At 38.1% G+C, this 288,358-nt stretch overlaps 1 protein-coding gene and 1 long non-coding RNA gene across 10 annotated transcripts; one reads left to right on the forward strand and one right to left on the reverse strand.

The window, feature by feature from the left end:
- The first annotated feature begins 68,060 nt into the window (after positions 1-68,060).
- Positions 68,061-184,205, forward strand: TRIQK (triple QxxK/R motif containing). Of its 9 annotated transcripts, none has more exons than XM_070802915.1 (7): positions 68,069-68,178; positions 76,976-77,181; positions 79,004-79,101; positions 89,499-89,653; positions 130,556-130,634; positions 175,744-175,829; positions 181,078-184,205. In XM_070802915.1, the coding sequence occupies exons 3-7, from the start codon at positions 79,065-79,067 to the stop codon at positions 181,189-181,191; spliced, it is 471 nt and encodes a 156-aa protein (XP_070659016.1). In that variant the 5' UTR covers positions 68,069-68,178; positions 76,976-77,181; positions 79,004-79,064; the 3' UTR covers positions 181,192-184,205. The 9 variants fall into 9 exon arrangements, with proteins under 9 accessions (XP_070659018.1, XP_070659019.1, XP_019829523.1 ...); XM_070802914.1 differs by having other exon boundaries at positions 68,072-68,178; positions 130,553-130,634; XM_070802917.1 differs by lacking the exons at positions 76,976-77,181; positions 79,004-79,101 and adding an exon at positions 127,606-127,699 and having other exon boundaries at positions 68,061-68,178; positions 130,553-130,634.
- Positions 95,320-107,805, reverse strand: LOC139186972 (uncharacterized). The gene is made up of 2 exons (XR_011570673.1): positions 107,634-107,805; positions 95,320-97,374 (listed from the first exon to the last, which is right to left on the reverse strand). It is a non-coding gene; the product is annotated as an uncharacterized lncRNA (long non-coding RNA).
- Positions 184,206-288,358: the final 104,153 nt, after the last annotated feature.

Here is a 288,358-nt window from a genome sequence, read left to right on the forward strand (position 1 = left end):
TGGATACATTTCCTACACTGTCCTATATGTTTTACATTTTACTGTGAGTCAGTAAAAATTTTATTATGGACTAGTCTTTGAAAACTGCTGCCCTAAATGACCCCTATGCTTCTGACTTTGTTTAACCAGCCTGAATGTGTGAAGTATTGGGAAATAGATACATTTTCATAAAACTTCTCACAAATTTGAAAGGGACTTACTGCTCCTAGCCACTGATAAAACTGCTATAATGCTTGCATATATGTTTATCAGTGAAGGGAGTTGAAATTAATGTGAGTAATTATTTCAAAAGAATATATGTTTCACTCAAAAGTTAGCATTGATGCTGATAATAAAACTTTGAATTTATATCAGGCTTTCATTGTTTCTAAGACACCTATACATTATCTCTCTCTAGTGCACAACACTGAAAACAAAACCAAAGAGGAAAAAACAACAAATGAAATCCTCATTAGATGTGGGATTCCATGTGCCTTAGTATTCGTACTGAGTTGTATCCAGAGTATAGGAACCAGAGGAAATTTTCTTAAAAACATTTCCAATTTTTACTTACATCTGCTTAAAATTATTATATATAATATGGTGTAAAATCATAGCAGCATTTATCATAACTACCTCCTTCTCTCCCCAGTTCTCTTACTTCTCACTAGCTGCTCCTTGTCAATTTTTCCAGAACACCTTGCTATGGTTCAGGCTTCTCTCATAGCTCAGTTGGTAAAGAATCTGCCTGCAATGCAGGAGACCCCAGTTTGATTCCTGGGTCGGGAAGATCTACTGGAGAAGGGATAGGCTACCCACTCCAGTATTCTTGGGCTTCCTTTGTGGCTCAGCTGGTAAAGAATCTGCCTGCAATGTAGGAGACCCAGGTTTGATCCCTGGATTGGGAAGATCCCCTGGAGAAGGAAATGGAAACCTACTCCAGTATTCTTGCCTGGAGAATCCCATAGACAGAGGAGCCTGGTAGGCTTCAGTCTATGGGGTCGCAAAGAGTTGGACATGACTTGCGATTTCACTTTAGCCTTCTTTATGGGCCAACTCTCATATCCATACATGATTACTGGAAAAACAACAGCTTTTATACTGATATTTGTTGGCAAAGTGATGACTCTGCTTTACAATACACTGTCTAGGTTTGTCGTACCTTTCCTTTCAAGGGGCAAGCGTCTTTTAATTTCATGGCCGCAATCACTGTCTGCAGTGACTTGGGAGCCCAAGAAAATTAAATGTGACACTTTACTTTTTCCCCTTCTATTTGCCATGAAGTGGTGGGATTGGATGCCATGATCTTCATTTTTTGAAATTTGAGTTTTAAGACAGCTTTTTTAGCCTCCTTTTTCACCCTCAAAAGAAGGTCTTCAGTTTCTCTTCACTTTCTATCATTAAAGTAGTATCATCTGCCTACCTGAAGTTGTTGATATTTTATGGGGCAATCTTGATTCCCAGCTTGTTATTCATCCAGCCTGGCATTTCACATGATGTACCGTTGGGGTCCTTCAATGGACCGGAACTTGGTGGTCCAGAGTCAACAATAAGAATGTGAAAGAAAGAAAAGAAAGAGGCTAATATTCCCTGGGTTATGCTGAAAACCAACAAAGCCCTTGGACAGAGCTTGTACTACTCATGTAGGCTCAGGGTGCCCTCTCAAGAAGTCTTGAGAGGTCTTGGAAGCCCAGGCAGGAAAATGAGCTCAGCAGGCCTCTGTGCTCCAGGGAATCAACCAGAAAGATAGAGAGAGAGAGAGAAAGAAGGACATGGGAACCCAAGTCTCTTGTGGAACAAGGGTGGTTTATTGAATTCTGTGTGGGTATATATACCATATTACAAGGTAGCTTCTTCAGATAAAGATCAAAAGACCAAGCTTTACAAGTTACCAAGGAAACAAGGAGTCAGTTCAGTTCAGTCGCTCAGTCGTGTCCGACTTTCTGCGACTCCATGAATTGCAGGACGCCAGGCCTCCCTGTCCGTCACCAACTCCCGGAGTTCACTCAAACTCATGTCCATCGAGTTGGTGATGCTATCCAGCCATCTCATCTTCTGTCGTCCCCTTCTCATCCTGTCCCCAATTCCTCCCAGCATCAGAGTCTTTTCCAATGAGTCAACTCTTCACATCAGGTGGCCTAAGTTTTGGAGTTTCAGCTTCAGCATCAGTCCTTCCATTGAATACTGAGGACTGATCTCCTTTAGAATGGACTGGTTGGATCTCTTTTCAGTCCAAGGGACTCTCAAGAATCTTCTCCAACACCACAATTCAAAAGCATCAATTCTTGGGTGCTCAGCTTTCTTCACAGTCCAACTCACACATCCATACATGACCACTGGAAAAACCATAGCCTTGACTAGACAGACCTAGTTTTCTATGAATTATGATTTCTGTGTCTGCCCTCTGATGCCTCTCGCAACACCTACTGTCTTACTTGGGTTTCTCTTACCTTGGATGTGGAAGTAATAGAGGAGTAATAGAGGCCATAAAGCCAAAAGACAATCCATATCAAAAGAGGGTTGTAGATAATCCCTTTCACCATATGGAAAAGCTAATGAAGGAAATCCTATGCAAGAATCCCTTCTCTTTGATCTCAGTCCTAGGAATGGCTTGCCACTCAGCTGGCTCCTATCAGGAACTGATAAGGAACAGAGGGCTCAAGAGAGATAGGAAACAGCACACAGGAATCACACTGTTAAACATTCCCTGACAATGTACTCTGTATTTAAGTTTAAAAAGCAGCATGACAATACATAGCCTTGTCATATTCCTTTCCCAATTTTGATCCAGTCAGTTTTTCCATAGCTGGTTCTAACTGTTGTTCTTGACCATATACAGGTTTCTCAGGAGACAGATAAGGTGGTCTGCTACTCTCATCTCTTTAAGAACTGTCCACAGTTTGTTGTGAGCCACATAGTTAAAGGCTTTAGCATAGTCAAAGAAGCAGAAGTAGCTGTTTTTCTGGAACTCCCTTGCTTTCTCCAAGTAGGCTTTTGTTTATTCTCAATCTTATTAGAGTCAGAGGTTCATTTAAAAATCTGATGAAAAGCAGTGGAGTTTCAGGGCCATACTAGACTACAGGTAAAGGAAAAGATTGTTTTCTGTCTCTTTTACTTTCCAATCTGCCAGAGATGGCACATACTGCCAGACTTTTATCCCTTCTAGGCTTCTGTAGACTACACTTGTAATAGGTATCTCCCTATTTTTAAGGCCTCATCAGACAACCATTTTGCCTTTTTGCATTTCCTTTTCTTGGGAATAGTTTTGATCACCATCTCCTATCAGATCAGATCAGATCAGATCAGTCGCTCAGTCATGTCTGACTCTTTGTGACCCCATGCATCACAGCATGCCAGGCCTCCCTGTCCATCACCAACTCCTGGAGTTCACTCAGACTCATGTCCATCGAGTCAGTGATGCCATCCAGCCACCTCATCCTCTGTCATCCCCTTCTCCTCTTGCCCCCAATCCCTCCCAGCATCAGAGTCTTTTCCAATGAGTCAACTCTTCACATGAGGTGGCCAGAGCACTGGAGTTTCAGCTTTAGCATCATTCCTTCCAAAGAAATCCCAGGGCTGATCTCCTTCAGAATGGACTGGTTGGATCTCCTTGCAGTCCAAGGGACTCTCAAGAGTCTTCTCCAACACCACAGTTCAAAAGCATCAATTCTTTGGCGCTCAGCCTTCTTCACAGTCCAACTCTCACATCCATACATGACCACAGGAAAAACCATAGCCTTGACTAGACAAACCTTTGTTGGCAAAGTAATGTCTCTGCTTTTGAATATGCTATCTAGGTTGGTCAAAACTTTCCTTCCAAGGAGTAAGCGTCTTTTCATTTCATGGCTACAGACACCATCTGCAGTGATTTTGGAGCCCAGAAAAATAAAGTCTGACACTGTTTCTACTGTTTCCCCATCTATTTCCCATGAAGTGATGGGACTGGATGCCATGATCTTCGTTTTCTGTACAATGTTACAAACCTTGTCCATAGTTCTTCAGGCATTCTATCAGGTCTAATCTCTTGAATCTTTTTGTAATTTCCACTGTAGAATAGTAAGGGATTTGATTTAGGCCATAGGGGCCTAATGGTTTTCCTTACTTTCTTCAATTTAACTGAATTTTGCTCTGAATTTAACCCTGAAGATAAGAAGTGGAGCTGGTCCCTTCAAGTACCAATGTTTAATGAACTAGGAGCTTAACAACTAGCTTTTTAGTTTGTAAAATTAATTATCATTTTTAACCATGAGAAAACCTAGAACTAACATAAAAAAAAAAAAAAAGTCCTTTTTAACATAGGGGACTGGAATGCAAAAGCAGGAAGTTAAGAGATACCTAGAGTAACAGGCAAGTTTGGCCTTGGAGTACAAAATGAAGCAGGACAAAGGCTAACAGAGTTTTGCTAAGAGAGTGCACTGGTCATAGCAAATACCTTCTTCCAGAAACACAAGAGATGACTCTACACATGGACATCACAAGATGGTCAATACTGAAATCAGGTTGATTATATGCTTTGTAGCCAAAGAAGGAGAAATTCTACACAGTCAGCAAAAACAAGACCTGTAGCTGACTATGGCTCAGATCATGAGCTCCTTATGGCAAAATTCAGAGTTAAATTGAGGAAAGTAGGGAAAACCACTAGGCCATTCATGTATGCTGCTGCTGCTGCTGCTAAGTCACTTCAGTCGTGTCCAACTCTGTGCGACCCCATAGACAGAAGCCCACCAGGCTCCCCCCTCCCTGGGATTCTCTAGGCAAGAACACTGGATTGGGTTGCCATTTCCTTCTCCAATGCATGAAAGTGAAAGTGAAGTCGCTCAGTTGTGTCTGACTCTTAGCAACCCCATGGACTACAGCCTACCAGGCTCCTCCATCCATGGGATTTTCCAGGCAAGAGTTCTGGAGTGGGGTGCTCTTGCCTTCTCCATTCATGTATGACCTAAATCAAATCCCTTAATATTATACAGTAGAAGAGACAAAATGATTCAAGGGATTAGATCTAATATACAGAGTGCCAGAAGAACTTTGGACAGAAGTCCGTAACACTACATAGAAAGCGGTGATCAAAACTATCCCCAAGAAAAAGAAATGCAGAAAGGCAAAATGGTTGTCTGAGGAGGCCTTACAAATAGCTGAGAAAAGAAGAAAAATTAAAGGCACAGGAGAAAGGGAAAGATAAACCTATCTGAATGCAGAGTTCCAAAGAATAGTAAGGAGAGAAAAGAAAGCCTTCCTCAGTGAAAAATGCAAAGAAACAGAGGAAAACAATAGAATGGGAAAGACTAGAGTTCTCATCAAGAAAATTAGAGATACCAAGGGAAATTTTCATGCAAAGATGAACACAATAGAGAGGAGAAATGATATGGACCTAAAAGAAGCAGAAGAGATTAAGAAGAGGTGGTAAGAATACACAGAACTATACAAAAAAGATCTTCATATCCCGGATAATCATGATGGTGTGGCCACTCACCAAGAGCCAGACATCCTGGAGTGTGAAGTTAAGTGGGGCTTAGAAAGCATCACTACAAATGAAGCTAGTGGAGGTGATGGAATTCCAGCTGAGCTATCTCAAATCCTAAAAAATGCTGTTAAAGTGATACACTCAACATGCCAGCAAATCTGTAAAACTCAGCAGTGGCCACAGGACTGGAAAAGGTCAGTTTTCATTCCAATCCCAAAGCAGGGCAATGCTAGTGAATGTTCCAACTACTGCACAATTGCATTCATTTCACATGAGCAAGATCATGCTCAAAATTCTCCAAGCCAGGCTTCAACAGTATGTGAACCAAGAAATTCCAGATGTACAAGCTGGATTTAGAAAAGGCAGAGGAATGAGAGGTAAATTGCCAACATCTGTTGGATCATAGAAAAAGCAAGAGAATTCTAGAAAAACATCTACTTCTGTTTCATTGACTATTTTAAAGCCTTTGACTGTGCTGATCACAATAAACAGTGGTAAATTCTTAGAGATGGAAATACCAGACCATCTTACCTGCCTCCTGAGAAACCTGTATTCAGGTCAAGAAACAACCGTTAGAACCATACTTGGAACAACAGACTGGTTTCAAATTGGGAAAGGAGTTCATCAAGGCTAAAGAAAACATTTGAATCAGTTCTAATGAGGTTGATGAAACTGGAGCCTATTATACAGAGTGAAGTAAGCCAGAAGGAAAAACACCAATACAGTATACTAATGCATATATATGGAATTTAGAAAGATGGTAACAATAACCCTGTGTACGAGACAGCAAAAGAGACAGTGATGTATAGAACAGTCTTATGGACTCTATGGGAGAGGGAGAGGGTGGGAAGATTTGGGAGAATGGCATTGAAACATGTAAAATATCATGTATGAAACGAGATGCCAGTCCAGGTTCGATGCACGATACTGAATGCTTGGGGCTAGTGCACTGGGACGACCCAGAGGGATGGTATGGGAAGGGAGGAGGGAGGAGGGTTCAGGATGGGGAACACATGTATATCTGTGGTGGATTCATTTTGATATTTGGCAAAACTAATTCAATTATGTAAAGTTTAAAAATTAAAAAAAAAAAAAAGGCTGTATATTGTAACCCTGTTTATTTAACTTATATGCAGAGTAAATCATGAGAAATGCCATGCTGGATGAAGCACAAGCTGGAATCAAGATTGCCGGGAGGCTATCAACAACCTCAGATATGCAGATGACACCACCCTTATGGCAGAAAGCCAAGAGGAAGTAAAGAACCTCTTGATGACAGTGAAAGAATAGAGTGAAAAAGCTGGCTTACAACTCAGCATTCAAAAAACTAAGATCATGGTATCTGTTCCCATCACTTCATGGTAAATAGATGGGGCAACAGTGACAGACTTTATTTTCTTGACTCCAAATCACTGTGGATGGTGACGGCAGCCATGAAATTAAAAGGCGCTTACTCTTTGGAAGAAAAGCTATGACCAACCTAGATAGTGAATTAAGGAGCAGAGACATTACTTTACTGACAAAGGTCCGTATAGTCAAAGCTCTGGTTTTTCCATTAGTCATGTACAGTTGTGAGAGCTGGACCTTAAAGAAGGCTGAGTACTAAAAAATTGATGCTTTTGAACTGTGGTGCTGGAGAAGACTTTTGAGAGTCCGTTAGACAACAAGGAGATCACACCAGTAAATCCTAAAAGAAATCAACCTTGAATATTCATTGGAAGGACTGATGCTGAAGCTAAAGCTCCAATACTTTCATCATCTGATGCGAAGAGACGACTCATTAGAAAAGACCCTGATGCTGGGAAAGATTTAAGTCAAGAAGAGAAGGGGCTGACAGAGGATGAGCTGGTTGGATGTCTGCTGCTGCTAAGTCACTTTAGTTGTGTTCGACTCTGTGTGACCCCATAGACAGCAGCCCACCAGGCTCCTCTGTCCCTGGGATTCTCCAGGTGAGAACACTAGAGTGGGTTGCCATTTCCTTCTCTAATGCATGAAAGTGAAAAGTGAAAGTGAAGTAGCTTAGTCGTGTCTGACTCTTAGTGACCCCATGGACTGCAGCCTACCAGGCTCCTCCATCCATGGGATTTTCCAGGCAAGAGTACTGGAATGAGGTGCCATTGCCTCCTCTAGGTTGGATGGCATCACCGACTTAATGGACATTAGTTTGGACAACCCTGGAAGATGGTGAGGTTTAGGGAAGCATGGTGTGCTGCAGTCCAAGTCCAAGTTGCAAAGAATTGGATACCACTGAATGACTGACCAATAAAAACCACAAATGTGGATAAATGGATGTAACTCTAAAGTTAGTCATAACACAAAATGCCAACGATGCAAACAATGTTATAAACAGAAGTGTTTCCAAATTTTCCGTGAAGACAAGTGACAGGAGAAATTCCCTGGTGGCCCAGTGGCTAAGACTCCATGCTACCACTGTAGGGGGTGTAAGTTCTATCCCTGGTTGGGAACTTAAGATTCCCCAAGCTCCAGGATGGGGTCAGAAAAAAAAAAAGTGACCAAAGTACAACATAATATTTTTTTTGACTAAGTGTCTCTGTAAAGGGTTCTCACTAAAGCAGCCACCCAAGTTTTATGTTCTGTTTCTTCTGGATGGGGTAGGTCGAGATGCTGTAAGGCGCTTTTTCCAGATGTATTGCATTTTAAAGCACTTACTCTCAAGAACTTTTTGAAGTTTGGCTGGTACTACTTTACTCATTGACTCGTGTTTAGATTAGAGTAACAAATGATCAAGCTGAAACTCATTCTGAAACAAAATTCCTTTCCCCCTACAATATAGTACATAAACCAAGCTGCAGCCTTTGCATTTTTGCCATCTGGCCTTCAGTGTGAGATGATATTAGTAGCATGTCAGGGAATTTTTTCTCCCACTCCTTTCAAAAAAAAAAAAAGAGGAAAAGAAAAAAATAATCCTAATCTATAGTATGAAGAGTATTAAATGAAACATCTGCCTCACTGAATGAGTAGATGAACTTTGCAGTCTGCAACTGCTGGCGTTTGTGAAGTGCATGTTTACATTGCTGACTGTTGTAAATTTTCAAGATGGTGACATGAAATTGACTTACTAAAATATCTTATTCAAATCTCTTAAAACACATGTTTCATTTAATTTTTTTCTTTTTTTTTACTCCTTTAATGTCCTTATTCTTGATGAAAGGCATTGCCGACTGAGACAGTGAGAGGTTGCTAAGATTCTAGTCAAGCTGAAGCCACTGAGTAGTTAAAAAACATTACATAATAAAATCTGCCAAGAGCCGGCACAAACCTCTTGTTAATGTAGGCCTAGAATCCTAGATGCGAAAAGATACCACCGAAAGAGTCATAGAATTAGGCAAATGCTATGAAGAAAAGAGCGAAGGTGGTGTTCAAATATTTTAAAGGAAAGATTCTTTAAAAAAATAATATCTGCTTGATGGGTGATGATAAACTTTACTAAATTCAGTCCTATTCCATGAATAAAGCTCAGAGAGTGGATGTTTCTCAATATTTTCTTAAAATATTAACACTTTTGAAAATACCCCACTGTCCAGTTAGGGATTTGAGCTTCACTGAGGACAAGTCTTCGGAGAAGGCAATGGCACCCCACTCCAGTACTCTTGCCTGGAAAATCCCATGGGTGGAGGAGCCTGGTAGGCTGCAGTCCATGGGGTCGCTGAGGGTCGGACACGACTGAACGACTTCACTTTCACTTTTCACTTTCATAAATGGAGAAGGAATTGACAACTCACTCCAGTGTTCTTGCCTGGAGAATCCCAGGGACGGGGGAGCCTGGTGGGCTGCCGTCTATGGGGTCGCACAGAGTCGAACACGACTGAAGTGACTTAGCAGCAACAGCAGCAGAGGACAGGTCTTAATCTAAGTTTCAAGTTTCTTTCTCTTGAGTATAAATGACCCATTTTTTCTACCAACTGTATCTAATGTCAGCACATACTCCAAAAACAAATACCTTTTCCCTAATTTGTTCAGTGTTCAGAACCCAGGCTCCTCTGTCCATGGGTTTCTCCAGGCAAGAATACTGGAGTGGGTTGCCATGCCCTCCTCCAGGGGACCTTCCCAATCAGGGATCAGAACCTGTGTCTCTTACGTTTTCTGCATTGGCAGGCAAGTTCTTTACCTGGGAAGCCCTTACACCAAGGGGTCATCCCATATAGTGTTCTCTCTACTGGGGCTAGGAAATTTATTCTTGGGGTGGGGGAGATATACTATGTTACGGCATAAGGTCTAGATAAGACATTAAAGGCAGATTTTTACTGCTATACATATAGACATGGTGGTGGTTTAGTTGCTTCAGTCGTGTCCGACTCTGTGACCCCATGGACTGTATCCCGCCAGGCTCCTCTGTCCAAGGGATTTTCCAAGAAAGAATACTGGAGTTCATTGCAATTTTCTTCTCCAGGGGATTTTTCCCCACCCAGGGATTGAACCTAGGTCTCCTGCATTGCAGGCGATTCTTTACCAACTGAGCTACCAGGGAAACCAACACATATAGACATATCTACCCTTATTTCACTCTCAACCCTCGAATGTAAAGTCTGACCTGACAACTAATTTCCAGTGAAATATGTTTCTCTACAGGAGAGTGTTTTTTTTTTAATCAGATGTGCATTCATGTAGCATCTACTGCTGCTATATTATTCCTGCATTGCCTTCTCAGTAAGGAGGGATGACTCTAATTTCTACTGCCTAAATTCTTGCTTTCCTTCCTTCTTCCCTTCCTTCTTTCCTTTCATCTTTCACAGAGCACAGTCCTAGTCTGACATAGATAAGTAAACAAGCAAAGTAATGCAGAGCAATTTGAGTGCAACAGTGATAATTATAGGGGCTGTGGGAATTCATAGAAAGAGAATTTAATCTAGGTGTGGGGCCAGAGAAGGCCTTTAAGATCAGGCAACATCCAAACAAGGACCCAAGAGACAAATGACTTAGTCAGGAAAGGAGTGGAGTGAAAGAGCAAAGATCTAGAGCAGCATGAATCATTGAAGTCCTTGAGCGCAGTTTTGTGCAAGTTTAACATAGTGTAAGTTGAGGAACTTCAAGAAATAAGTTTAAAAGTCATTTAGGGATGGGATAAAACACCAGACAAGCTATGCCATACAGATTTTGGATTTTTTTGTGTGTGACGGCAATGAAAAGCCAGTGAAATTTGAAGGATGATATAATCAGATGTTCACTTTTTGAAAGTTCTTTGAGTGGCTCTTTGATGGGGAGAAGATATTGGAAAATAAGCAGGAAGACCTAGAAGTGGTAGGAACATCTAGGGCCCTATTTTGGTCATTCAATGGGAAGGCGTCTGAACCTACAGAAGTGGGATGCATGGAGGAGAGGAAGCAGATTTGAGCCATCTCAAGGACGTTTTTAGGAATGATTAGAGCGGTACATGATGGCATTGTGCTGCAATGAAAACTGAGACTGTGGCCAAGCAACGCCATGGAGTGTGGCCCGCTGGGCTCCTCTGACCACTGGATTCTCCAGACAAGAATACTGGAGGAGGGGGTGCCATGCCCTCCAGGGAATCCTTCTGACCCAGCAATTGACCCCGTTTCTTGTTTCCTGCATTGACAGATGAGTTCTTTATCATCAGTGCCACCTGGGAAGTGCAAACTTATAAATAAAGGCCTTCAACCTTAGGGACCCTTCCCACACTCACGGTCAAGTTCAAATGCAATCCAGGAATCTGCTCTTCGGAGCTGATCACCCTCTCCACCTCTGGGCTATCGTTTTTGGCAAGCACTTTGGGTACTTACTCATGGTTAATGTGGCTGCTGCAGCATATGGCATTTCCCCTGGGAACAGAGACCCTGACTTTGGATCTCCTGGCCCCAGCAAGCTCCTATCATAGTGACTGTACATAATAGGTGCTCAGCTCACACTTGCAGAGTGAATTTTTCACGTCTACTCACAGCACATGTTTCTGCAGCGGCTTTTGGAAGCATCTTGTTCTTTGCCATGTTTTTCCAATCAGGTTGGCAAGCCGAGAACTAAAACTCAAGACTATGATGGACGTGCTGTTACAGGAGCAGAATAAATTGTAAATGAATGAAAGGATTTCATCCACTCACTTAGTTTTAATTTCTTATATTCTTGCAAAGTGTTGCCACCAGCAAACATGAACTTCAGTAAAACAATGAGAAATAAGAGGTACAACCTACTAATGATCAAGTTCATATTTATACTTAATTGTATCCTTATTTTTTATGATCCATGAATGATGTTTATATTTCTTCTGTTCTTAGAAAGAGAAATGGGAAACTACTACTTAAAATGATAACTTAGTCTCTTCATATGTGTGTTAATGTATTAAAACACTTAATCCTCTCAAAAGAGGAAATCTAAGGGAAATGGAATAGTGAACCAGACTACTGCTTCTTTAAGTGAATCTGTTACTAGTTCTAATTTTTTTTTTTAAATACGTGTTTCTTCAGTTCAGCAGGAACTCGTAGAGCCAGAAAATACTCTGAAGGTAGCTAGAGTAGCCAGGGTCTTCAAATAATATTCTAAGGAGTCCTAGGGTTCTGGAGAGTTGGCTCCTGAGCCTTGGGGAAGGGCGAGAGGGAAGACTTTGGGACTGTCCTCCCCTGCTTGTACCAGAGTACTGAGATTTATCTCATGTTTTTGTTCGTTGGCAAAAGGAATTTGGAGGCTCAACAAAGCTCAAATCTAAAACCTACAGAGACCCTCTCATTTACAGATGAGCCACTGAGGCACAGAGAAGGCAATGCAGCTGAGCATCATGTTAAGAGTCTACGGCAGAAAGACCCAGTTTCTAATCACAGCACTGTTGCTTGCAAGGCTAGTGATCCTGGAAAAATTACTTAATTTCCTGGAACTTCAGCCTCCTTATCTGTAAAACAGTTTTTGAAGGGATTTGATGAAAGAATATAAGGAAATAATTTACCACAGCAACTGGCATATAGCCAGTATTCAAGAACTGTATTGATAGATGTCGGAAGTAGTGGCAGTGATAGCAGTCGAACCTTAGTTCCGATGCAGAGCTTTTTACTCTGCATCCGTGTTTTTCTCTATATGCTGCCACAGAGAAACAAGCACATAGATGAGTAAATAAAAATGTTCTGCATTTTGGCTCATCCAAAGGAAAGATAAAGTTAAGAAGTTTATTTCAGGAAAAGTTAAGGCTTTTCATTTTCTTCGTAGGATACAATAAAGAAAAGGAGCATGGAAGTGGGGATAAAAATACATAATTTAGTATTCTAAGAAACAAGTGTCTTAAAGTAATGTGCAACGACTTGGATGACAAATATAAAGGTATTTTTCAGAAAGAATGGCTAAGTCACACCACAGAGTAAAACAGTGTTTGTCTCTTAATAAGAACTTATATTTGGATCTCCAGGAGAATAATGTTTAAAACACTAAGTTGAAATAAAACTTGATAAAAAATAATTAAGGAAATACAGAGAGATTTATTTGTCTTTCACTTGCTGTTTAAGTAATTCCTAACAATGAGTTCATCACCATGTATTCTTCCACAGAATTACAACTTCACTTAACATTTGGTAAAAATGAATAAAAATTCCTGGGTGAATTTGGATTTGGAGAGTAATTTTGAAAGATGTAGAAATCCAAAGTTTATGCTTGATTATCTTCTGGAACATATAACTCTGTTTATTGTAATACAAAGTATCTGTATCACTTGCAAAAGTGGATTATTTTCTCATAGAAGCATAGACTCCTTTAGCAATCTGAAATATTTATTCTATCCCATTTTTTAAGGCTTGGTGATATTTTTGTATTATAATATTGAAAAAGAACAGTATAGAGAAAATGCTTTGGTGTTTTGAATGAAACATGTATAATTTTTCATCCTCTAGAGGAGGGGAAAAGCTCACAAATTCATTGAGTTTATGTACAGTTATGAACAAAATTGGCATAATTAAGCTTTAATCATATAATTAAGTTTTAATTGGTATAATTAAGTTATTTTTACACAAAAATTTGAAAAAAATTTTTATGAGACACCAAAAATATATTTTGAATGTTGGTTTCAAAGACTCTAATAGGGATAAACAGTTGGCATATAAAATTTATTACTCTCGGAAATTTGAAGTGAAAAGTAAAAAAGTGGTTCTACTTTTTTCCACAAGATCATTTGCTTTCTGATAGACTTTTGTCTCTTTTATAAATGATTGAAATTGCTAAATAAAAATAGGGACCAAGATTCTGAGTTCAAGTGTGATGAGTCGGTCTTCATTTCCCAACTTGGTCAGCTCATCTATAAAATGGGATTATTGTCAATTCTGCTGATTTGAGTCATACTAAAGAAAAGTTACTTTCAAAAGCTTGGTCCAGTTCAACTACAATAACCATAATGATGAAATTTTGTTTTCAGTGGGAAATTTCAAGGAGAATAAACTATTATTTTTACAAAATAATTATTTTATACAACATTCATCCATTCAACAAATACTTTTTGGGGATCACATATGTGACTAAGCACTGTTTCAGTCACTGTGGATATAGCAGTGGGCCAAATAGACAAAAGCTCTGCCTCCAGCATCAAACGCTTTAGTGACAATAAGAGAAAGTGAATAATATAATAGCAGGCAGTGATAGGCACTCTGAAGAAAATAAATCAGGATAAGAGATAAGAAATGGCAAATCCTCAACTCACAGGCCCCCAATTAGTTCCAGATTAATTAAGCAATTAAATTTTACTAATAGAAAACTATAAGAGAAAACTTACAAATTACAAGTGAATTTCTTTTGATTTTTGAATATATAATGTTCTTACAAACATAAAAGCAAATAAAAAAACCCACAAATAAAAAGATCAACCCATTAGACTATATAATCATTAACAACTTCTGTCCCCTAAACAAATTATTACAACTAAAAGGTAAATGGAAAAATGGGAAACATTTGCCACCATTATGAAAATGCAGAGTTAGTATTAAAATATAAAGATACACATCAGTGAGAAAAACAATATAACATATAAATAATTACTGAATAAGATTAATGTGACAAAACTAGCATTTTAGTAATTAAGATGTATAAGTTAAATTAACTTTAAATACAGGAAAAAATATATATGTATTTTTAAAAAGCACGCAATACTAGCAAGGTTACAATGAGATGAGCACCTTTATTCATGATAGAAATGTGAGTCAGTGTCTGCCTGAGAATAAAAGCAAAATCCATTAAGAACCACAAACAAACTTTTTCTCTTTGGCCCAGAAAGCCTACTTATTAATACTGCTAATGTTAAAACAAAACAAAACAAAACAAAACCTCCATGAAAATATAGGGAGAAATATACCAAAATTTAGAAGTATTCATCCCTGGATTGTAGGATTCTTGGGGATTTTAATTATCCTCTTCATACATTTTTTACTTTTAAAGACTTTTCACAAAAAACACTTATTACCAGGGCAAGCAGTAAAAACTAAGAAGGAAAAGGGAAAAAGGTAGAGGGAGGAGTAAAAGACAGGAGGGTTTTCTTCATTGGTTTCTACCTCTGCATGGAAACCTCATCCATTTTCTTCACAAATCAGAGATATCCTCATTATGGGAAAATAATAAATTTCCAAGAAAAAGTAAGGCCTGGCTAAGAAATCACACTTTGAAAAGTAATTAACAATACAGAGATCATAGCACGTTCCCTTGAGCTATTTTTGTGGATTTCTCCTGAGAGAGTAGCTATATATCATAGAAGAGTCATTCTGAAGAAGGGTAATGAGGAAAGCTCTTTGTAGGATGTTAGCTCTGTTTTCCTCATTGTTTCAACTTGAAAGTCTCTGGAAAGATAGTCCAGTAACTTCCCTTGCATTCAGGTTCTAGAAGCCTAGAAAAATCAAGCATTTGTTAGCATGTGTATTGCTGACACTGATATGATTTATTACTGTGATTTTAAAAAATCTTACTGGAATTTCCACATTAGCCTCAGGACACAGCTAGTATGTCTTGGATATTTTGTAGGCCAGTGTTTTGGATTTCCTGCTGGACATTTCGTTTAAACTATTTAGCTAGCAGCATAGAATTTAGAACTGGTGTCTGCAGGATCTTAGAGTACAGCACAAAATGAAGAACTTTATGCCTATTTATTCGTTTGACTTCATCACATTCAAGAAACTTGTTGCTTGTTTAGCATTAGCCAGGACCCCCCTGAAAGTACAGTAACAGTCTGATATATCCAAGAATACATATGACTTTCAGCTAAAGAATTGTGGCTCAGACTGTAAAGAATCCACCTGAAATGTGGGAGACCTGGGTTCTATCCCTGAGTTGGGAAGACCCCTTGGAGGAGGGCATGGCAACCCACTCCAGTGTTCTTGTCTGGAGAATTCCAGAGGAGCCTGGCAGGCTACAGTCCATGGGATTGTAAAGAGTCGGACATGACTGACTGACTAAGCACACCGAAGCACAGAACTTAAACTGCAATACAAAACTAAACAAACAGAAATTTCAATTTAATGAATTAAAGTAACTTAAGACCTATGTTCTAAACAGCTAAAATAGTTTTCTAAAAGTTTAAATATTGTCTTAACATTTATTATTATAATGCATTTAATATTCTACTATTAAGCAGTTATACATTTATAGAGAATGTTTATAAAGATATAGAAATATGTTCTACAGTGGAGCATTTCAACATGCTACAATTTCTATACGTATAGCAGAGAATTCAGGATCACAGTTGCCTCATATGTTTGAGAATTTTGAGGCCATGCTTGGGATCCTACACTAGAAAGGATCCTCAGTCATCAGTCATCAGTCATCAGTTCAGTTCAGTTCAGTCACTCAGTCGTGTCTGACTCTTAGCGACCCCATGGACTGCAGCACACCAGGCCTCCCTGTCCATCACCAACTCCCAGAGTTTACTCAGACTCCTGTTCATTGAGTCAGTGATACCATCCAACCATTTCATCCTCTGTCATCCCCTTCTCCTGTCTTCAATCTTTCCCAGCATCAGGGTCTTTTCTAATGAGTCAGTTCTTCACATCAGGTGGCCAAAGTATTGGAATATCAGCTTCAACATCAGTCCTTCCAATGAACACTCAGGACTGATCTCCTTTAGGATGGACTGGTTGGATCTCCTTGCAGTCCAAGGGACTCTCAAGAGTCATCTCCAGCACCACAGTTCAAAAGCATCAGTTCTTTGGCACTCAGCTTTCTTTATAGTCCAACTCTCACATCCATACATAACACTGGAAAAACCATAGCCTTGACTAGAAGGACCTTTGTTGGCAAAGTGATGTCTTTGTTTTTTAATATGCTGTCTAGGTTTGTCATAGCTTTTCTTCCAAGGAGTGAACATCTTTTAATTTCATGGCTGCAGTCACCATCTGCAGTGATTTTGGAGCCTAAGAAAATAGTCTGTTAGTTTCCATTGTTTCCCCATTTATTTGGCATGAGATGGGACCAGATGCCATAATCTTAGTTTTCTGAATATTAAGTCTTTAGCCAACTTTTTCACTCTCCTTTTTCACCTTCATCAAGAGGCTCTTTAGTTCCTCTTTGCTTTCTGACATAAGGGTTGTGTCATCTGCCTATCTGAGGTTATTGATATTTCTCCCAGCAATCTTGATTCCAGCTTGTGCTTCATCCAGCCCGGCATTTTGCATGATGTACTCTGCATATAAGTTAAATATGCAGGGTGACAATACACAGCCTTGTCGAACTCCTTTCCCAATTTGGAACCAGTCTGTTGTTCCATGTTCGGTTCTAACTGTTCTTTCTTCACCTGCATACAGATTTCTCAGGAGGCATGTAAGGTGGTCTGGTATTCCCATCTCTTTAAGAATTTCCCACAGTTTGTCGTGATCCCCTGGTCAGAGGCTTTAGCATGGTCAATGAAGCAGAAGTAGAGGATCTTTTGGAATTCTCTTGCTTTCGTATGATCCAAAGGATGCTGGCAATTTGATCTCTGGCAAACTTAGTTTGGGTCTATTCCTTTCATCACTGCCGCTTAATCCCTTGTCATTTCCTCTTTAGATCACTCATATTTCTGATTATACTATACTAACTTTTCACAAAGCTCACAGCAGTTAACTTCTAACATTCTCCTGAAGCACATTTGGTCTTCAGGGTGACAGTTTTTGTCTTCTTTTATTCACTACTATGTTCTCAGTGCCTACACAGTTAGTGCTTGGAACATGTTTATCACTATTGAAATATTGGAAAAGATGGTTAAATTTAACATAAACATTGGAATTGAAAATAAAGCAACTCTTTCCACCACACTATAAAGAATTTCTGATTTTATAACTAACAAGAACCTATTGTATAGCACATGGGACATCTGTAATAGCTTATATGGGAAAAGAATCTGAAAAAGAATGGATATATGTCCAAGTATAACTGAATCACTTCTCTGTATTCCTGAAAGTAACACAACACTGTAAGTCAACTGTTGTTGTTGTTCAGTCACCCAGTCATATCTGACTCTTTGAGATTCCTCCCTGTCCCTCACCATCTCCCAAAGTTTGTCCAGTTTCATGTCCATTGCTTCGGTGATGCCATCCAGCCATCTCATCCTCTGTCGTCCCCTTATCCTTCTGCCCTCAATCTTTCCCAGTATCAGGGTCTTCTCCAATGAGTCTGCTGTTTGCAACAGGTGCCCGAAATAGTGGAGCTTCAGCTTCAGCATCAGTCCTTCCAACGAGTATTCAGGGTTGATTTCCCTTAAGATGGTTTGATCTCCTTGCTGTTCTAGGGAGTTTCAGGAGTCTTCTCCAACACTAGAGTTGAAAGCATCAATTCTTTGGCATTCTGCCCCTTCTTCATAGTCCAGCTCTCACAACCACGTGTGACCACTGGGAACACATGGCCTTGACCATGTGGACCTTTGTCAGCAGAGTAATGTCTCTGCTTTTCAACAAACTGTCTAGGTTCGTCATAGCTTTCCCACCAAGAAACAATCGTCTTCTGATTTTATGGCTGCAGTCACCATCCACAGTGGCTTTAGAGTCCAAGAAGAGGAAATCTGTCACTACTTCCACCTTTTCCCCTTCTGTTTGCCGTGAAGTACTGGGGCCAGATGCCATGATCTTAGTTTTTTTAATATTTAATTTTAAGGTGGCTCTTTCAGTCTTTTCCTTCACCCTCATCCAGAGGCTCTTTAGGTCCTCTTTGCTTTCTGCCATTAGAGTGGTATCATCTGCATATCTGTGGTTATTGATGTTCCTCCCACCTATCTTGACTCCAGCTTGTAACTCACCCAGCCCAGCATTTCTCATGACGTACTCAGTGTATAGGTTAAACAAATAGGGTCACAGCAGACAGCCCTGTCGCACTTCTTTCTCAATCTTGAACCAATCAGTTGTTCCATACAGGGTTCTAACTGTTGCATCTTGATGTGCATACAAGTTTCTCAGGAGACAGGTAAGATGGTCTGGTATTCCCATCTCTTTAAGAGATGTAAGTCAACTGTACCCTAATATAAAATTTAAAAATTAAATTAAAAAAAACAACAACAAAAATGAATTTCTTACATCAATATGAATAAATTGCATAAGGTATAAGTTATGTTGGTTTTTTAAGAAAATAAATCAAATGCCTATGTCTAAATATAATTTTATAAATATATGTGACTTTTTAAATATAATGCCTCTAATTAATTCTTAGTAGTAACATAATCAAAGAATATATATTTTATAATTAGATAGTCTGGGAAATAATCTATATAATGCAACTAAAACTGGAATAGAATACTGATTTGCTAAGGGAAAAATGTTCAAGTTTTTTAATCCCTGTGCTAGTCATTATTGCCTTCAAATTACTGGAGTTAGAGGAAGCCCCTGATAGTCGCTCCCTGCAAACTTAATGCTTCTCCAGCAGCTTATGCACATATATTAGATGGTAAGTATTTCACTAAGGGCATAGTTTTCTTAGCAGGCTCCGATCAAGTGCTTCCTGCTTTAATAGTTTGTCTAAAAGACACACTACAAGAAACCTCATCCTTGTACAGGAATTTTTCTGCATTGTTTACATAGGTATCACAGAGCAATGGGCTTGATACAAATTGTTTCAGTTGGAAAAGGCTCTGCCAAACAAAACAGACAGGCAGCTGTTTGCATAGTGCATAAATTTTTTTTTTGTTAAATATGGCTGCACCTGTGTAAACACAAACTTTATTTCCAAGAACTACCCCTGCAGCTGCAAAGACTTTCTGACTAACCAGAGCAGCTATTTTTATTGTACTATGTAATGTATGTAATAGGTTTTGGTCAGTTGTCAATCTCGAAAAATCATATGAGAAGGTTCATTTATTTTAATATAGGCAGTTATTGTATTTTTCCCAAAACCTTAATATGAGGTTGACTTTATTTCCTATTTAGGCTTCATTTTGACTTATTACAAAATTTGAAATTAATAAGGGAACAATGGTCCAGTCATGCAAAGTACATCAGAAAGAGCTGTTTTCTTCAGTCATTCATTCATTCTAGATTCACTTGTGTCTTCTTTCATTTTCCCCGTAGTCAAGAAATACGGTAATCTTATACATGAGTTGTTGATGCAGACCTTTCTCTTTGAAAAAATGTTTAATATTATAGATGGAGATAACTTTAATTATGGGGCTTCTCTGGTGGCTCAGTGGTAAAGAATCAGCCTGCCAATGCAGGAGATGCAAGTTCAATCCCTGGGTCAGGAAGATCCCCTGGAGAAGGAAATGGCAACCCACTCCAGTGTTCCTGTCTGGGAAATGCCATGGATAGGAACCTGGTAGGCTATAGTCCATGGAGTCGCAAAGAGTCGGACACAACCGAGTGACCAAACAACAACAGTGGGAGTGTGTGCTGAGTCGCTTTAGTCGTGTTTGACTCCCTGTGATCTTATGGACTGTAGACCACCACGCTCCTTTGTCCACAGAATTTTCCAGGCAACAATACTGGAGCAGGTTGCTATTTCTACTCTAGCAGATCTTCCCAACCCAGGGATCGAGCTTGTGTCTCTTATGTCTTCTGAACTGGCAAGTGGGTTCTCAACCACTAGGACCACCTGAGAAGGCCAAAGCAACAACAACAGCAAACCTTAATCACATAACAGAATTATAGTCGTGATCTGGCCCAGCAGCAAAGAGGATGTCCTTCCCCACTGCTGAAGCCCTCCCCAGACCTCTCTCAAATGCCACTCATATGCAATGAGCTAGGCATCAATGCTACATTATATCAAAGTATTGGCAAATAACTAGTTTTAAGACCACTGTGTGTGCTTATGAAAACCAGGTTAAGCAGTATGTTCTCTGTGTGTAAGTAATTTCATCCTTTATATACTTTTAAATTTTCCATAATCACATTTAGAACAATTGAAACTTGGTTTCCTGGATCTTTTTTTTTTTAAGCAAGGGAAAAAAAGTTTTTAAACATATTTACAATACTTTTTTTATATGGAAAGATTCAAAACATTTATTTCAGGACTACACACATTCTGTGGGAAGTACCTCCTCTGCCCAAGAGCCCAGGGCAGACACATGGTCCTATTGACGTTCAAGGAGATTCCCAACCTGCTTCTTGGAAAACAAACTGCTTTTTCCTTCCATGAAGTAGGATGTGTATTGATGGTTACAGCTATTTCATTAAGACCTCAGAAAGTAACTGTAAATCAGTGGTTCTCAAAGTGTGGTCCAGGTACAGTTGGGAAGTCTGCAAGATCAGAACAGCATTCACAGCAATACAAAGATGGTATTGATATTTGCCTTTTTCACTCATTTTCATGAGGCTATGGTGAAGTTTTTGCAAAGGGTACATGATGTGCTGACATTTGAAAACAAAGCATGTTAATATTTGGAAGTTGGTGAACTAATATTTTTCAAATTATCAATGCAGGGTGTTATCAAATCATCTATGGGTTTAAAAAATCTTTCAAAACACTAGTGATACAGAAGAGTTTTGATTTATTAGGTACAAAAAAATACATTGCACCCAGTGATGGGGTTTCATATTCCATATTAAAAATAACTTTATGAAATCACCATTTGCTGAGTTTCAGTACTGTCCAAAAGAAATGTCCATAATTTTCTGAAAATACTATTTTCTGAAGGGACTATTCAAATGCTTCTCCCTTTGCTAAAATTTGTATGAGGCAGGGTTTTCTTCATATGCTTCAACTAAATAGCATAGCTCCACACTTGGAATGCAAAGATATAAGAATCCTATTGTCTTCTATTGAGTCAGATATTGAAAGAAATAAAAAATAATGTTTAAACATGCCATTCTTCACAAACCTTTGTATTGTTTCTTGATTAAGAAAGTATAGACATTTTAACATATTCTGGACTTCTATCATTCTTCTGAAATAAATAATAAGTAAAATACTTTAAAAAGAAAAATCTCACTGATGTCTACAATAATTTTCCAAGAGTGCAAAGAATGATTGAGATGAGAAGATTTTGAGGGTTGCTGCTGTGGATCATACTTTTATACTCCAAAGGGATATGAAATGAATGCGTGAAAAGAGAACACTCAGATAATTTTAAAAATTGAAATGCAAGTACAGAACTCACACACACATGCTAAAGAGTGAATTGTGAAGTATGGTCTCATTTTCATTCCCACAGCTCTTCTCCATCTACTACAGGCTTGTCTCTTACAAAACTGTATGAAAATGTGGTCATTGTTATATCCATGACTTTGTCACTCCTATGGATGCCTATTTATTCAGGGAACATACTAAGTTTTAAGTTTCGTACCACCTCATCTCATACTGCTATAGATAGGGCTTGATTGAGCAATCATAACAGTCGGCTATCTCTATGATATAAACACAAATGTGTCTAATTATTACCCCCCAAGTCACAGAGAATACCTCATTCAAATCAATCCCTCCTTATCTTAGCATTTAATTTGGTCCAACATTCATGAATCCAAGCACTATATTAAGGCCAGGGACTACACTATGAATTATTCACCCAAGGTTGGAGAGACATTTCCTCCTTGCCTTAAAAACTTAGGTGATCTTTACTGAAACAAGCATGTTTTAATGGACCCAGAAGTTATTATTAACATTTTAATGTGTTTTATGTATTTACCTATACATTTCTTTGTAAGCACAATTAATAACCTTGTTCTCTGGTACAGAGTTCAACAAGCAGACCCCTGAGAGGACAGTGCGTGGTCATCCATAAATGATTATCCGTGGAAATATGCTCTTGACTCCTATGGATGAGAAGATCATGATTGGCTCTGAAGGATGCATTCTCTGATTTTCTTGGCTTCACTTGAACACTCTAAAATCATGTTTCCCAGTAGGGAAGCTGCCTCAGCCTGTGTAGGGGTCAATAAAAACCTTTCTGTGATGAGAGCATACTCCATATGTTTAAGTGTTATACCCAACATCTTGCCTGGTGATGCTCACATTATTTCCTGTGTTAGTCTTTTCTATGTTGATTACAATTTACGAGTTATTTAGACCTAGTAGTTTTTCATGCTTTAGACATACATGTGTGTAATAAATAAATATGCATCTGTGTAGAGGCATGTTAGCACTTATTTTCAGTGCTGTATATCGTCACAAATATTTTGACATCACTGATTATATTTACCAATTTCCCTTAAATCTACATCTTATGTTTTCTTGGAATCCTCACACAAGCTTCATTTCCCTTCTTCCTACAAATTTGAAAACTTTAATTAAGTAGACAAACACACTGAACACCTTAAACACCTAACATTTCTAGTTGCATTTTATTCAATCCTTTACTTTTATTTATTTCTTATATTCAAAATAGATTATATATGTGACATTAGAATTGACTGGAAATCTAATTTCAAAACAGTAAAGTTAGGTACTGATCAGAAATGCTGAAATTCTTATAACGCTTAAAACTACTTGTCACCATTGGTAATTTACTCCTATGACTACCCATTCTTTGGCAATTACATAGACATCACTTACCAGCACTCCCCACTTGAAACATAAATATTAGGTAATTAATCACATATGTAGTACCATTTTTTCTTAGCTCTGATAATCTTTTTACCATGGACCAGAAATGCCCTAGAATTTGTGTCCTTCTGAAAGGGGTATAAATCTCCAGTATCACTAGAATTACAAGTGTGTTTTTTTGCTAAACATACTTCTCAAATACAAAAGTGTGTATCAAAACCCTGTCCTGATTTATTGCAAGTAAAATGATACAGTGAAATGCAACCTCAAAGATGACCTAATGCCAACTTTGGTGTTTTGCTAATAGAGAAAATGTGCCTCTAACTGCTTAATGAACTTGCTAAAGTTTTCATAGCTACCTGGCAGTAAGGCTAGTATTTGAACCGACTCCCTCAATTCCTAATGCAATATTCTTTCACTAAACTGGGCTAGAGAACAGAAAAATTTGAGAATAGCATGTAAAAATTACTTGGAAATATATATCATTTATAGTTTATTGACTTATTGTCTGAATTGCTCAGTTACATGATTTTTTATCTTTCCTCTATTGTTAGAGGGCTTCCTTGGTGGCCCAGTGGTAAAGAACCTGCCAGCAATGCAGGAGACCTGGGTTCGATCCCTGGGTCGGGAAGACCCCCTGGAGGAGTACATGGCCACCCACTCTAGTACTCTTGCCTAGAGAATCCCATGGACTGGGGAGCCTGACAGGCTGCAGTCTGTAGGTTGTACAATGTCAGACATGACTGAAGAGACTAAGCAGCAGCAGCCGCCGCATATTGTTAGAGGTTTGAAGGCTTCTCTTTATTTCACATTGTAACATGGCCTTAAAACTCCATAATGTATACCCGTGGCTGATTCATGTCGATGTATGGCAAAAACCATCACAATATTGTAGCATAATTATCCTCCAAATAAAATAAATAAATTAAAAAAATTAAAAACCTAAATATAGAGAACAATAAAGTATCATTAAAATTCTAAGTAAGATTAAAAAAAAAAAAAACAAAAAAAACTCCATAACTAAATTAGGACCACATAACATTTTTGAAATTTTTTTCATCATGATTGTGAAACTTCTCCATTCTAAAATGTATCCAGGATGTTTGCTATATTTTGGCTAGAAGTGAATCCTTCTGTTTTTTATAGAGATTGAATAAAATTTGAGACTATAGATCTTTTCAGATTCACTGTCATTAGTTTCTTTCTCTACAGCCTAACATAAGCCTAGAAGAAAAGAACACTGGAGGGGGACAGAGTGGTGTCTGTCCTCCCCTCCAAAGGCTGTTTAGAAACGTCCTCTGTCCTGAGAAAAGGATATGGATTGATATTTATAAAATATCACATCTCCTAAGCGAGGCATTCTACAATGCCAGGCTCTATAGTAGTATTAAGTACTAATAATGGTCTCATTGGGTAGCCTGCCTGTGGAATAGAATGGGCTTTTAATGGGCTCCCGCTTTTTTTTTTTCTTTTAGTAAATTTACTGGAAATTCAACTTATAGCAAACCAGGCTCATTTCTTTTTATAGTTAAAAAAAAAAATACAAAGGTGTGTCCCTGAGCTCACATTTCTGTAGGTTTAAATGAGTCTTTGTATCTGATTTTTATTGCACTGTGAACGTTATAGCAATTTTGGTTTCGGTATATAAACTGGAGCCTGGTTTATGCATAAAATTATGTAGCTCAATTTCCAAATACATTGCCCACCCAAGCATGATAATTAATTTTTTATTGAACAAAGCCCTAAATTATAGAGCATTAGTTGATTATGTGTAACCCAATGATGTTAGATGTCCAAGGGCAATTATAATAAAATATTAAAGCAACTTTATATCAAGAAAAAGATAAAAATATACAGCCACATACTCCTGATTCCGTTACTTCAGCTTTTTGCACATTAAAAATGTATTTAAGAGTTGCCAATTCAGTTGCTTCAGATATGAAGTTACTTTAGTTTTGAGAAACTCCAAGATTCGCTCAAGTGCATTTGAAATCTTCGGAGGCCCCAAAAGTTGCTGCCGCTAAGCCTCATCTAAGCCAAGACAAGCTCACGATCCTTTCTTCAATAATAAATTGAGACTCCTTGTTAGAAAATGTGCCACCGTGCAGCACTCAGACATAAACTATGTTGCAGACATCTCTCTTGAAAAAGGATAGAAATAAGTCGCTTAATAAAGTCTAAATCATTCCTTAGGTTAGCTAATAGAAGCACCCGTGGTTATAAAATTAATCAGTCCCTGCTATTACGGCAAATTGGTGAAGATTATATTGACACGTCTTCGTCTGCATGTCTCATCAGAGGTGTCCGTGCCATTTAGCTACGAAACCCTGGAGGCTTTCCTCCGCACAGAATCTTATAACACTTCAATTAAGGGACACCAAGCTGCCAACCAGACAGCGACGCATTTATTTCTTGATGACTCCTTAAGTTGTGCCACAGGCCTATCATTAACAGAATATTTTTCACAGCAGGTTGCAAGGATCCTCGTGCCATTAAAAGGAATTGAAAAAGCATCAATTTGCTGTTTCCACCTAACACAGATATTTTTCATTGCTGGAACAGCCATTAAAAACAATCTGTTTTATTGCATTCTGAAAAGATCACATGAAGGACCCATAATGATTGATTTTAAGGATGACATTAGGATTAAAACCACTGTGAAAATGTAGCATTTGAAATAAATATTTAGGAAAAACAAAGTCTCAAAAATGTGAGACTTTTCTTTCTCGTATCAAATTGGGAGTAGAAACGTATTGATACCTTCAATCGGAATTTGAAAATGCTACAAAGGAAGGCCTTTGAAGAGAGGATGAGGAAGAAAATCTCTGGAGGGGGATGTCTCAGAAGAATGACATGCCTTAAAAATTTAAGTGGAGTTTCTTTGAAAAGCGGTGAATAAGAACGGAATGTTCGAAAGCATAGTAGATCAAATACTTCTTCAGGGCACCTGTGTGGGGATTTTTGTTTGGAGAGGAAGTTTAATGTCACTTCTACACTGTAGAATATTGACTTACAGCACTGTTTTTCAGTTACCAGAGTGGAAGGAAACACCCGACTCTGGTTACTTATTTATATTAGAGCAGCCCCTGACTATGCATGCCTACCTGAGGTTTCAGTTTGATATAGTGACTTGTTTCAAAACTTATTTTCTCAGTGCTGGAATTCATCACTACTTGACACCAGCAATAACTTAATAAAGGGAAGATTTCTGTAAAGGAACTTCCTTAATGTTACTACTTAGAAAATTTTAGATGTCTTTCATAAGTTGTTTTTGGCAAAACCTTAAAAAATTGTTTTTAAATTATGCATTCTGTAAGGATTATAACAGTATGTTGAACTCATCTTCTAAAGAACAACAAGAACAAAACAATCTCATAAAGAAGGGCTTTATTCGGTCTTTCTGCCTTAAAATGCTGATCAGCTCTGTTGTTAGTCAAGTTAGCGTGCCCCATGTTAAAACTGATCTTGTTGAAACCTACCAGGATCTCAGTGCTCAACCGGGGTAATAGCCATTGTAGTGGACAGTGTGGTGTGGGGTCAGATCGCCCGCTTTAGGCCTGAGATACCTGTTCTTCCTAATGTTAGCTGAATCCCTTTCTGGGGATTGCCCTGAGCAGAAGACAGCCGCTAAGTCCGAGATTACTGCTCCTGCCTGGGGACAGCTCCCCATTCAAAGACTGGTCCCCAGAGGAGGGAATGTGAAGGTCTTGTCCTTCTGTTGCAACCCCAGCCAATTCCAGACCACTTAAGCTCAGACTTCCCTATGTAGCATGGCAGAAGTCCTTGTTGTGAGAGCATCACAGTCCAAATCTCTTCACCCAGCCTTACCTCCTTCACTGCATCATGGGTGTTGACAGCAGGGATGCTCCCCGGCCAACGTCCTCTATGCAAATGCAGTCCAGAAGAATCAACTTGAGACAATAGTGCTACATGTTTAATGGGCAACATTTGGTTAGTTAGTCTGAATAGGAGCAAAAAATAGAAAAGTATTGGAGGTATGGGGGAACCTCTTTAAAAACAAACAACCTTTGATACATTTGGAATACTTGAGACATTCAGAGCTCATTGCTTGTTTGTTTTATGCTTGTCTGTAAAATATATCTCTCGAATTCTCTCCCCAGCCTCACTGACACCACCTTTACAATCTCTCCTAGCCTCCAGTTTTCCCCAAGTTCAATTCATTCATTTCTTCATAGCCTACAGAATTTTCTTTCAAAAACTCAGATCTGACGTAACTTTGCAGTGTAAAGGTTTCTGACGCTTACACATTGTTACAGGGCAAAATTCAGGGTTTTATTCTTTAAAACCCTCGTCCCTGCCTTTCTGTCACTTCACTACCTGTAACATTCCTCCTCTGGTGACTAACCTTCGACACTAGCTCTTACAGATTTTTTGAAAGTTTCACTGTTTCCAACATATAGCATGTCTTTCTGTGATTTAATGTGTGCTTTGTAACCTGGTGATCTGTCATGCTTTTCTCTACCTCCTTAGTTTAATGAACTTCTGTTGATCCTGAAAAAAGACTCCTCAAATCTTCATTTCCTATTCAATTGTTCCCTGATTCTCCCATCAAAACAAAAGCTCCATATTTTTTCAGCTCTATTTGAAATTCATCTATCACAAAAAGTATGTTTATTAGAATTGGTCATGTGTACATTTTGGGTACCTCCCTAAACATTGAATTTTTCAAGGGCTTGCCATTGAATGTGTACTCTGGTGCTCACCTGTGCCCATATTAAGAACTTAAATAAATGAAGATGTCTTACCTTTGATTCTCTGCAAAGTAGACCCTAAAGATAGAACTTGTGTGTCAATGAAGTGAGCCTAAGAAGCAAGAGTGAGCAGAGGGAGGAATGTAACAAGGAAGGAGGGAAATTCAGTAACAGTTTGACAGGATGTGGAGTTGGTCACCACTGTGAGAAGTAGGTCAGACACTCTGGAAACTTTGTTAGGCTAATGTGGCAAACGACCTCCAAACTGCCCCTGTGAAAGACAGGAAGACTGGAGGCATTTATCCACTCACTCTCTCAGGAGTCAATCACAAGTTCCCCAATATTAACTTTCCCACACTTCCAGAATGTACCTGCAGGGGAACATTGAACTTGTGTTCTGAATTAGTAGTTTTGAGGGGTCAGCACTGGTTCTTGATTTAAAATGGTAAATATAACCAAATATATTTTCAGTGCAACTAAAAGTAAACCAAAGCTTATATTTAAGACATGGATGTTATTCCCTTCAGTGGAGTTTTCCTTAGTTTTACCTGTCTCTTTTTGTTATCTTCTTCATTATCTCTTCTGTGAATAATGGAATATGTATGACCTTGGCACCCTGTTTGTTTAGCATATATGCAGGGTACATCATGCAAAATGCCCAAAATGCCAGCTGGATGACTCACAAGCTGGAATCAAGATTGTTGAGAGAAATATCAACAACTTCAGATATGCAGATATCATCACTCTAATGGCAGAAAGTGAAGAGGAACTAAAGAGCCTCTTGATGAAGGTGAAAGAGGAGAATGAAAAAGCTGGCTTAAAACTGAACATTCAAAAAGCAAAGATCATGGCATCTAGTTCCATCACTTCATGGCAAATAGATGAGGAAAATGTGGAAACAGTGACAGATTTTCTTTTCTTGAGCTCCAAACTCACTGTGGATGGTGATGTAGCCATGAAATTAAGAGACATTTGCTCCTTGGGGGAAAAGTTATGACAAGCCTAAACAGTGTATTAAAAAGCCGAGAAATCACTTTGACGACAAAGGTCTATATAGTCAAAGCTATGGTTTTTCCAGGAGCCATGTATGTAGGAGAGAAGCAGACCATAAAGAGAGAAGGCTGAGCACCAAAGAACTGATCCTTTCAAACTGTGGGGCTGGAGAAGATTCTTGAGAGTCCCTTGGACAGCAAGGAGATCAAACCAGTCAATCCAAAAGGAAATAAACCCTAAATATTCATTGGAAGGACTGATGCTGAAGCTCCAATACTTTGGCTACTTGATGTGAAGAGTTGACTCACTGGAAAAGACCCTGATGCTGGGAAACATTGAGGGCAAGAGAAGGGGACAACACAGGATGAGATGGTTGGATGGCATCACTGACTCAATGGCCATGAGTTTGAGCAAACTCCAGGAAATGGTGAAAGACAGGGAAGCCTGGTGTGCTGAAGTTCATGAGGTCATAAAGAGCTGGACACGAGTTAGTGACTGAGCAACAATGACCAGCTTGACAGTTTAAACATTCTAAGCCTCAGTTTTCTCATAGGTAATGAGGGAATAAGAGTCTGTTTCACAGAATCATTTTCCGCCTATCCATTCATTCATTTATTAATTAAACAAATTTCTACTGAACAACTACTGTGTCCCAGTCACCACTGTATTTCGAGCTTTGGAAACAATGGAGAGTAAGAGCAAAACAAAGTGAAAAGAAAACAAAAATTCAAACTAACAAAAATTGTTTCCCAGTCCTTGTCATAATGGGTCTGATGAAGGAGAGATACTGAACAAAAAACCAATCAAGCAAATACAATATAAAAAATTTTATCCATGCCAGAAAGGAAACATACAATTTCCACAGGGGGTATAATGAGAGTACATCATTTAGACTGGTGTTTACTCAGTGGCTCCACGGACTGGCCGTGACACTGGCTGTCAAATTATGACCTGCCTAAAGAATGCTGGGGAGTTGGTGACATGAAGTGTTGGGGTGGCGTGGAAGGAGAACACTCTAAGCGAAGGCTATGAGGCAGAGGAAAAAGCATGACATAAGCTTAATAATAAGGTGAGGTTGCTCACAACGAAGTGAAAAGGGAGGAGAGTTAGTGCAAAATAAGGCTAGAGGGTAACCAGGGACAAGACACTGGAAGCCATCACGAATGCGAGGCAATCAGAGGCCTTCGAAAGGTTTTATGCTGAGAGTATGTGATGTGAAATCCTCATGGAAGATTACTCTAACTGTTATATATATATTTAGTGCGTGCTGGAAGGCAGGAGGTGTGACACTTAGCACCACTGTTCTATTGAAAGATACTGATGTCGTAAAGCAGCCCACATGCTGAGTTTATCTAGAAAACATGGATTTGAATTTGATTACATTCCTCTTTTCTTCTTTTCTCCCATTTTCTGTTCTTCTTTCTTTTCTTCCCTTAATTTTTCTCTATATGCTAATAACTTACTTTTAGCATCTCAGGGAGAAGGCAATGGCAGCCCTCTCCAGTACTCTTGCCTGGAAAAACCCATGGACAGAGGAGCCTGGTAGGCTGCAGTCCATGGGGTCGCTAAGAGTCGGACACGACTGAGTGACTTCACTTTCACTTTTCACTTTCATGCATTGGAGAAGGAAATGGCAACTCACTCCAGTGTTCTTGCCTGGAGAATCCCAGGGATGGGGGAGCCTGGTGGGCTGCCCTCTGCGGGGTCACACAGAGTCGGACATGACTGAAGCGACTTAGCAACAGCAGCAGCAGAAGAACTTCATTAAGAGAACAAAGTTATGTTATTCATATCCAATGGCCCATCGCACGTTCTCTGTCACATCCCTGGGTGATTTGTGTTGCTGAACAGGCAAAAGAGGATACTGAGCCATTCTGCTCAGGATTTATGGGACAAGGAGAAGGAATCATGGTCTTTGTGGTGTTGTTAGAAGTGAAGGAGCAGAGGTTAGGAATCATTTGGCAGATGAAATTATGTGTGAAGAGAGGTCAAGGGTATTGGGTAAACTAGAAGAGGTGAATTGGAGATGGGAGTAACAGTGATTTACTGAAGAGATTTCTGGATATCAGAACAGCAGACAAGGAACTAACATGTTCATTTCTAAAGAAGCCTAATACAATACTTTCATGATAGAAAAAAGGAAAATGCTAAGAAATTCAGGTAACAAGTATGATGATAATTTTGATATGTTAAACTTGGAACATATGCATATACAATATGAATTTTAATTCTTTTTTGAGTTCTAATTCTCACGGAGAATTGTAATGATGGTGAATTAGAAATATTTTGAAAACTCCCAAACAACAACAACAAAGGAAAAAAAAAACAAAACAAAACTGTGCTAAGATAACAGCACAAGTCAAGGAAACTCCCAGGCAAAATGTGTACAGGAATAACCATCCTGATTCTTCATGGAAAAAAAAAATTTTCCTTGTGGATAGTATATCTGAGTTTATTAATAATGATGATACCACTTTGCATTTTGTTTCAGCTTCCTTGAGGCACACTGTTACACCAATCTGCAAGGTGTGCTCTGATGATTTTGACCTAAGTACATTGGTACCATTACCATAATCTAAGTAACACAGAGTTTCATCAGCCCTTGAAGTTTACTTGTGCGCCTTTTATAATCCTTTTCTCCCTCCACTCCCATCTCCAAGCAAGCAGTATTTTCTGTCACTATACATTCATTTACATTTCCTAGAATTTAATATGAATGAAGTCATGTAGTACAATTCTGGTTCTTCCATCCAACATAATTATCTGGAGATTCATCGTGTATCATCAGCTGATTCTATTTTATTGCTTAGCAGTAGTGGTAATACATTGGATGAATAGACTGCTCTCCGGGGGCCTCAGCCTGCGATGGTTTGGAGTGGGTTTTGGGTTCCCAGCCAGAGACTGAAACCCAGGTGCTATCTGGTGCTTTCACTGCCGCGATCCCATCTCGGTCTCTGGCTGGAAACCCAAGCCCCGCTCCAAGCCGTTGCAGGCTGAGGCCACCCGAGATCATACCTGGTGCTGAAACCCAGAAATTCGGGAAGTCAAGGTAAACCCCTGGCCTCGCCCAGCCGTGGCTTGAGGCCCCTAGGGACTTTCGCTCATGCCTTCTTTCTCTCCATCTCCTCTTTACTTTCTTTTTAAGACCCGCAGGGCATAATCTCTGTCTGCTCCCAGCATCATGGCTCCCCACAACACTGGGGGTGCCAGGGGAAGGGAATTTCTCAGGCCATTCAGATTCAAATAATGCTTGGGTGAGAGCTGATGCCGTCCTCTGGAACATGGTGGAAACATGATTTCCAGTCGTGCTGGGGCCCATGGCATCTCTGCCCCTCTCTTGCTCTGGCTCTCTCCCTCTCTCTGTTCCATACAGAACCCTCTGCCATGTTTCTTTTCCTACCTCACTGGCACAACAAGGCCTCTTTCTTCTAATTTCCCCACCCTTCTGAGGAATGGCTTCCTAGACATCACTCCTAAACCGCGTCCCGACCACTGTCAAACTCAGGGCTGCTGTCAGACAAAATAGTCAGACGATTCCCAATTCTACCTTAGCTTCCAGGAAGATAAGGCAAAGGATTTTGGGTTCTTCTACTGGCTAGTCTCTCACCTCAATCTATGCCCAGAAATCTACTATGAGAATGCTTCTGCCTCCAGGCCCTCAGGCCTTGAAGACGGTGCCATCTTCCACTTTGCCCAACTCCAATTTCTCCAAGGGTTCCTCTCCGATTTCTCCACGGGTTCCTCTTTGCATCTATGGGACCCCCTTCACTCTGGTCTTGCAGCCTCCACACTGCTATGGACAGTCTATTGGGCTGGCTACCCAGAAGCCCAAATTATAAACTTTGTAGGTGTTCAGTCTCAAGGATAACTCCAGCGTAGGAAGACATATCATAGGCCTAAGCCCTGTAGACAAGGGATCCCACCTCAGGAAAGTCCTGGCAACCTGTCTGCATTGGTTCAGAAGCCCTTCTCTAGCCATGCCAGGCTGGGTACCTTGTGTAAGGTCACAAGGAGGACCAGAGACGTCTGGCCAGAAATCAATGGTGGAGTAGAAAACACTTGAAACACCATCAGGTTCAAAGGGAATTTGGTGGATGCCCTGAACCCCTTTGGGTTAGAGCCTCCTGGTAAATATTTCCAGGACACCAGGTTTCATTCTAGGAGTGCTCTCTTATTCTTGGGTGCAGGTTACTCAGCACGGGAGGGTCCTCTTTCAAGCCACAAGAAACATCTCTGGAGTATATCTTTAAGAAGTGGAAACTCATTAAAATCGAAGGGTTTAAAAACGGAGCCCTACTGCAACAGGCGCCTAGAGCAGCAATGCCTGGCCTTTGTATACAAAGTTGGGGAATGGAGAAAAATGGCCTGAAAACAGGTCTGTAAATTATAACACCATTCTGCAAATGGATCTTTAGTGCTGCAGAATGGAAGAGTGGAGTGAGATTATCCATGTTCAGGCTTTCATGGTACTTTACCAAAATCCCACTCTATATGACTCGTAATTTAAAACCTGAAGAACGAGAAATCTCTTCTGACATTCTGGATGATCCCCTCCTAGGATCTCCTGTCTCTCAGGGGGGAATACCGAGCTCCCCCTGCTCCTCACAGTATTCCTATTTCTCCCAAGCCATCTACTTCTTTTGAGCCACCTTCTCCTCCTGAATCACCTGTTTCTCCTGGTCCCTTTGATCAATCCCAAATTCCACCTCTTTGTTCCTGTCCATTCTCTTTGTTACCCAAAGAAACAGAGACTAGTCCTTCTGGGGTAACTCTCAGTGGAGTCTCCTATCACTCATGACTGGAGAAATTATGCCTTTTTAGGGAAGCGGCGAACAGTGAAGGGACAATCAGAATACATATGCCCTTTGAAGTGAAAGTGAAAGTCATCCAGTCATGTCTGACTCTTTGTGACCCCATGGACTGAATCCATGGAATTCTCCAGGCCAGAATACTGGAGTGGGTTACCTTCCCATTCTCCAGGGGACCTTCCCAACCCAGTGATGGAACCCAGGTCTCCCACATTGCAGGCGGATTCTTTCCCAGCTGAGCCACAACAGAAGCCCTTACCCCAAGACAAACAGGAATTGGGTCAATTTCCTGAAGACCCTAGTAAGTTTCTTGAAGGGTTTCATGCCCCCCACCTCCCAGCCTTTGATCTATTATTTAACTTGGAAGGATAGTTAGGCAGGTCTATCTACCTGCTATATTCCTGAGAAAAACGGAGAATCTGGACAGTAAGCCACGGATATGCTGACCAGCTTGCCGGAGATGAACCTGAACATTGTGCTACAGGTGGAGATGCTGTCCCAAATCAGGAACACTTTTGGAATTATAATTCCTGGGAGGGAACAGAAACCAGGAAACATATGATTCAACGTATATTATAAGGGATGAGAAAAAAGTCTGGTTAAAGGAGGGACCCAGAAAGAAAAGGAAAATCCAGCCTTTACTGGTGGCTTGTGGAGGCACTTAGGAAATATACCAGTATAGATCCCTTCACTTCTGAAGGTCGGTCCCTGCTGGCACCGCACTTTATTAGGCGGTCTGCCCCTGATATTAGGCGGAAACTCCAAAAGTTACAATTTGGCTCACAAACTTCCACGCCCCAGCTCCTAGATGTGGCCACGGGGGTGTTAAATGTGCTGTGCTGTGCTGTTCTTAGTTGTTAAGTCGTGTCCGACCCTTTGTGACCCCATGGACCGTAGCCCACCAGGCTCCTCTACCCATGGGGATTCTCCAGGCAAGGATACTGAAGTGTATTGCCATGCCCTCCTCCCAGAAAACTTCTTGACCCAGGAATTGAACTGGGGTCTCCTGCATTGCAGGTAGATTCTTTAGCAGCTGAGCTACAGAGTAGGGTATTAAATAACTGAAAAAAAAAACTCAGGAGGAAGAGAGAACCCAACATGAGAAAAGTCAGGCCAGGGCTAATGCACAACTGATAGCTGTTGCTGTCAGCTGTGCTTTGAGACTTCAGGATAGCCTAAGGGGTCCAAGAAAGTCTATCTGTCTGGAGGTAAGACCAACAAGGGAGAGTGCTACAAATGCAAGTTAACTGGCCATAAAGAGCCCCCCTGGGCCATGCCCAGCCTGCAAAGAAACAGGTCATTAAAAGAGGGACTGCCCCAGTTTCAAAGGGAAGGGGGAGGCTCCTGTTCCCAAGATCTCCATGCTGCACGACTGAGGCAGACTGAGGTTTCTTGTGGCTCCCACCCAATGAGACATCTATCTGGATCGAGGAGCCCTGGTAGTCCTTGACATGGCAGGTAAGAAAATCGATTTCTTAACTGATATGGGAGCCACTTACTCTGTCTGAATTTCTCATGCTGGACCTCGCTTGTCCAAAATCTGTTCTGTGAATGGTGCTGATGGAAAGCCTCGCACGCATTATTTCACCGGACCTCTCAATTGCCACTTTGAGCAGCAATTGATCACACATGGCTTTCTAGTTGTACCTCAGTGTCCCATCCCTCTCCTTGCATGTGTGTTAGTCCCTCAGTCGTGTCTGACTCTTTGTGACCCCACGAACTGTAGCCCTCCAGGCTCCTCTGTCCATGGGATTCTCCAGGGAAGAATTCTGGAGTGGGTTGCCATTTCCTTCTCCAGGGGATCTTCTCAACTCGGGGATGGAACCTGGTCTCCCGCATTGCAAATAGTGGGTAGTTGGCCGTTTTTTAAATAGGGGGCATTTCTACAGTAACTTGCTGATGAGGGAATGAATCTCTGGCTCCCTGGGAAATCTGTCTCCTTGGGAGGGACATTTTGAGCTACCTCGGGGACATCCTCTGGTTGGGAGGCCTCCAGGAGCCCCTTATTTCAACTCTGACTAAGACAGACCAGCCAGAAGAGCAAGGTTCTATTCCTGGTCATATTCTACAAGCAGTAGATCCTTTAGTTCGGGACAAAGGAATTCCTGGACAGGCCATAAACACCCACCCTGTAAGAATTAGCCTTAGGCCAGAAATCACCTATCCTAAGAGACTATCCTATAAAATTGGAAGAGAAGAAGGGTTTACAACTCATTGTGGATAAATTCCTAAGGCGTGGCCTCTTGGTGCCTGTGCCAGTGCAACACTCCTGTTCTGCCAGTTGTTAAGCCAAGTGGGAAATCCAGGTTGGTACAAGACCTTAGAGCAGTAAATTATGTGGTGGCCCCTATACATCCCCTCGTGGCCAGTCCTTATAACACATCAACCCAAATCCCTGTGGACACTACATGGCTTCCTGTATTCATCTCAAGGATGCCTTCATCTGCATCCCAGTTCATTCCTCTTCACCAGACCTGTTTGCCTTCAAGTAGACTCATCCTCACTCAGGCCAAATGCAGTAATATGCCTGGAGAGGGTTGTCACAGGGGTTTTGGGACAGCCCACACCTGTTCGCCAGGCCCTAGGAAAGTAACTAAGGGAAATACACCTAAAAGAAGGTGCTATTCCACAGTACATAGATGTTATTTTAACATGTAGACCCTCCATGGCCTCAGATCAAAATACGACTGAAGTCCTTAATTTTCTTGGGGCTTGTAGTTACAGAGTCTCTCAGAAAAAGGCACAAATCTCAAAGCAGCAAGTTAAGTATCTGGGATATATTATAAACCTTGGAAGTAGACAGTTATTTTGAGATAGAAAACTAGCTATATCAGGCCTGAGCACTCCAAAGATGAAGAAAGATTTCCATACCTTTTAGGGCCTGGCAGGATTTTGTAGAATTTGGATTCCAGGATTCAGACATATGGCTAAGCCCCTTTATCAATCCACTAAAGGCCCAGATAGAGAAGCATTACTTTGGAACGGGGAACGCAGAAAGGCTTTTAATGATATAAAGCAGGTCCTCACTGGAGCCCCTGCTCTCGGTCTCCCCAACTTGAAAAGTCTGCTCCTCTTACACATGGCTGAAAAGCAGGGTACAGCCTTGGGAGTCCTCATACAGAAGCTAGCGGAAGTTCCTCAGCCTATAGGATACGTTTCCAAGCAAATAGACTCTGTGGGCCAAGGTTGGCCCAGCTGCCTCTGGGCAGTAGCTCCCACAGCTTTATTGGTGGAAGAAGCTAATAAGCTTACCTTTGGGGAGCCATTGAAGTAGCCACACCCCTCATCAAGCACAAGGGATTCTAGAAATAACAGACCACCATTGGCTAACTGGAAGTCTCCTGATAGCAAGACTACAGATTTCCATCAGTGTACCTATTATTGGGCATTTGGGTTGATTCCAAGCTTTATCTCTTACCAATAAAGCCTCTGTGAACTTGGTGTACAGTCTTACTATAGACATATGTTTTCATTGCTCTTGGGTGAACACAAGAATGGGATGGCCAGATAACATGGTAGGTATATAAGTGTTAGTCCCTCCACCGTGTCCAACTCTTTGGGACTCCATGGACTGCAGCCGAACAGGCTCCTCTGTCCATGGGATTTCCCAGGCAAGAATACTGGAGTGGGTTGCCATTCTCTTCTCCAGGGGATCTTCCCCACCCAGGGGTCAAAGCTGGTGTATACTTAACTTGAAGCAAACCTTCAAAATATTTCCCCGAATGATTGTTATCATTTTACCTTCCCACCAAAAGTTTAACAAAAATTACAGAGGTTGGCATTGCCTTACATAAGCTTAACAACAATGCTGAAAGCAAAGTTCAGCATTCCTTTCCCCATTATACAAAAAGAAAGCAAAGTTAAGGAATGTTAAATAAACCACTTGTGATCAGAGTAACTGAAAGGAAGACTAGGAATTCAAACCTGTACCTGACCGTGCCAGAAGGTTTTTTCTCAGAATGCCTGGGGGAAGTTTTTGTTTTTAATAAACTAAGGACAAGGAGGAGAAGGGGACAACAGAGGATGAGATGTCTGGATGGCATCATGGACTCGATGGACGTGAGTCTGAGTGAACTCCGGGAGTTGGTGATGGACAGGGAGGCCTGGTGTGCTGCGATTCATGGGGTCACAAAGAGTCGGACACGACTGAGCTACTGAACTGAACTAAAGGACAAGCTCTTGCTTTAAATAAGTGTGGTTCTCATCCACTGAGTTGCTAGCTCCTGCTTGACTTGGATAAATGGAGAGAATGGAAAATTATTTTGGTTCAAGTGATGGCTCATTGGCCAGACAAGGTCAAGGTATAGCTTTATATGGTTGACTGGAATTCAAACTCGTGACCTGCCGTCAGTTGAAGAGATATATAAGAACCTCTGATAAATGAACAATCTTATTAATTTAAGAAGGCAGTTCCAATTCAAATGAAGTGCTACTTAAATCAGAAACCATAGCCATGCTTTCGTTGGTTTAATGCCTTTTTCTTTTTAATGTTGATTGTGTTTCAAAGAACAAATAAAGATGCAAGGACTGGAAAGAAAAAAAAAAGAAAGAAAGAAATATAAAACCAGCTGGGAAACAAAGAAAAAAAGGACAAAGCACCTGGAGGAGATTAATGGACGGAAGTACATTCTCTTTGTTTCCATTTTTAATAAGACAAATGCATTATGTAAAATTTTAAATGTGAGAACCGTACATAGACGTATGAAACAACCTGCAAGAGGTTCTTGTGGTTTTTGATGCTACTGTTGGCAGTGTTTCTTCCACTACTGACGGGCACTTTGGTTTCCGTAATGGTTACTTTCAGTGCAAGCCTCTGCAGTAACCCAATATCCAGGATAAACAATGATGAAGTCACTGCTTCTGCCTTGGGGACATAACATTTTAGAACTGAGATTAAAACAAATGGAAAACTCTACTCTTTTCTTTTTCTGGAAGAATCAGGCATGAGTGTGGTCTGTATTTAGAAGGAGTTAGTGAGTGAAGGTCTAAAAACTCAACCCCAGAATCGTATTTCTCAAAGACTTTCATTCCTCACCATCTGCTGGCATCAATGACAATAGTTTCTTAACTAAATTAGCAAATACAAATATAAGACATGGACTTAAATTTAGTTTTCAGACAAAATAATAAAAAAATAATTTTAGTATGATAGTGTCCCATCCAGTATTTGGGATACACTTACACTTAAAAAAAAAAAAAAATGGACTTCCCAAGTGATGCTAGCGGTAAAGAACCTGCATGCCAATGCAGGAGATGTAAGAGACCAGGGGTTTGATCCCTGAGTCAGGAAGATCCCCTGGAGGAGGGCATGTCAATCCACTCCAGTATTATTGCCTAGAGAACCCCACGGACACAGGAGCCTGGTAGGCTACAGTCCATAGTGTCACATAGAGTTGGACACGACTGAAGCGACTTAGCATACATGCGTTCTAAAATTATTGGTATTTTTTTCCAAAATTCAAAATTAGTAGATTGTCCTGTATTTTTATTTGGCAACTCTGTTGCTAACAGAACTTCCCTCCTCTTTTACTCTGACTTCCCTCACTGCAGTGTCAGAAAAATGGGATAGCAAAATTTACTGAAGAAGTGACATATCTAGGTTAACAAGAGTCTTTAATGATGGAAACACTTCTGTGCTTTCTTTCACTGCAAAAACAGTGAATTGTAGTGTCATCTATTCATACGACATAATATCAATACTTAACACGATAATCTCAATAAATACCTGAAAAGTCATTTTGTGAAATTTAACACACTCATTCTTCATAAAGACACGGAAATAATACCAATGAAAGGTCAGTATTCAACATAATAAATAATCTAATATTTAGTAACTAACATTCTTGACCTCTTTCTGTGTGTCATGGCAGTAAGGGAGATACACAGAAAGTATTAGATTTTAACTTATTTAAAAACTTACCTCACAATTAAGGTGTTAAATATTATCTTACTTAATCCTCACAACAATGAGAAACAAAACCCTATGAGGCAGAAAAAATAATTATTATTCCCATAATCATTTTTCATGGGAAGACTCAAAGAGAGAAGTTAGGCAATTTGTCTCAAAGCACACAGCTGTAATTTATGAAGCGAAGCAGTCCAACCTCAGAGCCCGTGCTCTATACACTACACTGCCATTCTTCACAGCAGCAGTAATAAATGTGCATTGTTTAGGAATAAGGCAAATAGAAGATATTCGTTATATCTTCCACTATTAAAAGCGGCTGAATGGCTAGATATATGTCTTGTGTTTTATTAAAAGGCAATGCTTGTAACATCTCAGTTCTTCCCAGATAAATATACGACTAGAATTCACTCAGATTTCAAATCATGTTTTTGAGGAAGTTGGCAAAATATTCTAAGATTAATCTGTAAGGGTGCGTTAGAAAATATATTTGAGGGAGTTTCCCAGGGGCCTATCGGTTAGGACTTAATTCCGGGCCTTCACTGTCGAGGCCCAGAGTTCAATCCCTGGTCAGAGTATTGAGATCCCACAGGCCCATGTGGCACAGAGTGGCCAAAAAAAAAAAAAAAGAAAGAAAAAAGTTGTTGGGTAAAGGGGAATAAGTAGAGAGAGTTTGATCTACAAAACAGATACAATAAAAAGAGTAAATATTATAAAGATACCAATTTTTCCCAAATTAATCTTTAAGTTTAATACATTTTCAGTAAACTGCAAACAGGTTTGTGTGCATGTAAAGATATGTTTAAGCCAATGTTAAAATTATGTGACTGGGATTAGTGGTGGCTCAGTCAGTAAAGAATCCACCTGCAATGCGGGAGACCTGAGTTCGATTGCTGGGTTGGGAAGATCCCCTGGAGGAAGGCTTGGCAACCCACTCCAGTATTCTTGCCTGGAGAATTCCCATGGACAGAGGAGCCCTGTGGGCTACAGTCCATGGGTGTTGCAAAGAATTGGACATAACTGAGCAACTAGGCACAGCACAGCACAAAATTATATGACTGGGATTAGTTAATGAAATATCTTTCACTTCATTCAATAATTTTGCCTATCTAAAATATAAGAGCTTACTCTTTTCAAAAAATGTAACTAGCCACCACTCCATCATTCTCCCTATCTTAATATTGTCAATACCCACTTAATGTTCAAATTTCCAATTATTTCATAAATGGAATAATTATTTTACAGTTCCTTTTATTGACTCAGGGTTCAAAGAAGACCCATGCATTGCAATTGGCATAAAGTCTATATATTTCTTCCTACCTCTCAGTCTACTGCTTTTCTCTTTGCAATTTAATTGTAGGAGAAGTCAGGATGTTTGTCGTATACACTTCTTACAGTGTACACTGTGTCTCATAGTTTACATCCTCCTCTGCCTTCTGTTTTTCCTGAAAACTGTTAGTTATATGTAGAGACTTCATAAAACTCAAGTACCATTGTATTTTAGTTTGCTTTTTGACCAGACACTTACATAGCATTCTTCTACATAATGCCTCTATCTTTGAAATATTAGCAGTCATTGTTCATTAATGAGTAGATCATTAATAAAGATGAGATTAAAAAATGGTTATACTCTAATGTTATGATAATAATTCTTCTACATTATTCGTTAGAATCCTTCTATAAAAAGAAACATTTCTTCACTTGCTATTTAATTATCCAGAGTACAGTTGAAAAGGCAGGAAAAATGCTGATTATTTTAGCTAATATACATTTGATAAATAGTAACAAAGTGAAAAACTCATTCTCTCGGATGTGAAGATTTATTTTTACGTATAATAATAAATACAGTCTGGTATTGGCACAGACATACAGGGGCAAAGCAACAGAATGACTTAGGTCCACAATAAATATTTATCAAACTTTTGAAATTCTTTATTGAATTAACTGGCAACCAGATGAAGAATCAGAGCATTATCAGCAATCTAGAAACCTCTATCTTGGTTCCTTTCGATTACTACTCTTTCTGAAAGCCAAGCACTATTCTGATGTCTAAGAGCTGCCTGTATTATACTTCAAATAAATGGAATCATACGGTAAGTACTCCATAGTATTTGGCTTCTTTTGTTGAATATTATATTTGTGAAATCCAATCATGTCATTGTATCCAGTTATAAATCATTTGTTCTTATAGTCTATATAATCTACCATTTTCCTAAGCACTGTTCCAATGCTGAGCATAGAGCAGATTAAAAAAATTGTGTCTCTGCTTTACTGGAGCTTACATTCTGGTGAATAAAATCTGTGAAGACATATATATATATGCTGTTTAGTCGATTCAGTTGTGTCTGACTCTGTGCAACCCTATAGACTGCAGCCTGCCAGACCCCTCTGTCCATGGGATTCTGTAGGCAAGAGTACGAGAGGGGGTTGCCATGCCCTCCTCCAGGGGATCTTCCCAACCCAGGGATCAAATCTGGGTTTCCTGCTTTGCAGGCATATTCGTTACCAATGAACTACCAGGGAAGTCCATATATATATATACATATATATATATATATATATATATATTTATATTTATATATAAGAGCTGCATATATGCAATGGTTGGGATATTGAATTCATGGGGCTGAGATAATTTGTTTCCATTTGGAAAACAAAAATAGAACTCTGTTTTATGTCATACACACAAAAATAATTCAAAGATATTTAAAGCCAAATCTTTTATAAGAATAAATATTAATTTATTAATTATGAATATTTATTAAACATTTACTTATACCAAACACTTTTCTAGGTATTAGGGATACATTAATAAAAATAACATACAAAAATCCCAGCTCTTATGAAGCATGCATTTAATGTGGTGAGACAGACAATAAAAACATAAACAAATAAATTATATATTAGAAAATTATAAGTGCTCTGGAGAAAAGCAAAGCCAGTGGGAGTAGGGAGTGGGTAAAGAGTGCCTGCAGAGAAAGGGATAGGATTCTAGTTCTCGATAGGATAGTAAGGAATATAGCAGAAAATTCTTTAAAAGCTTAGAGTAGGAAGGATTTATGAAATAAGACTTAAAAAACCTGAATCAGAAAATAAATGTTTGATTAATCTGACTACAGTAGAGGAGCAATGTTTATGCATTAAAAGCACAATAAAATTAAAAAGAAAATGAGAAGATATTTGCAATCCATATACTCACCCCAAGGACTAATATCCAGAATAGAATCAAAAGAAATTCTACAAATTAATATGAAAAATCTGACCAACTACCGGGAAAAATATTGACAAAGGATATAAATATGCAATTCACAGGAGAAGAAACCCAAATTATGACTAAATCTTTGGGGGGAAAAGTGCTGAACGTCAAGGAAAATGTGAATTCAATTTACAATGATTTTTAATTTAGTACAGTAAGTCCAAACACGTTCCATTCCTAAAGCACGCTTGTACGTTCAATTTGCTTTTAAGTCCAACAAAGTTAGCCTAGGAAACAGCTAACACAATCAGATGCATTGTTCTATACTGCAATAGGTTTATAATACTTTTCAGACAAATAATACATTAAAAAAACCCACAAAAATAAAGAGCATTCTTGATCTTATAGTACAGCACCTTGAAAAGCACAGTAGTACAGTCCATTCTAAAGGAGATCAGCCCTGGGTGTTCTTTGGAGGGAATGATGCTAAAGCTGAAACTCCAGTACTTTGGCCACCTCATGCAAAAAGCTGACTCATTGGAAAAGACTCTGATGCTGGGAGGGATTGGGGGCAGGAGAAGGGGATGACAGAGAATGAGACGGTTGGATGGCATCACTGACTCAATGGACCTGAGTTTGAGTGAACTCCGGGAGATGGTAATGGACAGGGAGGCCTGGCGTGCTGCAATTCATGGGGTCTCAAAGAGTCAGACACGACTGAGCAACCGAACTGAACTGAACTGACAGTAGTAGAGCTGGCACACAGGGGCTGGTATCAAGCGAACAGCCAAGAAGAGCTTCTGACTGGAGGAGGCAGTGGAAGTGGGAGACGTTAGAGCTGAAGGGTTGTCAGCAATGGGAGATGGAGACTGAGCTGCAATTTCACTCATGCCTCATGTTAACTGCACAGGTTCTGGTTCCTTGCTGGATTCAATTCTGTCTTTAGTTCAGTTCAGTTCAGTCGTTCAGTCGTGTCCGACTCTTCTCGACCCCATGGACTGCAGCATGCCAGGCTTCCCTGTCCATCACCAACTCCCGGAGTTTACCAAACTGATGTCTATGGAGTCGGTGATGCCATCCAACCATCTCATCCTCTGTCGTCCCCTTCTCCTTCTGCCTTCAATCTTTCCCAGCATCAGGGTCTTTTCAAATGAATCAGCTCTTCACATCAGGTTGCAAACATGATCCAGTGATGTTTAGGTAGTAGCTCTTTTTTTTTTTTTCTTTTTATAGATGACATAGTAGCCCTGGATTGCATTCTGAATGGCTGATGCAACCTTCATGTATCAGATCCTATACCTCAAGACCTCACAGTGCCTTTTCAAATAAAGAACATTCCCTTGCCATTTCCTGCATCATGAATCTCTTTGGTTCTTCAGTTTTATCTTCTTCCTCTTGTCTCTCTTTGTCCTTTCTCTGGACTTTCAATTCCATCGGGTCCTTGTAAGTAAGCTCCTTGTGTTGCACGGCAAGGAGTTCAAGAAGTTGCCCTCTTGCAGACTTAGGTCCAGCTTCTCACTGAGGGTCACTAAGTCGCTGAAGACCTCTTTGGACTCCTCAGTAAATGTAAGCCTTTGCCTCCAAGTTTTGAGATCTTTGAAGATTAAAAAAAGAAAAATAATAATAAGGTGGGAGAACGTGAACTGAGGAAACTTGAAATGCCACCCAGCCAAGTTGTTGTCTAATTACTTAAGAAAAAGAAATCCAATTTTTCGATGATCCAGGACCCTTGTTTCCTATTTTCCTTCTTGATGCTCATTTCAACTCAATACTTATTGACAGCCCATCAGAAGTGATGTAATTCAAATTTGTTAAAAATGGTTGCTCCTTAAAACTGATGTAAAAATGAATCATTGTGTATGTAACAGATATGTGATGGGTGGCTGAAAAAGCTCAGTAGGGATCTAAAGGTCCCTGGTTCAATCCCAGATTTCAGCAACTGTTTCTGACCCTTTGGCTTCCTTGATAGCTCAATTGATAAAGAATCTGCCTGCAATACAGGAAACCCCCTGACCCAGATTCCTTGGTCAGGAGGACCTGTTGAGAAGGGATAGTCTACACACTCCAGTGTTCTTGGGCTTCCCTTGTGGCTCAGCTGGTAAAGAATCCGCCTGCAATGCGGGAGACCTGGGTTCAATCCTTGGGTTGGGAAGATTCCCTGGAGAACGGAAAGGCTACCCACTCCAGTATTCTGACCTGGAGAATTCCATGGACTCTATAGTCCATGCGGTCACAAAGAGTCGGACATGACTAAACGACTTTCACTTTCACTTTCTGTATGTGATGTCAAAGTGAGCTTTCGAAAATCCAGATCGGATCACTACACCCCCATGTGCATTCTGAATTCCAGTTTTAATAACCGATGTGCTCTTCTGCAAACAGAAGATACCCTTGTAATGAATACAATCTGCTCCCTCTACATGTTTTATTCAACAAATATTTATTGAGCACGTATAATGTTATATGAGCACCTAGGTTCCAGGCACTAAGGTTTTATGTATGAATAAAAAATAAAGTTTCTATTTTTATGGAGCTTAAATTTAAGTGAAAGAAAATAGACAATAAGCTGAAAAAATATATAATATGTTAATATATTCAGTGTTCTGAAGGCTTTTTTTTAAAGGATCGGGGTACATGGTGATGGAAAAATGATATTTTAGGTATTTTGGTTAAAAAGAGTTTCAGATAAGAAATTTGAGTAAAGACTCAAGGGAAATAACAAGTAAGTCGTGGTTATCAAAAAATTCGTACTCTATATTTGTTAACAACAGAATTAAAACAGAAGATTATGATAGTTTAAGGTCTAATATATGGGGAGGTGGGAGATTCTAGCCACTAAATGAGAATAATGTTTCAAATAGATTATATCAAAGAATATATTTCTTTGAGGTAAAGAAAATGATGCAATTTTTTTTTTTTAAATACTGCACCCTCTCTTGCTAGTTGCATTATCAGTTCTATAAACCTTGAACCACAGAAACATTTAACTTCTGAAATTCAATATGGTACATTTTATTCTTATAAAAATTTTTGTTATAGAAAATGAAAGTGTCTGATACTTGATTGAAGGCATCCATATGATTCACCCATTTTTACCTAAGATAGCTCTTAGATTTCTCGCTGCTCCATGTATTATCATTTCTCATAGTCCTTTCCTCAAATCAAGATACTGAAAGCAGGATTACCAAGGCACCTGTGGACACTTGAAAAACTCTTTAAAAAGAATTTCCCAACTATGAATTGAGTGAAAAAATGTGATAAATGTACCTGAACTTTCCTGGGGACGTTTAAAAAGCCGGCGGTAATTTGAGGGTTTATTGTCACAATTTTCCAGGTGGCCCAACCCGCCTTTCCAATAACCCCACTTTCTCAGGGGCTGAGCACAGGCTGACCTAACCACAAGCGTGACCCCCACTCTCGGCGCCAGGAGCTCTCTCTCAACCTCCTACCCAACCACCTAAACACACAGTCCACTCTGAAATCACTCTGTCTTCTGAGTTTCTAAAATGTACTGGATGTACTAGCACCAAGCATAACTCATCCCATGAACTCTCTTTGTGGGACATGTGGGCAACTGAAAGAGAACTGATACCAGTACAGTCGTATCTGGTATGAAAAGTATGCTTAAAAACAAAGCACAGGAGGAATTTTTAAAGGCATCCCAATTACATATTAAACGTGTAAAACAGCCACAGAATACTGGGGAAATAAAATGGCAAATTTTACCATTTGGAGATCCATTCATTTTTAAAATTCATTCATTCACTTATTATGCATTCAACAAATACTTCATGAACATTTACTGTCCAGTGCCGAGAATTAAACAGTCGTTTCATAATATAATCACTTGTCCTTGAAGAGCTAGTAGTTCACATAAACATATGAATTATTACGATACAGTTTGGTGAGTGCTTTGTTATAGGTTTATGCAGTCAACTCAGACTGTGGAGAGTGAGGCCCAAAGCCCACTCTGTTTTGGGGAGGAGAGAATGTCAAAGAAAGCTGCCCAGAAACACTTTTTTGTCTTTGAATTTGAATAATCATTCTAGTAATTTAGTGTATCAAAACCTAGAATATTTCTTCACCAAAAATAGTGCATAGATTAACAATTTCCTATTATTTGTACATGCATATATGCCTTTTCTTTAACTTTGTCATCAGTTACACCAAAATGATGGTGGTCACCACTGTTCCAGCCATTCCCAGAAATGCTTACCTCCTCCTCCCCTCTCTTGGTCAGTGGTTTTTCCAGAAATAGATGATGACATGATCTCAACTGTTTAACCATACATGAAACAATGGGGCCATTCCTGGAAATCCTGCATTCAGGGGCTGACATGTGATCTGAAGCTTGAACAGGCAAAGATTCCACTTGTTCCGCTTGTACCTCTGAAAATTATCTTTCAAAGCAGAGGCATTAGTCTCTGGAGAGAACTTGACCATACTTCTACAGTGGAGAAACATTTCAGCTAGTTCATAGGGTACAGTTGCTTTCTGCAGCGATTTCCTTTTGAAGAGCAGATGAGCGTCAATAAAGGCTCATTCACGCTGAACTTTCAGTAATCGACTCATAAGGAACTTTAATGTAATTTGTTTTTACATAATGCAGGCTCATAAAATGCATCACTTTTCTTACTCAATTCATAGTTGGAAGATTTATCATTAAGAGGTTTTATTGAAGGCCAGACCCTTCAAAAAAATATGAACAGTTTCTTTCTCATTCTAGCAAAATCCTCCTGTTAAAGAAGTGAAGTGCTTCAAACACCCTAGTAATGGTACAGTAAATTACATTTTCTCATTTGGAACATTGTAATAGATTTCTCTACAGAGTGATTTATCATGCAATAATTAGGAACCCAAGGGAATTAGATGACCATTTTAAATTTTATCAGCTTGTTTCAATAAACTGTTAATGTGACCCTAATGTTTGGGAAGCACTTTAATATAATCAGATTTTGGTCGTTCAATCTACAGACATTAATGGCCACCTCATTAATCATAGCATTCTCACTGAGACCTTGGAGGCTGAACTAAGTTCAGTGGACCAATTCTTACAATAATAAAAACAGGCCATTTTTGATAGGGAAACAGTCTCACTTTAGCTACAAAATGCATTTTGTTGTTTCTGAGGGACTGACAGAGGTGACTGGAAGCTCTAAAAGTCTACAGAACAGCAATTAAAAACCCTTTAGGTTTAATTCCTGAATTGATCAATTAAATCAAGATCTCATATAATTATTACCTGTAATGATTTTCTATTATTTTAAAAGTATCAAACTATACAGCAAGACCTAAAATAGGCCAGACAACAAATACTTAATAAACGCCTGTCTCCCAAACCTGGGTAGCATCTGATGGCTTGTGCAAATACTGTAGTGCTGAAACATTCCTTCAATTTTTAAAACCCTGTAGTTAATTCCTCAGTGGTCTTTCAGGAGGGAAATGAAAAAGGTACTACAGGGGATTTATAAGATTTCAGGAAATTGTGTGTAAATGTAGGGGTCAATTTCAGTACTCTTGAGTTTTTATTGTGATAATAGACACTCTCTCAGTCTCTCAAATGTCTATAGAACTGAGACAAGAATTATTTTAAAACCACAATATCACTATAGTTTTCTGCTTCAGTTACTATTATAAAACACCTTGGTATTATATGTCATGACTGGAAAAAAGGACTTAGTACCATCTGTTTCTAAAATTATGGTTTTGTTTTATTAATTTTTCTTGTTAAACTTAATAGAATATGATCTTATTGGAAACAGTTTATAAAGCTATATAGTTAGCTGAAAACAGAAATATCAGATGTTTTTAAGTCAGGTTAAAATGCCCTGTGCTTTACAAGAATTTCATTTTTGGTTTCAAGGAAATCTCATCATTAAGTGTGTGGTTTGTACTCTGGGTTTTATATTACCCACAAAGATTAAACTACAGAAAACAGTCTTAAAAAATCAAATATAAAAATTCATAAAAATGAAACCAAATGTATCTACTCAAAGCAGAAAATTTTTTGAAATGTAATGTGGCTAAATCACTATTCATATTTTTTAGGTTCTCAACTTTTTCTTTACTTAAAAATACATCATTTTGAGTAAAGATTCTTGGGTAGATAAGTTTAACTTTATTCTACTGTACAGGGGTATAAGACCTCTGAAAAGGTCCAGTACAATATGCCTTCTCAAGGTAATTATGAATTTCATAGTATAATTTCATTGCACCTTCAGTCATCAAATTCTTGTTAAGTATCTTATATCTTATAGGTGCTATGTCTCTTAGACTCTGGATTCTGAAATTTTATGTGTTAGGTTAAGTGCATGTTTTGTGCATAATAATACTTTGATGTTGTAAAGAAATGATATCTATTATACTTTGCTAAGCATTCACCAGGCACTCTTGTTAAATGGATATATTACTAGAATAACAAACAACAACCCTGCTTGTTAACAGTAACAAATAACATTTTAGAGACTGTGAACTATGTAATTCTCGATATAAACAAAAGCCCTTCATTGGAGAACTCCCTGTTTTCAAGCAGACCACTTGCAGGGAAAAATTATGCTGTGAAAGCAAAGATAAAGGTGATTTCATTTTCAGATACGTCACACAGTTTTGTTGTTGTTGTTGTTGTTGTTGTGTAGTCGCTCAGTCGTGCTGGACCCTTTGAGACCTCATGGATGCAGCATGACAGGCTTCTCTGTCCTTCACCATCTCCCAGAGTTTGCTCAAACTCACGTATGTTGAGTTGGTGATGCCATCCAACCATCTCATCCTCTGTCGTCCCCTTCTCCTCCCACCCTCAATCTTTCCCAGCATCGGGGTCTTTTCTAATGTGTCAGTGGTTTGCATCAGGTGGCCAAAGTATTGGAGCTTCAGCTTCAGCATCAATCCTTCCAACGAATATTCAGGATTGATTTCCTTTAGGATTGGCTGGTTTGATCTCCTTGCAGTCCAAGGGACTCTCAAGAGTCTTCTCTACCACTACACTTCAAAAGCATCAATTCTTCGGCACTCAGCTTTCTGTATGGTCCAACTCTCACATCCATTCATGTCTACTGGAAAAACCATAACTTTGAGTATATGGACCTTTGTTGGTAAAGTAGTGTCTCTGCTTTTTAATATGCTGTCTATGTTTGTCATAGCTTTTCTGCCAAGGATTTTAAATATATTATGCCATTCCTTTCTGGCCTGCAAAATTTCTGCTAAAAAATAAACGCATCATGTTATAAATTATTCATAGTTCCTTTGCACATAATATAACTAGCTCCTTTTCTCTTGCTGCATTTAAGATTGTCCCTTTATCTTTAAATTTTTGATATTTTAGTCATAAAGTGTCTTAGTGTGGGAACTTCCCCAGTGGCTCAGGGGTAAAGAATCTGCCTACAATTCAGGAGCCACAGGAGATGCAGGTTAGATCCCTGGGGCAAGGAAGAGTCTCTGGAGGAGAGCAAGGCAACCCACTCCAGTATTCTTGCCTGGAGAATATTACGGACAAAGGAGTGCGTGAGCTACAGTCTACAGAGTCACAAAGGCTCGGACATGACTGAAATGTCTTCTCATCACGTCTTAGTGTGGACCTCCTCGGGTTCCTCTTGTTTTGTGCTTTCTATGCCCCTGGAGCTATCTATTTTCTTCTCTAATTTAGGAAAGTTGTCAGGTATTATTTCTTCAAATAAGTTCTCTGCCCCTTCTTTCTTGTCCTTCTGAGATCCTTATAATTCATTATTAGCTTGCTTAATGTCTTAGAAATTTCCTAAACTATCCTCATTTTCAAATATTTAGAAAAAAATTTTTTTCTATTCAGCTTGGGTGATTTCCACTACTCTGTCTTCCAGATCACTGATTCCTTTTTTTCTATTTCATTTGATCTACTATTTATTCCTTATAGTTTTTTTTTTTTATTATTTTGGTTATTATATTCTTCAGCTGTTATATTTTCTAGTCCTTTGTTGAATTCTCACTGTGTTCATCCACTCTACTCTTGAGCTTGGCAATCTTTATGATCATTGCCTTGGATTCTTTATTAGGTATTTGTTACTGCCACTTTTTTGAGTTCCTTTCCTGAGATTATCTCCTATTACTTCATTTGAAATTTATTCCTCTCCATCCTAATTTTAACCTGTTCTCTGTGTAAGTTGTTTTCATTTTCTGAAATTGGAGAAGGTGCCCTATTAGGCACAACAGTACACTCGCCTCTGGTCACCAGAGCTATTCTATGTGGGCTCCATCTGCAGTTCTGGTTTTGTGGGACCAGTTACTGTGGCTGCACAGATAAGGTGGGCTGCTTTTCAGTCTCGTTGGCTGCAATGCTGTGCCTGATGCAGTGGCTATCGGTCAGCGGGAGGGTGGGCTCACCTTCCTATGCAATTGGCTCTTTAGCCTGTGGGGGCTTAGGGCTTGTGCCAGCTTGCAGTAGGCAGGGTCAAGTCCCCACCCATATGCCATAGAATTTTTATTGGGCAGCATTTTTCTGATTATTCCTCCAGCTTTCAATTTTTTTTTCCTTTAAGCATGGATTTTTTTTCCCCCAAAGAAGTATTTATATATTAAGCTAATAAAATGTTTATTTTTGAGAGCTTAGAGACTCTACAGTCAACCTCTCTTCTCTCAGAGACTCCTTGGAATTCTACCTTGTGGCTGAAAACCACCGTTTAGATTCTTTCATTCTTTAGGATCAAAAACGTAATGTATACTCCTCCATGCTTTAGGAAGGTATTTACAGACCTTGTTTCATATGGTGTATTTTTTCAACTGTGACAGAACTTTCTATGAATGACGGTGGAAATTACATATATGAAGTGAGTGGAAAATTAATCTCAGCTGACACCAAAATTTTTCTTGGAAGATAAGTGCCTTGGTTTAGAAATATACTTTGAGAAACCTTTTAGAGTGGCATCTGAGACCCTCAAGTCATGAGCTTTGAAGATCAGCTTTAAAATGATAATTAAACTGCTCTGCCAAACAAATGTTTAGGATGTAGAGGGCTGGAAAGGAATGAAGAGAAAGGAGCTGGTGAGAGAAGAGGCAATGGAAGTCAAACAAGACAGTGGGGGACATATATTTTTTAAGTTTTTTATTTTATATTAGAGTGTAGCAGATTAACAATGTTGTGATACTTTCAGGTGAACAGTGAAGGGACTCAGCCATGCATATACATGTATCCATTCTCCCCCAAACTCTCCTCCCATCCAGGCTGCTACATAACATTGAGCAGAGTTCCATATGCTCTACAGTAGATCCTTGTTGGTTATCTATTTTAAATATAGCAATGTGTACATGTCCATCCCAAGGGACATATTTTTAAAAGCCAAAATGTATACCATACTCCATTAAAATTTCAATTATATGTTTGTATGAGTCTCCTACTTTATGGACCATCAGTTTCTGTTACAGATGCTTTGAGGCTTTATCTAATTTATTTCTAATCCACATAACAATCCCATAATGTACACTGTATTCCCACTTGACTAATAAGGATAAGTAAGACCAGGATTCTCCATTTACATATACATTCTGTTTGACAATAACTTATTGATCACTTACTAGCTGACACATACCCTGTGGGGGTATGGTAGAAAACAATGGAAGTTAAAGTTTCTGGTCTCAGTTAGTTTACATTTATCTGCATTATGCCTGTGATGAAAGATTCAATTCTAAGTTAAACTACTTAATAGTCACAGGAATTGCATACTGTGTAATAGCTGAAAAGACTAATCATTTTTGTTATGTAAAAGTTAAAGCCCAAAGGATTTTTTAAAGAAAATACAGTTCTAATAAGTCAAACTCTTTAAACAAGGCTACATTGAAGAAGTTAACAATCTTGGATTTTCTACTTCTTTATGTCTTATAATAGGCCCAAGGTGGGTGGATAACCTACTACAACTGCATACCTTCCCATGTGTTATTGATTACTTCAGGCACCTTTCATAGCCGCTCACAGGACTTGGAACAGTGCTTTGAATTTAAAATGTCTTCTTCTGTGCTTGATGTGCCTAATTATGTCAGCACCAGCTGGAAGGAGATATTGACAAGAGAGTACAACACGGCTATGTTCCCTACATAATTCAAATTCAGTGGCAGACTTCCACTTCCATTTCCCCTCTACCTCCATCAGAATAAAGTGGCACAAGCCCACTGCTTCATATTTAAATGCACAAAAGAAAGGGCATGCAAAGACAGATTTTACTGTGCTTTCAATACTTCAACATCAAAGGTCGTGAATATCGAAATTATCATCAACAGTTAAATTACTTAATTGTCACAGGAAATGCATACTGTGTAATAGCTGAAAAGACTAATCATTTTCGTTATGTAAAAGTTAAAGCCCAAAGGATTTTTTTAAAAGAATTCTATATCCTTAAACTTCTATAATATGAACAATAATAAGACTATTATTTTAAAATAAAGCTATGCTAATTATTTTAATATTGCTATATGAAATTAGCATAAATCCCTAACGCATTATATCTATACAAGTGCTCAAAATATGAACTGTTTATGGAAATAAACTCATACATTTCCCCCTATAGATTAGGCATGGAAAACAAACAAAAAATCTTGCTATAGAATGTAAAAGATTGTCCAGTATTAAAATCCTATAAAGGCATTTTTTCATTATTGAATGTTGCTGCACTAATAAACTACATTAATATGGTACATATTTTAAGTCCCAAAGTTAACAATTTTTTCTGTTATTTTGGTTCTTATATAGGTTCTTTTGTTTGGAAGGAACAAGGATTCATTCAGGTTACCTCCTACAGGGAATCTTATAAAAATAAGGGAAACAGGAATCTTAGCCAATCCTCAAGGAAAGCCAGGAAAAAAAAAAAAAAAAGGTGTTTTAAACAAGAATAAGAAAGACCAAACAGCCAAACCTTGTGGCAACTGGAATGTAGGCTTGATGCGAATGCAGGTTGTCGCCTTGTTTCCTCGGCTGCCTGGGCTCCACCCCTGCTCTTTGTCCCTCCCATTCAGCTTCCAGCTTCTGCCTCAAATGGGCTCACTCAGGTATGTTTTCCCCTCCACTTCCACCACCAACAAGCTACCTCTCAATGTGTCTCCCAGTCTAATCCCAACCAAGAGGAAGACTGGGAATCAGTGTTACTGTGAAGGAAGACTCTGACTTCACCCCTCCTCAGAAGCCTCCGGACACCCTGAAGTTAGATGTCCAACTGATACATCACGGTGGCCAAGACTGCAGAGTCAGTTGGTAAGAGAACATGACCACCCAGGACCAATCTGCTGCCTGAAGTCCTCACTTCGGGCCACTTATTAAATTACTAATTCTTTCTTCTAACACTTTCAGGGTATAACGTAACTTCTCATATGCTGATGTGAGCACTCTATGCAATGAAAGAGGGGATTATTCTCTAGGAGCTTCAGTTTTCTCAGGAAACATGAACAACATGCAGACAAAATTGAAACCAGAAGCAAGTACATTATCTTTTGCATCAAACAACTTTGAAAAAACATAAGAGGCTTCCCTGGTAGCTCGGATGGTAAAGAATCTGCCTGCAATGCAGTAGACCTGGGTTCGATCCCTGGGGTGGGAAGATTCCCCTGGAGAAGGGAATGGCAACACACTCCAGTACTCTTGCCTGGAGAATTCTGTGGACAGAGGAGCCTGGGGGGGCTACAGTCCATGGGATCGAAAAGAGTCGGACTCGACTGAGTGACTAACACTGTTGCTACTGCCAATAGTCAGTATCTGTCATTAAATAAAATGGAAGTACTAAAAATAGGATTTAAATCTTGAGGGATTTACCAGATGAAGCTTTATCAACACAAAATGAAACAATTAGTTGCCTCACTGAATTAACTAAAAGGGGAGGTCAAGAACCATGAACTCAAATCAATGTGTTAGCTATTCAATGTTTTCTTGTTGCCTATGTATTTTGGTAGTACACACTTATCAATAGACATGCTGCAAATGGGCAAGGTCATGTAAATTGTTATTAATAATTTAAAATGTCAGTAACCCATTTGCCAACATTTATTGACTGATTAATATGTTATACACTCTGCTAAGTTATTTTGATATATTAGCTTATTTAACATTCCAGCCCAGTGAGTTAGCAAATATTAAAACACCCTACTTATAGTTGAGAAAAGTATGTTGTAGAGAGGTTTGATTATTTGCTCAAGGTCAGTTTGCAGCTAGGGAGTGCTGGGGCTAGGATTTTATAAAGGCACCCTGGGTCCAGAAGCCCATTCTCTATATCCCCACTTTAGGAGCTTCTAAAAAGAAATGTTTAAATGAATAGATCATCCTGACTTTAGTGGAAATTTTGCTTCCTTGTGTAATCCTGCTGAGGAAATAGAGTTTTCTTTCAACCTTTAAATATCTTGGTGGTCAACAGTTCAGGAAGAAGAAGAAAAAACATAAGAAACATTTAATGAAATTGATGCTGAGGATTAATTTTTAGAAAGGTTGGGTTTTTCTCCCTTATTTTCAGACTCTAAACACATATACACATTACACCACCCAAAGTACTTTCCCCAAAATTTTGTTATTAACCAAGAGTTCACTAATTTTAATTGTTAAAAAAATCTTTTGTGTATATGTGTATACATATTACTACTACTACTAAGTCACTTCAGTCATGTCCGACTCTGTGCAACCCCAGAGACGGCAGCCCATCAGGCTCTGCCATCCCTGGGATTCTCCAGGTAAGAACACTGGAGTGGGTTGCCATTTCCTTCTCCAGTGCATGGATGTGAAAAGTGAAAGTAAGTCGCTCAGTCGTGTCTGACTCTTTGAGACCCCATAGACTGAAGCCTACCAGGCTCCTCCGTCCATGGGATTTTCCAGGCAAGAGTACTGGAGTGGGGTGCCATTGCCTTCTCCATACATACATATATATATTTCCCAGGTGGTGTTAGTGGTAAAGAATCTGAGCAGGAGACGCAAGAGATGTGGGTTTGATTCCTGAGTCAGGAAGATCCCCTGGAGTAGGAAATGGCAACCAGCTCCAATATTTTTTCCTGGAAAATTCCATGGACAGAGGAGCCTGGAGGGCCACAGTCTATGGGACCGCAGAGACTCACATGTGACTAAACACACATTACATATATATATATAATGTCTCTGCCCATCTTGTATTAGTACTATGAGATTTTGTGTTCCTCAACTTGTGGAAGGGAAGCTGACTCTGGTTAAGTTGATGCCAGATCCATTTTGAGCTCTCACAATTGAGGAAAGCAGAAGTGAGCAAGGCTTTCCATGCAATTGTGTGTGTGTGTGTTGTGGAGAGCAGGATCTCTATGTAGTATCAGGACTTTGAAAACTGTTAAATACAATGCCAGTGAGCCTTCACTCAAGCACCTTTGTTTACTTGAAAGGCAAGAATAAAAGAAATTGTCAAAGGCACACATTTTATTCAACTCATTTTACTATAAAAACCTGCCTTTCTTGTCTTTGGGGTTAAAAAAAAACACAAAACTCTCTTTAATGATCAGATTATTTCTCCTACCACCACTAGAATCTTGGATATTAGAAGAAACTCTGAAGCAGAAGTAAGCCACATACAAACTGGGCTTTGGCTACATTGACAGTATTTTTGTCTGAAATCAGATGCTTTGGGGCAACATTCCTCTCCATTCATGATATCCATCATGAGGGATTTTCCATCAAAACATATCAAAACAGGAAGGATGCAAAAATAGTACTATAGCCTTTGCCAATTTTTTATTTTCCTTTACCAGATTTCTTTTCTTTCTCCTCATTTCTGTTCCAGGTGATCCTTAATCCAGGAAATGGACCTAGACTCATTAAGTTCAGAAGCGGTGTGGCTTCAATAAATTATTGTCAGTTGTTCTTAGAACTTAACCCATCTACAAGGCATTTGAATGTCTTCAAGATCTGTTCTTTGTCTACCTTTACTGCTAAGATTATCTCTAGCCTCATACTTTATGTACGGAAAAATTGCAAACTTATAGAAGAATCAAACAAGTATCACAATACACAGGTATTCTTCATCAAAAATAAATAAGTGTTAACATCAAGTGGTGCTTTCTTCAGAACATTTTTTTTTTTAAAGAAAATAAGGTCTTCATTCATTCAGCAAGTGTTTTTGAGCACCTGCTGTGGGGCAGCAGTTCTTCTTGGTGTTTAGGATTTTTCAGGGAGCAAAACAGATTGCAGTTGCTGCAAATGGGAAGTTTGCATTCTTTGTAAGCTATTTTTAAATCTTCTAGAGAGGAAATCTTACTGCCTACTGGTGCTGTCTCCTTAGACATAGAGGTCATTGTCATTAGCGTAGCAATACTGGCCTCTCCAAACACTTCTCTCTTTTCTGAGGATGGGCTGTTTATTTTGGTGAATCTGAGAGAAAAAACAGGGTTTGGGCATTCAGCTCCTCCTCTTCAGACAGTAAAATCACAATATTGCTCCCCCACAGCACAACAATTTTACAGGGAGAAAGACCCTACAAGATTTCACCCTCCAAGAATGATCTATTTACATACTTATGATCTTTTGACATACATAAACTTATGTCCAAAGCTGCTAGTGAGTGTGGACACCTTTGTCCAAGTTTATTTTCAGTATTATGAAATCAATTTTTCTGTATCTCTACACCGCAGTCCTCAACCTAGACTTCATCAAAATAGAGGCAATATTTTTCTCTTCAGTTTTTCATTTTTTTGTTAATTGATCCTGAGGTTAGTAAAGGAGAGAGTCAATTATTGGGACCTGTCAAATACTCTGAATATTTCTCTTCCAATCTTCCAGGAGCAATAGCTTTCTAATATTAGTGCATATTCTTCTGGTCTGTGGTCTTTTGTTTTTTAACTACATTTGTGTATAACCATAAAAAATTGAGTATACATTTATGTAGTTTTAAACTTTACACATGTTCCACATGTCATATGAAACCTGTATGTAGGTGAAGATGCTACAGTTAGAACTGGACATGGAACAATAGACTGGTTCCAAATAGAAAGAGGAGTACATGAAGGTTGTATATTGTCACTGTGCTTATTTAACTTATATGCAGAGTACATCATGTGACATGCTGGGCTGGATGAAACACAGGCTGGAATCAAGATTGCCAGGAGAAATGTAAATAACCTCAGGTGATACCACCCTTATGGCAGAAAGTGAAGAGGAACTAAAAGAGCTTTTTGATGAAGGTGAAAGAGGAAAGTAAAAAAGCTAGCTTAAAACTCAGCACTCAGAAACCAAGATCATGGCATCTGGTCCCATCATTTCATGGCAAATAGTTGGTGAAACAATAGAAACAGTGACAGACTTTATTCTCTTAGGCTCCAAAATCACTGCAGATGGTGATGGAAGCCATGAAATTAAAAGATTCTTGGTCCTTGGAAAAAAAGCTATGACAAACCTAGACAGTATATTAAAAAGCAGAGACATTACTTTGCTGACAAAGGTCCGTCTAGTCAAAGCTGTGCTTTTACTAGTAGTCATGTATGGATATGAGAGTAGGACCATAAACAATGCTGAGCGCTGAAGAATTGATGCTTTTGAACTGTGGTGTTGGAGAAGACTCTTGAGAGTCCCTTGGACTGCAAGGAGATCCAACCAGTCCATCCTAAAGGCAATCAGTCCTGAATATTCATTGGAAGGACTGCCACTGAAGCTGAAGCTCCAATACTTTGGCCACCTGATGTGAAGAGCTGACTCATTGGAAAAACCCTGATGCTGGGAAAGATTGAGGGCAGGAGGAGAAGGGGATGACATAGGATGAGATGACTGGATGGCATCACCGACTCTATGGAGATGAGTTTGGGCAAGTTCCAGGAGATGGTGAAGGACAGGGAAGCGTGGTGTGCAGCAGTCTACGGGGTCATAAAGAGTCAGACATGACTGAGCTACTGAACAAGAAGAGCAAAAACTATATGATATATATTCAATTGGGTGTTTCTTTTCCACTGAATTTTGCTATTAAATTTTATTCATGCTAATCTATGTTTAGCCAGTTTGTCTATAATAACTGTATAATTTTGTATCATATAAACGCAACAAATTTCTCCCCCTTTCCCTCTGTGTCCGGACTTCCTTTGCGGCCTTCTGACATTGCTCGAGCCGTCGTTCCGTTTCCGACGCACAGCGTACTCTGCTCTCTGCCTTTGCGTCTGTTGAATATTCTGCCATAAATACCTGCCTGTTCTCAGCTCACCCCCAGCCCCATGCCCGAAGCCTTTGGTCTGACACCAGCTTTTAGGACTCAGCTCAGGCATGTCTTCTTTCAGGAAGTCTTTCCCAATCTGCATCAGGCCATTGCCTTGCCCAGATCATAGGGATTGGATTCACATTTCAGAAACAAGGCCTGAATTTCAAAGTATTTCTAAGCTGTATTGAGTCTCTATGTAAGTGAAATATTTGCAAGGTTCATTTTGTAAATTCTCTGCGTTACATCTCAGCGAGATTAAAATTACAAGAACGCTTCTCTTCATTGTTGGTAGGTTTGTCTCTCCAAGACTAGTTTAGAAAAGCTAAATTGGTAATGAAGCCAAATATGCATCTCATACTCTCTTTTCTATCATGTCACACTGAATAATTTCTATTTAGAATATTAAAATATCCCCTGATTTAAAATCTCTCAGTGAGATCAATGCCAGAAGGCACACAGAAAAGTGAAAAAAAAAAAAAATTGATCTTTTTTGAATTAGAAAGTGGGCAGCATTTTGTTTTAAATAAGGGGCGCTACTTTGGAAAATATACTTTGTTCATTTATTGTGATGGCTGTACTCTAGTTTAAATTATTTATAATGATACTTTATACCATATTTTATAATCTGTGTAATATGAGTCCTCACTAAAGCTCTATGCTATTAAATCTTTGCTGAGAAGCCTTGTAGATCACTAGTTTTCTGTGAGGATTTCCAGAATTAGTAGAAGAATTAATATGTTTTTAGGGTATAGTATACATAATAAATTAAGATCTGAGGTATATATATATATATATGTTTGCATAGCTAAAGGAAGTTTTGCTTTAAGTTTTATTTGGAAAAAAAGATGTTTTTGTTTCTGATATATAAGGTGTTTTGTGGGAAACATTCATTAGGGTTAATGGGAGTAAGATGCAAAAATCTCTCCTGCTTTGTGAGAAGTACAGGCTCCATAATGTTTCCAGGAGGAATACTCTGAAACCTTCATAAAACATTTATATCAGCTGGGTAGAAAAAAAAGAAAAGAAAAATCTCCTTTAATAAAACATTTGCCCCTATTACACTATGCTACCATTAGAATTTTATTTATTCAAGAATCATATGCAATAAATTTGCATCACATGTACATCTTGCAAAGAATGAGAACATACCAATGCCCTCATGTCAAACAAAGACAGTCTTCTGCACAGTGAAAGTGAAGATTTTGGTAAAAAATTGCATGTTTCTCTGCTGTTCTGGGTTTATGTGTGTGTTATTGCTAATTAGGGTTCCAAGACCTTTATTCAAACATTCGGCCTCAAATTAATATGAAAAGCAAGCTGAGAAAGCTTATGCTTGTCTAACTTTCTGAGTGAGGGTTTAGTAAAACGATAAAACTAAAAAGATATAATGGGAAAAATAGCCCATTTAAAAAATAAAAAATATTTTTGCAGAATAACCACACACTATATTTATTTTGCAGTATTGTTTTTCTTTGATTATATATTAGGTGTTATAATTTAGAAATATGCTGGAATTTTGGAGAGGGTTTTTTAGAATAATATACTTTTTCAAAAGTCTTTCAATAAAAATAAAAAATCACAAAAGATAAAAACCTCTTTATATATTACTTCATGTCTATATATATGCATACTTTTTATAAATTCTAACAAAATATTTCTGGTCAATTTTTGGTAGAGCAGTATACAGTTAATATTTATATCTTGAAGGAACTATCCCATTCTTCTTGAGGAAATGTTAAAATGTTGAACATCTATGTTCTCCACAAGTAAATAACACATTGTATAGCTACATTATGACCAGATTACATCTATTAGTTACTGCTGTGCACGATGTAAATCTCTAGAGTCCCCTGGGAAATGAGAAAATCATTTCAGACTTCAATAACTAACAATCAGTTATTGCTCTGGGCAATAATAAAGCTGAATGCAATTACCTAAAGTGAAGTTAGCAGTGTAACAAATGAAATACAGGTTTTTTTTTTTTCCCCTCTCTTAAAATAAATGTAGCATCTCGCCCCACACTATTATGTATTATAACAGGGTCCTCTAAACAATGTATTCTTGCATAGTCTTGATACTTGAAATACATGTGATTAAAAGTTATAAAGTTATTTTTTATGGTATCACTTGATTGTTACTCAAAACATCAATAACAAGTTCAAACAAACAAAATCAAGTAGTAAGATTCACAAAATTGCAAAACATAAAACATTTATTTTATTTAAAACATTTCTTAGATGGCTTATGTCTTTAAAAATATTAAATTTTTCCAATGAAAATGCTAAAACTTATTCCTAGTATTTTGTTTACATAGCAAAATAATTTGAATGAAAAAAGTTAAAAGAATTTTCAGAGTAAGCTATAATGGGCTTACATATATATTGTTACTTGATTGAAATGAATAGCAAAGAGAAAAAAGTTCTTCACAATAATGGCTAATTCACAAATTTTAATCTTACAATATCTTTTTTTCTGTAACATTATTTATTTATCCATAATTGATTTCTAATTCATTATTTGCATATATTTCCTATTTGTCACAACAGAGTGCAATTATACTGAAACAGATTTCCCAGTAGAAAGTTAATCCTGCTGTTCCACATTTTGTTTAACCATTTTTTATGTATAATTGTAGTCTGTGTTTTGGCATAGACCACTCATGAAACAGTAGATTTTCTGGCAATTTGGCTGTTAGCATATATTTGATGGTGAATATAGCCTTTCATTAGCTCTGTATTCAAATAACACTGCCAAAGTATTTTTCATGTTCTTTACTCATTTCTGTTTATAATAAATCCTTGGAAGCTTGAAGCTGACATCTGTTTTCTGAAGTAATCCTTTCTCTTTCCTCTGTATGGGCACATACTGACATTATTGTAGGGTTGTTTATTATAGTTGGGCTGCTAGCGATTATTATTATTTAAGAAAAATGGATTGTTTTGTGGCGGGAAGCACAAAACTGCATGAATAATGTTACAAAAGGACATGTAAAAATTAGCACCTACAAACACTGACAGCACCTGTTTAACAACATATTTATATTCTGTAGTTTTATTGTATGTTGAGTAATTTCGGAGATACTTCTATATTATGGACCACACACAATTTAAAAATCAAATTCATGCACAGAAGTAAAATCTTTATTGAACTTTCATGTCTGAAAACCCTATTTTAACTCCTTTATCTTGTTCAAGTCGGCTCTTCTTTCCTGCCCTTGCAACCTTCCTTCCCATTTCCCTCATTCCTTCCAATAGCATGTATTATTTATTAATATTATAGCTTACCATGTGACAGACTGTGAAAATTAGTAAGACATGGACCCTAACCATAAGAAGCTCACTATCTAATAAGGAAAAGAGATAAATAAATGGACAATAATAATTATTTTTTAAGTTGGATAAGAGTCAAGCCAAATAGTCAAAGTGTTACTAAATAAAGCCTTATTTAATAAGCACTGAAGTGTTTAAAATAAGGATTTTCTGTGAAATGGATCTTGGAAGTTTCTTTCCAACCATCATTGAGTGATCAAAAGTTCATGTAATATAAGTTCTGTTTAGTTCAGTCACTCAGTCATGTTTGACTCTTTTCAACCCCATATACTGCAGCATGCCAGGCCTCCCTGTCCAGACTGACTCCCGGAGTTTACTCAGACTCATGTCCTTTGAGTCGGTGATGCCATCCAACCATCTCATCCTCTGTCATCTCCTTCTCCTCCTGCCTTCAATCTTTCCCAGCATCAGGGTCTTTTCAAATGAGTCAGTTTTTTGCATCAGGTGGCCAAAGTATTGGAGCTTCAGGTTGAGCATCAGTCCTTCCAATGAATATTCAGGACTGATTTCCTGGTTGGATTTCCTTGCAGTCCAAGGGACTCTCAAGAGTCTTCTCCAACACCACAGTTCAAAAGCATCAATTCTTTAGCGCTCAGCTTTCTTTATGATCCAACTCTCACATCCATACATGACTACTGGGGAAATCATAGCTTTGACTAGATGGACATTTGTCAGCAAAGTGATGTCTCTGCTTTTTAGTAAGCTGTCTAGGTTGATCATAACTTTTCTTCCAAGGAGCAAGCATCTTTTAATTTCATGGGTGCAGTCACCATCTGCAGTGATTTTGGAGCCCAAGAAAATAAAGTCTGTCACTGTTTCCACTGTTTCCCCATCTATTCACCATGAAGTGATGGGACCAGATGCCATTATCTTAGTTTTCTGAATGTTGAGTTTTAAGCCAACTTGTTCACTCTCTTCTTTCATGTTCATCAAGAGGCTCTTTAGTTCTTCACTTTCTGCCATAAGGGTGGTGTTGTCTGTATATCTGAGGTTACTTATATTTCTCCCTGCAATCTTGATTCCAGCTTGTGCTTCATCCAGCCTAATGTTTCTCATGATGTACTCTGCATGTAAGTTCAATAAGCAGGGTGACAATATATAGCCTTGATGTACTCCTTTCCCGATTTGGAACCAGTCTGTTGTTTTATGTCCAGTTCTAACTATTGCTTTTTGATCTGCATACAGATTTTTCAGGAGACTGATCAGGTGGTCTGGTATTCCCATCTCTTTCAGAATTTTCCAGTTTGTTGTGATCCACACTGTCAAAGGCTTTGGTGTAGTCAATAAAGCAGAAATAGATGTTTTTTGGGAACTCTCTTGCTTTCTTGATGATCCACTGGATGTTGGCAATCTCATCTTTGGTTCCTTTGCCTTTTCTAAAACCAGCTTGAACATCTGGAAGTTCACAGTCCACGTACTGTTGAAGTCTGGCTTGGAGAATTTTGAGCATTACTTTACTAGCGTGTGAGATGAGTGCAATTGTGTGGTAGTTTGAGCATTCTTTGGCATTCCCTTTCTTTGGGATTGGAATGAAAACTGACCTTTTCCAGTCCTGAGTTTTCTAAATTTGCTGGCATATTGAGTGTAGCACTTTCACAGCATCATCTTTTAGGATTTGAAATAGCTCAACTGGAATTCCATCACCTCCACTAGCTTTGTTCGTAGTGATGCTTCCTAAGGCCAACTTAACTTCACATTCCAGGATCTGGCTCTAGGTGAGTGATCACACCATTGTAGTTATCTGGGTCACGAAGATCTTCTTTTTTACACTTTTTCTGTGTATTCTTGCCACTTCTTCTTAATATCTTCTGTTTCTGTTAGGTCCCTACTATTTCTGTCCTTTATTGTGCCTATCTTTGCATGAAATGTTCCCTTGTTATCTCTAATTTTCTTGAAGAGATCTCTGGTCTTTCCCATTCTACTGTTTTCCTCTTTCTTTGCAACGATGACTGAGGAAGGCTTTCTTATCTCTCCTTGTTATTCTTTTGAATGCTGCATTCAAATGTGTGTTATCTTTCGTTTTCTCCTTTGCCTTTTGCGTCTTTTCTTTTCTCAGCAATTTGTAAGGGCTCCTCAGACAACAGGAACCAAAAACAAGATTTTTGGAGAGATTAATATAAACAAATCTGAAAACTATGGTCATGAAAAAGGAGGAGAACACATTAGGAATTCAAGTTCATTCATTTATTGAGTAAAGTTTAAAATAGTATAAGAGAATGTACAATATTAGACCATAAATTTTAAGCCAAAAAAAAAGTATATACTTTTGAGAAAATGTGAATTTTCAAGTGTGTTCAAGAGGAAGTAGAACAACTGAATTAAACCTTTTAGCCCCAAAATAAATTGAAGGCGTATCAGTCCCAGGTTTTTCCTTAGATAGTGAGTTCTGGTAAGACTTTACGAAATAAACAACATCCCAACTTTCTGCAAAGTTTCCCAAAACAAAGAAAATAAGGTGAAGTTTCCTAAGTTGTTTTATTAACCTAATATACTGAACAGTTCCCCAACTGGGCAATGATAGCAAACACACACATGTCCCACAGTATGTCAATTGTACTTCCAAAATAGATACAGAAAACATAAAAAGTATTCACCAATAAAATTAGGCAGCATATTTTTAAAAAAGCATGACCAATAATGTTTCTCTAGGGTAAAATATATTCCCACATTAGAATAGCTACTAATGTAACAACTGTAAAATGCTGTTGCTCATTTCAATGCACAATAATAAACATTAAATAGAAGCAAATATTCACTCATGATAAAAATATTTAACAAAACAAACCAAATCTGGAGTAGAACCTCCTTAACTTAGTAAAGTACCAAAGATTTAAGTGATCATCATATCATAATGCTGACACTTCAGAAATATTTCAAATTAGAATTGATGCCAAGATGAAGATTCTCTTTATTGTTGTTATTCTTCAACATCATATCAAAGGTCCTAGCTAAGGGAATAGTAAAAATGAAGTAGTATATACATTGGAAAGGGAGAAACAACTCTATCAGTTATACATAATTCTAAATTCCAAGACGGTTCATCATTATTTTTACATGATTCTAAATTTCAAATCAATCAACAAACATTTATAGCAGCTAAGAAATTAAACCAAGTTGAATGGCTGTATACATAATCAGTTTGCAAAAATCAATATCTTTCCCACAAATTAATAGTAAGCAATTAGAAAATAAAATGCATATAGTAAATGCAATCAATAAAGCAAAAAAACTGCAGTATTCCAAAAAACAAACCTAAAAACAAATATTCATAAAAAATATGCATGACCTTAACATAAAAATTATGCAACTTAGGTTAATGAGATATAAAAAAGATATACATTCAAGAATAATACTTAATATTGCAAAGGTATCTAAAAATACACTTGCTTCTCAGAATAAAAGCTATAACAAACCTAGACAGGATATTAAAAAGCAGTGACACTGCTTTGTGACAAAGGTCCATCTAGTCAAAGCTATGGTTTTTCCAGTGGTTATGTATGGATGTGAGAGTTGGACTATAAGGAAAGCTGAGCACCAAAGAATTGATGCTTTTGAACGGAGGTGTTGGAGAAGACTCTTGAGAGTCCCTTGGACTGCAAGGAGATCCAACCAGTCCATCCTAAAGGAGATCAGTCCTGAATGTTCATTGGAAGGACTGATGCTGAAGCTGAAGCTCCAATACTTTAGCCACCTGATGCAAAGAAATGACTCATTAAAAAAGATTGTGATGTTGGGAAAGATTGGAAGTAGAAGGAGAAGGAGACAACAGAGGATGAGATGGTTGGATGGCATCACTGACTCGATGGACAGGAGGTTGAGCAAATTCCAGGAATCGGTGCTGGACAGGAAGGCCTGGCATGCTGCAGGCCCCAGAGTCACAGAGTGGGACGTGACTGAGGGACTTAACTGACTAAATCTCTTAAACGTGTAAGAATATTCAGATATTCATTTGCTGAGATTTGAATATGCAATTGAAAAAGGATTCAAATAAATAATTCACCATTTTAAATCTTACAGTATTTATTTACACACTATACTTATTAATTTAGAACCAGAACACATTTTAGTGTAAAACCACATTTTAAAAATATTAAAGTAACATAATGCAGATCATGAGTTATATAAATGAAAACACTTTTCGTACAGAATGATTCATAACTAGCAAACTTTCAGAAGAATTTGGAAATTTAGTACATCAAGAGGATAAAATCATTTGTAACTGGAATGTGTTTCCTTTACTCCAACAGTTTTATCATAGTATGGTGGCCATTTTAATTGACTCTCAACACACTTATCCAAAGGCATTGTTTTTGTTTGTTTTTATTTTATTTCTTACTACCATATCTGACAAGATATACACTTCTGGGTATTGGAATAATATAGGTATATATGATACTATGGTATAATATAGAAAAAGGATTTTACTATTTTAAAGCTGCTGCTGCTAAGTCACTTCAGTCGTGTCTGACTCTGTGCGACCCCACAGACGGCAGCCCACCAGGCTTCCCTGTTTCTGGGATTCTCCAGGCAAGAACACTGGAGTGGGTTGCCATTTCCTTCTCCAACCCATGAAAGTGAAAAGTGAAAGTGAAGTCACTGAGTCCTGTCCGACCCTCAGCGACCCCATGGACTGCAGCCTTCCAGGCTCCTCCGGCCATGGGATTTTCTAGGCAAGAGTACTGGAGTGGGGTGCCATTACCTTCTCTGATTTTAAAGCTGCACACATGCAAATCTGGTTAAGAGTATTAAGATAATTCCATTTAACTCTACAGCTATTTCTGGAAGAGAAACTGGAGACCAACAAAGGATTTAGAAGGACAGAAAATAGAATTACATTTTAGACTCAATTCCTGACCCTGATATCTTGGGACATCTCACAGAATTTTCTAGTTAGTCTGTTTATACTTGTCTCTTTCGTAAGCTATTCCTTTCTCAAGGTTTTCATGCACTTGTTTGTTTTGAAAGATTTGATGAACTGGCCTAGAGGAAAGTGACTTATACTTCAATGAGACAAAAATTAAAATGGAAGTCACGTAATGTTTTTAAAAAAGATATTTAATCTCATTTTACCACAGCATAAAAATAATGACTACAGGCACTTTGACAATTGAATGAATGTCACTCTCCGACTTGGTTTCCTTGTCCATAGATTGTGGATAAAACTTTCATTGGGCGTTGTGAGGATTATCAGGTAAATATCATTCAATCGTCAGACGCTGTGCAAAAGACAGCTAGTAACAATATTTCATTCCCATTTTGTGTGTGTGAAAGGTGTGAAAACTGGGAATCTGGACATATCGCCAAACCTTTCCTAATCAGTCTGTTAAAAGCTTGCATCTGCAAACAACATTGCTTTCCTAGACAGTTCATCCTTCCCTCCAGGGATGTCCCCCAAAGAGTTTGGATGGGGAATGTGTGTGTGTGAGAGAGGTGAGAAAAGTTCAATAATCAAAAGAACGTATTTCTGTGTTTTATATTTAAAAACAAGTGGCAGTCCTTATTTTCAATTTCTAGAGTCAGTTTGCTAGACAGGGGTGAGGGCTTGAGAATCCCTTTAAACGTTGAGGAAAGGCCACATCGCCCGCGCATTTCCGTCGGGGGGCTCTAGCAGAGGATAGACAGAGAGCCTGGCCAATCGGAGCGCAGGTTAGAGCTGTTCCCGCCCCCTTCCGTCGAGCCCGCCTCTTCCCCGTGCCGCCCTCTGGGAGTCCGGCAGGCTCGTCCCGCCCCCTCCCCTGAGTGACAGGACCGTGGACAGCAACATTTCCAGCCGGACACGTAGTTGGTCGGCCCTTGCGCTGGCTGAACTGAGGTGTGTGTGGTGTGTGTGTGTCAGGCAGGGGCGGCGAGGGGATTGGGGAGGCCCTGCCCGTGAAGCTCGGGGTCTGGGGGTGAAAGCGGTTCCTCACTGGGCCCTCAGCGCGTTTAGGGGACGCTCGGTCCACCCCTGGGAGCTGCACTTGGGAGTACTGGGCGGAGGTGGGCCCGCAGGGGTCTTTGGCAGTGGAGGACTCCAGAGCCCAGGAAACCCCGTAGGAACGGTGGTGCGTGAGGAGCCTTCCGGGCGCTTGGGGCGCTCGCGGTGGGGGTGGGGCGGCGGGCGCAGGGCTCGCGGGTGGGCGTGGCCGCCGCGGTTGCTAAGAAACGGCGGGCCCCGCCCTGCCAGCGTGTCTGGCCCTGGCCGTCCGGCCCTGCGAAGCGGGGCTCGGCCCGCCTCCCCGCGGCCTTCCCCTTGGGTTGGGGCTAGCCCCCCTTGTGCCCTCAGTGAACTCGCGTCCCCTGATTTCGCTGTCCTGCTCTCCGATGTAGTGGGTGCAGAGCTCCCACTCAGGCCTCCCTCTCCCATGTTACTCCTCTGCACACTTCGCTCCTCGCCTTCCAAAATGAACAAGGATCTGCAGATCAGAACACGTTCAGAGAAGGGTTTCAGGCAGCCTGAGGTGGCTTTATTTGCCAGGATGGTGGGGCGGGAATGAGCCTTTTCCTGGGGTTTGGTGAATGCTTGAAGCCACAAGGTAATGGTGTCCCTGTGGATGACTAGGACAAGGGAGATAGGAGATGTGATTTCTTCCACCTGGAAGTCTTTTTGATTGCTGCTGCTGTTTGAGTTCAAGGAGCTTCTCAGGAAGTTGAGGCAAGTCATTTTTGGACAGGTCCTATTAATGTATGATCTCCCTTTCAGACCCTCTTATGGAGAAGAGTGGTTGGTACTAAGTAACTGAAGCCCTCTTTGGCTTCAATGCCCCATTTAATGATTAACTGTGAGATAGTAACCATAGATAACCATTCAGATCTCTTCTTTGCCCCCATCGTCTGGCCTCAAATGATTCAGCAGAGCAAACAATCCACAGAGAAAACACAAAGAAACTAAAAGTCTGCTTTTACTTCCTTGTGCTAGGTTTACTGTGTAAATCCCCAAGAAGGAAGCTTGTAGTGCCTGTTACCACTAGGAAGATTGACCTAAAATCAGGAATCTAGCTGTTAGGAAATATTTGCCATTGGGCAGTAACCTTCATAACTTCTCTCATCTGGGAGGTGGAGATACTTATGTGCCCTTTGGTTATAAAACGTAAGGAGAGCTAATTGTAAACTGTTATTGATTACATGTTTAACCTTTTTTTTGGTCTATATGATCTCTGTTGTTGATTCAGTATTAGCTCTTCTTACGTAGTACCTGAAATGTCCTGCATACATTTTTTCCCCATTGATATCACTAGATTTTTTCAAGTATATGGATAGCCTGAAAAAATTGGGACAGATTACTTTCTAATTCAATGATGGATGACCTTTTTGGTGGTATATACCATTTTGAGAAGCCAAGAGAAACTACTGACTCTCCCCTTAGAAAAAGACACAATTCGAAACATAAGTGGATGTTGGATAAAGAACATCTGTTTTCGATCAGCTTCTTGAGAGTTAAGAAAATTACTCTCCCATCTTGCCTCACTCCAAAGTGACTTGAGTAATTTATATCCAAAAGTACTGGGAGGAGAGTTGGGTCTCTTCCATGTCTTCCACAATGCATCTTACTGTGGCTTACCTTAGTTTATGGTCTTCAATGAATCCTTTTTCTTCTTCTTTAACAAAAAAAAAGTTTACTTTTTTAGTATTTAACAAACATGAACTACCAATGATCAATAAATGATAGCTGACTGTTAAAACCATGTAAATTGAATTTTATTATAAATGCCATTTGATCATTCTTTCAAAGAATATTCTTATATTTAAGCAAATGAAAAGAGAAATTATTGTCAACTTGTTTGGGGAAATGGTAAATTGTATTTTTTAGACAAATATTAAATACACAAACTTTCTCTTTTATCAAAGTCCATTTTTGACAAATAAAAAAATTACTTTTAGTATATGCTACTGCTGCTGCTGCTGCTGCTAAGTCACTTCAGTCGTGTCCGACTCTGTGTGACCCCATAGACAGAAGCCCACCAGGCTCCCCCGTCCCTGGGATTCTCCAGGCAAGAACACTGGAGTGAGTTGCCATTTCCTTCTCCAATGCATGAAAGTGAAAAGTAAAAGTGAAGTTTTCCAGGCAAGAGTACTGGAGTGGGGTGCCATTGCCTTCTCCAATATGTTACTAGAATTCTTTAATTCAAATGAATGACCTTTATAACATAATTTCCCATGGCTAAAAAATACTGTATTTGACTCTGGTTTGGCTCTTTTCCTGATTTCTGTATTAAAATGGAAGGCAGTAAATAGAAATATTTTGTTTGCTAATATACCTTTATCTAACTTTATTAATAAAAGTGGGCATCAGTAGTAGATACTATCATTAGATAGGGAAAATGATGAAAAAGGAAAATATGTGTGTTTTGTAATAAACATGAGTATTGTTCTTTAGCACTTACAGTTATATTCAAATGTTTAGTATTTGACTATTATGTTCTTAACTCATCATTTATAGTAGAAAAACTAGTATAAAGATAAATTGATTACAGAGACAGTTCTAATGGAATTAGAGTTTTAGGGGCTTAGTAAATAATAGCTATTGCATTTGTAAACAGACAGGTAGAGTTGGTAATATCCAGTTCATTACAACAGAGCTGACTGGATGCATTGCTTTCAGTGGGAGACCAAAACTGAGTACTAATACTTCCTTCCCCTTTCTAGCTCTACTTCCTGTCTCAGAACCTAGACTTTAGTCCAGTGAGAGAAAATTTCAGTTTAAGGAACAGATAGATACAGTTAGAATCGCTGGTCTATATGATCTAGGGCAGAGAGGGGAGAAAAAGAAGATAAACCTCTAGTGTTTACAGGTTTGTAATGGGTTATCTCTCCCCATTGAAATAGTATGGACCAGTGGATTTCAGCTTTGAATCAGATAACTTCCCTGTTGAGAAGCTGTGAATACAGAGTGGGATCTGAGGCCAGGGCTATTAATCTAGTCCTCTGGTTTTTCATCCTGGATAGTACCACTGGGCCATTTGAAGTATGTAGGGATGTTGTTAAATTATTGTTGTTGTTCAGTCACTAAGTCGTGTCTAACGCTTTGCAACCCTATGGATTGCCGCAAGCCAGGCTCCCCTGTCCTTCATTATCTCCTGGAGTTTGCTCAGACTATTAACAGGATATCCTTAAAAGCTACTGGCTTTTAGGACCTTGAAGTTTAAGGATGATGAATATTGTATAATGTAGAGGTCCACCAGCTCAGTAAAAAATTTCCTTCCTCTACTCCAATGCCAAAATCATCTCCAAACTATTCCAGTGGAGTTCCTCCATAAAGAAACATGAAACTGGAGCAAATTTCCCCCTAGCCTTTGTTCCTGTGTACCATATTTTTTCCTTATTTTTATTTGTTTTCTTTAAAATTTAAGTGTAGTAGTTTTATAATATTGTATCAGTTTTAGAAGCTACTGGGCTTCCGTGGTAGTTCAGCTGGTAAATAATCTGCCTGCAATGCAGGAGACCCCGGTTCTATTCCTGGTTCAGGAAGATCCCCTGGAGAAGGGCTAGGCTACCCACTCTAGTATTCTTGGGCTTCCCTGATAGCTCAGGCAATAAAGAATCTGCCTGCAATGCGGGAGACCTGGGTTTGATCCCTAGTTTGGGACAATTCTCTGGAGGAGGGCATGGCAACCCACTCCAGTATTCTTGCCTGGAGAATTCCACGGACAGAGGAGCCTGATGGGCTACAGTCCGTGGGGTCACAAAGAATTGGACACGACTTAGTGGCTAAGCACACATACAACATAGTGATTCAGAGTTTTTGTAGATTATACCCCATTTAAATTTATTATAGAATATTAGGTAGATTTCCTATGCTCTATGACATATCCTTGTATTTATTTTATACATAGTAGTTCATGCCACTTAGTACCCTGCCCCTATCATACCCCTGCTCTCTTCCAATCTCCCCACTGATAACCAGTAATTTGTTCTATGTGAGTCTGTTTCTGATTTGTTATTTTCATTCATTTTATTTTTTAGATTCCACATATAAATGATAATATACAGTATTTGTCTTATTTCCCTGAGAATAATACCTTCTAGGCCCATTTGTATTATTGCAAATGGAAAGATTTTATTCTTTTTATGGCTAAATAGTATTCTATTATATATATATATATGTGTGTGTGTGTGTGTGTGTGTGTGTGTGTATACTTGCACACCACATCTCTGCAGTCCCATGAGCTGTAGTCCCCCAGCCTGCTCTGTCCATGGAATTTTCCAGGCAAGGATACTGGAGCAGGTTGCCATTTCCTACTTCAGGGGATCTTTCGACCCAGGAGTCAAACCAATACCTCTTGCATCTCCTGCATTGGCAGGCAGATTCTGTCCCAAGTGCCACCTGGGAAGCTTTTATATTTATATACCACATCTTCTTTATCTATTCATCTGTTGAGTATGTACCATGTTTTTGATATCAATAGATTTGACTCTTAAGTGTGAAGGTCTTAAAAATACTTCTTAGAATATGGTTATTTTTTGGTATTCTCTCGGAATGACTAAAATTATATTAGTGGAAAATAGCAATATATATTTAATTATATTTGATATTATTAAGACTAAATATATCCTTATTGAACATAAAAGAATCATAGATTCCTAAGAGCTAAGTTTTGGTCACACTTATTATGTACATTTAATCCTTTCTTATATGGTTCAAGTGTTAAGTATCTTTGCAACAATAGAGTGAATAGGTATATATTTTCATGAAAAAGAAAAGACGGCTTCTTAGCTTCAGTTCAGCTCAGTTCAGTCGCTCAGTTGTGTCTGACTCTTTGCGACCCCATGAATCGCAGCACGCCAGGCTGTCCTGTCCATCACCAACTCCTGGAGTAAACTCAGACTCACGTCCATGGAGTCAGTGATGCCATCCAGCCATCTCATCCTCTGTTGTCCCCTTCACCTCCTGCCCCCAGTCCCTCCTAGCATCAGAGTCTTTTCCAATGAGTCAACCCTTCGCATGAGGTGGCCAAAGTACTGGAGTTTCAGCTTTAGCATCATTCCTTCCTAAGAAATCCCAGGGCTGATCTCCTTCAGAATGGACTGGTTGGATCTCCTTGCAGTCCAAGGGACTCTCTTCTTAGCTTACTTTTTACTAATTCCCTTGTAGCTCAGATAAAGAATCTGCCTGCAATGCAGGAGACCTGGGTTTGATTCCTGGTTTGGGGAGATCCACTGGAGAAGGAAATGGCAACCCACTCCAGTATTGTTGCCTGGAGAATCCCATGGACAGAGGAGCCTGGCAGGTCACAAGAGTGGGACATGACTTAGCGACTAGATCACCATAGCTTACTTTTTAGTTTTGCAGTGTTAAAAAGACAATGATAGATAAATCCTCTGTACTTAGTGGTTTAACAAACTCTGTTGTATTGAATCAGAAGGTGGATACAAGTCCTTAAATGAGAGGATCTTATCAGTTTCATGGTTTTCAAGCCATTAAACATGGAGAATGAAGCAGGAATAAAGTAGCTTAGTTCTTCTGTAATGGTATTTTACAGAACAAAGTTGCAAAAGCAGCAGACCAGTTAGACTGAACACCTTAAAATTTTGGCGAAGACGAAGATAGTTTAATCCCAAAGCATTTTTTACGTACTTTGAATTTTAAAACATTCAAATATATATCTGTATAAGAAATTATATGGATACCTGTGACAGATCCTAATTGTGGATTGCAGTTTATAACCTCTACCAGGTAGAAAGTGCACTGGATTGAAAGCTTCAGACCTGGCTTCTTGCAGTAGATATATCATTTGTTAGATTTTATAATGTCTTCAGGCATCAAGTTCCTTATTTGAGAATAGCAAGAGTTGAAGATTTTTACTGGTTTTCTACCATTTTTTTCTGAAGAATATGCTTGCATATTATGAAAATTCTCATTATTCACAGTGATTCACTATAGCACTGAATCTTTCTGGGCAGGGATATATTAGATTTTTTAAGGTATAATTTAAACAATAATCTCCCAGTTCCTGACTTCATTTTGTCTGTTTGTAGAGGTTTATTCTCTTCTTCTTTCTTCAATATTTCCCTCAACCTCCACACATGCACACATTTGGAAAACACTGGATTATGTAGAAATGATCTATATAGGCTCTTTCAATGCCAAATTTTTCTGGATAAATATAGCATTTGAAATGAATAAAGTGAAACAACAACAACAAAAAATCCCACAAAGCCAAGAAAAAGCAAATTGGCAGAATACTCAGGCATACCTGTGAAAATCTGAGAAGAATTTTAAGGTAAGGAAGAACACTTGATAGAATTCTTTGATATCTAACACATAGAGAGGAGAACTCTGTGTAAAAAGAGCCATGATTAAGTGACGGTGGAAAGAAGATAAGGTAGAACAAAAAGAGAGTGCAAAAACTGAAAAAATGTGAGAATTGTATTAGTTTTATATTCCCAATGTAACTAGCACAAATTCAGGATGTTATAATTCTGTACTTCACAAGTCTGATATAGCTTTTACTGAACTACAATCAGTGTATGGGCAGGAATTCTTTCTTTTCAGGGACCTCTGGGAGAGATGTTTCCTTGCCTTTTCCATCTTCTGGAGCTGCACACATTCATTGATTTATAAAGATGGTTCCTCCATCTTCAGAGCCAGCAACATTGCATCTCTCTGACTATTCTTCTGTAGTCAGATACACTTATGACCACAACTAGGATAACTTAAAACCTTTAGAGACTCAGTTGGATAGTCCAGGAGGTTATTCCTTGAATCACATCTGCAAAGTTCCTTTTGCAGTATAAGGTAACACATTCGCAAGTTCTAAAAATTAGAACTTGGGCATCTTTGAGGGGGAACATTATCCTGCCTACCACATAACATACTAAATAAGTCCACATTTGAGGCAGTAAAGAGTAGAACTGATGTTACTATAGAAAATTTAATGTGTGGAGAACAGACTTGAAAAGTTATCCTAGCTAAAATACTGAATGCATGAAAAGAAAACTGTGTTTGGAGAAAAAAGAATGAAGTCCATTATATGAATGCTTGGAATTTCTGATAATTGTTCCTAAAGAAGAGAACAGAACAATTCAGAAAAATGTAATAAAGAGACTGTTGTTGTTGTTTTTCCGTTGCTAAATCACGTCTGACTCTTTGCGACCCCATGAACTGCAGCAGCCAGGTTTCCCTGTTCTTCTCTGTCTCCTGCAGTTTGCTTAAACTCATGTCCACTTAGTCAGTAATGCCATCCAATCATCTTATCATCTGTTGTCTCCTTCTCCTCTTGCCTTCAATCTTCCCCAGCATCAGGGTCTTTTCCAATAAGTCAGCTCTTCGCATCAGGTGGCCAAAGTATTGGAACTTTAGCATCAGTCCTTCCAATGAAAATTCAGGGTTGATTTCCTTTTGGATTGCCTAGTTTGATCTCCTTGCTGTCCAAGGGATTCACAAGAGGCTTATTCAGCACCAAAGTTTGAAAACATCAATTTTTCGGTGCTCAGCCTCCTTTATGGTCCAACTCTCACATCCATACATGACTACTAGAAAAACCGTAGCTTTGACTATATGGACCTTTGTTAACAAAGTGATGTCTCTGCTTTTTAATACATTCTCTAGGTTTGTCATAACTAGTCTTCCAAGGAGCAAGTGTCTTTAGTTTTGTGGCTGCAGTCACCATCCACATTGTTTTTGAATCTAAGTAAATAAAACTTTTCACTATTTCTGCTTTTTCCCCAACTATTTGCCATGAAGTGGTAGGACTGGATGCCATGATCTTTGTTTTTTGAATGTTGAGTTTTAAGCCAGCTTTTTCACTCTCCTCTTTGACTTTCATCAGAAAGCTCTTTAGTTTCTCTTTACTTTCTGCCATTAAAATGGTATCATCTGCATATCTGAGGTCATTGATATTTCTCTCAGCAATCTTGATTCCAGCTTGTGCTTCATCCAGTCCAGCATTTGCATGATGTACTCTGCATATAAGTTGAATAAGCAGGGTGGCAGTATGCAGCTTTGATGTACTCTTTCCCAGTTTGTTTTTCCATGTCCAGTTCTAACTTTTGCTTCTTGTCTTGCATACAGGTTTCTCTGGAGGCAGGTAAGGTGGTCTGGTATTCCCATCTCATTAAGAATATTCCACTACTACTACTAAGTCACGTCAGTCATGTCTGCCTCTGTGCGACCCCATAGACGGCAGCCCACCAGGCGCCCCTGTCCCTGGGATTCTCCAGGCAAGAACACTGGAGTGGGTTGCCATATCCTTCTCCAATGCATGAAAGTGAAAAGTGAAAGTGAAGTTGCTCAGTTGTGTCCGACTCTTAGTGACCCCATGGACTGCAGCCCATCAGGCTCCTCCATCCATGGGATTCTCCAGGCTAGAGTACTGGAGTGGGGTGCCATTGCCTTCTCCGAGAATATTATACAGTATGTTGTAATTCACACAGTCAAAAGTTTTTAACATTGTCAATGAAAAAGAAGTAGATGTTTTTCTGAAATTTCCTTGTTTTTTCTATGATCCAGCATATGTTGGCAATTTGATCTCTGGTTCCTCTTCCTTTTCTAAATCCAGCTTGTACATCTGTAAGTTCTTGGTTCATGAACTGCTGAAAATCATGAAGGATTTTGAGCATAATCTCAATGGTATGTGAAATGTGTGCAATTGTATAGTAATATGAACATTTTTGGCATTGCTTTTTTTGAGATTAGAATGAAAACTGACCTTTTCCAGTCCTGAGGCCACTGCTGAGTTTTCCAAATTTACTGGCATGACGAGTGCAGCATGTTAACGGCATCATCTTTTAGGATTTGAAATAGCTCAGCTGGAATTTCATCACCTCCATTAGCTTTGTTCATAGTAATACTTCTTAAGGCTCACTTGATTTCACACTCCAGGATGTCTAGCTCTAGGTGAGTGACCACACCATCGTGGTTATCTGATCATTAGGAGCTTTTTTGTACAGTTTTGTGTATTCTCGCCACCTTGTGTTAATCTCTTTTGTTTCTGTTAGGTCCTTGCCATTTTTGTCCCTTATTGTGCCCATCTTTGCATGAAATGTTCTCTTGGTATCTCCAATTTCCTTAAAGAAATCTCTAGTCTTTCCCATTCTGTTGTTTTCCTCTATTTCTCTGCATTGTTCATTTAAGACTTTCTTATCTCTCTTTGCTGTTCTCTCGAACTCTCCATTCAGTTGGGTATATCTTTCCCTTTCTCCTTTGCCTTTTACTTCTCCTCTTAGCTACTTGTAAGCCCTCATCAGAGAACCACTTTGCCTTCTTGCATTTCTTTTTCTTGGGGATGGTTTTAGTATCCCCTTCCTGTACAGTGTTACGAATCCCTGTCCATATTTCTTCAGGTACTCTGTCTACCAGATCTAGTTCCTTGAATCTATTCATAAAAGTTTTGGTATATTCATAAGAGTTTTGATTTAGGTCATACCTTAACAACTTGGAGCCTGAATTTTCAATAAACAGAAATAGCAGGAAAAAAATTTTCGGAGCTAAAAAAGATCAATAGACACAGAAAGATATTTCTTATATAAGTATGACAACTCAGATACACAATGTCAACAGTTTTTCAACTCATAATGATGAAGGAAAAAAATCCTTCCTATATATAGAAGGAGAGAGGAGAAGATAGGGTGTTATTATCAGGAAACCAAACTTAATATGGTTGCAGATTTTTTTTCTGTAGTTTTAAATACTAGATGACAACAGATAAATATTTTTAGAGTTAAAATTCCATGCAATTTGTTGTGTTCACACACAGCAACAGAAAACCATTCTTAAATATATAAAACCTCTAAACTACATACTTTTTACTTCTGGAGGAAAAAAGATAATAATAAGATGATACAATATAAATGCAAAAGCAATGGTATATTAAAAATCAAAACATATAGGTTTCTAGGATATAGAGTGGCTTTAAATAATTAAGTCTAATTAAAAATTTAAGTAAAAACTGCATGAGAAGATATATAATGTAAAATTTATTCAGTAACAATAATCTAGATTTAATAAAGCATGTGATGTTTTGATTTATTTACGCCAGAGATGAAACCTGGTAATTTAAGATATGAATAAATTAAAAAATACATCCAGCAAATTGTGACCCAGGCCCACCCACATCTGGCTTGTTTTTATAGAACCCAGGAACCAAAAATATTTTTTGTGTTTTAAATGGTTGAGAAAAAATTGAAACAATAATTTTTGCAAGGTGAAAGAATATGAATTTCTAATCTTATTGATTATAAATAAAGTTTTATTGAAACACAGTTACACTCATTTGTTTACATATTGTCTATAGCTGCTTTTGCATTAAAACAGCAGTTTTGAGTAATTGCAACAGTGATGTAAATGCGGTGCTCTCCTTGCTTTGCATTGCTCCTCAGAGCACTACAAATCACACTGACAAAATTGAGTTATAATTTGACTTTGCCTCTTCACCTGAAGAGCCCAAAGTATTTTTGATCTGACCTTTTACAGAGAAACTTTGCAACTCCTAATCTAAAGTATGTGTGTGAACTTTGGTGTATAAGACTGAGACTTTGATTTCAGTCCACGGTACCCAAATTTACTCAGCTATTGCCCTTCAATATGCTACTTACCGTAGCATCTCTTTGGTCTTATATGGACTGAGGTTAAAACCAAGTATATATTATTCTGTATATTTAATAATCTAGATTTTCTTTTTTTCATTCCATGCTTTAAATGAAACAAAATTCATGTAAAGATTTCGAATATCACTTCCAAAGACAAAAGTCAGTTAATACTGCTGTAAGAAGAAAAAATGAATGCTTTACTATGCCAAAATCGTACGTGCTTTTAGAGGTAAGCACATACCACATTTAATAAGTTGGTTGTGTGTCAATCATTTAATCAGCCTATATTTGTGGCAAGCACAGGTGAATTATTTCAGAGGAAGTGGCATTGAAACGCAGTTTTGAAGGGTGCCTGCAAATTCAAGGTGAATGAGGCTGGCGCTAAGGTAACATGGAGAATAAGATGTGTAAAGCCACTAGACTGTCAGTAGGGTCGTGTGACTGGAAAATGAAAGAAATTCTGTAGCTGGAACAGAATTTGGAAAAATAGTGGCTGGAGTTGAGACAATAAAGACCTGCTAGCCCAGGCTAAGAAGCCTAGTATGTCATGGAAAACGGTCCTCATCTTGTGGGCAAACGAAGATCCATTTCAGACGTTTGAACTGTAGAGACACATGATCAGATTAGTATTAATAATATTTAGATATTGGTTCTTAAATTTTTCAAATGTAGCCCTCCCTAAAATTCTCCAGTGTTATGACTTGTAGTTTCATGTGGCGTAAGTTGCCTTGAGATATACCCATTTATATTCTATTTATAACAGTTCTTCCTTGAGGGAGATATACAAACAATCCCCCAATGTCTTTTCTCCATTTTACAGATGTAAAATCTATATCTCAGATAAATGATCTGAACACAGCTCTTCCTTGTAAAGGAAAGTGAGTGAGTTCTTTGATTAGATAGATTTGAATTCAGTTTTCTACCTTTTCCCTGTTAACTGTGCATGCTTGAAAAACTCACTTAATAATTAGAAAACCTAGTTTTCCCAGTTGGGTTTTATTGTATTTATCCCACAGGAATATGAGAATTTCTGATAATGTATGTGACATGCTTAACACAACAAATGGAAACTGTTGATATTTTTATTATTACTAATATTAATCATCATCATTATAAGGGTTCAACACCCATTATTCACATTTTCAAAATCCCAAGTTTTGAAAAATGTTTCCCAAGATTTTCACAAATTCATTTGATGCAAACCAGCCTTGAAGTGACAGGGGACGGCTTATATACTTATTTTTTTAGTCAGTGTCAATATTGATAAGATTTTGCTGTGAAGTATTGCTATGCTGCCCCCATACATGTTATATAATTATAGTAGCTATGAGACATAGTTACTTTCTGTAGTCTCCAAGACACATCTGGCCCAAGCATTTTAGATAAACCACACATCTATATTATGATTCCTTTAATAACAGCTTTGAGACATAATTCACAGTCATAAAATTTATGATTTTAAAGTGTATCATTCAGTGGTCTTAGCATATTCATTCATTCAGAGTGAGGTGTGTGATCATCACTATCTAATTTTAGAATATATTTATCACCTCAAAAAGTACCCTTTATTAGTCATTCCCTATTTCTTCTGCTCTCACCCTCAACCATGAAAAGTGAAAGTGAAAGTCGCTCAGTCATGTTTGACTCTTTGTGACCCCATGGACTGTATAGTCTATGGAATTCTCCAGGTCAGACTACTGGAGTGGGTAGCTGTTCCCTTCTCCAGGGTATCTTCCCAACCCAGGGGTTGAACTCAGGTCTAATGCATTGCAGGCAGATTCTTTACCAGCTGAGTCACCAGGGAAGCCCCAAAATACATGAGTGGGTAGCCTATCCCTTCTCCAGAGGATCTTCCCTATCCAGGAATTGAACTGGGGTCTCCTGCATTGTAGGCAGATTCTTTACCAGCTGAGCTGCCAGCCTAAGTAACCATTTATCAATCTATTTTCTGTTCCTATGCTGCTGCTGCTGCTAAGTCACTTCAGTCGTGTCCGACTCTGTGTGACCCCATAGACGGAAGCCCACCAGGCTCCCCCGTCCCTGGGATTCTCCAGGCAAGAACACTGAAGTGGGTTGCCATTTCCTTCTCCAGTGCGTGAAAGTGGAAAGTGAAAGGGAAGTTGCTCAGTCGTGTCTGACTCCTTGTGACCCCATGGACCGCAGCCCACCAGGCTCCTCCGTCCATGGGATTTTCCAGGCAAGAGTACTGGAGTGGGGTGCCATCGCCTTCTTCGATAGATTTTCTCATTCTGAATATTATATATAAAGAGAATAAACAGGAATGATGCATTAATTGGACTTTTTGTAAATGACTTCTTTCACTTAGCATAAAGTTTTCAAAGTTCATCCATGTTGTACCATGTATCAATATTTCATTACTTCTTTTTATGTTGAATTAATATTGAATTGTATGGTTATACCACATTTTGTTTACCTATTCATCATGGATTGTTTTCACTTTCTGGCTATAGGGATAATGCTTCTATTTACATTTGTGTACACATTTTTATGTGACTATATTTTCATTTCTGTCACATGTATACCTGGAAATGGAATTTCTAGGTCACATGGCCTTTCTGTTTAGACTCTGAGGAGCTGCCAAACTGCTTTCCAAAGTGGCTGCACCATTTTGCTTTCCTACCAGCAATATGTGAAGGTTCTAGTTTGTTCACATCCACATCAATACTCCTTATTGTCTGTCTTTTGGTATAGCTATCCTTCTTGTTGTTGTTCAGTCTATACGTCGTGTTTGACTCTTTGCAGTTCTATGAATTGCAGCATGCCAGGCTTCCCTGTCCTTCACTCTCTCCCAGAGTTTGCTCAAATACATCTGTTGAGTCAATGATGCCAATCCAACCATCTCATCCTCTGTCGCCCCCTTCTCCTACCCTCAGTCTTTTATGGCATCAGGATCTTTTCCAATGAGTTAGTTCTTTGCATCAAGTGACCGAAGTATTGGAGCTTGAGCTTCAGTAGCAGTCCTTCCAGTGAATAGTCAGGACTGATTTCCTTTAGGATTGACTGGTTTGATCTATTTGCTGTCCAAGGGACTCTCAAGAGTCTTCTCCAGCACAATGCTGGAAAAACTATAGCCTTGACTACACGAAACTTTGTCAGCAAAGTAATGTCTCTACTTTTTAATATGCTGTCTAGGTTTGTCATTGCTTTTCTTCCAAGGATCAAGTGTCTTTTAATTACGTGATGGCGGTTACTGTCCACAGTGATTTTGGAGCCCAAGAAAATAAAATCTGTCACTATTTCTACTTTTTTCCCCACCTATTTGCCATGAAGTCATGGAACCACATGCCATGGTCTTCATTTTTTGAATGTTGAGTTCTAAGCCAGCATTTTCACTCTCCTCTTTCACCTTCATCAAGAGGCTTTTTTCCTTCACTTTCTGTACTTAGATTGGTATCATCTGCATATGTGAGGTTGTTGATATTTCTCCCAGCAGTCTTAATTCCAACTTGTGAGTCATTCAGCCTGACATTTTGCATGATGTACACTGCATATAAGTTAAATAAGCAGGGTGACAATATACAGCTTTTACCTACTCTTTCCCAATTTTAATGGAGAAGGCAATGGCACCCCACTCCAGTACTCTTGCCTGGAAAATCCCATGGACGGAGGAGCCTGGTAGGCTGCAGTCCATGGGGTCGCTAAGAGTCAGACACGACTGAGCGACTTCACTTCACTTTCCCAATTTTAAACCAGTTCATTGTTCCGTGTCTGGTTCTAACTTTTGCTTCCTGCTCTGCATATAGGTTTCTTACCAGACAAGTAAGGTAATCTAGAATTGCCATATCTTGAATTTTCCATAGTTTGTTGTGATCCACATAGTCAAAGCCTTTAGCATAGTCAGTGAAGTAGAAGGAGATGTTTTTCTGGAATTCCTTTGCTTTTTCTGTGATGCAATGTCTTTTTGAATTAGTGTTTATTCTTTTCAGAAAAATACCAGGAAATAGAATTAATAGATTATATAGTAGTTCTGTTTGTAATTTTTTTTAGGGACCTCCATTCTGTTTTCATAGTGGCTATACCAACTTACATTCTCACCAACAGTTCCCTATGTTCCTTTTTCTCTACATTCTTGCCAACCCTTGTTAATTTTTGTCTTTTTGATCATAACCAGTCTGACAAGTGTGAAGTAATATCTCATTTCCCTGATGATTAATGATTTTGAGCATCTTTTAATGTGCCTGTTGGCCATCTCTATGTCATTGGAAAAATGTCTATTCAAGTCTTCTGTGCTTTTTGTATTTGGTTTTTTTGTTTGTTTGTTTGTTTGTTTTTTAAAGCTGAGTTTTATGCATCCTTGTTATATTTTGAATATTGACCCTGTATCAGGTCTGTCATTTGCAAATATCTTCTCCCATTCAGTGGGCAGCATTTTCGTTTTGCCATAGTTTCTTCACCTGTGCAAGAGCTTTCTTATTTAATGTAGTCCTATTTGTTTATTTTTGCTTCTATTTTCCTTGCCTGGCGAGGCAGATCCAAAAAAATATTGCTGAGACTAATGTTAAAGAGCATATTATGTTTTCTTCTAGGAGTTTTATGGTTTAATGGCTTACATTTAAGTCTTTAATCCATTCAGTTTTTTTTTTTTTTTTTTTGATACTATGTGGAAAAGTAGTGCACTGTGAGTCGGTCACGTGTAACCGGCCAGTTTACCCAACACCATTTATTGAAGAGGTTGTCTTTTCCGTATTTCATAGTCTTACTTCCTTCTTTGTAGATTAATTGATCAGGAAAGTGTACGTTTCTTTCTGGACTCAGTTCTATTCCATTGATTTCTGTGTCTTTTTTTTGGTGCCACTCTCACACTGTTTTGATTACCATAGCTTTGTAGTGTAGTTTGAAGTAAGGGAGGGTGATGGCTCCATCTTTGCTCTTCTTTCTCAATATTGCTTTTGACTCTTCAGGGTCTTTTTATGTTTTCATACAAATTTTATAGTTATTTGTTCTAGTTTGGTAAATAACCCTTTGGGATTTGATAGGACTTGCATAAGTCTGTTGATTTCCTTGAATAATAGGATCATTTTAACCATACTGTTTCAGTCCATGAGCACAGTATATTTTTCAGTTATCTGTGTGGCTTCAGTTTCTTTCATCAGTGTCATAGTTTTCTGAATACAGGTCTTTTGCAACCTTGGTTAGATTTATTTCTAGGTATTTTATTCTTTTTAATGTAATTATAGATGGGATTGTTTTCTTAATTTCTCTGATAGTTCATTGCTAGTGTATAGAAATGCAACAGTTTCTGTATATTAACATTTTGAATTCATTGAGGAGTCCTAACCATAGAGTTGTAACAGTTTTGTGGTTATATCTTTAGAATTTTCTATATATTTGTATATGTATATAAATCATATGAGTTTCCCTGGTAGCTCAGCTGGTAAAGAATCCACCTGCAATGCAAGAGACTCCAGTTCAGTTCCTGGTTTGGGAAGATCCTTTGGAGAAGGGATACCCAATCCAGTATTCTTGGGCTTTCTTGGTGCTTCGGATGTAAAGAATCCACCTGTAATGTGGGAGACCTGGGTTTGATCCCTCGGTTGGGAAGATCCACTGGAAGAGGACATGGCAATCCACTCCAGTATCCTTGGCTGGAGAATCCCCATGGTCAGAGGAGCCTGGAGGGCTACAGTCCATGGGCTTGCAAAGAGTCGGACATGACTGAACAATCATGTTCATTAGGCACAGCACAGCATAAATTATATAATATATACATATTTTACATATATGTGTATATATATAGTATACACACACATATATATATTCATGTCATCTCTAAATAGTGAATTTTGTCTCCTCCTTTCCAATTTGGATTTCTCATTTCTTTTTCTTGTTTGATTGCTGTGTCTATGACTTCTAGTACTATGAAGCCATCTATCCCTAGATTTTGTTGAGATTATTTTTTTTTAATATATTACTGATTAAATTTTATTACTGGTAATTTTTCCGCTTCATATTTTCTAATTCTTCCTGATTCAGTCTTGGGAAATTCTACATCTTTAGAAATTGATCCATTTCTTCTAGGTTTTCCATTTTGTTGGCACATAATGGCTTCTGGTGATCTCTTATGAGCCTTTTATTGGCACATAATAGCTTATAGTAATCTCTTATGGGCCAACTGTGGTATCAGGTGTCATGTCTCCTTTTTCATTTTGATTTAATGTTTTGAGCGCGCTCTGTCTTTCTTGATGAGTCTGGCTAAAGAGTCATCCATTTTGTTTATCTTTTCCAAAAACCAACTAATAGTTTTATTGAACTTTTACCTCTCTTCCTCTCTCTCTTTTTTTTTGTCTCTGTTTATTTCTGTTCTGGTATTTTTTATTTAGTTCCTTCTATTAACTTTGGATTTTGTTAGTTCTTTATTTTCTATTCTTTTAGGTGTAAGATCAGATTGTTTATTTCATATTTTTTTGTTTCCTGAAAAGAACAGGCTTTTATCACTGTAAATTTCCATCTTAGAACTAACTTTTCTGCATTTCAAAGATTTGGGGTTGTTGTGCTTTAATTTTCACTTGTCTCCAGGTATTTTTTTTACTTCATTTTATTTTTGTCTGTTTCTCGTTGGTTGTTTAACTAGCATATTGTTTAGCTTCCACATGTTTGCATTTTCTGTAGTTTTTTTTTTTTTTTTCTTCTTGTATTTGATTTCTAGTCTCATAGCATTTTGGTAAGAAAAAACTGCTTGATATATTTTCAGTCTTCTTAAATTTATTAAGGTGTATTTTGTGGCCTAGCATGTGGTCTGTCATGGAGAATGTCCCATGTGCACTTGAATTTGTGTACTGTGATGTTTTGAGATGGAATATTTCACGCGTATCTACGAATTCCATTTGCTCTAATATGTCATTTAGGGCCAGTGTTTTTCTCATTAATTTTCTGTCTAGATGATATGTCCATTGATGTAAGTGTGGTGGTAAAATCCTTTACTACTATTGTATTACTGTAAGTTTCTCCTTTTATATTGGTTAATATTTGCTTTATTTAGGTACTCCCATACTGTATGCATTTATGTTTACAATTACTATATCTTCTTGTTGGATTGATCCCATTATCATTATGCATTGACATTCTTTATCTCTTGTTACAGTTTTTGTTGTAAAAAAATTTCATCTGTCAGTGCTATGCCAGCCTTTTTTGTTTCAATTTACATGAGTAGTTTTTTCATTTCTTCACTTTCAGTCTATGTGTGTCTTTAGATATGTAATGAATCTTTTGTAAAAAGCGTATATATGGGTCTTAATTTTTTAATCCTTCAGTGAATGCCTTTTCATTGGAACATTAAGTCCATTTAAGCTTAAAGTAATTATTTGATAGGTATGAACTTATTGTCATTTGATTAACTGTTTTTGGGTTTTTACTGTAGTTGTTTTTTCTTTTTTTGTTCTTTTTCTTCCATTTTGACTTGATGACTATTTTAATGTTGTTTAGATTCTCTTTTTTTGCAGTTTTGTGTGTATATCTATTTTAGGTTTTTGATTTGTGGTTACTGTGTGGTTCATATATAACAACCTATGTATGTATGTATACACATATGTATATGTGTGTGTGTGTGTGTGATTATTTTAAGTTTATGATCTATTTACTTTGAAGGCATTCTGACCACCTTATATTTTTATTCCCCCACTGCTACATTTGATGTTTATATTTTTGTGTCTCTTAACTATTTATTGTGGATATAGATGATAATAGTCCTACTAGTTTTATAAGTAGGTGATTTATTACTTTTGCTGTATGTTTACCTTTATCAGTGAGATTTTTTTTCATTTCATAATTTTCATATTTCTAATGTGGCCTTTTCTTCTTAGAGGAGTCCCTTCAATATATCTTTTAGACTGAGTTTGGTGGTGTTGAATTCAGCTTCTGCTTGTCTGTAAAACTTTTGGTTTTGCTAAGAAATCTGAATGAAAGCCATGTCAGGTAAAGTATTTTTGGTTGTAAGTTTTTCTCTTTCATTGTTATATATATTATGCCACTACTTCCTCATCTGCAGAGTTTCTGCTAAAAATCAGCTGATATGGGAGTTTCCTCAAACTTAACTTGCTGCTTTTAATAGCCTTAGGAGAGTTCCTTAATATAACTTGTTGCTTTTAACTTACTGCTTTTAATATCCTCTTGTTATCTTTAATTTTTGCCATTTTATTTATAAAGTGTTTTGGAATGAGCCTTTTTGTATTCATCTTGTTTTGGAATCTCTGTGCTTCCTGGACTTGGATGTCTGCTTCCTTCCCCTGGTTAGGGACATTTTCAGCTATTATTTCTGCTCCTTCCTGTCTTTCTTCTGAGGCTCCTATAATGTAGATGTTAGTTCCCTTGATATTGTCCAAGAGAACTGTTAAACTATCCTAATTTTTTTTTTAATTTTTTTTTTTCCATTCAGCTTCGTTAATTTCCACTAGTCTATCTTCCAGATGGCTTATCTGTTCCTCTGTATCTAATCTACTATTGATTTCTGCTAGTAAATTTTTTATTGCAGTTATTGTAATTTTTGCTCCATTTGGGTCTTCTTTATATTTTCTAGTACTTTGTTGAAATTCACACTGTGTTCATCCATTCTCCTGAATTTGGTGAGCATCTTTATGATTATTACCTTGAATTCTTTATTGGATAGATTGCTTATCTCACCTTTGTTTGGGTCTTTTTCTGAGATATGACCTGTTCCTTCATTTAAGACATATTTATCTGTCACCTCATTTTGCCCAGTTCTCTGTGTTTGTATTTGTTAGATTGATCAGTTACATGTCTTATTCTTGAAGTGGCCTTATGTAATAGACATCCTGGGTGGCCCAACGGCATCCTCCACTCTGGTCACCAGAACTATATGTTCTAAAAGTGTCCCCTACATGGACTGCATGTGCTGTCTGTTGTGGTGGGGCCAACTACCATGTTTGTGATGGTAGGTGAGGCTGGCCCCAGCCTGGTTGACTGTGAAGTCATGTGTTATGTGTTAGCTGTAGGCCTGCTAGGGATAGAATGAGCTTCCCATGACATTGGTTATACAGCTTGGGGGAAACAGGACTGCTTCTCACCTGTTGTTGGGTGGGGCTAGGTCCTAACATGACTGTTTGCATGGTCCAGGGGGTTACTGGGCTGGTACTTACTGCTAGAGAGAGGAGCCAAGTCTTTGCGTGGCTGTCTACACATTCCAGGGAGGTATGGGCCTTTTGCTGTCCCACTACTGGCTTGAGGCAGGATTCCAAAATGAGAGTTGACAATGCTGATGTTACTGCCATAGAATGAGCTCCCAGAAATGGTTGTTTCCAGATTCTCTATCCCCATGGGGAGCCCCAGTTGCTTCCTGCCTCTCTGGGAGGCTCTCTGAGTCAGCAAGTGGATCTGACCACGCTCCTCTCAAGACTGTTGCCTCTGTGCCGGGAGGCAAAGCTTGTGAGGTTTGGGTCATGCCCTTTGAGAGCAGAGAGTCTATTCCTGTAGCTTTCTGGTTTTCCCAAACACAAGACTTCCTGGTTTTCAAAGCCAAGTGTTCTGAGGGTTTGTCTTCCTGGTGCAGGATCCCCAGGCTAGGGAGCTTAGTGTGGGGATCAGACCCCTTAGTCCATGGGGAGGAACACTAAGATTTTGATATTATTTTCATTTGTGGTTTGACAACTTGAGGAAATGGGTTCTGACTATATGGCATCTCTCCCTCTCATATTCATCTCCGTGTTTTCCCTTCTTTACGTATTTAGTTGTAGAAGATTCTTTATGCTAGTCTTAATGTTGTTTTCATGGAGAATTGCTCTGTAAGTAGGTGTAATTTTAGTGTATCTGTTTGGAATGAGATGTGCTCATGGTCTTCCTACTTCATCATCTTGGCCACTTCTGCAAGATATTTTTAATGATGTAATTATAATTAGTAAAAATTGTATTCTCAAATACTTAGAGTTACATTTTGAGTTGCTTATTATTATCAGATAGCAGTTTGGAACCACTTAAATTTGATATTCTTATTTATGTGAGAACAATTGGAACATAAAGCTAGAGATAAGTTCAGTTCCTGGATAGTAAATATTTTTTTGAAAAAAATGAATAAACTGTACATTATTTTATTTTCTTATTGCTTTTTAATGAAAATTTGGCTTAGAAAGTAACATGTACTTAACAAATTATGGTTGAATAAATATAATTATGTTTATAGATCAACTCTACAAATTGCCCTAATGGAAAATAAATTCAAATCAGTCTCTATATTCATATTTAAGTCTAAAATGTAGAGGAAACATCTCTTACTGCTTTACAGATAATCACTATACAATGAATCATTCTTAAAGTGTGATCTGCATAAATAATGTTGCTGTTGATTATAGTGAAAGAGGGTCTTTACTTAAATAAGTTTGGGACACCTCGGTTCAAGTAAATTTCAATAGGCTTTTCTATTACAAGACTTCTCAGAGCCTTTTAATGAAATTGTATCTTGTGTAAAGGGGGGAATAGTATGCAGTGTTTTTTCAAGTATATATTGGCATAGAAACTTAATTTGAATGAACATATAATAGAGTTAGCGAGCCATAAACCACAACTTGGAAAATGCTACTACAGTGATTTTATTTTGCATACACTAAGGAACTGGAGATCATCCATTTAATATTTCCATATACTCTATTTGAATTCCAGTAAGAGAAAGCAATCAGAATATTATTATTGGTGGAATTGAATTTGCCAGGAATGCGAGCACAGCTTCCTCAGTAAAGACCTTGCCTTTGGAAACATCTCACCTCTTGGCAGCTCTCCAGAGTTCAGACTTGGCGGCCTCAAGGACAAAGCACAAGGTGTGTTTATTTGATTTAACATTTGGCAAAAGGTGTTTTGACTTGTGGTTTGTTTTCTTTCACTTTGTTTTTCTTGTTTTTGTTTGTTTTTGGCAATGAACTTGAGTTTGGAATTTGTTCTTTCTTATGGGAGGCAGGATTACGATGGGGAAATGTTTTTACTTGAATTTATTTTGTGATTTTGGATAAATCCAAGAAAACAGAGTGAGGTGTATAAAACCATAAACCTTTATCTGATTAATTTGTTAAATCATTTAGTATTATTGTCTATGAGAATTTGTTGCCAAATTAAAATATTTGATCTCTCTTGATATTTGGTACACTATGATATTTTGGTACTTTACTGTATTTTGATAATTATACATTGGTTAAAAGGTAATGGCACCCCACTCCAGTACGCTTGCCTGGAAAATCCCATGAATGGAGGAGCCTGGTAGGCTGCAGTCTGTGGGGTCGCTGAGTCGGACATGACTGAGCGACTTCACTTTCACTTTTCACTTTCATGCATTGGAGAAGGAAATGGCAACCCACTCCAGTGTTCTTGCCTTGAGAATCCCAGGGATGGGGGATCCTGGTGGGCTGCCGTCTGTGGGGTCGCACAGAGTCGGACACAACTGCAGCGACTTAGCAGCAGCAGCAGCAAAATCAATGTACCTGCATATAAGCAATTAAGGTCATAGAACAAATTAAGATCATAAAATATCTATTATTCAACATTATTTTAAATCTTTCTTGATTAATTGATACATTGATGTCTCATAAGTCTCGTGGAGAGAAGAAATTTGTCATAAAATGGAAGAAAATGGGCCCCTATTATTTATGTGACGTTATCCTCTACTGTCTTTTTCCACCCCTCATTCTAGTTAGAACTCTTCAGTGGTTCCCCATATATTTATGGTGTAGACTCCAGGGCACAGAGGAAGTAGGACACTTTTTATACTTGAAGGAGACGGGACACTTCTTGCACTGAGATCAAAGTACTGACATGATCAATGTTTGTGTCTGAGCACACGTATGCAGATTTTTGTCTGTTTGGTATATGTGTAAATATGTGTTTTGGTGTGTGTGAGAGAATGAGAGTGAACTGGCAAAGTCAGTTGACCTTACCTAAAGATCTATATTTTTGTGATTTGGGAAACAAACTCATGTGCCCAGACTGAGATGAAGATGTGTTTCAGGAGAAACACAACCTGGAGTTGCTACTGAATCAAACAGGAGATGAGATCAACTTGGGACTGAGAGGTTGCTGGGCAGAGTTCTGTACTTGTACAAAATCAGGTTAAACATTTTACTGTAAAAATTGCTTTGCAAAGTTCAATTGCTTTTTTTCTTTAAATTGTTCAGAGTTCAGTAATAATTTGAAAATAAACATTTTAAGTGAATTTTATGTATGCAATTTTCATTAAAAGGGCCCATGATATGTAATCTATTCCCTGCTCCCAAATTTTGGTCAAAATAATAAAGACCCAATAGTAGGGGAAATATTTCTAAAATTAGTGAGGTAGTTATCAAGTGCTTTTATAAAATCATTTTTATGATGGACCTTGAAATAAATAGTATGTTATAGTGAAGTTAATTTTCAAAAATAAAATAGAGAAGTGATTTGAATATTATTATATTTTTCTTAAGGGTTTTTTTTGGAAAACATTGGAATGGACTGTAATTTAAAGGATATCCTAAAATTATATTTCTTACTCAGCATTATATACTCAGCTCTATATATATATAGAGCTAGGGTAATTTTTAACATTTGGAATGCTAAATTTGGTACTGCAAATTCAAGTTTTGATCATTAATGGAACCAGTTTTATCTAATGTTTGATTACCACTGCTCTAGTAAAAAGAACCATACTTACCTAGCTAATTCAAGTGTGAATATATAAGAGAAATTGTGACATATAGGCTTAGAAATAACATCAAGGGTTTACAACTGAACTCCTGAGGAAGGAATAACAGAGAAGTAGTCCAAGTGTTGAATGGAGAAGATTCTTTTCTTAGACTGGAGAATAATTTGAGATTTCTGACAAAGATTAAATTGTTAGTTTAAAAAATGGGACCAATGTTCAAGATTTTTGTTGTTGTTCAGAAGCCTTCCATTTTAGAAAGTATTTTAGAATGCTCCTTATATACATAAACTGTAAGTATATAAGTGATAATCTATTCATCCAAAGTTTTCAACACATTAAGAAGAAGACCATATATGTAAGTTGTTGTTTTAAGTTATCCAAAGATATTTTTGCTGAAGCCACTTAGCTGATGATAGAAGATGGTTAGGAGACCAAATGATAGCAGAAAGGGTACTATTTATATGTAATTAAGTTACACATAGATATTATGAGACCATCCTTTTCTTTTTTTCTTTATGTATCTCAGTGACTTTTTACATGAATGTAAGGTCTTCAAGTTCAGATTAGTTTTTTTCTCTTAAAAAGCTTATTTGGACTGTATGGTGACTCCACAGTGAGTAAGTGATTAAGTCAGTATGATGTAATGATGCTAACAACATTTATCCAGCACTTACTATGTGAGGAGCACCATGTTAAGTACTTTAAATGAACTAGCAATTTAATTTAACACTTACAGCAGCCACATGAGATAGGAATTCTTACTGTACTGATTTGAAAAATGGTAAACGAGCTTAGCTTAGTAAACAATTAAAAAGGGACAGAACCAGAAAGGAAATAAGTTAAAGCAAGGAAGAGTTAACTCATACTTTATCAGACTCATCTCCTTATAAAAGAGAACTTATAGTAATATTTTAAAATTCAAAGCTTTTAAAATCAAATTTATAATAATTAAGCATAAAATGTGGATGTTTTAAGTTAACATAATAGGTCTGGAAAATATCTGTTCAAAAATGTACTGAGTATCCAGTGTTCTAATTTATTTGAGATTTTTTAGTGTACAAACAACTGTACAAACATTCTACTGAAGGGAAGTCAGAAAATAAAAAATAGACTAAATTTAATATGAAAAGAGCTTTTTCACCTTTTAAAAGTAACAATTGAAAGGTCTAAGGTAAAATAACTTTCCTGTTGCAACACTGATCATCTAATTGTTCATATTTTGTCATGCTTGCATCAGATCATGAAGAAATGAAATAATGATTGCTATAATATGGTTATTCATTTTAAATATTATTGACCATGACTTTGAAGAAATCTCTTCTCTCCTCCCTTCTTATACACTGAAGATGCAGCATTCCAAGAAAGCAATTAAATGTCATTTGTAAAAGAACTTTATTTTCTATAATTACAGACCTAGGCGGTCTGTGGCTTAAACGGATCGACAGTGAGAAGTCTTAGGACATATTTTTCCTATGAAGGACACATTTAAGTGCATTTTAGCATCAAAATAGCTACAAATGCTCATGATTAAAGACTCAGTCTTCTTTTTGTTTGCAGTATATAGGGGTGTGTTTATGTGTGTATAGAAAAAAAGAGGAAGCGAAAGAATAAACATGAAGATGATAATGAATTATGCCAAGGCTCCCTAGGTGTTTTGTTTTAGTAGCTTTTCAGAATCCTACCACTGTAATTCAGGGAATTGACTAAACATTTACCTTTATCATTAAAAGACAAAATACCATTTTTTTCTGTTCTCTGTTTCCTCTATTTTCTCTCAGGTGGTCTCATATTACTGTAGTGGATATTCTTTTATGTAGCCGTCTCTACTATACCACTCTGAATGTCTCTGCTCGGTGGATCATCTCGCATCTATTCTTTCTTGTGAATGCTTTAAGGAGTTAAAAAATGGATATGGTTTATGAACTTCGTTATTGAAGACGTAATAATGTGGCACAGTGAAAAATTGAAGTGTTCAATCACAAGGTCATTAACAAAGAACGAAAAATAATTAAGGGCAAAAGATGAAAGGAGGTTTTAAGGTAAATTTGAAATTGAAGCATGAAAACACCACTGTCTTGAGAGAGGCATAGGAGAGATTTTTGCAGAGGACAGAACCTGTATTGAAAGTCTGGTTCTGTAGTAACTAGACTTCTGTACTGAAAGAGATAACGTGTTAGTCTTAGGAACAGGCTATAAAAAAATTTTGGAAAAAGGTAGCAAAAGTGACAAATGTATTATAGTTAAAAAATAAACGGTAAGGGAATATGATTCATCAAGGGGAAATTTGGACCAGAGATTGTGATTATGGTCAATAATGTGAAAAAGTTGAACAATTATTTTTTATTTTGGGCTTTCCTGGTAGCTCAGCTGGTAAAGAATCTGCCTGCAATGCAGGAGACCCTGGTTCAATTCCTGGGTTGAACAGTTGAAAAATTATATTTTTTCTTTATTAATTGCTTCATGAAGTTTATTAGTGCACTCAGTTGTTTACTTTCATAAAATTCCATTTTGTAAAATGAACCAAAAGGGCAAGTTTAAACGCAGGGGCCCAGAAGAGTTCACAGCCTTTTTATGACATTCATTTCCAAATGCCTATTTGAAAGAGAATGTCCTGGTTTACGATTTTCTTTTTTTTTTTTTTTTTTTTACTTTTAGAAAGAGGCAGATGGTATGAAAACTGGACTCCCTTGTTTAAAGGGAATGTTGATATTTATAACCAAGCTTATCTCCAGCAAGATTTGTTTTTTGCAGCTGTTCCAGGTTGAAAAAAAATATATTAAAGTCCTGGCTTGTTTTTCTTTCCATATTTGGGGTGGGGGGGAGAATCTTCAGAATGTGAAAAAGTGATGTTTGATTTTAAACATGAATGCAATGTAAACTGTGATTTTTTTGCTTCTATATGTGAATTTTCTGTTTGTATGCTGTGATGATATTACTCTTTTTGTTTCACTGATCTATTTCCTAGATACATCACACTTGGGAAATAATTTACTTATCATTTTCCTATCATCAAAGTATTCTAGGAAATGTAGATTTTCTCTGAGTTAGCCTTTATTATTAAACTATTTTCTGACTTTTCATTTTGATATATTAGTCATTTTCTTTCTTCCCAGAGTGAGTATATTTTTCACTGGGAAATAAATGTTTTCTGTCCTTTTTTATAGTTATATTATTTTTAATAAGGTGTGATATTCTTTGCTTCTATTTTCAGTTGTAAATGCTGCTATGTCTCTGAACATATATATCTTAGCAACTTCCTTTAATAATTTCATTGAAAATAAATTGCACTTTGTACTCTAAAATTAATACATGGAGCTGTCTCATTGGGAACATGACAACACTGGAATGAATATCTAAGTTCAGTTGAGTTCAGTCACTTAGTTGTGTCTGATTCTTTGTGACCCCATGGACTGAAGCATGCCAGGCCTCCCTGTCCATCACCAACTCCAGGAGCTTTTACTCCAGGAGCCGGTGATGCCATCCAACCATCTCATCCTCTGTCAGCCCCTTCTCCTCCTGCCTTCAATCTTTCCCAGCATCAGGGTCTTTTCATGTGAGTCAGTTCTTCGCATCAGGCGGCCAAAGAATTGGAGCTTCAGCTTCAGCATCAGTCCTTCCAGTGAATATTCAGGACTGATTTCCCTTAGGTTGGACTGGTTGGATCTCCTTGCAGTCCAAGGGACTCTCAAGAGTCTTCTCCAGCACCACAGTTCAAAAGCATCAATTTTTTGGTGCTCAACCTTCTTTATGGTCCAACTCTCATATCCAAACATGACTACTGGAAAAACTGTAGCTTTGACTATATGGACCTGTGTCTGGAAAGTGATACCTCTGCTTTTTTTTTTTTTTCCTCCTTTTTTTTTGCCACTTTATTTTTTAATTGAAGGATAACTGCTTTACAGACTTTTATGGTTTTCTGTCGAACATCAACAAGAATCAGCGTTAGGTATACACCCATGTTCGCTCCCTCTTTAACCTCCCTTCCATCTCCCTCCCCATCCCACCCTTCTAGATTGTCACAGAGCCCCTGTTTGAGTTCCCTGAGTCATACAGAAAATTCCACTGGCTATTTTATATATGGTTTGTCATAGCTCTTCTTCCTCGTAGCGAGCGTCTTTCAATTCCATTGATGCAGTCATCATCCATAGTGATTTTAGAGCCCATGAAAATAAAAGTCTGTCACTATTTCCACCTTTTTCCATCTGTTTGCCATGAAGTGATGGGACTGGATGCCAGGATCTTAGTTTTTTGAGTGTTGAATTTTAAGCAAGGTTTTTCACTCTCCTTTTTCACCTTCATCAAGGGGCTTTAGTTCCTCTTTGCTTTCTGCCATTAAAATGGTATCATCCACCTATCTGAGGTTGTTGATAGTTCTCCTGGCAATCTTGGTTCCAACTTGTGATTCATCCAGCCCAACTTTTTGCATGCTGTACTCTGCATAGAAGTTAAATAAGCAGAATGACAGTATACAGACTTGATATTTTCCTTTCCCAATTTTGAACCCATCCATCGTTCCATTCACTCTAGTATGTTAGTTCATTTTACAAATGCCATTTTTCCTTGCATTAGTGTTTGCCTAATGTGGGTTTAGTAAAAATTTAAATGGAATTCTCACAATAAACAAATTAACTTGAAACATTCAGTAAAACTTGCTAGTATTCTATTACTCTGTACTTTTACCATGTAATAAAGCAAGTGATTCTATAAGAGGTGTGAAACTGCAAACAAAAGTCATCACTACTCCTGATTTTGTTGTTATTGCTCATGTTCCCAATGGATACCATATGAGTGAGCACTTAAAGATCATTGACCTGAAGTTGTCTATATTCATTTCTACTTTTTTAACCAGAAGATCCAAAGTGTATGTTTCTCAAATTCTTTGAAAATAATAAAAATAAGAAAGATGAAAGGATGTTTTTTCAATTAGTACTATAGATATCTGAATAACATTTAGTTCAAATATCAATGGCTAAGGCAGAAATAAAATACATTATTTTATTATATGTTATGGCTGAAGGAGATTTGTGCTTAGTCATATTAGAAGTGACAGTGCATAAAGGAAAGTGATATAAATATATATTTATAAACTATATTAAAATAATTGAATTTTTAATTCAGAAGCATTTATGTATTTCCAAGGTTTGCAGCCTTTCATTTTGAACATCATCATTATTCTATTAGTTCATGGGAAAAATAGCACACTGTTCACAATAATCACCCTCTTTTTTTTTTGAAATATTCTTCTAGAGGACTTGATTCTGAGATAAAATGTTAGCTTGTATGAAGGAGGATTTAATTAACTCTGTTGAAAATTGACCAGCGGGAAAGAGAGAAAACTTGCAAAGTAGTAATGCCAATTTATAGAGAATAAAAATTGATTGTAAAATAGAAACCTTTAAAGGAAATGTTAGTAGAGTATAATGGCAGTTTAATTTCCTGATAAGAATGTAGCTTGGAGAGCATCTAACAAACTTTATACGTTTCTTTTTTTGTCTTTAAAAATAATTAGTGAGAATTCCCTGGTAATGGTTAGGATTCAGTGCTTTCACTGTGGGAACCAGATCCAGTTCCTGGTTGGGGAATTAAGAACTTGCAAGCTGTGTGGTGCTGCCATAAAAACAAAACAAAACAAACAAAGAAACAAAAACAAAACCAAAATAAATAATTACTAATGATAACCAATAGCTATGTTTAACTGATTCAATAAACTAGATACTAGCTAATTCATTTCCAGACATGTATTAGTTTTCTATAATGCATAGCACGTTACCATAAACTTAGTGGCTTACATCACAGTTACTTATTAGCTCACAATTTTGTGGGTCAGGAGTCCAACATGGTCGTAATAGGTTTTCTCCTTGGGATCTTGCAAACCTGAAATCGAATGCCAACCAGACTGTTCAAGGTTTTGTGAAAGAATCTACTTCTAAGTTCTTATAGGTTGTGGGCAGAATTTAATTTCCTGTGGTTGTAGGACTGAAGACCTCCTCCTTTCCTTCTTGGTTGACTGATCTCCTCCATGTCACCTTTATTTCTTGCTACATGGACCCTTCCATCAATGGAGAGTTTCTTATTCATAAAATTCCTTTGAATTTCTCTGACTTGTCTTACTTTGACTTCTTGACTGTGATTTAAAATGCTCGTATGATTAGATCAGTACCACCTGGATGATGTCCTTATTTTAAAGTCAGCTGATGTAGAACATTAACTAAATGTGTGAAACCCTTTTGCTGTTAATGTAACATAATCTTAGGAGTTATATTTTGTCATATTTACAGATTCTACCCACACTGTAGATGAGGAAGAGATTTGCAAAGAACAGCATATTGGAGGCAATCTTAGAATTCTACCAATCACGTTTGATATAGTCATTGCCTATCAGTATAATGTATGGGTAATTTTTAATTTACTGGGTGCTCCAGGGTTGCCTCATTATTTTTGTAGTTAATACCAGCTCTTTCTTTCTCTACTTACTTACCATTTTTGTATTTACATCTAACATCCTACTTTTTACAGTAAGTAGAATTATTGCTATTATTATATCTTTTTTCTTATCTGTGTTTAGAACAGATGAGACATAGGAACCCACATATTGAGATTCCTACTTTTAAAAAGTAGCTAATGAATTCCTATGGAGAGTTATTCTTGGTCTCTCTTGGTCATTCAAAACTGTTTTGAGAAAACACAGTTAATTGTAAAAAGCTATATTGTATTTAGGAATTGATAGGGCAGAAATAGAATAATGAATTATATATTTTACCCCAGGCTCCCCAGACAACAGATTCTGAGGCACAGCTTAAACTTGGATGCCATACTAGGGAGATAAGAGTGAGTGAAAAATAGAAGAAAAAAAAACTAGATAAGGAGGAAAAACAAATATAAGGTGGTTACTGAACTGGCCACAGTGTAAGAGAAAATATAGACTTTTATTTAGTCATGTGGGACATCTCCAGGCTGGCTGTATAGAGCCAATTAGTTGGATTGAGGAAGAGAAAGAAATTTATCTGCTAACATCTTCCTGTCACTTATTTTTTATTGGTCAAAGCTCTATCCTTGTACTTTTCAGATTGCCTTGGGGCTCTGGGGCTTGGGATTTGGAAGTGGTGGGAGAAGCCAAGCTTCTTATCGATCTACGTGTAGGCATTGCTGTCGCTGTGGAGGTGGTGTTGGAAATAGTACCTTCACCTTTACCCTCACCCACCCCCCAGAGGAAGCCATGTCAGCTAGCACTGTTAGATTAGTTGTGGGTAATTGCTGGTGCTATGCATTGGGCAAGTGACTGAGCATCCAGGAGACAGTGAATGTGGGAAAATACATAAGTTGGGTCTAACAGAGAATGTTGTGTAGTGATTGCATCTGGTCAACTTCTTTAAAGAAGTTGAGTCTTTAAAGTCTTTAAATCATCTTTAAATAATTTAATCTTTAAATATTTAAATAATCTTTAAGGATTATTTGTAATATGTAAGTGTGCCTTTGATAGGATGCAGGTCACAGTTCAGTTCAGTTCAGTTCAGTCGCTTAGTCGTGTCCGACTCTTTGCGACCCCATGAATCACAGCACACCAGGCCTCCCTGTCCATCACCAACTCCCGGAGTTCACTCAGACTCACGTCCATCGAGTCAATGATGCCATCCAGCCATCTTATCCTCTGTCGTCTCCTTCTCCTCCTGCCCCCAATCCCTCCCAGCATCAGAGTCTTTTCCAATGAGTCAACTCTTCGCATGAGGTGGCCAAAGTACTGGAGTTTCAGCTGGTCACAGTTAGAACTCCTTAAATGTTTAAGAAGTTTAATTTTTACATAGAATATCCTCCTTTGTTCACAGACGTGAAGTGAAGTGCAGTGAAAGTCATTCAGTCATGTCCAACTCTTTGCGACCCCATGGACTATACAGTCCACAGAATTTTCCAGGCCAGAATACTGGAGTGGGTAACAGTTCCCTTCTCTAGGGGATCTTCCCAACCCACTGATCGAACCCAGGTCTCCCACACTGCAGGTGGATTCTTTACCAGCTGAGGTTCTCAGATAGTCCTTTCACAATTTATATAGCTTTTTTTTTTTTTTAAAGATGGGGAAATTAACCAAGCATAATTAATGTGATATATCATTTCTTTGGATATCCTTTGTTAGTTGAGTCCTAGAGTTTTACTGAAAGGCATCAATCTTGTGGATGTGTTGCTTTCAAATATGAGCATTCAACTAGGTCAATATTTTTTTACCAATGTAGACAAAAGCCAGTTGTCTATTTTCACATGATTACTGTAATAGCAGAATCTGAGATTAGTATTTACGTGATCCTTCTTAGAAAAAGATTTTGTTATTATTTATTTTTTGCTATTGTTAGTAGGATCAGTGTAGGGTTGAACTCAGGTTCTCCGATAAGGCTTGTTTAAAGGTTAAGAACAAACAGATGTATTTCATCTCTGATGTTTCTTCTGATTCTGTGATTCTGTTGTACTAAATAAACTGATATGCTGGCTAGTTATTATCAGCTCCTGCCTTTAAAATATTTAAGGTAGGTTCCATGACTTCAACACTGACATTCTTATTCGCAAGTTTAGGTATACTCATATGTCTTTTCAACAGTGAGGCTGGGAATCCCTGAGCCTTTTGAGGTTCCTGGGTGGCGGATCAGCCCCAGGGCAGCCAGCACAGCAGAAAGGCCTGGGAGCCCTCCACTCCTGGGCATCCTCCAACATTTGTAAGCTCCGGTCAAAAAATCCAGCAGAGCCTTTGCTCAGGCCCTGGGGCAGCACATTGACCAACACTCAGTATCCAGTAAAGGTTTGGTTGTTGTTGTTCAGTTGCTAATTCATGTCTGACGCTCTGCAACCCTATAGACTGCAGCATGCCAGGCTTCCCCAGTCTTTCACCAACTCCCTGACTCTGCTCAAAGTCATGTCCATTGAGTCAGTGATGCCATCCAACCATCTCATCCTCTGTCAACCCCTTCTTCTCCTGCCTTCAATCTTTCCAAGCATCAAGGTCCTTTCAAATGAGTCAGCTCTTCACATCAGGTGGCCAAAGTGTTGGAGCTTCAGCTTCAGCATCAGTCCTTCCAATGAATATTCAGGGTTGATTTCCTTTAGATTGACTGGTTTGATATCCTTGCAGTGCAGGGGACTCTCAAGAGTCTTCTCCAACACCACAGTTCTAAGGCATCAATTCTTCGGTGCTCAGCCTTCTTTATGGTCCAACTCTCACATCCATACATGACTACTGGAAAAACTGTAGCTTTGATTAAATGGACTTTTGTTGGCAAGGGCTCTACTTTTTAATACACTGTCTAGGTTTGTCATAGCTCTTCTTCCAAGGAGTAAACATCTTTTAATTTCATGGCTGCAGGCACCACCCACATTTTAGAGCCCAAGAAAATAAGGTCTGTCACTGTTTCCATTGCTTCCCCGTCTGTTTGCCATGAAATGATGGGACCAGATTCCGTGATCTTCATTTTTTGAATGTTGCATTTTAAGCCACCTTGTTCACTTTGCTCATTCACCTTCATCAAGAGGCTCTTTGGTTCCTCTTTGCTTTCTGCCATAAGGATGGTGTCATCTGCATATCTGAGGTTATTGATATTTCTTCCAGCAATCTTGATTCCAGCTTGTGCTTCATCTAGCCTGCAATTTCGCATGATGCACTCTACATGCAAGTTAAATAAGCAGGTTGACAATATATAGACTTGAGGTACTCCTTTCCCGATTTTGAACGAGTCCATTGTTCCATGTCCAGTTCTGACTGTTCCTTCTTGACCTGCATACAGGTTTCTCAGGAAGCAGGTAAGATGGTCTGGTGTTCCCATCTCTTTGAGAGTGTTCCATAGTTTGTTGTGATCCACGCAGTCAAAGAATTTAGCATAGTCAATGAAGTAGAAGTAGGTGTTTTTCTGGAATTTTCTTGCTTCTTCTATGATCCAGCGGATGTTGGCAATTTAATGTCTGTTTCCTCTGCTGTTTCTAAATCCAGCTGGTACATCTGGAAGTTCTTGGTTCACATATTATTGAAGTCTAGCTTGAAGGGTTTTGAGTATTACCTTGCTGGCATGTGAGTATTACCTTGTTAGCATGTGAAATGCCTGCAATAGTCTGGTAGTTTGAACATTCTTTGGCATTGTCCTTCTCTTGGATTGGAATGAAAACACACATTTTCCAGTCCTATATCCACTGATTTTCCCAAATTTGCTGCCATATTAAGTGTAGCACTTTAACAGCATCATCTTTTAGGATTTTGAATAGTTTGGCTGGAATTCCATCACCTCCACTAGCTTTGTTTGTAGTGACGATTCCTGAGACCCACTTAATTTCATACTCCAGGATGTCTGGCTCACATGATTGTGATCACATGATTGTGACTGATCACACGATTGTGGTTAACTGAATCATTAAGATGTTTTCTGTATAGTTTGTCTGTGTATTCCTGCCACCTCTTCTTAATATCTTCTGCTTCTGTTAGGTCCATACCATTTCTGTCCTTTATCATGCCCATGTTTGCATGAAATGTTCCCTTGGTATCTCTAATTTCCTTGAAGAGATTTCTGGTCTTTCCCACATTATTGTTTTCCTCTATTTCTTTGCAGTGTTCACTTAGGAAGGCTTTCTTACCTCTCCTTGGTATTCTGCATTCAGATGGGTATATCTTTCCTTTCCTAGACCAGTGAAAGTTTACACACTCAGGAGGATCAGCAGTGGGGCAGCTGGTAGCTGGGCATGTCCTACGACTATGTGGAATAGCTGAAGGGCATGTCCCTGCTTGTCTGGGCCTGAGAAAACATTGTCCACTGGAGAAGGGAATGGAAAATCACTGTCTTGCCTTGAGAACCCTATGAAAAGTATGAAAAGGCAAGAAAAATATGACACCAAAAGATAAGCATTCCAGATTGATAGGTTTCCAGTATACTACTGGAGAAGAGCAGAGAAATAGCTCCAGAAAGAATGAGGAGGCTAAGCCAAAGGAGAAATGACAGCCAGTTGTGCATGTCTGGTGATGAAAGTAAAGTCCGATGCTGTAAAGAACAATATTGCATAGGAACCTGGAATGTTAGGTCCATGAATCAAGGTAAATTGGACGTGGTCAAACAGGAGATGGCAAGAGTGAACATTGACATTTTATGAAGCAGTGAACTAAAATGGAGGGGAATGGGGCAAATTTAATTCAGATGACCATTGTATCTACTACTGTGGGCAAGAACTCCTTAGAAGAAATGGAGTAGCCCTCTCATGGTCAAAAAAAGAGTCCAAAATGCAGTTCTTGGGTGCAGTCTCAAAATCAACATAATGATCTTGGTTCAGTACCAAGGAAAACCATTCAACATCACAGTAATGGAAGTCTATGCCCCAACCACTAACACCAAAGAATCTGAAGTTGAACAACTCTATGAAGCACTCTAGGTGAGTGACCACACCATCGTGGTTATCTGAGTCATTGAAACCATTTTTTAGTAGTTCTTCTGTGTATTCTTTTCACCTCTTATTTTCTTCTGGTTCTGTTAGGTCCTCACGGTTTCAGTCCTTTACTGTGCCCATCCTTGCATGAACTATTCCCTTGATATCACCAGTTTTCTTGAGGAGATCTCTAGTCTTTCCCATTCTACTATTTTCCTCTGTGTCTTTGCACTGATCCCTTAGGTCGGGGCCAGGGATATAGGTCCTTGGGATACATAAATACATCTTTGAAGGAGTGGGGCACCCAAGGAGAGCACATGTAGACTGGTTGTACTGTGCTGTGCTTAGTCACTTAGTCATGTCCGACTCTGCAACCTCAGGGACTGTAGCCCACCAGGCTCCTGTGTCCATGGGGATTCTCCAGGCAAGAATACTGGAGTGGGTTGCTATCCCCTCCTCCAGGGGATCTTCCCAGCCCAGGGATCAAACCCAGGTCTCCCGCATTGCAGGCAGATTCTTTACCAGCTGAGCCACCAGCGAAGCCCAGTTGTACTGTGGGTGGCACCAAAATTTAACAAGCAGACTGAGGAAAAAATGCTTATGATGATTGTAAGCAGTAAATCAAGGTGATGGAGGTGGAAAATCGGGTGAGTACTGACTTGAACACTAATGCCTAAGAGTTTCAATACTAAGTACAGTTGGCCTTCCATATCCTTGGGTTCTGCATCCACTGATTCAACCAACAATGGATCAAAATGGTTCAAAACGAGAAAAAAATTCCAGAAAGTTTCAAAAAGCAAAACTTGAACTTGCCACATGCAACTAGTTTCATAGCATTTGTATTGTATTAGGTATTGTAAATAGTCTAGCCATGATTTAAAGTATGTGGCTGTATGTATATAGGTTATATTGGAGAAGGAAATGGCAATGCACTCCAGTATTCTTGCCTGGAGAATTCCATTGACAGAGGAGCCTGGTGGGCTGCAGTCCATGGGGTCACAAAGACTCAGATACGACTGAGCGACTTTATATGCAAATGTTGTATTATCTTATATAAGGGGCTTGAACGTGAAAGATCCTGGCATCCTTGGGGATTCTAGAATTATGAGGGACAGTTGTACTCTACTGCCACATATCACCAAGAGGGAGGTTTCATAAATAAGAACTGTTTGTCCTGTGGCACAGCCTATCTTGTGGTATTCTCTTATCTGCAGCATATGTTGTCTAAAATAGTCATCTGTTTCCTGAAATGTAAATATTCCCGAAGAAGATTTGCCATTCTAACCTTCACCCTACAACACCTTGTAAAAGACAAACCAGTTGAGCTACAGTGTGTTGTGAATTGCCCTTGTGTGCTTCATAGTTGGGGTTAGAGTAATACTGATGGGCCCTGGTTTATAGTTGTTCAGCTGGTGTCACAGGGCCTCATTGACATGAGACCTCAAAAGTGCCCTGATTTGGGATGTATAGTCACCCTATTTTAGGTTCCTATTGACAGAATATTTCTTTCACATCTGAAGCTGCGGAGCTGGTTGATAAGCATGTCTCTTAACCAGTTCTTGATAACTTTTATTCATTAACCGGATGCTTATTCTCTTCCGTTATAATCCTAAATCAGCTTTCTGAAAATCCCTTTATTTCACCAAACTTTACATGAAACAAAATTTTATAGGGTGATAATGTGCAAAATTTGAAAAGTTGGACAAGTAACATTGGAAATGTGGCATTTTCAAATCTTCTCTTAGAGACTGACAAGGCACAAGTGGAGACTTGGTAAAGCTCTTCAGTAAAGCCAAACTAATAATAGTATAGTGTCCTAAAACATTTTGGGAACTTGATTCATGTTTACTTCAATGTAAAATACATGTAAATTAAGAAAAAGATTTTTAACTTTGAAATAAGCCAAACTTGGTTATAGTGATTTTGATAGATTTAGGGTGAATCAGAACATTTCATCTATACAGATATATTATTTTGAAATTCCCAGTCATATGTGTAACATTTGGGCTAAACATAACAAGTTGTACATTTTGCTCCTAAAACCTGTGTCTCAGGTAACTTATTGAAAGCTCTGAGAAGAATTTGCTAATATTACTTCACAGCCAAGAAAAGGGAGTTCATATTGAAGAATTATCATAAAACAAACATATATCTGTTTACTTAGGAATTTCAGAGATAAGAATAGATGCCATGTGAGATGTTTGCATCTAGAGCTTATTGTTTTCTCTCATCATTTAGCTACCAGTTTTTGATACCATCTGGATAGAATAAAGTTTTTTGTTGTTGGTATAATTGAAACAATCTTGGGTTTCATAAAATTCTCTTAAAATAACCTAGTTTAAAGGGATTATAAGTATTGAAAAATCAGTTTGTGACCTTTATAACTAGAATCCTATTTTTAATTACTCAATTTCTCGTCAGGAAAAACAATCTGAAGGTGTTTTGGTACAAGATACGAAACTGCCTTTTCTCTACTTCAACTCACTGAAGCCAAAGCTAGCCTTGGTATCTCTCTCATGCTGAGCTACTGTTAGTAGCTTGTAGCATGTGGTGTACACACTGCCTGACTTACTGATTTATATTTGAATTGTGGATGTCTTTGTTCTTTTTTACATGGTTGAGTACGTTTCTCTTCTTATATCCGCTTATATATTACTTTGTATTAGTAAAAGCAGGGTCTGCAGTATTATTTGGTACCATATTATGGTAACCTACATAAACTTTTTAAAAGTACAGTTTATACTCAAAATAACCTTTATTTGAAGTGTTAGTTGCTCAATCATGTCTGACTCTTTGCAACCCCTGGACTGTAGCCCAGGCCAGGCTCCTCTGTCCATGGAATTTCCAGGCAAGAATATTGGAGTGAGTTGCCATTTCCTTCTTAACCAGGGATCTTCCCAACCCAGGGATCGAACCCTGGACTCCTGAATTGCAGGCAGATTCTTTATCATCTGAGCCACCTGGGAAGCCCCCTTTATTTGAAAGACAGTATAATGTATGTCATTAGTGATTGTTTTATTAACTATTAAAAGTTATATGATAGGCCAGTCTAGCTTAATTAACACATCTTCTTTTATAAATATAGTACAGGAAATTAAAATACATTTCCAGTGAAAGTGAAAGAGGAGAATGAAAAAGTTGGCTTAAAGCTCAACATTCAGAAAACGAAGATCATGGCATCTGGGCCCTCACTTCATGGGAAATAGATGGGGAACAGTGGAAACAGTGTCAGGCTTTATTTTTTTGGGCTCCAAAATCACTGCAGATGGTGACTGCAGCCATGAAATTAAAAGATGCTTACTCCTTGGAAGGAAAGTTATGACCAACTGAGATAGCATATTCAAAAGCAGAGACATTACTTTGCCAACAAAGGTCCGTCTAGTCAAAGCTATGGTTTTTCCAGTAGTCATGTATGGATGTGAGAGTTGGACTGTGAAGAAGACTGAGAGCTGAAGAACTGATGCTTTTGAACTGTGGTGTTGGAGAAGACTCTTGAGAGTCCCTTGGACTGCAGGGAGATCCAACCAGTCCATTCTGAAGGAGAGCAGTCCTGGGTTTTCTTTGGAAGGAATGATGCTAAAGCTGAAACTCCAATACTTTGGCCACCTCATGCAAAGAGTTGACTCATTGGAAAAGACTCTGATGCTGGGAGGGATTGGGGGCAGGAGGAGAAGGGGACGACAGAGGATGAGATGGCTGGATGGCATCACCGACTTGATAGCCGTGAGTCTGAGTGAACTCCAGGAGTTGGTGATGGACAGGGAGGTCTGGCGTGCTGCGATTCATGGGGTTGCAAAGAGTCGGACACGACTGAGCGACTGAACTGAACTGAACTGAAACTTTGTAAATCATAATGATCATTTCTCTGCTTAGGAACACAGTCTAGATATAAATCCCTCCCAGATTTGAAGTGCCTATTCCTTTGATATTTATGCAATTCAGAATTAAAAAAAAATAATGTAACTAATCTCTCTACCGCTAAATGATGAGCGTTGTTGATGATACATGCAAGGCAGCTTTTTTTGTCTATTCTGGGCAGTATAAATTTAATGTGTTGTTTTCAAGTATGTCATGTGTCCAGATGCCACAACAATCTGTGCATTAGAAAGGCATTAAAATAAAAGTAAGTAAAATATTTGTTGATATTTTTTTTATGAAGACCAGTGAATTTGTGGTGCATTATGTTTGGATTAACTAATTCTATTAGGTTTCAGGAAAAACAAGTACATTGTTTTCTTATAGCCATTTGAAACATTTTATAATATGAATTTATAATAATACTCTGCCCTCACCACCTACCCCATACCTACTTCTCCCACTATATTACCTATTTCTGTTGATGATGGTATCATATCTCTAACCTAGTATTTTGCCAAGTATGGTCCACATACCAAATGAGTTTGAAAACTCTGACATGGAGTTGGTGCTTGTTTAAAATGCAGCTTCCTTGACCCCTTCCTCCCCAACATTACTGACCAGGTATCTCTGAAGAGTGCGACCTGGGACTTTGTTTTTTAATTATGACTCTACTTTTAAAGCACAGTTGGCTTCCCCATTTCCTCTGCCTCATGCCCCCATCCAGGGTGTTCCCATAGTCTAAAAGTCGAATACCAGACTGTCACTTCCTACCCACTTGCTGCATTCCTCCCCTAGTGGGTTGCCTTTGAATATAATTTGGCTTTTTTAAAGCTTATTAACTATGCTCAAACCTTCTAGTCTTTCTAATATCATTAAAAAGTATCTGATTTACTCACCACATTGCACAATACCCTTCTATAATTTTCTGTTGAATTCAGAAAAAGCCTGAGGTTTCAGCTGGTCCTGAAAAGCTTCCACGAGGCAGACTGCCCACTCGGCCTCTACTGAAAAGGCCAAAAGGTCTCATGGTCCCAGTGCAGGCTTCACATCTACTTCTAGCAGTGTTCCTCAAATGCTCCCACAGAGGAGAATTACCCAACAGCTGGTTAAAAAGAAAACTAGTGTCTTTCAAACATTAATGGCCTAAACAAACAAACAAACAAAAAACCCCTGGAGATTCCTGAACCTTATCCCTTGGGATTCCGGGAGCCCAGGAATCTATATTTTTGCTGGTGATGGAACACATTTTGGGAAATACTGGCCTAGGGCTTCTAGTCACTCCTGGTGAATTTGTGTGCCTAGTTAGACTCTTGAGTCCCGAGCCTTTTCCCTGGAACTGAGATCCTCAGGTCTGGGCAGCAGATTCTTCCCACTGGTACTGGGATCTCCCATTTTTACCCAGGTCTCAGCTGACTGCTGGGAGGCCTGGGTACTCCGTTCAATTTTGAGATGAGTTGGTTCAATATACTCTACATTCCTGCTATCTTGATTCACCATTTGGTGTTTTTAGTCACTAAGTTGTGTCTGACTCTGGCAAGCCCGTGGGCTGTAGCCTGCCAGGCTCCTCAGTCCATGGGATTCTCCAGGCAAGAATACGGGAGTGGGTTGCTATTTCCTTCTCCAGAGGATCTTCCTGACCCAAGAATTGAACCTGGGTCTCTTGCATTGCAGGCAGATTCTTTACCAACTGAGCTATGAGGGAAGCTGTCATTCACTGTTTAAGATGACCTATTTGACCATTTGTCCTCCCTTTAACACATATGCGTCATATTATTTTGTGGCCTATTTGTTTTTTTCTTTTTTTTTTTTGACCAGTCTTTTGCTATTTCCTTGTCTCTCTATACTTTTCTTTATGCCCCTCTTGAACCCCATATTTTCTCAAGCAGTTATTACTTTTACCTCTTGATGTTAATTGAAACCTTATTCTTGTCATAGACACCATTTCCCTGAAGCTTTTTAAAGCAGTGGCTATTCTTTGTTTAACCCTCCACATACCCATGGATTAAGAGTCAGTTGTTACCTTTTTATTTCTTTATTACCACTTCTAGATCGTTTCCTTTTCCGTGCATGTGGAGTGACAAGTAAAAAAAAGGCCTGACTCCTTTGTGCTTCATTCCATTAGACTGTAGTGCCATTTACCGCTCTTCTTTGCTGTTATCTGTGGACATTCAAAGCACAGAGTCTCCCTATCTTAGTTTTTCTTTCCATCCTAACTCCAATTGTACCACCCTCCTGCTACTGCTGCTGCTAAGTCACTTCAGCCATGTCTGACTCTGCGTGACCCCATAGACGGCAGCCCACCAGGCTCTCCTGTCCCTGGGATTCTCCAGGCAAGAACACTGGAGCGGGTTGCCATTTCCTTCTCCAATGCATGAAAGTGAAAAGTGAAAGGGAAGTCGCTCAGTTGTGTCTGACTCTTAGCGACCCCATGGACTGCAGCCTACCAGGCTCCTCCGTCCATGGGATTTTCCAGGCAAGAGTACTGGAGTGGGGTGCCATTGGTGCCTTCATTATTCATATGTATTGAAGTATGTATTATTCTGGTCTCACCTTTCCTTATCAGCCATAATGTTTTTCTATCATTTTAGTCACCCTCTATCATAACCTACTCCATCTCAATGATAACATAAATCACCTCACATGTTCTATTGATAACCTTTAGGTCTTCTCGAGTGAAATAAGACATTGGTAGTTTGGCTTCATCCAAATCTTTTAAGTCCAAAAATCAATCTACTTTCTTCTTAACTCTTAAATTGCTGCTATCCCCACTTCTTTTTTTAGATAATGTTTATTTTATTTTATTTTAATTAAAAATTATTTTGTATTAAATATAGCCAATTAACAATATTGTGGTAGTTTCAGGTGGACAGCAAAGGGACTCAGCCATAACATATACATATGCGTCTGTTCTCTGAAAACTCCCCTCCCATCTAGGCTGCCACATAACACTGAGCAGAGTTTCCTGTGCTATACAGTAGGATTTATTGGTTATTCATTTTTAAATATAGCAGTGTTTACATATCAGTCACAAACTCCCTAAATATCCCTCCCCCCCTTTACTTCTCCCGTAGCAAGCATAAGTTCATTCTCTAAATCTGTTGAGTCTATTTTCATTCCTTTTTGTATTCTGCATATGAGAGATGTCATATGATATTTCTCCTTCTCTGACTTACTTAACTGAGTATGACAATCCCTAGGTCCATCCATTCTGCCAAAAATAGCATTATTTTGTTCATTTTATGACTGAGTAATATCTAACTGTATATGTGGACCACGTCTTCTACATCTATTCCTCTGTCAATAGGCGTTTAGGTTGTTCTCTGTCTTGGCTATTGTAAACAGTGCTGTGACAAATATTGGGGTGCATGTATCCTATGTTTTTTCTCTGGATATATGCCCAGCAGTGGGAATGCAGGGTCATATGGCACCTCTGTTTTTAGTTTTTAAAGTACTACCAAATTCTGTATTGGATGTACCGATTTACATTCCCACTAACAGTGTAGGAGGGTTCCCTTCTCTCCACACCCTCTCCAGTGCCGAGGTCCAGCCCGGCTGATCCAGGGTATTCGAAGGAGAGATGGCATCGGCGATTTATGTAAATATTAATTAGAGATATAAAGAGTAATAGAATGAGGATAGCTCAGTAGGAAAATTCATTGGAGAAAAGAGGCTGAGTAGCTTGGTTTACAAAGAAAATCAATATAACCTGTGACACCAGGTTAGCTCTGACCACGGAGGCCGCAGGTGCCCTCTCGAATAGCGGAAGGTGTCCCACCTTAGACACCTTCTCTAGTGGGTCTTAGAAGCCCAGGCAAATAAATGGTCGCAGAGGACCTCCGCGCTCCAGATGGAAACTTCAGCCGGAATATGAAAAGAAAGAATGACATGGGGAGACCAAGCTTTGGTGAGCAAGGCCCGTAGCTTTATTTTCAACAGGGGTTTTTACACCCTAAGTCACACATAGAGGATAATAGGGGATGTGAAATCATGCAAAGTCAGCAGTCTTTGATCCTTGTCAAAAACCAGGGTTTCTTTCCTGCACATTTATCGTATACAAATGGTTGAGGTGATTTACATCATCTTCTGGCCAGAAGGCCTATTAACATTTTATGACTCTTGACAAAGGCTTGTCAACCGTAAGACTTATTTTCTCTAAGAGTAATTATTTTAAGGTTTGGCACCATCCTCTGAAGGTGTTAGATAAAATTGCATACCTATAGGGCAGAAGTGTAATGGGTTTACAACAAAGGAAAGAATTTATTACCTTAAGGGTCTAAAGTTGCTAACACCAAGGCCACTACTTATTTTTCTATATACCAACTATATTAATTAATACACATTCAAGGATACAATACAGGGGATGTGGAAACTTGGCAGCAAGCATTGGCTCATCAATGAAATCTTTTACTAGTTTTATTCTGAACAGTTTCTAACTCTCTGAGAGGCTCTAAACTATTTGAATATCTTAAGCTTCCCGTGCCTCTCCAGGCTGAGAGACTGTAAACAATCGTATGCATAGCTGTAGGAGTCTGGGTAAACTTGTCAGGCAAGTTAGAGAGCTATCTGAGGGGTTTGTATTTAAACACTCCTAATTGCCCAGGAACTTTATTAATTGGAGCTGTAAGTTAACTCTTTGTCAGAGAGAGCGAGATGGTGGTGGGGGACAGCCCCCAGTAAAGTCAGAGGTGAGAGCACAAAGCAATAAAGTAGGCAGACACTGGTTTTTGGGGGTAGATGCTCGAGAATATCCAGGGGGACTCCTGAGGCTCGATCCTGCCTTTACGTATGCCGAGCCTCCTTCCTCATGACCTTTGTCATGAGTGGAGTGCCTCTCGCCGGCTCCCGGCACTCCAGCATTTATTTAATAGATTTTTTTGAGATAGCTGTTTTAACTGGTATGAGGTGATAGCTCACTGTAATTTTGATTTGCAGTTCTCTAGTGATTGCAGCCATGAAATTAAAAGATGCTTACTCCTTGGAAGGAAAGTTATGACCAACCTAGATAGCATGTTCAAAACCAGAGACATTACTTTGCCAACAAAGATAGTCTAGTCAAGGCTATGGTTTTTCCTGTGGTCATGTATGGATGTGAGAGTTGGACTGTGAAGAAAGCTGAGCGCCGAAGAATTGATGCTTTTGAACTGTGGTGTTGGAGAAGACTCTTGAGAGTCCCTTGTACTGCAAGGAGATCCAACCAGTCCATCCTAAAGGAGATCAGTCCTGGGATTTCTTTGGAAGGAATGATGCTAAAGCTGAAACTCCAGTACTTTGGCCACCTCATGCGAAGACTTGACTCATTGGAAGGACTCTGATGCTGGGAGGGATTGGGGGCAGGAGGAGAAGGGGACAACAGAGGATGAGATGGCTGGATGGCATCACCGACTGGATGGGCATGAGTTTGAGAGAACTCTGGGAGTTGGTGATGGACAGGGAGGCCAGGCATGCTGCAATTCATGGGGTCGCAAAGAGTTGGACACGACTGAGCAACTGAACTGAACTGAACTGAATAACTACCAGTGCTGAACATCTTTCATGTGCCTCTTGGCCATCTTTGTATGTTCTTTGGAGAAATGTCTATTTATGTCTTTTGCCCATTTTTTGATTGGGTTGATAGTTATGATGATAGTTAAGCCTCATGAGCTGTTTGTAGATTTTGGAGATTAATCCCTTCTCAGTCACATCATTTACAATTATTTTATCCCAATCTGTGGGTTGTCTTTTCACGTCGTTTATTGTTTCTTTTTCTGTGAAAAACTTTGAGTTTAAATTGGTCCAATTTGTTTATTTTTGTTTTAATTTCCATTATTCTGGGGGATGGATCAAAAAAGATATTGCTGCAATTTATGTCAGAGTGTTCTACCTGTTCTCCTCTAGGAGTTTCATAGTGTCTGGTCTCATATTTAGGTCTTTAATCCATTTCAAGCTTATTTTTATGTATGGTGTTAAAGAATGATCTAATTATATATTTTTTTCATATGGCTGTTTTCCCAGTACCAGCTATTGAACAGACTATCATTTCAACATTGTGTTATCTTGCCTTCTTTGCTTTATATTAATTGTGTGGGTTTATTTTTAGGCTTTCTTTCCTGTTCCATTGATCTATATTTGTATTTTTGTGCCAATACCATGCTGTTTTGATGACTATGGTTTTGTAGTATAGTCTGAAGTCAGGGAGCTTATTCCTCTAGCTCTGCTTTTCTTTCTCAGGATTGCTTTGTCTATTAGGGATCTTTTGTGTCTCCATGCAAATTTTAAGATTGTTTTTTCTTTGTTCTAGTTCTGTGAATAATGCCATTGGTAATTTGATAGGGATTGCATTGAATCTGTAGATTGCCTTGGGCAGTATAGCTATTTTGACAATACTGACAATTGTCAGTATAGCTATTTTGACAATTCTTTCAGTCCATGAACATGGTATGTCTTTCCATTTGTTTGTTTCTTCTTTGATTTCTTTCATTAGCGTCTTACAGTTTTTCAGAGTACACGTCTTTTGTCTCCTAGGTAAGTCTTTTCCTAGGTATTTCATTATTTTGATGTAATAATAAATGGAGTTATTTCTTGAAATTTTCTTTCTGATCTTTTGTTGTTAGTGTATATAAATGCAACAGATTTCTGTGTATTAATTTTGTAAACTACACCTTTACCAAATTCATTGATGAGCTCTATAGGTTTGTGGTAGCACATTTATTGTCTTCTATGTACAGTATCATGTCACTTGCAAACACTGACAGTTTAACTTCTTTTCCTGTTTTTGTTTCCTTTATTTCTTTTTATTCTCTGATTGCTGTAGGTAGGATTTCCAAAACTGTGTTAAATAGAAGTGGCAAGAGTGAACATCCTTGTCTTGTTTCTGTTCTTAGAGGAAACGATTTCAGCTTTTCACCACTGAGTATGATGTTAGCTGTAGGTTTTTTGTATGGGCTTTATAATGTTGAGGTGTGTTCCCTCTATGCCCACTTTCTGGAGGGTTTTTATCGTAAATGGGTTCTGAATTTTGTTAAAAGCTTTTTTTACACCTATTGAGATGATTATATGGTTTTTATTCTTCAGTTTGTTGATGTAGTTTGTCATAATCATTTTGTAAATATTGAAAAATGATTGCACTCCTGGGATAAATCACACTTGATCATGATGTATGATCCTTTTAATGTATTGTTGGATTCAGATTGCTCGTATTTTGTTGGGGGTTTTTGCATCTATGTTCATCAGTAATATTGGTATGTAACTTTGTTTTTGTGTGATATCTTTGTCTGGTTTTGGTATCAGGGAGATGGCAGCCTTAGAGAATGAGCTTTGGAGTTTTCTTTTCTCTGTAGTGTTTTGGAATGGTTTGAGAATAGATGTTAGTTGTTCCCTAAATGTTTGATAGAAGTCTCTTGTGAAGCCATCAAGTCCTGGACTTTTGTTGGGATTTTTAAAATCATAGTTTCAATTTCTGTGCTTGTGATTAATCTGTTTATATTTTGTATTCCTGATTCAGTATTGGGGGACAGTATCTTTCTAAGAATTTTTTCACTTCTCCCAGGTTGTCTACTTTATTGGCATTAAGTTGTTTGTAGTGATCTCTTATAATCCTGTGTATTTTTGTGGTGTCAGTTGTAACTTCTCCTTTTTCATTTCTTATGTTATTGATTTGAATTTTCTCCCCTTTTCTCTTGATGAATCTGGCTAAAAGTTTATCAATTTTGTTTATCTTTTCAAAAAACAAACTTTTACTTTCATTGATCTTTGTTGTTTTCTTTGTCTCTAGTTTATTTTTGCTCTAATCTTTATGCTTTCTTTCCTTCTGCTAACTTTGATTTTGTTCTTTCTCTAGTTTTATTTTTTAGGTATAAGGTTAGGTTGTTTATTTGAGACGTTTCTTGTTTCTTGAATATTGTATTGCTATAAACTTTCCTCTTAGATCTGCTTTTGCTCCATGCCATAAGTTTTGAATCATTGTGCTTTCATTTTAATTTTTCTCACAGTGTATTTTTATTTCCTCTTTGATATCTTTAGTGATTCATTGACTATTTAGTAGATATTTTATAGTGTTTTTCTTGTAGTTTATTTCTAATCTCATAGTGTGTGACCAGAAAAGACACTTGATGTAGTTTTAATTTTCTTAAGTTTAGCAAGGCTCACCTTGTGGCCTAGTATGTGATCAATCCTGGAGGATATTCTGTGTGCATATGAGAAGTAGTCTACTGCTTTTGGATGGAATGCTCTGTAAATATCAATTAACTTCCTCTGGTCCAATGTGTCATTTAAGACCTTTGTTCTTTGTTTCCTTTTTAATTTTCTGTCTGGATGATCTGTCCATTGTTAAAGACACCCACTATTATTATGTTACTGTTGATTTCCCCATTTGTGGTTGTCAGTATTTGCCTTACATATTGAGATGCTCCTATATTGGGGGCAAATATATTTACAGTATTATATCTTCTTCTTGAATTGATTTCTTGATCATTATATAATGTCCTTTTTTGTTTTAACAGTCTTTGTTTTAAAGTCTATTTTGTTTGATATGAATATTTCTACTCCAGCTTTCTTTTGATATCTGTTTGTATAGAATACCTTCTTCTATCTCCTAACTTTCAGTGTGTATGTGTCCCTAGGTTTGAGATCCATCTCTTGTAGACAGCATACTTGTAGGCACATCTTGTTTTTGTATCCACTTATCTAGTGTATGTCTTTTGGTTGCATTAAATGATGCATTTAATCTATTTACATTTAAGGTAATTTTCAGTATGTATGTTTCTGTTACCATTTTCTTGTTTTGGATTTGCTTTTGTAGGTGTTTTTCTTCTTTCATATTTCCTGCTTAGAAAGGTTCCTTCAGAGTTTGTTGTAATGTCAGTTGGGTAGTGCTGAAATCTCCTAACTTTTTCTTGTCTGTAAACCTTTTGATTTCTCTGCCAATTCTGAATGAGAGCCTCACTGGTTAGAGTGTTCTTGGTTGTAAGTTCTTCGCTTTCATCACTTTAAATATATCATGCCATTCCCTTCTGGCTTGCAGAGTTTCTGCTGCAGAATCACTTGTTAACCTGGTGTGAATTCCCTATGTTATTTGTCATTTGTCCACTATTGTTTTTAATATTTTATCTTTGTCTTCTCCTTCTGGGACCCCTGTGATGTGAATGTTGGTGCATTTAATATTGTTCCAGCAATCTCTTAGACTGTCTTCATGTCTTTTCATTCTTTTTTCTTTGTTCTGTTCTGAGGCAGCAATTTCTACCATTCTCTCTCCTGGGTCACTGATCCATTCTTCTGCCTCAGTTATTCTGCTATTGATTCCTTCTAGTGTATTTTTTATTTCAGTTATTGTATTGTTCATCTCTGTTTGTTCTTTAGTTTTTCTAGATCTTTGTTAAACGTTTCTTGTATCTTTTCTGTCTTTGCTCCCATTCATTTTCTGAGATGGTGGATCATCTTCACTTTCATTATTCTGAATTCTTTTCCTGGAACATTGACTACCTTTGCTTCATTTAGTTGTTTTTCTGGGATTTTATCTTGTTCCTTCATTTGGAACATAATCCTCTGTATTTTCATTTTTTTTTTTTTTTAACTTTCTGTGATTGTGGTTTTAGCTTGAAGGCTGCAGGATTGTAGTTCTTCTGCTGTTTGCCTTCTGGTAGATAAGGCTAAGAGGCTTGTGCAAGCTTCCTGATGGGAGGGACTGGCAGTGGATAGAACTGGGTTTTGTTCTGGTGGGCAGGGCCATGCTCAGTAAAACTTTAATCTGCTTGTCTGCTGATAGTGTGGCCATTCTCCATTCCTGTTGTTTGACCAGAGGCTACCCAGCCCTGGAGTCTGCAGGCTCTGTGATAGGGTGACTTCCAGGAGGGCTCCTGCCAACAGGTACTTCTTAGGACTTCTGTTTCTGGTGCCCTTGTCCCTGTGGTGAGCCACTGCTATCCCATGCCTCTGAAGGAGACCCTCTAACACTAGCATATAGTTCTTCAATCTTCTGTGGGATAACCAATCCTTTGCCTTGGGTCTTGGTTTGCACAAGATTTTGTGTGTGCCCTGTAAGAGTAGAGTTTCTATTTCCTCCAGTCCTGTGGAAGACCTTCAGTCAAATTCCACTGGCCTTCAAAGTCAGATTCCCTGGGGTTTCCTATTCCCTTTGTAGGACCCCTTGCTGAGAAGCCTGACATGGAGCTCAGAATCTTCACAACAGTAGAAGAACTTCTGTGATCTGTTCTCTAGTTCTAGGATGTACTCGGTGGGTATGGGATTTAATTTTATCATGATTGTGCCCCTCCTCTCATCTCACTGCAGTTTCTCCTTTGTCTTTGGACATAGGGTATCATTTTGTGGGTTCCAATATCTGCCTGTCAACGGTTGTTCAGTAGTTAATTGTGATTTTGATGTTCTCGCAGGAGGAGAGTGCACATCCTTCTACTCTGCTACTCTGAACCAATCTTCACTTCTTTTTCTATCTTTAAACTCCATGGTACATTATTTCCCCTACTTTATATAGTATCCTAGTCTTTTTTGCTCTACTGCCCTTCTGTTATGCCTGTCAGAGAAAATTGAAACTTTGCTTGATCCAGCTGTCTACCCCTCCCCTAAACCAGCAATGCACAGCTGAGCACTCAGAAATACATTATTTGCAATCATGTAGTTTGCTGCTACCATGGATTCATGGTTACTGAATTAATGTGGTCTCATAATGTTACTGATTTATCCTATTTTCCCTAGACACCTCTTTCCATTTCTCCACAACAGAAATTTCAGCCTTTGCACTCTTAAATCTCCAAACTTCTTACCTCCCATTTAACTTTTAGGAGATAAACTTGCCTCCTAATTCATATGAAATGAGAACTACCACTTAGAGCTCCCTCTACTTTTATGTACCAAACCTCGAAATTTACATATAATTTTACTCATTGTTTTTCCTCTTTCCTGCTGAAGTGAAGTAAGTAAGTATCTGCTTTGGTTAGTACTTCAGTGTACATTGAATTCTGTCCCTTCTTATCTACTTGGAAACCTCCATGATTCTCTAGTCTCTGTATCTTCACCTCCTTACTTTCTACTACTGCTGCTGCTGCTACTGCTGCTAAGTCACTTCAGTCGTGTCCGACTCTGTGCGACCCCATAGATGGCAGCCCACCAGGCTCCCCCGTCCCTGGGGTTCTCCAGGCAAGAACACTGGAGTGGGTTGCCATTTCCTTCTCCAATGCATGAAAGTGAAAAGTGAAAGGGAAGTCGCTCAGTCGTGTCCGACTCTTAGCGACCCCATGGACTGCAGCCCGCCAGGCTCCTCCATCCATGGGATTTTCCAGGCAAGAGTACTGGAGTGGGCTGCTATTGCCTTCTCCATACTTTGTACTAGGTCTTTCCAATTAATGTTTAGACCAACTCAAATTTCCATGTGTTCTCAAAAACAAACATCTCAGACTTCCGTGGGAGTTTAGTGGTAAAGAATCCACCTACCAATGCAAGGAGCGTGGGTCTGATCCTCAGTCTGGGAAGATTCCAGATGCTGTTGGGAGACTAAGCCTATGCACCATGATTACTGAGGTGACATGCTGCAACTACTGAAACCCATGTACCCTAGAGGCTGTGCTTTGCAATAAGTGAAGCCACTGCAATGAGAGGCCCATGCATCACAACTGGAGAGTAGCGTCCACTCACAACAACTAAAGAAAGCCTGTGTGCAGCAAAGACGACCCAGGATAGCCAAAAATAAGTGTGTAAATAAGTATAAAAAATTAAAACAAAAAGCAAACCTAAAGGAAAACAAACATGCCCTCACATGTAACAAAACAAGGCATAAAGAAAACCTCCCTCCGCCTTAGTTCCTCTCTACTCATTATCCTATCTGTCTCCTTCCTTTTACTTATTTTGTAATAGATTTGTCTAGACTTTTGATCTGTGCTTTCTCACCTTGTACATATTTCTTATCCCACGGAAAGTATACTTAAGTGTATGTGTCAGGGAAGGACCAGGGATTACATTGGTTAAATTATGCTATAAGGCCACTTATAATGAAATGGTAAATGCCTATTCAACTTAGGTCCAAAAGAGTCATTGCTGCTTTTGCTTACAGTACTGTTTTTGAGATTAATTTCCATTGTTGCATATTATCAGTAGTTTTTTTCTGGGTAGTATCTCTTTATGTGAATAAACCACAGTTTTCCAGTTTTTATATTTATCAACATTGGGGCTGTTTCCATTTTTTTGGCTATTATGAATAAAAATACTATGAATATCCTTTCATGAAGCTTTTTTTTTTTTGTGAGCATATGTATATATTTCTTTTAGATAAATGCATAAGAGAAGAATTATTAATAGTTAACGTTATGAGAAATTGCTTAACAATTTTCCAACATATTTGTATGATTTTACAACTTATACACATGTGAGTTTTAGTTGCTCCACATCCTCCCAACATTCTGTAGAGCAAATCTTTATGTGAATTATTCTAGTGGGTGTGTAGTGATACAATTCTAATTTTAATTTACATTTTGCTGATTACTACTGGTGTTGAGAAATTTTTTGTGTGCTTATTTGTTATACGAATATCTTCTTTGGTGAAGTGTCTTTTATCCATTTTTTGGTAGGTTTGTATGTTTTACATTATTGAGAATTCTTTATACAATCTAGATTCAAGTTCTGTTTGTCATATACAGGTATTATGAATATTTGCTTCCTATATATAGGTCACCTATTTATTTTCTTACTTGATTAAGTCCAGTAGATGCTTTTTTTTTTTTTTTCCTTTGATGCTACATACTATCTGTGTTCTCTCTCTAAAGTGTTATTTGCCTACCCCAAGGTCATGAAAATAATCTTCATTTTTTCCCTAGCAGCTTTGTTGTTTTATTATTTATATCTTTTGTGAGTTTTGTGTGTGATAAGATAGGGTCCTGGGTTTTTTTTTTTTCCTGTAAGAATATACAGTTGTCCCAGCTGTAATCACTTTAGTTCTAAGTGTGGTGGAAGGATAGTCCCAACCACTAAGATTTCTTTCTTATAATGTAACTTTTTGGAGTCATACAGAGTACTGTCCTATAGTTACTTTTCTTGTTAATTTTTATGTCAATGTTGCCAAGTGATCACCATTTTAGAACTCACCTTTTCACACATTCAAGTTCTTATATGCTCTTTCTGCACCTACAAAGGAAAGTAATTTGGCAAATAAAGACAAAAATGGTCAGTTTGATCCCTGAAAAATTAGGAAGACCACTGTTAAGCTCTCCAGCTTTATACAGTAGGAATGTGTTCTATAACAGACCTGTCTCACTATTATTACACTTATGTCAAAGTGTAAACTGTCTACTTGAATGCTGTGTCACACTTTGATAGTCTTTTCTGTTGTTCAGTCATTAAGTCATGTCTTACTATTTGTGACCCCCATTGATTACAAGATGCCAGGCTCCTTAGTCCTCTACTATTTCCCAGATTTTGCTGAATTTCAAGTCCATTGAGTCACTGATACTGTCTAACCATCTTATACTCTGTTGTCCCCTTCTCCCTTTGCCTTCAGTCTTCCCCAGTATCAGGATTTTTTTCCAATGAGTCAGCTTTTTGAATCAGGTGGACAAAGTATTGGAGCTTCAGCTTTAGCATCAGTCCTTCCAGTGAATATACCAGGTTGATATTCTTTAAGATTGACTGGTTTGATCTCCTTGTTGTCCAGGGGACTCTCAAGAGTCTTCTCCAGCATCAAAATTTGAAAGCATCAATTCTTCGGCATGCAGCCTACTTTATGGTCCAACTCTCACATCTGTACATGATTATTGGAAAACCATAGTTCTGATAGTCTTTTAATTAACTAATTTTCATTTCCTTAGCATGGCCTTGCCCATTAGTAAGACCCAGTTTCCCCTTCGGTTAGTCTCTCCCATCAGGAAGCTTCCATAAGCTTCTTATCTTTCTCCATCTGAAAACCACAATCATGGAAAATTAACCAATCTGATCACATGGACCACAGCCTTGTCTAACTCAGTGAAACTATGAGCCATGCTGTGTAGGTCCACTCAAGACAGATGGGTCATGGTGGAGAGTTCTGACAAAACGTGGTCTGCTGGAGAAGGGAATGGCAAACCACTTCAGTAAGCTTGCTTTGAGAACCCAATGAACAGTATGGAAAGGCAAAAAGATAGGACATTAAAAGATGAACTCCCCAGGTCGGTAGGTGCCCAATATGCTACTGGATATCAGTGAAGAAATAACTCCAGAAAGAATGAAGAGATGAAGCCAAAGCAAAAACAACACCCAGTTGTGGATGGGACTGGTGATGGAAATAAAGTCCAATGCTGTAAAGAGCATTATTGCATAACTGGAATGTTAGGTCTGTGAATCAAGGCAAATTAAAAGTGGTCAAACATGAGATGGAAGGAGTGAATGTCGACATTTTAAGAATCAGCAAATTAAAATGGACTGGAATGAGTGAATTTAACTCACATGACCATTATATCTACTACTATGGGCAAGAATCCCTTAGAAGAAATGGAGTAGCCATCATAGTCAACAAAAGAGTCTGAAATGCAGTACTAGAATGCAATCTCAAAAATGACAAAATGATCTCTATTCATTTCCAAGGAACACCATTCAATATCATGGTAATCCAACTCTATACCCTGACCATTAATGGTGAAGAACCTGAAGGTGAACAATTCTATGAAGACCTACAAGATCTTCTAGAACTAACACGCAAAAAAGATGTCTTTTTCATGATAGGGGACTAGAATGCAAAAGTAGGAAGTCAAGAAACACCTGGAGTAACAGGCAAATTTGACCTTGGAGTACAGAATGAAGCAGGGCAAAGGCTAATAGGGTTTTGCTAAGAGAAGGCATTGGTCATAGCAAACACCCTGTTCCAACAACAAAGAGAAGCCTCTGCACATGGACATCACGAGATGGCCAACACCGAAATCAGCCTGATTATATTCTTTGCAGCCAAAGATGGAGAAGCTCTATAGAGTCAGCAAAAACAAGACTGAGAGCTGACTGTGGCTCAGATCATGAACTCCTTATTGCCAAATTCAGACTTAAATTGAAGAAAGTAGGGAAAACCACTAGACCATTCAGGTATGACTTAAATAAAATCCCTTATAATTATACAGTGGAGGTGAGAAATAGATTTAAGGGACTTGATCTGATAGACAGAATGCCTGATGAACTATGGATGGAGGTTCGTGACATTGTACAGGAGACAGGGATCAAGACCATCCCCAAGAAAAAGAAATGCAAAAAAGCAAAATGGCTGTCTGAGGAGGCCTAACAAATAGCTATGAAAAGAAGAGAAGTGAAAAGCAAAGGAGAAAAGGAAAGATATACCCATTTAAATTCAGAGTTCCAAAGAATAGCAAGGAGAGATAAGAAAGCCTTCCTCAGTGATCAATGCAAAGAAATAGAGGAAAACAATAGGATGGGAAAGACTAGAGGTCTCTTCGAGAAAATTAGAGATACCAAGGGAACATGTCATGCAGAGATGGGCTCAATAAAGGACAGAAATGGTATGGATCTGACAGAAGCAGAAGATGTTAAGAAGTGGCAAGAATACACAGAAGAACTATACAAAAAATATCTTCACGACCCAGATAATAACGATGGTGTGATCACTCACCTACAGCCAGACATCCTGAAATGTGAAGCCAAGTGGGCCTTAGGAAGCATCACTACAAACAAAGCTAGTGGAGGTGATGGAATTCAAGTTGAGCTATTTTAAATTGTAAAAGATGATGCTGTGAAAGTGCTGCACTCAATATGTCAGCAAATTTGGAAAACTCAGCAGTGGCCACAGGACTGGAAAAGGTCAGTTTTCATTCCAATCCCAAAGGAAGGCAATGCCAAAGAATGATCAAACTACTGTACAATTGTACTCATCTCACACACTAGTATAGTAATGCGAAAAATTCTCTAAGCCAGGCTTCAACAGTACATGAACCGTGAACTTCCAGATGTTCAAGTTGGAATTATAAAAGGCAGAGGAACCAGAGATCAAATCGCCAACATTCACTGGCTCATCAAAAAAGCAAGAGAGTTCCAGAAAAACAGCTATTTCTGCTTTATTGACTATGCCAAAGCCTTTGACTGTGTGGATCACAATAAACTGTGGAAAATTCTGAAAGAGATGGGAATACCAGACCACCTGACCTGCCTTTTGAGAAATCTGTATGCATGTCAGGAAGCAACAGTTAGAACTGGACATGGAACAACTGACTGGTTCCAAATAGGAAAAAGGAGTATGTCAAGGCTGTATATTGTCACCCTGCTTATTTAACTTATATGCAGAGTGCATCATGAGAAACGCTGGGCTGGATGAAGCACAAGCTGGAATCAAGATTGCTGGGAGAAATATCAATAATCTCATATATGCAGATGACACCATCCTTATGGCAGAAAGTGAAGAACTAAAGAGACTCTTGATGAAAGTGAAAGAGCAGAGTGAAAAAGTTGGCTTAAAGCTCAACATTCAGAAAACTAGGATCATGGCATCTGGTCCCAGCACTTCATGGCAAATAGATGGGGAAACAGTGGAAACAGTGTCAGACTTTATTTTCTTGGGCTCCAAAATCACTGCAGATGGTGACTGCAGCCATGAAATTAAAAGATGCTTGCTCCTTGGAAGAAAAGTTATGACCAACCTAGATGGCATATTAAAAAGTAGAGACATTACTTTGCCAGCAAAGATCTGTCTAGTCAAGGCTATGGTTTTTCCAGTAGTCATGTATGGATGTGAGAGTTGGACTATACAGAAAGCTGAGCACCGAAGAATTGATGCTTTTGAACTGTGGTGTTGGAGAAGACTCTTGAGAGTCCCTTGGACTGCAAGGAGATCCAACCAGTCCATCCTAAAGGATATCAATCCTGAATATTCATTGGAAGGACTGCTGCTGAAGCTGAAACTCAGATACTTTGGCCACCTGATATAAGAACTGAATCATTGGAAAAGACCCTGATCCTGGGAAAAATTGAAGGCAGAGGATGTGATGATTGGATGGCATCACCAACTCAATGGACATGAATTTGAGTAAACTCCAGGAGTTCGTGATGGACAGGGAGGCCTGGCGTGCTACAGTCCATGGGTTCACAGAGTCAGACACCTCTAAGTGACTGAACTGAACTGAACTTCATTTCCTTAAGTGTGGAGAATTATCTCCGGAGATCTGAATCATGTACCCTTGTTTGAAATATTAAAATATAGTTTCCGTGAATTTGGAGATACGGAACTGACATTTAAAGTAAAAAGTAAATGACCTTGTCAAATCATGGGCCTAGAAGCCTAATTTGATAGTGCACAGTAACATGAGTGGGGAACAAATGATAAACCTGAATCATTAATAGCTCTTTATAGTAAGGAGTTTTGCTTAATATAGGGAAAAGGGCCATCACTTGGATGACTTAAGCATGTTAATTACCTGATCAGTTTTGAGTTTTTAGAATATTACCCTGGAATGTTAGATCGGAGATGTTTGTCTTTCTTCATTCCAGCATCCAGCATAATATGGTATTTTCATAAGTGGTTCTCAATTCTGATCAAGTCATAGCCAAACATTTTTGGCCTCTTTATAACTTCATACTTAAGTAAGAGGGTTTTTTGTTTTTTTTTTTTGTAAGTTCTATCTTACAGCCTTAATAACTGAGCTGGTTATTTTTTTGTGGTCATGGATTGAATATTTTTAATAACCTATGTTTTAATCTGTATTTAAATATCACGGTCTGGATTGAATTCTTTTTCTGGAAGCAGAGACATATGTGAAAGCTTCATGTTTCTTATTTCTTTACATGTATTTTCTAGATTTCATAAGAGAGGTATAAATGGGCAATAAAATAAGTTCATTGGAATGTGACTGAGTATAACGCTATCTTTGTTTTAAAGGTCACATGTTATGCTTAAAAATATAGGTAGCAAATTGCAGTGCAAAATTTAGGTTAAGAAAAGATATTAAAAACTAAGTATTCTCTTTAATTTTAAAAGTCTTAAAGAACATACAGTTTTAATCAAGTAAAGTTAATTATGAATTGTTTTAATATGCAATTTAGGCATTAAATAAAATTAGCATTTTTTTCTTCCTTAAAAATGTGTTATCAAGTTTCAAGAATGTTAAAAACTTCTCTGATGATTTAATCTGAAATCATTCCTACAGCAAAATTCATAAATAATAAATATTATCTTATTAATCCATATTTTAGTTTAGCTGGATCTCAGAGCAAGTTAATTCCTCAGGGAATGTAGCCTTCTTTATGAAAGAAGGTGATGAGATGTAATCTCTAAGGAATTAAATTGTGAAAACAATCTTGGTATTGTACATGCTAATATAAATCTGTTATTCCCTTTCCGCATCTATCACAACACATTTTAAATTGTGGCTGATCTGATATGCAAATAGCTGTCTTATTAGAAATTGTGGCTGTATGTGCTAATGTCTCCCTGGATTTCTTGGGAGTTTGCTATCTAACCATCAAAGCAATAGAAATGAATGATGATTACTGCAAGGCTTTGAAGAACAAAGAAAGTCAGAGCAATTTAGAGGTTCTAGATGTGTGAGGCATTGACAGTTTGTACCATAGACATGGATGGGTTTCTCTATAGGTCTTTTAAAATAGCTCAATATGGTTATTAGGAAAGTAAAATATTTCCCATCTTCTTGCATTTTTGCAACTAATATTGATAAAAATCTGATTTTTATCATAGGACATATGTGTGTCCTCTAGGCTTTTTTTGTTTGTTTCAACATTTGTTAAAATGTATCCTTGCTTAAAAAATAGAAGATAATTTCAAAGACAAGAATAAAGTTTAAATTTTTGAAATTTTACATAGGAATTACCAATCACCTAAATAGAAAAACTAGTTCCTCTTTAATGTCTCTCCTAGGTTGGAATTCTCTTAAAGTTTTCATATTCACAGGTTATTATATACCTAAAATGTATCATTCATAGAGTATAGGCCCTTATATTGATAAAACTTTAGGTTATTTAGCTTTTTAATTTTTGCTATAGTTTTTTATATTTAAAGTATATTTTAGAGTAAATAAAGTTCAATTTACTTTGGTGAAAAGATAGTCTCTGTGAGTTCCTGACATTTTAAAAATTTACTCCAGATAATAAAAGAATAAAATACTGGCCTCTAAAGTGTTATCTTTATTTGACTCTTTGTGACCCCCATGGACTGTAGCCCACCAGGCTCCTCTATCCATGGAATTCTCCAGGTAAGAATACTGGAGTGGGTTGCCATTTCCTTCTCCAGGGCATCTTCCCAACTCAGGGATTGAACCTGGGTCTCCTGCATTGCATTGCATGCTTTACCGTATGAGCTACTAGGGAAGCCCACAGTGTTCTGTTTGTTTAGATGTTTGTTTAAATGACCAGGAAAGAACTGAGGGAAACCTAGTGAGTGACTGTGTTGGTAAGTAGCCTTAATAACTTGCTTTTTAAACATTTAAGCTATTCCATGAGGGTGAACAACAACAACAAAAAGAATAAATTAAAGAGGGAATAATATATGGTGCCTCTATTCATTTAAACTAACTTCCTTCCTAAAATGTATTGACATCTTGTCTAGTCTTACGCAATCAAGATCAAAATAACTTGAGTCCTATCTACAATTAACAAATGCAAAACACTTGCAAATGGAATTGCTATGTGAATAAATTATAATAAAATTATTGACATTTATGGGTTTTGTATTATTAGAATTATTTTTAATGTTCTGAATTATAACAAGTGAGAATATAGGATTAGGTGATGTCTTGGTTTCAATTCTGAAATTTAAGGATGTATTATCTTAGATGTAATAACTACATGGTTTATGAGATATGAAGACAATTTATTTGACTTTTTGTTTAACTTTGTACATTCCTCAGAGTCGGACACGACTGAAGTGACTTAGCAGCAGCAGCAGCAATTACTGTGATATTAAATCTGAAGATTATTATGAATATAAAAGTGATTTTAGGTGAATTTATAATTTTATTACATATAGGTAGAAATTATTACTTTGGAGATGTCTTTTACTGTATAACATGTGATCATTGTTATTATTGCTCTGTGTGACCATGTGTTAGTCACTCAGTCATGTCCAACTCTGCAACCTCATGGACTGTAGCCTGCCAGACTCTTCTGTCCATGGAATTTTCTGGGCAAGAATACTGGCATGAGTAGCCATTCCCTTCTCCAGGAGATTAATTTATTTATATTCCATTAACTGAAACTCAGTCACATGCCCACAGGAAGCTGAAATATGTAATTGAGTGTGACCAGGAAAGAAAAAAAGGAGAACATGCAATTTAGTAAATAGCTTTCCCTAAATTCCATATTTCTGATCATGAGTTAGCCATGTGCATCCTTTTTCCTGCCTGCCCAGTAGGGAAATCCTAAAGTTCTCCATCTCCAAAGTCATGGTTCTCAAGCCAGTACACAATCAGTGGTTCCTTGAGGTTTACAGATAATGAAATTTACCTACTATTCCCAGCCTCACCTGGCTTCTAATAAATAATAGTGAAGCAAAGGACAACTGCTTCATATCTCCGATAATTGTTCCCATTTAGAGGCAAGATGGGAAACACAGTGGGATCATGGATCCATGTTGTACAGGAGACCACTGAGAAGGCCCATTATAGTGACAGTAGGAGTTTCTTGCTTAGCCTCTAATTATGGTCTTTTTGGAGAAATTCCCTTCTCTGCCTTCTGGATGACTCCTCTTCCGGGTCACCTATGAAGTGCGTTACATATCCACAGTTTGTCTTCTTATGGCAACACTCTGTTGGTTTAAGTTTAGAGGGCCAAGGATTGATTGGTTTTCATTCACAGATGTTTTTAAACAAAGTTTCTGGTTTCCCTGTAAATACAATTCCCTCAGAGTTTAGTAACATTTTTACCATTTCCTTTTAGTTCCACCTGCCAGTAATCACACCTCAATTTCTTTCCTAGACATGGTTCTCAAGTCTGCTTTCTCTATAAACATCAGACCTCCTATGTCTCTCTATAGTGGCTGCCTCCAGGTGATCTGGAACAATAGCTTCAGGTGAGAAAGGAACATTCTTGATCTGCTCTTGATCCCCTCCTCCATTTTAAAACTGAGAGGTCTTAATGAGCACTTTTTTCTTCAAGATCTCATTAATTTTTTTTTTTTTTCTGCTATTTGGTATTTAGAAGTCGCCTTTTCCACACTTGTTCCCAAATTACTGGGCCCTCTAATCCCTCGTGGTTTTGCTTGTTAACTGGCTAGTTCTTGCCTGACTTCATCTTTATCCTGCAGCTCCTTCCTGGAAGCAGTGAGGGACACCTTCCAGGCCCCACTCTGGGGAACGCTAACGTCTATAATAGACCCCACCAATGTACATGATTTGGTCACAGTAGAATTTCATTTCTTTTTCAGTAGAGTACAATGAGGGTGAGAACTAAAATGTTGCCTGCCCTATCAGTGAACAAAGGATATTGCAGCCATCAAGTCATTACATTACAGCCGCAGGATGGTGAGCCCTGAGGGAACTCAGGATGGAGGCAAATGGGCTGGCCAAGCCCACCTCGCAGGCAACCACAGCAGCCACCCCTGATGGTGTACCTGAGGAAGCTGGGGATGAGAAAGCACAGGGTGCTGGCCCCAGATGGCTGAAGTGCGTAACAAAGGAGTGATTTCAGTGAACCCGGGCTCCTGCATCTTCCCCTACATAGACAAGTGCTAAATTTCTTAAACTTGACACGTCTGGTTCTCTTTTATTAACAATAATCATGTTATGTTCCAACTTGGTCTTTTGTCACAAAAAAAACTTCTCCTTATCCTGGATCCCCGATTTGCCTTTTTGGAGCAGTCTCTTAGAGCTATTAGGTACGCTGTCTTTACTCTCAATTTGTAGATTATGCATTTTTTCAGTCGACAGTAGTAGTACGTAAGTGAGATAATACCCTCCTCCATCCCAAGCAGATCAGGATTCTGTGTCCTTACAAATATATCCTAGGGTTTGTCGGGGGATTGTTTCCCTTCTAGCCAACTGGAAGGGGAAAAAGAACACAGGGAGATTTTTTTAGTGTGCAGGTCTGGAGTGGCACACATCACTTCCGTTCATATTCTACTGGCAATAATTCAGTGAAATGTTTGACTTGAAGCTAGGAAATATAGTGCCAGGAAGAAACGGAGAATATGGATTTTGGTTGGTAGGTTGCATTCTGTGCTGCTACTGCTAAGTCGCTTCAGTCGTGTTCCATTCTGTGCGACCCCATAGACGGCAGCCCACCAGGCCCCGCCATCCCTGGGATTCTCCGGGCAAGAACGCTGGAGTGGGTTGCCATTTCCTCCTCCAATGCATGACAGTGAAAAGTGAAAGTGAAGTCGCTCAGTCGTGTCTGACTCTTAGCGACCCCATGGACTGCAGCCTACCAGGCTCCTCCGTCCATGGGATTTTCCAGGCAAGAGTACTGGAGTGGGGTGCCATTGCCTTCTCCCACATTCTGTGCTACAATATTTAAATTCAATAACAAGAATAGGATTTGAAAGATATGTTATGGATTAAATCAAACAGTGCATATAATGTAGTATACAAGAGGAAAAAATTTTCTTCTACCCTTACAGGCTCTTCTTGCTGGTCTAAGAATTAATATAAGACAGACTGACAGGTGACACTCAAACAAAAGTTTATAGCACGCATACATGGGAGACCCAGGAAAACAGAGTAGCTCATCAAAATGACTGAAACTCTCAACTTAAATACCATATTCAGCTCTATAACAGGGTGGTTTAATTGAGCCTTGATAGTATTTGATAAAATGAATGTTGCCAAGAAAAACATTTGGGAAATTTAATTACCAGCAATTGTATTTGAAATAATTTTGTAATTTTTATATTTTTTGATAATTTATTTGAAGTAATTTTATATTTTTTTCCAAAATCTAATGGGAATAACATACTTCCCTGTTGGCTCAGACGGTGAAGAATCTGCCTGCAATATGGGAGACCTGTATTTGATCCCTGGGCTGGGAAGATCCCCTGGAGAAGGGAATGGTTACCCACTCCAGTGTACTGCCCTGGCAAATTCCATGGACAGAGGAGCCTAGTAGACTACAGTCCATGGGGTTGCAAAGAGTTGGACACAACTGAGCGACTTTCATTCACTCAATGGAAATAATTTTGGGAACAGTTACAGACTTTATTTTCTTGGGCTCCAAAGTCACTGCAGATGGTGACTGCAGCCATGAAATTAAAAGATGCTTGCTCCTTGGAAGCAAGCTATGACAAGCCTAGACAGTATATTAAAAAACAGAGACATCACTTTGCTGATTTGTCCGTCTAGTCAAAGCTATGGTTTTTCCAGTAGTCATGTATGGATGTGAGTGAGATTGGACCATAAAGAAGGCTGAGCGCTGAAGAATTGATGCTTTCAAACTGTGGTATTGGACAAGACTCCTGAGAATCCCCTGGACTGCAGGGAGATAAAACCAGTCAATCCTAAAGGAAATCAATCCTGAATATTCATTGGAAGGACTGATGCTGAAGCTGAAGTTCCTGTACTTTGGCCATCTGATGAGAAGAGCTGACTTATTGGAAAAGACCCTGATGCTGATGGGAAAGATTGAAGGCAGGAGGAGAAGGGGGCGACAGAGGATGAGATGGTTGGATGACATCACGGACTCAATGGACATGAGTTTGAACAAGTTCCAGGAGATGGTGAAGGACAGGGAAGCCTGGTGTGCTGCAGTCCATGGGGTCGCAAAGATTCAGACACAACTGAGCAACTGAACTGAACTGAATGGGAATGAGTCAAATGAATTTTTATCCATTGCTTTAAAAGCAAATTTTATGAAATGAATTATTCCTGTAGCTTTTAGACAGTCCTTTTGATTTTTTTAGGACTTCATCATAATTATTTTTTTTCTTTTGCAGCAGGCATCTTGGAGATCAAAGATGGGCAGAAAAGATGCCTCCACTATAAAACTTCCTGTTGATCAGTACAGAAAGCAAATTGGTAAGCAATGAATCCCCTTTGATACATTCTTATGAATTAAGATGAAGAAAAAAAAGCAGTTGTGTGCGATATTAACAAAATAACTTTTTCCTCATACATATGATGCACAGAATATGAGTAACAAGGGAATGCACAGAGGTTTTAAAGAACAAAAATAAGCGCAGCCTTATTTATCTATAAAGAAATACATTTTTGTACTTAGGATTTTTTGAAGCTCTTACAATTTTTATTGACTTGGTAAAAGCAAAAATACTTCTATTTTTATTCTTAAGGCTGTGTGCTTGTATATAGTCAGTAATTTTAATATTATCATGTTTATTTCTTGTTATCCTTATGAAATCTTTCAGTTCTGTTGATGACTCTTGGTGGCAATAATGTGATAGCCTCAAAATTCTCCATTAAAATTTAACCTTAGTAAAATGGTGAACTAGAGAGAAGTCCAGTCATCAGCATAGAAAGATAAAAGGAATCTTCTCTGATTGAGACTGTGCTCTAAGTGCAGGATTTCCTACCCAATCTTTTCAATAATGCATGGAGTATTTACAAAAAATTACCTACATACTAGGTCACAATCAAGTCTCCTCAACTTTATAGAAGCAATATCCTACAACTAAAACTTTGAACAGTGTAGTAAATTAGAAATCGGTTAAAAGTAAAAAAGTTAACTTCTACGCCCCCCATCACCCTCTCTTCTTACATGTTCCTTCCTGTTCTCACCTGTTCCCATCCCTTTGGAAATTAGAAAGTAATTACAATAATAATTAGTTTAAAAAACTCTTCTAAATAACTAACAGATAAACAAAGAAGTTGCAAGTCAGAAAATAAGTAGAAGTAATTGATACCAAAAGACTATATACCTCTTTTATAAATATGATACATAAAGTATACTCCTAAAGGAAAAGATATTTCTGCAAAACAAAGAAGATGCAGACAAAGGGAAAATATTTAAAATTTATAACTAATTAAAAATTTACCTGTCGAAAGATGAAACCCTGCATGTGTGTACGCTAAGTTGCTTCAGTCGTGTCCAACTCTTTGCAACCCTGTGGACCATAGCCTGCCAAGCTTCATGAGGTTCTCTAGACAAGAATACTAGAGTGCGTTGTCATGCCCTTCTCCAGATCTTCCCGACTCGGAGTGAACCCACCTGTCTTATGTATCCTGCATTGGCATGTGGGTTCTTTACCACTAACACCACCTGGGAAGCCCTAAATAAAGTCCTACTATAAATAAATAAAATAATCTGGAAACCCAATGGTAAAATGGGCAGAAAATATGAGAAGCCAATTCATATAAATGGAACTCTAAATACATAAATAAAAACAAACGACTATACGTTAAAAGGGATTTCCAGGTGGCAGTAGTGGTAAAGACCCTGCTTGCCAATTCAGAAGATTTAAGAGATGCAGATTTGATCCCTGGGTCAGGAAGATCCCCTGGAAGAGGGCATGGCAACGCACTTCAGTATTCTTGCCTAGAGAAACCCATGGACAGAGGAGCCTAGTGGGCTACAACCCATAGGGCTGCAAAAAGTCGAACATGACTGAAGCGACTTACTGCTTTGGAGATGCCTTTTACTGTATAATATGTGATCATTGTTATTATTGCTGTGTGTGACCATGGGTTAGTCACCAAGTCATGTCCAATCTGCAGCCCCATGGACTCTAGCCTGCCAGGTTCCTCTGTCAATGGAATTGTATTGCATATATTAAAATAAAACATACAATCAAAAGTCTTATGAAAAGATCTCATTCATCTAATTGATAACTGAAAAATAAAAAAAATTCTGGCTATATTATCTCTTGAGAGAAATTTTATATTTGATTTTTTATATCCTCCCTTCACTTATGGGATGCTGTATCAATAATAGTGTGGAGTGTTATATTATTTATGTATTTAAAGAGAAGGACTGACTTACCAGGTTGAAGTTTGATCAAATGGGATGTGCGAAACCACATGAATAAAGAATGAACATATTTGGGAACAATTCATATCCAACTCTTAAGCAATTGTTAGAATTTTGACAAGTGTATATATCCATGTAACCATATATGCCAATCAAAATGCAGAACATTTCTATCCTCTCAAATAGTTCCAATGTCTCTATCCCACCCTCCCATATGCAACCACTGTTCTGATTTCTGTCATCATTGATAATAGAAAAAATAAAGCATCTGCTAGGATTTTTATTGAAACTGAATTATATCTCATAATCCATTTTTAAAAGTAAACATACTAAAAATCTCTAAAGTATTCTGTTCTATAATCATTGCATATTTTCCTTTGATTTAGTTATATTCATATGTGTAAGAGCAAAGAAAAAATAAGACAGAGAAAGTAACATAATTGTAAGGTCTCATTCCTCTTCTTATACTAAATTATTCTGAGGATTCTGTTATGCATTACTGTTATTCAATCACTTGGTCCTGTCCGACTCTTTGTGATTCCATGGACTGCAGCATGCCAGATTTCCCTGTCGTTCACCATCTCCCAGAGCTTGCTCATACTCATGTCCATTGAGTTGGTGATGCCATCCAACCATCTCATCCTCTGTCAGCCCTTTCTCCTCCTGTCTTCAGTCTTACTGAGAATCAGATCTTCTCTAATGAGTCAGCTCTTTGCATCAGGTGGCCAAAGTATTGGAGCTTCAGCTTCAGCATCAGTTCTTTTTTTTTTTTTTTAATTTTTATTTTATTTTTAAACTTTACATAATTGTATTAGTTTTGGCAAATATCGAAATGAATCCACCACAGGTATACATGTGTTCCCCATCCTGAACCCTCCTCCCTCCTCCCTCCCCATACCATCCCTCTGGGTCGTCCCAGTGCACTAGCCCCAAGCATCCAGTATCGTGCATCGAACCTGGACTGGCAACTCGTTTCTTACATGATATTTTACATGTTTCAATGTCATTCTCCCAAATCTTCCCACCCTCTCCCTCTCCCACAGAGTCCATAAGACTGTTCTATACATCAGTGTCTCTTTTGCTGTCTCGTACACAGGGTTATTGTTACCATCTTTCTAAATTCCATATATATGCATTATTATACTGTATTTATGTTTTTCCTTCTGGCTTACTTCACTCTGTATAATAGGCTCCAGTTTCATCCACCTCATTAGAACTGATTCAAATGTATTCTTTTTAATGGCTGAGTAATACTCCATTGTGTATATGTACCACTGCTTTCTTATCCATTCATCTGCTGATGGACATCTAGGTTGCTTCCATGTCCTGGCTATTATAAACAGTGCTGCGATGAACATTGGGGTACACGTGTCTCTTTACCTTCTGGTTTCCTCAGTGTGTATGCCCAGCAGTGGGATTGCTGGATCATAAGGCAGTTCTATTTCCAGTTTTTTAAGGAATCTCCACATTGTTCTCCATAGTGGCTGTACTAGTTTGCATTCCCACCAACAGTGTAAGAGGGTTCCCTTTTCTCCACACCCTCTCCAGCATTTATTATTTGTAGACTTTTGGATGGCAGCCATTCTGACTGGTGTGAAATCGTACCTCATAGTGGTTTTGATTTGCATTTCTCTGATAATGAGTGATGTTGAGCATCTTTTCATGTGTTTGTTAGCCATCTGTATGTCTTCTTTGGAGAAATGTCTATTTAGTTCTTTGGCCCATTTTTTGATTGGGTCGTTTATTTTTCTGGAGTTGAGCTGTAGGAGTTGCTTGTATATTCTTGAGATTAGTTGTTTGTCAGTTGCTTCATTTGCTATTATTTTCTCCCATTCTGAAGGCTGTCTTTTCACCTTGCTAATAGTTTCCTTTGATGTGCAGAAGCTTTTAAGGTTAATTAGGTCCCACTTGTTTATTTTTGATTTTATTTCCAATATTCTGGGAGGTGGGTCATAGAGGATCCTGCTGTGATGTATGTCAGAGAGTGTTTTGCCTATGTTCTCCTCTAGGAGTTTCTGGTCTTACGTTTAGATCTTTAATCCATTTTGAGTTTACTTTTGTGTATGGTGTTAGAAAGTGTTCTAGTTTCATTCTTTTACAAGTGGTTGACCAGATTTCCCAGCACCACTTGTTAAAGAGATTGTCTTTAATCCATTGTATATTCTTGCCTCCTTTGTCAAAGATAAGGTGTCCATATGTGCGTGGATTTATCTCTGGGCTTTCTATTTTATTCCATTGATCTATATTTCTGTCTTTGTGCCAGTACCATACTGTCTTGATAACTGTGGCTTTGTTGTAGAGCCTGAAATCAGGTAGGTTGATTCCTCCAGTTCCATTCTTCTTTTTCAAGATCGCTTTGGCTATTCGAGGTTTTTTGTATTTCCATACAAATTGTGAAATTATTTGTTCTAGCTCTGTGAAGAATACTGTTGGTAGCTTGATAGGGATTGCATTGAATCTATAAATTGCTTTGGGTAGTATACTCATTTTCACTATATTGATTCTTCCAATCCATGAACATGGTATCTTTCTCCATCTATTAGTGTCCTCTTTGATTTCGTTCACCAGTGTTTTATAGTTTTCTATATATAGGTCTTTAGTTTCTTTAGGTAGATATATTCCTAAGTATTTTATTCTTTCCGTTGCAATGGTGAATGGAATTGTTTCCTTAATTTCTCTTTCTGTTTTCTCATTATTAGTGTATAGGAATGCAAGGGATTTCTGTGTGTTGATTTTATATCCTGCAACTTTACTATAGTCATTGATTATTTATAGTAATTTTCTGGTGGAATCTTTAGGGTTTTCTATGTAGAGGATCATGTCATCTGCAAATAGTGAGAGTTTTACTTCTTCTTTTCCAATTTGGATTTCTTTTATTTCTTTTTCTGCTCTGATTGCTGTGGCCAAAACTTCCAAAACTATGTTGAATAGTAATGGTGAAAGTGGGCACCCTTGTCTTGTTCCTGACTTTAGAGGAAATGCTTTCAATTTTTCACCATTGAGGATAATGTTTGCTGTGGGTTTGTCATATATAGCTTTTATTATGTTGAGGTATGTTCCTTCTATTCCTGCAAATGGATGTTGAATTTTGTCAAAGGCTTTCTCTGCATCTATTGAGATAATCATATGGTTTTTATTTTTCAATTTGTTAATGTGGTGTATTACATTGATTGATTTGCGGATATTGAAGAACCCTTGCATCCCTGGGATAAAGCCCACTTGATCATGGTGTATGATCTTTTTAATGTGTTGTTGGATTCTGATTGCTAGAATTTTGTTAAGGATTTTTGCATCTATGTTCATCAGTGATATTGGCCTGTATTTTTCTTTTTTTGTGGGATCTTTGTCAGGTTTTGGTATTAGGGTGGTGGTGGCCTCATAGAATGAGTTTGGAAGTTTACCTTCCTCTGCAATTTTCTGGAAGAGTTTGAGCAGGATAGGTGTTAGCTCTTCTCTAAATTTTTGGTAGAATTCAGCTGTGAAGCTGTCTGGACCGGGGCTTTTGTTTGCTGGAAGATTTTTGATTACAGTTTCAATTTCCGTGCTTGTGATGGGTCTGTTAAGATTTTCTATTTCTTCCTGGTCGAGTTTTGGAAAGTTGTACTTTTCTAAGAATTTGTCCATTTCTTCCACGTTGTCCATTTTATTGGCATATAATTGTTGATAGTAGTCTCTTATGATCCTTTGTATTTCTGTGTTGTCTGTTGTGATCTCTCCATTTTCGTTTCTAATTTTGTTGATTTGATTTTTCTCCCTTTGTTTCTTGATGAGTCTGGCTAATGGTTTGTCAATTTTATTTATCCTTTCAAAGAACCAGCTTTTGGTTTTGTTGATTTTTGCTATGGTCTCTTTTGTTTCTTTTGCATTTATTTCTGCTCTAATTTTTAAGATTTCTTTCCTTCTACTAACCCTGGGGTTCTTCATTTCTTCCTTTTCTAGTTGCTTTAGGTGTAGAGTTAGGTTATTTATTTGACTTTTTTCTTGTTTCTTGAGGTGTGCCTGTATTGCTATGAACTTTCCCCTTAGGACTGCTTTTACTGTGTCCCACAGGTTTTGGGTTGTTGTGTTTTCATTTTCATTCGTTTCTATGCAAATTTTGATTTCTTTTTTGATTTCTTCTGTGATTTGTTGGTTATTCAGCAGCATGTTGTTCAGCCTCCATATATTGGAATTTTTAATAGTTTTTCTCCTGTAATTGAGATCTAATCTTACTGCATTGTGGTCAGAAAAAATGCTTGGAATGATTTCTGTTTTTTTGAATTTACCAAGGCTAGCTTTATGGCCCAGGATGTGATCTATCCTGGAGAAGGTTCCATGTGCACTTGAGAAAAAGGTGAAATTCATTGTTTTGGGATGAAATGTCCTATAGATATCAATTAGGTCTAACTGGTCTATTGTATTGTTTAAAGTTTGTGTTTCCTTGTTAATTTTCTGTTTAGTTGATCTATCCATAGGTGTAAGTGGGGTATTAAAGTCTCCCACTATTATTGTGTTATTGTTAATTTCTCCTTTCATACTTGTTAGCATTTGTCTTACGTACTGTGGTGCTCCCGTGTTGGGTGCATATATATTTATAATTGTTATATCTTCTTCTTGGATTGATCCTTTGATCATTATGTAGTGACCTTCTTTGTCTCTTTTCACAGCCTTTGTTTTAAAGTCTATTTTATCTGATATGAGTATTGCTACTCCTGCTTTCTTTTGGTCCCTATTTGCATGGAAAATCTTTTTCCAGCCCTTCACTTTCAGTCTGTATGTGTCCCCTGTTTTGAGGTGGGTCTCTTGTAGACGACATATGTAGGGGTCTTGTTTTTGTATCCATTCAGCCAGTCTTTGTCTTTTGGTTGGGGCATTCAACCCATTTACGTTTAAGGTAATTACTGATAAGTACGATCCCGTTGCCATTTACTTTATTGTTTTGGGTTCGAGTTTATACACTGTTTTTGTGTTTCCTGTCTAGAGAATATCCTTAAGTATTTGTTGGAGAGCTGGTTTGGTGGTGCAGAAATCTCTCAGCTTTTGCTTGTCTGAAAAGCTTTTGATTTCTCCTTCATACTTGAATGAGATCCTTGCTGGGTACAATAATCTGGGCTGTAGGTTATTTTCTTTCATCATTTTAAGTATGTCTTGCCATTCCCTCCTGGCTTGAAGAGTTTCTATTGAAAGATCAGCTGTTATCCTTATGGGAATTCCCTTGTGTGTTATTTGTTGTTTTTCCCTTGCTGCTTTTAATATTTGTTCTTTGTGTTTGATCTTTGTTAATTTGATTAATATGTGTCTTGGGGTGTTTCTCCTTGGGTTTATCCTGTTTGGGACTCTCTGGGTTTCTTGGACTTGGGTGATTATTTCCTTCCCAATTTTAGGGAAGTTTTCCACTATTATCTCCTCAAGTATTTTCTCATGGTCTTTCTTTTTGTCTTCTTCTTCTGGAACCCCTATGATTCGAATGTTGTAGTGTTTGATATTGTCCTGGAGGTCTCTGAGATTGTCCTCATTTCTTTTAATTTGTTTTTCGTTTATCCTCTCTGATTCATTTATTTCTACCATTCTATCTTCTAATTCACGAATCCTATCTTCTGCCTCTGTTATTCTACTATTTGTTGCCTCCAGAGTGTTTTTAATTTCATTTATTGCATTATTCATTATATATTGACTCTTTTTTATTTCTTCTAGGTCCTTGTTAAACCTTTCTTGCATCTTCTCAATCCTTGTCTCCAGGCTATTTGTCTGTGATTCCATTTTAGTTTCAAGATTTTGGATCAATTTCACTATCATTATTTGGAATTCTTTATCAGGTAGATTCCCTATCTCTTCCTCTTTGGTTTGGTTTGGTGGGCATTTATCCTGTTCCTTTATCTGCTGAGTATTCCTCTGTCTCTTCATCTTGTTTAAATTGCTGAGTTTGGGGTGTCCTTTCTGTATTCTGGCAGTTTGTGGAGTTCTCTTTATTGTGGCGTTTCCTCACTGTGTGTGGCTTTGTACAGGTGGCTTGTCAAGGTTTCCTGGTTAGGGAAGCTTGTGTCGGTGTTGTGGTGGGTGGAGCTGTATTTCTTCTCTCTGGAGTGCAATGAAATGTCCAGTAATGACTTATGAGATGTCTATAGTTTTGGGGTGACTTTGGGCAGCCTGTATCTTGAAGCTCAGGGCTGTGTTCCTTTGTTGCTGGAGAATTTGCTTGGTATGTCTTGCCCTGGAACTTATTGGCCCTTGTGTAGTGCTTGGTTTCAGTGTCGGTATGGAGGCATTTGATGAGCTCCTGTCAATTAATGTTCCTTGGAGTCAGGAGTTCCCTGGAGTCAGGGTTTGGACTTAAGTCTCCTGCTTCCGGTTATCGGTCTTATTTTTACAGTAGTTTCAAAACTTCTCCTTCTATACAGCACCATGGATAAAACATCTACATTAAAGATGAAAACTTTCTCTACGGTGAGGGTCACTCAGAGAGGTTCACAGGGTTACATGGAGAAGAGAAGAGGGAGGAGGGAGTTAGAGGTGACCCAAATGAGATGAGGTGAATCAATAGTGGAGAGAGTGGGCTAGCCAGTAGTCACTTCCTTATGTGCACTCCACAACTGGACCACTCAGAGATGTTCACGGAGTTATACAGAGAAGAGAAGAAGGAGGAAGGTGACAGAGGTGGCCAGAAGGATAAAAGGGGGGAATGAAAAGGAGGGAGACAGATCCAGCCAGTAATCAGTTCCCTAAGTGTTCTCCACCGTCTGGAACACACAGAAATTCACAGAGTTGGGTAGAGTAGAGAGGGATTAGGGAGGAGACACAGGCGACCTGGTGGAGAAAAAGGAGAGTCCAAAGGGAGAGAGAGCAGTCAAGCCAGTAATCTCGCTCCCTAGTGAAAAATGGGTCCTGAAGATTGGGTTCTTAAAGGTACAAAATTGGTAACAAATACATAAAAGCAAAAATTAAAAATCTAGAGTAGAGTTTGGAATTTCAAAAATACGATGTTAAAGAAAAGAAGAAGGAAAAGAAAGAGAGAAAAAACGAACAAACAAAAACAAGGTTGTGAAAATTATAAAGAAAGTACAGGTACAAAATTGATAACTAATACCAAAAAGCAAAAATTAAAAATCTAGAGTAGAGTTTGGAATTTCAAAAATACAATGTTAAAAAAAAAAGAAGAAGAAAAATAAAGAGAGAAAACAAACAAACAAAAACAAACAATGTTACAAAAATTATAAAGAAAATACAGGTACAAAATTGATATCAAATACCAAAAAGCATAAATTAAAAATCTAGAGTAGAGTTTGGAATTTCAGATATACAATGTTATATAAAAGAAGAAGAGAAAGAAACAGAGAAGAAGAAGAAAAAAAAAAGTCACAGAAATTATATAAAAAAAACTATAGGTACAAAATTGATAACATATACCAAAAAGCGAAAATTAAAAATCTAGAGTAGAGTTTGGAATTTCAAAAATACAATGTTAAAAAAAAGAAGAAAAAAAAAAAAAAAAGGTCAAAAAATTACAAAATATATATATATGAAGTTTGCTGAAGAAGAAAAGAGGGTCTTTTTTTTTTTTTTGCAAAGTAATAGGTTATAAAAGTGAAAATTAAAGGAACAATAGAGGACTTAAATTTTTTTTTTTAATTAAAAAAAAAAAAGAAAGAATGATCGTAAAAATAATAAAAATATATCTAGGACTTTCTTGGTTTTGTTGTGGGTGTTGTGGGTTCAGTTCATTTTTGGCTAGTTCCTTGGTCAGACTTATATTTCTCAAGATCTATAGGCCCCTTCCTATGTAGTCCGTAGTAACCATAGGGTTTTGATCTATTGCCTGTAGCTTCCAAGGCGTTTCCCTCTGTTATATCTTCTTCTGTTTGCTAGTCTCTTCAGTATCTGGTTTCCGCCCTGACACAAAGGGGATGGTAGAGGACACTTTTTTTTTTTTTTTAGGCTTACTTGTTCAGTCGCGCTGTGGGGAGGGAGGGAGGGATGCCGCAAACAAATAACACTGGCGTGGGCTCGCAGTGCCTCAGCCACCCTGGGTCTGCCCCTGCTCACGGCGCGTGTAGCCACCCTGCCCACACTGTTCGGGCTCTAGGTTGTTCCGCCAGGAACAATCCGAGGCCGGCCCTGGGTTGCATGCACCTCCCAGGTCCAAGCCGCTCAGGTTCAGGCACTCGGGTAGTCCTCAGAGGCGCAGACTCAGTTGGGCCTGCATTTTGTGCTCTTCCCAGGTCCGAGCAGCTCAGGTGATGAGGTGTTTGGCGAGCGCCAATGCTGCGACTTATCGCCTCCCCGCCACTCGGTTATTTGGGTGTAAAACCGGCGCACCTTCTCAGGCAGATGTTGACCATCCAGACCCCCAAGAAGTTTTAGTTAGCAAAGAAGCCTGCTTACAGTTTTATAGATAATGTCTCTCTGGGGCTGCGATTGCCCCCTTCCAGCTCTGGCTGCCTGTCACCGGAGGGGGAAGGTCTGCAGCCGGCTATCTCTGTTCAGTCCTTTGTTCCGTGCGCGGGCCTGGCGGTCTTTGGTTAGGGCTGGCTTTTCGCGTGGTAGATATCCCACAGTCTGGTTTGCTAGCCCAAATTATTTCGCTCAGAGAGCGCTCAGGGTATTCAGGCCAGATTCTTACTCTCAGCGATGCAGCCCGCGCCGCGCCTCTCTGCCCAGCCCCCGCTTGGTAATGGCGGATGCAGGCGTCTGTGCTGCTTCTCCGCTGGGGGAGTTACCATAGAGCTCGCAATCTGCGAGTTTTAATTGTTTATTTATTTTTTCTCCCTGTTATGTTGCCCTCTGTGCTTCCAAAGCTTGGCACAGATTCGGCAGTGAGAAGGTTTCCTGGTGTTTGGAAACTTCTCTCTTTTTAAGATTCCCTTCCCGGGACGGAACTCCATCCCTCCCTCTTTTGTCTCTTTTTTTTGTCTTTAATATTTTTTCCTACCTCCTTTCGAAGAGTTGGGTTGCTTTTCTGGGTGCCTGATGTCCTCTGCCGGCATTCAGAAGTTGTTTTGTGGAATTTACTCGACGTTTAAATGCTCTTTTGATGAATTTGTGGGGGAGAAAGTGTTCTCCCCGTCCTACTCCTCCGCCATCTTGGCTCCTCCCCCCAGCATCAGTTCTTCCAATGAATATTCAGGACTGATTTCCTTTAGGATTGACTGGTTGGATCTCCTTACAGTCCAAGGGACTCTTAAGAGTTTTTTTCCAACATCACAGTTCAATACATCAATTCTTTGGTGCTCAGCTTTCATTATAGTCCAATTCTCACATCCATACATGACCACTGGAAAAACCATAGCCTTGACTAGACGGACCTTTGTCAGCAAAGTGATATCTCTGCTTTTTAATATGCTGTCTAGGTTTGTCAAGCTTTTCTTCCAGGGAGCAAAGCATCTTTCAATTTCATGGCTTCAGGCACCATTTACAGTGATTTTGGAGCCCAAGAAAATAAAGTCTGTCACTGTTTCTATTGTTTCCCCATCTATTTGCCAGGAAGTGGTGGATGCCATGATCTTAGTTTTTTGAATGTTGAGTTTTAAGCCAGCTTGTTCACTCTCCTCTTTCACTTTCATCAAGAGGCTCTTTAGTTCCTCTTTGCTTTCTGCCATAAGACTGATGTCATCTGCATATCTGAGGTTATTGATATTTCTCCCAGCAATATTGATTCTTGCTTGTGCTTCATCTTCCCCAGCATAGAAGTTAAATAAGCTGTGGTACATATACACAATGGAGTATTACTCAGCCATTAAAAAGCATACATTTTAATCAGTTCTAATGAGGTGGATGAAACTGGAGCCTATTATACAGAGTGAAGTAAGCCAGAAAGAAAAACACCAATACAGTATACTAACACATATATATGGAATTTAGAAAGATGGTAACAATAACCCTGTGTACGAGACAGCAAAAGAGACACTGATGTATAGAACAGTCTTTTGGACTCTGTGGGAGAGGGAGAGGGTGAGATGATTTGGGAGAATAGCATTGAAATATGTATAATATCATATATGAAACGAGTCGCCAGTCCAGGTTTGATGCACGACACTGGATGCTTGGGGCTGGTGCACTGGAATGACCCAGAGGGATGGTATGGGCAGGGAGGAGGGTTCAGGATGGGGAACACATGTATGCCTGTGGCAGATTCATTTCGATACATGGCAGAACCAATACAATATTGTAAAGTTTAAAAATAAAATAAAATTAAAAAAAAAGAAGTTAAATAAGCAGGGTGATGATATACAGCCTTGACATACTCCTTTGCCAATTTTGAAATAGTCTATTGTTCCATGTCTGGTTCTAACTGTTGCTTCTTGACCTTCATACAGGTTTCTCAGGAGGTCGTAAGGTGGTCTGGTATTCCCATCTCTTTATGAATTTTCCAGTTTGTTATGATCCACACAGTCAGAGGCTTTAGCACAGTCAATGAGTCAGAAGTAGATGTTTTTCTTAAATTCCCTTGCTTTTTATTTGATTCAACAGATATTGGCAGTTTGATCTCTGGTTCCTCTGCCTTTTCTAAATCCAACTTGAACATCTTAAAATTCTTGTTTCACATACTGTTGAAGCCTAGCTCGAAGGATTTTAAGCATTACCTTACTAACATTTAAGATGAGTGCTATTGTGTGGTAGTTTGAACATTCTTTTGCATTGCTCTTCTTTGGGATTGTAATGAAAACTGACCTTTTTGCAGTCCTGTGTCCACTTGCTGAGTTTTCCAAATTTGCTGGCATATTGAGTGCAGCACTTTCATAGCATCATCTTTTAGGATTTGAAATAGCTCAGCTGGAATTCCATCACCTCCACTAGCTTTGTTCTTAGAGATGCTTCCTAAGGCCCACTTGACTTCGCATTCTAGGATGTCTGGCTCTAGATGAGTGATCACACCATCATGGTTATCCAGGTCATTAAGATCTTTTTTGTATAGTTCTTCTGTGTGTTTTTGCCACCTCTTTTTAATATTTTCTGCTTCTCTTAGGTCTGTATCACTTCTGTCCTTCATTGTGCCCATCTTTGCATGAAATTTTACTTTGGTGTCTTTAATTTTCTTGGACATCTCTAGTCTTTCCCATTCTATTATTTACCTCTATTTCTTTGCATTGATCACTTAGGAAAGCATCCTTATCTGTCCTTGATAATCTTTGGAACTTGGTTTTCAAGATGGCAGAGAAGGATGTGTGCTTCTCTTCTTCTGGGAGAACACCTAGATCAAAACTAGCTGCTAAACAGCTGAAATGGGAATTCTGAGTTCTTGTTTGTGGAGCCAAAGAATGGAATTCACAAATGTGCAAACACTCATGGTAGCTAGTGAATAGGATTTTTAGAGAGAAGGAAAGTACAGAGCTCCCAGCAAAGACACTGAGAGTGGGTACAGAGTCACCCAAAAGGTAGGGATTACAGCAGTTTTGTATCTTTACCAGTATTAATCTGTACATTTTTGGTTGGCTCCTCTTCTTAAATCATGTTATTTCTATCCAATCAGTTTAAAGGTCAAGATGCTTAGCTTTACATCCTTATATCTTCTCTTGATCCTTGGATTAAGTCATCCCCTGGCCATTTTATAATGGACCAGATGTATGAGTTTAAGATTTATGGTCACCAGTTGTTTTTCCCTCAGGCATATGGAACATAAGTTAATTACTCCCCTTCCCTGGATCTGAGTGCTGATAATTTATCTGACTGAGGACACATTCCAGGAACTCAGGACAAAGGATATAGTAAAACAAGACCTAGGTCTCAGAGTTCTACACTGACTGCCTCAGTTCAGTTCAGTTCAGTCGCTCAGGCGTGTCCGACTCTTTGTGACCCCAGGAATCACAGCACGCCAGGCCTCCCTGTCCATCACCAACTCCTGGAGTTCACTCAGACTCACGTCCATCGAGTCAGTGATGCCATCCAGCCATCTCATCCTCTGTCGTCCCCTTCTCCTCCTGCCCCCAATCCCTCCCAGCATCAGAGTCTTTTCCAATGAGTCAACTCTTCACATGAGGTGGCCAAAGTACTGGAGTTTCAGCTTTAGCAGCATTCCTTCCAAAGAAATCCCAGGACCGATCTCCTTTAGGATGGACTGGTTGGATCTCCTTGCAGTCCAAGGGACTCTCAAGAGTCTTCTCCAACACCACAGTTCAAAAGCATCAATTCTTCGGTGCTCAGCCTTCTTCACAGTCCAACTCTCACATCCTTACATGACCACTGGAAAAACCATAGCCTTGACTAGACGAACCTTTGTTGGCAAAGTAATGTCTCTGCTTTTGAATATGCTATCTAGGTTGGTCATAACTTTCCTTCCAAGGAGTAAGCGTCTGTTAATTTCATGGCTGCAGTCACCATCTGCAGTGATTTTGGAGCCCCCAAAAATAAAGTCTGACACTGTTTCCACTGTTTCCCCATCTATCTCCCATGAAGTAATGGGACCAGATGCCATGATCTTCGTTTTCTGAATGTTGAGCTTTAAGCCAACTTTTTCACTCTCCACTTTCACTTTCATCAAGAGGCTTTTGAGTTCCTCTTCACTCTGCCATAAGGGTGGTGTCATCTGCATATCTGAGGTTATTGATATTTGTCCTGGCAATCTTGATTCCAGCTTGTGTTTCTTCCAGCCCAGCATTTCTCATGATGTACTCTGCATATAAGTTAAATAAGCAGGGTGACAATATACAGCCTTGACGTACTCCTTTTCCTATTTGGAACCAGACTGCCTAGCAATTTCTAACTCACAATCACCCACAGGAAAATGTTGAATCCCACCAAAAAAAAAGAAACCTTACATGCAAAGGCAAAGGAGAAGCAACAAGAAGATGGTAGGAAGGGTGCAACTGAGTATAAAATCAAACTTCGTACCCACCAGAGATGCTTGGAGGGCACAAGTAAAACCTCATGTGCACCAAGACCTAGGGAAATGAGCAGTGACCTCCACAAGAGACTGAGCCAGACCTGCCTTTGGGTGTCTGAGTGTCTCCTGTGGAGCCATGGGTCAGCAGTGGCCTGCAGAGGCTATGGGGGCTCTGGCAGCACCATCCTCAGAGGTGTGGTGTGGGGCATATGTCCTCTTGAAGGAGGTTGTCATTAGCCCCATTATAGAGTCACTGAGCAGGTGACCCATGACCTGGAGAACAATTATACCAAAAAAGTTCTTGCACTGTTGTGAAAGTTCTAGGGCCCACAACAGATTTCCCAACCTGGGAATCCAGCAAAGAGACTGAGAACCAAACCCCCCCCCCCCCCCCCCCCGCCCCAGGGAATTTGACTTTGAAGGTCAGTGGGATATGATTATGGAACTTCCACAGGACTGGGGAAACAGAGACTTTTGGAGGCAAAAACAAAACCTGTGTGCACTGGGACCCAGGAGAAAGGAGCAGGGATCCCACAAAGGACTGTGCCAGGAGTCTCCAGCAGAGGCGTGGGTCAGCAGTGGCCTGCTGCAGGGTCAGGGACACTGGTAGCAGCAGTCCCGGAAGGTGCAGCGTCCTGGCATAAGTCCTTTTGGAGGAGGTCTCCATTACCCCTACCATAGTTTGGACTCAGGCAAACTACAGGGAGGGAACTCAGCCCCACCCATCAGCAGAAGATTGGATTAAAGACTTACTGAGCATGGCCTTGCCCACCAGAGCAAGACCCAGTTCTTCCCACAGCCAGTCCTCTTATCCTTATCCATCAGAGGACAGACAGAATGAAAACCACAATCACAGAAAACTAACCAAACTGATGACATAGATCATAGCCTTGTCTGACTCAATGAAACTGTGAGCCATGCCATGTAGGGCTACTCAAGACGGAAGAGTCATGGTGGAGAGTTCTGACAAAACGTGGTACATGGGAGATGGGAATGGCAAACGACTTCAGCGTTCCTGCCTTGAGTGCCCCATGAACAGTAAGAAAAGGCAAAGATATGACACTGAAAGATGAACTTCCCAGGTCCATAGGTGCCCAATATGCTACTGAAGAAGAGCAGAAACATAGCTCCAAAGAAATGAAAAGGCTGAGCCCAGTGGAAACAACACCCAGTTGTGGATGTATCTGGTAGTGAAAGTAAAGTCTGATGCTGTAAAGAACAATATTTCATTGGAGCCTGGAATGTTAGGTCCATGAGTCAACGTAAATTGGAAGTATTCAAATAGGAGAAGGCAAAAGTGAGCATCAACATCTTAGGAATCAGTGAACTAAAATGGACAGGAATGGGCAAATTTAATTCAGATGATCATTACATATACTACTGTGGGCAAGAATCCCTTAGAAGAAATGGATTAGCCCTCACAGTCAGCAAAAGAGTCCGAAATAGAGTACTTGGGTGCATTCTCAAAACAACAGAATGATCTCTGTTCGTTTCCAAGACAAACCATTCTATATTATAGTAATCCAAGTCTATGCCCCAACCACTAATGCTGAAGAAGCTGAAACTGAATGGTTCTATGAAGAACCTACAAGATCTACTAGAACTAACACCAAAAAAGATGTCCTTTTCAACAGGGAACTGGAATGAAAAAGTAGAAAGTCAGGAGATACCTGGAGTAACAGGCAAGTTTGGCCTTGGAGTACAAAATGAATCAGGACAAAGGCTAACCAAGTTTTGCTAAGAGAATGCACTGACCATAGCAAACACCCTCTTCCAACAACATGAGAGACAGCTCTACAGATGGTCAATACCAAAATCAGATTGATTATAGAGCTTCTCCACCTTCAGGTGCAGGGCTTCCCTTGTGGCTCAGCTGGTAAAGAATCCAACTGCAATGTGTGAGACCTCGGTTCGATCCCTAGGTTGGGAAGATCCCCTGGAGAAGGGAAAGATTACCCTCTCCAGTACTCTGGCCTGGAGAATTCCATAGACTATATAGTCCATGGGGTACCAAAGAGTCGAACACGACTGAGAAACTTTCACTTTCACCTTCAGGTCCAATGAATATAGTCAGCAAAAACAAGACCAGAAGCTGACTGTGGCTCAGATCATGAACTCCTTATTGCCAAATTCAGACTTAAAATGAAGAAAGTAGGGAAAACCATTTGGAGAAGGCGATGGCACCCCACTCCAGTACTCTTGCCTGGAAAATCCCATGGACGGAGGAGCCTGGTGGGCCCCAGTCCATGGGGTCGTGAAAGAGTCAGACAGGACTGAGCGACTTCACTTTCACTTTTCACTTTCATGCACTGGAGAACGAAATGGCAACCCACTCCAGTATTGCCTGGAGAATCTCAGGGATGGAGGAGCCTGGTGAGCTGCCATCTATGGGCTTGCACAGAGTCGGACATGACTGAAGTGACTTAGCAGCACCAGCAGCAGAGAAAACCATTAAGCCATTGAGGTATGACCTAAATCAAATCTCATACAGTGGAAGTGACAAATAGATTCAAGGGATTATATCCATAGACAGAGTACCTGAATAACTATGGATGGAGGTTCATAATATTGTACATGAGATAGATTAACAGGACAAATATCAAACACAAGTTTAGTAACACATTTACATGGGAGAGGCCTGGGAAAAATTAACTCACCCACATGGCTGAAACCCTCACCTTGAATACCATCTTCAGCTAAAAATAAAGAAGGACTTTGGGGTGGTGGTTTGGGATTTCAGAGGAGAGGAAGGCAATTCACATTGGATGGAAGGCAATTCACATTGGATGGAAAGCAAATGTTTGGTAAACAAATGTTTTCTGGGTCCTACAGAGATAATGGGGGCTTCCATGGCTCAGAAGACAGAGTCTGCCTGAGATTCAGAAGACCTAGGTTTGATCCCTGGGTCAGGAAGATCCACTGCAGAAGAGAATGGCAACCCACTCCAGTATTCTTGCCTGGAGAATCCTATGGACAGAGGAGCCTGGTGGGCTACAGTCCATGGGGTCGCAAAGAATCATACATGACTGAGTGACTAAGCAGTCAGACAGGCAGAGATAATGGAACACAAGAGTTCACTCTGATCTTTAGGCACTACTGAGTTTCTCCCACCACACTACACTGCCCAATATATTTTGCAGATATCTCTAGTGATAGCTCTATTCTTAGAGCACATCTTCTATCTAAATTTTTTAAGTAGGAGAAGGTACAAGTTTCTTCCTGAGTGTTTTTGGGCCTTGATTGTTTTCAACTCAAATGATCTGCATGCCAAAAAGACGTTTGGGGTGGTAAATTTTGCTCCCTTACACATATGTATATAAATTGTTGCTTGGTTAGTATTTTTAATGCATTTTCTAGGAAGTTTATTTATATAAGCAACTTACTGCATTATATTTGTAGGAGTCCAAAGTGAAATGCTTGTTTTTTAGTACTAATGCCATTAAATAATGGTATGTCCTTGCAATGTAGAATTAACATCCCTTTATTTTGTCCAAAATTTGAAAAATCATCATTGTTTGAGTTGCCTCTGTAATATAATTGCAAAAGTTTTCCTGAGATTTTTGTTTTTGAGGATGAACTCACTAGTTTCCTCTGTATAGCCCTCAATAATTTTATGAAAAATACTTTTTCAAATATTATTTTTATAGATAATACCTCTTTTTTTTTCTTTAGGTAAATATATGGCATCATTTTATAAGACTAGCTAAGTATAAAGGTATACAGTGCTGATGAGACTCTATTAGATCTGTGTTTTATTGTGTTTCTGGTTTTTGTAATAATTTTCTTTTATCAACTGACTGATTAAAATTATAATGTTATTTTGCTTGTGATCATGTAATTTGTGAGTTTATAAATCTTACAGCTATCAAAATGCAGATGTTTTGTTTACTGGCCTAGCTATTGGAACTTGCTATAGACTTTCATAAGACTCTTGACCCTTGCTTTTGCAAAGAATTTTCTACAGTTATTTGTAATTTATAATATAATAACTAAAAATTGTGTTCATATAGTAGTTGGAAAATGACTCTATGTCAAATTGTAATGTTCTTCTATGTATAATTTTGATAATATGAAAAAAATTAGATTCCAAATAGCTTTTTGCTTTTTTAAGGAAGGGAGAAGGGATTTGAAGCAGTTGATGAGAAATTATTTAAAAATGTTGAAAGAAATATAAAAGTATTGTTGATTAGCAACTTTTATTATTTGTCAGTAATTTTGGCATGCTGTAAATAACTCGTCTTCTAATAATTCATTTGAGTAATTAAATTTAGATTGCAAATTTTTCTTTTCAAATATTTTGACTCTTATCTCTTTGCTTTTCTATTGTATCTTAATTGGTGTGGTCTATATAAATGGACAATAAATTATATATCTTTGTTATAGAGATCAGACAGTGAATAGAACTTGGTATTCATCCCAGACAGAATTATGATTGAATGTATTTGCAAGATTAAAGCACTGAATTTACTTTTTTCTAATTAAAGGCAATTAAAGATTTCCAGACACAAATAAAAGACAATGAATTGAGGAATAAGTGTAGGAGCAAGTCCATTTGCAGGTGAAAAGATGTGCCTTTGAAGCAGAACCAGCTGTATTTTCATTGAAAGAATAACAGTTTAGGAAGCTTTTCTGCATGTGCTTGCTTGATAGCATAATGTACTCATAAGCAGCTTATGCAGTATTCAGAAAATAACAGTGCATTAATTTTTAAAGCAGCAAAGGCAGAGGAAGAGCAGTACTGCCACACGATGATAATGAGTGGGGCTAGTGTAAAGTCTACTGTTCTAAGAAAGGAAAAAATCAGTGGGCTTCTGAAAAATGAACAGTTATAAAACAATAACCGGATATTCACATGATAATGAGCTTAGACAGCAGTATCAACACAGGGCAAAGATGCAGTCTTGTTTCTAGGCAAAACGAAGGAATCAAAAAGCAAAAAGCGGTTAATCTATTCTTTTATTAAACTGAAGAGACTGTAAAACTATGGCATAGTTAACACTGACTATTGCTTTAAGTGTAAAATAATTCACGGCATAAATGTAACTTTTTATGTTGAATTAAATAGAACATATTGATTACTCTGTTCTTTCCTAAATTAATATAATATGAGGAATGGTAAATGATAATATTGAGGTACCAAAATATTTATGATCTTTATTAAATATATGTTCTTATGATTCTTTACAAAAACAGTGCTCATGCTAAAGTTAAATATATTTTAATTATATGGAATAAGAAAGGAACTTTTAACATACATAGCGCCTACTGATTAGAGATTATAAATGAAAATGACTTCTGAAAGTATTCTGTTTAAAAAACAGATATTACACAGATTGTTTGCAAAGTACACATAAATAAAAATTATAAGAATGTATGGCATCATATTTGCTATAAAAAATTCAGGCATACATAATTCAAATATCTTTGGTATAAATGTTTTCTTTTTTAGTTATTATTTTGCTTTTAGTTGATACTTGTGATCCCTATTTAAGACTTGAAGCAGGATATTCTGGTGATTATACATGCTGAGTTTTCAAGTATAAGTTTTCAGTTTGTATTTAACAGCAGAAGTCAGAGACAGAGTAGTTTGCTTTGTTAAAGTTGCTTGAATTGGGAACTGTACACATATTATTGAATGAATCTTAGTTTTCCATCATTGGAAGTAACTTGTGAGACAACCTTTTGGAGCATACAAATTATTAAAATGATCCCAAGGAAAAATATCCTTTCCACCTTGCTCTTAGTTTTGTAAGAGTGTGAGTCAGGGCTGGAGATATCCATGACTCCAGACTGAAACAAGAAATAAACTCTTCTTCTTTTATCTCCTGGAAACAACAGTAATCAATTATACTCTCTCTCTCTCCTCTATTTCTTTCTCTCTCTCATTTTCATGTTATTTCAATTTGACTTTCTGTTCCTTATCATGAAATAATCCTAAGAATATCTAAGAAGATTCTCAAAAGCTACCCAGATATTTTCCAGCCAAACCAGGGGCTGTTGCTTTCCAAGTCTAGGATCTTGAGTTATATTTAGACTTTTATCTTTCTTGTGAGAAAGAAATATTTAAATGTTTATAATGCTGTTTTTGTTTTTCCCTAGAAATTGGTTGTGTAGAGAGGATAGGCATTACACTTTAGGAGAGGAGTAAGCAAGGAATTATAGGTTCAGGTTATTATTGTCAGTCTTGTAGCTGGTCATCGTGGTTTTAATTTATGATCTCCATTCTCAAATATTCATTCTAGATCTTTCTATTTTAGCAAGCTTCTTAATTTGATGAGCACTTTGCCTTCAGTGAGAAAGATAAATCTTCATTCCTGAAGGTTCTAAGTGATTTTTCTTGTTGTAAAGACAGATAGTTGGCCTTGCTATCCATGGGAGATTGGTTCTAGAACCCCCATGGATACTCAAGTCCCTTATAGAAATAAAATGGCAAAATACAGTTGACCGTTGGGCATCATGGGTTTGAACTGCTCAGGTCCACTTATATGAATTTTTTTTTTCCCCAATAAATATATAGTAGAGTACTACAGGATCCTGAGTTGGGTGAATCCATGGATGTGGGACCAGAAGGCTGACAATAAAGTTGTTACTATATTTTTGACTGTGCAGAGAGTCAGTGCCCCAACCCCTGCATTGTTCAAGGGTCCGCTGTATTTGTGAATAACTTATGCACATCCTCCTGTATGCTTTAAATCATCTCTAGATTACAGTTGTGCGGAAACAAAAAACTGAAACTGAAGTCGCTCAGTCATATCCAACTCAATGCGGCCCCATGGACTGTAGCCTGCCAGGCTCCTCCATCCATGGGATTTCCCAGGCAAGAGTACTGGAGTGGGTTGCCATTTCTTTCTCCAGGGTATCTTCCCGACCCAGGGATCTAACTCCCTGGGTCTCCTGCATTGCAGGCAGATGCTTTACCATCTGAGCCATCAGGGAAGCCCTGGTGTTGATGTGTGGCAAAACCAATACAATATTGTAAAGTAGCCTCCAATTAAAATAAATAAATTTAAATTTAAAAGAAAAAAGAAAAAAAAAAAAAAGAATGCATCCTAAGTTGCTTCAGTAGTGTTCGACTCTTTGCAACCCTGTGGACTGTAGCCCACCAGGCTCCTCTCTCCATGGGATTCTCCAGGCAAGAATAATGGAGTGGTTGCCATGGCCTCTTCCAGGGGATCTTCCCAACCCAGGGATTAATCCTGTGTCTCTTAAGTCTCCTGCATTAGCCGGCGGGTTCTTTAAAACTAGTGACACCTGAAAAGCCCAAGATTACAGTTGACTGTATAGTTATTTCATTACAATTTACCATTGGTCATAGCAATACATGGAATTAACCCAGGAGTTCCTTCACAGCTTTCCATATTTCTTTTAGTCCTCATTGTGTATTAACAAATCATTTTTTCCTTAATAGCAAACATTATTATAATAATTAATTTACCCCACCCAACACTGCGAATCTCCATTTTACTGTTTACTCATAGGCGTGAAGAATCCAAACTGATTAAACGGAAGGCTCAGTTTCCAATTCAGGAAAAAATAATATGTATTATCTTAGGTTACCTCTCTTTCTAGGTAAGCCATACAACAAAATGTACTACTTAGACTTTGGCCGCTGGGAGGGTTTCCCTCATAGACAGTGTTTTAGGGCCGCCTCCAAAACAGCGGTTTACTTCCATTGTGCAGCATGTTTTAAAGAACCATCCACATACATTTTGTAAACTACTAAAATGGTACACAACTTTATGATTTGTTGGATGAGATGACTCCCAATTCATGACTGGTAGCTCAGGCCAGATGGTCCCTGAGTCTCATAATCAGATAGTTAGTCTTCATCAGAGCTTGGTAGCAATCCAGGCTTTGTTTCATAGCAGTTGTTTCCTGTTGAAGGGTGTATGGAATTATTTCAAAACCCTAGAGGCTGCCACTTCTTTTTTACTGGGACATGCTAAAGGCTTATTTCTATGTCTCAGTTAGTTAGATGCACTTAAGGCTCCACTGACTATGCTATGTCATAAGTTCTAAGAGGTAGAAGAACTTGCACAGCAATCTACCAGAGAACTTTTATTGTACCATGTCTTAGCACCTTTTCACATTCTCTCCATGCATAAAATATGCATGTAGATGAAAAAGCTTGACAACTACGTAAGCAGCCATGTATCCATTATCTAGGTTAAATATAAGATATATACTTCTTTATGCACTTTCCCAATTGCAACACCCTCTATGCCACTGTATTGGTGAGAGAGAACCACTATCTTGATTTTGTGTTAATTTCATTTATGAAATTTCCACCTAGGTACATGTTAAACAATGTATTTTTTGTTTATGAACTTATATAAATGAAATCATGCTGTATATATTGTCATAAAACTTGCTCTTATTGAATATCATATTTTTGAGTTTTATTCTTATTGCTAAATGGTGATATGGTCCATTAATTTTCTATGCCTTATAATAATCCATCATCTGCCTATACCAATATTTTCCAGCCTATTCTCTTGGTTTTGACAATTGCATGATTCTCAGTTTTTTCTCTATGAATGATATTATAAGGTTTCTATAAATAATTTCAGACATGTCTGCTCTTTGGTTCACAGGAACAAGAATTTTTCTGCAATATATACACAGTAGAAAAACATTGAATCAGAGGTATAGATATTTGATATTATCAAGTAATGCCAGTTTTATAAGAAGTTGTGCCTATGTTTCATTCTTAATGATAGATATGGCACAGGTGCAGCAAGTTGACTCATTTTTTGCAGATAATCCTACTATGCTCTAAATCAATGAGATTTCATGAATCAAATGTAGTTGACAAGCCTCTGTGTTTTTAACAGAATGCTCTGTGTTCTCTCTCATATATATGATATATATATATGAATGCATGCGTGCATGCTAAGGTACTTCAGTCATGTCCAACTCTTTGTGACACTATGGGCTCTAGCCCACCAGGCTCCTCTGTCCATGGGATTCTCCAGGCAAGAATACTGGAGTGGGTTGCCATGCCCTCCTCCAGGGGATCTTCCCAACTCAGGGATCCAACCCATTTCTCTTATGTTTCCTTCATTGGCATGTGGCTTCTTTACCACTAGTAAAGAAGCCCATATATGAATTATATATGTATGTATATATATATATATATATATATAAATGATATATATATAAATGAATGATATATATCTGAATGAGGTATCTCACAAAGTTTTCATATCTTCTTCAAGGCTTATTTCGTACCAGTGCCATGATGTGGTACAGGTTGGTGAGGCAGTTACTCTCAGAATTAGATTATAGCAGTAAATGGAGAGTTGATTTAGTATACAAACAGTATATTACTGTTCCTTCCAGTAAAGGTATATAGTCTCTTATGGTATCTGTGATCAGAATTTAGAAAAACTCCTTGGGTAGATTAATTAGCTAGTTGTAACCATGTAGAAAGGACATTTATATTCTGCTAGAATAAGAAGGCAAAGTGGTGGTCTGAGGAGGCTTTACAAATAGCTGAGGAAAGAAGAGAAGCAAAAGGAAAGGGGAAAAGGTGAGCACAGAATTCCAGAGAATAGCAAGGAGAGATAAGGACTTCTTAAATGAACAATACAAAGAAACAGAGGAAAGCAATACAATGCAAAAGACTAGAGATCTCTTCAAGAAATCGAAGATATCAAGAGGACATTTCATGCAAGGATGGGCACATTAAAGGACAGAAAGAGTAAGAACCTAACAGAAGAGAGTAAGAAGAGGTAGCAAGAATACACAGAAGAACTTCAAAAAAGATCTTAAAGACCCAAAAAAACCATGATGGCATGGTCACTCCCCTAGAGCCAGACATCCTGCAAAGTGAAGTCAGGTGGGCCTTAGGAAACATTATTACAAACAAAGCTAGTGGAGGTGATGGAATTCCAGTGAGTTATTTCAAATCCTAAAAGATGATGCTGTGAAAGTGCTGCATTCAATATGTCAGCAAACGTGGAAAACTCAGCAGTGGCCACAGGACTGGAAAAGGTCAGTTTTCATTCCAGACCCAAAGAAGGGCAATGTTAAAAAATGTGCAAACTACTATATAATTGTACTCATTTCACATGCTAGAAAGGTTATGCTTGAAATCCTTCAAGCTAGGCTTCAGCAGTATGGGAACCAAGAACTTCCAGATGTACAGGCTGGGTTTCAAGAGTCAGAGGAACCAGAGATCCAATTGCCAACATTCATTGGATCAAAGAGAAAGCAAGGGAGTTCAAGGAAAACATTTATTGCCTCATTGAGTCTGCTAAAGCCTTTTTGTGAATCACAAAACCTGTAGAAAATTCTTAAACAGAAGGAAGTACCAAACCACCTTACTTATCTCTTGAGAAACCTGTATGCGAGTCAGGAATCAACAGTTAGAACTGGTCATGGAACAACTGACTGGTTCCAAATTTGGGAAAGGATTACGACAAGGCTATATATTTTCACCCTGCTTATTTAACTTATATGCAGAGTACATCATGCAAGATGCCAGGCTGAATGAATCACAAGCTGGAATCAAGATTGTCAGGAGAAATATCAACAGCCTCAGATATGCAGATGGTTCCACTCTAATGGCAGAAAACAAACAGGAACTAAAGAGCCTCTTGATGAGGATGAAAGAGGAAAGTGGAAAAGCTGGCTTAAAATTCAGCATTCAAAAAGCTAAGTATGACATCCAGTTCCATCACTTCATGGCAAATAGAAGAGGAAAAAGTGGAAGCAGTGACAAATTTTATTTTCTCGGGCTCCAAAATCACTGCAGATGGTGACTGCAGGCATGAAAATAAAAGATGCTTCCTCCTTGGAAGGAAAGCTATAATTAACCTAAACAGTGTATCTAGGTTAAAAAGCAAAGGCATTACTTTGCCAACAGAAGTCCATATAGTTAAAGCTATGGTTTTTCCAATAGTTTGTACGGATGTGAGAGTTGGACCATAAAGAAAGCTGACTACTGAAGAATTGATGCTTTCCAACTGGCGTGCTGGTGAAAATTCTTGAGGGTTCCTTCGACTGCAAGGATATCAAACTAGTTGATCCTAAAGGAAATCAAGCTTGAATATTCATTTGAAGGACTGATGCTGAAGCTGAAGCTCCAATACTTTGGCCACCTGATGCAAAGAGCCAACTCACTGGAAAAGTCCCTGATGCTGGGAAATATTTAAGGCAAAAGCAGAAGGGAATGGCAGAGGACAAGATGGTTAGATTGTTAGTCATGTTCATCACTGACTCAATGAACATGAATTTGAGTAAACTCTGGGAGATAATAGGGGACAGAGGAACCTGGTGTGCTATAGTCCATGGCATCGTACAACTTAGCAACTGAACAACAAGTGCATTAAAAAAAAATTCTGCCATAGTAGATTTAGTATTACTCAGTTAGTCTCTAAGACCAACTAGACGGTGAGGAAATAAATAGATTTATGAAAATAATCAGCATAAGCACATACTTAGTTTTTCATGATATAGTCAGTTTCTGAAACTTCTCCAGGAATATGCATTCCCTTTGATTTACCACTTTAGTAAGCAAGGGGAATAATATTTCTACTTCAGTCATACTTTCTAAAGCCCTCACATCACATGTCAGGAAACCAAGCTGGAGATTTTGCCTATTTCCAAGGATATTATTTGGGCCCGTATACTCAGATATTGACACTTGGTTTTTGAACAATGAGCCTGACATCAGACATTGAACTTTTAAATTTCATTACCTATTAAGCTCTCTTTCTGACTTGAGAAACTTCAGTGACATTTTGACCTCCTCCAAAAGTTAGTGTTTTCTGAGTCTTTACAGCTCTATATGCCAGTATTTGGAATCACTTCCAGTAGGTATCCACATGACTTCCTAAATTCATTCAAGTATCTGGATAAGTGACATCAACTGATAATGCCAAGTGCTGTTATCAAGAAGGCCTTTCCTGACCACTCTGCTTGAAACAGTACATCTTTTGCTATTCCTTTCTGCCCCTTGCCAACTGTGTTTTTCTCTTTAGTGCTTTTCATTACCTGGCAAATTGAACTATTCTTTTTATGTGCTTATTATCCATCTTTTTATAATGTTCAAGATAACAGGCATTTGGTCTGTTTTGCCAAAGTTTTATTTTTAGTACCTTGAACACTGTTTCTATCTAGTGTAAGTACTCAATAAACAATTTTTAATGACTGAACGAAAGCATTGTTTAAGAAAATAGGAGTTCTTGTGACCAGTTGTGAATATTGTCAGTTATTCTTTGGCATAAGATTAACTAAAAAAATTGTGATATGTTCTGATGTTACAGTATTTACAATACTGTTCTCAGAGAATCTACCAACTCTGTCTGCTAACCATAAAAATAATGTTTCATGTAATTAAGAGCTTGGATACAGGTGAAAAAATTTTTAAAAATATTATAGATATATAGACATACAGATATAACTTTTGTATTTCCTTATAGATAATAATATTTCGTTACTTGCTAGCCAGAATAAGCTATTCAATATATATGTGTACAGTCACAGTGATTTGATAATCAGTTGCTAATATTTGTTCAAAGAGAAATTTTATAATATAGATTTCCTGTGTGAAAATGAAAATTTTAATGTTACTCACTGAAAATGCCCATTTTTCAGCATTAAATGCAGATTGTTGTTTAGTCACTAAATTGTGTCTGACTCTTTGGAACCCCATGGACTGCAACGGACCAGGCTTCCCTGCCCTTCACCATCTCCTGGAGTTTGCTCAAACTCATGTCCATTGTTTCAGTGATGCCGCCAACCATCTCATCCTCTGTCGTCCCCTTCTCCTCCTGCCTTCAATCTTTCCCAGCATCAGGGTCTTTTCTAATGTATCTGCTCTTCTAATCAGGTGGCCAAAGTATTGGAGCTTCAGCTTTAGCATCAGTCCTTCCAATGAATATTCAGGACTGATTTCCTATAGGATTGACTGGTTTGACCTCCTTGCAGTCCAAGGAGCTCTCAAGAGTCTTCTCCAGCACCACACTTCAAAAGCATCAATTCTTCAGCACTCAGCCTTCTTTATGGTCCAGCTCTCACATCTGTACATGATGCTGGAAAAGCCATAGCTTTGACTGTATGGACCTTTGCTGGCAAAGTGATGTCTCTGCTTTTTAATACACTGTCAAGTTTAGTCATAGCTTTTCTTCCAAGGAACAAAATCTTTTAATTTCATTGGTACAGTCACTGTCCACAGTGATTTTGGAGCCCAAGGAAATAAAACCTGCCACTATTTCCATTGTTTCCCCGTCTATTTGCCATGAAGTGATGGAACCAGATGCCATAATCTTAGTTTTGTGGATGTTGAGGGTTTTTTTTTTTTAATAATTATTTGTTTTTAATTGATGATTGCTTTACAATATTGATTTGATTTCTGTCATACATCAATATAAATTAACAATGGGTGTACATATGTCCCATCCCTCTTAAATCTCCCTCCCACCTCCCGTGTATTCCCACCCCTCTAGGTTATTACAGAGCCCCAGTTTGAGTTCCCCGAGTCATACAGCAAATTCCCATTGGCTTTCTGCTTACATATGTCGGTGTATACCGTTTCATACTACTCTGCATTCATCTCACCCTCTCCCTCTCCTCCTCCACACTTGTCCATAAGTCTGTTGTCCATGTCTGCATCTCCTTTGCTGCTCTGAGAACAGGTTCGTCAGTACCATCCTTCTAGATCCTATATATATATATATATATATATATATATACATACACACACACACATACATACACACATAATGTATGATATTTGTTTGTTGAGTTTTAAGCCAGCTTTTCACTCTCTTTCACCTTCAAGAGGCTCTTTAGTTCCTCTTTGCTTTCTGCCATTAGGGTGATATTATTTGTGTATCTGAGGTTGTTGATATTTCTCCTGGCAATCTTGATTCCATCTTATGCTTCATCCAGCCTGGCATTATGCATGATGTACTCTACATATCACTTAAATAAGCAGGGTGATAATATACAACCTAGCCATACTGCTTTCCCAATTTTGAGCCAGTCTGTTGTTCCATGTTGGGTTCTAATTGTTACTCTTGACCTGCATACAGGTTTCTCGGGAAGCAGGTAAGGTGGTCTGGTATTCCCAAATTAATTTTTAAAATGCAGATTATTTTGAAATTTGAAGAAAGCTGCTAAATTCTATTATGCAACATAAATAGCAAAGTTTACATATTCTAAGTGTTTTTTCCCTTATATAATTACTATAAGTCCAGTGATTAACACGAAAGTTAATGTTTTATTGCTCCAAGTACATTACTTGTCATTAGCATATTTGGGGATGGCTTTTTTAATTTCTTCCTAATAATTATCTTAGATTTTACATACAAAAGGAGAACCTTTCTAATGAGATATTGACAGAAACACACTCTATTTCAGATAGTACTAAAGGAATTTTAACTTTCAATGTCAGAATTTCAGAGAAATTTTCTTTTTTTATTGGCAATATTAATAATATGGTCATCTAAAGATATATTAATATTTTTTAAGAATTATACATAATGGATAATAGAATCTATATTCTTACTAAGGCATAAAAATTGTTTTTCATGTCACAGAATTTTTATTAGAATATTGATTTTGCAACTCAATATTAAACATATTTAATATTTTAAACATACAAAGATGACATTTCATTAGTATACATATATCTCATAAGTTTAAGTTTTAATATGTAGTTATTTTAGAGAAAATCAGAGAGAGCATTATGGCTATTTTGATGAAGGTAATTGAGATTGAGGATTAAGAGTGGCATTTGTCATCATTTATCAACCTGAACATTACATTTATTCCTGCATTTGTTTCAGTTTTACTATATCAAGGAAATTCTTTTAATATAAATAGTTAACATAATAATGTAACTTTAAAAAACAAATATTTATTTTTACTTGGAGGATAATTGCTTTAAATATTGTGTTAGTTTATGCCAGCAATCAATATGAATCAGTCATAGGTATACATATGTCACCTCCCTCTTGAACCTCCCTCCACCTTCCACCCGATCCCACCCCTCAAGGTTGTCACAGAGAATAATTTAATTTTTAATAGTACAGATCTAGCTAAAGCTATTCTTCAACTAAACTGAATACAACACTTGACAGAAGAGTAGTTAGAAATTTTATTCCAGAATGAAACTACAAGTATTATCTAAGGACAACTTGCAGTTTTTATCACGAATATAAAATTTCAGTAACCAAGTATAATAGTCCTTCTAACTATGCATGTGCCTTTCACTTTTTATTGTAAAACAGTTAAGCTATAATAAGCAGATGCATCAAACAGGGACACCAGTCTCTTGCCTAGCATTTTTAAGGAAAATACATCTGTTCTACAGTAGTATATTCACTTGTTTAATTCTTTGCAGGCATTTAAAGACTTGAATTATTAAAAGTCATTTACATATAATGGAAGCAACTTTCCTAACCTGTGACATATGTCCAAGACAATAAAATATAGGCACAGAAAAGTCAAAAGGGGGAACAACTAATAAATCTAGCACTACAAAGCAATGTGTTGCTTGTTGACATTTTATTACAATGTGGACTGTATTGGATTGCATGTTAAAATTTTTTAATGATATAGAATATGTTTAAAATATGAAATTTTATAAAATATTGATCTGAATTAGACTCTTAAAAGTTAAGTGTATATTTTATAATCTCTAAGGAAGGTATTGCAACATTATTCTAAGAGATATATCAAAATACAACATATGATTTGAATGTGATATTGACAAATATTCAAATAATTCAAAAAAAAGCTATGAGCAGTCCAACAGAAGGAAATCAAAGGAAAGAAAAGAAAACAAAAATAAAATGGTAGACCTAAATAAAAATACGTTAATAGTTTCATTAAATGCTCACACTCTGCTCAGTTGCTTCAGTCATGCCCAACTCTTTGCAATCCCATGGACTGCCCTCTGGGCTACTCTGTCCCTGGGATTTTTCAAGCAAGAATACTGGAGTGCATTGTCATTGCCTCCTCTAGGGGATCTTCCTGCCCGGGGATAGAATATGTATCTCCTGCATTACAGGCAGATTCTTTACTGCTGAGCCACTGGGGAAGCCCTTCATTAACTGTGTATAGTCTAAACATACCAATGAAAGGACAGAGGATTTTCAGATTGAAATTTTATAAATTGACCTAAATATAGGCTGGAGATAAGAAACTCATTTCCAATGTAATGATATTAAAGGTAAAAGGATGAAAGAGAAGCACTTCTTGAATGGCAAGTAAGGACCTCAAAAGTGTGTTTTTCTAGACAAACAGATGGCTAATAAATACATGAAAAGATGCTGAATATCACTAATTATTAGCGAAATGCATATCAAAACTACAATGAGGTATCACCTCAGACTGGTAAGGTGGCCATCATCAAAAAATCTACAGACAATAAATCCTAGAGAGGATATGGAGAAAAGGGAACCCTCCTTTTCTCCTTTTCCAACAATTCATCCACAGTTGGTGGAATTGTAAACTGATATATTTAGTATCCTACAGTTGGAAGAAATGTAAACTGATACAGTTATTATGGAAAACAGTGTGGAGATCCCTTAGAAAACTGGGAATAAATCTACCATATGACCCAGCAACCCCACTACTGGGCATATACCCTGAGAAAACAGTGATCGAAAAAGACACGTGTACCCCAGTGTTTATGGCAGCACTATTTACAATAGCTAGGACATGGAAGCAACCTAGATGACCACTGGCAAACAAATGGGTGAAGAAGTTGTACCTATATACAATGGAATATTGCTCAGCCATAAAAAAAAGAATATAATTGAGTCAGTTTTAGTGAAGTGGATAAACCTAGAGCCTGTTACACAGAGTGAAGTAAGTCAGAAAGAGAAAAACAAATATAGTATATTTATATATGTATACATATATACATCAGATCAGATCAGATCAGTCGCTCAGTCGTGTCTGACTCCTTGCGACCCCATGAATCGCAGCACGCCAGGCCTCCCTGTCCATCACCAACTCCCAGAGTTCACTCAGACTCACGTCCATCGAGTCAGTGATGCCATCCAGCCATCTCATCCTCTGTCGTCCCTTTCTCCTCCTGCCCCCAATCCCTCCCAGCATCAGGGTCTTTTCCAATGAGTCAACTCTTTGCATGAGGTGGCCAAAGTACTCGAGTTTCAGCTTGAGCATCATTCCTTCCAAAGAAATCCCAGGGCTTATCTCCTTCAGAATGGACTGGTTGGATCTCCTTGCAGTCCAAGGGACTCTCAAGAGTCTTCTCCAACACCACAGTTCAAAAGCATCAATTCTTCAGCGCTCAGCCTTCTTCACAGTCCAACTCTCACATCCATACATGACCACAGGAAAAACCATAGCCTTGACTAGACGAACCTTTGTTGGCAAAGTAATGTCTCTGCTTTTGAATATGCTATCTAGGTTGGTCATAACTTTCCTTCCAAGGAGTAAGTGTCTTTTAATTTCATGGCTGCAGTCACCATCTGTAGTGATTTTGAAGCCCAGAAAAATAAAGTCTGATACTGTTTCCACTGTTTCCCCATCTATTTCCCATGAATTGGTGGGATATATGAACCTAATTGCACAGAATGAATGGAGACACATGTAGAGAATGGGCTTGTAGACACAGTCGGGGAGGAAAAGAATGGGGCGAATGGAATAAGTAGCACCAGCATATATATATACTATCAGGTGTAAGATAGCTTTCTTCTAGCTTGTTGTGTAGCACAGGGAGCCCAGCCTGGCCCTTTATGATGACCTAGAGGGGTGGGTTGTGGAAAGGGGCGGGAAGTTCAAAAGGGAGATGATTGGTACATATATAGATATAGAAATATAAAATTATGGCTGATTTGTGTTGTTGTACAGCAGAAACCAAGGGAACATTTCATGCAAAGATAGGCTTAATAAAGGACAGAAATGGTATGGACCTAATAGAAGCAGAAGATATTAAGAGGAGGTGGCAAGAATACACAGAAGAACTGTATAAAAAAGATCATCAGATAATCACGATGGTGTGATCACTCACCTAGAGCCAGACATCCTGGAATGCAAAGTCAAGTAGGCCTTAGGAAGTATCACTACAAACAAAGCTAGTGGAGGTGATGGAATTCCAGTTGAGCTATTTCAAATCCTAAAGATGATGCTTTGAAAGTGCTGCACTCAAAATGCCGGCAAATTTGGAAAACTCAGCAGTGGCCACAGGACTGGAAAAGGTCCGTTTTCATTCCAATCCCAAAGAAAGGTAATGCCAAAGAATGCTCAAACTACCGCACAGTTGCACTCATCTCACATGCTAGTAAAGTAATGCTCAAAATTCTCCAAGCCAGGCTTCAGCAATACGTGAACTGTGAAGTTCCAGATGTTCAAGCTGGTTTTAGAAAAGGCAGAGGAACCAGAGATCAGATTGGCAACAGCTGTTGGATCATCGAAAAAACAAGAGAGTTCTAGAAAAACATCTATTCCTGTTTTATTGATTATGTCAAAGATGTTGACTGTGTGCATCACAATAAACTGTGGTGAATTCTGAAAGATATGGGAATACCAGACCACCTGATCTGCCTCTTGAGAAACCTATATGCAGGTCAGGAAGCCACAGTTAGAACTGGACATAGAACAACAGACTGGTTCCAAATAGGAAAAGGAATACGTCAAGGCTGTATATTGTCACCCTGCTTATTTAACTTATATGCAGAGTACATCATGAAAAATGCTGGGCTGGATGAAGCACAAGCTGGAATCAAGATTGCCGGGAGAAATATCAATAACCTCAGATATGCAGATGACACCACTCTTATGGCAGAAAGTGAAGAAGAACTAAAGAGCCTTTTGATGAAAGTGAAAGAAGAGAGTGAAAAAGTTTGCTTAAAGCTCAACATTCAGAAACTAAGATCATGACATCTGGTCCCATCACTTCATGGCAAATAGGGAAACAGTGGAAACAGTGCCAGACTTTATTTTTGGGGCCTCCAGAATCACTGCAGATGGTGACTGCAGCCATGAAATAAAAAGACACTTACTCCTTGGAAGAAAAATTATGACCAACCTAGACAGCAGAGACATTACTTTGCCAACAAAGTCCTGTCTAGTCAAGGCTTTTTTTTTTTTTTTTTCCCCAGTAGTCATGTATGGATGTGAGAGTTGGATTATAAAGAAAGCTGAGCACCTATGAATTGATGCTTCTGAACTGTGGTGTTGGAGAAGACTCTTGAGAGTCCCTTGGACTGCAAGGAGATCCAACCAGTCCATGCTAAAGGAAATCAGTCCCGAATATTCATTGGAAGGACTGATGCTGAAGCTGAAACTCCCATTTGTTTGGCCACCTGATGCAAAGAGCTGATTCATTGGAAAAGGCCCTGATTCTGGGAAAGATTGAAGGCAGGAGGAGAAGGGGATGACAGAGGATGAGATGGTTAGATGGTGTTACCAACTTAATGGACTTGAGTTTGAGTAAACTCTGGGAGTTGGTGATGGACAGGGAGGCCCGGCATGCTGCAGTCCATGGGGTTGCAAAGAGTCGGACATGACTGAGTGACTGAACTGAACAGCAGAAACCAACAAAACATCATAAAAATGTTTAAAAACTAAATTAAAAAAGTCTACTCATCTATATAAGCAAGAACAATGGCAAAAAATTGTCAAAATCAACTTTTTAAAAACTCTGTAAATTAATGCAAATTTTAAAACCTTGCAAGTATATTTATTTGAGAAAAACACTAAATCTGAGTAAAAGCATCGAGCTTTGTTTTGTTTAACTCGCCTTAGTGTCCCATTTTCCTCTCCTGAACCTTACAATGATAACAGTCATGAAAGACAGCAGCCCGCAGTCACTGGAGAAGGTGGAATGGGTCTGGGGCCACCCCAAATCCCATCCTCTGAGAACTGTCACTATTTGACCCATCCAGCAACTCACTGCATATCCCCATTCTCAGAACTTGTCTTTTTTTTTTTTTTAATTTAAATTTATTTATTTTAATTGGAGGCTAATTACTTTACAATATTGAATTGATTTTGCCATACATCAACATGAATCCTCCACAGGTGTACACGTGTTCCCCATCCTGAACCCCCCTCCCATCTCCCTCCCCGTACCATCCCTCTGGGTTATCTCAGTGCACCAGCCCCAAGCATCCTGTATCCTGCATCGAACCTGGACTGGCGTTTCGTTTCTTATATGATATTATACATGTTTCAATGACATTCTCCCAAATCATCCCACCCTCTCCCTCTCCCACAGAGTCCAGAAGACTGTTCTATACATCTGTGTCTCTTTTGCTGTCTCACATACAGGGTTGTCATTACCATTTTTCTAAATTCCATATATATGCATTAGCATACTGTATTGGTGTTTTTCTTTCTGGCTTACTTCACTCTGTATAATAGGCTCCAGTTTCATCCACCTCATTAGAAGTGATTCAAATGTGTTCTTTTTAATGGCTGAGTAATACTCCATTGTGTATATGTACCACAGTTTTCTTATCCATTCATCTGCTGATGGACATCTAGGTTGCTTCCATGTCCTGGCTATTATAAATAGTGCTGTGATGAACATTGGGGTACACATGTATCTTTCAATTCTGGTTTCCTCGGTGTGTATGCCCAGCAGTGGGATTGCTGGGTCATAAGGCAGTTCTATTTACAGTTTTTTAAGGAATCTCCACACTGTTCTCCATAGTGGGTGTACTAGTTTGCATTCCCACAAACAGTATAAGAGAGTTCCCTTTTTTCCACATCCTCTCCAGCATTTATTGCTTATAGACTTTTGGATCACAGCCATTCTGACTGGCGTGAAATGGTCCCTCCTAGTGGTTTTGATTTGCATTTCTCTGATAATGAGTAATGTTGAGCATCTTTTCATGTGTTTGTTAGCCATCTGTGTGTTGTCTTTGGATAAATGTCTGTTTAGTTCTTTGGCCCATTTTTTGATTGGGTCGTTTATTTTTCTGGAGTTGAGCTGCAGGAGTTGCTTGTATATTTTTGAGATTAGTTGTTTGTCAGTTGCTTCATTTGCTATTATTTTCTCCCATTCTGAAGGCTGTCTTTTCATCTTGATTATAGTTTGCTTTGTTGTGCAGAAGCTTTTAATTTTAATTTGGTCTCATTTGTTTATTTTTGTTTTTATTTTCAGTATTCTGGGAGGTGGGTCATAGCGGATCCTGCTGTGATTTATGTTGGAGAGTGTTTTGCCTATGTTCTCCTCTAGGAGTTTTATAGCTTCTGGTCTTATGTTTAGATCTTTAATCCATTTTGAGTTTATTTTTGTGTCTGGTGTTGGAAAGTGTTCGTTTTGTTCTTTTACAAGTGGTTGACCAGTTTTCCCAGCACCACTTGTTAAAGAGACTGTCTTTTCTCCATTGTATATTCTTGCCTCCTTTGTCAAAGATAAGGTGTCCATAGGTGTGTGGATTTATCTCTGGGCTTTCTATTTAGTTCCATTGGTCTATATTTCTGTCTTTGTGCCAGTATCATACTGTCTTGATGATTGTGGCTTTGTAGTAGAGCCTGAAGTCAGGCAGATTGGTGCTTCCAATTCTATTCTTCTTTCTCAAGATTGCTTTGGCTATTCGAGGTTTTTTGTATTTCCATACAAATTGTGAAATTATTCTTCTAGCTCTGTGAAAAATACCGTTGGTAGCTTGATAGGGATTGCATTGAATCTATAAATTGCTTTGGGTAGTATACTCATTTTCACTATATTGATTCTTCTGATCCATGAACATGGTATATTTCTCCATCTATTAGTGTCTTCTTTGATTTCTTTCACCAGTGTTTTATAGTTTTCTATATATAGGTCTTTAGTCTCTTTAGGTAGATATATTCCTAAGTATTTTATTCTTTTTGTTGTAATGGTGAATGGAATTGTTTCCTTAATTTCTCTTTCTGTTTTCTCATTATTAGTGTATAGGAATGCAAGGGATTTCTGTGTGTTGATTTTATATCCTGCAACTTTACTATATTCATTGATCAGCTCTAGTAATTTTCTGCTAAAATCAGGAACAAGACAAGGGTGCCCACTTTCACCACTACTATTCAACATAGTTTTGAAAGTTTTGGCCACAGCAATCAGAGCAGAAAAAGAAATAAAAGGAATCCAAATTGGAAAAGAAGAAGTAAAACTCTCACTGTTTGCAGATGACATCATCCTCTACATAGAAAACCCTAAAGACTCCACCAGAAAATTATTAGAGCTAATCAAAGAACTTGTTTTTATTTGACCTTGTCTTTATTTGGCAGGTCAAATAAACTCTTCATTCTGTGTGAAGAGTCCTTTCCTGATGGCATTTGGGAAATACAATCCATGGCAAGCATTAAATATCACAACTGCCTGAGGCAGCATTACTAGCATGAGGCTGACCTAAAAAAAATTGTTTGTTTTTTTTTAGACCAGATAATGAGATGATCATAGTGTCTTTGAAAATCCCTGATAGATTCTTGGGGATCTAGAAGTCATGAACCTGTGGAGGGCTATGCCATGTCCAGTAAAGACCTGGGCAAACTATAAACTCTCACTTCTTGCTGATCTTGAGGAAGCTAGCAGGAAGTGAAGGCTAAGGCAGAAGTATAAAGTCCTGTTAAAGCATGAAACATCTCTTCAACAAACCTGGAAGATTTACTGGTTCAAGACATTTAAGACAATATCTATCCAGTTTCTAGATGAACATTTAGGGAAGTGATTCCATATGACAAAGAATACAGACTCTATAGAATTAGCCCATTAAAGTCACTAAACAAACAGACAGACACTAACACCAACAAAAGAAGAACAAAGACCAGTAACAACAAATTCTAGGGGAGGTCTGTTTTGCAGAGTTGCCATTTTACATTATTTAACTGTTGCCACATAACATTATTTTGTAGAAAACTGTTTTCTACAAAAAGTATGAAAAAAAATTAGCAAATTATGGTCCATGCACAGAAAAAGGATAGAAAGTGTCCCTAAAGAAGCTCAAACTTTGAACTTACTAGACAAAGACTTTAAATCATTCATTTTAAATATGTTCAAAAAACTAAAGAAAACCATGTCTAAAGACTTGATGTATGTAAATGATGTCTCAATAAATAGAGAATAATATTATAGAAATGTAAATTATGTATAGAAGGGAATAGAAATTCTAGAGTTGAAAAAATATAATAATAAATATAAAAATTTCACTTAAAGAGCTTCACAGTAGGTTTTACCTTATAGGAGAAACAGAAAACATGAAGAGAGGTTATTGAGATTATCCAGTTTGAAAAACATTACATAAAAATAATGAATGAGATGTGGTTAAATAGGAACAGAGCCATAGATACCTGCAGGACTCTATCCAGACTACAAGTCTTTGCATAAAGATAGTTCTAGAATACGAGGAAGAAGAGAGAGGGTCAAAAATAATATTTGAAAAAATAATGTCCAAAACTTTCTCTGATATGATGAAAAACTTTAATTTGTATATTCAAGAACCTCACAAAATTTTGAGTAAGAAAAACTGAAAGAGATCCACACCTGACCACATGATAATAAAATTGTTGAGAGTCAGACATAAAGAGTGAATTGATGTGATGAAAGCAAAGGAGTGCCAATCAAGAATTCTGTACCAAGCAAAACTATCCTTTAAAAAAGGGAGAAATTAATGTGTTCTTGGATAAACAAAACCAGAAAATCCATCAGTAGCACACTTGCCCTATAAGAAACACTCGAGGAAGTTTTGTAGGCTAAAATCAAAATCCATAAGACAGTAGTTAGAATCCACAAAGAAAAAATAAGCTAACATCAATAAAAGTGACTGCATAGGTAAATATATCTACAAGTGTTTTTGTATATATTTTTTTCTTCTCCTTTATGACTTATGAGATGCTGATAAAGCAGTATTTAGATGTAAATTTATACCTGTTAATGACATTATTAATAAAAAAGATTTAAAATCAATAACCTTTATCTCTATCTAAAAAAATAGAAAAAGAAGAGCAAACTGAACTCAAAGCAATGTGAAGGAAGGAAATAAGAAAGATTAGAGTGGAAATATAATACGAAAAAAAATCTGTAGAAAGAAATCAATAAAACCCAAATGTTGTTATTTAGAAAGACAGATGAAATTGAAAAATCTTTAGTTAGACTATCTAAGGGAGGAAAAAAAAATAGTACTAATACCAATAATAAAATAAGCCAGAATACTATCAATCTTATAACTATACCATGGATTATAAGTGAATATGAGCTTTCTTAATAGTTCAGTTGGTAAAGAATCCACCTGCAATGCAGGAGACCCCAGTTCAGTTCCTGGGTTGGGAAGCTCTCCAACAAACTTGGAGAGCTGGAAAGGGGAAAGGCTACCTGCCGGGGTCCAGACCCGGCTGATCCAGGGTATTCGAAGGAGAGATGGCATAGGCGACCTATTTATTTAAATATTTATCAAAGATATAAAGAGTAATAGGATGAGGATAGCTCAGTAGGAAAATTCAGTGGAGAAAAGAGGCTGAGTAGCTTGGTTTACGCGGGAGACCAATAAAACTTCAAGACAAGAAGTTTGCACCACTTACATAGGCCTCAGGCGTCCTTCCGTTCTCCCGAAGGAGAGGAGACACTGAGGCCTCCCCGGTCAGATCTTAGAAGCCCAGGCATAATTAGCAAGCATGGCGGGTTCTGCGCTCCAGATGGAGACTCAGCCAGAATTTGGGAGAGAGAGCGACATGGGGAGACCAAGTTTTGGTGAACAAGGCCCGCACTTTATTTTCCAAAGTAGTTTTTATACCTTAAATTGTGCATAGAGGATAATCGGGGAAGGGGTGGAATCATGCAAGGACAGCAGCTCCTGGTCCTAGTCAAAGCCAGGCTTTCAAACTTATCATATGCAAAAGTTCAGGTGAATTACATCATCTTCTGGCCAGGATGCCTGATAACATTTTAAGAAACTTATCTTTTTCTAAAGGTGATTATTCCAAAGTCAGGCACCAGCCTCCAAAAAAGTATTGGACAAAGCTGCATCCCTATAGGGCAAAGGTGAGGTGGGCTCAATCAAGAAAAGACAACTCAAGGGTCCAAGGTTACAAACATTGAGGCTACTACTTACATTTCTATACACCCATTATATCAATCAATACACTGCCAAGGACACAGTAGGTAAGGAGTATGGAGACTTAGCAGCAAACATTGGCCCAATAAGTGAAAAACCCTTCACCAATACAATTTCTAATCAATCTTTTAACTACTCAAAGGAATCTGTGTTTAGACAGTTTAGAACATCTCCTGCCTATCACAGTCGGGAGGCTGTTAACAATCACATGTGGCCGGAAAAACCTATTCAGGCAGGCTAGAGGATTTCCAAAGGAGTTTGTAGGTTAAACACTGTCACACCCAGGAATTATTAACTGGAGCTGTAAGCTAACTCTTTTTTCAGAGAGAGGTAGTGGGGGACAGGCCCCCGTAAAGTCAGAGGTGTAGGTGAAAGCACAAAGCAGAAAGTAGGCAGACTCTGGTTTTGGGGGTAGATGCTTGAGAATTTCCAGGGAGACCCCTGAGGCTTGATCCCGCCTTTGCGTATGCCGAGCCTCCTTCCTCATGACCTTTGTCATGGGCGGAGTTCCTCACGCTGGCTCCCGGCAGTGATAGAATTCCAGTTGAGCTATTCCAGATCCTGAAAGATGATGCTGTGGAAAGTGCTGCACTCAATATGCAATATGCAATATGCACTCAATATACAATATGCCGGCTCCCGGCAGCTACCCATTGCAGTATTCTAGCCTGGAGGATTCCATGGTCTATATAGTCCGTGGGGTTGCAAAGAGTCAGACATGACTGAATGACTTTCACTTTAATAAGGGAATAGTATGGGCAATTATACACTGAAAAATTAGATAACCTAGATAAAATAATACCAAGTGCTAGTGGTGATGAAAAACTATCAGAACTCTAATTTGTTGTTGGTGCGAATGCAACCACACTGAAAGATGGTTTGGCAATTTTTTAAAAGGTAAATATGATCACTCACCTAGAGCCAGACATCCTGGAATGCAAAGTCAAGTGGGCCTTAGGAAGCATCACTACAAAGCTAGTGGAAGTGATGGAATTCCAGCTGAGCTATTTCAAATCCTAAAAGATGATGCTTTTAAAGTGCTGCGCTCAATATGCCAGCAAATTTGGAAAACTCAGGACTGGAAAAGGTCAGTTTTCATTCCAATCCCAAAGAAAGGCAATGCCAAAGAATGCTTAAACTACTGCACAATTGCACTCATCTCACATGCTAGCAAAATAATGCTCAAAATTCTCCAAGCCAGGCTTCAGCAGTACGAGAACCCTGTAGTTGCAGATGTTCAAGCTGGTTTTAGAAAAGGCAGAGGAACCAGAGATCAGATTGGCAACAGCCGTTGGATCATTGAAAAAGCAAGAGAGTTCCAGAAAAACATCTATTTCTGCTTTATTGATTAAGCCTTTGACTGTGTGGATCATAATAAACTGGAAAATTCTTCAAGAGATGAGAATACCAGACCACCTGACCTTCCTCCTCAGAAATCTGTATGCAGGTCAGCAAGCAACAGTTAGAACTTGACATGGAACAACAGACTGGTTCCAAATCAGGAAAGGAGTATGTTAAGACTGTATATTGTCACCATGCTTATGCAGAGTAGTACATCATGAGAAACGCTGGGCTGGATTAAGCACAAGCTGGAATCAAGGTTGCTGGGAGAAGTATCAGTAACCTCAGATATGCAGATGACACCACCCTTAAGGCAGAAAGTGAAGAAGAACTAAAGAGACTTTTGATGAAAGTGAAAGAGGAGAGTGAAAAAGCTGGCTTAAAACTCAACATTCAGAAAACTAAGATCATGACATCTGGTCCCATCACTTCATGGGAAATAGATGGGGAAACAATAGAAACAGTGAAAAACTTTATTTTCTTTGGCTGCAGCCATGAAATTAAAAGATGCTTGCTCCTTGGAAGAAAAGCTATGACCAACCTAGACAGCATATTAAAAAGCAGAGACTTGACTTTGCCAACAAAGATCTGTCTAGTCAAAGCCATAGCTTTTCCAGTAGTCATGCATGAATGTGCAAGTTGGGCCATAAAGAATGCTGAGCACCGAAGAATTGATGCTTTTGAACTGTAGTGTTGGAGAAGATTCTTGAGAGTCCCTTGGACTGCAAGGAGATAAAACCAGTCAATTTTAAAGGAAATCAGTCCTGAATATTCATTGGAAGGACTGATGCTGAAGCTGAAACTCCAATACTTTGGCCACCTGATGGGAAGAACTTACTCATTAGAAAAGATCCTAATGCTGGGAAGGGTGAAGGCAGGAGGAGAACGGGATAACAGAGGATGAGATGGTTGGATGGCATCACCAACTAGGTGGACATGAGTTTGAGTAAGCTCCAGGAGTAAGTGATGGACAGGGAAGCCTAGCGTGCTGCAGTCCATGGGGTCGCAAAGAATCAGACATGACTGAGGAACTGAACTGAACTGAATTGATGCTGAATAAAAAAACCTTTGTCACATTATTGCCACATTATTGAAAAGACAAAGCTAGATAAATAGACAATAGATCAGTGATTGCCAGGAATTATGGGTTGGAGGGAGGTTGAGTATAGAAGGATAGTGCCAGAGAGTTTTCTGTAAGATGTTATAGAAAAATACAAATGAAGGTTTTGGCCAACCCAATATAAATTTTCTGTATCTAGACTGTAGTAGTAATTACATAAATCTGTATATAAGCATTAAAATTGATATAACTCTATACCAAAAGAAAAAATTGTTGACTTTACTGTATGATAATTTAAAAATAAAATGAAATAATAGGCTTATATTGGAGAGAGACATAAATCAGTCCATCAGAAATTAAGGAGATGCTTTTGTTGGGGGAGAAAACTTTTGCTACTTAAACTGTATCATGGGAAATTCAAGTATGGAAATGTGATGAATAGTGAAAATGAGAAGAGAAAAATGAGATGATTGAGACCCTGTATTAGCTTCGTGGGCTTAAATTTCCCTAATATAAAATATAATGAGCAATTGCTAAGTTGCTACTTTGATTATTGTGTTACTGATGTAATCAGAATCAGATCCAATTGGATTTCAGAATTTGCCTACATATAAAATCTAGATTATATAAAAGTGTTTTTTCCTAGGTGTAAGTAAGCAAAGTCAAGAGCTTCTTTTTTATATTTTTATGATCATGTGGGCATAGGTATTTTTTGAAGCCATAAAAAAATGTTAAAATTCTCATTGGATATAAAGGAAAGATCTGGTTTTAGTTACAAAGAACTTAGCAGATGTCCCTGTAAATGTTTTCCCTTAGCAGAATGAAACCACATTTTGCAGTATATACTTTTGGATATCATAGTCGGCAAAGAGAATGCTACATTAATGACAGATGTACTTTTTGAGGTATGAGGTGTGCAATAATTTTTAAAACTATTTATTATAAATATAGCTTCAAATGTATCAACTTTAATATAAATCTATAAATATTATTCTTTAAGAAATTATAGTTGAATTGAAATAGAATGCATTATTTAGCCAACGGCAAGTGAAGTAGAATGATAAAATCCCACTTTAACATTAACTCTTTTAGGCATTTTTTTATCTATTTTATGACAGACACATCATCCAAAATACTGTATGTCTATGAAAAGCAAATGGGTTAAGATAATTCTTTTTTCTTTCTTTATTTTGTCCCTCTTGCACCCAGAGTTTATTATAAGGCATATATAAGATAATATAAGAAATGACTGCTTGGCTTCATATACATAATAATGAAATTTCTTTTTAGATTCTCATTAAAAATTTGTTTTGTAACCATGACATTTGGTTGTGTGGAGACATTTGATGTGTCACCAGTTTCATTGTTCTGAACTGTTTATATCTCAGCAGGAATAATGACATGAATAGTTTGACTATTGAGAATGTGAAATCCGAGTGAACACTTGTCAAGGTTTTTTTTCAGCAAAATTAAATGTTGCTAATTTAAAATGGGTCAGAGTAATATTTTTCTGTATTTTGTTCATTGTATAGTTTAAATTTAGATCATTTGATATACATTCTTACAATTGGCTCATTTCTGGATCATTAAGCTCTATCATCAAATAATATTTATTAGACTTCTGCATGCTCATAGATCCAGAATGACTGCTATACCATACAGTTAAGAAAATAGCATACACTCTTCTTTAATAAAAACATAATTCTTCAGCCAAACAAATACTTTTCTGTGTCTAACAAACACAAATATGGCATTTCTTCATTATTCCAGTCTATTTGTCTCACTTCTCCCTGCCATTTCTAATTCTAAAAATCTAATAGAATTTTAAAGATATTTTTGAACCATTAGCAAACACATTAAGAAATATATTGCACATTACACTTTGATGATATACTTTAGATAAACTGCTTTCAGGCTTACTTCAGTGTGGCCAAATAAGAGAATATAAAATACTCAAAGAGATTATTTGGTCAAATGTTAATTCCCACTCAGAATGACATATGCTTATATTTGACCCTCATTTGACTCAATTCTTAGCTAAGAGTTTGGTTAACAAAAATATGTATATTATTCTAGTCAGTGTTTTTGTTGTTGTTATTGTTGTTAAATCTATTTTCCTCACAGGCTGTGTAATAGCTCTTTTGTTACTCATTAGTGGGGTCACCAGATGGTACACAGCAAAAAGCAAATTTTGTGACTCTAACTCAATTTTGTTCATTTCTGGTTGTTAAATTTGGAAAAGAAGATTGAAACTAATATTTCAATATAGCTACCCTGGATCATTTATCAAGCCATATTTATTCTGTCCTCCATTGATAACAAACAGAAGTTAAATATTTTTTTCTAATGAATTGAAAGTTAATTATTTACAGATCAGTCTTCAATATCTTACCTAGAGAAAGCTTGAGAATATTTCTCAAATTGATTATTGAATATTTGATATATCCATAATAAAATTTCTAATAAACTGTTACTCTTCAGTTACCAAGACAAAATTGTTTCCCTGCATGCTAAGTCACTTCAGTTGTCTCCAACTCTTGTGACTCCATGGACTGTAGCCGCCAGGCTCCTCTGTCCATGGGCATTCTCCAGGCAAGAATTCTGGAGTGGGTTGCCATGCCCCTCTCCAGGATGAAGATGTTTAACCTTACCTATTTGATGGGATCTTACGTATATTCATTTATTTCCATATTTGTCTCCAAATGCTCCAGATGGCCTTTGCTTTAAACATCTTATTCTCTAAAGGGATTTTTTTTTTAATCTTTGTTGATATTCACTTCACAGGAAACTGAATATGTCTGTCAAGTCGTCTTCCTGAAAAAGTAGGAGAAAGAAAAGTTGACCTTTTAGGGTGACCAGTTTATGGTTTCTGTAACTGGGAATTACTTTGCAACTTTGTGTTCCAGGTTTACTCTACAAGTTCTTTGACATTTCAGATGCTATTAAACTTGAATTATAGCTCATTGTCTGAAATTATTTCTTTTTAGGTAAACAGGATTATAAAAAAACCAAACCTATTTTACGAGCAACTAAATTAAAAGCAGAAGCAAAGAAAACAGCAATTGGCATAAAGGTACCTATATTTGATAACTTTAAAATTTGATATATTGCCTGCCACTTCATTTTCTAAAATGGATTGCATAAATATTGAATTCTAAATGTTTTATGACATTTCAAAATCTAAGTCAAATGCCGGAATTAAAGGCTTTTGAAAAGAATTTACTTAATGAGAAACATCCTTCCCATTCTAAGATTTTATCAGGTCTTAGATTAAGACCCAATATCACTTAAGAGAACCAGTTACACTTAAAGTTGCAACTTACTTTTTCTGTAGCTTCTGTTTCACTTCAGTGATATATGTGGTCTGGATCAAAAACTTTTCTCATTTGCAAAAAATTGCACTTTATGGTTGTTTATATTTTAATTATAATTGTATACACTTAGGTCACTAATATACGTAATTTTGCTCATGTATTGGTTTAGTTGTCAGTACTCTCGATGATGAAATTCTAATGATGTTCCCAGATGATGTTCTTTTAAAAAACCAGTGTTTTTACTGCTTAAGAAGGATAAAAGCTATTGAGAATGATGTTAACAGATAATCCAATGTGCTATCACAATGAAGTTCAACAAAATTACATTTACATTATTACTCATGTCAACTCTGCCAAGTATTTAGAGTAAAATTAAACTATAAATAGAAAAATTATTTTGGTGGCTCCACTGTCAAATGTGTAAAAGTGGCTAGTACATATATTTTATTTAAATATTAAAATGTTAAAAGGAGATTTTGGTTTTTATCTGGCAGATGAAAAATCAATTTTTCTAAGTTATAGCTTATAGCAAATGCCAAGGTATTACTACCAAGCTGTAACAGCTGTTGAACTGCCAGATGATATATTTGGTTGTCTTCCAGAATTTGCTATTATAATCACAAAACACGGCCTTCTTTTTACTCCTGGTTGCTGATTTAGATCAAGCATTGCTGTGTGCTGTGGTGTGTTTTCACAATAGTCTCCTCAGTTAGTTCTGTGTGTCGGTTTTTAATGAAAAAAAAAAAAAAGTGAATTACCTTTTTATTTAAAAGAGAGAGATTAATCTTTTGACATTTTCTTCTAATTTCACATGAAATTTCATTCATCTTTAAAATTATTTCTATGACATGAACTTTCTAAAACCAGTGCTTATTTCCTTATTTTGCAGTTAGTTACCTGATGATTGTCTTTTGTAGTGAGAGCATGGTCTTGTCATTTTCCAGGAAAGGAATGTGTCATTTACTTTTATCTTTCATAATACAGTACTTTGCTTTTGTTTTGTCAGAAAAATATCGGGATAGCACACTCTACTTGCGGCACAATATAATGAGAAACTATAAATTAGAATTTGAAAAACAGTGCAGCCCTGCATTTATTGATGTATACCACTTTCCCATACACTTCCTTTTTCATTGGCTCTTATAATTTTTGCTATGGTTTTACCCGGAGGAAATAACCATATTTCTAGTATAAGTCTACTTTACAGTACAGTCATTTAAAGTATTTTTTCAAAACAATGTAGAATTTATCTCTTATGAGAAAAAAATTGTTCTTAGATTTCATTTATGATTTAAAGCATGTACAGAAAAGTTTTTGACCTCAAAAATGTAGCTCCTTTTTAATAAACTAGCAAAGCATTTTGATTTGTAAACCTGTGAAGAACAAAAACCTTAGCCTTAAACATCATTTACTTTGCTTGAAAATTTATGTGAAATCCCCATTAAAATGATAGGAAACTTTTTAGAATCAGAACCATGGAGGTGTTTTACATTTCAAATCTAGCATCCTAATTAGCTTGCCCTGTCAAACTTTGATTGCCTTGTCATTTTAGTATAGTATTTTAAATAACGAAGTTTCTTTCAGGATTGCCATTTAATGCTATTTAATTTCCCTGGTGAGTGATTTTATCCATAGCGATAATGTCAGAGAAGCAACTAAGGACTAACGAACATCAGACATGTTTGACTCTTAGCTGGTTAATACAGGATGACTGTAATGGTATCTTTTATCACTTGACTACTTAGTTTTTAGAGGGAATCATAGTTACGTTCTTCAAATAATGTAAATCTATAGAACATATGAACAACTGCATGGAATAGAAAAATAACAGCAATGATAAAATTGAACACAGAATAAAGAGGCCTAGAATCACTTGCTTCTTTCTTCTACTGTTATAGTGATGCAGACTCTAAGATAGCACATTTGTAAAATGGATTTTATGCCATTTACCTCACAGAATAGTTGGGAGAGTTAAATAATACAATGATACAATGAAAACACTTAACATAAATATGTGTTTGAAGTAGCTATTACTGGTTTGCATAAATAAGACTTTCCTTGGATGCTTTTCATTGGCCTAAAGATCCCCTACTTCAACTAAGTCTGCCTTGTGTGACTGTACTACATATTACAAAACGTTCTTAGTTTTGTTGTGAAGATAGTATTGTGGATGTTATTGTGGTAAAGTTTTCAAAGCAGTCTATAATTTTAATATATACCTTACATATGAATTATATAAATCTGACTCAATCCTTCATTATTTATTTAGAAATTGTATTACCACATTGTAGAACCTGTGAAAGGAAAGAAAAGACATCATTGTTTTGGAGAAATTTTTACAAGAAACCACTTCCAGATTTCAGTATCTAAAATCAATTGATTGAGGAATCATGGATATGAGATATAAAAATTACACAGTAGGGTACCTTACCCTCAGGGGCTTCCAGTGTGTTTTAATAAATGAATGTTTAGCAACAGAAAAATTCAAGAAACAGTAATGATTTAGAATAAGACATGAATATGGCTACTTCAAAATGTGAACTAATTTCTATTGTGAAGCTATTTTTGGTTCCTGTCTCTTACCAATGTAAACAAAATAATTTATGACCCAGTAAAGTGTACCACCTACAAAATATTTGCATGACTAATATTTGCTCTTTGGTTGCTGTTCAACTTGAAAACTTTTTTCAAGAATTGCAAATTAGTAAAAAAAAATTTTAGAATGCAAATACCTGTTTCCTAGTATTTACAAGGAAAAAATCTATATTTATTAAGTGGTTTATTAAGTTTATTTGAAAAATAATTAAAATAATAAGGATCAAAATTTGATTTCTCTGTTATATAAATGACATATTCAAATGTCAACCAGATCTTGCTAACATGAGCCACCTGGAATTATTATTTTTATTCTTTTTTGTTATTTCTGATCTAAAGCCAAAAATGGCCAAGGGCAAGGAGCGTCATAAATGTCTTAGGGGTATAGGTTATGATTAGCATAACCAGCATTCTGAAGGCAGTGTTTTCCAATTTTACCACAGTTTTAACCTTCCAAACATGCAGTCCCCACAGTAATAACCTCTTTAACAGAAAAGGGACATTTTGACAAAAATGACTTGCTGTACCTCCTCATCCAGTACTTCTTGAGCCTCACCTGCATAACATAGTATAGTGAATAGACTTAATTGAATTAATAGGTCCTTTGAAGTTGTATTCTATGAATGTTCTCCACTTTCTACCCTTAAACCTCTTTTTTATGCCTCTGGATATTCTAAAAATGTACAATGAAGGTGAAACAGTGTTGCTTGAAAGGATAAGGAGGAGTTGAAAAGCAGCAATTAGAGGTGATTATTAGTGAGAATGAGAATCATGGCCTCCAATCAAGAGTAAAAACTTTATTCTTGTGTTAAGCGAATGTGAATGGTGACTGCTGTTGAACAGTTCTGTTGTCCACTATACAGAACAGATGGAGTTTGCAGTTGTGTGTCACTTGTTTATTACAGCCTCTTAAAATTAGTAGCTGTGTAACCAGATGGGTCTGGGAGCACAGCTGTGGATACGAGAAAATAAATGAAACCTGTCTGATGCTGCCATGCCCTTTTGAGATGCCAAAGTATTCCAACTGCAACAGAGAAAAATTCACTTTAATTTGACATTATATTGATAGAGTAATTTTTGTTTTGTTTTGATTTCATTAAAGTAGATTTAAAAATCAAATCTTAACAAAAATAGTTGACACTAAATCTTTCAACCCCATGATTTTCATTAATATTTATTTTTATAGTTTTCAGATCCAAAAAAATGTAATTATAAAGCTAAAAATTTATATAAAATATCCAGTTGTAATTTCAAAATTCAGGTAAAAATGAAATGTTTATTATAAACCAAATTGATTTTATTGTCTTTAAAGTTTATTAAGTGGCTTATGAAAGCTACATTTGTATTAAGTGCAAATAAATGGTTTCTCCATAAAATAGTATCAGGAAGGGGTGTGATATGAAAGTGAAAATTAGAAGGGAATATTTAAGCCCTTTAGGATACTGTACTGGCATTATTTGTTCTTTTTTCTGTTTAGCCAAGTGATATGCTAATATTGAGAAAATTCCTTCATGATATGTCTCTATATCAATACAAAAAGTTTATAGATTTTCTAAAAAATAATATGATTTTGCTCTTGTGTATGTGGTAAACTTCCTGGCTATTATTTCAACATAATCAATATAATCTGCATCAGATCACTAAGTGAAGTACCCAGGACCATCCTTCATAGTTGTGATAATTCTGTCATATCATATCATGCTTCATGACCCAAGAGTATTCAGTTTTGTTCTGCCACATTGTAAACTATAGAAGTTAAAAATAAGAGTTTTAACAAAATAATATTTAATAAGGATGTTTATGGGCTTCCCGGGTGGCACAAGTGCAGAGACATAATCTAGAAACTTGTTATAGTTGTTTCTTTCCATTAGAAAAGGAGTGATCATTTTAGAATCTGTGTCCAATTGCTATAACAAATATAAATGTGTTGAAGCAAGAAATACAGAGAAAGATAAACTGTGTAGGTACAAACTACACTGCTTGCATCCAACAGTTTGATATCTAAACTATGAAAATATATTAAAATTGTAAATGTTAATGTTATTATTAGAAAGACACAAGCTAAATAAAAGTAATAACAAGTATGAATATACTTCTGTTATTATACCCACTGATGTTGTTGTTTAGTCACTAAGTCGTATCTGACTCTTCTGCGACCCCATGGATTGTAGCCCACCAGGCTCCTCTGTCCCTGGGATTTTCCAGGCCACCAGGGAAGCCCACCCACTGATGTACTTGCCATTACAATAGGTGTCCTCAACCACAAAATAAGTTTCTTTGCTTAATGACAGAAAGTGTTAAACAAAAAGAATGTGATCATTCTAGACTTTTTTTTTTTATGTCATGAAACTGATAACATTAACCAATCGCATTTCATGAATTTCAAATCTACTTTTTTTTTTCCTTCCTCAGGAAGTTGGCCTTGTGCTTGCAGCTATACTGGCCCTCCTGCTGGCTTTCTATGCTTTCTTTTATCTCAGACTGTCCACAGATGTTGACCCTGATCTGGAACCAGATGAAGAATAGTTGAGCAGCAATCAATGCATGAAAAGGAAATAATTTTATAAAAGCACCTCTAGGGACCAATACTTTCTGAAGTACTGAGACAGCAAGATCTTGAATTTTTTTCTGCTGGTATTTTCAGTTTGCAGAAATATCTTTTTAAGTAGTTGCATAGGATATCAAGAAAAGAACCTTACCTAGCAATGTAGTATAATATGTGTGCTACCAGATACTCCTATAAATCTTTCTACTTTGACAGGCAACCTATTCATGGTGCATTTTGATAAAATGGGAAACAGATCCTAAACTCTTCGGATGTCTTAGGCAATTTATGTGTATAACTCCATCACATGCAGATCACCAAATCTGTTTCGTTCCATATACATCATGAGTGGGAGTATATATCCTCATTTCCAGAAGCATTCTCTAGTCACACTGAGCGCCTAAGAAGGGATGAAAAGTCATGGGAAATTTTTCATTTTACAGAGAAGCCCTGCTTTCTTTCCAGACGTATTTTATATCATTAGAGAGACTATCTGCACATACATCTCCCGTAATCTTTTTCCTTCCTTGCCAACTGTTCAGTGCACATGTGCTCCATCAGAAATGGCACCTGGATGACAGAAGCTCAAAGAGTCACATATGTCTCGAAAATAGAGTTCCTTTCCTCTTGGGCTGTCTGAACTGGTGTACATAGAAAGTTCAGTTGATCTTGATTTTAATTAACTTATTACTCTACTAATATAAACTTGGAATCCTTTTTTAATTATGTTGTTCTGGCTGCTTGCTGTATCAGTTTGCCCCTCTCGTTAGTGAGTAACAATCTGTCATCTAACTGTGCAGTCTTTTTCATACAACAGTCATAGCAGAAGTCCTACCTACTCAGAGGCACTTTCTTGGGTTGTCTCATATCTGAACAATGCAGACTTGTTTTACAAAATTGTACTTTGCCTCTTGGGAATTAAATCAATTAAGACTCTTGTGAAAAGCAAGTAACAGAAGAAAATATGTGTCTTATATTACCTGCATATGGAGTTTTTTGTTTATATGATTTTTCAAGGTATTTTACATTGGTTGGGTTATAATGACTAATGACTAATATAATGACAATATTTTTTACTGGTAGTGGATTTTTAAAATATTTTTACAGCACACAAATACATTAAGCTTAGAAATGGAAAAATACGTGTCCACAGCAGAGTCGTTAGTTACTACCTTATATAAATATGTATAGAAAATGAATAGTTTGCAACATGTTCTTAAGGTGTTTTATAGTGTATTTATAAAGAGTAAATAAAATGTTAAAGATTGTTTCCATACTCACCAAGAGAACAAAGTTTTGATAAATATCTCTGAGACTTTTGCAGATTTGAAGGTGGCTATATAGCATTTTGTTCTATAGAATTTTTTCAAGTAGTTTAATTTATTTCATTAGATGCAAACAGCCAAAAGATCCAGTATCCTCATAGATCCTTTTTGTCAAACAGCTGAGGGCAGAATTTAGCCAATACTATTTACTGGATTCTTCCCCTTGAAATCACAAACTTAAGAGACAGACCAAGAGTTCCTATATACTCACCACAGTGGACCAATCCAAGTGGCATTTTTAGGAAAGGTTGCAGCATTTAATGCCATGTGGTATGTCTGTTTGTGAAGTGGGTGGCAAGGGAATATCCAAGCTGGCATTTTGGATATGATGGGTCTTTTACTTTCCTGAGTGACATGCCACATGTCAAGAAATACTGTTTTCCCTTACTCCTATCACATTTACGTGAACAATTTTCATTTAGTTATTTTCCCTCCCATCTGGTGCTAAATGCAGTCGTATTAAATAAAGATTATTTCTAATTTCAGTGGTAATTTAAATGCAAGGATATGTAATACTTGTTTATTAGATACCTATCCAAGTGAGATATAACAGAATTTATAGTATTTAAAATACATGATTATACTCTTAGAAATGTTTGAAAATTCATTACCCTGAAAAAATAATTTATTATCCTGTTCTACCATTGAGGTATTCTTTGGGAGAAAATGTTGTTTTTGATAATAATGAATATTAGGCTAAACATAGTATGATTATAGGCAAGTTTCATTACATAGTTTTACCAATACTCTGAGTCTATGGCTGGTCTGTTTGTATGACTGACTGACTTATGGTAAGTTCTAAGAGCTAAATTCTGATTTTAATAAATAGCAGGTAAAGTGAGACAGTGTATGTTTACAATACACTATTTTCGTGAAGTCCACATTTTTCAAACTCACCTTAGTTAGAAAGCAGCAGTTTTTTATAGAGAAATCCCGGGTTGAAGCCTAGTTTGAATCTTTGAGGTCAGAGAGGTGTTATCCTGCCTACGGTTTTCAGGGCACTACACTTTTGAATAGTGAGGGGTATTTGGTGTAAGTCTGAGACTGGCACCAGACAGATTTTAGGAGTGGGTTTTTCCCCTGCAATAATTCATCGCTCAGAGTAATTCAGAAGACAAAAACAGAAAAATTTAACTACTTTTCAGAATATTAGAATCTGTTAACATGCTGTTTCTGCAGGAAAAAATAATTTCAACTAATGCAGCTGGACTTAATGTACAACCTAGGAAATGTTGTGAATGAAGTGAAAATGGTTACTGCATCTTATCTTGCATGCAAAATAAAGAAAATGTAAATTCATCTGAGAGGAGATGTAAAAATATTACCTCATCTAGAATTTCTTTTGAAACAAATGTACTAAAAGCCTATTTTAGTACTAGTATGAGGTTTGTTGTTTTAAGGTGACAAAATACTTGAAGATTTTCTAACCTTTTTCAATTTTTCATAAAATAGAAATATTTCCATTTCAACTGATGATTACAAAGTCCTGAGAATATATTCTTATTTTTCTGTAATTTCAGTAGTGTGGTGATCTGCATATATTTAATAAATGCATGTTAAAATTAATCTCTTTTAGTCTTCTCAGAGCCTGGCACAGTTTTTGCATGTGATATATGGTCAAAAATTATTTGTATTTAATAAATAAAACTTAAAATTACAATATTTTTCAACTCAGCACTTAGCATTTATGGTCTTTGCTTGTATTGGGGCACATATACATTTAACCCTAGTTTTCTTGAAGATCAAGACAACTAGCATTAGATCTATTGTAAAACAGAAATATTGCTCTTTTCCAGGAAGTCAAATACGTTATTCTGATCTTAATTATCATTCAAAATCATACTCATTGTTTGAAATTTAACTTAGTCTAAATCTTCACTCTTACTGAAAGTAAAACTAAATTTTCATTGTAATGTTTATATTTATGTGAAAATGAAGATGCTTTATTTTTCCAGATTCTGAAATTATATAGTCATGATAATTCAGTAGAACAAGTTATACTTTAGATAAGCTTCAGAAATAAACTTCTAGAAAGTAAACAGATTTTAAATGTTAATGTATTTCATCTATAAATAAGGTTGTTGAGCCAGAGGCTATCTAAGATAAGCTTTTATTTTCTTGTTACCAGCAATTAGGCTTCTTTACACTTACCTGAGGCTTCTCTGGGGAGATTCACACCGCTTCTCCCTTAGCAGCACTGCCTTCTTTTATTAGAATTGCTCCAGTGCAGTCTGGTTAGGATGTTTGCTAGATTTTGTTCCACTGACACCATATCTAAAATCAGTATAACCTACAGAAAATATCGTAGCAGATGAATCCAGTGGATACAGAAACACTTTGCTATTTTGTATAGGTTTTAGCTATATAGGTAAATATAGAGGGAACTGGGAGAGTTGCTTAAAGAACTATACCAGTGTGGAAATATCTATAGTGGGTCAGTAAATGTATTTAAAACAATTGAACTGCTGTCATATTCAGCACTGTGCCTCCTTGTTAAACAAATTTTTTTTTATCCCTAGCAACAGACATGAGATCGTATTTCAAGAAAAATAAGATACTTCACTTGCCAGAAGATTTTTTGATGACAGTACCCCCTCCTATTCTTCATTTTTTAAAACAACAACCAAATTGGTGGGGAGGCAGCCAAAATTTGAGGTACCAATGCCTCTCGAACAGATGTCGCACCATTATTTTTTAGCTCGTTTAGATGAATAAACATGTTAAACTGTGAAGTATTACATTTTAGATTTTTTCATTAAAAAAAGAGACAATCTGTTTACTGTCCTAATTGAGACAACAATCCTTGTGGTTGCCAGTTTTGGCAGTCATAACAATGAACTATAAATATTTGGACCTACCAAGTAAATGGTGGCTATAAAGGCTATAGCATGTGTAAAGTTCTGTTTTCATGGGCACCCGTCTTAGTATGGCATTTTTTTTTCTGACTTCTTCAAATACAATTGTTTGTGTAAATGTGAAGTTTCATGGTAAGCCTAAAAGAAATTGATTTCAATATCTAATTTTGTTCCAGTTTATCATCCTTTTCAGTGTTCAACTATCCATCTGCTGGTAACAAATTGCTTCTGCAGTTGCTCTATTGAATGTGACAAGGCAGGTCTTCATTGGCTTGTCTTCTCTGTACATCCTAGGATAACACAAAATTCAGAGGCCTCTTTTTTTTTCCTATTCTCATATTTATAAAGTGAAGGTAAAGGCATCTTTAAAACTCTCTCAAATTGTAGCAGTTTTTTAAAAGAAAGTTTTATAAATAAAACATGACCAAATATAACTCTTGGTATAATGAGCAATGATGGAGGTCATAGTCTTAGCCCATATTAGTATGCTGTACATAAAACAACAGGAGAGAGAAGCTGGTGGACCAAAGAGAAGTGACCCAGACATTAAAAACTTATTTATCGCACTAGCTCCTCCACATCTGTGATCAAGATAGTGCCCGTCTCGGCATCTTATTTGAGTTCTCTTGTTCACTTACTCTTTACCGTCTCTCCTATCTGCCTCAGTTCTAAATTCTTGGCAGTCTTGAACATTCCTTCTCTGTTTGTATGAACCTCACATGTACTTTGTCATACTTGGTGCGTACTATATTAACTGCCTCTACATATCTACCATTTTACTTAGAAATATCACTGATCCTTCACTTTTTTTTTCAATTGTCTTTCTTCTTACCTGCTTTCTTTATCTGTCGCTTTCTTTATCTGTCACTAAATACAATTATTACACAAAGCTCGAGAGAAGAGTACAGTGAACCTCAATCTACCCATCACCTAGTTTCAACAACTACCAATGTTTTGCCACTCTTTTTATATACTCCACCCGTTCCCTTCTGTAACCTGAGGTATTTTAAAGCAAATTTCAAATATGCTGACATTTTTACCTGCAAGTATGCATTCCTGAAAGTACTTTGGTATTTTGTTTTTGTTTTCTGTTAGGTATTTTTTTTTCTTTAGTTACTAAGAAGCTAATCAAATTAAATAATTCGTTCCTCATATCACTTAATACCAAGGCAAGAGTCAAATGTCCTTAATTGTCTCTAAGATAGCTATTTAAGGTAGGTTTTGAATCAAGATCTGTATTACCTTTGTTTGCATGTCTCTTAAATTCTTTTAAAGCTGACCCTTGAACAATATGGGGACTAATTGCCTCTAACTTATAGTCAGCCCTCCATATTCCTGGTTCCTCCACATCTGAAGATTCAGCCAACCGTAGATTGTGTAGTAGTATTTACTTTTGAAAAATATCCGCATGTAAGTGGGCGCCTGCAGTTCAAACCCACGTTGTTCAGGAGTCAACTGTATTCAGCAACAAACCTCTCTTTCTTTCATGCCATTGATTGTTGAAAAAACCAAGTTATTGGTCCTTTTGAACATTCAACTTTCTAGATTTGGCCTTTTCCATTTTATTATTCATTTTTTCCTTCTATTTTTCCTATTTTCTGTAAAATATAAGTTAAGTTCTAAGTTAGGTTAGATCCAGACAATTTTGTTGTTGTCATTTGTTTTTAAAGCAAGGGTATTTCATAATTCCTAATGAGACACATGATATCTGCTTGTCTCACTTACAGCAATGCCAAAATTTGTCACCGGATTCATGTGCTAGTAACCTGATTCCCTCCAAAATAAGGTTTTACATCAAAGTTTTACCTAAAGCTTTTTAATCCATTCGTAATTGTTTCCTAGGTTATTAATCTCATTAGGCATTTCAAACTGGTGATTTTCCATCATTCCTTTAGCATATGTTAAGTGAAATTATTAAAAACAATTTTTACCAATTATTTGGTTAGCTTAAACAGCTTAAAGAAATCCAAATTTCAGAGTAATGATTTAGTACTCTTAACTATGGCCAATGAAGAGGTACCATTGTTGTCCCTGTTGTTTATTTATTATCATTATAAAGGCACAGATTTTACATATGTGATATGATTCAATCCATTGCAATCTTTGTTCCCTTCAGTACTGAAATGAGAATTATGTTATCATGCTTCATATTATTAAAATCATGAAAGCTTTATGCTTTTATACTATTTTAAGTTATTCTGAAAGTGACAGTTAGTTCGTCAGATTTTAAAAACAACAGGAATAAGTAGTAAATGTGGGGAAAAGTATAATATTTGCATATTATATGATGGACTAGAAAGCTAAGAAAATATTAAAATTTATGTAGCATGCTCTTTTAGAAAAATATTTGTGAAATAAATAGCTTTATCTATCTATACAATAATTAGCTAAATATAATAGCATAGAAATATCTTTTACAATTGCAATCTAAACTATAGAATTATCTAGAAGAAAATCAGCAAAAGTATGAAGAGAATTCATTGGATAAAACAATGTTACAGGGTGACATAATAAAACTTTAGAAAAGGAATTAATAAAAATAGTCTTCTGCTCTGGAAATAGAAAAGAGAACCTTAACCCACCAGATAGTAAAGTGTATTATAAAGTTATAATACATAAAATAATATCATTGTCAAGGAAAAGTAGATAAACCAATAGAAAAAGTGCAATGTCCAGAAATAGATCAAAACATGAATATTCATTTAATGTTTCCTATACGTCATGAGGATAGGTAAGTTATTTATTAAATACACTAACTGAATATCCATCTGGAAATTAAAAGATGCCTAGACCATGACGTAAAGTTAATTTCTGATGGAATTTGATTTCTGTATGAAAATGAAATGATAAAAAGTATTAGAAATTATAGACATTTTTAGAAGCTCTTAGTAGGGAAATTATTTCTGGGCAGTGATTTATGAATCAGAAGCCATAAAGGAAATACTGTTGGTTTATAACACATTAAATTAAAATCTAACACACAAGCCAGTACCCAGTGTTAATTAAAGATGTGAAAAAACAGTCTCTTTAATATACTGCTTGGGGGAATAGTAACCTCACACACTTTTTGGAAGGGACTTTTGCAGTGTACTTTAAAACTTCTTAAATTTGATGTATACTTTAAGCATTCTTCATAATGTCAAAAAAACAAAGAAACAATTAAAGCTATGTAAATGTCCAATATAGGAGTCTTTTTACTTGTTACTTCTATAAAATAAAATGTGATGGATTCACTAAAATAGCATGTATTATACTTAACTGCAGAGAAGGCAATGGCACCCCACTCCAGTACTCTTGCCTGGAAAATCCCATGGACGGAGGAGCCTGGTAGGCTGCAGTCCATGGGGTCCCTAAGAGTTGGGCACGACTGAGCGACTTCACTTTCGCTTTTCACTTTCATGCACTGGAGAAGGAAATGGCAACCCACTCCAGTGTTCTTGCCTGGAGAATCCCAGGGACAGAGGAGCCTGGTGGGCTGCCGTCTATGGGGTCGCACAGGGTCGGACACGACTGAAGCGACTTAGCAGCAGCAGCAGCATACTTAAATGACATGGAGAGAGGTCAAAAAAGTTATAAAGGATTACAAGTGATTGTGATACAGTTCTCTTCTGTTTGAATGTATGTCTTGGGCTCCCCTGGTGGATCAGTAGTAAAGAATCTGCCTGCAATGTGGGAGACACAGGAGACACGGGTTGGATCCCTGGGTTGGAAAATCCCCTGGCAGAGCCTGGGGGACTGTGCTTCATGGGGTTGCAAAGAGTCGGACGTGACCAAAGCAACTGAGTACAGAACATGTCTCTGTGTTGTACATGTGTTTGTGTGTTGGAAGAATATTTAGCAAGAATTAAAGAGTATTTCAGAAAAGAACTGATACTGTAATAGGCAAGAATATTTTGTATCCCTTTACCAGTTAATAACTAGAGATGTTGCCTATAAGGTTAAGTTATACATAATGACTCATCTCTGGGAATCCTGCCTCCCAGGTAATGAGTGTTAAGCTAAATTACCCTTTGTTTAGCTCATAGTTTCCCTGGTGGCTGAGATGGTAAAGAGTCTGCTTGCAATGCAGGAGATACAAGAGAGGCAGGTTCAATCCCTGGGTTGGGAAGATCCCCTGGAGAAGGAAAAACAACCCCCTCCAGTATTCTTGCCTGGAGAACTCCATGGACAGAAGAGCCTGGTGGGCTACAGTCCATGGGGTCACAAAGAGTCAGACAGGACTGAGTGGAAAGATTTTAGCTCAACAAGAAACATCCTGACCAGACCCACCTGTGAATGACTAGACAAAAGAAGAAATTAACACATCTCTTCTGGAGGCTGATGAAAAAATCAGGAAATACTGCACTTTACTCCTTCCCCTTTTAGTATAAAAGAAGCCTAGATTCTAACTCAGGCAATGTGGTTCTTTGAGGCATGAGCCCACCATCTTCTTGGTTTGCTGGCTTTCCAGATAAAGTTGTTATTCCTTGCCCCAACAACTCGAGTCTCCATTATTGGCCTGTCACGTGGCAAGCGGTATGAGCTTAGACTTGGTAAGGATTTGGGGTTTATTCACTTGTTCATTTGAAAAAAATGAACATTTGCTACATGCCAGAATTGTTTTTGTGCTTGCAACATATCCGTAAACATTAAGAAGCAAAAAGAAACAAAAACAATACTCTTGCTTTCGTGACATGATCTTGAGAGATGGAGATGGTGATGGTTTCATCAAACAGAGTGGAAAGTGTCTTCTAAAGCAAGAGAAAACCACTGAAAGAGGATAAAGATATACTAGCACTTGGCCTGTTGCAGCCAAGAGTGGCTGGAACACAGAGGGCATGAGGTAGATGGAGTGAGAAGGTCATTTGTTAACGTCCCTTTGTACTCACTGTCACCTTTCTTTCCTCTGCCTAAAACTATTTCCTTATATTTAATCTTGGAAAATGCCTACCTATCTATCCTTGAAGACCTCTCTGTTCCCCGATTTGCCTGGCCTTTCCCCTTCCAGTCCGCATCCCTTCCAACTCACGGATAGGTGAGGTGATGATTCTTTGTCTTTCAGAGAGTTTATTCCATGACAATTATTCATTTATATAATTCTCCAACTGGACTCTGAGGTCATTCAGTGAGGATTCTGAGTTTTATTGCTGTATCTCAAATGCCAAGAATGCCTGTAGACCCGTGGTTTTTGCCACAGTAAATATTTTTGAATGAATAAATACTACACCCCATTCCCTAGAATAGGGTTTCTCAGTGTTGGCACCGTTGACATTTTGGGCCAGATCATTCTGTGGTGGGGCTTCTGTCCTGTGCATTGGAGGATGCTTAGCCATGTACTCTACCCTGTATGCAAGTCTATGCCAGTAGGACCTCCTCCTGCCATAGTTATTATTGGAGGACGTCATCAAGAAGGTGTGACCACTCGTTGATCCATCAGTTAGACTAGGGCAACTTTGTATTTTCTGTTGTTTTTGCTTTTTGAGCATGGTTGCTCTGTTATCTGGTGTCTTGTTATTTGGTGTATTGATATTCAAAGTTATTAAATCTTGATTATGAGTTTTGGCTTTTAGCATTGTAGAATGTCTTTGATGCTTTTATATCTGAGTTCTGCAGTTTTTTTTAATAATGTCACAATGCTTGCAGACTTAGTTTTTTTAATATATTCTTTCTATAACTATAATTTCAACCTTCTGAATCACTGTATGTTAGGTGTGCCCTTTACATAGAATTAACAATCACAGAGTTCAGATTTGTTTTATGAGCCGATTTGGAATTTTTTTGGAAATAGCTAAGTGAAACCCATTCACATTTTTCAATATTATTATCAACGCTGCAAATAATTTTATAACTTTACAGTCATCAAATGTATTAACATATATATGTTACTGTATTTAATGTGTCTTTGCTTCTAAAAAATTTGGTATTTTTGAACATTGGTATTTTTATCTAGAGATTTCACTTATATTCATACATTTTTAATACACTTAATATACATTTTCACAAATAATCTGTTACTCAGTGGACGGTCAAGCTTACATGATACCCTTGACCTTCGTCTATTACCTATACAGCAGTCAGTAATCTTAGACTGCTTTTTCCTTTGTCTTTCCCTTCATCCATCTCTAGTTGTTTTCTCTCTACTTTTCTAGAGTGTATTCATCTACCCTTTTTGGTATTTTACTCTTAAATTTAACTCTAGAATTAAAAATGTATGAAATGCTTATCATCAGTTCTTTTGCCAAAATTTTCTAGGTTATCTCCTAGTTGAATGAAGCTCAGCCAGCTAAGGAAGGGCTCATCTATAAAGTATTCCCTGGATCCATGAACCTTTTAAGTATTTTTTTTCTATTGCCTTTACACTTGAGGCAATATGGTTATTATAAAATACTTGACTTGCACTTTTTTTCCTTCAATTTCTTCAAAATGTTGCCACAATATTGCTTTGTTTTTGTTGTTGCTGCCCTTGAAAAGCTTAATGCCAGTCTTTCCCAGTTCCCCCTCCATGGGCAAGGAACTTGATCTTACTGCCTGTATACCCTGAATTCTAATTGTTTTTCTAGGATATGTCTCTCTCTCTCTATTTTTTTTAGTTTCCTGGGCACACAGTGGGCCCTTTAAATATGTAAAAATAATATTTTCTTTGTTCTGAAAAGTTTTCAATCATACTTTCATGTCAGTTAGAGAATGTTTTGTTTTCCTTCTTCAGACACTTCAACTATATGTATTTTGAATTCTCTTTTCACGTCTTCCATTTCACCAGATTTTCCTTGACCCTTTTACTTACTACTTTATTTCACTTTTATCTTCTTGGTTTTCCTGCTTTTCTTGAGTCTCAGTAAATTTTGCTACAATCTATTATATACCTTGGGTACCTTTCAATGTATTCTCTGTTTGTGAGTTGGGCTTTTTTTTCCAGTTTCTTTGCTGAGATCGATCAGCTCCTACTGCATTATTCCGCATTTTGTCACTGTGGTCTTTAAAATTTCTATTTCTAGTTTATATCTGCATCTACATTTACGTCTGCATCTCTACATATCTACATCTAATTTCCAAATGTTTATTTGAGCATTTTTAGTTCAGTTAAAAATTGTGTTAGCATTCTTCTGATTTGTGTTTTGTTGTTGTTTTTTGGTATGGAACAATTCTTCAGCTGAAGTGTTTTGATTTGAATTTTCTGTTTTATTCTTCCATTAGCTTTGTATGTAGTTGGCTTGATTTTTTTCTCTATTTCTAGTCATTTTAGGAATTGAGTCTGTAGTCCAGGGTTCTCTCTTTACAACAACCTGCTGAAGACAGTTTCTTTGATGAATGCTCTCAGTGGTAGGGGAGACAGGCAGGATTGGCATGCCTGATTTCTTTTTCATTTCTGACAGATCCTCAGTTTTTCTTTTACCTTCTTTCTCATTTCTGCTACTTCCTCAAGAGCATAATCTTTTCTCTACTTTTATGATTCTTTATAGGAAGCTATGCACTTTTGACGCTGCTAACTTCTTCCAGTATTACTCATTTTCAAACCTTTCTCCTATAGCTGGTACTGTGAAGTGCCAAATACCAGACCTCAAATGTTGGCACTTAGTATTATTTCCTTTCTCTGGGGTCCATGACTTATTGATGTGCTCCACTTTTTAATGGTGTGTCTTAAGCAATCCTGAAGGAAATCAGTCCTGAATATTCATTGGAAGGACTTATGCTGAAGCTGAAACTCCAATACTTTGGCCACCTGATGGGAAGGACTGACTCATTGGAAAAGATCCTGATGCTGGGAAAGATTGAAAACAGGAGAAGGGAACGACAGAGGATGAGATGGTTGGATGGCATCACTGACTCAATGGACATGAGTTTGAGCAAGCTCCTGGAGTTGGTGATGGACAGGGAGGCCTGGAGTGCTACAGTCCATGGGGTTGCAAAGAGTCAGACATGACTGAGTGACTGAATTGAAGCTTCCTAATTTTGGAACCCACAGGTTTACAGTAGTCTTTTTAAAAATATTTATTTGACTGCACTGGATCTTGGTTGTAGCATGTGGGAATCTTTCATTGTGGTGCACAGACTCCAGTAGTGTGCAGGCTCAGTAATTTAGTAGTTGAGATTTAGTTACTTCACAATATGTGAAATCTTAGTTCCCTGACCAGGGATCAACTTTCATCCCCTGTATTGCAAGGCAGATTCTTAACCACTGCATCACTAGGGCAATCTCTTACAGTAGTCATAAGATGCCTATTGGACTGTAGTATTTATGTTTCTGTTTGATTTTGGTATTTTCTACTTCCTAGGAAGGCTCAATGCTTGAGCCATTTGTGATTGTATTTGCAGTCATATTTTGATATCATTGGGTAGAAGACTTGAGAAATTTCACTTCAGGAGGATATCATTATCTCAATTCCCACGGTTTTTAAATAAATCTTGAAATTGCTCATTTTCTAGGTTAAATGTACAAAGCCACCTTTGATTTGGTTTCTATAGACCTTATTATATTTTTATTTTTAAAATGTTTTTGTGTCTTCTAATTGTATACCCCTAAATGGACTTTATAATTTGGACTTTTATAATTTAATATAATTCAAATTATATTCATTTGAATCTCATTCATCCTGGTACCTGGTATACTTTTCATACACATAATAGTTTCTCTATTAACTGTTTAGTTATTACAACTATCATTTATCAATATAAGAAAACCTTTTTATATAAGAAATTCTAAGCAAAATATTTGGGTTCCCTATACATCTTTTCAAAAAGATGTCTTAGATAAACCCGAGAAATATCTTCTAAAAGCTATTACTTAAAATATCTTGAGAATTTCTCTAAAAGAAGCCATGTTTTAAAAGAAACACAAAATATGTTCACATATTCTCACGGAAAAGATGGAAATAATAGAGACTAAGTAGTTTCTCCAATTTATTTTTTTTCAATAATTTCTCTGTAAAACGTAAGTGGAAACCTATAAATTTTGTTCATTTTAACATGTGTAAAAATTAAAGCAGCAAGCAATAAAATATAACACATTTTTGTAATCTCTGCTATTTATTAATTCATTTAATTTAAATGCAAATTATATGTTTTAATAATCATAAATTGCTTGGCATCAGGTTGTTCCTAGTAATGAGCAGTTCAAGAGATGGCACTTTTTTGAAATTCTAATAAAGCATTCCATGGAGCCCTTTTCCTTTGTGAGCATGGTTGCCCCCTTGAAACATCCTGCAATACAGAGCTGAAATAATTTAAAACCTCAGAAGAAGGTTTTTAAGGTTGGAATAGGAAGCCACTCTTGGCTTCATGGCCAGATCTGAACCACTGAAGTTAAGAAGTAATTTCAAATCAATCTGTAGAAAGATTTTACCTCTGATCATGAGCAAACAGAAGCCTTCTCTCCAGTAGGTGTCAGGAGTCATGTGATGGACACTAATGATGTCTGCTGCCTTTTATCATCTGTCAGGGACGACGCACATTTATTTCCACACAGGCAGTGAGAACATTTAATGAAACAAAACAGCATTATCGAGCTCCAGGTTTGCCAGTTCTCTTTGGCGCTAGAAATGAAGCTCTAGGTTCATTAAATTGTGGCTTGTGGAGGTATACTACAATTATAATCCACCGAACCAAAAATTATAATAAGATACCAAAGCGAGGCTTTAATATACACAGACCTCCTCTATTTCAAAAGTTTAAGTTAATTCAGCAAATATCACAGGCTTAGAATATATATATATATAGAAAAAATAATTATAGGAAAAATGCAAAAACAAAAAACCAAAATCATATTGTCCATAAATATACCCTAATAACATCTATGCATTAATTAGTTTGCTTTTAGCCTTCTAGACTTTATTCTTTCATATTATAAAATATGCAATATATTTGTTCACAGATCTCAATAGCCTGTGACTACAGTAATACCCAAATTTTTGCTGTCTTTAATGAAAAGATACACAAATGTAGACATATACAGGCCTACCATGTTGCTTTATTCTTGTTTATTCATTCTTTCAACAAATATTTACTATATTTCTACTAGAAGTAAGGCACTTTTTAGCAACTGGAAATATAGCAGTGAGCCAAAAATGATAAAATCTAGGTCCACATAGACCACATATCCTGGAGGAGTAAGTGAGCAGAAATAGAAAATGAACAAATTAAAAAATATGTACAAATATATAAACATAATATGCCAGGTGATAAGAAGTGCTGTGGAGAAAAAGAAGGTCAGGGGCTTGGAAAAGGAGTGTCTCTTCACTCAACTTGCTCTACCAAAGCCACGATTCAGGCTCTTCCTGATTTGACCAAACACACTTCCACCAGAGGGCCTTTGCACTGACTTACGTCTATTGACTTTTTCCTTCATCTCTAATCTTTGCTCAAATGACACCTTCTCAATGAGGCCGACCCTAACTAGTCTACTTAAAATTGCAACCTGATGCCATATCCTCTCCCCAGTGCTTCTAAACTGTCACTGTATTTGGTCACTCCCTAGCCTACTTTTTCACCTGTCCTGATTTTTGCAGCCTCCCCTTTCTCTCTCTGCCCTTAACAGGCCAGTGTTCCTCAGAGGTCCATTTGTGATCCTCTCAGCACACCTCTGTCTTTAATCTGAGTCCCTGGTTCCAATCTAATTAAATTGAATGAAATTCATTCATTCCCCAATGCTCACCTATGTTTTTCTTCTCTGCTTTTTGGCCACACTGTCCTTACTTTCTGGATTCTTTTTCTGCTTTCACCATCAACCCACTATCAGATCTATAGTACTGATCCTTTCAGACTCAACTGAAATAGCCTGTCCCTTCCTCCCCAGAGCATCTCAGCTTCAGTAAGGTGCTGACCACAGCCCAGCAAGCATTAGCATTCATCATACATTCTATCATCCCCCTGTAGGCTGGCCACATGTCTGATTCATCTTTTCCTGCACTGGCCTTATATAGCTGAGATTCAGTAAATGGGCTGATATTATAATGGCACAATAATAATCACTAGGAAAATGCCACTTAGTTAGCAACTTCCTGAATACCTAACATACTCTGAAATTAAGAAGTGAGCACACTAATTCCTGTCCTGTTGAAAACATTGTGCTTGATGAAACCACTCAGTGAGTGATGGGTACGGCACAGCATCACTGAGAAGCAGGTATCTTTTTCATATTCTGAATAACCAGACATGAAAATATAGGAACATATATATATTTATATATAGAAAATATATAAAACAAATTTACAAATATGCAAATTATAGTGGTTATCTTTTCTTCAGTTAGTTTCAATGAACTATTTATATGTACATCAATACTGTTATTTCACATGTTTTTATAATGTTTTACACATCTATTATGTATGACTTCACAGTTCTCTGAGTACCTTGGAAGAGCTCACTCTGAAATAAAATTAACATTAATGATTACTAATAACAATTTAATGAGGCATTATATTAACGTGAGAAGATTAGGACTTATTACTGATAGTCCTCATATGATAATTTCTTTGACAGTTTTAAAATTTGTCATGTTATTGTATTGGCCCCTTTTCCTTAAGCATTGCTTTGGCTTACAACTACCAAGACGGCAACATTTTACTAGCTAGTTATAATAGTAACAATAAAAGCTACCATTTACTGAGCACTGTGCCAGTGAAGTCTACTGGTAGGCACTTCGTGTGTATCGTTTTCTTTGATCCTTACAGAACCCCAGGAGGCAAACCATATTGTTATCCCCATTTTGCATTGAAACTGAGCTTTAGAAAAGTGAAGTGATTTTTCAAGGTCGTGATCTGGAAGTAATGAATCTAAGTTTTCAAGATAAAAATGTCTGATTTTAGAGCCAGTCTTTAAACAATGCTTATTCAGCTTCTAAATATCTTTGCTGTCAGTAAGACTGAGTCTGCCAGTTTTTGTATTTAACATCTGTAAGGTCATGCTGTACTTTGCTCTAGGAAAAAAACAAGTGTTCCCAGATAAGGAACTTATTAAACACATTATGGTATGAGATATGATTACTGCATTTCCATAATATTTTATAAATGAAAATAAACCTGATATAAGTTCTTATTGTACAATTTTGCCTTCACTTTCAGTTCGGTTCAGTTCAGTTCAGTTCAGTCACTCAGTTGTGTCCGACTCTTTGCGTCCCCATGAATCGCAGCACTCCAGGCCTCCCTGTCCATCACCAACTCCCAGAGTTCACTCAGACTCACGTCCATGGAGTCAGTGATGCCATCCAGCCATCTCATCCTCTGTCGTCCCCTTCTCCTCCGGCCCCCAATCCCTCCCAGCATCAGAGTCTTTTCCAATGAGTCAACTCTTCGCATGAGGTGGCCAAAGTACTGGAGTTTCACTTTAAGTGCTCACAAAATACATTTTTAAACAACACATCCTAGACTCTTGACTGGAGTCAAATTCTCTGACCTGCTTTGAAAGAGCAGAGCTAAGTCTGTCCACCTCAAGTCTCTCAAAATTTCACATCTTCATGATTCCGTGTATGTGTGTGTGTGTGTGTGTGTGTGTGTGTGTGTGAGCTCAGTTGCTCAGTCGTGTCCAACACTTTGTGACCCCCATGAACGGTAGCCTGCCAGTCTCCTGTATTAATGGAATTGTCCAAGCAAGAATACTGGAGTAGATTGCCATTTCTACTTAAAGGGATCTTCCCTACCCAGGGATGGAACCTGAGTCTCTTGTGTCTCCTGCATAGGCAGGTGGATTCTTTACCACTGTGCCCCCTGGGAAGTCTTCATGAGTTCATTGTGTATGTGTGTGTGTGTGTGTGTGTGTGTTCAGTTCAGTTCAGTCGCTCAGTCGTGTCTGACTCTTTGCGACCCCATGAGTGTGTTAGCCACTCAGTAATGTCCAGCTCTTTAGGACCCCATGGACTATAGCCCACCAGGCTCCTCTGTCCATGGAATTCTCCAGGCAAGAATACTAGAGTGGGTAGCTATTCCCTTCTCTCAGGAATTTTTCCAGACCCAGGGATCAAACCCAGGTCTCCTACACTGCAGGTGGATTATTTACCATCTGAGCCACCAGAGAAGCCCCATGATTCCATAAGGATATCCAAACTAGACTGACGAATTCACACTAAATTTCCTTAAAGTTTTAAATAAGTGATACATGAAAGCTAAGAGACAAATGTAGTTGAGACAAAAATTCTTCTTATGGATCGAAGGCTTTGATTTCCTCTTACAAGCATATGTCCCAGCTTTCCTATCTGAGGATCATCTTCCTTCGACAACCAAGGCAGAAAGAAATGGTTAGCCTTTACCAGGTCTGTTCTCTACTTGTCATCTGTCAGTACTGATACAATAGGACCCAAGCAGCCAGCAATGTGGAACTTCCTTGCTCTTATTTGGAATATAAATGAAACTTTTTTGTATTTGTCTTTATCAATTTGCTCTCACATCAATTCATTTAGGAACTTAGACACTTGAACTTCTTGATGGCATTCTTTAAAGTCTCTGCTACTTTTTTGGTATCTGTTCTTTATTTGTGGTAGCAAGTTTTTTCTTTAAAATTTTTGTTGTATTTTTGTTTGTTTTGCTTTTATTGTCAAAACCTGTTTATATTTACAGTGTTTTAAGAAGAAAGATGATGGTAGCATTTTTTTCAAGTGAAGATGGTTAAACTGTATAGTAAACATTAAAAGAAAAAACCTACGGCTTAACAAATCCAACCAGTGAATGATATAAAACATCTTTAGTTTCTCTGGCGATAATATTTCGTATTGACAATATTCACTTTAGACAGCCTTCTGGCACATCAGAGAGTAAGGATGGCCCTATTTTCAGGGCAGCAATGGAGATGCAGACCTAGAGAAAGACTTGTGGATGCTTTGGTATAGGAGAGGGTGGGAAGGACAGAGAGAGTAACATTGAAGCTTGTTCATTCAGTCGGTCTAGAACCATCACTTTAGAAGTTACATATGCCTCTAAAGAGAGCTTTCAAGATGTTTTAAAGAATAACAAATATTATTCTCAATTTATTCTTCTTTAATATACCTTTTTACATTTAAATCCACCAGAAAGCACCCATTAGAGGTATATGTAACCTCTCAAGTCATGGTTCTAGACCAGTTGAATGAACAAGCTTTGGGGACCTGATGAAAGCTCAAGACACCCACACTCCTTGAATAATGCACCTACAGATTCAAATCTGTAAAGACTTTTCTCATTTTTATCTTTATTAGGATTATCATAATTGTATTGAGGCAATGAAAATTTAATATAAATAATTTAACTTTTTCACTTTTCCCTTCTAATTAATATACAGCACTGTGTAAGTTTGTGTACAGCATAATAATTTAACGTACATACCTCATGAAATAATTATCACAATAAGTTTAAATACCCATCATCTTATACAGATATGAAATTAGGGAAAAAGTTTTTTTCTAGTGATGAAAACTCAGGATTTTCTCTCTACTTTTATATTTAAAACATATAGCGGTATTAATTATATCAACCACATTGTATATTACACCTGTTAGTATGTATTTATCTTATAACTGGAAGTTTGTACTTTTTGACTTTCAACATTATGTTAATTCCTGGTATATAAACAGTGATTCAATATCTCTATTCTATGCATTATAAATGATAACCATGCTAAGTCTAGTTACCATGCAAAATGTTACATTATTTTGGTTATGTTCCCCACATCATGTATTTCATACTCCTGACTTACGTATTTTGTAACTGGAAGTTTGTCTCTCTTAATCTGCTTAATCTATTTCCTCTCCTTCAGTCCCTTCCCCTCTGGCAACCACCTGTTTTGTTCTCTGTATTGATGAGTGTTTCTGTTTTGTTATGTTTGCTCATTTATTTTTCAGATACCTTATATCAGTGAAATCATTCAGTATCCATTTTTCTCTGACTTACATTATTTAGCGTAATACACTCCAGATCCATACATGTTGTCACAAATGGTAAAATTTCATTATTTTTTATGTCTGAGCAATATTACATTGTGTCTATATATGTATCATATCTTCTTTAGCCATTTATCTATTGATGGGCACTTTGGAGAAGGATATGGCAAGCCACTCCAGTCTTCTTGCCTGGAGAGTCCCCATGGACAGAGGAGCGTGGTGGTCTGCAGTCCATGGGGTCACAAAGAGTCAGACATGACTGACCAACTAAGCACAGATGGCCTTTAGATTTTGCTGTTATTTTCCTTTGCTGTTCAAAAGACTTTTTGTTTGATGTAGTCCTATTTATTTTTGTTTTTGTTTCCCTTGCCGGAGGAGACAGAGCGAAAAAGCAAATATTGCTAAGGCCGATGTCAAACAGCATGCTGCTTGTGTTTTTTTCTAGGCGTTTTAAGATTTCATGTTTTATGTTTGAGTTTTTAATCCATTTTAGTTTATTTCTGTATGTAGTATGAGAAAATAGTCTAGTTAAATTTTGACAGCATGTAGCTGTCCAGTTTTCCCCAAACCATTTGCTGGGGAGACTCTCTTTCCCTCATTGTGTATATTTGCTTCCTTTCTTGTAGGTTAATTGGCTATGTAATTTTGGATTTAGCTCTGGGCCCTCTATTCTGTTCCATTGATTACTGTGTCTGCTTTTGTCCGAGTGGCATATTGTTTGGATTATTGTAGCTCGGTAGTATAATTTGAAGTCAGCGTGCATGATACATCCAGCTTTATCCTTCTTACTCAAGATCATTTTGGCAGTTGAGGGGCTTTTGTGCTTCCATACAAATTTTACAGTTATTTGTTCAAGTTCTGTGAAGAATGCTGTTTGTATTTTGATAGAGATTTCTTGAATCTGCAGATTGCCTTGGAGAGTATGATGATCATAATATTAATTTTTCCCAATCACAGGCAGGACATATCTTCATATTGTTTGTGTCATCTTCAGTTCCTTACATCAGTGTCTCATAGTTTTCCAAGTACAAGTTTCTTCCTCCTCAGATTTATTCCTCTGTATTTTGTTCTTTTTGATGCAGCTATAAATAGAATTATTTTCTTAATTTCTCTTTCTTATAGTTTTGCTATTTGTGTATAGAAATGCAACAGATTTACAGATATAAATTTTGTATTCTACAACTTTTTCTGCATTCCTTGATGAGCTCTAATAGTCTTGCTGCCTCATTAAGGTTTTCTATATAAAGTACCATGTCATCTGCAAACAGTGACAGTTTTTCTTCGTTTTCAATTTGGAATTCTTTTGTCAACTAAAAAAACACATAATGTGTTGGTTGTGAGTCAAGTTTTATTTGGGACAAAATCGGGACTATAGCCTAAGAGATAGCATTTCAGATAGCTCTGAGGAGCTTCTCCAGAAAGATAAGGGGGTAGGTCAGTGCATATGTGATTTTGGTAAAGGGAAAATACATGAAATTAAGCACACACTGTTTTGCAGAAGTCTGCTGCTTGTCTTATGACAATTACTGCTAATCTCAAGAAATAGACATCACCATTAAAGATTTTAGTACTTTTCTAGATATGAGGAGATGTAAGAATTGGGCTCATAAAATCTCCTCCTGAAAATATCTATCTGAATTCTCTTCTGTGAGCTTTTTCCAAGGCACAGTGATCTCCACCCTCTCCTCCTCTCAGCCTGTGTTGAAGGTCAGCAGTCACAGAAGCTTATGACCTGATCCTTGTAGGGGTAAATGGCAAGTGCCAATTTGTAGTTGATATTTTTATTTCTTTCTCTATTTTTTGTCTGATTGTTGTTCCTAGGACAACATCAATGTGTTATTAGATAACATATTAAATAAAAGTGGCAAGAGTGGGCATCCTTGACTTGTTTCTGTTTTCACCATTGAATACAATGTTAACTGTGGGTCTGTCATATATGACCATTATTATGTTGAAGTATATTCCCTCTATATCCATTTAGATGACACTTTAAAAAAAATCACAAATAGATGAATTTTGTCAAAAGCTTTTTCCAAATCTATTGAGACAATCATATAATTTTTATTCTTCAATTTTTAATGTGATGTATCACATTGATTGATTTGCAGATATGAAAACATTCTTGCATCCCTGGGATAAATACCACTTGATTATGGTGGATGATCCTTTTAATGTATTGTTGAAGTTGGTTTTCTAATGTTTTCTTAGGAATTCTTGATCTATGTTCATCAGTGGTATTGGACTATAATTTTTTTTCAAGTATTTTTGTCTGGATTGGGTATCTGAGTGATGCTGGCCTTGTAGAATGAATTAGGAAATCTTCCTTCCTCTGCAATGATTTAGTGTAGTTTGAGAAGGATAGGTATTATCTCTACTCTAAATATTTGGTAGAATTCACCTGTGAGACTGCCTGTCCTGGACTTGCTTGTTGGAAGTTTTTAAAGTTACTGATTCAGTTTCATTACTGATCTGTTCATGTTTTCTATTTCTTCCTGGTTAAGTCATAGAAAATCGTACATTTCCAAGATCTGGTAGTTTTTTTAGGTGGTTCATTTTATTGATATATAATTGTTTGTATGTCTTTGTCTTTCTGTGGCATCAGTTGTAAGTTTTCTGTTTTAAATAATTTAATTTTAAAAATATTTATTTTAGGTTCTGACACCACCAGTTTACAGATGTCTAATTTTGAAGACCGTTCTCATAAGATTTGTTTACCACCTTAATTTTCTCCCAGAGCTATTTTTTTTATTTATTCAACTAAGGCAATGCATGTAGTGGAAAAATACAAGGCTTTGATATATAACGTTAGTCAAGGTATTTAATATCTCTAAGCTACAGTATTTCCATGTGCTAAATGCGATTAGCATCTACTTCATTGATTGTTTGCTTTTTGTTGGGTGAGAAATAGATGAGAACCTCAGCTCCTCAACAGAAAAAGTGTCATTGATTTTGTTAATTGTGGTTCCTCAGCACTGGTTCAGAATAGCACCTGGCACATAATAGTTGCTGAATGAATATTTACTTAAAGACTCAATAAAGTATGCAATATTGGACTTGTGTTGTAATGATGTCATTCTGAAATTTAAAATTAAGTACTAAGGACATACCATCTGCTAAGAATATGAGAGAGGAGAAACAAGAATAAGAAATTAATGAGAAAGACAGAAGCTACAAAAGAGACTATGAGAGAGAATAAAAAGACATCCAGAAATAAGAGAAAGGAGTATGTACATAAAGTTAGTCACTCAGTTGTGCCCGACTCTGCGACCCCATAGACTGTAGCCCACCAGGCTCCTCTGTCCATGGAATTGTCCAGGCAAGAATAGTAGAGTAGGTTGCCATTCCCTTCTCCAGGGGATCTTCCCAACCCAAGGATCAAACCCAGGTCTCCTGCATTGCAGGCAGACTTTACTGACTGAGCCACCAGGGAAGCCAGTGTGTACATAAAGACTAGTTAACTGAAAAGACCAATCTCTGTACTATTTTACAAGCATGTGAATTTTTAAAAAATTACTCTCCTTTGGCAGCAAGAAGCTTCCTGCAGAAGCAGTACATTCGAAGCAAATTTTTATACCTGCTGCTTAGCATTGACTGGATATATAATACAGGTTTATTCAATTTCTTAGACTATCTTAGAGTCCCTAAGTATGTCTTCAATTATTTACTGATAGAATTTAACCAACAAGCTAGTATCCTAGAGCTTCCATAGCATTTTCTTTGGTTGTTCTCAGCATCTATTTGCATGGCATCATTATACATTCCCTGTGAAGCACGCCAAGGAACGGCCACAGGTGCCTGGCCCATTCTGACTATGTCCAGGAGACCCATATCATTAGGATAATGACCACGAGTCATCCTGCCGGGCTATGTGTTGGAAATCAAAACAAGAGGCAAAATCAACATAAGTATAGTTAATTTAAGGTACTTTCTCTCTATTTATTGAAGCTAATTTCAAGTCTGTTTCACATACAATGATTGCCCAAGGGATTAAAATGTCCACGTCATATAACAGAGTTGCTCTCACACTGCCCCCGGCTTTAATACTTCCAGGAACGGATTTCACTGCTTGTGACATTATTGCTGGAAAGAGTCCTACTGTAAAATAAGTATCAATGATGTCTTGGCAATGCCAAAGCAATTTATGAGTTTTATGACCATCTATACTGGTGTCTAGTATTAAAGCAATACAGCTGGAGGCTAATTAATGGGTACAGGTAGGATGCTCCATCCTGTAAGAGGGAGGCCGCCTGTTCCCTCACCGGCTGCTGGCTGCAGCTCTCATACTGATAGCATGTTGTTGCCAGTGTTGCCACCTCATTAGAAAATTAGCTTTTAATTAACTTTGGAAGCTGTTGCATGGGTTTCAATAGGAGGCATACATTTGTACACATCTTGTTGCAGAATTAAACCGCCCCTCCATGCTTCTAATGGGCCTCTCCTGCCTCGCAGAAAACCAGCAGTCTAGCCGCTTGCAGGCAGCAGCTCCGTGGGTAGCAGTGGCCACGCAGCTCCAGCTTGCTCCCAATTACAAAGAGATGTCCCTTAGTGCCCTCGTGAGCAGCCCCTTACGCCAAGGCCACTTGAGACATTAAGCGGCAACAGAGAGGACCGCGATCCCAGATGCTCCCCTTTCATGCTTCTGACCCCCAACCTGGCTTTAATGGCACATAGTCTGGCAAAAATGTGCCTTACCTCATTTTTATATTTAAGCATCTCTGCCTGAGCGCAGTGGTGATAAACCTACAGACAAGATAAATAGCTAGATGATCACTCTTCTCCCCAGGGGAAAGTCATGCTGTCAATTAGGCTAATGGGGGTTCCAGGTTCAGCTTTGGCATGCCCTAACACTAGGGAAGGCTTTTTGCCCTGCATCGCTGCAAAGCCCAAAGATGGATTTGAAATGTAGCTACAACCCTAGGGTGGCCAGTCAGCAAAGAGGGAAGTCAAGAATCTGATGATTAATCATCTGCCGCAACAATAGCAGAACAGAGAGGATGAGGCCCACGAGACCAGATCTTTTGAGCTCTATTATAATTATACATCGTCTCTTTGAATTCTATTTGGTGGCTTAAAAGGAGATATGGGTGTTTCCTCTTGAAGTGAGGCTCCATCCTTTACTAAAAATAAGTGTTCTTTTGTCATACTTTTTCAAAGCACTTACTCTGACATCTCATTTGATCTTATTACCAATCTTGGAAGGACTTAGGGCAAGTGGCATTTTTCTCATTTTCCAGCTGATGGAAATGTGCAACACAGCAGAGTTTAGTGATTTGCCTGTGATCACACAGCCAGCCGGTGATGGCGTCAGGATGACAAGCCAAATAATCTAACTCTCCTAAATTTTTATATGGTTCTCTACTGCAACATACCTCATTCTCCAGTCACAGAAATTAAATTATGAACTGCTGACAAATGATTTTTTCAATTGTATCTGTTACATTATTTGTCATGCATTGAAGTATAACCTAAAAAGTAGCACCTCTTGGCAAATACAGTCTGCTAAACAAAGAAATAATTTATTTAATCCAGAATTAGAAAGCATAGGGTTAGCACTGATTTATTGAACAATTGGGGGAAATTGAGATCATATTTTTTTTAGATACTAGCAGAAAATGACAGACTGTGCAATATTGGGATTTTCCATTCCAAAGACTGCCTTTTTGCAGTATTAACGTTAAATTATAAGCAGAGCGACCATGTAGTCTCCTGATTTACCTGGGCAGATCCCAGTTTTCAGCTGATATCTAGGCATTCAGTTGGTTTTAGAATTTGTCCTGGAAAAAAAATTGACAACTTGGTAGTAAATTCTGTGGCACCCCAATTTGAAGTCAAAGATTTATCTTCTAGTTATATTGTCCCAGTGAGGAACCGATGCTTCCACAGCTTAGCTGCTGGAAGATTTTTTAGGAAATCTTTATTAGCGTATACTGCCTGTGCATTCCTGGGAGCAGATAATAGTTGTGAAGATGGCAACCACTCACTGGTCACTTTCTCTAGGCGAGGTGTTATGCTTTACCTACGTCATTATTGCCTTTAATCATCCCCAAGTGCCTCCGGGCTTCCCAGGTGGTGCTAGTGGTAAAGAACCAGCCTGCCAGTTCAGGAGACATAAGAGACTCAGGTTTGATCCCTGGGTTGGGAAGATTCTCTGGAGGATGGCATGGCAACCCACTCCAGTATTCTTGCCTGGAGAATCCCATGGACAGAGGAACTACAGTCCACAGCATCGCAAAGAGCTGGACACGACTGAAGCGACTGAGTACGCACAGCATGCAAGCCCTCTGAAATAGTTACCATTATTACCCATAGTTCACATAGGAAGACACTGAGGCTCACAGTAACCAAGTAACCAGCTCCAGATCCAACAGTAAGGGGCAAAGCCAGGACTTGAGTTCAAGTCCTCCTGGCTTCAAAGCCCAGACTCGGAACAGCGATGATCTTTCAGCGTAGGCAAAGTCTCAGTCCAGGTATGTCCACAGCGTGTCTGACTCCTAAAAAGGGGAAAGCCCACAGCACTGTCTTAGGTCTCCCAAGTCCTTTTCATTAACCTAAATATTTTCCTCTTATGCTTTAACAGGAACAAGAATCACGTGAGGTGCTTTGTTGAAATGCTGGGCCTTGTTTCAGAGATTGACTTGGTAGACTATAGGAATTTTCCTTTTTATTAAACTCTTTGGGTAATTCTGATGCTCAGTGACTTTTTCAACTATACTTTGGGTAACATTGATCTATATACTTTTACCTATTGGGAAGTTTGGATCTGAAGAGAGATCACCAAATAGGCTGGGAGAAGCAAAGGTAGGCCATCTATTTCACTGAAAATCCCTGAAAAGGAGAACAACTAAAATGGCGAATATTAGCTACTGGATTTGCACCAGACACATTGACATTTTATTGCATTTAACCTTTATAACAATCTGGTTGTGTGTGCAAACATTGTTTACCAATAATAAAATTAAGATGGCTAAAGGTGAAATGTCTAAATTACTAAATTATGCATCTTGGTGATGGTAGTGTCAGGATACAAACTTGAATGGTTAATACAGCTCTAATACTTTACGTTTTTTATATGGACTGAAATACATCAAAACTTTAAAAAATGTAATAGTATCTACTGCATCTACGTTCTGACAGTTTTTGTCTTTTTTTTAGTAGCTTATATTTTCTAAGTTACTTTCAGTAGGCAAGTGTGATTTTTATAATCAGAAAACAGTAGCAAAATAAAAATATTCTTTTTTCACTGGTTGGCTCTCCCACCAGTACACTTTAAAACAAGGATTTGAACACAAGTAGTTTATTTAAGAAGTGACCACAAGAAGCACTAGCAGGGAGTGCAGAAAGGAGGCAGGAAAGAGACTGATGCCCACACAGGGTACGCATGGACAGATAACCACGTGTGCAACTGGGACTCAGTCCTCCTGGGGCAGCTGGAAAACTGCACAGAGTGTTACTCAGGGCTATGCACCAGGGGGTTGAGAAAGTGAAGCTTTTCATCTTCCAACTGCTGTCCATCATTGTTACTCAGCATTTCCAATCTGCCCATCACACACAGTATGAGAATGCTCCTGTGGTCAGCTCAGCTACTGGGCAAGGAGCTGCAAGTGTTTCCACTAGAAGGTCATTGGGCTCAGGGAAACTGACTGAGTAGGCTACATTATGGAAGCAAAGCAGATGAAGCTCCAGTAAATAAACAAACAAACAGACAAACAACTAGTGTGTCTCCAGAAAGAATTATAGTTTGACTTATTCCGGTGTTTCAGAAGTATACAGCTCTCCTGATCATTCACTTTTCCTATTTAAAAATGCATAGATAAGATAAACTTAAGCTTTGACTTTTGTCTAGATTATAGGCTACACATAGGTTTATTTTTCTGTTACTAAGATTTTTATTTTCACTATCTTGTTAAAAAGATATACCATCATTTTAAGAAAGGAATCAGCTTCTATTCATTGTGTTGGCTTTCTGCACTGCACAGGATAAACTTACGTTTGAATTCCCAGGTTTCTTAGGACCATGAAAAAATGAAGCGAGGGAGATCTGGAATGTTGCATGTGATATTTCTTCCTCGTAGAAAAGGATGGAAGATCTATGCCACACCCACTGCTTTGGACACCTCAAAGGAGAGCTCAATATTATTGATCCAAGGAACTGACAGTTAGAACCTGACAATCCCCATCCGTCATAACTAAATCAGCTGAAATGCTGCCACTGCTCTTTGGGGAACAGTAGTCCAGCAGAGAAAATCACCTTTGCTAATTGAGCCTCTTCTGGGGGAATTGCCAAGTTTGTGCTAAAAGCAGCTGTCCCTGTTCTTCACTCCAGAAAAGGACAAAGGAGGTGGATCAGAGGACAATACATAGTGGGTTGCCATCATGTCCCTGTATGTTCCTATTGCCTGCACAAATTCACATCAAGGTAAACTCTGGGCTGTATAATAGGAAATAAAACTCCATCTCTTCATTCTTCTGTTTCTAGCTATAGAAATTCAAAGATAAGCAAAGGTTAAAAACTAGCAAAAAATGACAATATTTTCGAAAATTTGTCTAATGTGGAGAAATGAAAATAGGAGCAAAAGAATGTGAGGTAGTCTGCCTCAAAAAGCTGCTATTATTTTCAGCTGTGCAACAGGAAATGTCTACTTCTCTTCACTCTGTATTCTGGTCCAAGGATAAAAGAATACTCTCTATAAAAGAATACTCCTCTTTGCTCCTGTCCAACATATCCATTGCGTGAGATCTCTGAGACTGTTAACTGAAACATTTTCTTCTTGAGATTCATTCTCTAAGTCTCTCAGATGATCTGCTATAAGGAGGAGGTGTGGGTCCTAAATACCAGATCCTTAAGGCAACATACATACAACTGGTCCTAGATAGGAGACTGCATATAAATGCTTAAAGAATAATAAATAAGGGGAAGGGGAAAGTCCAAAGACAGAAGAATATGGAGATGCAGATCAGGACTTCACATTTGTCCAAGTTTCTGAGTAGTTTTTTCTGGGCTGGGCTCCTCAACAGCATCCCTACTGCTTTTGGTGTGGAGGACCAGAGATTTTTCAGAGAGCAGCCTCCTCTGTTGGCTCTATATTTAACTCTCCCCATGTGGATTTTTGTCACTGTTTTGTTGTTGTTGCTTTAATTTTTCTGGAGTATAGTTGATTAACAGTATGTCTGATTCACTTTGTGTACACCCGAAATTTCAGTTCAGTTCAGTCACTCAGTTATGTCCGACTCTTTGTGACCCCATGAACCACAGCATGCCAGGCCTCCCTGTTCATTATCAACTCCCAGAGTTTACTCAAACTCATGTCCATTGAGTCAGTGCCATCCAGCCATCTCATCCTCTGTCATCCCCTTCTTCTCCTGCCCCCAATCCCTCCCAACATCAGGGTCTTTTCCAATGAGTCAACTCTTCACATGAGGTGGCCAAAGTATTAGAGTTTCAGCCTCAGCATCAGTCCTTCCAATGAATATTCAGGACCAATTTCCTTTAGGATGGACTGGTTGAATCTCCTTACAGTCCAAAGGACTCTCAAGACTCTTCTCCACAGTTCAAAAGTATCAATTCTTCTGTGCTCAGCTTACTTTATAGTCCAAATTTCACATCCATCCATGACTACTGGAGAAACCATAACCTTGACTAGACGGACCTTTGTTGATAAAGTAATGTCTCTGCTTTTGAATATGCTGTCTAGCTTGGTCATAACTTTCCTTCCAAGGAGTAAGCATCTTTTAATTTCATGGCTGCAGTCACCATCTGCAGTGATTTTGGAGCCCCCCAAAATAAGGTCAGCCACTGTTTCCACTGTTTCCCCATCCATTTGCCATGAAGTGATGGGACGAGATGCCATGATCTTAGTTTTCTGAATGTTGAGCTTTAAGCCAACTTTTTCACTCTCCTTTTTCACTTTCCTCAAGAGGCTCTTTAGTTCTTCTTCACGTTCTTCCTGAGGGTGGTGTCATCTGCATATCTGATATAAATCTTTGATCATCACTTGAACTTGAAAAGATTAAAACATCAGTTGATTGAGTGGTATTAAGAAATTTTAGTTTGAGCATATGATTCTCTGCAAATGTTTATTTCTGAGGTTTTATTTATGTAGTCATGTCTGTATGTATGCATCTGACAACTGTTATTTTGAGAAAATAAAGTAGAGGTTAAGGTCCAGCCATCCTCAGCTGTTCGAAGCTAATATTATGTTAACAGATGCACCAGAAAACACTTTATCACTTTGTTTACACCTGAATTGGGGAGGGAGATAAAGAAGCACAATGTAAATAAGCATAATGTTTTCAAGGAGCATAAACGTTAAAACCAAGTGGTTAATTGCTTTTAGGGAAGAATACCTGACTATTCTTCACATCTGACCTGAATTCCTTCTGTTAATTAATTAGGCAACAAAAGCATTAACATAACTGTTCAAGCAGAGGTTTAATGGCTATTCTTCAGGGATATTGTAAAAAGAATTGCTGCTTTATTGAGTTTGGACACAATTTAGTTTAATAATTTGGTTTCCTGAAATCTTGGGGGTAAGTCAAAGTCAACAAGTTTAAATGGTTGGGTAGTTTGGAGATAGGGCTGGAAAGACGGGTTGATTTTTTTGGCAAAACTCCAACTACTAGGACACAATTAAGACTGCCTCTGGGGGGAAAAAAAAAGTGGAAGACTAGAAAGGCAGAAATTGGGAAAGAGAAAGATCTCCCAAAGACAGTGGAAGAATTGGAACTCCTCGGGACACAATCTCTTTAGACCAGTGTGTTCTAAACTTCAGTTCATAATCCATTTGTAAATCTTGAACTAACATCAAGAGATAATTTTTAAACAATATTTAATCTTTCTGTGTGATGTGTTATCTAACACTTTTTGATGGCATTTTTCTTTTCTTTATTTTTATTCTGTTTAAAAAACTTTGTCCATAACTTCCACAGTCTCTTCCTTAGGCTTTCACTTTTTAGTTTCTCTTTCACACACATGGCAAAGAGGTAAAACAAAGTAAGAAGAAAAATTGCTGCAGATAATCCGTGAGCTGCCATCTTATCCTGGGCTGCTGCGTCTGTTACCTTGTTTTGTTTTGTTTTTCCCTTTAGCCCTATCTCTTACCAGGTTTTCTGCCTTTTAAAGAAAAGTCAAACCGTCTGGCCCTCTATTAAACCAACAATATGGTTACACATTTTCATGAATTGTAATGCCTAAAGTCTAAAATATTAAGTACTAAGGGTATAAATGATGTTGTCTGATTCACAAATTCTACAAACCCATTGTATTTGCATGAATATTGATGAGAATTCTCTAACGGAGCACCAATCCACTTAATTTCTTCAAGCAGGAAGGGACTTTCTACAATGAGTAGATGGGTTACAAAGTCATCCTGAGAGCTGAGGAAATGGACACTTGGTAGAGCTCTCAAGAATGATTCTGAAAAGCCACACCACAGAACTAGGTCATCAAAGAAACTACACCCGTAAGCAAAACAAATGAGAGAAATTTAGTCTTTCTTGATACCCCTATGCATAGTCCAGGGGCTGGCAAGGTTATGGTTAGGAACAGTGCCAGCCCGGACCCTAGGTCTGTCTCATCCCTTCGGTGTCTGTGTTCCCACCATTCTGTGTTCAGGAGAGCTCGACTACTGGCCTCCTCTGTCTTCTTTGTCAACTGACATGTTCTCTGTGAGACTTAAATTCCTGATCCATAAAATGGAACTAATACACCCTCCTGTAAAGTTCTTTTAGAATCATGAAAGCAAACTCTTGCACAAGACCTGGCATAATGAATGTTAATTCCATTTCTTTTTTTAAAAAGCTTATTATCAGCATGCACCATCTTATATAGGAGTGTTTTATTCTGAAGTAGTCAACTTGATGGATTGGAAAAAATTGAAGAACTGTTGCCTTTTTGAATCACAGAGGTATTTGTAATCATAAACCCATGCATGCCTTTGAGTCAGCGTGATTGAACTGAAATTAGTGTGATCCCTCCCCACAGATATAGTGCTGATAGGTGGCAGTGGACTAGAATCTAAATGCTTAGACTTTCTGTACAAATGAAGCACAAATGATAGTTTGATGAGTGTAGCTTTTTTCTTACATGATAATAGTTTAGTGGAAAAAATCATAGACTGAGTTGGCTTGAGTCCCTGCAGCATGATCTGTGAACTTCCTGATCTTTCTGTTAGGTAGTTAGAATAGGAAAAAGGAGTCCAGAATGGTGGTGGCCAAAAGACAAAGAAGGGAACAGCCCACGAAAATAGAACAAAGGAAGGTCCAAGAACTGGAGTGAGGACCTCAGATAAAACAAACAGCCCTCCTGGCTAGCCCAATTTACAATTTACATAGGGCAGGCTCAGGGGAGGAGAAAAAACAGATAAAAAGAGGAGCCAACATTGGCCCGGGGGCTCCTCTTTTCTTCGGTCTTTGGGTCAGCCTGCCCTCATGCCTCGAGGATGTATTTTCCTTAGTTTGCCAATAAAACTGAGCTGTAACACTGGTCTATCTGAGGAAATTACACAGGGCTGTCACACTGGTCCATCCGTTGCTTCAAATTTTTGTTGCGATGAGACCGAACCGAGGAAATCACAAACTCCCCTGACATTACTAATGTCCTTAACCTTTAGCAGCTTTGGTTTATTTATTTGCTAAAGCATTTGGGTGAATCTGTAAAGCACCTGACACATAACGCCAGCACAGTTTGGTGGAGAAAGTATAACTGAAATGCATGCTCTTCCTTTTGGAAAGCATTAAACCTTATATAGTCATCATCTTTCTTCTTTGCTTAGAATCTGACCTTTGGTCAATAGATCCTTGAGTGCTGCACTCTCCTCTAGGAAGTAGTCTTTTTGCCATCTCTAAGTTCCCAACTACTGAGCATCACTCCATTTTCCCAAGTAAAAGCAAAAGAAAGTGCTTATCTTCTGCTATTTCTGAGAGGAAAAAACTGGTGTGTTACATAGCCCTAGGAAATAATATTGCTAATTGACCTTCACTATGGTTGCTTTAAGAAAGGAATACCTCAAAGAAAGGAATACTTAAATGTTCCATAAGCAAAACGTTAACTTTTGAAATTAACAAGGAAGTCAGAATCCACTTGTTCAAAATGGGTGCGGGAGAACTGGATAAATAATCCAAGCTTTTGCTCGCTTTGATGGTAAATTTAATAAGGCAAAAAAAGAAAGAAGGAAAAAAAAAAGAAACAAGAGTTTTTAAATTGGGGATTGGTTGGAGATAAAACAGATCCTGGCAAGTCATTTTACTGTGTAAAATAGATTGTTATGTCATATTCACTGCCGATAGATATTCGAGGCACTTCACACATACTAAATAATAACATCTCACAGTATACATCAATTACAAAATTAGTCTTGGCTTGCTTTTGAATGGTAAAAATCCCTTTTCAAAATATAAGTATTGTGACAAAATCTGTGGGTGTAGTAAGCCCTTGGGTATCAGTGTGTCTGAACTATCAAGGGAACAAAAGACACACAGCCTATATTTTCCCAGGGAGTGAATAGTGCCAAACATAAATATTGCAGCATTTAACATAAAACACCCTATGCAAAAATATAGACCTTGTTTGTTTGATTCCCCTAATGCTTTAAAAAAGCTTACATCAAGGGTACTATAAGTACTATATTTAAGAATCTAATTCAACTTAAGGGGTTCTACACTGCCTATAAATTTTTTTTTCTATTGAATTCCTGCCTATTTTCAATTCAAGGCAATGCATTGTTCTATGCCAACAAACCTTGTTAGGGACTTAATAATAGCAATAATATACAAGGAGGGACTAAAGTGCTTGTGGAAAAATTAGTCATTATTAGTAATTACTGGCAACTTCTTCCCATTGGAGTTCAGATGTATAGTTCAAGGACTATTCTGACTTTTTCAGCTAATTTTATGAAATACCTGCTACGTATATAACCATGTTCAGGAGCTTTCCAGGTACACTTCTTTTAATCATTTTACCAGTCCTGCCAGGTGGATTTTTCAGGGAGGAATCCTTCTCCTCTATTTTTATATTTCCATGGAAGGGGCCTTTAAGGGGAATTTTAAGGGGGGACATTTCTGGCTCTATTCTCTCCTCTCCATACTTGCTCCTCCCAGGCCTGTGGAGAGCCTAACAGTCAGTGCTTCTCATCCCAACTGTCTCACACACGGTTGCCCCTCAGTCATGGGTACAGACTCCATCTTGGTTCTCTTGAGCTCTTTGTTTAGCTGAAGAGAATTAAGATGAGGTTTTTCCTCAGCTCCCTCTGCCCTTGAACTCACAGACCCAGGACATGTTATAGAGCTCACTGTGCTCTGCTGAGCCCACTGGGGCTCCCCTCTAGGCATATAGTGAGCGTCGCTGCTGTTACCCTGAGGCAGAGCTACTCTCCGAGCAGCAGACACGGAGCAGGTATCTGAGGCTGTTTGCAGACCACATTCTTCCCCATTTCTGAGGTCTAGACCTGGGCAAGGAGTCAAGGGTGGGCATGGGGATGGGGTTGGGGAGAGGGCAGGAGACAGCCATGTTGACCTCAGTTATCAATCATGTATCTTTGTTATGAATTATTATACTTTTGAAGTGATGCACATCCCTAAATAGGCTGAGGCTTTGATTTTCAACCATCTCCCTGTTCCACTCCTTACCATTAGGCTTATGATCAACCTAGACAGCACATTAAAAAGCAGAGACATTACTTTGCCAACCATGGTCCATCTAGTCAAAGCTATGGTTTTTCCAGTAGTCCTGTATGGATGTGAGAGTTGGACTGTGAAGAAAGCTGATCACCAAAGAATTGATGCTTTTGAACTGTGGTGTTGGAGAGTCCCTTGGACTGCAAGGAGATCCAACCGGTCCATCTTAAAGGAAATCAGTCCTGAATATTCATTGGAAGGACTGATGCTGAAGCTGAAACTCCAATACTTTGGCCACCTGATGTGAAGAGCTGACTCATTTGAAAAGATCCTGATGCTGGGAAAGATTGAAGGCGGGAAGAGAAGGGGATGACAGAGGATGAGATGGTTGGATGGCATCACCGACTCAGTGGACATGAGTTTGAGTAAGCTCCAGGAGTTGGTGATGGACAGGGAAGCCTGGTCTGTTGCAGTCCATGGGGTCTCAAAGAGTCAGACATGACTGAGTGACTGAACTGAACTGATTACGCTTTGAAGGAGAAGAGCACTGTGTAATTTTGACCCTAAACTACAACAGGAATGATTTTATTTTTAACTGGGAGATGACTCAGATGCAGAGAGGTGAATAAGTTGCCCTAATTGACCATATAAATAGGTGTGATTTAGAGTAGTGGTCATCAAAGTGTGATGCACAAGATGATTTGCTGGGTTTGCAAAGAAAATGTTATAAGCTGTCTTTGTATTTTTTATATGAAAATGATCACGATATTAAACTCAATTAATATTTAACATGGGGCCTAAAAATAACACCTCTGTTCAGCATATTGTATATCAGGCAGTCATTTATCTGTAAATATACAGGGTTTGTCTACAACACGAAGAGGCATGCAGCCTTGCCCTCATTTGCTTTCAAGGTATTGCAATGTATTGGGCTGCTATGTGCCTCATTAAACTGATTTAAAGAATATATTTTCTTGTTTTAAGTAAATGAGCATTGCCACAAAACAGATAAATGCCTTCTAAAGATTCCTTGTTGTGCTATTGTTTAGTTGCTACATTGTGTCTGATTCTTTTGTGACTCCATTGATGGTAGCCCCCCTAGGCTCCTCTGTCCATGGAATTTCCCAGGCTAGAATACTGGAGTGGCTTGCCATTTCCTTCTCCAGGAATTCTTGGAGAGAATCGAATAAGCATCTCCTGCATTGCGGGTTTGTATTCTTTATCACTGAGCCACCAGGGAAGCCCAGAAATAAAAAACAGCAACAACAAAAAACATTGAAGACAATACTGATAGCATGAAGACAATACTAATAGCATAAATACACGTGCACAATAGGAAAATGGCAAAGCTGAGACTTCTTACATATTAGGACAGGATTTTGTTGGTCATATTTGAAAGAATAATCATGGTAATCTAATCAAATCCCCAAAGAATTTGAAAAATATTTAGAAACTATTATGAACAGTATTCAATATGTAGATCTTATCTGCTATAACTAATAAACCTTATCTTGCCTTGAGATATTAATGATAATATAAACTAATAACAAAAAGACTTTTAAAATTAAGGCATCTAACTTTTGAAGCAAGCCTATTTTTTTTTCTTAACATTTAAAGTTATTTGAAACTCATCTTAGTATTATACATAATTTCATTAAAGGTGATGATAAATATTTAAAAATTTTTTGAGTTTGTTATGAAATAATGCCATAATAATGCATGTAATGGAGAAGGAAATGGAAACCCACTCCAGTATTCTTGCCTGGAAACTCCCATGGATGAAGGAGCCTGGTGGGCTACCACCCACAGGATCGCAAAGAGTTGGATATAACTGAAGTGATTTCATTTCATTTATATATATATATGTTGGGGGAGTTTGTAATTTCCTCAGTTCTGTCTCATTGCAACAAAAATTTGAAGCGATGGATGGACCAGTGTTACAGCTTTGTGTTACAGTTCAGTTTTATTTAGAAAGCAAAGGAAAATACATCCTCGAGACATGAGGGCAGGCCCACCCAAAAGACGCAAAGAGAAGAGAATCCCCCAGCCCAACTTTGGCTCCTCTTTTTATATGTTTTTTCTCCTCCCCCTGAGCCTGCCCTGTGTAAATCGAGCTAGCCAGGAGCCCTGTTTGTTCTACCTGAAGTCTGCACTCCAGTCCTCAGACCTTCCTTTGTTCTATTTTCATGGGTTTTTCCCTTCTTTGTCTTTTAGCCACCGCCACTGTGAACTCCGTTTTCCTATTCTAACTACCTAACATATATATTGGAGAAGGCAATGGCAACCCACTCCAGTACTCTTGCCTGGAAAATCCCATGGACAGAGGAGCCTGGTAGGCTGCAGTCCATGGGGTCGCTAAGAGTTGGACACGACTGAGCGACTTCACTTTCACTTTTCACTTTTATGCACTGGAGAAGGAAATGACAACCCGCTCCAGTGTTCTTGCCTGGAGAATCCCAGGGACAGCGGAACCTGGTGGGCTGCTGTCTATGGGGTCTCACAGAGTTGGACACGACTGAAGTGACTTAGCAGCAGCAGCAACATATATATACATATAATATATATGTAGCACTTTGAGTCTTTCAATTATCTTTTTATTCTGGTGGTGGGATTTCAAAAATGTCTGGAGACTCCTGGACCAGAGAATTAGTGCAAGCCTACAGGAAAATTTTAGGAGGCATACTAGAAAATGAGTTAGACAGCATATTTTGCAAATGGGCTTCCCTCATAGCTCAGTTGGTAAAGAATCCACCTGCAATGCAGGAGACCTGGGTTCAGTCCCTGGGTTGGGAAGATCCCCTGGAGAAGGGAAAGGCTACCCACTCCAATATTCTGGCCTGGAGAATTCCATGGACTATACAGTCCATGGGGTCGCAAAGAGTCAGATATGGCCGAGTGACTTTTACTTCACTTCACTTCAAGCAACATAAATCTGAAAGGTATCTCATTCTAATTAAGATAGTGGGATAAACCAGTTGATTGAAGCAATGGATTCAATTCAACTATAATATATTTAAAAAGATAAAGTTTAAGTGCTACTCTTTGAACTTTATCTTTTTAAATGTATATTCGATAATGAAAATTTCCAGTCCTCTACTGCAGGATGGGTAAACAGCAGTGTAAGAAAAGAAACAACTTAGCAGTTTCTCAAGACAGAATGTGATACATGTGCCATAAAAGACAATTTTTTTGGCAGTATGGACAGAATCCTTTATCTAGAATGTAGAACAGTCTAGTCAGACACCAGGGATAGTTTGTAGTAAAAGAAGTCATTTTTTTAAGTACCTCCTGAAAAAAAATTTTTTTTAAATTGGGGTATAGTTGATTTACGGTGTCATGTTAGTTTCAGGTGTACAGCAAAGTGAATCAGTTATACATGTACATATATCCTTTTTAAATAGACCAGAAGTAAATATTAATAGAAGAGCTACCAAAGGAGAGGGCTTCCCTGGTGGCTCAGAGGTTAAAGCGTCTGCCTCCAGTGCGGGAGACCTGGGTTCAATCCCTGGGTTGGGAAGATCCCCTGGAGAAGGAAATGGCACCCCACTCCAGTACTCTTGCCTGGAGAATCCCATGGACGGAGGAGCCTGGTAGGCTACAGTCCACGGGGTCGCAAAGAGTCGGACACGACTGAGCAACTTCACTTTCACTTTACCAAAGGAGAGGCAGACAAAAGGATTCGGTCTTAGGAATTGAGGGTATCAACTTTAAAAAGCCTCAAAGTTGTCATGAGCCTACTAATATTTAAAGGATGACTATGTGAAAAGAGAATCACCGTTTCCATGATCCCAAGGCAGTCCTGCACCATTCAGTCCACAGCACAGCAGCTGCTTCCACCACGCCACGCTCTGTGAGCTGGCTACAGTCCGGGTTGACGCCTGGGATCTGATGGCCTTTACACCCCACAGGTGGGCCTGCCCTTGAGGACACACCCCTCTATTTTTAGATTCAAATGTAGGGATTGGAATCTGACTCCCCAGGACCATCTGAGGGCCAACCATGGCAACCTGAGGATAGAGGAGAGTTAGGATAGGTCATCCTTGACCTATAAAGAAGGTGGTCTGAGGAAGTTTGGCAGATAACTTCCCTTCCTCTATCCCCTGTGTGACCCACTCATTTTGAGTGGAGGTGTAACTCTGCTGTATCTCTGTCTGGCTCCCTGTAAAGTGGCAGCTGACACATTCTACCCCTGCCTGCTTCACATCCTCTTTAGTGTCATCTGGGCTTGTAAAAGTGAAGTCGCTCAGTTGTGTCCAACTCTCTGCAGCTCCGTGGACTGTAGCTCACCAGGATCCTCTGTCCATGGGATTTTCCAGGCAAGAGTACTGGAGTGGGTTGCCATTTGCTTCTCTGGGCTTGTACCTTCTACATATATTACCTCCACTTTTCCCTTGGCTCAAGCTTTCATTTTTAGAGGATCTACACAAAGACGACCAGTTCCTAGAATGTTAATATGCAATGTGATGATAATCAAAATAGACAAAAACTTCGTGGTCAAGTATATTTGGAGAACTTTGCATTAAATAAAAATAGATTCACTTACTACAAAACTTCTTTAATGAGGTGGATATTATGCAGGCTTTTTTTTTTTTTTCATATTTCTTGGAAATCTCTTTCCAGAGAGCACGTGTAATGTCAGCATAATATAGAAAGAATTTGGGGAGTGCTGTTTTAGTTGGCAAAATAAGGAGCTATTTTCTAGCTCAACTTCAGGCACAGAGTTGTCTTATTGTCAAAGACAAAGAATTGTACAAAGGTAGAATCAAGGAGCCCTGGAAGACTGATAGTTCTGATTGTTACATTCCCGGTATGCACAGGGAATACCCTGATGTTAAAGAGATGAAGCAGCAACAAACCATCTGATGATTTCTGAGGCTCATTCTAGTATTCCGAGTCTACTGCTTCACACTATTAATCTGGTGTTTTTAGTTTAAAGACAGGAATGTCTTTGCCATTATTTATAGTAGATCATATGGACACTCCATTTACAATTAGTATTTAGGTGTTTCTCTGAAAGAGTTGTTCACCTCCTCTACCTGAGCTTGCCCACCTCAGTATACTACATAGCAGTCACACACCAAAAGCAGCTAGAACAATTTCTCATACATAACTGGTGTCAAATAAATCAGAGTTTTCATATTTCTCATGAGAAGGAAATTTGACCATATTTGGTAAATAATTCAAAATCCTTTAGAGCTGCTGCTGTTTAGTCGCTAAGCTGTGTCTGATTTTTTGTGACCCCCCATGGACTGTAGTCCACCAGGTACCTCTGTCCGTGGGATTTCCCAGGCAAGAATACTGGAGTGGGTTTCTATTTTTCTCCAGGGGGTCTTCCTGACCCAGGAATCAAACCCGTGTCTCCTGTTTGGCAGGCAGCTGGGGAAGCCCAAAATCCTTTAGAAAGGATCAGCTAAATAAACGTCAAAGATTTAATTCTTGGTGACCAGGCCTTTCTCTTCACGCTTGGAAATACTGGGTCTTTTATAATTGGTGTCATGTTCATGCCAGGTTCTTACGTACTCTGCTCTACTGTAGGTCCAGTCTCTTCTCTCTGTACTTTCTCGACCTGCCATACTGCTTAGGAATAACTACTTAACTTTTAGGTATCAATGCAAAATACACTTCTGTAACTTCCCCAGACAGAACTAGCAGCCTTGTCTTATGCTTCTACAACAAGGTAGGGTCTTGGCAGAAAGCCCTCCAGCTGGTTCAAATCAAGAAACTATTTACAAAGGAACAAGCAAATGCATTCGGAGACTAGAAATGAAAATTAATTACCAACTCTAGAGATGAAAGAGGGATGGAGGAGCCTGGTGGGCTGCAGTCCATGGGGTAAAGAAGAGTCGGACACGACTGAGCGACTTCACTTTCACTTTTCACTTTCATGAATTGGAGAAGGAAATGGCAACCCACTCCAGTGTTCTTGCCTGGAGAATCCCAGGGATGGGGGAGCCTGGTGGGCTGCCGTCTATGGGGTCGCACAGAGTCGGACACGACTGAAGCGACTTAGCAGCAGCAGAGATGAAAGAGTAAGGGGAGAAAGGAGGGTTACTAGGAGCAGTGAGAGTGGAGCTCTGGGGGAGGAGCACTTCCATTCTGGAGGAGCTCTGCTATTGCCAGAGATGTGCACCTTAGCAGCCTCTCATTGGCCAGAATAAATTGCAAGTCAGGTGGCAAGAGAGTCTGAAGAATGTATTCTCAGAGGCATGCCCATCCGCTGTGGTACAGGGAGAAGGATGGATGTAGGAGAAAGGGGGGATAAGTGGAGAATAACCTTTTTGACACTTTAGCCAACTTATCAATTAGATTTACTTTGTTCATGTGTCTATCTTTCCTCTGCTTTGACAAAGAGATAAGTATGCTTTGTTTCGTTGTGTTGTATTATATACATATCCTTAGTAGGCAATAGTGCAGCAGTAAATGTAAGTTGGAGGAAAGGAAGAGAGGGAGGGAGAGAGAAAGGGAGGAAGGGAGGAGTGATTTGTGTTTATATGAAGCATGTTTAATACAAAGTAGCAGTTCAATCCCAGTGAGACGTTCTAAGAGGCAGCAGGAATGGAAGGTCTAGAAGCAAGTGGCTCCAAGTAGTGACTCGGGAAACAAACAGTGCATCATGTGCACTGTGTGCTCCCAAATTAGGCAGACTTCCTTTTGGCTTTGCACCATGCTGGATTTTAACTTTGTGTGTTAGCTTTAAACCTTAAGTGGTAATGGCCCTTCACACAAGTCATTTATATTAGAGGTACCACAACTTTATCATCATATTACAATACCTTAGAGGTAGTTTTGAAATAAATTTTTGAACTGAGGTTGCTTATTACTTTATACTGATTTTACTATCCTAATATCCTGATTTGGTCATTTTAAGCATTTTAAAGCATTTGCTTTTCTGTTCATTATCAAATTCTCCTACTTCTTGGTGACCAGTTACTATTAAAAAGATTTTTTTTTTTTTTACCAGATCTAAAGATGGAGATAAGCCTTCTGGAAATATCAATATTTGTTATTGTTCAGTTGCGACCCCATGCATGGACTGCAGCACATCAGGCCTCCCTATCCATCACCAGCTTCCAGAACTTGCTCAAATTCATGTCCACTGAGTCAGTGATGCCATTCAAACATCTCCTCTGTTGTCCCCTTCTCCTCCTGCCTTCAGTCTTTCCTAGTATCAGGGTCTTTTCCAGTGAGTCTGCTATTTGCATCAGTTGACCAAAGTATGGAGTTTTAACTTCACCCTCAGTCCTTCCAATGAATATTCAGGACTGTTTTCCTTTAGGATGGACTGGTTGGATCTCCTTGCAGTCCAAGAGACTCTCAAGAGTCTTCTCCAGCTCCACAGTTCAAAAGCATCAATTCTTTGGCTCTCAGCCTTTTTCATTGTTCAGCTCTCACATCCATACATGACTACTGGAAAAAAACATAGCTTCAACTAGATGGACCTTTGTCGGCAAAATAATGTCTTTGCTTTTTAATATGCTGTCTAGGTTGGTCATAGCTTTTCTTCCAAGGAGCAAATGTCTTTTAGTTTCATAACTGCAGTCACCATCTGCAAAGATTTTAGAGCCCAAGAAAATAAAGTCTTTCACTGTTTCCATTGTTTCCCCATCTATTTGCCATAAAGTGATGGGACCAGATGCCATGGTCTTTGTTTTTTGAATGTTGAGTTTTAAGCCAACTTCTTCACTCTCCTCTTTCACCTTCATCAAGAGGCTCTTTAATTCGTCTTTGCTTGAGGGTGGTGTCATCTGCATAGCTGAGGTTATTGATATTTCTCCCCGCAGTCTTTATTCCAACTTGTTCTTCATCCAGCCTGGCATTTCGAATGATGTATTCTGCATATGAGTTTAATTTCAGGATGACAATATACAGCCTTGACATGATCCTTTCCCCATGTTGAATCAGTTTGTTTTCCAATGTCCGGTTGCTTCTTGACCTGTATACAGGTTTTGCATATGATGATGGCTAAATATTAAGTGTTCCTGAAACAGTTGCAGTATTCAGTGCAAATACTGAACATTTATGTAAGTGGTTTAAAACATAGCTTTCAGTGTTTAGAAAATACCCTTAAGCTATAAGGAGGGGAAGGAGGATGGAGAAGAAAGAGAGAGAGATGAATGGGGTAGGTATAGATTCTAAAGTATGTGTTTATTTTGTACTTTGCCTCTAGTGTTTTTGAAATATTGAAATTATGAGAAATTTTTAAGATAATCAAATTTGTACCTTTTGAAAGGAAAATATGCAAACTTGTTTTATGAAATTTGATCTTCTTTATTTAGTAATATTCAATTACTAGGCATTCATTCTGATTTAAGGGTAAATGCTCTTAGTAACTTTCCATTTCTAATCTGACACTTTCCAGGGAAAGTGTCAGATATGGGGCTTCCCAGGTGGCACAGTTGGTAAAGAATCCGCCTGCCAATGCAGGAGACACAAGAGACACACGTTCAATCTCTGGGCAGCAAGATCCCCTGGAGGAGGAAATGGCAACCGCTCCAGTATTCTTGCCTGGAGAATTCCATGGACAGAGAAGCCTGGTGAGCTATGGTCCATGGGGTTACACAGAGTCAGACACGATTGACGGACTAACACACACACACACCCTATTAGTTACTCTTGGTTCCTACCACTAATATCTTCTTACCACCATCTCTGAATGTCTTACATGTTATTTGGCCTCATAAATATTTATCAGCTTATGTAGTGGGTAGGATGTACTGATGTAAATATGAACAATAGGGCCCTGTAATGTAAGAGTGCCTACTCTTTCTTATTGGTGGAAAGGACATGACAATAAATGACTACTGTATATCCCTGTGAGCAGTAAGTGGAGCTATTTACAAAATGCTAGGTGAGCAGCAGAAGATGGTAGTATTGACATTAGTTTGGAAGAGTTGTGAAAAATAAAAACCAACTCGTTTCGGCTGAGTCTTGAAGAATTAAATAAATCATTGTATTTATTTAATTATTACCAGGAAGTGGGAACAAAATTGTACCAGAGTCACTGGTACAATTAAGAATCCTAAAAAGAGTTTTCCATAATGTTTTATGATGCCCAAGCTGCCACATCACTGAGGCCCACTCTACACTAATTTCTCAGGGCAACTTTCTATGACATGAAAGGGAGAAATAGTGACTTAGACACCCAGTCACTCAGACGCCTTCTAAAATCCCCATATACTAGCTATAAAAGCTTGTAAAAATATTTCATAAACTTTTCCCCCAGTAATCAGTTACTTTCTAAAGGAAATTAGTATCATTTCATGTAGGTATAGCCATTGCTTCAATTTTTCAGAAAGCTAGGAAAGAGTATTTTCTTCCCAGGAAGGAAAAAAATAAATATGTTAAGGCAAAAATCAAATAGACATTTAAAATTACTGTATTTAAAGTGTTAGCATTGAGATAATTTGATTTCTTTATTGGAAAGAGCAAAAATTAATTTAATTTAATCTACATAATTAGTATTATGTAGTTAACACTGGGGTAACAAAGACCAGATTTGCCGTACTGACTCATACAACCGAAAAACAGGAAAACTATAAGAAACAATGGTTTTAAGATACCGGATATCCTAACTGGATAACAAAGGGCAGCAGTCCTGATGAGAAACAGAAGTAAGCCCTCTAACTGTCCTAGGTTGTTGCCTTGAGAGAGCTTCCAGGCCACTGTAGTGCCTGCATGCTAAGCCGCTTCAGTCATGTCCAACTCTGTGACCCTATGGGCTGCAGCCCGCCACGCTGCTCTGACCATGGGATTCTCCAGGCAAGAATACTGGAGTGGGTTGGTGTGCACGCCTCAAGGGGATCTTCTCGACCCAGGGATCGAATCCACGTCTATTACATCTCCTGCACTGGGAGGCAGGTTCTTTACCAGTAGGGACATCTGGGAAGACCAGAACAGGGAAAGGAAACCCAAGCAAAATGTACAGGTTCTTTGAAGTGAGGAGACAGAATTGAGATTCTGAAGAGACCAACACAGCCAGTGTTTTCAAGATAGAGAACCACAGAGGAAAGAAGGAACTGCACACAGAGAGAGCTCCAGGGACCTGCAGAAACCCCCTCTCAAGTATTCAGCTGAGTACTGTTCAGCACATCCCTGTGAGAAAGCTCACTACTCAGAGCTGGGGAAAGAACCACTCAAATGCATGAGAAGCAACAGTGCAAGGAGCTCGCACAGGCCGAGGAACAGCGCTTATTCCCAGAAGTCGGAGTAGAAAAATTTCTAATTCACCGGTCAGTGACTAGGATTCCAATAACCCTAGACTAAAACTGCTTTGGTTCCAACCTAACAAATCTTAAAAGCAAGACCCAGCATGATCATACTGTTTCCAAGTAGCTCCACCTGTTCCAGAATACAACTCAAGTATATTTGTAGCAATATATAAATATCCAACAAGACGTCCAATAAAAAATTACCAGACATGCAAAGTAGCAGGAAAATACAATCCATAATGAGGAAAAAAATCAGTCAAAATTGACTGACACAGATGTTAGAATTGGCAGACAAATTATAACAGCATTCCATATTTTCAAAATTTAGAGGTAAGATCGAATGTGTTAAGCCAAGACATGGAAGATATAAAAAGGACCCAAATCCTTCTTCTACTGATTAAAACTGTAATGTGTGAGATGATAAAATAAATTTAAAAGCAAATATAAAAGACTGGATTAGATACTTGTTGAAGAAAAGATTAATGAACTTGAAGACAACAGTGGAAATTACTCAAAACATAGAGAAAAAAAAAGAAGCTAAAATAAATGAATATAGCATCAGGAAGCTTTGGAAAATTTCAAACATCCTAACAATAAGCATATTGTTTATTAAGGAATGTCTAAGGGAGAGGCAGATTAAAAGCTCAAGAAATAAGGGTCAAATTATTTCAAACTGGATGACATTGTAAACCTACGGATCTAAGAAGCTCAACAAACTCTTGAGCTCAAGAAATGAAGAAAGCTATACCACAGACCATCATAATCAAATTGCTTCAAACCCACTAAAGAAAAGTCTTAGAAAGAGTCGGGGGAAAACTGGATAAGAGCAGAGCTCTCTTTGGAAAGAAGGCAGGTGAGGAGACAATGGCTGCCATCTTCAGCAAAGGAAAAGAAAAAAATTTCACCTGTCAACTTACATTTTCTAGCCAGTGAAAATGTTTTCCTCAATGAAGACAAAATGAAGACTTTCAGACATACAAATGCTAAAGGGATCCATCCCCAGCATACCCATACTGTGAACAGTGTTAAAGGAAAGCATTTAGGCAGATTGAAAATGGTACCAGAAGCAAACATGGCCATACACAAGCAGGGAAAAGCATGGGAAACGGTGGCTATACTGGGTTAACGCACAAGATTATTTTCTTCGTTTCAAACCTCTTTTTTTTTTTTTTAAGAAAAAAAGGTTGGCTGAATAAAAATAAAAAGTGTAGGATGAGGCTTATAGTACATGGAGAACTAAAATCTGTGGCAACAATAACACAAAGACCAGGAAGGAAGAAATAGAAGCACACTGTTGCAAGATTCTTATACTGTAAGTGAAGCATCATAAGAAGATGGAGTGATATGGTAAAGATGTATGCTGTAAACCCTAAAACAACCACTCAAGTAGCAAAGTAGAGTCACAGCTATATATTAAACCAACAAAAGAGCTAAAGTGGAATCATAAAAATACCCAATCTAAAATTAATGTATTTTATAAGACAACAACATTTTTATTACCCCGTATGAAAGCAAAAGGCTTCATATACATTGCAGAAATATTTTCACCAAGGGAAATTAATGTCATTTATATTGTTTCCCTCTGGTGTCTTAACTCGATAAAGGTATAGATATAGCCTGAGAGAATAACACAGTAAATATATTTTCTATGCCAGAAATCCTTTACCACTTTTTGCCACAACCACAGAAAGGATGTTTTTTAACAAGGGTGATGCATTTCCATTGCCAGAGAAATGCATGTGTAGATGTGTTGCTAAATCACCTGTCCTTTCTCTACCATATAAGAAAGAATTTAAAAACGTGTGAGTGAGAGCTACAATATTGACCTCCAGTCTTTAGTTTATATCAAAGTTATATTCATATATTCCAGTTATTTCTTACTAGCAGTAAATGATCAATGATACATCTCACAGCCTACGTAGAACCCAGTCTGTCTGTCTATAGTTAAGAATAGCTGTCTTGAACCTAATTCCCAAACTCAAATCCAACTCTGGCAAGAACACTCTTGCTACAAAATGGTTGCTTCCCCTCAGCCCCATCCTCAGTAACTTGATTGCTTCTCTCCTGTTCCCCCTTTTGCCTAAATCATTGTGTCCATGTAAAAATTTGGAAAGTTGGCAAGTTTATAGAATAATTCAAGTTAGAAAACATTGCCTTAGGCACTGTCTTTCAAATATAATTTTTTAGCTGTCTTTACAATGGGAATGGATGGCAGCCAGGACAAGATGTAATTTACTAATGAGATTAAAGTTCAGTTCAGGTCAGTTCAGTTCAGTCGCTCAGTCCTATCTGACTCTTTGTGACCCCACGGACTGCAGCACACCAGGCCTCCATGTCCATCACCAACTCCTGGAGCTTACTCAAACTCATATCCATTGAGTCAGTGATGCCCTCCAACCATCTCATCCTCTGTCGTCCCCTTCTCCTGTCTTTAATTTTTTCTAGCATCACGGTATTTTCAAATGAGTCAGTTCGTCGCATCACATGGCCAAAGTATTCAGCTTCAGCATCAGTCCCTCCAGTGAATATTCAGGGCTGATTTCCTTTAGGATGGACTGATTTGATCTCCTTGCAGTCCAAGGGACTCAAGAGTCTTCTCCAACACCACAGTTCAAAAGCATCAATTCTTCAGCACTCAGCTTTCTTTACATTCCAACTCTCACATACATGACTACTGGGAAAAACAGCAAAGTACAGGCATGTCGTGTTCTTGATTGAGACGAGATCAACCTTTCAGGTTCTCAGTAGTCCAGTACCAGTGAAAGACTGACTTTATGTGAAGGGGTGTAAAGTCCATGAAGATATTGAATGACTGCTCTTACCACACACTGGGCTCAACTCTGGTGAGCTAGACAAACAGCAGCCTCTTCCACAGCACTGCCTGGCACACAAGAGCTGTGTGTCCTGTGCTCAGTCTCTCAGTCGTGTCCAACTTTGCAACCCCATGGACTGTAGTCCTCCAGGCTCCTCTGTCCATGGGATTCTCCAGGCAAGAATGCTGGAGTGGCTTGTCATTTCCTCCTCTAGGGGATCTTCTTGACTCAGGGATTGCATCTGCAGCTCCTGCAGCTCCTGCTTTGGCAGGTGGATTCTTTATCACTGAGCCACCCAGGAAACCCCCCAGCAAACACTGGTTGAGGTGAAATCCTAGCGGGGAAAGACAGCATTGAGCAAATGTGTGTGTTAAAAAGTCACGTTGTGGGAATTTCTGGAAGTAGTTGGGGAAGATAATACATAAATGTTCCATTTCACACTACTCTAAGTTTTGAATTTTAAGTCCCTGAGTTACTGTTGTAACAAAAACTGTGTATTTTGAAATTACTATTTTTGTTTCTCCTCCTCTTCTTTTTGTTGCTCTGCTTGTGTTACTCTGATATTTTGTAATTGCTACTTTATTTCTAATTTTAGGAAGTTGGTATTTGAAAGAGGGTTTCTGAAAGGGTAAGTATTTTTCCCCCAAATAAGAAAGACTTTGGGAATATGGAAATGACAACCCACTCCAGTGTTCTTGCCTGTGGGATTATGTACACAGAGGTGCCTGTATCGAATGAGGACCCCGCAGTCCATGGGGTTGCAAAGAGTCAAATGTGACTGAGGGACTAACACACACAATTTTTTTTTTACCCAAAATAAGAAAGACTTCGGGGATATACCAATAACTATGTCATATCTTTGTATGGTGACATAATGTAACTAAACTTATTGTGATCATTTAAAAATGTCTAGAAATATACAATCATTATGTTTTGTAACAGGAACTAACATAGTGTTGTAGATCAATTATACTTCAGAAAAAAAAAAAAAAACAAACTCATGGAGAAAGAAACTAGACTTGTACATAACAGGAGTGGGAGACAAGGGAAAGAGAAAAGTGATGAAGGAGGTCAAATAGTAAAAACTACCAGATATAAGACAGATCAGTCTGAGCGATGTAATGGACAACATGATAAATGTGATTACTACTGCTGTATGCTTTCTATGAAAGTGTTAGTAAATCCTGTTCCTGGAAAAAGAAAAAAAAATTGAGTTCTTTAATTTTGTATTAATATCTCTATGAGATAATAGACATTTACTAAATGTATTGTGATAATCGTTGAGTGTTATATGAAACTCAAACCAGTGTACTATATACCTTAAACTTATACAGTGCTGTATGTCAATTATATCTCAATAAAACTGGAAGAAAAATACTATGTATGTGTTGTGTGCGTGTGTGCACATAATGGTGTGTGTGCATGTCTCTGTGTGTGTGTTAGTGTATGTTGATAGCAGAGGAGATGAAATTGTCATACTTCTTATAGTCTGTAGCCTCAGTAGAATTAAAATGGTGCTTACATATAAGGAGCAGTGATAGGGGCGGTTCTTTAATATCATTTACTGTTTGTTTGTTTTTTCCAAAGATGCTGCCCTTCAGTTGGATGCTTAGGGCAAACCGCTGATTTTATGCAGCTCAGTGTTTCATGTTTAGAACTCGGCCTCCAAACTCAGAAAGACTGGCTGAAGGCCAGCTGACAGGTGGAGCCCACCATGTACTCACGGCAGCCAGACCCTGAGCCTGGCCTGTCACCTGCCAGGTGGAATCTGCTGATTAATTTGGGGTCTTTTTAACAGCACACCCCACTTTTTCAGCCAGCCAGCCAGCCTCACAACCTTCTGTATGACTCCAGAGTGCCATGGAATAAGCCATTTCTAAAGGTTCCCCCCGAAAGCAATGCAGTTCTCAGAAACACCACCCACAAGCTAGTAAACGAACAGCCATAACTTCATTTGTACTTCCTAACTCCAGACTTCTTCTCCTGAATGACAGATCACCTTTCCTGGAGTGGAGCAGTGTAAAGAGAGTGATGGTGACAGCTGACAGGTGAGGTGGGTCCTTCTGCAAGGCAAGCAAGCTTTCTGATCTTGGGCCAGTGGGTCTCACCTGTCAGCAACTGCTGACAGCCCAGGGCTCCCTGCCAAGAGCAGGAGCCCTGTGATTTTGACATGGCAGATGGGAGTCAAATATAATAGCTGACAAGTGAGATGGGCAACCCAGGGATTGTTCCCCTGCATGTTCCAGGGTCAGAGTCTATGCAAAAGATCCTTGGTGTTGCCAAGCTTGCTCAGTGGCTAGACCACCTTCTGTAGCCCATCGAAAGGGCAGGAACGGAACCTCTCAAGTAATAATAAGAACATAGTGCCTATTGTGTTGCAGATATTTACAAATATTTTCTGTCTCCAGAGCAACCGTCCAAGGGGATGGTCACTGTGTTACAGATGGGAAACCGAAAGCCAGTTGAATGAGCGTCTCGGGGCCACACAGCTTGGTGTGAGAAGAGCTGGGATCAGACAGAGATGAGCCCAGCTCCCACGCTGGGCCATTTCCAAAATTCTGTTGCTGGTTTCCCAGCGATTTCCTGTTTCTGTAGGCTAGTCAGTCATTTCTATTTCACTTTTGTAGTGAAAAGGAAGAATGAATAATAATAGGAAGAAAGTATAAGTGAAAAAACATTAGAAAGAATACAATACATTCATTTTACTGTGGACAATGATTGGCTTATTACAAAGTTAAATGTTTTTTCTAAACTTAACACATCCCAGGAAACTGGCACAGTGCTTGCAAGTACCAGACCTGAACATGAACAGGAATAAGTTTAGGAATCCCCTTAGAAGTGCATGTAATTCATAAGTAATACGAATATAGTTAGAACAAAGGACAGTGCAGAATTTTTTACATTCTCGGGACTGGCAGAATTTATTCTGGGATGAAAAACTGCTCTTTTGGTTAGTAAAGCATCTTATTAGAACTTTTGAGTATACCATGATACTGTTAGGAATGAGGAAGTTAAAAACAGTTAAATCGTGTGATTTAAACAGATAGGCTCCTTGAGGCTGTGGAAGGTATGAGGTGTAGGGGCTGGGCTGGGAGCAGAGAGGACTGAGGAATGGAGATGAGGTTTTGCAGCAACTGATAGAGAGCAGTATCTTTTACCCTTGCTCAGGAGGGAGGAAAGTTCCAGACGACTCAGATGATGTCCTTTGGAAGTGATGATAGTGGATATTGATTTTTGTTTCCTTTTTCTGTAACATAACTTCCTTATGATGGGTGCTGGTGTTTGACAGTCCTCTTAACATACAACCAGTGTGTTACCAGGGCCTTTGACTCAAATAAGGAAGGAAGGAGGTTGTATTCATGCTCAGAAAAAGCCAGTAAATGGAGGGCCAACACAACTCACACTCTGAGACTAACATGATGCCAGTGGCTTCTGTGCAAGAAAATCCTGGAATCCTTTGTGAGTTTCAGGAAGTGATCAGTTGTCAAGATCACCACCCTTCAGAGTGGAGCTGAGATCGAAGTTACTGCTGTGAAGCAGGACATCTTGTTGTTACATCGTCTCTTCTGTATGAAAATTACTCCCCTGGTGATCTCATCCTGTCTCATGACTTTAAATGTCATCCTCATATTGACGATAACTTAAAGCTAATGTTTATCTCCAACCTCTCCCTCACCCACCTAACCTCTCCACTTGGGCATCCAACAAACATCTCAGACTTGATGTGTCCAGTGCTCCCCTCTGATTTACTAGTTCTTCCCCAGCCCATCTCTCTTAATGTTTGTCATCCCAGTAAATGGTACCACCGCTCATCCTCAAGCCAACCGAAACACGCTGTTTTCATCCTCAACTCCTTGTTAGGATATGGATCCCACTTCTGTCTCAAATGCGACTACTTCTCATAATCTTCACAAATAATGCTCTAGCCAAGTGACTGACCTAAGCCCTGGCACAATGGACACTGAGAGAGTCTCTGACCTCATTCTTGCCCCCTGTCCTGGCCATCTGTCCTGAGTCTATTCTTTATGCAGCAGTGAGAATAAGCCAATTACAATGTAACTCAGAGCAGTTCTCCTGTACTCGTTGCCCTTTGATAACCTTCCTGAGCAGGTGTGGTCAGCTCTTGTCTTGTGTCTCAGTGGCTAATACAGTGCCTAGCAGAGAGTGTTTAAGAACGTCAGTCTGTTCACAGACTAGAGAAATACAGTGTTCTTCTACCCAAATAGGAAAGCAGTGGGAATTGGGGAGGTGTGTACTACTGAAGAAGGTGCTATGTACTCTTCAGCAGCTTTCTTTTCAAGGCTAATTTCACAGCAAACATGGGATTATGTTTTAACAGTTTCTGAGAAATGATAGCAAATGGCAGGAAATCTGTACATTAGCAACATAGACAACTTCATGGCTCAGAAAATGAGAAAATGCAAAATTGTGATAGCATAAATAGGGGGTTTTCTGTATATATAGCTTCCTCTTAGCCCAATCTTGTGTTTATTGAATATTCATTGGGGTATGTTAGAACAGTGAACAATATTTTATGAGCTTGGCAAAAGGATAAATTGCTGAATGGCTTACATTTTTTTGCTACCAAGAAAGCCCCACAGAATCTGCCCAAAGTGGATTTTTACCAGTCAAAGGTGGCTGAAAAAGAAATTTATTTAATTGCTCCTGTCAGTTCAGCTTCCTGTATTTGCTGAATTCTCTTATTTTGTACTCCTCAATGACTATCAACATCACTTTTATAAAGGTTTGTACCTTTATATATTTCTTCAATCTCTTTCTTTACATAGGCATCCTGATCTCTTCTAATAACCACATTTCCCTCAATAGCCTTATGTTTTCAACTATTGTTTCCAATAGTCTCATTTATTTCAGAACATTATAGAAAAAGTCTAAATCTCTTTATTGCTGGACAAAATGTTGGGCACTGTTCTCCTGATGTTCTTACACTTCATTCTGAATTAAGACCTAAGGGACTTTGCTTGATGCCCTTAATCTAGTGGAATTTATTTGTTCTACTAAAAGAAAAGTCATAGTAAAAAGTTACTATTTCTATCTGTTAACAATTTATTGAAGGATTTTTAAAGATATGATATTAGCCCCTGTGAAAACAATGAAGCAAAGTTTCTAGCACATAGTAGGCCAATAAAAATTTTCTTAAGAATGAACAAAATGACTGTGAGTGAATAAGGGATTAAGTATGTTATTTAGTAGCATTTAGACTTGATATACTAGTTCATAGGCAGATGTGAAATTTGAATGCAATTTGAATATGATGTTTTAAGTAGCCAATAATTTTAATATTGTAATACATTTCAGAATGGTTTATGATGCAGGCTATAATACTGTCACAAAACATATGATCATCACCTAATATAGTGTTTGAAATCTTGCCAGCCAAAATTATCAATAAATAATTTTTATCCTAATTAAAAGCTAACTTTATTTTTTATAACCATTGTATCATAATTGCTTAAAGAGATGTTAACAGATTTAATCATTTATCTAAAAATATTATCCTACATTTCTGAAAGGAATAAAATTCAGGAGAGCAATCTTTTAAATTTGCAAAAATGTATGTTTTTTCTCAGTTAATTGAATAGCTGAATGTCATGATCAAACCAGAGACATTACTTTGGTAATGGACTAACAAATGGACTGACAAAAGTCCATTTAGTCAAGGCTATGGTTTTACCAGTAGTCATGTGTGGATGTGAGAGTTAGACTATAAAGAAAGCTGAGCACCGAAGAATTGATGCTTTTGAACTGTGGTGTTGGAGAAGACTCTTGAAAGTCCCTTGGACTGCAAGGAGATCCAATCAGTCCATCCTAGAGGAGATCAGTCCTTACTATTCCTTGGAAGGGCTGATGCTGAAGCTGAAACTCCAATACTCTGGCCACCTGATGTGAAGAACTGACTCATTGGAAAAGACCCTGATGCTGGGAAATATTGAAGGCAGGAGAAGGGGACACCAGAGGATGAGATGGTTGGGTGGCATCACTGACTCAATGGACATGAGTTTGAATAAACTCCGGGAGTTGGTGATGGACAGGGAGGCTTGGTGTGCTGCGGTCCATGGGATCGCAAAGAGTCGGACACGACTGAGAAACTGAATTGCACTGAACTGATGTCATGATCAACTTATGCTCAAATTAGTCTGGGAAGAATTTTCTTGTTTTCTCTTTCTCCTCTGTCAGTGCTCACCTCTCGCTGTTAAAACTTCTTTCCCAAAGACTTTCAGTTTTGTTTCCTCACCTATTACTTTATTTCAGATCTTTCATTTTCCTTTAATAAAGTCTGCTGTTTAATCAGTATATCACTCCTGTTATTATCATGTTTTTGCTTCTTTTTAATAATAACTGTGGGCCACGTGGTGCCTTAAAATACATGATATAAATGTGCATAGCTCCCTGTGGCAGATTTCGTTACTCACCCAGATGCTTCACTCCTCCTGGTACCCACCTCCGGGACCTCAGGCAAATGGAAATGTGTAGCTCCTTGTTAAAATGTGATTAAAAATTTCAAGACAGCAACAGCAAAGCATTAAACTAACCATGGATCCTTAGAAGCTTGTGGCTCTGCCTGTACAAATAACATGAAGGCAGTCCTGTTCCAGCCTTTGCCAGGTGATCTTCCAGTTTCTTCCCCTAGAGTCACTGTGTCTCCATCCTGTGGATATTGGGTGCAATGTTCTGAAGTCTGTGTCCCCCAAAAAAGTTCATATGCTGATATCTTAGCCTCCAAGATAATGGTATTAGGAGGCGAGGGCTTTGGAAAGTGAGGGATCATGAGGGTGTGTCCCACATGGATGGGATTAGTGCCCTTATAAAGTGAAAGTCACTCAGTTGTGTCTGACTCTGCAACCCCATGGACTGGGGCCCTCCAGGCTCCTCTGTCCATAGAGTTCTCCAGGCAAAAATACTGGAGTAGGTAGCCATCCCCTTCAGCAGAGAATCTTCTCTTTACTGCCTGAGCTACCAGGGAAACCCTTATAAAAGAGGTTCCCAAAACATCTTTGCCCCTTCTTCCATGTGAGGTCATAGTGGGAAAGTGGTCTACAATGAGAAAACAGACTCTCATCAGATATCAAATCTGGTGGTGCCATCACTTTGCACTTCTTAACCTTTAGAACTCTGAGAAATACATTTTTGTTGCTTATAAGCCACCTGGTTCATCATATGTTTGTGATGGCAGCCCGAGTGGACTAAGACATTGGGCTTGACCAGGCGATTTGCTTCAGCCAGGGGAATGTGGGCAGGAATGACATGCACCAGGTCTGCCTCAGCCCTTTGAAGGCATCAGGCGTCTCTGCTTGCCCCTCTGTTTTTTGGTGATAGCCACACAAGGGGTATGTCTCAACCAACCCATCAGGATATGAGACTCAACCCACCGTACAAAGTTAAGCCCACCTGAGCCCAACCTCTTTCAGTTAACTTCAGCCAACCTTCAGGCCCATCAGTGAGAATAAATGATAAGCAGTTAGATCTCGTGAATCTTGGAGTAATTTGTTACACAGCAGAAACCAACTAATACACTACACGAAACCAGTTATCTAAGAGGCCCTAGCGGGCAAACTGGGTTTTAGTTGTTGATCCTGGCTCCTTCTCTCTAATACCTCACTGGCCCAGCTCAGACTGTGACCCTGTTGATTGCCATATCAAGACCCTGATTGTGCTTTTCCCTCCAAACCAACCCCTTTAACTGCACTCTAAGCTCTACACAAACTGCCTCCCCAGCTCCACTCTTGGCTCTGACAGAGCTTAGCATCCCCGCCTGCTAGGGATATGTCATACATACACAAAGCACCGTTAACTCAAGGTATTTGTCGTGACTGTGCCTTTTATCTGCTCTCCCTACTTTCCCTTTCAGTGGTTTTTGAACTACTTTCCATCCTGTGGTCACAGTGACCTTTGGAAAGCAAGAATCAGTGCACACCATCCCATGCTTACACCTTCTTTGGCAACATTTGATGTTGGAGTAAGATCTAAACTTCTTATACTGCCTACATTCTTGATTTCACTTCCCGCCATTCCTCTGTTGTGCGTTATCTTCCAACCGCAATAGCTTTCCTGAAAAATGCCATGCCTATTTCTATCTCAGAACCCTTAGTCATCCTAATAAAACCCCTCTCGCTACCCCATCTTCAAGTCCTCCCTAAGTGCAGAGTGCTCCTACCAGTTGAGTCTAATTACTGTCCTATAATATTCTGGAAGATGTTTGTCTGGAAGGGTACTGAAAATCAGGTGAAAAGGGAATAGCATGATGCACAACTTACAAAAAATAATATCAAAGAAAAGAGATCTGTGACCAGATCAGGGGTCATTATATGCTCTGAGCTTTGAATGAAGGAAACAAGGTTCCTTCCTACACTCTCTCAAATAGAAGAATCCTAAGAAGGACTTCCACTGTTTCCTGCACTTTTTAATGAGATCAAACATGAGATGTCTATTAACAAGTTTTTTATATTCCTGCCACCTTATATTTGTATTTGATGAAATATTCCTGAACTCCACATATCTTGATTTGGGATAATAGTACTAATTATAAAAAAAATTCTTTCTTTATATATTTTAAAGGCAATTTAGGGAGACTTTATCAAAAGCTATTAAGCAGATACTTTTAAACTGGAATTTAACTGCATTCTTTGTCATTTCATTGACTTTATCTTTCCAAAATTGACCTCATGTCTCCATTTTTCATTCACAAATCAGCATGCATGAAGATAAATTCTTATAAAATTTTCTGTTAGATTTTTTTATATTCTTGACCCAGGAAGAATAATTATGAACTTTAATTGTCGTTTAAAAAGGAACAACCAATAATGTCATTGCTTATAGCATTCCCCTGGTCACTCAGATGGCAAAGACTCTGCCTTCAATGGGTGAGACCTGGGTTTGATCTTTGGGCAGGAAGATCTCCTAGGAAAGGGAATGGCTACTGACTCCAGTATTCTTGCCTGGAGAATTCCATGGACAGAGGAACCTGGCAGGCTTACAATTCATGAGGTCACAAAGAGTCAGACACAACTGAGCAACTAATACTTTCACTGTTAATATGGACAATGTAAGAATACGTAAAGGATAAAGAAATATCATCTAAAACTATGATTATGAGGGACTTATGTGCAAAGCGTATGAGCCACAAACAAGGTCAACAGGAATAATGATTAGAACTGTGAGTTTGACCAAAGCAAGGGACTGCTATGTGAAAATGCAATAAAGCTTTGTTAAGCTTAGGGAAGATTATAATAGAGAAGGTGAACAGAGTGAAGTGGAAATGGGTCCCATCCATTCATGGCCAAGGATGAGACTGAAAGATTCCATGTGCAATTATAAGCAGTTGGGAAGAGTTGAGCTGTACATTCATCATGTGATATATTAGGAAAGAATGATGTCCTCCAACAGAGTGGGGAAGTAGAAGCTTGACAGAAGCTGTGTCTGAGTAGGATTAGAGCACTGAAAATATTCCCATTAAAAAAGGCAGAACAAGTCATAAAACACAGGAGGGGAAATGAACATTGTATTAATAACTTGAGAGTATCTTGTTTCCCAGAAGACACTGGGATATAGCTGGGGAGCAATGCTACTTTCAGGGATAAATGTGGAATACATTGTTTGCTGTGGCTTATATACATTTAAAGAGTACACTGTATTAACCCTAATATAATATATTAACATTCAATACAAAAACATGTAAGTTAATAATAAATTTTTCTATTATGTTATTACTTTGACTCTCTGACATGAAGAGCTGACTCACTAGAAAAGACCCTGATGCTGGTAAAGATTGAAGGCAAAAGGAGAAGGGGGTGGCAGAAGATGAGATAGTTAGATAGGTGGTTAGACAGCATCCATCGCGTGGCTGGATAGTCCATCCACGACTGAATGGACATGAATTTGAGCAAACTTCAGGAGGTAGTGCCGGACAAGGAAGCCTCAAGTGCTGTAGCGCGTGGGGTGGTGAAAACTCAGACAGGACTTAGCGACTGAACAACGTAAAATCATTATGTTATGCATGACATCCCACTCCAGTATCCTTGCTTGGAGAATCTCGTGGACAGAGGAGCCTGGCAGGCTACAGTCCATAATGTTGCAAAAAGGTGGACTCAACTAAAGCAACTGAGCACGCGTGCACTAATGCATGCACGTGCATTTTGTTTAAATAGGTTAACTATTCCTCTTGTAGAAAATTTGGGAAATGGAAGGAAAGAAGAGAAAAAAAGATGACACTTGTGTTTCCCCCAAACTGAATTTGTATGTGTAACTCTTGTTTGTGTACTCTGAAATTTTGATTTGGTCACTGGTGAATTTTCAGTTCAGCTGCTCAGTCGTGTCTGACTCTGAGACCCCATGGACTGCAGCACACCAGGTTTCCCTATCCATCACCAACTCCTGGAGCTTGCTCAAACTGAAGTCCACCGAGTTGGATGAAGTCCATCCAACCATCTCATCCTCTGTCGTCCCCTTCTCCTGCCTTCTATCTTTCCCAGCATCAGGGTCTTTTCCAGGGAGTCAGTTCTTCACATCAGGTGGCCAAAGAATTGGAGCTTCAGCTTCAGCATCAGTCCTTCCAATGAATATTCAGGACTGATTTCCTTTAGGATGGACTCGTTGGATCTCCTTGCAGTCCAAGGGACTCTCAAGAGTCTTCTCCAACACCACAGTCCAAAAGAATTTTACTATAAATTATATCTTATCTAACAAGACTTTCTCATTAATGACTCTGCCTTGTGTTTTATAACCACATTAATCATAAATTTTATATATAAAATAGCATATTTTAAAACTTTTCATTTTTCTTCTTAAGTAAACTATTGTTATTTTTGAATTCTATACTTCGTGCATTTTTGATTACATCAGTAACATATTTGAGACTTTTTTTCAGGGAAATATTTTTAGTAATAAACTTTGTAAATCATTAACTATTTGAGATTATCTCTCACGACAACTTGGATGGATATAAAATTCCTCATTACATCTTTTGCCCTGAAGTACTCTAAAAGGGTTGTTTCAAACTTTAAACATCATGGAGAAACTGGAAATCTGTATGATGTCTTTCTTTTGCTTGTGACTTATTTTTTTCATGGATACTTGCAGGAGTATTTATTCTTAAAAATTATTTCTCATCAGGAAATAACTTGATCTTATCTCTTCACATTAATCTATCTATATACATGCTAACTGTCCATGGGGTTCTCCAGGCAAGCATACTGGAGTGAACTGGCATTTCCTCTTCCAGTTACCACTCTGGTGGCAGAAAATAAAGAGGAACTAAAGAGCTTCTTGATGAAGGCCAAAGAGGAGAGTGAAAAAGCTGAAATTAAAAGACTCTTTCTCCTTGGAAGGAAAGCTATGACAAACCTAAACAACATATTGAAAAGCAGAGACATCACTATGATGACAAAGGTCCATACAGTCGAAGCTATGGTTTTTCCTATAGGCATGTATGGATGTAAGAGTTGGACCATAAAGAAGGCTGAGCACTGAAAAACTGATGCTTTCAAATTGCGGTGCTGGAGAAGACTCTGTGAGTCCCTTGGACTGCAAGGAGATCAAACCATTCCATCCTAAAGGAAGTCAACTCTGAATATTCATTGGAAGGACTGAAGTTGAAGCTGAAGCTCCATTCTTTGGCCACTTGATGTGAAGAGCTAACTCATTGCTGAGAAAGACTGAAGGCAAAAGAAAAGGGTGGCAGAGGATGAAAAGGTTAGATAGCATCACTGACTCAATGGGCATGAATTTGAGCAAACTCCAGGAGGTGGTGGAGAACAGAGGAGCCTGGCATACTACAGACGCTGTGGTCACAAAGTGAGAGACAACTTAGTGACTGAACAACAATAACAATACATGTGAACCTAGTTGATTAAAGAAATCTTTTGCTTTTAAGACTAAGTTGCCATATGTTTAGCTCTATGGAATATTTCTTTCTCAGGAAAATTAGTATATTTGACATATTAAGTCATTTTATCTGTCATAAGAATATGAGAGACTCAAACTAGTCCCAATATCCCCTGCTTGTTGTTGCTAATGGGCTTCCCTGGTGGCTCAGAGGTTAAAGCGTATGCCTGCAATGCAGGAGACCTGGGTTCGATCCCTGGATTGGGAATATCCCCCTGGAGAAGGAAATAGCAACCACCTCCAGTATTCTTGCCTGGAGAATCCCATGGACGGAGGAGCCTGGTGGGCTATAGTCCACGGGGTCGCAAAGAGTTGGACATGACTGAGAAAGTTATTGCTAATGTTGATTGCCAACCCCATGGACTGCAGCATGCCAGGCTTCCCTCTCCTTTACTGTCTCCTGGAATTTGCTCAAACTCAAACACATTGAGTTGATGATAACATCCAACAATCTCATCCTCTGTCATCCCCTTTTCGTCATGCCCTCTATCTTTCCCAGCACCAGGGTCTTTTCTAATGAGTCAGCTCTTCATATCAAGTGGCCAAAAATCAGAGCTTCAGCTTCACCATCAGTTCTTCCAGTGAATATTTAAGGTTTGTTTCCTTTAGGATTGACTAATTTGATCTCCTTGCTGTCCAGTGGACTCTCAAGAGTCTTCTCCAGCACCACAGTTCAAAAGCATCAATTCTTCAGTGCTCAGCCTTTTTTGTGGCCCAACTCTCACATCCGTACATGACTACTGGAAAAACCAAAGCTTTGATTATATGGACCTTTGTTGGCAAAGTGATGTCTCTGCTTTTTACTATGCTGTCTAGGCTTGTCATAGATTTCCTTCCAAGGAGCAAGAATCTTTTAATATCATAGCTGCAGTCACCATCCATGATGATTTGAGAGCCAGTTTGAGAAAAAAAATCTGTCACTGCTTCTACTATTTTCCCTTCTATTTGCCACGAAGTTGTGGGACCAGATGCCATGATCTTAGTTTTTAAATATTGAGTTTCAAGCCAGCTTTTTCACTCTCCTTTTTCACTCTCATCAAGAGGCTCTTACAGTTCAGTTCAGTCGCTCAGTCATGTCTGACTCTTTGCGACTCCATGAATTGCAGCACGCCAGGCCTCCCTGTCCATCACCAACTCCCGGAGTTTATCCAAACTCATGTCCATCAAGTTGGTGATGCCATCCAGCCATCTCATCCTCTGTCGTCCCCTTCTCCTCCTGCCCCCAATCCCTCCCAGCATCAGAGTCTTTTCCAATGAGTCAACTCTTCGCATGAGGTGGCCAAAGTACTGGAGTTTCAGCTTTAGCATCATTCCTTCCAAAGAAATCCCAGGGCTGATCTCCTTAGTAATCATAAACTATGATTCTATAATAGAGATCAATTCTCTGTACTTTTCATTTTTAATCTAATCTTAAACTTAATTAGACATAAAATGCACATGAAATGTTGATAAAAATGACTCAGGGATGAAAGCCCAAATTTGAACTCCCTTAAGATTTTGATACCAAGAGAAGGCAATGGCAACCCACTCCAGTACTCTTGCCTGGAAAGTCCCATGGGCGGAGGAGCCTGGTAGGCTGTATGTAGTCCATGGGGTCGCTAAGAGTCGGACACAACTGAGCGACTTTGCTTTCACTTTTCACTTTCATGCATTGGAGAAGGAAATGGCAACCCACTCCAGTGTTCTTGCCTGGAGAATCCCAGGGATGGGGGAGCCTGTTGGGCTGCCATCTATGGTGTCACACAGAGTCGGACACGACTGAAGTGACTTAGCAGCAGCAGCAGCAGCAACCAATAATACAATTAATAAAAGCTAGAGGAAAGCTTTAAATCAAAATTAGGTCTGTAAATTTATATTTAAATATAAAAGCTATTAATGGGCTTTAAATATATATTTTGGAAGATTATCCTGTATTTGGATTGATGCAACTGCTCTTAATTTATACATGGAAAAACATGACAGCAGAAGAAAATTAACCATCTAAGTTGCCTCTGTACACAATGAGTCAGGCCTCTATACACAATGAGACAGGGGACAGCATTCAGTGCAAAAAAAGCTTCTTATGAAACTAGTTTATGTAAAGTAATTATTTTTCAATTTCAATATGTTATCAGCTGTATGTACCTTTAAATTTATCTAAATAATATAAGTATATAATACTTTACATCATAAATTTACTTCATAAATTCACAATATAAGTAGTATATTATTTCTGCTAACAAAATAACAACTTCTTGTGGAAAGTTTCAACATAGAAAATACAAGAAGAAATCAATGTGACTCATTATCCCATTTCCCCTTAGAGAACAACTGTTGACAGTTTTTATGGTGTCTTCATTCATTAAACACCTAGCATTCAGTGGTGGATGCTGGCACAAGTCATTAGTAATGTAGCTGGACAATTTGATTACTACACTGACTACTTTCCATGAAAAAAAAAAAGTTTAATTTACACAATTTTTTTGGTCCATTTCTTCTGAGTATTCTTTGTATTTGAAATATAGTAAGTAGTATTATGGAATATAATTTACAAAGATTCTACAAAGTATAAGGAGTAAAGAAAAAATTAAATTAGAAGGAAAAAACAACAGTACAATCAAGTAATGTAAAGAATCCATATTATTTTTGAAAGCTTCTGAATAACAGTAGGGAAAAAAATGAATATGCTACACATTTGGACCAATACAGGAATCCCCACATTTCTTACTTGAGACAATTCATTATATGGGCCTCTAAGGAGCCTTAGTATAAAAACAAAGATCTAATTGTTTGCCTTAAAAACTGGTTACACAGTTTACCTAGCTTAATAATCTTGAACAACAAAGAAAGAATTTTTCAGGGTGAATGAGGCTTGGGGTTTGGTTGACGATCCATGGCTTGAGGCATGGGAAAGAAGAGTTCAGTTAGGAAAGGACTGCACTTATGGTGGGAGTAGATTACTAAGTGGATAATTGATGGAGGCAAAGATAGGAGATGTTCCTTCCTCCTTGAGCTCAGTCTCACACCGAGGCTATAGCCCTGAGCAAGGTTGTTGGCTTTCAAGATCATTCTTTCTGAAACTTTTGGTCTTTCCGGGGTTTATTGAGCTGCTCTCTAAGGTTCAACAGGGGTCAAAACAGAAGACATCTTCTCCAAGGCATTAAACAGACATTAAAAGAACAAAGTCTTAAGAGTTTCACAGGATCTTCTTCAAAGATTTAATCTACAAAGGAGCTTTTTCTCCCTGACATAAGACATTTACTTAATGACCTTAGGAGTCTTAATTTATATCTTTATCCCTTTCAGTAAAAGTTTAAAACTGATCAAATTTGAGCACATAAATTCATATTAACAGTGTAGATAACTCTAAAGACTAAATCAAAAGTTTGAAGCTAGGAGATTGTGATAGATTTCTGTCTTGATTCCTTCCACATATTGGAATTTTTTAGACGTATTAATATTATTAAACACTGTATAAACATACACAAGAAGGGTATATATATATATATGATTTTCCAAATTTGAATGACCTATGCATTACATACATACACAAATTTGTAAATGTCATTCTTAGATTATTTAAAATATCACACCATTTTAGTAAGTCATTTTGTGTGTACAGGCAGCAAAAAACAAAAGACACATGAATTATCAAAGCTTTTTTATTTATGTCATTGCCATAAATAAATAAAGTCAGATAAAGAGTAGGTAACACTAACAGTAAGTGTATATTGATAAATATCTATCAATTTCATCATTAAGGTATTATTGTAATAGCACAATGATAATTATCATGGCTCGGTCTTACAGCCACACATATTGCATGAATAAAAACAGCCTTGAAATCACTTGAGCGCCACCAGGTCTTCTGTTTTTGAATTATAATGTAAATAATGACAGAAGAATGCCTTTCTAAATGTCCTATTTTACTGCGTGTGTGTGTATGTTCACACATGCACGTAGATCATGTGTCTTCATTTAAAAGATGTGGCTTCTACAAAATTTAATTACATTTCCCTGCAGCTTTAAATTGTGAGTGGCTTTAAATCAAATGTGTCTTCAAACCAGAGGTAACTTCTATTAAATTTAATTATGTTTCCCTGCATATTGTACAGTGGAGGTGTTGCAGCCAAATGAGGGCACCGTCTCTTAAAATGGCACAGGGAAGATGCAGGAGCAAGTGGGATGGCCCTAATATCTTTTTGAAATGAATACAAATCCTGTTGTCTTGCCATAGTCAAAACTCTCTGGGGCCAGCTTTGGTGATATAAAACAAAGCCAAGAAGATTGAATTTTTCATGCTATTTTCACGTGTGATATATACATTTTTGGAAATGTTCCATTTATGCTAATTTTTCAATACGTTAAATTTGAATTTAAATGATTGAGATGTAAAAACTCTTTTGCATTATATTTGAATTTCAAAACCATATGCATCACTAATTTCCAGTCATACAAAAGGGACTAAAGAAGCAAAGCAACCTTGAAGGCAAAGAAATGATACTTTCTTTTGTTAAAAAGTAAACAAAAAGGAATACTAGGGATGCTCTTCTGTTATCCCCAAACATTAAAACATTTTTCTTTTCAAAATAAAAAAATCATGATCTGATAGCTCTTAATAGTTGCTCAAGCATATGACTAATTTGTATGAGGGTCTGTATTTGATTATACATATATTAAATATTAAAAAACTAGTAAAAACAGAGAACTCATGAATGGTTCACCTGTAAAATGATATTGACTCAGAGTACCTGCTTTATTAAGTACTTATTGATTGATACTGGAGAAGGCAATGGCACCCCACTCCAGTACTCTTGCCTGGAAAATCCCATGGACGGAGGAGCCTGGTAGGCTGCAGTCCATGGGGTCGCTGAGGGTCGGACATGACTGAGCGACTTCACTTTCACTTTTCACTTTCATGCACTGGAGAAGGAAATGGCAACCCACCCAAGTGTCCTTGCCTGGAGAATCCCAGGGACGGGGGAGCCTGGTGGGCTTCTGTCTATGGGGTCGCACAGAGTCGGACACGACTGAAGCCACTTAGCAGCAGCAGCAGCAGCAGCAGCATTGATTGATACTATAAATCAGGGTTATATACATTGCAAACATAAAGTCTCCACAGGTGCAAGCAAAGTAAAATGGGTAACTACTTCTATATGTGTCTCACAATATTTAATAATATATTTTTATATAATTTATTATGCTACTATTATTATTGTAAAATTGCTTCTGGGAGGGTGGCAAGAAGTCAATTACCTCAATATTCCTCTCCATCAAGGACATAGATTCTTAAAATGGGTTTCCATTTCAGGGGTGTGATACTTAGAGAAGGAGATCTAATTAAACCAAGTATTACAGTAGGTCATATTCTGAAACTCAATATAATGCTCTTTCATTTTTTTTTTTTTTTTTGCTTTTCCTTCTTCCATAAACTGGGATCTTTTCCTAGAATGGAAGCAGAAATAGCCTTTTATTCTTGAGTAAAGGAAAATCGTGGCAAAACATTTTCCTAACTTGTCTAGAAATAAAATTAACACACCCAGTTGGCACTTCTTTTGACTTGTAGAGCTCTGTGCTGTTATGATCTGGTCCTGAGAATAGTTATAGACCGGAGCAGACATTTTTACATATGAAAAAGCACAAATAATAGAGGAAGTACTCTTATAACTTTGCTTATTTTTTAAACTGCCTAAAGATGTATTGGAGACAAACAGTACAGGTGTTGCTGCTGCTGCTAAGTCGCTTCAGTCGTGTCCGACTCTGTGCGACCCCATAGACAGAAGCCCACCAGGCTCCGCTGTCCCTGGGATTCTTCAGGCAAGAACACTGGAGTGGGTTGCCATTTCCTTCTCCAATGCATGAAAGTGAGAAGTGAAAGTGAAGTCGCTCAGTCGTGTCTGACTCTGCAACCCCATGGACTGCAGCCCACCAGGCTGCTCCGTCCATGGGACTTTCCAGGCAAGAGTACCAGAGTGGGTTGCCGCTGCCTTAAAGTTGTGCATGTAATATTCTAACTCAGTTTAAAAGAATAGATTTAGAGATCTCCCCAGGTATTGAAGGTATGCCTGTATTGTGCTGTGTTTAGTCGCGTAGTTGTGTCTGACTCTTTGCGACACCATGGACTGTAGTTCGCCAGGCACCTCTGTCCATGGGATTCTCCAGGCAAGAATACTGGCATGGGCTTCCATGCCCTCCTCCAGGGGATCTTCCCAACCCAGGGATCAAACCCAAGTTTCCCATACTGCCGGCGAAGTCTTTACCATTCAAGCCACAAGGGAAGTCCCTCTAACCATATAGAAGTGCAATTTGAAATGCTCATCTTCTAATTTAGGTGGAAATTTTGAAAAGTAAGGGAAACTTTCTATAAGGCCCCAATTTTTATTTTAGCCCATCTCCAGCTGCTGAAAAGAAGAATGAGGTTTTCAACACCAGGGATTCTATTTCCCACTTTTGCTCAGATTGAGAATTCTCTGAAAATTATTTAATCAGTTGATTTTGTATTATTCAGGATGCATTGTTTATTAGGGCCCCTCACACGCCTTTATATTTTCTGTTAAATTTATCAATACACCACACAGGCATAGCCTGTAAAAATGATTTGTAGGTTATTTGTTTAAATGATGGTCATTGAGCTGATTGCCTGACTGTTCTAGAATAAATGTGCCCAAATAAATTACAAACTGAGATGTTCATTAGTAGATTGGGGGCGTGAGGGTAGAAGAAGTAAAATCAGCTGGGTGCAAAGATCTTAGCTGAGGTTGACTGTACTCAGGTACCAACATCTGTTACCTACTCACCAGTGTTTAATGAGTATCCTTTTTCATGACATCTCAGTAGAAAAAGTTCTATTTTTATGGCTTGTAAGTGTATGCTATGTACATAGTGCTATATATATGCATTAAATTGCAAAGCTTTTCCCATTCCATTTCCACTATTTCTAAATACTGTATAAAATAAAATGATTAAAATGTCACTGGATCCACATGCATTCCATTTTTGCAATAAGCATTCTGTGCTACAAAAGAGAAATGCTGTTTAATTTCAATATGATTGTGAATTTTGTAAAATGAGGATGTAATAGCATTTTACTTAAACTTATAGCATCTTCTACTCATATTGTGTTTCAGAATAGTTCCTGCATAATTAAAGTGTCAAAAAACACATTTGTAACAAGAATGATGAAATTCATTCTGAATAATCTGTCAGCAAATAATAACCTGCATTTCCTGCTCTCAAACAGAATCATTTAATACCTTTCAATCATTTGGTTCTTCCCTGTTTTTCTTTCTTTTTTCTTGTTACTCTTAGAAAATAACTTCCTATAGCAGCTTAAAAACTATTTTATGGGCTTAATGGAGGTTTTTCTTTAGCAGGAATGTTATATGGTTAGCAAATGTTTCCATAAATATGTAAAATGCTTACCCCGCTCCCCAGTTCCCAATGGATGCCACCCAACTAGAGCATTTCCAAAACAATAAACAAGGCGAACAACGAATGCTTTAAAATAACCTTAACTTCTTACTTCCTCCCAAACGTTGTCCATTTATTTTTCATTTTATTGATAAAAACAGAAATCATACTAAGTGGAGAATTCCCTCTTATCCAAAGATGAAGTCAGATTGACATTTAGATGCTCCAGCATATTATGTTTCTGGAATATTGAAGGGTCAGGTCAGATTATTCAAGCGGATTTTCTCCATCCAAATCTTTAAAAATGGTGCTGTCTTTAAGAAAGTGGCATTCATTTTACAGTTACAACTTTTAACATTTTAAATTAAAAAATGTATTATTTACATATGTGTACTTACCAGGGATTGTAATCAAATGCAACTATAAATAAGCAACTAACATCTATGTAAATAAATTAGCTTATATCATGAGGATCAACATTTTGTTTTGTGTAATATTTTAATGCTTAAGATTCCATACCTAATATTTTCATGGTCTTCCTTACTATTTTCTTACTACCTATGGTTAAAACTAGGCTTTGAGAGAACTGTTGGATTAGACAGGATGGTACACGTATTTATATAGTCCACACACGCTGAGTTTTCCCATTTCTCTCTTTTGTGTGAAGTTTAGGACAATATTCAAACTGTGGAGAGCATGGAACTGGAACTGTAAATTATTTTAAAGCATATCTTACGATTTGAGCCCAACACAGGTCAAGCACAATTGTAAGAGGGAAAAAGAAAATCTCTTTAAATAATTTATTCTTTTAAAAATGCTTATACTGTCCACTGCAGCTGCAGAACCATAATGCTTTCATTAAGGATCACATCTGGGCTGAATTAAAACAGGAGCCTTTCCCAGCCCTGGAGTGCTTGTCAGGTTGAAAGTTTTTCTCATAGCTCCTGAAGCTTTTCCAAAAATCTAGGGCTAAGACAGAGAACAGACCTTGTCACGAGCTGGTACCAGGCTTTAAGTACATTCCTGCTCTGTTATTCACCGTCTGGCTCTAATTTGGAGGTACATCTCCCTTGTGTTCACTTTATTAACTTACGTATGACTAGCTCTTTTGTTTAATATGGAAATAAAGAAAACAGGATTTGTTGAAGAATAGTGCTATACACTGAGGCTTATTTTTCCACAAACTGGTTTTTTTCCACCCAATATTTGCTCTTTAAGGCAACTTCCCCATATATTTAAATATACTTGCATAATAAAAAAAAAGGTAGATAATATAGGGAATTCATAATAGACTTTGTTTTCTCCTTCACTTCATGAAAAAGGAAGGGGGAAATATTACATAGGCTTAAATACACTGCTTTTTTTTCCATGCTGACCATAAATTTTATGTTAGAACTACAAGGACAAAAAAAATTCTATCAGTGTTATCCACAGATGCAATGATATTGATCTCTAGTGGCCTCGATCTGCAATAGCTTGGAACATGGCTTGGGTTCCTAGCCAGAGACTGGGCTGGGTCATGGAGATGAAAGCCCCGGATCCTAGCCACCAGGTCAGTGGTCAGGGACAAGGGCCCTGGCTGACCCTTCGGCTTTGCAGAAAAGAATTCCCGTAAAGACAAAAAGTAGGGAAACAAGTCAAGCAATTATTAGGAGGAAAAGAGTACAGTCCTTGTGGATAGACACATAGGTGGACTCAGGGAGAGAGAGGGTTGCTGAGTCACAGCCTCGTGGCAGTTTGGATTCCTTTTATGGGGGCATTTCTTTCTGGTTTCCTTTGGCCAATCATTGTGACTTACCTGGTTCACGGTTTAGATTTGGTGTATCTCAGGATCCTCCTGTGTGTGCACATGCATCTCTTAGCCAAGATGGATTTTACCGAAAAGGCATCTGGGTATTGCTCCCCTTTGGCCTGAAAGGAGCCTTTTCTGTGCATGTGTGGTCGAGGAGGTCTCCTGACTTCAAGCACGAGAAATACGTGGTTTGGACAGGGCCCAGGTTCCTTGCCTTAGTTGTCCTGCTATTCTCCTCTTGGAGTTTCAATCAGCAGGGAATAAATCTCTAATTTCTTTACCCTAGGGGGAACCATATGCCTCCTGTCTCAATCTGAAAGTAAAATTTTGGAGAAATTATTTCAATAATAAATTGCAAAGTCGAATAGAATGTCAGCTAAATGTTGAGATGTCATGACATTAAATAAAGATTAGAAATATTTTCAAAACTTTCAAAAAATCCTAAGCCGTATTAGAATGAAATAAACCACCAGCCAAAGAGAAAGGGAGCTTTAAAAAATTATTGGAAATGCTTTTCTAATGACTAGAATATGTTATCAACTGTACAGCATATGCATGCTTACTAAAATTCCAAATCTTGGGGCAAAAGGAAACACAAACTCTAGGAAGTTTAATATATCCAAATGGAGACAGGTGAAGAAATAATTGTAATACGATATGACATATATTGGTATACAGTTAATGCAAAGCAGTGGAAGTGATTAACTATGCCTGAGGATGTCAGCTTTGAGCTGGTCTTTGAAGGATGAATAGAAGTCCATCAGACCTTAGAATATAGATTTTAGCAAATTTTTAACATTCACTCTTTACCTGAAATTGCCAATTGATATTCTTTCTGAGATAAAAAAAATGCACCTCACTATCACATTAATTTATTTCTACATTTATTATTATTCCAAATTTCATATATGAAAATGACATTTTAACTTCTTTGAACCTTACCTTTCTCATTACAAAAAGATGTGACTAATACCTGTCTTATGAAATGATAAGGATATAATGAGATGATGCATTTTGTTAACTTTGACAGCAACTAGTTCATATAAACTAACAATAAGTAAATAGTAATTCTCTTCCCTAGCTTTTATCTCTAAATAAGATAAACATGCATTGGCTCAAACTTGGTCTTTTTTCTAGTTTGCTAATGCCTTATGATGAACATTAATGTTCACATTCTTGAACAAATGAATGAAAATTGTTTGACAGTTAGCTTGGTATAAAGTAGATTATTGGAAGAACACAAAAAATAAAGCCTTATCTAATTTTACTACCTATATATTTAGAGCTAATTTCTTGATGGGCAAAACAATTTGTACATTTTTATAATACAATCCATTTAGTGAAAAATCTTTCCCGTGAACAAAAACGAAGGTTATCTCTTCCATTGTTTCCACAGACCCTGTCTTACTGCCTATTAAAATATTTTATCCAAGCCTCCAAATTCAATAGGCGTTTGCTGTTTTACTGCCTCTTGTTCTTAAAACTTAGACTTAGGATTTCCCAGAGAGCATTAGAGTAGTTTAGTCCAGTTTGAAAGATGAGACCAGAGCTTCTAAGTCAGCTCAAATCACCTACGTCTACATGTAAAACAATACGGCTTATAAAATGGTAAACCAACACACAAAAACTTTCAAATTGAAAGAAAATGAAAGGCTACAGTACCACTGAGTACTATATGAAATGATATGATTGATCTCCTAGCCATATGAAATATAAACATTTAAGAGGATGTAGGGCTTTCACTTTACACTTTCATGCATTGGAGAAGGAAATGGCAACCCACTCCCGTGTTCTTGCCTGGAGAATCCCAGGGGCAGCGGAGCCTGGTGGGCTGCCGTCTATGGGGCTGCACAGAGTCGGACACAATTGAAGAGACTTAGCAGCATCAGCAGCAGCAGCAGGGCTTCCCTGGTTGCTCAGATGGTAAAGAATCTGTCTGCAATGCAGGGGACTCAAGTTCAGTCCCTGGGTTGGGATGATCCCCTGGAGAAGGGAATGGCAATCCACTCCAGTATTCTTATCTGGAGGATGTTATGGACAGAGGAGCCTGGTGGGCTACAGGCCATGGGGTTGCAAAGAGTCAGACACGAATGAGCAGCTGACACACACAGGTTGGAAAACAGATTCCTTCCTAGTCACTGATTTTTACTTGTAGCATTAGACTGTGAAGGTAAATGCACCTGTTTTACTTAACAAAACTGGCTAGCTATTTTTATGGAAATTCTTTTTCAGTTTGTAACTCATGTTAATGTCAATGTCAAAGTAACAACAGCACCACTGGGATGAAATGGATAAAAGACTACTTGGTCAGATGAAGTTCTCTTTCCATTAAGATTTAACCTTCACGTTTTCCATTAAGCCATGTTGTCAGCTCAGCTTCTTTCTTCTTTGAGAAGGGGCTGCTGATGGATGTTTATGTATAGTGTAGCTCAGGACAGAAAAATGCTTCTATTTCTATTTTTAAAAAATGCTTTAAAATCTTTGTATGAAAAACAAAATTTGACTATTTCTAAGTGAAATTGTTTTACATGTAAATTGTGAAATATTTCATACATTAGTTATAACTTTTGATGCTATATGTGTGTGTATGCACACCCACAAGAACATTTTAATCTTTCTAATACTACTAATAATAGCAGCAGCAGCACGTTTATCTTGTGTGAAGTGTTTGGTATATACAACTGGACATATTTCATCGACTCATAAAACCAGGTTTAGAAAGTACACTTTTAAGGTGGAATTTGGAAACTACAGCTACAAGCCCAGAATTTAGCACAGTTTATTCACATATATACTTCAAAATTGTTTTCAGCCTGTGATTATTACTTAAAATGAACTACTAAAAATGATTAAATGTCATGTTCTTGAAAATTAATTTACCTTGGGCGTGAGGGCAATGGCCCTGCAGTTCCTCTCCTCAGTACTAATAATCAAGTTTAGAACTCGGCTTCTAGGAATAAAATTTTACTATAATTGAAATTTTAAGAAACATTTTATTTCATTTCATAGCCAAGCATTAGATTTTTCCTTTTAAAAAGGAAAACCTTAAATACTCTCTCTGATTGTGCTTGATAGGTTTTTGGCCTCAAAGATTTGTCAAATGTTGTTTAAATGATTTTCTGTGGACAGGTTGGAGATATCATCAGGAGTTCCTATATTTGAGAATTAAGAAATATCATAATAACATACTATTTTTTTGCTATATGTGTAATCATATGGTAGATCCACAAGTGTTACATACACCTGTGAAATCATCTCCATGTACTTAAATAAAGTCAAGGAGGGATGTTTCCTACCTTCAATATTTTAGAAAAAGTTACCAAGAAAATATTATTTTCTTCTTTCTTTCTTTCTCTCTTTTTTTCCTTTCTTCTACCCTCTCTCCCTCCCTCTCTTCCTTCTTTTTTTCTTTCTTCTTTAAATTATCTCTAGGATAAATTACGTACGCATAATCATGCGTAAGTATGCGTGCCTGTGTGCTCAGCCACTTAAGTTGTGTCTGACTCTTTGCGACCCCATGGACTGTAGCCCGCCAGGCTCCTTTATGGGATTCTCCAGGCAATACAGGAGTGGGTCACCATGCCCTCGTCCAGGGGGTCTTCCTGACTCTGGCATCGAACCCATGACTCTTGCATCTTCTGCATTGGCAGGTGGGTTCTTTATGACTAGTGCCATCTGGGAAGCCCTAGAATGAAGTATGCTGCTGCTGCTGCTGTTAAGTCTCTTCAGTCGTGTCTGACTCTGTGTGACCCCATGGACAGCAGCCCACCAGGCTCCTCCGTCCCTGGGATTCTCCGGGCAAGAATACTGGAGTGGGTTGTCATTTCCTTCTCCCAGAATGAAGTATCAGCCGATCAGTCAGTTCAGTTGCTCAGTCATGTCCGACTCTTTGTGACCCCATAAATTGCAGCATGCCAGGCCTCCCTGTCCATCACCATCTCCTGGAGTTCACTCAAACTGACGTCCATTGAGTCAGTGATGCCATCCAGCCATCTCATCCTCTGTTGTCCCCTTCTCCTCTGCCCCTAGTCCCTCCAGGCATCAGAATCTTTTCCAATGAGTCAACTCTTCGCATGAGGTGGCCAAAGTACTGGAGTTTCAGCTTTAGCATCATTCCTTCCAAAGCACACCCAGGACTGATCTCCTTTAGGATGGACTGGTTGGATCTCCTTGCAGTCCAAGGGACTCTCAAGAGTCTTCTCCAACACCATAGTTCAAAAGCATCAATTCCTCGGCACTCAGCTTTCTTCACAATCTAACTCTCACATCCATACATGACCACTGGAAAAACCATAGCCTTGACTAGACGGAACTTTGTTGGCAAAGTAATGTTTCTGCTTTTGAATATGCTATCTAGATTGGTCATAACTTTTCTTCCAAGGAGTAAGTGTGTTTTAATTTCATGGCTGCAGTCACCATCTGCAGTGATTTTGGAGCCCAGAAAAATAAAGTCTGACACTGTCTCCACTGTTTCCCCATTTATTTCCCATGAAGTGATGGGACCAGATGCCATGATCTTAGTTTTCTGAATGTTGAGCTTTAAGCCAACTTTTTCACTCTCCTCTTTCACATTCATCAGAGGCCTTTGAGTTCCTCTTCACTTTCTGCCATAAGGGTGGTGTCATCTGCATATCTGACGTTATTGATATTTCTCCCAGCAATCTTGATTCCAGCTTGTGCTTCATCCAGCCCAGTGTTTCTCATGATGTACTCTGCATGTAAGTTAAATAAGCAGGGTGACAATATACAGCCTTGACATACTCCTTTTCCTATGCTTAACCCTACAAAGAGGACAATTAAAGAAATGAACACATCAAATGAAGGAATATGCGGGAAGGTCAAGAGCAATGTTGTAGTAAATTTTTCGTGACAAAGTGGCAGTTGGAAAAAGAGAGGGGCCTATCTAAGAAATATATTGAAGTAAAGAAATCAGTAAATTTTGTGATGTATTGGATTTGAGGAGCCAAAGAATCAGTGTAACAGCAATGCATGTAGCACTGGGTACTTGGGAAACACTATTATTGAGGGCGTATTCACTGCATGTGTATTAGGTAACAGTACTGTGATTTCTCCATGTTTAATCAGTCACCAAGCCAGGCTAATTTAAATACCAGCATATTTCTCAAATCTGTCCCTAACTTTCCGCACTTACAAGCACCACCTGAAATGGCCTTTGAAACAATCTCCCCATTTCTAGATTGGCCCAAGGTTAAATAACCACACTATTGGAGATAATCCAATTAAAAAAATATAGACATGTCGTGTAATTTCAGTAGCTTCCCATGACTATCAGGACAAAATAAATCTCTTTTCCCTGACCAATATATATATTTTAATATATGTGTATCTCCTACAGGGTCTCTACTTCTTGCTTCACTAACTGCTTGTATTTCTCAAAAAGGCCTAAGGTGATTTAATTCCTCTGTCCCTTTTCATATGCTGCTACCCCTTAACACTCCCACTTGCATTCAAGCCTCACCTTTTCTGGGAGTCCTTCCTAGGGCTGATTTAGACACACTCCTCTCTGCTTCTGTGTATATTACCACTGACACTGCACTGAATACAGATAAAGAGCCTAAGGATTTTTAAGACAATGAGTTTCTTGGAAGAAAGAAACTATCTTTTGCATTTGTAAACTCATGCAGCACCAATCCCAAGATTTTGCCAATAATGAGTGTTCAAAATACTTATTTAATGTGTTAATTAATGAGTGAATTCATAATTAATTATAAAAAGTATAAATCAGGGTTTATACTTTTGATTTTCTTCATGAGGCCTGTAGGCAGTATTTAAAAAAAAACAATGTTGAGTATTCAATTCCATTGATAGGATGTGTATTTTGGAGACACGAGTTAGGTCTACCTATGTGGCATTTTCATTTTGAAAGTTTAGATCCCATCTAAGAAAAAAGACATTGTCCATTTAGCTCTTTCATTTATTATGTTACTATGAGAAGGCTACTTAATCTGACTTTTTATTTTCCTTCTTGAGGAAGTGTATTATTAATTCCAGATCTCTACTTCCTTAAAAAAGAGGTCAACAAATTATGCAGTCTGGGTTTCTGAAAAAAAAAAGAAAGAAATCATGTATATATGTGTGGTCTGTATATACCTGGGGGCTTCCCAGATGGCTCAGTGGTAAAGAATCTGCCCGCAAGCAAGAGATGAGGGTTTGATCCCTGGGTTGAGATGATCCCTTGGAGAAGGGAATGGCAGTCCACTCCAGTATTCTTGCCTGGAGAATCCCATGGACAGAGGAGCTTGATGGGCTACAGTCCACAGAGTCACAAAAAATTGGATGTGAAGCGACTCATATCTACATATATATATTTGTTGTCTTAGTCACTAAGTCATGTGCAATTCTGTGACCCCATGGACTATAGCCCACCAGGCTCCTCTGTCCATGGGATTCTCCAGACAAGAATATTGGAGTTGCCATTTCCTTCTCCAGGGGATCTTCCCAACCCAAGGATCGAACCTGCATCTCTTATGTCTCCGGCACTGGCAGGTGGGTTCTTTACCAGTAGCACCACCTGGGAAGCCATATATATATGCTACAGAATTTCAATCAATCTTTATTTCTTTCCAATTACTTTTTCTTTTGGCCATGCTGCATGGGTTGTGGCTGACCAGAGATTGAACTTGTGCCCCCTGAGTTGGAAGTGCAGAGACTTAACCACTGAACTGCCAGGGAAGTCCCTCTAGTCCAGTAGAAAGCACCCCACCAAGTTGGGGAAAAAAAACAACAACAGGATTCTTATTCCTCTTTCTTCATCATGTTATTTTTATTTGCTATTTCATATCCTAAACCATGCCCATTCCTAGCTTGCTACCCCAGGCCACCACTGGTTCTCAGCTGGACTGTTGCCGTAGGTTTCTAAGTGATTCTCATGCACCCAAGTCTTGCTTTGTCTAAAATATTCTTGAAACTGTAGTCAGAATGATATCCCAATACTCACATCTTATGTTACTCTTCTACAAACTTTCAATGAGATCAGCGGCTTCTGATTTCTATGCAGATAAATCTCTAGCTTTCCAGGGTTTGGGCAGCTTTTGATTCTTATCCTAATGCTGTGTTCCTCGGTCCCTCCATTAAGCTAAATTTCATTCATTCTTTAGTTAGGAATTTTAATTTTAATTCTTCCATGAGGTCTACCTGATTCCTGGACCTTTAGACACCCAGTCTCAGGAAACATCATACTCTCGTTTTTAACACCATAGCACACTTTGTCATTATTTCTTGCTTGATGTCTCTTTCTATATAGACAAAATGGTCTGTGAGAACAATACTCTTTGCCTTGTGCCTGGCAAAATGCCTGACACGCAGGATGTGCCCAGTAAGTATTTGTAGAATATAGTAAATTAACTATATTTAATAGAAGAAGGCAATGGAGAAGGCAATGGCACCCCACTCCAGTATTCTTGCCTGGAAAATCCCGTGGACGGAGGAGCCTGGTGGGCTGCAGTCCAGGGAGTCGCACAGAGTCAGATACGACTGAGCGACTTCACTTTCACTTTTCACTTTCATGCATTGGAGAAGGAAATGGCAACCCACTCCAGTGTTCTTACCTGGAGAATCCCAGGGACAGGGAAGCCTGGTGGGCTGCTGTCTATGGGGTCGCACAGAGTTGGACACGACTGAAGTGACTTAGCAGCAGCAGCAGTAAATTAACTACGTATATATACGTGACATTCTTTCCTTGTATTTAATGTCAATCTAAGCAAATTTTTAGATATTACTTGAAGTCTAAGGAAAATAAAACAATTAAATCTCTGAAAAAGTTGTTGCTGCTTAGGATTTTTTAAAAAAATGATATTTAAGGAAATTAAAATCAAGCTACAAATACTGCTTTATTTGAAAGTAACCCAGACCTCCTTAAATTTAGCAGATCAACATATCATATATAAAATCATTTATCCCTTTCATCTTAAGAGTAGCCTGTATTTTCTTACTGAGTTTTTCATCTCAATACAGTGAGCTTGTTTAATTTCTCTAACTTAAGGCTGCTTAAGGTGAACTAAAATATCAGATTATGGTATGATGCTTGAATACTTCCAGTAGGCTCCTTAAAATCCCTTCTTACTTGATTTCAATCTTGTTGCCATCCCTCTGACTGGAGTGACTGCAAATTGCAGTTTGAAAAGGACCGACCTCTTCCTCTTTGCTAATATTGTTAGAAGGAAGCTACAATGGCACCTATCAGAATAACCAAATTAGAGCGGTTCACATAAGGCAGACACGCATACAAATGTACTTATGTACCAGATGTACCCCTCAACAGGAAAATGACAGCCATTCAGATAAAATGCTTTTATTATTTACTTTCAACAAGTATCTATAGCTGTGGCATGACTATTGTCAAATCATTTCAATAATCTTGTTATAGGGCTGGTAATAAAAGAAAAAAGCACTTCAGCAGAGAGAAATGACCTGCCTCCTGACATCTTCAGAGGTACCGGATGACAGTGATATGTAGATTACTTTTCTGTTCAAACACACAAGAGCATTGCCAGACCTTTTTTAGCCTAGTTTATTTCTTCAAAGCACTAATGTAGGTTTGACAGGAAAGATGCAAGGCGACCCCTGCAATTTCACCATTGCCAGTAGGTGTAGCAGTTGGTGTAGTTTGACAAGTGAAGTAGAAGATGGAGGCATCCTTGGAAAAAGTTGTGTAGTTACCAGAAGATGTAATGACTTCTGCAAAAACTGTAGCTTTGACACATAAGCAAGCACTGAATGAATAACGATGCTTGGAAACGTAAAGGAATTTTGACCTTATTAAGTAGGGGCAGATATCTCACAATTTATATGTATGCTTTGCCTTTCCAAGCCGTATATGTAGGTAATACATAAGTATTTTGTCCGATAGTAGTAGCTAGAACAAATATTTCTTTAAAATTAATATCTATTCATACACAGGTAGGAAGTTTTAAGAAAATAAGCAAACTTTGACATTTACAAATTGTACTGTGTTCCCTCCTTTCCATTGGATCTATACTTTATCCAGTAATCTTGATATCATGAAAAGGAGAGAAGCATTTCATCACTTTTTGTCTCATCTTTTTCCAGTAATATCACAGTTTTCTACTTGACACATGAAATATTATCACATTGAAAAAATTAGAGTCAAGAACCAGCAAAAATAAAAGCAGTATATCAGGGGAAAAAAAGAATCAGGGATTTTTAAGCTTGTATGAAAATGTGGTTTATCTCCATGTTTAAAACATAATGATTACCAACTTAACACCAATATTTCAAATCTAAAATTTCCAATTGAATTGCCCTTTGAATTTGTATGCTGCACAACAGGCTCTATTCTCCTTTATGCACAAGAAGAAAGAAATGAATAGTTGGCCAATTAGCTGAAGTCTTCCAAGGCCCTTTGTCACTGAATGTATGTCTGACTACATTCAGGCATACATTCAGTCTATGTCTGTTATTATAATGCATTAGTATTTTGGATGAATATAATTTAATTCTATCTAGTAGACCAATGATTCCTAAGGCAATCTATTTCTCCAGATATGAAAATTTGAGAAATGTTATTAGGCCTTAAGAGACTAGATTACAGGATCACCATACTTTGTCAGAAGACTTGGGTTCAGTTCCAAAATATGCTGTTAAATGACTACATGATTTTAGGCAGGTTCTTCAGGCTCTCTGGGCCTCATTATTTTTCAATGGTAAGATGAAGAAAACAGTATTTTATGAGGATTAAGTGCTGTTATTAAGTCAGTCGTATAAGTTTATGCAGAAGGTGCTTTTTATTGTTCTTACCAAAGTAATTGTGGGAATTTTAATACTAACTATTGATAAGGCTTCCCTGGTAGCTCAGCTGGTAAAGAATCGACCTGCAATGTAGGAGACCCTGGTTCAACTCCTGGGTTGGGAAGATCTGGTGGAGAAAGGATAGGCTACCCACTCTAGTATTCTTGGGCTTCCCTGGTGGCTCAGCTGGTAAAGAATCTGTCTGCAATGTGGGAGACCTGAGTTGGATCCCTGGGTTGGGAATATCCCTGGAGGAGGGCATGGCAATCCACTCCAGTATTCTGGCCTGGAGAATTCCATGGACTGTAGAGTCCATGGGGTCACAAAGAGTCAGACACTTTTCAAAGTGAAAGCTGAGTGATTTTCACTTTCATTGATAAAGCTGCTGCTAACCCTCTCCCTCAATGATACTTGTTTTTTAAATTTATTTATTTACTTTAAATAAAACAAAGATGGATATTTTTTAATGATAAAAAGTACAATTCACAAAGAAGATAGACATCATAAACCATTAGACACCTTAACAACAAAGAAACAAAGATACATAAAGCAAAAATCAGAAGAAATAAAAGGGAAAAGAAAAAATATATAATCATAGTGAGACATACTGACATTTTTCTGAGAATATTTTATCAAGTGAAAAAAAAATAAGAATAGGAGCATCTTGAATGATGTCATTAATAATTTAAATATATTTGATTTATATTTAATTAATTTATGTTAATCATATCCTACACAAATATATTTAAAATTTTGTATCTCATACACTGTTATTAGATGTCCATAGGACATTTAGAAAAACTGGCAAAAAGATAAACATTACTAAATTTCAAAAAATATGATTCTTTATTTTGGTGTGTGATTCAGTTACACATACACAAATATTTTATTTTTGAAATTACTTTCCATTATAGTTTATTACGAGATAGTGACTATAATTCCCTGTGCTATCCAGTAAACCTTTGTTGCAAATCTATTTTTTTAAATTAGAAATCTGGCATTCTATCCATACTAGTCAAACAAGTGGAATCAAAATGTCATAAATTTTTTAGTTAAGCAAAAATTCATAAGTTTTCTAAAATATATGTTATATATTATTTATATACATGTACACAAAGCTCTTCTACTATGCTTGATAAAGGCTTGAGAGAGAACACCAAAAAAAAACAAAAAGAAGAGATGGAGAAATTGGAAAACACAAACTGAATGAAACTGGAGCACTGAATTTGAAATGGAAAAAATGAAACAAACTAGACAGAAATAAAAGATCCTCATTTAATCCAGTTGTTATAAGCATGGCTACTCATTAGAAACATATCTAGAGCTCTGGCAAAAAAAAAAAAAAAAAAAAGCAGTACCTACACATTTGTAGTTTTCAAAAAATTCCAAGATAATTATGATGCATCTGGATTTTAAAGAGTGATTACAGGATTTTCTATTAATGGTAGTTTTGGTGATATATATTATATTTTTTTTTCTGTTGACCAATCATGATACAATGGTATTAAGTAAGTAATAGTTACATAATTATAATAGTAAAAGATATTTATCAGTTTTCACAGTCAACAGCCACAGAAAATAAAAGATAATCACTATTGCAAGCCATACTGCTGACATGATTAACCTAACAATATAAAATAATTACATACAGTCTGGGGGGGGGGGTCAAACAGAGTGACATGTTAAGTGGAAATGCATATATGTACATGTTTTCATCTGCTCAGCTAGACTATGTCTTTTGGTTGGTGCATTTAATCCATTTACATTTAAGGAAATTGTTGATATGTATGATCCTAGCTTCCCTCATAGCTCAGTTGGTAAAGAATCTGCCTGCAATGCAGGAGACCTGGGTTCAATTCCTGGGTCGGAAAGATCCCCTGGAGAAGGAACTGGCAACCCACTACAGTATTCTTGCCTAGAGAATCCCCATGGACAGAGGAGGCTGGCAGACTATAGCCCATGGGGTTGCAAGAGTCAGACATGACTTGGTGACCAAACCACCACCACCTACATCAAGGTGACATCAAGATGAATTGAATTGCCTATCTGAATTTCAAAACTCTGGCATAATTGGTGTCTGGGAGTGAACATCATGATCCTATTACAGTTTTCTTGATTGTTTTGGGTTTATTTTCTGTAGGTAGGTCTTTTCCGTCTCCTGTTTTCTGCCTAGAGAAGTTCCTTTAGCATTTGTTGCAAAGCTGGTTTGATGGTGCTGAATTCTCTTAACTTATGCTTCTCTGGAAAGCTTTTGATTTCTCCATCAAATCTGAAGGAGAGTCTTGCTGGGTAGAGTATTTTTGGTTGTAGTTTCTTCCCTTTCATCACTTTAAATATGTCACATCATTCCATTCTGGCTTGTAGAGTTTCTGCTGAGAAATCAGCTGCTAGTCTGATGGGAGTTCCCTTGTACATTATTTGTCATTTTTCCCTTGTTGCTTTTAATATTTTATCTCTGTCTAGTTTTTGCCAGTTTGATTACTATGTGTCTTGGTGTGTTTCTCCTTGGGTTTATCCTGCTTGGGACTCTCTGTGCCTCCTGGACCTGGTTGATATTTTCTTTCCCATTTAGGGAAGTTTTCAGCTATTATCTCTTCAAATATTTTCTCAGGTCCTTTCTCTCTCTTATCTCCTTCTGGGATCCTATAATGTGATTTTTCATGCATTTAATGTTATCCCAGATGTCTCTTACACTGTCTTCATTTCTTTTCATCCTGTTTTCTATTTTCTGTTCTGTGGCAGTAATTTCCACCATTCTGTCCTCCAGGTCATTTATCAGTTGATGGTTGGCAATGCCCTCCCTCCCTGGTAGCTTTTTACCTTGATGTGACCTAGTCCCTGGGCCTAAGGGCTCCATGGTTGGGTTAATGGCAGCCTCCAAGAGGGTTTACATCAAGGGGGACCTTCCCAAACAGCTGCTGCCAGTCCCCCTGTCCCTGTGGTGAGTCCCTGCCAATGCATGACTCCACAAGAGACCCTCCAACACTGGCAGGCAGTTTTGGCTCGGTTTCCTGTGGGGTTGCTGCTCCTTTCCTCTGAGTCTTGCTGCACACAAGGTTTCGTTTGTGCCCTCCAAAACTGGAGTCTCTGTTTTCTCCAGTCCTGTGGAAATCTTGGTAATCAAATCCCGCTGGCTTTCAAAGTCAGATTCCCTGGGGATTCCCAGTCCCTTTGTTGGGTCTCCAGGCTTGGAAACCTGACCATCACAACCTTGGAGAACTTCTTTGGTATTATTATTTTCCAATTTGTTGGCCACCCACCCAGCAGGTATGGGATTTCATTTTATAGTGATTGTGCCTCTCCTATCATCTTGCTGTGGCTTCTTATTTGTTTCTGGACATGGGATATCTTTTTTTGATAGGTTCCAGAGACCTCCTCTCCATGGTTGTTCAACAGCTGGTTGTGATTGTGATGTTCTCACAGGAGGAGATGAGCCTCCTTCTACTCTGCCATCTTGAACCTGAAGCACTCCCTCCGTAGTGCTCGTGAATCCAGGAACAAGGAGAAGAGATTAAGGTTTTCTGAGTATCTCCTTGTTACACAGAACTGTTGCTTTAGTTCCCCTGTCTTTCTCACAATGCCTACCTGAGGTATATTTTTTTATCTTGTATTTATAGAAGAAACCAAGACCTGGAGTGTTCAGTTGCTTTCCAGTCATCGACAAGTATTTGGCAGAGTCAGATTTAGGCCTCTTCCAAGCTAGCTATCTTTACTGTACTAATGTACATAAGAGCTATTCAAATAGTTGGTATAAAGTAACATGAACTAACATGGGCTTACGTAGAAGAGGCATGTAGATAGTCTTTATTGTGGTAGCAACAAACCCACCAAAATATGTACCAGATCTTTGACAAACTAAATACATAGTGGAGAGTTCATAGCCTAACACTATAAAATGCTGTTTTAAAATATGGTATTATATATAATGGGCTAGCTTATATATAAGCTATTTTGTTGTATGAAATAGAACATTTTGCCTCAATTATATTAACATATATTTATAAAACCAAAGGGCTTTCCCAGTGGCTCAGTGGTAAAGAATCTGCCTGCCAATGCAGGAAACACAAGTTTGATCCCTGGGTTAGGAAGATGCCCTGGAGAAGGAAATGGCAGCCCACTCCAGTATTCTTGCCTGGGAAATCCCATAGACAGAGGAGCCTGGCGGGCTACACAGTCCATGGGGTTACAAGATTCAGACACAACTTAGTGACTGAACAACTACATAAAACTAAAATATTCAACGCATCTAAGATAGTTTATTATTTATACATGCTAGTGATAGTTTATTGCAGTTGAGTTATATTAAACTCAAGACGAGACATTTGACATTTCTTTCAGTTATCTTTCAAGCCTTGAAATGACCTCATGATGAAGCTGAACAATATACATGGAGAACAAACAATCTTATTTGATTTGAAACATACTGAGGAATGATTTGTGAAGGAACTGGAGCTCTGAGAATATTGTGAGGCTCGTGGCAATTTTCTTAGAAGGTGTTGTGGTCTTTCAATTGAACAGCAAGAAAATTGATCAAATTCATATCCTGACTTCATCAGTCTTTCTCTAGGGAGATGACATCTCATAGGAACTGTAGCAGACAGCACTCTCATCTCCACAGAGTAAACAGAATTACAGCATTAGGGCTTATAATTATCCAGGCAGCTTCCAGGAGCTGGGGGATCAAAAGGCAAAAGGCCTTTCCCCAGCGGCCAATTGTTATGGCCTGGGGCTCTGTGTGTTGACTTGACACTCCCTAAGCCTGGGGCTGGAGCTTTGTCAGTGATGTTGCCATTTGCAAGCTGTCCATGACAGCCCATGTTGAGGTTTTGGAGTCTTTCTTAACTCACTCTCCTCTATGACCATGACTACAACCTGACCTGTTAGATACACCTGGATTTAATATTTGAATTGTCCAACTTTGACTTAGTGGCCAGATTCTGGAACAAAATAATGAGCTCCCAGACTCATCCCCTGGCACCCACACTCACTGCATGCTTATGCTTGACCTTGTTTCTGAACTGTTTTCCCTCGAATCAGGTGCCCACTCCAGACTTATAGGACAGGTAGTTCTGTCTCTACTAGGGTTACTGCTTAGTAATTTCTCACCTGGTCCCATCAGGTAAAAAATGAGATGACATAGAAGCAGCATTAGAATGCTAATTACCATACTATACATCTCCCTTCACAAGAACCAAGCCTTGATAATTATATTTTTATATTAGCATTTATGTGCATGTAATTAATATGTTTCAGTCACTGTGTTGGGTGGTTTATCTACATCAATTTATTTCATCCTTCTTATAGTCCTATGATATGGGTTTTATTATTAGAAAAAATAGTAAATAGCTGATGTTTGACTTTTTATTTTAAAACTTGACATTTTCCATATGTTTCATGCAAATGATATTAACCCCATTTGACAGATGAGAAATCTGAGGCATGAAGAAATTAACTTTCTGTAGGTCACAGTTGGAACTGTGAGAAACGAAACGAAATGAAGTATACAATGGCTGTAGCCTTTTCTTTCCTGTCCATTCCAAGGGTTTGCAGTACATTGGTTTCTCAGTCTTGTGAAGGAGTCCATACACCCTTACCCAATTTGAAATTACTGTTTTGATCAACTGCTTAGAGCCAACAACCAGCTGTCAAACACATAATTCCAAACTTTCACATTGATTAGAATAACTTATGTGAGAAAGAGCCATGTAAAATGTCGAGTGGGGCAATTTAATCAACTCCACTATAAACAAGCCAGAGTGCTGCATATATCAATTTAAACTATTTCAAATATTCAACACATGGGCCATAAATATAGCACTTATCCAAAAATAAGGAAAAGGATCTATATAAACACAGTATGGATTAGCTAAGTTAGACCATCCCTAATGAGTGAAATGAAACGACTCTCAGCCATTCTTACATGTTTACAGCAGACTGTAAAGTAATTTCCTCTTTGTTGAGAAGTTTGAGCACACATTTTCCTGTCAGACTTCCTGACTGTACCGGTTGGAAGTGGAGTCTGACTGAGAATTCTGCAGGTGACACAATTTGTGTGGGGGTACTGTGGAATCTTCGCAGAACCACCAATTAGCATTTTAAAAAACACGATTCACTTCAGTACAAAGAAAAAGGAATAGATAATAAATTGGGCAAAGCTGTTTTTACATTTGAGAATCTCATAGTTTCAGGACAAATGATATTTTCAGCTTCTCAATGCTGGTCTCAATGCTAAGTCATCAATTCAGTCACGTCTATGATGTTCCTTTGGATGGAACTCATTTGATGCAAGGTGTGCCTTTTTTGTGGATTATTTTAAAATCTACCTGGGATATCATTTTTACCCTTTATACACTTAAGAGGTAGAGCCTGTAATCACTTAGGAAAATCACAGCTATATCTTTTGATATAAAAATAAACAATTCTAGTCCCTTTATTACACTTTATCTTTCAGCTGCGTAATACTTGACCTCTTCCCAAGAAAGCCCAAGCCATTCATGCTCTTAAAAATCTGATCTCCATGATAAACCCAAACAAGGCTATCATCGTTCTTCACTCACCTGGAAATCCAGTGACTAAAGTATAGATCTAAAAGTCAGATTATGTGGACTGGATCATCATTTGTTCTCATTTTGTTCTTTAGAAAGGATTCTGAATGGAATCAGGCTCTGACCTCTCCTCTTGTTCGGTTGCTCAGTCGTATCTGACTCTTTGCGACCCCAGGACTTGGACTGCAGCGTGGACTGCTGCATGCCAGGCTTCCCTGTCTTTCACTATCTCCTGGAGCTTGCTCAAACTCATGTCCACTGAGTCAGTGATGCCATCCAATCATCTTGTCCTCTGTTGTCCCCTTCTCCTCCTGTCTTCAGTCTTTCCCAGCATCAGGATCTTTTGCAGTGAGTCACTTCTTTGCATCAGGTGGCCAAAGTACTGGTGCTTCAGCTTCAGCATCAGTCCTTCCAGTGAATATTCAGGGTTGACTTCTTTTACGATTGACTGGTTTGATCTCCTTGCTGTCCAAGGGACTCTCAACAGTCTTCTCCAGCACTATAGTTTGAAAGCATCAGTTCTTTGGTGCTCAGCCTTATTGTCCGGCTCTCACATCTATACATGTCTACTAGAACAAAACATAGTTTTGACTAAATGCACCTTTGTTGGCAAAGTGATGTCTCTGCAATTTAATATGCTGTTTATGTTTGTCATATCTTTTCTTTCAAGGAGCAAGTGTCTTTTAATTTCACGGCTGCAGTCAATGTCCACAGTCACTTTCTGTCATTAGGGTGGTGTCATCTGCATATCTGCTGCTGCTGCTAAGTCACTTCAGTCCTGTCTGACTCTGTGCGACCCTGGAGACAGCAGCCCACCAGGCTCCCCCGTCCCTGGGATTCTCCAGGCAAGAACACTGGAGTGGGTTGCCATTTCCTCCTCCAATGCATGAAAGTGAAGTCGCTCAGTGATGTCCGACTCCTAGCAACCCCATGGACTGCAGCCTACTAGGTTCCTCCATCCATGGGATTTGCCAGGCAAGAGTACTGGAGTGGGGTTGCCATTGCCTTCTCCCTGCATATCTGAGATTATTGATATTTCTTCTAGCAATCTTGATTTCTGCTTATGCTTCATCTAGCCCAGTATTTTGCATGATGTACTCTGCATATGAGTTAAATAAGTAGGGTGACAATATACAGCCTTGACATACTCCTTTCCCAAGTTGAAACCAATTCATTGTTCCATGTCTGGTTCTAACTTTTGCTTCTTGATCTGCAACAGATTTCTCAGGAAGCATGTCAGGTGGTCTGGTGTTTCCCATCTCTTTAAGAATTTTCCAGTTTGTTGTGATCCAGACAATCAAAGGTTTTAGCATACTCAATGAAGCAGAAGTAGATGCTTTTCTGGGATTTACTTGCTTTTTCTATGATCCAGCGAATGTTGCGGAGAAGGCAATGGCAACCCACTCCAGTACTCTTTCTTTTCTGGAAAATTCCATGGACAGAGGAGCCTCGGGGGCTGCAGTCAACAGGGTCGCTATGAGTTGGGCACAACTGAGTGACTTCACTTTCATTTTTGACTTTCCTGCATTGGAGAAGGAAATGGCAACCCACTCCAGTGTTCTTGCCTGGAGAATCCCAGGGACGGGGGAGCCTGATGGGCTGCCATCTATGGGGTCCCACAGAGTTGGACACGACTGAAGTGACTTAGCAGCAGCAGCAGCGAATGTTGACAATTTGATCTCTGGCTCCTCTGCCTTTTCTAAATCCAGATTGTACATCTGAAAGTTCTCAGTTCACGTACTATTGAAGGCTATCCTGAATGATTTTGAGCATTATCTTGCTAGCATGTGAAATGAGTGCAATTGTGTGGTAATTTGAGCATTCTTTGGCATTGCCTTTCTTTGGGATTGAGCACCTCCCCTCTTAGAGGAAGGAATACTGTAACTTTATCCATTGGTTGAAAAATGTGCTAATGAGGTTAGGGTCATTGATTTGATGTCACATGAGTGAGTGAAAGTATGCTTCACTCTAGCTCTAGGCTTCTAACAGCCTTGGTAACCAAAGTCCATTCGTAAACAAGTGCAGCCGGTTGTCCAGAAATTTGGAGAGATTTCACACTTATCAGAAAACAGTCTCAAGGCTAAAACAAAAGTCATTCAAAGAACACGTCTTACTGGTCATGGGTCAATGATATCATCTTTGCTTCCGAAGCACCACAGCTCATAAATTTCCAAAAAGTGTCCTTTATTTAAAAAAAAAAAAAAAATTAAGATCTTTAAAACTTATGGGAATGCAGTGAAGTTAAGCCAAATGAAAAATTTTATGAACTTAAAAATTTTTTTGAATAATCTGTTAAATAATTCTATTTGAAAGATCCATTAATTTATAATCCATTTTAATCCATTTATATGTAAGTACATATATAAATGTTCCATCATTGTTTCCATTTACTCTGTTTTTTGAAAACAAAACCAAATTTCCTTCTTCAATCTCAAAGAACCTATATTTCACATCAACTCTGTATTAATTTTCAGTTGAAGTAAACTCAAGAAAATGCTTTATATTTCATGTTTTTAAAAAATACCAAATAATTGCCTTGAAATGTGAATACTACTAATATATTCTTGTAAGTGAGAAGCTCTGCCTGAAAGACTGATATATCCTAAGATGCTGATTCAAAATTTGCATCCCAAAAGTTTGACAAAGAAAGCCAATTAGAATTATATCAAATGTAGCTTAATATATATTAAATGTCAGGGTACAGGCCAGCCCTTTAGGATAGTTATCTGTATTTCTAATAAATAACATATCTTTCTTTGGATGAAGCCAAGTGTTTCTGAAATCTATTGTAGTTCATTGTGTAGACAAGAAACCTAAGGACTCTAGAGAACTGGATTTCTAATCAAGTGACTGCTTTAACAAACCAAACTGCTATGGTCTGAACATTTGTGCTTCCACAAAATCCATATGTTGAAACCTAACCTCTAAGGTGATTAGGAGGTGGGGTGTTTGAGAGGTGACTATGTCATGAGGAGAAAGCCCTCATAAGTGGAATTAGTGCTTCTATAAATGGGACCTAAGAAAACTCCCTTCCCCTTCTGCCAGGTGAAGACGTGGCAAAAAAGACAGCCATGAACTAGCAAGCTCTCATCGGGCGCTGAATCTGCCACCATTATGAACTTGGACTTGCAGCCTTCAGAGCAATGAGAAATAAGTTTTCATTATTTATAAGCCACCTTTTCTGTGGTATTTTTTCTATTGCAGCTCAAAAGAACTATTACACAAACCACTCTATTAGCTCAAAAGAACTAATACACAAGCCACTCTTTTTTTTTTCCTATAGTTTAAATTTAACTCAATATCTACTTCAAAAATGTAGCATGTAATTTATACTAGCTGATAGCAATGCCTGTTACCATATAGTCCAATTTTCTTCAAACCCTACCAAGTAATGAGAAATATTTTTCCTGCTAGATATTGAAGCAATCATTTTATTTACATATGTCCTCTTATGATTTGATTTGTTGGAGAGATATCATTAGTCATATTGTAAAGATGAGGAAGTGAGTCAGAAAACACACAGGCAACCAGTGGTCAAGCTTCAAGCTGAAAGTGCCTTCCCCAGCCCCACACTCATCTCTTCTACTGCACTACCCTCCCTCCTCGATTGCTCTGGAAGTTTGTCCAGAACTAAGCAAAGCCTTGGCACTGTCCAGTTGCTATCAACATGCTGCTCGTTGGGCCTGGATCCTACCACCCTTTTCCACAGTCCTGGACTACGGGTGGTAAAGCAGAGGAAAACTTAATGATGCAGATGGGAAAATCCTCAACTAGGAGTCAGAAATATTTGAGTTTGAATCTTGTGTTTGCCACTTATTATCTGTTTGATCTCAGACAATCTACATAATCTCTATTATTTCAGATTTTTCATGTGTAAAATGGAAAAAAAATAAAGCCTGCTTGATAGATTGGTGGTAGTTAAAAAGCTTGCAAACTGAGTTTCCAATTATTATTCTCTTCTATTAATATTTGTAATTAGCAAATCACAATTAAGGGACATGAACTTGGGCAAACTTCGGGAGATGGTGAGGGACAGCGAAGCCTGGTGTGCTTCGGTCCATGGGGTTGTGAACAGTCGGACATGACTTGGCGATTGAACAGTAACAATCACAATTAATACTCATGACCACTGACACTAGTTTGTTTTTTTTTTTTCCTCTTTCTGCCACCTGAATTACTGCCACCATTTCTTCCTCATTATTTTTAGCTACCTCAAATATTGGTGCTTGCCTGGATCACATTTGGTTTGCTGTTTCTCTCTGTACAGAATACCTACTTTCCTGTAGCTGCTGTAACAAATTACCACAATCTGGGTGGCTTAACAAAACAGCAACGTACTCTGTCATAGTCCTGGAGGCCATAAGGCCGAAATCAAGGTATTGGCAGGACTACAGCATCCCCAGAGACTCTGAAGGCGAATGGGCTCCTTGCCTTTTCTTATTTCCGACGGTTGCCTGGCAGTTTAGTTGATTTGTGGCTGTATCATTCCAGCCTCTGCCTCTGTGGTCATATTGCCTCCTTCTCCTTTGTGAGTGTCTCAGTACCCCCTCTGCCTCACTCTAAAGACACAGATGATTGCATATAGGGTATATGGGATAATCCAGAATAAGCCTTTTCTGATCTTAATCACATATTTTGCCATATAAGGTAATATTCACTCTCGCTGTATAGGGTAATAATCAATATTCTTGTGATTAGGAAACTGATATATTTTAGGGAAGCCACTGTTGAACACACTACAGTCAGGCTTAGAAAGTTAAAAAAAAATTCCAAATACCCACAATTCAGTTGGATAAATAGTTATGGACCAGCTCCTAAGCACTATCACACACAGCACATAAATTCCCTCACGTACCCAAATACGAGAATTCAAAACACACACATTCACATTTGTATTCATTTCTCACAACCACATGGGATGGTGTATTAGAAGAAAAGAGGAGTCTGTCATAGACTGAGAGAGAGAAGCAGAGAGACACAGAGAGGGGGGGAGACAAAGGGAGAGGAGCAAAACCTGTTCTGTGCCCGTAGACTGACGCTCATTTATTACCAGCATTGGACACGTACCATCTCAGTTATCAGAGTGATGCATACTTGAGAACCGTTTTGGTTTAAAAAATGGACACTCTATTAATCCATGTGGACAGCATATGTACACATGGGAAGCCCGTGGATTTGGGAATAGAACCCCCTTAACACATTAAATAGTGTAGCCCTGATCATTCATTAAGTACGCTTTTGACAACTGATTGTAAATCAAAGCAAGGACCATGAATTATAAATGTCGAAGTTGATGCTGTATCAGAAGGCTCTGGCAAGTGAAAAAAAAAAGGTTTATTCATTCCGCCTATGAGAATTATGTACAGAAAAAAACAAAGCTTCCCCCTCCCCACCCACCCCCTACTGCATCCCTAGAAGAGAGCAGAGAGAACTGGCAAAGAAACAGCAGTGTGATGGAGGCGATTTCCAGGCTGCCCAGCTGCCTAATCACTGGCAGCCTCTCCAGATTTCACAGCTTGCCTCTTGCACCACCACCCTTTGAAAAGCGATAATCCACCATTGTCACAAAAACAAATAAAAAATACATACGCCGTCACAAAAAAAGCAACCCTAAACCTTCTAAGTAGAATAATTCAGCAAAGGATTTCATGTCATGAAAGACAAAGCAAAAGAATAAATAATTACTTTGCAAGTTTCCCCTCTAGTGTTTTGAAAAGCCTATCCCATGTGTTGAGTTGAAATATCACTTTTAAAATTTTAAACTTATTACAATTTAATCCAGCAAAATGGAAGCTTTGAACATCAAATTTCTTTCGACATTTTATCTGGAAGGGAAACAGCACACAGTGAGAAGCCAGTGGTCTTACTCAGCCTAGCACGTAGGATGTTTACGCAAAACTACTATGAAATTATCTAGCAATTCCCTTAAGTGTTCTCAACAATTTCTTATAACGGATTCTTTAGCAATATTATTCAAATCTGAGAGGAAGTATATGGGCTTAGCTGTGTCCCTGTGGAAGCGTCTCTGAAAAGACAAAGCAACGGCATCTGCAGCTTAGGGATAGATAGGGTACTTTAGGTTGACTTCTTCCAATTTGCAGAGCCTGCTGTTTATTGGAGAGTGATGCTCTTCAATGGGGCTTATACACTAGTGAATAAGCAACTAGTGAAACAGATGTGTTCCATTAAGAAAGCATCTTTCAAAAATGTTTTTAGAATTGCTGGATGTGGTCTTATCTCTTCTTTGGAGGTTAACAATCCTTGATGTGTTGATTGGAGGAAATACTGATTCATGAGTTCATTTAAGCATTCATCAGATATTTGTGTTCCTTCCGCAGTAGACCCTGTGAAGATGCTGGAGACATAAAGGTAAATCTCCTTTATGCTCCCTGGCCCCGAGGAGCCCACAACCCAGAGAGAATGACAAATATAAAAGCAAGTTATTACTACCTAGTGTGCCCAATGTGATCAGTGCTCTAAGAGCAGTAGGAAAAAAGGTGCTCAGGAGGCACTGAAAAGAAATTGATCAGTTTTCCAGGAGAGTGAGAAGAAAGTTTGAAAGAGTTTGGAAAAATCTACAAGTTTGTCTTAGTCTGTTCAGGCTGCTATAACAAATTACCACAGATTGGGTGGCTTAAACAACAAAAATTTATTTCTTCCCATTTTGGAGGCTAGGAAGTTCAAGTACAAAATGCTAACAAATTCAGTGCCTGGGAAGAACTCACTTCCTGGTTCATAGATAGCCATCTTCTCCTGTGTCCTCACATGGCAGAAGGGGTAAGGAAGCTCTCTTTTATAACGGCACTAATCCTGTTCATGAGGGCTCCATCCTCATCACTTAATCACCTCTCAAAGATTTGTGTCCTAATACCATGACGCTGGGGGCTGGGATTTCTACCTGTAAATTTGGAGAGTACAAGAATATTCAGTCCACATCAAAGTTGTCCTAGACAAAAGGGAAATGTCTTTTCTTTGGTAACATATCATATTTAGTTATAACTAGGCAAACATAAGGAGAAGGCAATGGCACCCCACTCTAGTACTCTTGCTTGGAAAATCCCATGGACAGAGGAGCCTGGTGGGCTGCAGTCCATGGGGTCGCTAAGAGTCGGACACGACTGAGCGACTTCACTTTCACTTTTCACTTTTATGCATTGGAGAAGGAGATGGCAATCCACTCCAGTGTTCTTGCCTGGAGAATCCCAGGGACGGGGGAGCCTGGTGGGCTGCCGTCTATGGGTCGCACAGGGTCGGACACGACTGAAGTGACTTAGCAGCAGCAGCAGCAGGCAAACATAAGGGACTTCCCTGATGGCTCAGATGGTAAAGCATCTGCCTGCAATGCACGACACCCAGGTTTGATCCCTGGGTTGGGAAGATCCCCTGAAGAAGGAAATGGCAACCCACTCCAGTACTCTTGCCTGGAAAATCTCACGGACAGAGGAGCCTGGAGTGCTACAGTCCATGGGGTTGCAAAGAGTAGGACATGACAGAGCAACTAACATATCTTCTCTTCTGTGCAAACATAGCAAGAAGTTATCTTTTGTATTCCTTTGTAGCATCAAATCTCTATTACTTTTGGTCGCTGAAAAGGTAAATAACTCAAAGACTAATTTTAGATACCACATACAGTATGATACTGAATGTGCAGTCTGAGAAAAAGAGGCATAAATGTTGAAGTTTCCTTAGGATAAGCATGTTGTTTAAAGACAAGGACTCAAAGAAGACCTCCTTGGTTTGAATACTTACTAGCTGTGTGCTTTTGTGGAAGCTACTTTACTTCTCTGTGTCTTTGTTTTCTTTAATCTATAAAATAGGGTGATAATTATATTTAACCTGATAGAGGTGTTATGACTAATTCTTGCCAGACACATAATGTGTTTTTAATTAGTTGTAGCTCTTAAATGACAAACCTTGACAGTGCGTTGAAAAGCAGAGACATTACTCTGCCCACAAAAGTCCATAGAGTCAAGGCTATGGTCTTCCTAGTGGTCACGGACAGTTGTGAGAGTTGGACTGTATAGAAGGCAGAACACTGAAGAATTAATGCCTTTGAACTATGGTGCTGCAGATAACTCCTGAGAGTCCCTTGGACAGCAAGGAGATCAAAGCAGTCAATTTGAAGGGAAATCAACCCTAAATACTCGGAATGACTGATGCTGAAGCTGAAACTCCAGTATTTTGGTCATTGACGTGAACAGCTGACTTGTTGGAAAAGTCCCTGAGGCTGGGAAAGATTGAGGGCAGAAGGAGAAGAGGGTGTCAGAGGATGAGATGGCTGGGATCACCAATGCAGTCCACATGAACTTGGACAAACTTCAGTAGATAACAAGGGACAGAAAGGCCTGTTGTGCTGCAGTCCATGGAGTCTCGAAGATTCGGACAAATTGGGCCACTGAACAACAAGCTCTTAAATATTATGAAATCTTTTTCTATTTTCCTAATTATTCACTGGGACTATTACCAGCACACAGCTAGTAAGTATTCAAACCAATAAACAGCAGGCTTATCCTAAGGAAATTACATCATTTATGCCTCTTTTTCTCAGGCTGCATATTCAGTATCGTACTGTATTTGGTATCTAAAATTAGTCTTTGATAGGACTGGATGCCATGATCTTAGTTTTTTGAAGATAGGAGAAAATTCTGAAGTGAGAAGTCAAATAGGCCTTAGAAAGCATTACTATGAACAAAGCTAGTAGAGGTGATGGAATTCCAACTGAGCTATTTCAAATCCTAAAAGATGATGCTGTTAAAGTGCTGCACTCAATATGCCAACAAATTTGGAAAACTCAGCAGTGGCCAAAGGCCTGGAGAAAGTAAATTTCATTCCAATACCAAAGAAGAGCAATGCCAATGAATGTTCAAACTACTGCACAATTGCATTCATTTCACATGCTAGCAAGGTAATGCTCAAAATCCTTCTGGCTAGGATTCAATAATACATGAACTGAGAACTTCCAGATATACAAGCTGGGTTTAGAAAAGGCAGAGGAACCAGAGATCAAATTGCCAACATTCTTTGGATCAGAGAAAAAGTAAGAGAATTCCAAAAAAAATATCTACTTCTGCTTCATTGACTACACTAAAGCCTTTGACTATCTGGATCATAACAAACTGGAAAATTCTTTTAAAAATGAAAATACCAGACTACCTTACCTGCCTCCTGAGAAACCATATGCAGGTCAAGAAGCAACAGGTAGAAGCAGCCATCGAAAAACAGACTGTTTCAAAGTTGGGAAAGGCAAAAAAAAAAAAAAAAAAAAAGGGAAAGAACTATGTCAGGGCTGTATATTTTCACCCTACTTATTTAACTTCTATGGAGAGTACACCAAGTGAAATTCCAGGCTGGATGAAGCTCTAGCTGGAATCAAGATTGCCAGGAGAAATATCAATAACCTCAGGTATGCAGATAACACCACCCTAATGGCAGAAAATGAAGAGGAACTAAAGAGCCTGTTTATGAAGGTGAAAGAGGAGAGAGAAAAAAACTAGCTTAAAACTCAACCTTCAAAAAACTAAGATAGTGGCATCCAGTCACATCACTTCATGCCATGTAGAGGGGAAACAATGGAAACGGTGACAGACTTTATTTTCTTGGGTTCCAAAATCACTGCAGATGGTGACCACAGCCATGAAATTAAAAGACATTTGCTCCTTTGAAGAAAAGCTATGAGAAATCTAGATAGCATATTAAAAAGCAGAAACATCACTTTGCTGACAAAGGTCCGTGTAGTCAAAGCTATGGCTTTTCCATGTGTGGATGTGACAGTTGGACCATAAAGAAGGCTAAGCACCAAAAAATTGATGCTTTTGAACTGTGGTGCTGGAGAGATCAAACCAGTCAATCCTAAAAGAAATAAAGCCTGAATATTTATTGGAAGGACTGTTTCTGAAGCTGAAGCTCCGATTCTTTGGCCACCTAATGCAAAGAGCCAACTCATCAAGGTCCATTGGAAAAGATCCTGATGCTGGGAAGGACTGAGGGCAGGAGAAGAAGAGGGCAACGGAGGATGAGACGGTTGGATGGGCTCACTGACTCAATGGACATGAGTCTGAGCAAACTCCAAGAGATAGTGAAGGACCAGGAATCCTGCTGTGCTGCAGTCCGTGGGATCGCAAAGAGACAGACATGACTGAGCAACTAAACCGCCACCACCACCTCCACCACCATAAAATAATTGATACTAACTTACACTAATAGATTTTCTATAGATTATTTGACTCTGAAAAAGTTTCATGCCTTAGTTCACTGGTCTACAAACTATAGCTTTTGGACAAAATCAGATCTACAGCCTGTCCTTGTAAATAAAGTTTGGTTGAAACACGGTCACATTCATTTTTTTACATATTGCCTGTGGCTGCTTTTACACTACAAAGGCAGAACCAAGTAGTTGAGAAAGAAACCTTATGGCCCACAAAGCTTACCATTTTTATTAACTGGATGTTTACTATAAGTTTCCTTATCCTCGTCGGAAGTTCTAGAGCTGATCTTTGAAAGGAAACAAAGGATGACTTGGACATTGGCTTTCCTATCTGTTCTTAAAAGATTTCTCTTTCCTTATACTTGTATGTGCACAAACACACACACACCTGTTTTATCTGATCATAAACTATAAATCTTGGGCCTAACTAAAGAGTTGTTATCAACCAACTAGCCAACTGAAATCCGTGATAATCACCTTATTTATTGTTATAAAGTATACTACAAATGCACTGATCCCATTTTGACTTTCTATTTTAGCACAAAATTAAGTCTTATCTTTTATATTTTACACTAATTCTGTATTCTTTAGTCTGTGATCCCTGTAGGATGTGTAGGGACCATTTTGTCTTCATCTTTAAATGTAGAGCTCCCAAAAGGTAGTAACAGAAGAGATGTAATAAGAAAATGTATGAAATAAAAAATAAGCATAATCTTTATCATATTATCCAACTTCTTCAACAATTTCTGAAAGTGGGAAAACCCTAAATGTAGATATAGATGTGAACCAAATGTGATCCTCTTTCACTACTGCTGTGCTAAGTCGCTTCAGTTGTGTCCGACTCTTTGTGACCCTATGAACTGCAGCCCACCAAGTTCCTCTATCCATGGGATTCTCCAGGCAAGAATACTGGAGTGGGTTGCCATGCTCTTCTCCAGGGTATCTTCCCAACCTGGGATCGACCCAGGTCTCTTGCATCTCCTGCATTGGCAGGTGGATCCTTTACCACTAATGCCACCTGGGAATGGGGTTGGGGTATAGATTGTGATGCAGACTTCAGGTATAATCTAGTGTACTGAAGTTACATATACCACATGACTCAGGAGTTGTACTCCTAAATATGTGCCATAAAAGGAAGAATATGTGTCCACGTGTACCAGGAACCACAAACAAAAATATTCATCACTTTAAACATTAATAGCCAAAAACCTAGAAAAAATGTTCATAAAGGGCAGACTAGGTATACAAATTGTGTCATATTCCCAAGTATTTGTGATATGACTTGTTTTGCTTTTATTATTTCTTCACTTATCTACTATAAGTAGGTAAATCTATAGAATTTTACCACTTTATGATGAACATTAATGGCTGAGTATAACAGTTTAAAAGCTTGGATCTTTGTGATAACCACAGACATTCTCTGTGGTTTGAATGGATTCAGTTTTCGTATAATCTGGGAAGATTCAGCTTCCCTTGAAAATTTGAAAATCATAATTTTATAATGTCTGCTTTTTGAAGGAAACTATTAAAACAATTAAAGGACAACTAACAGATTGGTACAAAATATTTACAAACCACATATTTGACAAAAGGCTGATATCCAAAATATATAAAGAGCTCTCAAAATTCAATAGTTAGAAAATAGCCCAGTTTTTAAAAAATGGGCAAAATATTTGAACATATAATTTACCAAAGATGATATGTTTATGGCAAATAAACACATAAAATAGTGTTCAACATTATTAGTCACTAGAAAAAAGAAACTGAAGTCACTCAGTCGTGTCCAACTCTTTGCAACCCCATGAACTGTAGCCTGTCAGGCTCCTCTGTCTATGGGATTTTCCAGGCAAGAATACTGGAGCGGGTTGCTGTTTCCTTCTCCAGGGGATCTTCCTGACCCAGGGATGGAACCTGGGTCTCCTGCATTGCAGGCAGACTCTTTACCATCTGAGCCACCCAGGTAGGGAAGTGCAAACTAAGACAAAAATGGTATGTCAGTACATTACCTATTAGAATCACTAAAATGAAGAAGAGTGGACATACCAAGTGCTGGCAAGGATAGTAACTGGGATTCTCATACGTTGCTAGTGGGAATATAAAATAGAACAAATTCTTTAGAAGAAAAATAGACAGTTTCTCAAAAATTAGCATACATCCAGTCATGTATTCCTATGTAATGACCCAAGTCAAATGAAAACATGTGTTCATATAAAGGCTGGACATGAATGTTCGCAGTCACTTTGTCGTCTGTAATAGTTCCAAACTGGATGTAGCACGAATGTCCATCAACAAGTGAACGAATAAAGAGACTATACAAGCAGTGGAGCACTACTCAGCAACAAGAGCGAGTGAACAATTGATACAAACTAAAACATGGACAAATTTCAAAATAACTATGCTGAGCAACAGAAGCTGAAGAACAAATAGTACGTATTGTACGATTTCATTTACTGAAGTTTCTAGAAAATGTAAACTAATTAATAACAGAAAGCAGATCAGCAGTAGCCTGGCAATGGAGGGGGATGACTGGAGAAGGGAAGAGAACAAGCAATTATAAAATGTTCACTACCTTGATGTGATGGTTTCACAGTGTATTCATATATCAAATTTACCAAAGTTTATACTTTAAATATATGTTGTTTACTATTTGGCAATTATATGTCAATTAAGTTACTATATAAATATGAAAAAATAAAAGTGCTTACTTAAAATGGGTTGGACTTTAATATTAACCTGAAAATCAATACATAGCATTCACATAGATATACTTACTTTAGCACATTTTCTGTCAAAAATGGACTCTTGCTGGTATCACTGGGAACAGAGTAGATTGAGGGAATAAATTTACCTTGCGATCCTGACACATTTCCTTAAAATATTTATCTGCAACTTAAAAATAGCTGTAGGATCAGATGATATGGTAGTTGCTATGGAAACTGCGCACTTGCGGTAAAGTCACAGCCTGTGAAAGTTGTAAGCTATAAACACCTTACGGAACCTGCTGCCCTGTAGTTCTTGTCACCCATCCTCCTGCTTTGGGGAGAAAAAATAATTGAACTTAATGAAATTTATAATCTTTTAGAATTTTTTTTCCCCAAACATTCTTGTCTGCCGTGTCCATTACTTGAGTTAACACCCCTGTGGTTCATAAATAAAAGTTGACATTTCAAGTGACAGAGAATGAAGAGTTTGCCATCAAGAATCACTGACAAGGGACTAGTGTGGAAAACTGCGGGCAACCTGACCAACAAGTAAAAGACGATTTATATGAGAGATCAATTTACACTCGTGAATGAGAAGACAATGGGAAAGAGCTTACGGGCTTCCATAGTTTCCCTGTTAAATTTAATACTGGATTCGATTATTTTCAACACATGTTTAAAAACTAGTTTTCCTCTGGATAATGTAGGAGAGTACATAGGTTTGAAGAAAAGTTATGACCAACCTAGACAGCATATTAGAAAGCAGAGACATTACTTTGCCAACAAGTTGTGTATGGATGTGAGAGTTGGACTATACAGAAAGCTGAGCACTGAAGAATTGATGCTTTTGAACTGTGGTGTTGGAGAAGACTCTTGAGAGTCCCTTGGACTGCAAGGAGATCCAACCAGTCCATCCTAGAGGAGATTAGTCCTGAATATTCATTGGAAGGACTGATGCTGAAGCTGAAACTCCAGTACTTTGGCCACTTGGTGCTAAGAGCTGACTCACTGAAAAGACCCTGATGCTGGGAAAGATTGAAGGTAGGAGAAGGGGGCAACAGAGGATGAGATGGTTGGATGGCATCACTGACTCAATGGACTGGGTTTGAGTGCACGCCGGGAGTTGGTGATGGACAGGGAGGCCTGGTATGCTGTGGTCCATGGGGTCGCAAAGAGTCAGAAACGACTGAGTGACTGAACTGACTGACTGACATAGGTTTGAACTACCTAAGGAGCCAGGGAAAAACCTGCTTGTATTCTTAGCCCTTTACAGGTGGTGACTTTCTGGCCCACAAGAAGCAATCATTGTATTTCTGCTCTATCCACAATCCAACTGATATATTTCTTTCAGACTCTAGAATCACAGAATCTGTAGTCTTTCTGGCTGAACATCAAACGTGGCCTCCATCAAAGATATTTTTACCACTTGGTTCACTTGCTTTAATTATACCAGGTGTCTGGGATATTTTATTTTATTGAATCAACTAGATTTTCTGAAACCCACATAAAAAGACTATAAAATTGAGCTTAAACATGAGCTCATTTCTAATTTTAATGGTTTGAAATTGTCTCTGTTTTGCTAGTTAGTTTTGTTTCATTTTTAGGGGGCAATTAAACTAGAATTGTGTTTAGAGTACTCTGTCTTTAAGTTATTGCTCATGGTTAAGGCAACATGAATTAATATCTTTATCTTTCCTCTAAGGAAACTTCATCCTTATACTTTCAGTGTTCAAGTCATCCTCTGGAAAAAAAATTCAGGCTGGGAAGAGTGTATATTCTTTCTCAGACCACATCCCCTCTAAAAGACTATAATTTAGCAGAGCTACTTCAAACTCCCTTCTGGCTTCCCCATCCCTGATAGGATAAAGTCCAAACAGATGCAGCCTTCCATGACCCCTGTAACCACTGCCTGCTTTTCCAGGTTCACCAATAGCCAGATCCTTCATGGCCCTCTTTCCCAAAGAAAAATAGATTACTTCTATTTCCCAAAACCCATCTTGCTGTTTAATCTTTCTGTGATTTGCCCATGGTTTCTCTAACATTTGACCCATTTTTTTTAGATCTAAACCACTCCTGCTTCTTCCTCTAAAGCTTTTTATGACTTCATCAAGGAGAGCTGACCATTCCCTCTTACCTCTCTGTCTATGCAAGTGTCTATAAAAACACTCTCTATAGTGTATTGCACATAACCATCTACCTTATGAGATTGCTCACCCTCTAAGAGCAGGGTCATCCTACTTACTTTTGTGTTCTTTTTATTTATTTAAATTGGATGATAATTGCTTACCATCACTTTTGCATTCTTTATGTATAAAATAACACCCAACCCCAGGTCATCTGCAAGTCTGAGTCCGGCTCCCCTGGTGGACATTGTTGTGTATTCAGAATACAATTATTTTTCTACTTTATGACAGCATTTCAGTCAAAGTCATGGGAATGCTAGACTTATGTCATGTTGATTTCCCAAGTCATTCTGTATGATGCAGAAAAAGGTGCAGAACAGGAATCAGAGAACCTCAACTGTTATGCATGTACCTTATTCTCAAAAAAAGAATTCTGGTTCTCAGCTACTTGGAATGCATGGTTTATATTCAAAGTCTGAGTGAGATCTTTTTTCATTCTGTCTATTCAGTTGGAGGAAGACAATTTCAGAGGGTGGATGCTGAAAATTCAGAGCATGTCTCCTCATCTAGTTTTATGAAATGATTGAGAGCCCTACAGAGTAAATGTGGTTTAGTCATACATAGACTCTGACCAATCAGGTCTTTCCTTGAAAAATATAGAAGGGTCTAAGCAGGTAAAGCACTCAAGAGGCTGTAAAACTGATTCCCCTACTCTATGTGCCTTATAAGGTGGCTGATGTCGTCAGCAATAACTTCTAGCTACCAGTAGTCATGTATGGATGTGAGAGTTGGACTAAAAAGAAAGCTGAGCACCAAAGAATTGATGCTTTTGAACTGTGGTGTTGGAGAAGACTCTTGAGAGTCCCTTGGACTGCAAGGAGATCCAACCAGTCCATCCCAAAAGAGATCAGTCCTGGGTGTTCATTGGAAGAACTGATGTTGAAGCTGAAACTCTAGTACTTTGGCCACCTGATGCAAAGAGCTGACTCACTGAAAAGACCCTGATGCTGGGAAAGATTGAGGGCAGGAGGAGAAGGGGACGACAGAGGATGAGATGGTTGGATGGCATCACCAACTCAGTGGACGTGAGTAAACTCTGGGAGTTGGTGATGGACAGGGAGGCCTGGCGTGCTGCAGTTCATGGGGTTGCAAAGAGTCGGACACGACTGAGCGACTGAACTAAACTGAGAGCACACTGTCTTCCCAGGCCACACGATTCCAATGCTCTGCATTGAAGTTGTTTGTGATGAATCTGTTGCGTAACAGGGACAGCAAAAACACTATACAAGTAATTTTCAGCTGGAAATAGTAGCTAAAATTTGTTCAGCACTTCTTACATGTCAGACACTAATTTTGTACACTTCCTAAAGATTAGCTCATTTAATTCTCTCAATAATTCCATAAACACAGTTATACACAATCTTGATACCAAGATGTTCAGTAGTTTGTGCAAAGTTACATAGAACTAGGACTTTAATCCAGGCACTTTTCTTTGGCATCTTAGCCTCTAACCACTGTCCTACCTTGTGCCTATCAGAACAGCTCCTATGTACCAGCTACTGTGTCAAGCTGTGGAGACAGAATGGGAAACAGTATAGACACAGCACTTCCTCTCTTAAATCCCACAGTCTAAGGAAGGGCAGGCACTGTGATACAGTGTGATGGCAGTGCCTGTGAGGATTCCAAAACGTTGTGGCTACTGATTGTGAAAACTGATAAACCTCTTTTATGATTGTGCTTATGTAACTAGTGCTCACTTAATACCATGAAATCATGATTGGACAACAGAAAAATTATAGAATTCTATGTCACCAACACTACCATTTAATAGACAAACCTGTAATCACTTTTTATGGATGCAAATCCATATGCATATCAGAATTATCTTGGAATTTTTTGAAAAATGTAAATGCCCAGGTGACTGAGTTTTTTTTTTTTTTTTTTTTGCCAGAGCTCTAGTTATGCTTCTAATCAGCAGCGATGTTTAAAAAAATCTGGACTATATGAGGATCGTGTACTTTTATCTAGCTTGTTTCACTTTTTCTATTTCATATTCAGGGCTCCGGTTTCATTTAGTTTATGTTTTCCAATTTCTCCTTCTCTTCTTTTTTTTTTTTTGAATGTTCTTTCTCAAGCATAGTAGAAAAGCTTTTGTATACAAAGATATAATATGCATACTATATATATTTTTGAAAACATGAATTTTTGTCTAACAATAAGATTTATGACATTTTGATTCTACTAGTTGGACTTAGTATGAATTGAATGCTAGATTTGTAATTTTAAAAAATAGATACACTACATGCCACAGGGGTTTACTGTATAGCACAGGGATATAATCAATATCTTGTAATAACCTATAATAGAAAATAATTAAAAAAAATAACCTGTGTACATGTATAGCTGAATCACATGCAAAAAAAGAATTCTATTTTTTGAAGTTTAGTAGCATTTATCTTTTTGCCAATTTTTCTGAATGTCCTGCAGACATCTAATAACAAGGTATGGGATATAAAATTTTAAGTATGTTTGTGTAGGATGTCAGAGAAGGCAATGGCACCCCACTCCAGTACTCTTGCCTGGAAAATTCCATGGATGGAGGAGCCTGGTAGGCTGCAGTCCATGGGTTTGCTAAAAGTTGAACAGGACTGAGCGACTTCACTTTCACTTTTCACTTTCCTGTATTGGAGAAGGAAATGGCAACCCACTCCAGTGTTCTTGCCTGGAGAATCCCAGGGACGGGGGTGCACAGAGTCGGACACAACTGAAGTGACTTAGCAGCAGCTGCAGTGTTCAGTTCAGTTCAGTCGCTCAGTCCTATCCGACTCTTTGCGATCCCATGAATCACAGCACGCCAGGCCTCCCTGTCCATCACCAACTCCTGGAGTTCACTCGGACTCACGTCCATCGAGTCAGTGATGCCATCCAGCCATCTCATCCTCTGTCGTCCCCTTCTCCTCCTGCCCCCAATCCCTCCCAGCATCAGAGTCTTTTCCAATGAGTCAACTCTTCGCATGAAGTGGCCAAAGTACGGTAGTTTCAGCTTTAGCATCATTCCTTCCAAAGAAATCCCAGGGCTGATCTCCTTCAGAATGGACTGGTTGGATCTCCTTGCAGTCCAAGGGACTCTCAAAAGTCTTCTCCAACACCACAGTTCAAAAGCATCAATTCTTCGGCACTCAGCCTTCTTCACAGTCCAACTCTCACATCCATACATGACCTCTGGAAAAACCATAGCTTTGACTAGACGGACCTTTGTTGGCAAAGTAATGTCTCTGCTTTTGAATATGCTATCTAGGTTGGTCATAACTTTCCTTCCAAGGAGTAAGCGTCTTTTAATTTCATGGCTGCCGTCACCATCTGCAGTGATTTTGGAGCCCAGAAAAATAAAGTCTGACACAGTTTCCACTGTTTCCCATCTATATCCCATGAAGTGATGGGACCAGATGCCATGATCTTCGTTTTCTGAATGTTGAGCTTTAAGCCAACTTTTTCACTCTCCACTTTCACTTTCATCAAGAGGCTTTTGAGTTCCTCTTCACTTTCTGCCATAAGGGTGGTGTCATCTGCATATCTGAGGTTATTGATATTTTTCCTGGCAATCTTGATTCCAGCTTGTGCTTCTTCCAGCCCAGTGTTTTTCATGATGCACTCTGCATATAGGTTAAATAAGCAGGGTGACAATGTAGGATATGGCTAATATAAATTAAATATAAATATATTATATTTAAATTATTAATTACATCATTCCATTCAAGATGTTCCTATTCTTATCTTTTCTACACTTGATAAAATATTCTCAGAGAAATGTTAATATGTCTCACTATGATTATATATTTTTTCTTTTCCCTTGTATTTTTTTTTATGATTTTTGCTTTATATATCTTTGTTTCTTTGTTGTTAATGTGACTGATGGCTTATGATGTCTATCTTCTTTGTGAATTGTAGATTTTATCATTAAAGTATTCATCTTTGTTTCATTTAAAATAAATAAATAAATAGGACAAGCTCAAAAAAAAAGAGAAATATCTGTCATATATGGTCAGCGTTTGTACCGCAGATTCATACCAATCTTCTATATATTCTGGTGTACATAACCATACAATAGTAGTTAATATTGATGATATCCCTATGTCAAGAAAAGAAGCAAAGACTTTAAAAAGAACAAAAGTAAAATATACCCATTATTGGAGTTAATTATATTTCATTCTATTTTTCAGATGATAATTTTGTATTTAATACTTGAGTCAATTAATTGGCTTGTCACATAAAACAGAATATTTAATTTCCTATTCTTTCTTAAGGAATGAGAATTTATTCATACATAAGATTTTATATTTTGGGAAATTACCAAAGGTAAATTTTAGTCAACATAATATAGTTTTGATATATATGTGACTTGATAAATTACAATGTGTAAGAAGAATCCAACTTACATACATCTCAAATTTAAATTGGGAGATTTTAACATTTTATTTACACAGTGTTGTTTTTATTAGAAAATTTTAATGATCTTTATAAATATAATGGAATCATATTTATTTATAATGATGGTCAATTTCTATTGTTGCTGATGTTTAGTCTCTAAGTATGTCTGACTCTTTGAGACCCCATGGACTGCAGCTTGCCAAACCTCCCTCTCCCTCACTATCTCCCAGAGTTTGCCCAAGTTCATGTCCATTGAGTTGGTGATGCCATCCAACCATCTCATCCTCTGCCACCATAGCCTCCTTTTACCTTCAGTTGTTTCCAGCATCAGGGTGTTTTCCAATGAGTTGGCTCAGGTGGCCGAAGTTTTAGAGCTTCAGTGTCAGTCCTTCCAGTGAGTATTAAGGGTTCATTTGCTTTATGACTGATTGGTTTGATCTCCTCTCTGTCCAAGGGACTCTCAAGAGTCTTCTCCAGTACCACAAATCAAAAGCATCAGTTATTCAGTTCTCAGCCTTCTCTATGGTCCAACTCTCACATTGGTACATGACTGCTGGAAAGACCATAGCTTTGACTGTATGGACATTTGTTGGCAAAGTGCTGTCTCTGCTTTTTAATATGCTGTCTAGGTTTGTCATAGCTTTTTTCCAAGGAAGCAAGTGTCTTCTACTTTCATGGCTGCAATCACCACCCACAGTGATTTTGGCTCCCAAGAAGAGAAAATGTCTCACTGCTTCCACTTTTCCCCCTTCTATCTGCCATGAAGTGATGGGACCAGATGCCATGATCTTCATTTTTCTGAAAGTTGACCTTTAAGCCAGCTTTTTCACTCTCCTCCTTCACCCTAATCAAGAAGCTCTTTTGTTCTCCTTTACGTTCTGCCATTAGAATGATATTATCTGCATAATGTGAGATTGTTGATATTTCTTCTGGCAATCTTGATTCCAGCTTGTAACTCAACCTGCTCAGCATTTTGCATGACGTATGCTGCATATAAGTTAAATAGATAGGGTTACAGGGTATAGTCTTGTTGTACTTCTTTCCCTATTTTGAACCAGTCAGTTGTTCCATGTAAGATTCTAACTGTTGCTTCTTGACGTGCATATAGGTTTCTCAGGAGGCAGTTAAGATGGTCTGGTATTCCAATTTCTTTAAGAATCCTCCACAGTTCACTGTGATCCACACAGTCAAAGTGTTCTTGCCTGGAGAATCCCATGGAGAGAGAAGTGTGGGGGGGCTACAGTCCATGGGGTCCCAAAGAGTTGTACACGACTGAGTAGCTAACACTTTCACACAGTCAAAAGCTTTCACGTAGTCAATAAAATAGGAGTCAATGTTTTTTTCTGGAATTCCGTTGCTTGCTCTATGATCCAACAAATGTTGGCAACTTGATCTCCGGTTCCTCTGCTTTTTCAAAATCCAAAAAACTTGTACATCTGGAAGTTCTCAATTCAAGTACTGCTGAAGCCTAGCTTGAAGGGTTTTGAGCATACATTACTACCATGGGAAGTGAGTGCAATTGTCTGGAAGTTTGAACATTCTTTAGCAGTGCCTTTCTTTAGAATTGGGGTGAAAACTGATCTTTTCCAGTCCTCTGGCCACTGCTGAGTTTTCCAAATTTGCTGACATATTGAGTGTAGCACTTTAACAGAATCATCTTTTAGTTTTTAAATGATGGTCAAGTGGGTAGTTTATTTAATAAAGTTTCTATGACCTCAAACTGAGCTTTTATTTTGTCATTTTATCCACATATTGCAATTTTATTCATTTATGTTTTATTCTATCTCTTTTAAAATTAAAAAGAATTAAAAATCAAAGATATGGCTCTACAATTTTTGAGGATATTATTTTATCACTTATGAAACTAAGAAATTGCATTTCAGGCAACTATCTGCTTATTGGAAATTATCCAATAGAAACAATAGCTCTGATTTGAATGCTCACACATTGTGTTGTCTAGTATGATGATATGCTTGTAATTATACTGAGTCAGTTGTTTATGATTTTCTGGATCACAGAATAACTTGCAAAATTTTACCAGCTAATTAGCTATATTTTTTAATAGAATATTTTGATCATATATAGGGAATGTTGATTTTTAGAGAACAAAAGTAGCTAAAGCAAAAAGAGAAATTTATTGGAACATTACAGGGGTTCTAAGGAAGTATTATAGCAAATATTCACTGAGTACATGCTGTGTGCCAAGAGCTATTCTAAACATTCCCCTAATTAAAGTATTTCCATAATAGCCAGTTTTTGCCAAGTTCTGCTCTGGTAACAAATAACTTCAAATCCAAGTAGCTTACAACACCAAAGATATACTTCTTGCTCCATTACATGTTAGATATGTCTTTTTATTTAGGGGCCCAATTCTGTTTTGGATTCAAGGCAGAGAAATAAAGAGAAATAGCCAAACCATGCAAGAGCTCCTACAACTTCCATGAGGCCACAGTAGTGAACAGAACAGGTACCATGGCCGAGTTTAACAGTCAGTGGGGTGGGGAAATAAGCTCTTCCCATGGCACTGTGATCAGATGTCAGCAAATGAGGATGCGTGAGAGGGCAGAAACTATTTGAAAATAATAATACAATCATCCTCTGTCCTTCATCATAATGTCTGCTTCTCTGCATTCTGGTATTCTTCTCACATCATTTCATACAATGGTGCATTTCTCCAATCAGTAATATTTTTTCTGTTAATCACACACAATCTGAGTTTATTGGGTTTTTGTAGTAAGTCACAGCTTTAGTTAGACTTTTATCCTGAGTATTTTTTTTTTAATTTACCGAGTTTCATCTTGGCAAATTCAGAAATTCCAACCAAAGGTTGGTTAACCAGGACAATATTTTATTTCTTGCCAAGGATTGTCTTAAACTCTGTCATTGAGAATGTTATACAGTGTTATCTTTTATCTAAGTATTTCCATTTGCAAGGCCACAAATTCTGGAATTTCTGAGCTATCCGTATTCTCCTTCAACTCCACTTTGAAAACTGATATTATATTTTGGAGCTTTTGCACTTGCAATACTTTTTGAGCTTAAGCGTTTCTATTCTTATATTGTCCAAAGCATCTCAAAATATCTGATTGACACTAACAACATTCTAATGTTTCATGTTTTTATCTAAAGGCAAAGTTCTTGTTATATTATCTGTCTTTCAAATTATAGAGGCAATATTTTTGCCAAATATATTAAATGTTTAACCATGGTCACAGGACTGGAAAAGGTCAGTTTTCATTCTGTCTCAAAGAAGGGCAATGCCAGTGTTCAAACTACCATACTATTGCACTCATTTCACATGCTAGTTAGATAATGCTCAAAATGCTTCAATCTAGGCTTCAACTGTATGTGAACCATAACTTTCAGATATACAAGTAGAGTTTAGAAAAGGCAGAGGAACAAGAGATCAAATTGCTAACATTCCTTGGGTCACAGGGACTTCCCTGGTGACTCAGATGGTAAAGAGTCTGCCCACAATGCAGAAGACCTGGGTTCGATCCTTGAGTCGGGAAGACCCCCTAGAGAAGGAAATGGCAACCCACTCCACTATTCTTGCCTGGAAAATCCCATGGATGGAGAAGCCTGGAGGGATACAGTTCATGGGGTCACAAAGAGTTGGTCACGACTGAGTGACTAACACTTTCACTTTCACTTTTCACTTGGATCATAG

The sequence above is a fragment of the Bos indicus genome, chromosome 14 (genome assembly GCF_029378745.1).
Source record: "Bos indicus isolate NIAB-ARS_2022 breed Sahiwal x Tharparkar chromosome 14, NIAB-ARS_B.indTharparkar_mat_pri_1.0, whole genome shotgun sequence".
Classification (NCBI taxonomy): Eukaryota; Metazoa; Chordata; class Mammalia; order Artiodactyla; family Bovidae; genus Bos; species Bos indicus.

Bases quoted from the DNA above. Each gene is read 5' to 3' on its own strand.
- TRIQK (XM_019973961.2), top strand. From the start codon at position 79,065: ATGCTTTACTATGCCAAAATCGTACGTGCTTTTAGAG. The intron at 79,102-89,498 runs GTAAGCACATAC...TTTGAATTCCAG, and splicing joins AATCGTACGTGCTTTTAGAG to TAAGAGAAAGCAATCAGAAT. The intron at 89,654-130,552 runs GTGTGTTTATTT...TTTCTTTTGCAG, and splicing joins CCTCAAGGACAAAGCACAAG to CAGGCATCTTGGAGATCAAA.